Consider the following 207,945-nt stretch of genomic DNA (forward strand, 5'->3'; position numbering starts at 1 on the left):
AAGCAAGGAATGCTCAGTCTGGATAGTAAGGGAATTTCAGCAAATCAAAGTGATTAGCAAAGTCATTAACCATTCCATTTTCACAATATTTATTTGTGTGTTTGTACATATAAATATGTGGGTATATGTATGTCTACATATACACATATATTTGCTTACTTATTATTTCAGCTTCATTTTTTATTGCCAAACTTTCCTTTTCCTCTCCAATTGAGGTAACAAGAATCAACCAAATCCCACTCTGCTCTTGTACCTATATGTGTCACTTACCAGTCCAGTAACTTTTTCAACCAAAGCCCAGAGCAGGAGAACTTTTGTTTACTTTTGTAAAACAAATTAAGAAGAATTTTTAAGGATCCTGTCCATGGATTTTTAGGTTCCCTTACCCCCAACAGCAGTCCTTCTCTGGTCTCCATCTTGGTTTCCTGCCATCCTCATGCCCCAAGACCAACATAACCTGCTTTCTGTACCTTTCTCTTTCTTTTAGGACCCAAGTTTTGAGCGTTGAAGAGGGAAACAGTTGGACCTCCCAGTGGATCAATTTCAATTGCTCAATCAGGTAGTAGGCAAGGACTTGTCCTAGGACCCAGGTGTCCTGACTTCTTGTTCTCAGCTCTCCCATAGTATCCAGCTGTCTTTCAGTGAGAGAACACCTCTTAGGGAAGAAAAATAAGAGTAAGGAAAAGACTCATTCAATGTCAGGATTGTGGTATAGCAGGTCAAGAATGGAATGGACTAAGCTGCTAAACATTTTCAGTTTGGACAGCTAAGCTGGGGTGGCAAATTTGGGATCCTGACTGCAGGAACCTTAGTGAGTGAGAATATGGAGGAGAGGAATGGCTGGGAGAACTAGAAAGGATGTAGAATGGGCATATTCTTATGAGGAAGCTGAAGGTAGTAGGGGGAGAATTGGAAGACCAAAGGATTCTGCTGAGAAGAAAGATTGTCGTGTCACGGCAAGGATAAGAGAGGGCTAGAATAATAGGGGAAGGAAGCTCTCTGGGAAGACCAGCCGAGTGGGTATGAGAGCTTTTGTGTAAAGATTGGAAGTTTGAAAGGGAGGGAGAGGGGGAAAGAGCAGTCTTTTCCCAAGATAGTGGTTGGGGAAGGTTGGTCTAGATTTCTGGGATTAGGAGGATCCACCCAAAATGGTTTTGCTGGAGGCAAAAAGACTTAGTAGCTTTGGAGCTAAGAACTTCTACCTTCCTTGAAGATGAGAAATCTGTTTTCTGGAAGTCAGATCTGCAGGTGCAGGTACCAGGTAAGTCTGAATGAGGGTCCCTTCCTGCACCACTCTTCTGCAGACTGGCCTTTTAATTGGGCCTCACTTCTCCCAAGGTCTAAGCCTCAGGAAGTTACATGACCCACAGGAAGTAGACAGCTTTACTGAATATTGGTCAATTTCAGTCCATCCAGCGAACCTAAGTCTTTTGCTATATAATTTACTTCCTGGTTCCAGCCTGGGGCCACATACACACACACACACCATGTTTGGGGTTGCTCAGCTGGTATGCTTGGGCCTCTCCTTGCAAGAACTGAATAAATTCTTCCTGTTTATATCTGAAGATGTCTCTAAGTAGGAAATTTGGGTAAGGTTTATGGGGGCTCATCCGGGATCTATGATGTCCCAGAGAGATGGCTGGGGTTTTGATACAAGGCAGGTGCCAGGTTGGATTTTTTCTAAAGATTAGATTCTCAGTCTCCCTCTCTGTGAAGTATGAGCCTGAAGAGAGGCACTCAGATAGAAACAAAAGCAGAAGGAAAGTCTCTGAAAAAGTGGCAAGGCAGTCAAGTAAATTGTGTGCACATAATCCAGAGGTAAAGGGGAAGGAGCAGTCCAGAGATCAGAGCTGCTCTCCCCAGGGCACTGTCTGTGTCCTTGGGCTGTCCTTATATTGAAGGGGACTCTAAGGTTGTCAAAGCTTGGTGATCCATCTAGTAAGTCAGAAAAAAGTCCTGTTAATGGTGCAGAGCCAGGGGTGCCCTGGATGATGGCTGAATTGGGGTAACCCCTCCAGGCTTGGGGATCTGAGTTGAGAGGTCAGCTCTGTGTATTACAGGATCTCAAACCATGAGACTGGAGCTGCTCTCCCCAGAGGGAGCAGTCCAAATCAAATCTTCAGAGTAAAAATCTAAAACACCTAGAGAGTGCACTTGATGAGATATGCTGTTCTGTGTGGTCCTCTTTCATGTAATTTTTGTCTGTGTCTGTCATTGTGTTTGTGTAGAATGTCTGTGTCATGTCTATTCTGTGAGCTAGATTTTGTTACTTGGAAAGATTTAAAATATAGTCATCAAGAAGAATAACTTCTATGTTAAAGTTAGAACACTGGGAACAATTTCTTAACACCTCCTTAAAAGGAAAAAAAAAAACCTGACTTTTTCCTATGGACCCCAGCTCTGGCCAAGTTGGGGGCTACAGAAATAAAGTTAGCTAATTTTTGAGAGCAATGATTGGGGAATTTGGCAATTGGTCATTTCAATATCACAAAAGTGCTTAGCATAAAACAAATGCTTTTTATTGGATTTATCTGATAACTTATGTGGTTTTTTAGATGTAACTAACATACATTGTCACAATGTTGAGATAAATGAATTTTCTGTGTGTGTAAAGTAATTTGGAAGCAAATATAACTAAATTAAGGTCTTCATGAGGAGGGTAGTGCATAGAGTAAAGAGAATCTCTTTCTCTTTCTTCCTCTTCACTCCCTGACTGCAGCAGGGCATCGACAAAGGGGTGGGAGGGAAAGAAAGAAAATATGATCAATCAGTTCAATGTAATTTTATGTAAATTGTAATCTTTTTGCACTGACTGTGTTAACAGAAGATTTAAGAGTTTGAGAATCTTGGGAAAAACAGAAAAGCACTTGGCTGCTTTTAAAACCTAGCAGCAAACAAGCTAGTCAGCAAACTTTTCCTGATTCATAGAGGAAAGAGAAAAAGATTTTGTGGGTTGGCAAAAATAATCAGAAGGTAATGGTTTCTTTCTAAAATTGTAGAGTTGAGATTTGACTTGTAACTAAAAGTTTGTATGTGGGGGGAAAAACTTTATCTGGATCAGGTTTGCACCATAAAAGCCTGAAGACTTGAGACTATACAGCTTTGAACTGGAGAAGAAGGTAAAAGAAGACAAAGAAAGCAGATGGCAAAGAAAACTAAACAGATAGGAAGTAAAGAGGAGTGTTTTTCTGGAATTCCTCTAAAGTTGTAAGTTTGTTAGGCTTCTTAAAACTATCTTGTGAATAAGATTGTTATCCCTGAGAAATAACTTGAGTTACATAGGTCCCAAATGAAGGAATGAGTTTACTGATAATCTACAACAATCGGGAATGTTGAGCTTAAGGCTACCTCATTAGATATCAGGATGAGTTATGAGTTATATGTTTTATATGATGAATCTCTTGCTATTACAATTATATGAGGCAATCACTATTAAATAGTATGTGTTAGAATTGTGAATTTGCTTACTTTAAGCCCAAGATCTTAGAAATTTAAATCTGTACTTGATTTGATTTTAAGTTAAAAAAATAGGTTATTAAAACAAAGTTCTAGTAAATTATCTTGAGATCACATGTTTGTATCCCCTAATTAGATAGAATATGCTACTTTCTAAAATGTATATTGGGTAATTTGTAAAAATTAGGAGCTGTGCTTTAAAATTTTGTCAGCTCTGCTGGACATATGTATGAGTTTTTAGGTATGAAATTTGGTACAAAATTATTTAGATATTAGCTATATTGTGAAGGTGATTTTTGAAAAAAAGGGACAAGAAAGATTGATTTGCAAAAGCAATTGGTAGTTTGAATATCACAAGGTAAAGTCTTGATTTTTAGAATAACTTTTTAATTGGTGTATGTTAAAATTGGTTGAGGCTCCTAGCTTATATATGCTCTCTTAAAGGTGTGAATCTTGTGGAATTGTAATAAGTACTAAGTGCATTAGTGAATTAAAGAACTGTTAAGTACCATGGTAAATTAAATAACTGACTTAGCACCTTGTAAGAATCCTAACAATTACCTATTGGACAATACTCTATTAGCATATTCTTGGAAAATGGCCCTTCCCACTATTCTGTGCTGTGGTGTATACAGATAATCATAGGAGGGATTAGGGGGTGGAGTAAGACAAGCCAGAGTCACTTTGGAGGAGGAGGATGAGAAGAGAAGTCTCATGGAAGTCTGTCTCCTTTATGTCTCCCCCTAAAGAAGAAGGACTTTTGCTGATCCTGACTCAGGCTGATCCTGAGGTCAACAGGGAGCTAACCCAGACTTCACAATTCATGATAGTCTCATCTCCTCCTCCCCACCCCCACTCCCAGTCTTCCTCTGGGTGGGGTTCCTGGTTACTGTCCTTAGTAACTTCTATAATAATTTCACTTTTGTTTATTCTTTCTTTCTTGCTCGTATATAGTCTTTGAATTTTTAATCTACTTGTGAGAGTTGCTTCATCCAGACTCTGAGTCATGAAATTCCAACCACTTGGTCAACCAGAAATCACCTGAGACCTGATTCTGACATTCAGCACCAGACACTGCTGGTGCCAATGCTTTCAACTCACTCATTTCAGTCTGGACCCCACTGGGTAGAGTCAGCTATACATCCCTTGTCAGCCTAAAGTAGCTTCAGAAGATGAGAGCTTTGTCCCTTTATCCCAAATGAATCTGTTTCTGGACTGCTTGAGGTGGAAATTATATGACAATGGCCCTGAGGCTCCCTGGGCCTGGACAATGCTGTAGTTCTATGGATAACTGGTTGCCAGGTGTCAATCTGTTGGTCTGTTATGACTGGGTTTCTAAGACAGTGGGAGTTGGTGGAAGCAGGGTCTCTGGTTCCTGCTCATTGCTTTAAGCAGCAATGTCCTGTCACCTGCTTGCTTACCTTGCATGATACACTTAATCACTAGAAAAGTTCAAGATTTCTTAGCTAAAATGGTCTCAGTGAAAGCTTCCACTCATGTGCAAGTGTTGTTTCTAAATGGCAGAAGGCAGGTTACAGTTAATTCTGAAGAGAGGGACCAGTCTGAAGGCCTAGATAACAAGGATGTCCTAGTGGGAGAAATGTATCAAGACTGGTGTGAGAAATCTTCAAAAGTATGAAATAAAGAGGAGGGAGTGAATGGAACCAGGTGAAGGTTTCTCAAAGTCTTGGAGTGGGTCAGTCCCTAGGCCTATGTTTCAGGAAGTTACATGATCCCTTTGCTTAGAGGGCTGTAGGGCAGAAGAAGTCAGACTCAGGAAGTTAAGTGACCCATAAGAAGCAGACAGCATTGCTGACCATTGGTCAATGGTTACTTCCTTTTCAATCCATCCAATGAACCCAAGTCTTTTGCTAAATAATTCATTTCCTGTTTCTGGTCCAGGGACCACACATCATATGCTAGGAGATGGGAACTGAGAGGCTCTATGTCTTCCCCAGGGAATGCTGGGGTCTCTCCTTGCAAGGATTGAATAAATGCTTCCTGTTTGTATCTGAAAATGCCTATGAATAGTCAGTTTGGCTAAGGAGTCTAGCACTTCATCCTACACAATTGTAAATTCCTTGAGGGAAGGAACCATCTTTTACTTTTTTTTTGTATGCCCATAGCTTAGCACAATTCCTGGAACATAGAAGGAACTTAATAAATATCAATTGATTGATTTTTTGATCAATTGATCACTGCCTTCTCACTTTGGAAGTTCTTTAGTCCTAGTAGCCTTCTGCTAGAAAATTCACTCCATCACAAAGACCCCATCAGCTGACCTTTCAGTTTTCCCTCATAAACTTTGTTCTAAGAAAAGTGCCAGGAATTCTGCTTTCCTCTCCAAGATCTATCCTGTCTCTCTGGACTTTTTCCACCCCACCCAAAGTCTTTTTCTTCCCCTTCCTCCATTAGAATATAAGCTCCTTGAGGAAAAAGATTGTCTTTTAATTTAAGTAGTATTGTCATTATTATATTTGCTTGGCCTCCCATGAGTACTTGATATTTTTCCAACTGATTAGGTCTGACTTTATTTGTGTGGAAAGTGTTTTATAGTTGTGTTCATATAGTTCCTGACTTTCCTTTTGCAGATAAATTCCCAAATATTTTATACAATTGACAGTTATTTTGAATGGAATTTCTTTTTGTATCTCTTGCTGCTGGACTTTGTTGGTAATATATAAAAATGCTTTTGATTTATATGGATTTATTTTGTATCCTACAACTTTAAGGCAAATAATTGTAATAAATCTAGTATGTCTATACAACAACCTAAGCAATTGTCTTCAAACCAGGTTCTATTGTTAAAAAGCAAACAAACACACAAAAAACCTTAGCAGTTCATTTCCCTGTAGTGTCTTGAAATTTTCCCCACTCTTGACAAAACTTCGGTATTAGACTGGAAGCTACTATCTTTTTTTTTTTTTTTTTTAATGTTATTGGCATTCTCTCGTTTCCTACTAGCCATTTTTCCTTAGAACTTCCCCATTATGTTCTACCCAGGAACCTCTTTATTCTACAAAATTATATCAACCATAGAAGCTCTTACCCTCTGGCTCTGAGATCTCTCTCTCCCTCTAATTGGAGAGTGGGAAGATCCCTCCCAGAACTTTCATTTAAGTAGGGAATCCAGACTGGCCATCTCTTCATTTTCCACCCAGCTGCACTCTTCTGAAGTTCTCCATTATGATTTTGTGCATTTACCTTTCCTTCCCTCCAGCTCTTTCAGCTTACTTTTGTGTATAGTCTTCCCTTATTAGATTATTTATTATAGAAAGCTTGATTTAAGACACAATTATACCAGATCTTTCTGAAAGAATTTGTAGACAAAACTAGGACAATAAATTGATGAAAATAGAAAAGATTTCTTGATTCTAATAGAATTGCTATATTTGGACTGACATCATAGTTCCTAATATGCTGCCCAAGGAAGTACCATGAAACTAAAATAAAGAAAATGGAAAAAAAAATATAGAAAACTATCTTATAAGCAATACAACTTTGAAAACATTGAGGAGTTTGTTTTCAATATATCTAAAAGAGGGAAAAATACCAGACCCTCAGAAAATGATAATGGAGGAAATCTCAATAAATAGCAGAACTAATTCCCATTTCCCAACCTCTTTATGGGAAGCAGTGAAATGGAGTAGACATAGTGATGCATGTGGAATCAGGAAGGTCTGAATTTAGATCCTGCCTTTGATTTTTACTAGCTATGTGACACAGAGCCAGTCAGAAACTTTCTTAGCTTCAGTTTCTTTATTAGTAAAATGGGGGTAATAATACCACCTATCTCATGCGGTTTTGTAATACTCAAATAAGATAATTTGCTTATAAACCTTAAAGATCACATACATGTCATAATTACAAAATAAGAAAGCATTTTGACATATGTCAAATTAATTCTTGATGAATGGATGAGAAGTGTACAGACAGGCCTTCACAAATGAAATTCTACAGCAAACCACACCTTTAAATATATTATACATGTTATGGGCCAGAACTTTGAAACAAGGATTCTTACAAGGTGTTAAGTTAGTGGAATTGATAAGACAATGGTTATATAGTTTAGAATGGTGCTTAGTAGTTCTCTAAGTTCAGTATGATTGATTTAATCTTACAACAAATAATGGTTTCTTAGTGATATAATGATTGGTTTATACTCAGTGTAGAGCACATAAGCAGGAACCTCGAGCTCTGGGAGGCGAGGGGAAAGAAGGAGAGAGAGAGAGAGAAAGATTCATTCCATCTTTGATCAGGCTCCTATTAGCTGGCCTGGCCTCCTGCATTTTCTCTACTGAAATGAAGTCCCATCTGAAGGCCAAAAGAAAGTTAGCTGAGCACCAGGAGAAGGAGACAATAAAGACTTTTGGATTTTAACTGGTGACTACTCTACTGAAAAAAAGACTGGTCCCATGACCTCCAGAAAATCAAAGAGAACACTACATTTTGGTGCCCAACAAGGGGCTAGGAACCTTCATCTGTGACCCAGAAATTAGGGTAGGTACAAAAATAGACAAGAAGGGAACTTTGTAAAGGGCCAAACTGGTGCTCCAGCTGAAATGGGACAAATGTTTAGAAAGGAGCCTTCTTTTCCACTTCAAGGAAAACATGTAGAGAGCATGGTTAAACTCATTAAAAGCCAAGGTTTAATTATAACTTGGGAGCAGATCATTGAACTTTTAGAAACAGTATAATGCACATCTCCTTGGTTCTCAAAGGAAAAAGAATTAGCTCCAGAGGAGTGGAAATTAGGAGAGCAACTATCTGAATACAACAATGATAATGGTACAGATTCAATTTCTAAAGAAACTTTTTATACATATAACTTAATACAATTGGCTTTAGTAAATTATATAAGTATTAGAATAAGGAAAAAGAAGAAAGTACAGGAGGGGGAGGATACTGACAAACTAGGTGAAAAGGATGCAGAATTAGACAAGAAAGGAGTTAAGTACAATTCTGATGAAACTGACAAACTAAGTGAAAAACATGAAGAATTTATCATAATTTTCAGGAAGTCCAACAATCCTTGGATTGTCTCTCCTAGATTTATTTTCTAGGTCTGTTGTTAGAGGAGATCATAAGACATTAGGCCACAGTGGACACAAATGCTTTTTATACCCAGGCTATGATGCAGAACATGGGAAGATGAGGTCCCTTTTGGCAAAGGACTTCCAGAGAGACTCGCCAATGCTTTCAGTGTAGCAAAATAGGATACCTTAAAGCTCAATGTAGGCAAAGAGATAGAGTGAGAGGACAGGATGGGAAAACAAGACCCAAACCCCATGCAACAAGGACCTCAGACTATAGATTGGCCCTGGGAAATGAGAGGGGGGGCCCAGTCCAGACCTCATACAAAAAACAGGTGGAGCATGATAGCAGCCGAGGTAACAAGTCTTTGTGGTGAATGGAAGGGACTAGATAGATTAACTACTTGGGTGAAAGGATTTGCTTGTATTTCTACTGATAGAGAAGGAATCAGATGAGTGCCAATGAGCACATGGAGAGAGACAGAAAAAGAGAAAAACCTCAAAACAAAGGAGAAGACCTAAGAAACATCTGACACTGAAAGAGCATGGCTGATAATGAGACTGTTACAGAACCTTAAAACCAGCAGGAATCATTACATTTCCTAAGATGAAAAATTGTTGATAAGACTGTTGCAGAACTTTAAAACCAGCAATCATTGGATTCCCTAAGATGAAAAATTATTAATAAGACTGTTGCAGAACTTCAAAATCTGCAGGAATCATTGGATTTCCTAACACAAGATGAGACTGTTGCAGGATTCAAAACTTATAGGATATTATTACATTCCTGACACATGAAGTAATGGACAATAGATTCGTTTTGGACTATTTCTAGGACTTATGAACATATATAATTCCTCATGTTGATTCATGTTGTTTGTTTGTAATACCTTCCATGTTGATGGATTTATGTATACCTGTTTTGAATGAGACCCTTAAGAAACCTGCTAATCTGGTTTGATTCCCCATTTCCTTTGGTATTTTCATCTCCCTTCTTGAGATGTCAGGGAGGGCATGATCACCTCCTTTTTTTGGTGTTTTCACTCCTTTTTTGAGGAGTCAGGGAAGGTGTGATCACCTCCTTTTTGGGGCTCTCACCTCCTTGAGAAGACAGGGAGGGCATGTTCTAAAACAAAAGAAAGCGGGAGATGTTATGGGCCAGAATTCTGAACTTGAAACAAGGATTCTTACAAGGTGCTAATTCAGTGGAACTGATGAGGCAATGGTTATCTAGTTTAGCATGGTGATTAATAGTTCTCTAAGTTCAGCATGATTGATTTAATCTTACAACAAATAATGGTTTCCTAGTGATATAATGATTGATTTATACTCAGTATAGAGCATATAAGTTGGGTGCTTCAGCCAGATTCAGAAGGCAGAGAAGACAAAGGACTGGGGGTGGGAGCTCAAGCTCCCAGAGCCAAGGAGAGAGAGATTCATTTTCATCTTCCCAGCACTGTGGTGGCAGGCCTGTCCTCCTTAGCTTCTCCACTGAAAACAAGACTTCAGAAGGCCTCTAAGAAAGCTAGTTGAAGTCCCAGGCAAGGAGACAAGACGTTGAAGAAGATAATAAAGGATTTGGACTGGCTATTCTTGTGGTGATTATTCTGCTGAAAGGAAGGCTGCCCCAGAAACCTCCAGAAAACCCAACAGAGAACACTACATTTTGACACCCAACATGCCCCAAACATGTTATATACACATATATGCATACGTACATATACACAATATGTAAAGTGTTATATATAAATACACATGTATATATATATGTATGTATGTTTTGTGTGTGTATGTGTGACCTTTTTCTATAGGTACTAGCTCCTCTCTTTTAAAATACTTTGAAATTCTACTTCTTGAATCTTAGTTAAAACAGAAAAAGAAAACTATAGAACAATATTTCTAATGAATATTGATGCAAAAACTTAAAAATATTAGCAAGGAGATAATAGTGCTAAGTCACAAAGATTAAAGTCCACAATGAGGCTGGATTAATACTGAGATGCAGAGTTGGTTCAATATTAGAAAAATTATAAATATGATTGTCTATTAATAACAAAAATCATATTATATCAATGGATGCAGAAAAAAGCTTTTGATAATATCCATTCTTGCTGAAATCAATAGAAAAGATAAAATTAAATGGAGCTTTCCTTAATATATTGAAATGGGAATAAGCAAGAATGTCCATTATCACCATTATTATTTAATATGGTGATAGAAATTCTGGCTATAATAATGACAGAAATGAGTTGAAATAAATATAGGCAAAGAGTGAATAAAACTATTTTTTTGAAGATGATGATGGTTTCTTCATAGAACTCTGAAGAGTCAACTAAAAACTTAACTGAAACAATTAACAACTTGAACCAAGTTGCAGGAATAAAATAAACCCAAATAAATCATCAGCATTTTCTATATATTAGAAACAAAATCCAACAGGAAGAGTTATTCCATTTAAATGAAATATGATAGTATGAAATTGGGATTTCACTTGCCAAAAACACACAGGAATTACAAAACTTTTTACATAAATAAAGGCAGTTAAATAATTGGGAAAATAGTAGTGTTTGGTAAGTCAATATACTAAAATGACAATGCCCATTAATTAGGCAATGGCTAAACAAATTGGGATGATTCCAGACTCTATCCACTGTGACACCTATCTGCATTACACCTATTTTCCTTTAGCCTATCTAGCATTTGAATTTTCTTTATTTTGTTGTCAATTTTGAAAATCTGATGAGTGTAAAATGGTGCCTCCGACTTGTTTTAATTTGCACTTCTCTAATTATTATTTATAGGATTTTTTCATATAGCTGTTGATAACTTGGATTTCTTTCTCTGAAAATTACTTAGTCATATTCTTTGATCAATTGTCAATTGGGGAATGAATTTTATTACAAATTTAAACCAGTTCCTTAGATATCTTAGAAATGAGACATTAATTGGAGAAATTTCCTGCAAAGATTTTACCTGCATTTGTTTTGCTTGGACATTTTAAATTTTATGTAATGAAAATTGTCCATTTTACCTTCTGTGAACTTCACTATCTCTTGTTTTGGTCGTGAACTTTTAATCTTATCTATAGATCTGACAGGTTTAGCTTTTCTTTATTTTTATTATGAAATGTTGGTGTATGCCTAATTTGTGCCAGACTATTTTCCAGTTTCCCAAAAAGTTTTTATTGAATAGTAAATACTTGTCTTAATATTTGGGGTCTTTGTAAATTGTACACCCAAACTATTGGGTTATGGTCAACACGGTTTAAGGTTAAACAAATCCTTACTGCTTACCCAGTAGCAAATTACTTTGGTGGCTATGGCTTTGAGATCAGGTACTTTTGGGGCTCTTTCCTTCCCACTTTTTGAAAAATGAGTTTTCTTAATATTCTTGATCTTTGGTTCTTCTAGATGAAATGTATTATTTTTTCTAGTTTTATAAAGTAATCTTGAATGAGTAATTTAACTTAGAGAGTATTATCATTTTTATTATATTGGCTCAGTCTACCCATGAGTAATTAATTTCTCCAGTTATTTGGATCCTGTCTTAACTTATTTACAAAATTTTGTAACTGTGTTCATATGTGGCTTGGCAGGTGGATTCTCAAGTGTTTTCTATTCTTTGGAGTTTGAATTGAATTTGAAATTGAATTTCTCAATCTCTTTCTGTTGGATTTTGTTGGTAATATCCTAATAGTGTTGATAATTTGTATGGGTTTATTTTACATCGTGAAACTTTGCTGAAGTTGTTAATTGCTTTAATTAGTTTTTTTAATTATTGACTTGAGTGTTCAAGGAAACCATCATGTTACCTGCAAAAAATAAGAATTGTTTTTTCTTTTTACTTATGCTTATTCCTTCCATTTTTTTCTTATCTTAGCACTATAGCATGATGTATATTCTTGCTTTATCTCTGATTTTATGTTAAAGCTCTTTAGTTTCCCCGATAATAGTGGCTCTTGGTAGATAGGTATTACTTATCATATTAAGGAAAACTCCATTTATTCTTATGCTTTTAACAAGAATGGTACAATATCTTGTCAAAAGCTTTTTTTTTGGGGGGAGGTACCTATTAAACCATATGCTATTGGTTGGTTTTGATATTAATATAGTTGATTATGTTTATAGTTTCTCTAATTCTGCATTTTCTAAATGAACCCAGCTTGGTCAAAATACATAATCGTTGTGATATTTGCTTAGCTTTCCTTACTAATATTTTATTTTGCATTAGTATTTGTTAGGGATGTTTTCTCTCGACTCCAGTAAAATGTAAGGTATTATATCAGGGATTGTTTCATTTTGCTTTCTGAATAACCAGTGCCTGGAGTGTTTATTCAATTATTGTTAATAGTTTTCTTTCTTTGTTTTTACTCTCCCTGTTTTAGGTATCCAAAGCACATTTGAATCATAGATAGAATTTGGTAGTTCCCTTCTCTTCCTCTTCCTGTTTTTTCCAAATAGTTTATGTCAATTATAATTAATTTTTCTTTACATGTTTGGTTTGATTCACTTGTAAATCTCTCTGATCCTGGGATTTTTTCCTTTGGCAATTTGTTTATGGTTTATTCAATTTCTTTTTCTAAGATGGAGTTATCTAAGTCCTCTATTTCCTATTATGTTAACTTGAAATATTTTTATTTTTTGAAAATATTGATCTTTTTTATTTAGATGACAATTTTATTGACGTATATAGTTCCCTAAAAAAGAACTTTTATTTCTTAATTGATTGTGAATTTACTTTTAAATTTTTTGATACTAGATATTTATTTTAATAAGAAATTCAAGGCAGGGGCTTATTTTATTTATTTTTTTAAACCCAGTTCCTAGTTTTATTTATTTATTTTTGCTTTCAATTTTACTAGTCTCTTTAGATTTTCAGATTTTCTATGTTAGTTTTTAATAGGCAGTTTTTAGTTTGTTGGTATTCTATTTTGAAAAAATTATATTCCAATGGATTAATTTGCTTTTTTTCTCTTTTATTAATGAAAGTATTTAAAGATAGAAAAATTTCCCTAAATCCTGCCTTCTGAAGGAGATGGAGAGAAATCTCTCATGCAGTTGTGAAAACTGAGTAAGGTTCTTCACCAACCCCAAAGTTAGTATAGGTCTGAACCAACACCCATTAGGACATACTGATGTAAATCATGTCCTCTTTAATCTGTTGGGGAAAGGTGATTCAGGGTCTCAAATTCTCCTGACTTTTGGGAGGGGCACACCCTTCTGTTCTTAAGGGAAACTCCCAAGATATGTAATCTCATTCAATTGGAGATCTTGGCCTGGGGCATAAGATCTGCCTTCTATTGAATTGAAAAATTAGCCCTTAATCTCCTCAGCCTCAAATGTCAGATGGCTAATAAAGATGACTCTGAACTCCAATCTTTGCTAAATGTCCTTCTGGTCTTAGCCTGCTGGGTCTTTCTCAGTGTAAACCTTTGCAGAAGTCCTAGCAGAATTTTGTCCACTGATGAAATATTTTTTTCTCAGTGTAAACCCATCTTGGCAAAAATGATCCTAATAGGATTCTTTGCCCACTAAAGAAAGCTGTTTTCATAGTATAAATAAATCCATTCTTGCTACAAACCTCAAGCCTGTATTCATTAGGGCTTGCCAATTCTTTCACAAAGCCTGCCACTGGCCAAGGGGGATCCCATTGCTGTTAGTGGTTCTCTCATCCCTCAATTCTCACATCTCATCAATACCATGACAGCATTCGCTTGCTACCTTAACCTAAACAAATATGGGCAGTTATACTCTTATTAGCCAAAGCTCAATTTTCTGTCTTTGGGTTATTTCCCATTTAGAAGGCAAGATCACATTCCTTCAATCAGTGAGGATGAGGGTCAGTGATGGGAGGGATCTTCTGCATTAGGGACTATATAATCTGCTGTTCTGCTTCTATAAAGGGCCTCCTCCCTTTGATTGCTTATTCAACAGGAATGACCTCTGCCTTATGAGAAAATATAATAAACCTTCATTTTGCTCCTAGAGATATCTCTGGCTATTGGCTATTTTATTATATAGTGGTCACTCACCTCTCCATCTGAACCACATATTCCCTCAAATTTTGGTATGTTTTCTTTTTATTGTCATTATATTTAGTAAAATTTCTGTTTCAATGATTTGTTTTTTGATCAGCTATTCTTTAGTAATTTATTTTATAATTAGCCTTTCATCTTTGCTTCTCTACCATTTATTAAATATAATTATATTGTATTGTGTTCATAAAAGATACATTTAATGTTTCTTCTTTTATTTTTTTAAACATAAGATTTTATGCTCTAATATATAGTTTTTGTGAAGGTGGCATATTTATAAGTATATATGTGCAAGTATTAGAAATAAGTATACTCCTTTCTATTTCAGTTCAATGTTCTCTAGATGTCTATCATAGCTAACTTCTCTAAAATTCTATTCAGGGCTTTCATTTCATTTTTCTTTGTTTTGGTTTGTTATATCTAGCTCTAACAGGGATAAATTGAAGTTCTCATTTAATTTTCCTTTTACATTCTATACAATTTGATGTATGTTTCTATTGATATTCATGGTTTGTCTCTTTCAGAAAAATGTAATTTTCCTATTTATCTCTTTTAATTCAGTTTATTCATGCTGTTACTTTGTTTGAGATAATTATTTAGTTGAAGTAAAATAGGTTGTTCTTTAGCCTCTTATTTTAATTCCATGTATAATTTTCTGTTCCAAGTGTGTTCCTTGTAATCAACATATTGTCAAATTCTAGTTTCTCCTCTATTTTGTTATCTTCTATTTTGTGAATGAGTTCATCATATTTGATGAAGAGTGGGTGAGCTGTTCAAAATGTGAAGAACTCACAAAAACATTCTCTTAGCCAGAAGATATCTTTTAATGTTGTAAAAAGCTCATGGACAAAATCAAAGAATGATTTTGTAGTGTGGTTTGGATGACATGGCTTTTTAAAGGGTCAAAAGGGAAGAGGAGATGGGGGAATAAAGGGGAAGTGTTCCAGGGAATTTGGGAGGAGTTGGTGTGCAGTTGGGGAGGGGCCTAGTTGAGTACAAACTTACTTGTGCATTGAGTCTACTTCGGTAGAAGCAAGCTGAATGGTCAGCTGCATAATGAGATGTTGGAATCTGTTTTAGAGATGTATGCTTGCAAGACAGTCCCAGGAAATAGAACTCTTTATGGTGGTTAATGGGAATGGGATGGGCATGTTTCAGCATTTATTTTATTCCTGATAATGGAGATCAAATGAACTCTTTTAGAGGTCACATCAATATTCATATTCACAGTTATTGTTAATTCTGTATCTTTCTATGCTTCTCTTTGTTTCTTGCCCCTCCCCAGTTTTTTTCCCCCACACATATATCCTCTTAATCCTTATTTCCCCCTTTCTCTTAATTTCTTTCTTATTTCTCCTTGAGGGAAAATATATTTCTGTATCCCATTGTATATATATGAATATTCTTTTCTCCTTTGATCAATTTTGATGAGAATGAAGTTGTAGAGTTATATACTCTGCCCCACCTGTTCCTTCTACTTGTGCATTACAATCATGTGAGAAAGTGCTTCCCATTCTTCTTTTCCTCCTTTACCAGTTCCCTTCCATTTTCTTTCTTTTTAAATTATCAAAGTATTAGCTACAGAACCATTCCCAAAGCCTCTAGCTAGACTTCCTTTATGACCCATGATAATGATAAATGAGTTCTGAAGGACTATACATGAATCATTTCTCCAAATAAAAATAAAAAGTTTTATCATTTATTTATTTATTATTGCTTGTTCATGCTTACCTTTTTATGCTTATCTTGAGTCTTGTATCTGTATTTCAAAGTCTCAGCAAAGTTTTGATATTTTCATCAGGAATGCTTGGATGTCTTCTATTTCATTAAAGATCCATTTCTACCTATTGGATTATATACTCAGTTTTTCTAGATGAGTTATTTTTGGTTATAAGCCTATTTTTTGTCTCCTTAGAATATCATATTATAAGTTTCCTTCTTTATAGGAGAGCTACTAAATCATGTATAATCTTAACTGTGATTACTTAATATTTGAATTCTTTCTATTTGCAATGTTTTTGTTTTTTTGTTTTTTTTTATAATGTGGAAGTTCTGAATTTTGGCTGATATATTGTTGGGATTTTTGGTTTGAGATTTTCTTTTGGAAGGTAAATTATACTTTGCTCTCTGGTTCCCATTTAGAAGTAATCTGGGCAGTTTTAAAATTTCCCGATTTGATATCTAGTCTAAAAGTTTATTTTTTTCTTTATATTTTTTCCAGGATAGTTGTTTTTGCTTGAGAAACCTCATATTTTTTGGTATTATTTTAATATTTATTAATATCTCATGGAATCCTTAGCTTTTATTTCAAGAATTCTAATTTTTAGGACATAAATTTTTTTATACTTTATTCTAAGCCATTAATTTTTTTTAATATATATTTCTTCCACAACCCTCATGCTTTCCACAGTTCCCCTCCTCTACTGTTCTCATTTAGTTTTTATAATCATTTTTAATTCTTTTTTTTTTTTTTTTTTTTTTTTTTTTTTTGCTGAGGCAGTTGGGGTTAAGTGACTTGTCCAGGGTCACACAGATAGGAAGTGTTAAGTGTCAGACAAGATTTTAAGTCAGGTCCTCCTGATGTCAGGGCTGGTACTCTATCCACTGTGCCACCTAGCTGCCTCTCATTTTTAATTCTTAAAAAAAACAAACAAAAAAACCCCAACCTAATAAAATCCAAAACTCTTTATTTCTTTTTTTAATTTGGGATTTAGCTTATAGATATTTTATATTCTCTTGTTCTGGATTTCTGTCTTGACATTCTTTGTTGCTTTAATAATTCTTTATGATGAGGTTCTTTTCTGTGTTGTTTGTTTGCTCATTCTTTCAGCTTTCTTTTTAACTTTAGACTTTGTTAGGTGATGGGAGAAGGATATCTCAACTGATTCTTATCTATTTTCTTTTATCTTCTACTTTCATAGCTCAGGCTGGCTACCTGAAAGTTTCTAATGCTTTTAATGTGATGTGATTTTGGGCAGGGTCTGTTCACTGCACTCCTGGCTTAAGCTCTTCAAGTCTTGTCCAAGGTCTGGCTCTGTTGGATTATCAGAAGACTGATGCTTAATTTAGCCACTGGGAGGCTCTGTAGGTTCAGGGTGACAACTTCAGGATTTATTTTCATCTGGGATTTTCTCATTCCACTGGGGGCTTCAGCCTTAGACTGGAGAGTAACAGAAATAACTTCAGTCCTTCAATATACTTGTACTCTTGAAATTAGTCTAGGGCCACTGGTCCTTGTTGGCTTGTCACCAATTACATGATCAATTCTCCTACAGTATGACTTGTAAAACTTTTTCCATTCATGATCTCTTTTTACCTGAGAAATATACTCTGGATATATAGATATATAAAACAGGTAGACAAATCAAACATTTACTGATAATAAATCATCATGTTGCAACACTCACATTCAGTTACATGACCCTATGTTGTGTCATGACCATAGTTTAAGAAGCTTTGCCCTGTATCAGACATCCAGAATACAACAAAAATCAATTTATCTTTATCTGGAAATAAAATCTATTATAAAAATATAAGCAGCAAATAAACAAGATTCAAGAGTAAGAAATTCCAGTTTCCCAATCAATGATGAGGTAAGGCAGATGGGAAATAGCTCAATTTGCCAGCAATAGTGAAAGGGTAAATAAATACAAAATTTTTTCCTAGTAGTTCATTCACTAAGTGGAAGATCCTCACATATTTAGTTTACCAACGTAGTGTCCCTCCTTTATAATTGGCTGTCTGCTGCCATCCTAGTTGGAGCTCTCACGTTCCTAGGTTTCTCCTTGTCCTCTGTTTCGTCTTTCAGGTTCCTCTTCCATCATTTTTCAACCTGTCCTCTAGATGGGAAGAATCATACTTCCTGAAAGTTCCCTTACTATATGAGGCACTACCCTTTCATCTAGTTGGCAGCTGTTCTAGTAGTAATAAAGTTTTGTGAATTGCTATTTCTGTGGGTTGATATTCTTCATGAGAACCATTCCTTAATCATATGTACACATATTGGCAAAATTATGCCTTTCTACTTCTATATTCTCTAATTATATTCAACAACTTTGAAAGATAATTATTACTAATTGTTTCATAGAAGAACAGAGAATTAGAACAGGAGGGAATTAAAAAAATCATCTGTTTTGATGTCATCATTATATCAATGAATAAACTGAAAGCTAAAGAGGTTAAATTAATTGACCAAAGTTTAAATGGGCATTTAAGTTGCACAATGAATAGAGCATTGGGTGCAGAGTCAGGAAGATTCATCTTCTTGATTCAAATCTGGCCTCAGTCACTTCCTAGCTGTGTAAACCTGGGCAAATCACCTAGCTCTGTCTTCTTCATTTTCTTTATCTGTAAAATGAGTTTTCTTTGTCAAGAAAACTTTAAATAGGGTCACAAAGAGTCAGACCCAACTAAAAATAATGTATAACAATAAAAAAAAATTGCCAGCTAGCCAGTGACAGAGTTCAAGTAAAAATTAGGCCTACCAATTTATAGGCTGATATTCTTTCTCATAAGAATGCTTATTGCCAATAGTTGGAAGGATAGCCCATTGAGTATATCTATCAGGAAACACACACACATATACATATATTTATACATAAAACAAATATATACTTATATATACACATATATATTTACATACATTTATATTTATACATACATGTATTTATATATGCATATTTATAATATATATATTAATATTTATACACAGGTATTTATATATGTTTATACATGAAAATATACCCATATATAGATAGATAAATATACTCATCATACACATATTTATATATGCACATACATTTATATATATACACATATGCACTATAAATTGTCATCCAGTTTGACTCAGAATTCAATAGGAGAGGGATTGGGTTGTATTTGAGAAATTATAGTGGATTGAGCATGCAAGTTAGGAAAACTGAGTTTTGTTTGGTCTCAAAACTTTACTGGCTATGTGAACCTGAACAAATCAGTTTAACTTCTTTGTGCCTCAATTTCCTTGTCTATAAAAATGGAGATAATAATCAATACTTGCCTCCAAGGGTTGCTGAGAAGTTCAAATGCTACCCAAATACTGGTTGTTATGATTATTTTGACAGTCTCAAGTCATTCCTAATAAAAAGAAATTCTATATTTCTAACATTGGTGATACTGTTAGCCTATGAATCAGAGAATACTGTAATCTCTATAGAATCACAATTGGGGGTGATCCAAAGGGATCCATGGCAGAATGCAGTAAGAAGTAACATTTAGAAAAGGAAGTTGGGTATTGTTATAGTGGGGTCAACAGACTGTATGTATCTCATTTCCATGGAACATGAACCATGATCTAGAAGAAGGCCTCTATCCTGTATTGATCTTCAAAAGACTGAAGAGTCATTAAAGTTTCCTTCAACAATTGGAGCTGTAGGAGTCAATTCTTGTGTGGTGCCAGTTGAGTAGTAACTTTTAAAATTCAATCCAGAAGTGAATTGACCTTGCAGCCAATTCTTGCAGCATCTCATTCTTGTAAGTCTCATTGTTGTTGTTGTTGTTTTTTTTTTTTTCCCAAACACTAGTCTCCCTAGGGACCATGTAGATATATAGCAAGGAGAACGCACTCTTGTTTGGGTGAGATGATGTTATACATCAATTCTTGCTACATTTTCTCAGTAAAATCCTTTTGTAAAAGCTAATTGATGATACTTGATTAATTGATATTGGAGAACTGCTAGCTGGTTGGGAGAAACACACTGGGGACCCATAAACAAATTTTTTGGTCTCAGGATCCATTTATACCTTAAAAATTATTGAGGATCCCATAGAATTTTTTATTATATTGGTTATATCTATTGATATAGATTTACTATATTAAAAAATGAAACAGATAAATTAAAAAGTATTAATTAAATAAAAGTGAACTCATTAAATTACATGTAATATAAATACTATTTTAACAAAAAGTATTTTCCAAAACAGAAAAAATTTACTAAGAAGAGTGCCATTGTACATCCAGCCATTCTGGAGAGCAATTTGGAACTATGCTCAAAAAGTTATCAAACTGTGCATACCTTTGATCCAGCAGTGTTACTACTGGTTTGTATCCCAAAGAGATCTTAAAGAAGGGAAAAGGAACCTGTATGTGCAAGAATGTTTGTGGCAGCCCTCTTTGTGGTGTCCAGAAACTGGAAACTACGTGGATGCCCATCAACTGGAGAATGGCTGAATAAACTGTGGTATATGAATATTATTGTTCTATAAGAAATGACCAACAAGATGATTTCTGAAAGGCCTGGAGAGACTTACATGAACTGATGCTGAGTGAAATGAGCAGGACCAGGAGATCATTATACACTTCAACAATGATACTGTATGAGGATGTATTCTGATGGAAGTGGATATCTTCAGTAATGAACTGAACCAGTTACACCCAGCAAAAGAACTCTGGGAGATGACTATGAATCATTACATAGAATTTCTAATCCCTCTAATTTTGTCCGCCTGCATTTTGAATTTCCTTCACAGGATAATTGTACACTATCTGATTCTTTTTGTACAGCAAAACAACTGTTTGGTCATGTATACATATATTGTATTTAATTTATACTCTAACATATTTAACATGTCTTGGTCAACCTGCCATCTGGGGGGGGGAGGGGAAAAATTGGAACAAATGGTTTGGCAATTGTCAATGTTGTAAAAATACCCATGCATATATATGGCAAATAAAAACTATTAAAAAAAAAAAAAAGAAGAGTGCCATTGTTTTAAATATTTTTTTACAATTTCCTTAATGTTTGGCTTGATTGAAGACAGTTGGATTCTCTTAATTTTTATTTAGTTGAAAAGTGAAGATGTATTTTTTTTTTTTCTTTTAGGCTGGGGTTAAGTGACTTGCCAGGGTCACACAGCTAGGAAGTGTTAAGTGCCTGAGACCACATTTGAACTCGGGTCCTCCTGAATTCAGGGTTGGTGCTCTAACCACTGCGCCCCCTAGCTGCCCATGGAGATGTATTTTAATAGACAAATACTGTCTTAATATTCTTCTGAAAATAATTTTGATCAGAAACCTATGCCATCAAAAAAAAAAATCTCCCCATAAAGTGTGAGACACACTTTTCCACAAGTATGTACAAAAATCTAGGGGATCATCATGGTATACAATGGCATGCATTGGTAAAACAAAATGGTAATGAGACATATGTAATTTTCTAATTACTGAAAGTTTAAGTTCATTTTTTTTTCCTCTAAGGCAATTGGGGTTAAGTGACTTGCCCAGGGTCATACAGCCAGGAAGTGTTAAGTGTCTGAGGTCAGGTTTGAACTTGGGTCCTCCTGACTTTAGGGCTGGTGCTCTACTATACTAACTAGCTGCCCCTGAAAGTTCATTCTTGAGTCTACAGATAGCATGCTTTTATTGTTCAGGAGGTCAAGCACTTTGAAACTGATTCCTTCCTCTAACAGTTATCTTTCTATAGCTATCTGGATCTGTATTTTTTTTTTTTCCATATTTGTTCTTGATATGTCTCACTTTGGATTGGGATGAATTATTTCCTATTGGTCTCTTCTCTCAGATGACATGGTCAATGGAAGGGGTGTGTGTGTGTGTGTGTGTGTGTGTGTGTGTGTGTGTGTGTGTGTGTGTGTGAACAGGAAAAAATTCTCTTTTTCCCTCAGAAGCAGTTTTGTCTTGGTGAATTGACTCAAACTGTAATTTTCAACTGTAGAAATTAACTCTTCCAATATTGAGCTGGACTTCTCAATTAAGTTACAAATGGACAGCAATATATATTCTAATAATGCAATCACTTTATGAGATTCATTACTTGCACTAATTGGGACCTAGCTTTAGTTTCAATTTGTGTCCTCTTAGCTAATCATATGGCTTCCTTCCTTTCTTCTTTCCTTCCTCCCTCCCTTCCTTCCTTCCTTTTTTCTTTCTTTCCTTCCTTCCTTCCTTCCTTTTTTCTTTCTTTCCTTCCTTCCTTTTTTCCCTCCTTCCCTCCTTCCTTCCTTCCTTCCTTCCTTCCTTCCTTCCTTCCTTCCTTCCTTCCTTCCTTCCTTCCTTCCTTCCTTCCTTCCTTCCTCCTTCCTTCCCTCCTTCCTTCCTTCCTTCCTTCCTTCCTTCCTTCCTTCCTTCCTTCCTTCCTTCCTTCCTTCCTTCCTTCCTTCCTTCCTCCTTCCTTCCCTCCTTCCTTCCCTCCCTTCCTTCCTTCCTTCCTTCCTTCCTTCCTTCCTTCCTTCCTTCCTTCCTTCCTTCCTTCCTTCCTTCCTTCCTTCCTTCCTTCCTTCCTTCCTTCCTTCCTTCCTTCCTTTCTTCCTCTTCCTCCTTCCCTCCTTCCTTCTTCTTCTTTCTTTTTTCTTCCTTCCTTCCTTCCTTCCTTCCTTCCTTCCTTCCTTCTTCCCTTCCTTCCTTCCTTCTCTCCTTCCCTCTTTCCTTCCTTCCTTCCTTCCTTCCTTCCTTCCTTCCTTCCTTCCTTCCTTCCTTCCTTCCTTCCTTCCTTCCTTCCTTCCTTCCTTCCTTCCTTCCTTCCCTCCTTCCCTCCTTCCCTCCTTCCCTCCTTCCTTCCTTCTTCTTCTTTCTTTTTTTCTTCCTTCTTCCCTTCCTTCCTCCTTCCTTCCTTCCTTCCTTCCTTCCTTCCTTCCTTCCTTCCTTCCTTCCTTCCTTCCTTCCTTCCTTCCTTCCTTCCTTCCTTCCTTCCTTCCTTCCTTCTCTTCTTCCTTCTTCTTCTTGTCTTCTTTCTTTCTTTCTTTCTTTCTTTCTTTCTTTCTTTCTTTCTTTCTTTCTTTCTTTCTTTCTTTCTTTCTTTCTTTCTTTCTTTCTTTCTTTCTTTCTTTCTTTCTTTCTTTCTTTCTTTCTTTCTTTCTTTCTTTCTCAGATAGAAAGAGGAAGCATTTATTCGGTCTTTGCAAGGAGAGGCTCAAACACATCAGCTCAGTTTTATTTTTTGATCCACTTAAAGAAATTTATAATAAGGAAACTAATGGGGTGGAGGAGAAATCCCACATCTTTAAAAGGATAATTATAAAATATAAATTTTTTGAGGAGGACAGCTGGCAAAATGGATAGCATACAAGATCTGAAATCAGGAAGACCTGAGTTCAAATCCATTCCTAGAAATTTACTGGCTATATGAACCTGGGGAAATCATGATTCCTGCCTCAGTTTCCTCATTTGTAAAATAGGTATTATAATAAAAGCATGTAAATTTCTTCCCCCCACTTTTTCCTCCCACCCCACCTAGAGGTGGCTACTATTAGACACAAACATGTGTGTGTGTGTGTCTCTGTGTTTGTGTGTGTGTGTGTAAAATCATTCTATATATTTTATTTATAAATTCTTTCTCTGGATGCAGATAAAGTCTTTTTTATGTCACATGTACTTTATAGTAAGTTTAGGTAATTATAATAGTTAAAATGACTTAATAATAAATAAAATAAATATTTAAAATAGTAATAAAAACAACAGCAATAGCAATAACAGCAAACAATCTCTCCAGGTTGTTGTGAGAATAAAGTGAGATAATATTCGTAAAGTGCTTGGCAAACTTTGGAAAACTATATAAACTTCATTATTGTTGTTGTTATTTTTAAGTAATAGCAAATAAATTTAACTGCTAACATTGCAAGATATAACTCTTTTCATGGTTATTAGAAGTGCTCTGGGATTTCTCTAAGATATCTAGCTGCAGAGCAGGTGCAGAACTGAATCAAGGGAGGGAGTTTCCTCCTTCAGAGTTCCCTGAACCAATGAGATAAAAGATCCTAGCCCCTTGTCCACCTCCTCCCCCCCTATTCCCTACCCCACCCTCCTCTCCAGAGAGAGAGAGAGAGAGAGAGAGAGAGAGAGAGAGAGAGAGAGAGAGAGAGAGAGAGAGAGAGAGAGAGAGAGAGAGAGAGTCAGTCTGTGGGACTGCTGCAATCAGTCCACCTTCATACCCAGGACCTAAAGCCCAGGACAGCCAGTAGAACACTGGCAAGGTGAACACTTTTTATTGTTTATATCTCAGAGGAGTCTCCAAAAATGAAATCAATATCCAGTAGCTCAAAAGTCTTAAATTTTTGTCCATGCACTAATCTCAAGAGTTTGAAAACAGGGGGAAAGGACAATATATTTTTGCATGAGTGATAAGAAACAAAGGTTAAAAAACCAATTACATCCTTGTTCCAAGCTGTGGCTTTGAAAAATGGCACCTGTGCTGTGGTGGTTATAAACCTTTGCTTGTCGTCGGCACCTTTCACGACAGAGAATGCCTCCCTTCCTCTTCTTTGTGATCAGCTGAATGTGTGGAGGAACAAAGATGGAATATGGTTTTTAAATGGTGCATTGGTCCTTCTCTGTTTATCCCTGATTGCCTTTAAGAGGGAAAAGGCAATACAAATCAGAAGGGGGGAGAGAGAGAGAGAGAGAGAGAGAGAGAGAGAGAGAGAGAGAGAGAGAGAGAGAGAGACGAGAGAGGAGAGAGAGAGAGAGAGAGAGAGAGACATTTGATCAAATTGTGCAGACCAGAAAATCTCCTTTCAGAATTGCTGGTATTATTTTTTGCCACAGGAATTTTGTCTTTGCATTTTATCCTGGCTTTGGTCCATAATGTCCACTAAAAAATACAGTAGCTGTAGCCATAGATCAGATTTTTTTCTTTCTCTGGCTCTCTCTCTCTCTCTTCCCCCTCCTTTCACCCCCCCCCCAATCCCTCCTGAGACCTCTATGAGCTTTGACGTCACATGTGCTCCTTTCAGTTGCTATAGCAACCCCATTCCCCAAGCCTTCTGTCCCTTGCCTCTGGTAGGTTCCACAATGGTACAGGCAGCATCACGCTGCACAATGGTTTCCAGGCAGTGAAAGAGGGTGATTCAGCAAGCACTCTTCTTTTTTTTTTTCTCCCTCCCCCCTCCCTTTATTTTGATTTTAAGGGTGATACTTGCTACATGCTTATTTTTCTTTTGCAAATTCCTTTAAGTCTTGATTTTCAATTTCTGGGGCCTGAAGAATTTTATTATTGTGTTTTCTGGAAATCACCTTTTTATCATTAATTCTAAACAATTCCCCAACCCCCAAAGAAGCCCTTCCTCATTCCAATTTGGAATATGGTTATGAAAAGCAAGTAGAGATTCACTTGATGGTGCAAACAGTGCTGGACCAGGATCCTAATTCTCAGGCACGGCATGGTAGGTGACTGCTCCTTTGGAGTCCTGTGGTTGTTGTGTGGATTGTGAATGTTTGTGTCTCTGCAGGATGCAATGATAATTGCTGATTGCTATGGGTAGGGAGCTGGGTTGAGGAAGAAGCTGGGATGGGGAAAACTGGAATAATGAAGTAAAATGTTAGGGATGTAAGAAGACAGAGAGTTGGGACAATCTATGAGAGGAGCATCTTTTCCTAGACTTGGGTGTGTTTAAGCATTTCTATTTGAGGTAAGGAGAGAGGGCTATGGCAGGAGAAGCGGAAGGCCTTCTTTCTGTGACAGGAAAGGAAGGAATGATAGTGCTGAAATAGCTGGTGCATGGAAGAGGGAGGCTGATTCTCAGCCTTTTCTCTGAAATTGATGCATATTTTTAGGGAATGAAACAATAGCTTTAAACAATGTTTACTATATATTTATTGGATAATTTAATCCTTCCATATATGCATTGCATATACTGTATCTTTATAATAAGAAGATAAATGTTAACCCTATATGGACATGCACAAACATAAGATTAAATATTAACCATATATAGGCATGCACAAACATATGTTTAATAATTCTATATCTATCTATCATCTGCCTTTAGCTCTCCATTGCTTTCTTTCCAATCTCTGTCTGTTTCCTACTTGCTTAAGGAAAGTACTAGTATTGTCCTTGTATAACGATTCTGGGACAGATTTGGGCAGGAGAAAGAAGAGAGATAAGAGACTCCATTAGGAGATAATCAGAATGATTACAATTTTAGGTGCACAGGTAAGAGATTCATTGAAGTGAATGATTCTTCAGTACAAGATGCATTTTTCATTACAAGGTTTCTTTAGTTATGTGCAAGAACAGTATGACCCTTAGAAAGCTCAGACCTGATCAGAAAAACAAAACAACCTTGCTACCCACCCAGATGTAAACTTAGTGGTGTTGTGGACTGCAGTATATTTGTCAAGATCCAATAGTTATTTGTGACTGCTGCAATATATATGTATTTACATATGTAGGTACAAACACACATACATATAATACATACATATACGCACATACAACATATCTGTGTATATCTATGTCTATGTCTACACAGCTTGGAAAACCTTTGGCCCATAAATGCTATGGAAACTATAAAATTTTCAAAGTTTATTTTCCTTTCATATAAAAATAATGAGGATTGGGATTTTTTTCCTTTTCTCTTTGACAGATGTCTTCCTAGGTCCTTGGAATCTTGCTAGAGAGACACACTATTTACAAGGACTTCTCACTGTTTCTTTAATGCATCCTTTCCTTCCTCCTGTTTGTTGATTCTAACTTTGAGAAAAACATTGCAAGCAGGCAAAGGAAGGTAGTTTTAGAGGTCAGATTTCAACCAGATGGGCCAAGGGGAATGTTTCAAAGAAAATACACTAAATAGACATTGTCAGTTCATGGTCTCATTTATCCTTTCCACTTTCAGCCAACTATGCTGGTTATGGTAGAGGACTGATCACCAAACTTAATACAATAAGAACTGATGGACCTGTCTCATATTTCCTGGAATGGTTTAAGTTGTTATCATTCTGACTCAGGGAAATTTATTGCGTTAAAGCAGGAATTCTGAAACTGGGGTCTGTGAACTTGTATAGAAACTATATAGATAACTATATTTAAGTATAATTGATTTCTCTGTAATTGCATGTATATTGTTTTATGCTTTCAAAAGCATTATTCTGAGAAAGGGTCCCAAGGTTTCACCAGAATGCCAGAGGGTTCCATGACACATACAAACATTGAGGCCCTCCTTTAGAGGGAGAAGGAAAGATAAATGTGTACACCTGCTTTTGGTTCCACCTTTGGGTTTTCAGGGATTTGGGGGGGTCATGTGCAGCAATTTGGCTGTATTTAGTTCTCATCCTGTTCAGTTTAATTATTTTTATATAACTGGCATAAACACTGACTCATTTTATCACATTGAGCAACTGAGCTTTTTTTTTTTTTTCCTGTTCCATAATGGGAATTGAAAAGCAGATGACAGAGGTGGTTGGTATGTGACTTAGGAAAGGTGCTGAAAAGCTGTCATGTTATCTTAGTATTTCATCCCTTCATCTTCTTATTGTAGAACATCTTTAATTGGCCAGTTTTCTTGAAACATTTTTAGTCTATTCCAGGAGAAAAAAATCCTGCTGAAGAGCAAGGAAATATCTATAATGGAAAATTCATCTTCCTCTCACTAGGTGTTTGGACTTGACATAATGTTTCTCTTAGCAAGAGGTATACATGTGTGTTGGCTGGAAGGAGATGTTTGTGAGCAGAGAGTTGAGCATATTTTCTCTGTCCTTGTCTGTCATGTCTGAAGCTATTATTAATTAATGGTTTTGTAATATGCTCAGTGATTTTCAGGGTTAAAAGAAATTGTTAGTTGATCAAGGATACTGTAGTGTCCTACATGCAAATATTTTAAATGCAAGTAAGCGCCATCACAGTCCTTATGTCAGCATATCCTTTTGGAACATAAGAAGCAAGAACAATTTAGCTGTCTCTGCTAATTTAAAATTTTATCTAAAGTTTAAAGGCATATATTATCTTTGCTATAAACTCAGTGCAGATTACTTTTTTGCTTTATAAGAGAATCCAAAAGCTTACTTTGATAATGAATAATGAAAGACAACTTCTGATATTTCTTGGCTAAATGGGATCATATCCATCTTCCCTTTCTATTGCTGTTCTGTCTTTGGAGCACCTTTTCAACTGAAGGAGTTTCAATGGAATGACAAAAAGGTGAAAATGTAATGATGTCTTTTCTCTCTTTTTAAGTTTTTTATTTTTTATTTTTGCCACATTAAGGAAAAATTAAGGGATAGAGGTTACTAAATAAAATTAAAAAAAAAACCCAAAAACCAAAATTAGTCTCTCTATCCAGTATCACAATTCTCTCTTTAATAATTTCTTATACTTTTGGTGGAAATGGAAATATTTATTTGCACAAGAAAGAAGAAAGTAGTTTCTTCTACTTTTAAATGGAAAAAAAATGCATTTGCTGCAGTCTCCTTCATTACCCCTTTTTGGAAACACAGAAATACACAAACATGTACAACATTGTTTTAAATACTTACTGTTGTTCCATCTGTGTGAAAGGGGGAATGTGATTTGCATCATCCTTCTCAACTCAGTTGATATAGTCACAAAATTTAATTATAGCCCTTCTTCTGAAATTATTTCCAATTTAACTTTGATTTATCTAGCATGTACACAGTTTTGTGCATGTTGTTTCTCTCCATTAGAATGAGAACTCTTTGAGGGCAGGAACTGTTTTTGCCTTTGTTTGTGTCCTCAGTGCTTAGCACAGTACCTCGGGTATAATAAGTGTTTAGTAAATGCCTGTTGACTGACTACAGGGTATTAAATCAGTTATGACCACATCATGAAGAGTGAATCACTTTATGAAGTGTGAACCCCTTTCCCTGATAGAATTTAAAAGCAGCTATTGTATAAAGTTAAAATTGAATGCCCCTTTCAAGAACTTTAAATAGATATGCTCTAGAGAGTTCATTAGTTCTGAGGCAGGTACTAGTATTGCTTTTCAGCTGAGGGTATTTGTTTCTCTTCCCCATCCATTGGCCATGCAACTCTGAAGCAAAGTGATATAGAGGCAACCACAATTCAGTATGTTCAAGGACATTTATGCTAGACAGATGAATATACAGAGAGGTGGAAGTAGCTTCAAGGATGGTGACCTTTGGAATCAGAGAAGATTGCTGGCTATGTTTATACCCAAGAGAAAACTAGTCCTGGGGATTTTGATTTGTAAGGTTGAAAGCACATCAGTGGAAACTCTTATAGTATCAGGAGAACAGTAATCCCACAGGATTACTCATGGAACTTAAGACTATAGCCTCCTTTGGAAATTCAGTCTTTTAGTGTACATGCAGGTTGGGAGACTAGTCCCAGAGGGACTATACATGGGACTTGGGATTGATGGGGAATTTTTTTTTTTTTTTTTGCAAAGGATCAATTCCAGTTTTGGAGAAGATGGGTAAAGAAGAGATGCTTATTAGTAACAAATTATGCTACTATTGCATCTTTAGAATATTATTTTATGGCATTATAGAGGTCTATAGTGAGTCACTAAAGCTGATACAGATGACAAGTTATTATGTTACATGTTGATTTAAAAAAAAAATAGCATTAATTACTGGGGCCACCAAATTTTGAGATATTTGCAAATCTGTGTTTGTCCTATATTCACATATTCATAATAAGCAATGTGATGTCATGGATAAAGAGCTGGGGGAGTTAGAAAGACCTACGTTCAATCCATACTGGGTATGTGACTCTGAGCAAGCAATTTAATTTCTCACTGCCCTAGGTAACACTGTAAAACAAATTTTTAGGGAAGGTCCTGATCTACATTCATAGAACATGTCTAACCTATATTCTACATACATATGTGACATTGACTACTTTGGTTCTCACTACTATAAGGCCAAGAAGGGTTAATTTCACTCTCCTTCCTCCCTCCCCGGGTTCTCTAGTACTCTTAAGGAAATTTGGGGATATCTAGGCCAACCTAGCAGCTATCTGCTAAGGGCAGCTGGATGGTACAGTGAATAGAGTATTGTCTTTGAAGTGGAGATAGTTTTCTGAGTTCAAATCTGGCCTTAAACATTTACTGACTGTGGGACTCTAGGCAAGTCACTTAATCCTGTTTATAGTGGTAGGAAAAAAGCATGCCCATCTCTGACAATCAAAGAAAGCTACCCTAGCCTTGTGGTAGGAGATGCAGCTACATGTACCCATATGTATATAACATATACATATATGTGCCTATATTTGTATAAGGAAATTCCAAAGCTCTGGATGAATATATTAATTTTGATCAAATCATAAGATATTTGTTCTTCAATAAGGGAGCAATTTTCCTTTTCCTTTTTTATTTTATTAAAGCTTTTTTTTTTAAAAAAACATATGCATAGATTGTTTTCAACATTCACCCTTGCAAAATCTTGCATTACAAAATTTTTTTTACCCTCTCTTCCCTCCAGCCCCTCTCCTAGATGGCAAGCAATCCAATATTTGTTAAACATTATCAATTCTTCTATACATATTTCCACAATTATCATACTGCATAAGAAAAATCTGATCAAAAAAGAAAACAAAATGCAAACAAACAATAAGTAAAAATACTATGTTGTGGTCTCCACTCAGTTCCCACATCTTCTCTCTGGGTGTAGATGGCTCTCTTCATCACTGAACAATTGGGACTGGTTTGAATTATCTTATTGTTGAAGAGAGCCACATCCATCAGAATTGATCATCATATAGTCTTGTTGTTGCCGTGTATATTGATCTCCTGGTTCTGCTCATTTCTCTTAGTATTAGTCTCTCCAGACTGAAATCATCCTGTTGGTCATTTCTTACAGAACAATAATATTCTATAACATTCATATACCATAATTTAGTCAACCATTCTCCAACTGATGGACATCCATTCAGTTTCCAGTTTCTTGCCGCCACCACAAAAGGGCTGTCCACAAACAGTTTTGCACATGTGGGTCCCTTTCCCTCCTTTAAGAACTCTTTGGAATTATATTTATTTTCTTTCCTTTTGGTTTTTCCTCTTTTTTTTTTTTAAACTTTTATGATTGAATTTTGCTCCTGACGTAAATAAAAGTGGCGCTGTCCCAAGCTTCCTGTGCAACTCTGAGCCTTGGCTTTGAGCACAGGGAGTCCTTGTATTTGCAGGGGGTAGCTTTGCCTGCTCGTTTCAGGAAACAGCCTGGTTTCCCAGAGTTTGCTTTTGCTCCTTTACTGAACCAGGACTGAGGATCTTAGTTGCTGATTTGTCGTGACTAAGATCCTTTCACCAGTTTTCCTGGAGTCTATCTGATCTGGGCTGACTACCTTTTTTACCCCAGTGAGACTGACTTTTCTTCTTTCTTCAGTCTATCTTGACCTGGAAAGAGGTCAAGACTGTTCAGAGGCTTGGTTTCCTGTGGTTTTTGAGGGAAACTGGGAGACCTTGACCGACTTCCCAACTTTACTCTACCATTTTGGCTCCTGGTGATTATATCCATTTTAGGTAGACACTTCCACTGATGCAGATTTCAAGCCCTCTGCAAATTCTCTTAAGATTTGACTTGTCTGATTTCTTAGGGTCTGTCAGAGTTGTCTTTCATTGGCTCAGTCTTCCAAAAACCAGTGTTAGAATCATTAGCATGATGAGACCCTAGAGTAGGCTTTGAGAAAAACTGTTAAACTATGCCTTATATGGTGAGATCATCTGTTAGAACTGTGGCAAGATGGTGTTCCAGTGCCCCTTATTTTGATGAAATGAAGGTCAAATAAGTGATGGCAGACATGACATAAGGCTTTAATCCAAGTCTTCTGATTCATAATCTAGTTCTCTCTTTTGCACTGAAAAAGCAAATTGAAGTTTTGTGTAGGATGTAGAAGACCCTTACCCAAAATGACTACTCAGAGATCACTCAAAGTAGAAAGTAGAAAGGTTGTTTATTAATCCTCAGGAGGATAAGCAGCTCCACCACAAGATAAGGAAAAGAGAAAGCTCATGGTAGGAGGGTTAAAGAAGTAGCCAAGATACACAGCTTTTATACAAGAGATTACATCACAAGTAAGAGAGCATTGAGAAGGGTGGGGGAGGCAACTAATTGGTTATTGCTATCTGGAGAGTTTGGAATGGAAGGTTTCTGTTTCCTGAAATCACCTGATTTCTAGGAAACAGAAAATCAGGGTTTTAGGCTTTAGATAATCAAGCAGACAGTAGTCAAGCTAATAGACTAAATATCGATAAATGTCAAATGCTGATAAATGTCATCAGCTCCGATTAAGTAAATATGTTTATAGCTGGCCAACGCTCAAATCAATATGGGCCTGCACATATTATACAGATCATAGGAGAAACACAGAAATAATGAAAATAAAATAAAGAAAAAGAATTCACACATTCCTGTAAGTTCTTCACCTTATCTCTCTATTCCACACAGGTTTTAAAAGCAAACCTTGGACATAAAGAATTTTCATATTTCTGTGAAGATTTTTATAGCATAACTAATGAACATGGATATTACCATGAACTGTATATGTTGTCATGAACTGTTCTCAGTTTCTTGTTTCATGGTATCTTTGAGATAGCCCTTTTAGAAATAATGCTTCTACCTTTCTCTCAGGGCTGAAAATGGATGTTTTGAACTGGAGAAAGACTATAAACCCTCTATAGTCATTCATGGTTTAATTGCTTTTAAAGCTGCATTGTGTACAGTCAAGGTTAAACCATTTGATTAGGGTGAGCAAGCTACTTTCCAGTGTCCTTGTAGGAAAGTATAGCTTTGCAATTCTTTTGTGGGACGTTTCTTCATTGAAAAAAGCTCAGTGTTCTAGCTCTAGAAATATGCCCAGCCTAACTCACAGAGTAGTCAATCTGTCAGTCAGTCAATAAACAGTAAGTGCTCATTTTATGACATAATTCTGAGACGCTGAGCTTAACTTTTTTCTTTCTTTCTTTTTTTAAAATTTCAATCGTATTTTATTTTTCTAATTTCATATGAAATAGTTTTCAGCATCATTTTATTATTATTATTTGCTGAGGCAATTGGGGTTAAGTGATTTGCCCAGGGTCACACAGCTAGGAAGTATTAAGAGTCTGAGATCATATTTGAACTCAGATCCTCCTGACTTCAGGGCTGGCACTTTATCCACTGTGCCACCTAGCTGCCCTTCAGCATTCATTTTTGTCAAATTTTGAGTTTCTGATTTTTTTCTCCTTCTTTCCCTTACTGCTCTCCTGCCTAAAACAGTAAGCAATCTAATATAGGTTATATATGTATAATCATTTTAAACACATTTCCATATGTTGTGAAAGAAAAATCAGAAGAAAAGAGAAAAATCATGAGAAAGAAAACAACAAATAAAAATGGTGAAAATATTGTGCTATGATCTGCATTAAGTCTTCATAGTTCTCTCTTTGGATGTGGATGGCATTTTATGTCCCACATCTATTGGAACTGATTTCAAGCACTGCATTGTTGAGAAGAGCTAAGTCTATCATAGTTGATCATCATATAATCTTGCTGTGTACAATTGAGCTTAACTCCTTTGAAAAAAAAAATACACACTATCAAGTTGGATTCCCAGAGTGAGGCTATCTATATCACACATATCTTTCCAGTGCTATTGGCTCAGGCCTTCATTCTAAAGAGTTCTCTCTAATATTATTCACCAGTGCTTAGCACTTCTGTGTATTTTAACTAAATAACATCAGTCAACTTTTAAAGGGGGATATTTGCTGAAAAGAGAGCAAGAAAAAACATTACAAACATTTTCCCTAGTGCCTGATAGCATACTATTATTTACTACTACTTTGATCCCTGGGGAGAATGGAGTTAAACTTAAAAGTTGCATCTATAAACATTTGCCCCATCAAGGTCACCTCTCAATGCAGCAAAGCCGATAGATGTGTTGTTGTTCCTCCCTCTTTTTATCTTTAATACACTGCTATGCTGGGTCAAGCAAGTTATTTGGGACTTTGAATCTTATAAGGTTCATTTGTCATAAGAGCTCATGTGGCTTTCAGCTTCCAGGTCTGATGATTTACTCTCACAGCCTTTTTAAGCTCAGAGGGTTAGGGGTTGGCTGATATTCTTTCATTTAAGAGAATGAAATAATAAATGCAGAGGAAATAAAAACAACAACCCAGAAGCCCATGTTCCTAAGCCACATGGTTAGCCAGGTGGGGATAGATAACTAGAGAATTCTTCCCATCCAGAGGCTTATGCAACACAGCAGGAAAAGAGGGAGAGAAAGCCTTAGTTGATTAGTGCCTTTTGAATGCACACCCACTTCTTTCTCAGCAGCCACTCTGTTTCTTCTCTATTTTCCTTGTTTCCTCTTGTGGTTAGCAAATAGGAAATAGTTGCTTCAGATGAGCTTCCTGCAAATGATCATAACAGATGGGCTTGGCCAGTTTCCTGTTTCATAAGAAATGGTAAAAAACAAACAAACAAAAATCACAAAACACCCAAAGAAACAAAAACCAATCTTTACCCTATAGTAGCTTACATTCTAATGAAAGAGACAATTTGTGAATATTTAGGTACATACAAGATATATGGTTCCTTGGATGGTAATCTTGGTGCGGAAGATACTGACATAGCTATAAAACTTGGAAAAGATTTCCTGTAGAAACTGGGATTTGAGATGATTCTTGAAGAAAATCAGAGAAACTAAGAAGAGATGAAAGTACTCCAAAGATAGGGCTCTTCTTCTCTGGTTAGGATTAGCTAAACCAGTGCAAAAGAAAGGGAAGATTGTAGATAATGTGTGAAGCCCAATAAAGGAGGTCAGTGTTTGGAACGAAGTGTTAAGAACACTCAGAGAGTAGGAAGGATGCAAGTTTTGAAGAACTTTAAATGCCAAATAGAGTATGTTACATTAATCCTTGGTATTTGTGGACCACTGGAGGTTATTGATCAGATCTGTTCTAGAGAATCATATATCTAGAGCAAGACAGGAGCTAGGAAGTCATTGAATCTAACCCTTTTATTTACAGCAAAGGTTACATACATCATAAGTCCGGAAAGTTATGTACATAATAAGTGGAATAGCTAGAATTGAAACTCAGGTGCTATAATCCCCAATTCAACATCCTTTCGCCAGTTTATATTTCAGGCCTGATACTGTGAATAACTGGAAAATAATTTAAAGTAATCTTTGTTTTGTTGTTATTACCAATTGGAACTATTTTTTTTTCTTTTTATGCTTTTCATTTTTTTATTCACATGATCTGCCCAGTATTTATATGTGTTTCAAAATAATGTCATATACTTTGAAGTTGAGATTTCTTTAAAGTACTAAATTTCCTCTTTCTTTTAAGATTTATATGTATATGCATTTGTGTATTTGAATGTGTATACATATGTGTATTTATATGTGCCTCTATATTATGTAGATAGACATTTGTATTTATATGCATATATGTATTTGTTAAAGAATGTTTTTATTCTATTTTTTCTGTTACATGTAAAATTAATCAACATTAAACAAAATTTTTTTTGAATTCTAAATTCCCTTCCTCTTTCCCTTACGCTCTCCTTGAAAAGTCAAGCCCTTTGGTATAGATTATTATATGCATATTTAAAAAATAATTTTCTGTCTTCTTTGTGAATAACACTATGCTAGAAGAGTATGGAGAAGAAAAATAGCATGATTTAAAGAACTTATAGTTTAATTATACATTTAAATATCAATGTAATACAATAATTATAATATAATATACAATGTACTATTAAGTGCCCAAATGACTGCTACAATAACACTCTTCTGAGGAAGCAGATACAGATACTGACTGGGTTAGTGTCTGAGGGCTTCATAGTGTAGGCAGAACTTAAGATTTCCTCTGAAGCAGGGTAGAGTCAATTGTTACCAGTTCTAAAGAATTGATTGTTAAATTTTTAGTTGTGATTATTTACATCTCATAAATTGGCAAATGCTACAAATTGGGGCTTGATTTATTGTTTGGTTAATTGTCTAGGCTTAAGAAAGTGATTCTAACTGGATAAAAGAGAGTATGTGAGGTTATTGCCACAAAGGTGAAAATTAAATAGTAGAAACGTATAAATGTAGTGCCTTTTCAGCTTCTCAACAAATATAGTTTTCTTTTTTATTTATATATCAACATGTGACCAGCACAAGTGTGACTTTTCTCGGACACTAGAAATTGTATCCTACACTTAGAATAAGAAGCAATCTCAGAGGCTATCTAGTCTCCATTTTACATATGGGGAAACTGAGTCCCAGGGAAGTTAATCATTCAAGATTACAGAGGTAGTAAAATCAGAGGTAGGTTGTGAACACATGTTCTCTGATAAAGGACCTCATGATTTTTCCATTTTGTTTCCTTTGAAATGATGAGGAAATGAGAAAAAAAACACAAATGTAGCAAAGATTAATTTAAATTATACACAGTCTCTATTTTCTAATTTCTTTTATTTGTTTTGTTTTCATTAGAGTTTTTGTAGGGAACTTGAAGTGATTTTCTCTGAGACCCAGAGAAAGAAAATTATCTTGGTTACTACTGATTAGACAGAGAGGGCATTGACATGAGTGGGAGTGGGAGTGCAAATCAATACAAATAACTTTTTTTCTGCGTTAAATGACTTTTGGAAATGGTCTCTTTGTGTATATATATGTATATACATATATACATATATGTATATGTATATACATATATAAACATATATACACACACTTGTTTTTAGATTACTTAAAGATCACTCATTAAATATCTGATATTTATTTCCTGACCAAAAATTCCTACTATTCCTACTATCAAATCAAATAATATATCTGAAGCACCTTCCAAATGTAAAAGAGCCACCCAGATATCAGCTATTACCATACAATTTTGTGTGATCTTAAATCTGACACTAAATAATTCTTAGCTTTTCCTTCAGTTTAAAGACATTTCAAAGCAAAACATATGTTGATTTGGAAAGTACTTGCTGTTATTGACATTTGGACTCTTAATTTCTTTACTTTTTTTCTATTTGGAATAAAATTCCTTTTTAGGTGATGAAACTAAGCATATGTATCTTTTTATCTTTGTGTTTAGGGCTAGAGTTAGAAACTTACATCAGCAGGACTGTCTCAGATCTCATTATGATACCATGCATGAAGCTGGTAATTTAAGATCATTTCCCATATATAAGTAACAATAAAAGCAGTGGTGAGTTGTAGCACTGAACAGAAAAAGTGGGTTGTAAAGGGTATGCAATATGTGTGTATTATTATATAGTTATGTGTGCAATTATTATATAGTTAAATGTTTAGTCTGCTTTTCTGAGGAGTTATTCTTTCATGCTTTATATTGTATGTTATGCTAATGCATTAAAATGAACATAGATAATCAAATGACAAAATGTTTACATGGTGATGTAAATAGTGCTGTAAATTTGGTTTCAGAGAGATACTTTCTGGTGGTAAAGTAATAATGAGGTCCTGTTAGACCTGAAAAGTATTCCTGGTAGTGCTATTGTTTCTTTTTAATGTCCTTTTGATCCTATTTATAAATTAGCAATTAATGAAGACAAGCCACATCACATTTTTAAATTCATTCTTTGGATATTTTAAACCTCTTTGTTTAATAAAACTAAACATCCAAAAAATTATCTGTCCAAAGTTTTTTCCTTATTTGAATAATCAAAATCTTATTGTATTTTTTATTTCTTAAAAATGTCGGTATACACACAAACATACTTTAAAAAATCTAAATAGGAAGTGCTATTTAGTCAAACTGACTTTTTTTCTTACTTCTTTAGACAATTGGGCCTTAAGTTAACTTACCCAGAGTTACAGGGCTAATATTTGAGTCTTGAGTTGAACTCAGGTCCTCCTAACTCTAGGCCAGTGCTCCATCCCCTGCATTTCCTAGCTGCTCCAAAAATGACTCTTGAAAAGATGAAGCAGTAAAAATGCTATCATTATGAAATAGGCCGGAACAGTAAATGCAGTAATACTTCATATGTACAGTAGAAAAACTTTTGGACTTGGAGGAACAGGACCTATGTTCAAAGCCTATATCAGCCACAGACTAGTTTGCACTATACTGGCCAAGTCTTTTGATCTCTCTGGGCCTGAATTTCCTCACAAGTAGATTGAAGGGGTTGAATGAAAAACTCTAAATTATCTTATAGATAATTATTTTGTAAATTATAAATTATCTTATAGATAATAAACCCAAAATGACAAAGTTTGGCCATATCCATGATAATTCTGCTTGTATTTATGTGGGGAAAAAATTAGTGTTTTCAGGACAATGATACATGCTTTGGCTTTAGAAATTCTGCATGAGCATGGCTCTATACTATAGATGCAGTGTGAGAATATAGAAGTAGTTCTGGCTTTGAGAGATTTCTAGAATAGGTAGGTAGGGAGACAAATAATGTGCAGAGGAAAAAATTAGAAAACACGTCAATATGGCATATACTGTTGAATATGCCTCTTTAAATGGTACATTTCAGTAATTCATGGTCCTATAAGTTAAAAGCAGTTTAACTTGTTAGAGTTGTTGGTGTTGTACAGATGACTTTGGGTTTCCCAAAACTTTACTAATGAATTATAACCACTGTCAGACTCTACCAAGATGGAAAAACTTTGAGCATGAAGCAAGTATGCTTGATATAGGATCAGCATAAAACTAAGTATTAGGATGGCTACTCAATGATGAATTTTCAAGTCATGGTAGCTCTCAATGACCTTTTACAAAGTCATATTCAGTGATATTCTTCTATTCAAGGAGTATCAATACTGATGTAATCACAGGTCATCATAGTAGAAAGAGCTCTGGATTTGGAGTTAAAGTACATGGTTCAAATCCTGTATTTGAACTTATGTTTGTGACCTTGGTGAAGTCACTTAATGAAACTCACTAACTGGGCCTTATAGTAAGCAAGAAAAAAAAGAATAAAAAAAGAAATTGAGGGAAAGAAAAGAGATCAAGTGATAGAGACAAAAAAATTATTTTATTTATTTTTATTTTTGTATTCATTTTTCCAAATTACCCCCCCTCCCTCTATTCCCTCCCCCCGATGACAGGCAATCCCATACATTTTACATGTGTTACAATATAGTCTAGGTACAATACATGTGTGTGAATATCATTTTCTTGTTGCACAATAAACATTAGAATCCGAAGGTACATGCAACCTGGGCAGACAGATATTAGTGCTAACAATTTACATTCACTTCCCAGTGTTTCTTCTCTGGGTGTAGCTACCTCTGTCCATCATTGATCAACTGGAAGTGAGTTGGATCTTCTTTATGTTGAAGATTTCCACTTCCATCAGAATACATCCTCATACAGTATTGTTGTTGAAGTGTACAGTGATCTTCTGGTTCTGCTCATTTCACTCAGCATCAGTTGATTTAAGAAACAAATAAATTAGAGAGAAAGGTTGGTATCTCAGAGAGAGCAAACATACATACAAATATAGAATTAAATGGGATAAGAGAGATGGAGAGATTCATTCTATTTATACAAATGCAATCAGTGGTACATCTATATAATCAGGTTCCTCATCTGTGAAATGAGCTTTAGAAGGAAATGGCACACTGCTACAGTATTTTTTCCAAAAAAGCTCCAAATGAGGTCATGAAGGGTTGGATATGACTTGAAATGACAAAATAACTGGAATAATCAGTGGTGCATCTAATTTTTCTATAATTGCAAAAATATACTCCTGATATTTGTAGAAGCTCTTAAGAACAATGATCTAACTTTTACTAGTGTTGGAATTCTTTAGTTTGGTAGTCAGGCCTGGACTGTTGGTTCCATGAAGGCCTTTCCACAGGTTGAGCCAAAATGGCCTTAGTTCCAAATAAGAAGAGATGTGGTAAGCCACAATGAGTTCACAAACCCCTTCTAACAGATCTGTAAATAGCACCAGACTGAATCCTAAAGGAAAAATACAGAAAAAGTAATAGTGAGTCCCTTTGTCCAGCCTATCTCAGCATATGGAGATATGAGGACTGTGGAAATGGGGTCCTGTGAGTAGCATGATAAGCACTCCTGTGACCAGGTAAGAGAAGGCCCAAGAACTGGACTAGGTCACTCCAAGATTGATATCAGGTCACTGCTATGAGGACAGACGCCAACTTTGTCACATACTACACTGGCTCACAGAGCAGAGTGAGAAGAGGAATTGTCCACAGTGGTTAAGTGCTTTTCATTTTTTGGTAAGAAGGCCCTAGCTTAAGGACTAAAAAAGGAAGAAGTTTAGAAGTCAGAAGCAGCAGCAATTTAGCTCAGTTACCAAATTCAAAACAAGGTCTTACTTCCAGTATCTAACCCAGCCAGCAGAGGAATAACTAAGATGGAAACTCAGACCAAATAGGAGCCTATCATTCTATAATTCTGAATCAACAGATTTTTCCAGCTGGCATATAGGAAAGTCTGGCAGTATTCTATCCTTGCACAGAAACAAGCATGTCAAAAATTTGCAGAGCTCAAATGAGATTAGCCTGGATTAAATCACTTTGGGAGCACTTTCCAGAATTTCCTTAAGGTCCTGGAACACAATTATCAATACTCTAAAAAATGAAAAGAAATGAGGGTTACAGAAAAAAGAATTGGAAAGGGAAGTAAGAGCTTGTGATAAGTTACAAATACTTGTCCAAGCATCAGAGACCCTGAAAATTCAAATGGACCAAGTAGAAGCCAATAATTTCATGAGACAAGAAGTGTTTAAGTCAATAGGCTTTTTTTCCAAAAAAAAGTAAAAGAAAACGTGTTTCAAAGAAAAAGCAACTGACATATAAAACAGGTTGAAGAGAAAAAAAATTAAGAATCATTGAACTACCTGAGCACCATGACCAAACAAAAAAAGAGCCTAGACATTATATTTCTAGAAATATTCAAAGAGCCAGATGGCAAAGTAGAAACAGAAAGAATCCTCCAATTACCTCCAGAAAAAAATCCCAAAATGAAAATTTTTAGAACCATCACAGACAATATCTACAGCATCTAGGTCAAAGAAAAACACTGCAAACAGTGAGAGAAAGAATCCAAGGAGAGAAAAGCCATAATCAAGATTAAATTCAATATTTATTCATATTATCCCACTAAGGGATCATGGAATGATGATTCTAAAAGACAAAAGATTTCAGCTTACAAATGAAAAATAGCTTTACTCAGAAAAATGGAGTATGATGCTGTAGGGCTAAAAAAATGGATTATTAATGAAACAAACAACTTCTATGTATTCTGAATGAAAAGTTCATAGCTATGAAGAAAATTTGAAGTTCAAGTATAATGGTAAAGAGCCATATAAAAAAGGTAAACATAAATTATCTAACTAAATAAGAGTGAATTGCTAATTTTCAAATAGAGGGAGGTGATAATATACCCTCTCTGAACCCTAATATCACCAGAATCCATAGAAGAAGTTTCTAAGACCTGGGTTTGTTTTTCCTTGATGATCTTAAGAATGAAAAGAGAGGGAAAGGAATATACTGAGATGTAAGAGAAAGAAAGGTTAGAAAATATCTCACATATTGAGAGTATACCAGTAGAGATCTATACAAGAGGGGACATTGGGCAGAATAGCTGAAATTTTATAATAGACAATTTCAATTCTCATTGAAATTGATCAGAAGAATACAAATATATACAGTTGGGTACAGAAATATATCTCATTCAACAGGGAAATAGGAGGGAGCAAGGAGAAGAGGGAATTAGGAGGGTAAGTTAAGGAAGAGAACAATTATAAGTAAAACACACACTGTAAGGATGTACAAAATTACTTATAGCTCTTTTTGAGGTGGCAAAATTGAATTTAGGGGGTACCCATGAATTAGTGAAAAGAACAAGTTATGGTTTATAAATGTGATGGAATACTACTTGCTAAACTAATCTGTGTGATGACCAACAAGAATTTCAGAGGACTAATAAGGAAATATGTTATCCATCTCCTGATAGAAAGTGAAGAGCTCAAAATGAAGCATGAAACAAAAAAAATTTTGAACATGGCCAAAGCAGATTTTTATTTTGATTGACTATGTTTGTAAGGATTTTATTTTTCTGATATTTTTAATTGAGTTGTAGAGATGGGTGATTTGAGTGATAGGATGAGTAGGTAGCTTTTAGTTAATTACAACAAATAAATTTTTTTTTTAATGAAAAGACTTCTTGACAGGATTATTCCTTTTGCAAACCCTCTCCAACAAACAATGGACTTGATCAACATGTACTCTGTGAAAGGTGAAGCTGTGATTCTGTTTTCATCCCTCATGAAAAAGAAAGAGGGGACAGAAAGACCTATGGACCCTGGAAATGTGGTTGGTTCAGAATCAGTTATACTACATCCCTTTCTTTTCTTCTCTTTTTTTGTCTTAGATTACTAGGGTATGATCATTAACAACACTGAATATTCTATAAATTTCTCACTCCCTTCTTTCCTGGGTAGTGACACTACATATTTTTTGTGCTCAAATTTGAACTGATGTTGCTGGTCCATCCAGCACAGGATGATTTGGAGAGTACTAAGCACCAGAAATGTTCTTCCCACCCACATTTCTCAAAGGATACTTCAAGATATAGAGAAGGGACTGTAGGAAGATGGAGATATGTTAGGATTAAAAGGAATCCAGATGTCATAAAACACTCCAATTAAACTCTAAAAATGTATGAGAATGAACAATGACTCAGTCAGCTAGAATTTTAAATTATAATATTTTATTTCCCCCCAGTTACATGTAAAGACAACTTTTAACATTCACTTGAAAATTGCATTTTAAATTTTCTGGTTTCCTCCCACATCTTCCCTTCCTTGAAACAGTAAGCAATTTGACATAAGTTATACATGTTCAATCATGCAAAACATATTACCATATTAGTCATATTATGAAAGAAGACACAGAACCTAAGGGGAAAAATACAGAAAGTGAAAAATAATATGCTTAGGTTTGCATTCAAACTCCATCAATTCTTTCTCTGGAAACAAATAACATTTTTCATCACGAGTTCTTTGAAATTGTCTTGGATCATTGTTTTGCTGAAAATAGCTAAGATAATCACAGTTGATCATTTATATAATATTGTCATTATTGTATACAATGTTTTGAATCTGCTCACTTCATTTTTCATCAGAAGAAATACCTAGCACTAAGAAAAGAAAGAAGAAAAAAGTAACTTTAAATACAAGTAAAGCAGGACAGGATGGAGAGAAATACATAAGTAACAATTATGAATCATGAATATGAATGAGACAAATTCAATAAAAAAAAGGAAAGCAGAATGGCTTAGAAAGCAGAATCCAAAAATATATTTTTTATTTAAAAATTTCTTATTTATTTAGTTTTTAGAATACATATTTTTAAAGAAGATAGATCCTTAAAACATAAACATTCGCCCAGAACTAAAATGAGGAGCTGTTTCAAAATATTATGGTTCAAGAGAACTTAAGAAAAGAGTAACAATCATGATTTCAGACAAGGTGACAATAAAAATAGACATGATAAAAAGAGATAAACGTGGAAACTGCATTGTGCTTTTTTATTCCAATAAAATTTTTTAAAAATTAATTTTCAATATTGTATTTTATAGATCAATAAATGAAAAATGGTCAAATAAAGTTGTCAAAACATTCACACAACCAGGGGAAAGGGAGAAGGGAATAATGATGAGCCCAAACTAAATGACATTTCAGCAAACATAGTAGTTATGACTATAACTTTTCTGAAAGTTTATTTATAAAAATAATACATTACATAGTTTCTTAGCCAGAGTGGATTGCTTCTGGCCCCACCAAGTCTTTCAGGTATTAGTGGTATTTAATAAATTGTATTCAACCTCTGACATCAAAGTATCCCACTTTTGGTACCTAAAGAACCAGACATGTAGCCAGATGAGCAATGGAAATTTTATATAGTGAGATGCCAAAATACTTTAAATTTAAAATTCATTCTTCAGCAAGTATTTTTTTTAAGCTGACGTTTCTCTAACCATTTTAAAAGTTAGCAGAGTCATGATGTAAATCTGGACAAAGAATATAATGATATGAGAGAAGTTAATCTGTGTTGTGTTCAAGCTGCTTGTCCTTCTGGATGAATGTCTCTTGTCCTTCACATTGGTTCCCAGCTGACTCTAATATTCAGCTACCTAGAATGAAAGAATCTGACCAGATGATTGTGGACAGTGCTATTAATAAGATAATAAGACGGTACAGTACAATACCATATGAATACTTAAAAATTAATGGTATTCACCATATAAATATTTAAAGGAAATGGATAATAAAATGTATCATCTGGGAATTTCATTGTACCTCTTTTTAAAAAAACTTTTTATTTTCAAAATATATGCATAGATAGTTTTCAATATTCACTCTTGCAAAACCTTGTCTTCCAAAATTTTTTTCTCTCTCTTCCTCCTACTGCCCTCCTCTAGATGGCAAGTAATCCAATATAAATTAAACATGGGCAATTCTTCTATACATATTCTTACAGTTATCATGCTGTACAAGATAAATCAGATCAAAAAGGAAAAAAATGAGAAAGAAAACAAAAAGCAAGCAAACAACAACAAAAAAGTGAAAAAAACTATGTTGTGATCCACACTCAGTTCCCACAGTCCTTTCTCTGGGTGCAAATGATTCTCTCCATATTGGAACTGGCCTGAATCACCTTCAGGCCATCAGAATTATTGTATAATATTGTTGTTGCTGTACAACGTTCTCTTGGTTTTACTTACTTCATTTAGCATCAGTTCATGTAAGTCACTCCAGGACTTTCTGAAATCATTCTGCTGGTTGTTTCTTATAGAACAATAATATTCCATGTTATGGAATGGCTTATTCAGCCATTCTCCAACTGATGAGCATCCACTCAGTTTCTAGTTGCTTGCCACTACAAAAAGGGCAGCTACAAACATTTTTGTACATGTGGGTCTTTTCCCCTCTTGTATGATTATTTTTGAGGATACAGGCCCCAGTAGAAACACTGGTGGATTAAAGGGTATGCACAGTTTGATAATCCTTTGGGCATAGTTCTAAATTTCTCTCTAGAGTTGGATCAGTTCACAATTCCATCAACAATGTATTAGTGTCCCAGTTTTCCCACATCCTCTCCAACATTCATCATTATCTTTTGTTGTCATCTTAACCAATTTTAGAGATGTGTAGTGATACCTCAGAGTTGTCTTAATTTGTATTTTTCCTGAACAATAGTGATTTAGAGCATTTTTTCATATGATTAGAAATAATTTTAATTTCCTCATCTTAAAATTATCTATTTATATCCTTTGACAATTTATCAACTAGAGAATGTCTTGTATTCTTATAAATTTGAATGTACCTTTTTTCAATCCCATACAAATTTAACCAAAAAAAAAAAAAAAAAAAGAACTGACAGAAAAAAATGGGTAAGTTGTTCTGAGGATGTCATTAATTAGAAAAAAGTCATTATGTATGCCAAAATATTTATAGCAGCACAAATTCTCAATATAATTGCAATCTAGCAATAATAATTTAAAAGAACACTTTAGTATTACTAACAATAAGAGAAAAGCAAATGAAAATAGTTTTGAGGTTTTCCTTAGCACTCAGCAAGCTGAGAAATTGTCAGCTCTGAAAAAGTAAACATTCTGGTTCAAATATTTATTAGGTACCTTACTGTGTGTTAGGAACTGTGATAAGTGCTGGACATTAAAAAACAGGCAAAAGACAGACCCTGACAACATGTTAAAAAATGTACAAAGTATGCTATATATATAGGAAATAGAGCACTAGAATTAATAAAGATTGAGGAAGACTTTCAGTGGAGAATTATGAGAACAGAGATGGTGAAAAAAATTTATCAGAGTTGATGAGATTGTCAAGTAAAGTAGTATAGACAGAGAGAAGAGGCTCCTGAGATATATCTAAGGTGAGTAAGTATTATCTGGAAGGATTTCAGCAAAGGAGATTGAGAAAGGAACACTTAGAAAGATGGGACAAGAACCTGGAGCGAGTGCTATCTATCTAAAGACTTAGAAAGAAAAAAAAAATGTAGGAAGAGACAGCAATTTATACTGTTAAAGGCTGCAATGATAATGTGGTTTGAGAAAAGATTTTTTCCAACTAGGAGATCATCAGTAATTTTAGAGGTAGCTTGGAACTTTATCAGTGGTACGGTGAAAGGGTTGAGAATAAAATAAAAGAGAAAGTGGAGTCAACCTATTGTGTACAATCTTTTTGACAAATTTAGCTACAAAGAGCAGAAGAGATATAGGATGATAGTTGGCAAGAAAGACCAAAAGAGGGTTGTTTCAGATTGGGAGAGATGAGCTTGTCTGTAGGATGTATACAATAAAATGGGAGAGATTGAAAATAAGAGAAAGAATGAAGACAAAAGAAGGATCAATCTATTTACAGAGACAAGGTTGATTAGGAGAGAGGTTAACTTTCCTTGGTAAGGGATAGTGATTTCATAATGCAAGACAATGAACTTGGAAAGAACTAGGACCCCCCCAAGGAAGAGATATAAGCTGATATCCCCACTTTACTCCTTTGCAAAAGTGAGAAGTTCACAAGTATGATACATTGCATAAATTTTTAGATGTTTTCACTATATTGAAGTCAACAGGAATTGTTTAAAGACCAACTAAGTTCCAGGAACTGTAGATATACAAAGAAAGGCAAAGCAAACTAATAAGAGAAACAACATCCAAATTGAAAAATGTCTAGAGATTAGGAGTAAAATGTCTTGTGTGGAGAACAAAAGGCAATTAGTGTCCCTATATCATAGAGTATAAAGAATTAGTAAAGTGAATTAAAAGTAAAATAAAGTAAAAAAATAGTAAAATGGTAAAAAAAAAGTTAAGTAAAATAAGATTTTATTTTTATTAGCTTTGTTTCCTTTCCTCCTCTTTCTCTCTCTCTCTCTTTTTTAAAATATTGTTCATTATGTGGGGATACCTCTGTGGGAGAGGAGAGCTACTGGAAGAAATTTTGACATTGTAAAAATAAAATATAGCAATAAAAAATATTTTTAGAAAAGAGAAATGTCTGAAATGATAAGCCTCTAGTAGATAATAAATGAAAACAGAAGAATTTACATATTTCTTAACTGTGCAAATTGAACATGTTTTATGGATATAAAAACCTCTTAAATTCAGAAAAAGAAAAATGTTAAGAGATGGATTTCTTTTTTCTTAATTTGTGAAGGGACAATGGATTTAGGATAGGAATTTGTATTGTATAAAGAGATTGGAAGATAATTTCTAATTTTTACATACAGGTTATGTAGTATTGGAATTAATTGTTCTTTACATATCTGATAGAATTCACTTGTAAATCTACCTAGCTCTTGAGTTCCCTTTTCTCTTCCCTTTTGGCAGGTAATTTGTCACTTGTTCAAAAAATTTTTTTTTTACTATATTATTTAAATATTCTTTAAATTATTTAAATACTGCTTATTTAAATATTCTATTTTTGTTAATCTGCCTGTTTTATAATTTTAATAGATATTCATCTCTTTATTGCATATTATCAGGTTTTTTGCATGTAATTGGGCAAAAATACTTTCTTATAATTCTTATTTAATTATTATGAGATCTTTTAAAATTTTTTACATGAAATTTTTTTCTTCTTTTTGAAAATTCAAACCAGTTGTTTATATACTTTATTAGGTTTTTTAAAAAGAGCTCTTACTTTCACTGATTAATAATATTTTTGCTTTCAATTTAATTAATCTCTTCTGTAATCTTTATAATTTCTAAATTGTTATATAATTGAGAATTTTGTATTTGTTGTTCAAGTTTTGACTTTGCATGCCAACTCATTGATTTGCTCTTTTTTCTTTTGTTGATAAATGTGTTTAGAGACATAACTTTTACTTTCAGAATTGCTTTAAGCTGAATATAAAAAAATTTGGCGTACTGTTTCATTCTTATGATTATCTTTGATGAACTCTCCTATTCATTCTAAAATTTATTCTTTTAATCCATAAATTCTTTAAAATTGTTTTTCACTTCCCAAATGTTAATTCTATATTCACTATATATCATTCTTTAGGTCACTATGATAAATTAATGTTATATTTAATATTTCTTTTGTATATTTTTGGTAAATTCTTTAGGTTCCCCAATCAAATTTTTTTTGTGAAGATGTCATGTATAGCTGAGAAATATGTAAATTTCTTTCTATTTTTAGTCAGTAAGTTCAATCATCTCTAATTTTCTAAGGTCCTATTCAAATCCTTTCCTTATTTTTCATTTATCTTTTGATTAGACTTAATCTAAATTTGAAAAGAGCATAATATAATATTCTACAATTAATCATTGCTACTATTTTCCCTACAAGTTGCTTAACTTTTCCTTTATGTCTGCCCAGGTTGCATGTACCTTCGGATTCTAATGTTTATTGTGCAACAAGAAAGTGATATTCGCACACATGTATTGTACCTAGACTATATTGTAACACATGTAAAATGTATGGTATTGCCTGTCGTCGGGGGGAGGGAATAGAGGGAGGGGGGGTAAATTGGAAAAATGAATACAAGGGATAATATTATAAAATATATATATATATATATATATATATATATATAATAAAAAAAAAAAGACTATAAAAAAAAAACAAAAAAAAAAAACTTTTCCTTTATATACTTAGATGTTATACTACTAACTGCATGAAAATGAGTATTTATATAGATTCATGAGGGTACCTTTTACCATAATGTCATTTCCCTGCTTACATTTTTTTATTTTCTCTGTCTCTGTCTGTCTCTCTCTGTATTTCTTTCTCTCTCTCTTTTTCTCTCTCTGTGTATGTCTGAAATCATTTTGCAATTTTCTTTTCTTTTTTTTTTTTTTGAGTTTGAAACATAAAAGATTTTGCTATTGTTATTTATTTTGATTACAAGTAAATCTTTGTGTTTAAATGTTCTGGTAAACAATATCTAGTTGGATTCTGCTTTTTAATTAACTCTACTATCCTCTTTCATTTTGTGGGTATTATTGTGTTACAATTAAAATTTTAAATTGTTTATTTCCCTCCATTCTATTCTCTTGTATCTATTCTTCTTTTTCCCCTTATTTTTCCCTTTACAAAGAAGGTTGTAAAAATGAAGTAGTTTGCTTGACATTGTGATTTTGTAAACAAAACTCCTTGTTTAGTCTTTTTTACAACTAGTCTTTCTCTTTATCTTAATTTTGGTTACTGTTTTTTTTTTTTTAAACAACTTTTTTCTTTCCTTATAAATCCTCTTTTTAAATTCTTTCCTCCAATATGTGAGTTTGTTTTGCTTCTGATTATTCCTTTGTTTGACCTGCACTGCTAGAATGCTTTTTATACCTATCTTATTCTTGCTTCTCTAATGACAGGTAGATAGAGCAATGGATGTAGCACTGAATCTGGAGTCAGGAAAAACCCAGTTCAAATCTGGCCTTAAATGTTTTTTTAACTGAGTGACTCTGGACAAGTAAATTCTGTCTGTTTGTTTCTTCAAATGTAAATTGAGACTCATCATATCACCTATCTCTCAGGGTTGTGAAGATCAGTTCAGATATTTGTAAAGCACCAAACACAGTTCTTATCATATAATAGATGTTTAACAAATGTTTCTTCCTTTTCCTTCACTCTTCTGCTTCCCAACTATTACCTTTTAAAATTTAATGTATTTCTATACTGAAATCTCTAATTGTGGTCAACATTTCTTCATCTGAATCAGAAATAAACTTCACAGGTCTTTATTCTTCCCATTCCTTTATCTATGTTTATATACTCTTTTTCTTATGCACCTCTATTATACAATAATGATTTTCTTCCTTGACATAGTCCTCCATTCCTCCCATTTTTCTTTTGCTAAGATTATTAAAATAGAATAAAACTATACACAGATTATTTGCCATTTAAAAATTAATAATAGTTTATTTTCCCCCAATTACATGTTAAAACAGTTTAACATTTAAAAAGTTTTAGGGTTCAAATTCTATCTTTCCTTCCTTGTTCCCCTCACTCCCTGAAATGCTAACAATCTTTATATATGTAATACATGTGCAACATTTCCATATAAGTGGTTTTATACAAGAATATTCAAACAAGGAAAGGAAGGAAAAAAGGAAGGAAGGAAGAAAGCAAGAAAGGAAGAAAGGAAGAAAAAAGAAATAAAAATATTATGGTTTTGAGAAGACAATTGTTTCTTATCTCCCTATTAACTTGTAAACAATTCATCTCTACATCCTCCTTTTCACTTAAACTTAAACATGTAAACAGTCATGTATACCTTTCTATATTTCTCTTGGTGCACTTTTCCTTTTTGCAAATTCTTTGAAATTTTCTTTCTCAAAAATTAGGTACACATTAGAATATTGCCAAATTTCTTTTTGTTGCCTACGTTAAATCCCAAGATTCAGTGTTCACTTTCTATTCCCCAAGCCACAAAACTATTATATGTTTTCCCTTTGTTTTCATGTTATTGTTATGAATCATAAGAGTAGAGCTCCTGAATAAAATCTCCCCCATTTGTTTCTCTACTCTTTTTAGAGGATGACATTAACATTAAAAGAAGTCAAAAAAGAATTATCTGCTTTGAATTTTGGCAGGGAGACCACTAGCAGATGTCTGGTTCCTAGTTATTACATCCTGCCTCTGTGCCAGCCTTGTGATTTATTTCCTATATTTATAATGTATTTTTTATTTTTTGTCCAGATTTACTCCTGTCCAACAACAAAATTGCTTCATAACCCAATATATGCCATATTTCTTCATTCTCTTCCAACAATTTTTAATTTTTCTGTTACTTTGGAATTAAGTATAACTTTCTATTGCTTTATACCAGTCAATGGAATTCCCAAGAGTTACTGACACCTACAAAGCCAAATTGCTTCCTACAATTAACATCTCTAATTTATTTTGTTTGTTAGTCATACTTCAGGCACTTATCAGCTCTTATCTGAACTACTGCAATAGCCTTTTCTTGTTCAAACTTCTTTATTCAATTCATCCTCCACATTGCTTCCAAGGTGATTTTCCTGTAGGATGGGTCTGGCCATATCATCATCTAATAATAATGATGATGGCTTTGCAAACTTTTTTCCAGAGCACCAACTATGTTCCAGGCACTGTGCTAAGTTCTTTACAAACATTATTTCATTTCTTTCTTGGGACAACCCTGGGTACATGGGACCTTGTTTCCATATACATGTCCCTTGGTACATGTTCCTAGGGACAACAAATAGGGTACATGATATGTCTCAGGGTCACATAGCCAGGATCTGAGCCTGGATTTGAATTTGAGGCCAGTCTATCCACTACATCACTACTTTCCCAGTAAACTAGCTTCCTCCTCAATAAACTCTATTCCCTATTTCTCTAGAAGATATATAAACTCTTATTTGACATTTAAAGCTTTTAATAACTTGACTTCAGGCTATTTTCCCAGTTTTATTATAAATTATTTCCTTTCATGAATTCAAGATTACACAAAAATTTGTCTTTCCTGACTGTTCCTCCTACGTGGTGCTCTCAATGGTATTATAATCGAATAAGGGAAGATGGCATGTTGATAGTGGATGCTCTTCCTTTTTATATATCTTTGCATTTATTCTGCGTTCCCCAAGACTAGAATGCATTGCCTTATAATATCAATACTTAGACTCTAGTTTCCTCCAAAGCATAGTTCAAACACTAACTTCTATATGAAACTTTTCTGTCTGCCTCACCTTCCACTTGCTAATGTTTTCTTTTCACAATAGTCTTATATATATATGTATATATATATATATATATAAATACATATGTATTTTGTATTAATCTAATGTATTGGGCAAAAGTTCAAATAGAATTCCTAGAAGAAATCAAGCAAGAGGTTTTTTTTAAACAAATACAATATTTTTGTAAATAAAATGAGAGGATAGAGAAAACAATTTAAAAAGAAGTTTGATCTATAGAAGACATAACAAGAAAGGAAATTAACAGCTTGACATAAGAGGTACTATTCTGTTCAAACTTTGTTCAAACAAAGTTTCTTAAAACTAGCATGGACTAAATAGAAGCCATGAACTCCATGAAGCAACAAGAAATATTAAAATGAAATTGTTTTTTTAAAAAAAGAGAGAGAGAGAAAAGAGAATATAAGTACCTCTTCCTTACTTCCCATACCACTAGCAGCCAAGCTGTCCTAGCAGATCTAAGGACATCACACAGACTTACATCAAAACTCACCCCTACATCTTGGTCTTGCCTCTCTCTTTCCAGTGCCATATTTTCCAGTTTAAATTAGTTGGAGCCTCAATAACTAGTTTAGATACATCATTTTAGGATCAAAAGCCTGCTTGGGTCTAAAGACTAAAAGCTCTGAACTTTTAGTGCCACTCTAAAGAACTGAGAAAAAGAGCAAGTGGAACAGGGCACTAGAATAACTATGAAGTTGTGAAGTATTCCACTAACCCTGAGGGAAGAGCACATCTAGCTGTACCAGATCTGACAACTCAACAATCAGCTGGACAGAGACCTAGGTTGATGAACCATAAACTGCCCAGTGTGGGAACAGGCTGAGATGCTTTTGATCCAGCTCCAAAAGAAATTATACTGTTAGGGGACTGAGTTAGAAGTGAGCAATAAGGAAAATAAAAGGAGAATAGAGAAAACTGAAAGCACCAAAGATTCTAAGAAGAAGGAAACTCAAAGACCCTAAATATAAGTAGATGAATCAATAGGAATTATGGCCTCCAGAATTAGCAAACACATTCAGAAATCTAAGAATAAATACTGAAAAGAAAAAAGGAAAATAATCCATGGTTAAACAGAAGATTCTGTTAATTTAAAGGAACATGGAACTATAACATGCTTGAGTAGTTTAAGAAATGAGAATCATGAAAATGTTATTTAAGTCCTACAGAACAAAAATATTGCAATATTCTGAAATGGGAAACAAAAGGTAACAATAGATTGGTAATGCAAATATCTACTCATCAAGATCGATTTAGAAGAGGAGAAGCAAAAGACAATTACATTATAAGAATACATACTGGCTTTATTAGCAAAACATATGATCTTGAAGACAGAATGTTTAGAGACAACCTAAGAATTATATGTATATCTCAGAACAACATGACAGAACAAAAAACTTTAACATCATAATGAAAGGAAAAAATTAAGAGGCCTGCCAGAAGTTATGCATAAATAAAATAAAATTCTAATCAAAAGAATTCACAGATTCCAGGAAACAAAATCCAAGGTTGCAGTTTCCACACACATGATAATTAAATTGAACAATTCAATTCATATACAAGTTCTACCAGTTATCAGGAGAATAACTTCAAATAAAAAGCACAGGATATTCAAATGATGCAAGACTATTCTTCACCTATGAGAAAACAAGGAGGGAATGGAATGAATTCTTTTCCTTTTTTTTATTTGGGGGAGGGAGGAGGAATTTAAGGGTTAAGTGACTTGTCCATGGTGTCCAAGGCCAGCTTTGAACACAGGTGCTCTTGACTCCAGGGCCAAGGCCAGTGCTCTATCCACTGTACCACCTAGCTGCCCTAAATAACGTGTTTCTAAATAGCAATGGTATTTAGAATGCAGTCCAAGAGGATTTATCTTTTATATCTGAGCTTAACTATATAGAACAAAAGATGAATGTCAATAATTAGGAAAAACTTGAAATATTTTTATAAAGAAAACTAGAACTGTGGAGATTTAGTAGCCAAGGATAGATAGCAATAGCTATGGAGTGATAACTGAGAACCCCTTAAGAGCCTTTTTCTTTTCTTTTTTTTTAAATATACGGGAAGAACCAAGGGTGTGGTGGAAATCTGATTGAGGTAACAATGATGAGGCAGAAAGGAGCATTATGGACAGAATCTGGCGACATCCTGCCCACTGGTGAATCAATACTTCTTTTGTGTGGTTACCTTACCACATGGGAAAGAATATAAAGGAGGGAAAGGGGAGCAGGGGCATGGAAAGGAGTGTGTAATGTGCTAGGGTCAAATCAAGAGCTAACAATAAATTAGGGAAGGTGATTTTTATGGTGTCAGAAAAAAAGATCCTACAGGGGGATTAGGTAAAAAGGAGAGGTAATATTGAAAAGGGTGGTGGAAGGAAGGAGGTCTTACTTTGTATGTGGGGAGGGGATTCTCACTAGAGAATGCTTTTATGGATGAAAAGAAATGAGAGAGGGGGCTGCTAGGTGGCGCAGTGGATAGAACACCAGCCTTGAATTCAGGAGGACCAGAGTTCAAATCTGGTCTCAGACACTTAACACTTCCTAGCTGTGTGACCCTGGACAAGTCACTTACCCCCAGCCTCAAAAAAAAAAAAAAAAAAAAAAAAAAAAAAAAAAAAGAAATGAGAGAGCATGAGGACGGGAAAGACATGCTTTAAGACAAATGTAGACAAGAAGGTCAATAGGATAGAGTATATATCAGTACTGGAGGAGGATCTCTAACACTGAGTATACCTTTCTGATGTCTGTAATCATTAACATTGTTCTGGGAGTAAGGTACAGTGGAAAAAGGGAATCCATGGGGGGTAAGATCTACAAGGTAGTCATAAAGCAGAGAATGAAAGTCTAGAGAAAATAGAAAGTGAAGATGGATAATGAAGAGAATGAAAAACGTCCTTTTTGGAAAGGGGCACAAAATTAAATTCCAAAAGGAGACTAATAAAGAAGACTAGCTGAAGTGGGCGAAAAAGATGAGGAAGAATTATGTAACCAAATAAAAGCCGGATAGAAAAAGGAACTAATAAACAAAACCCTTGGGGAAAGAGGTAACAAATAAGAAGAGTTCAGGGATGAGAGACCCAATGGGAATTGGGATATCTTGAGAGATAGATAAATAGAAAAATAGAGAGAGCAAGAGAGAGGGAGCAAAAGAGAGAGAAAAAGAGAGAGACAGAGACATAAAGAGACAGAGAGACAGAGACAGAGACAGAGAAAGACAGAAAGAGACAGAGAGTGACACACAGAGAGAAATATTGAGATTAAAGTAAAGAAGCATAATACTATGTTTACAGCAGAAGATGGGGGGGTTATAAGTTGAATGTTGTGCTATTTTAGGATCTCAGGAAGACACTAGAGACCTGACAGTTTTTAGGGCTCCCAAAAGTTTTCTCATTCAGGGAAAAGTCTGATTAATTCCTCTCTAGTCTGAGCTCTGCACGTTCCTGGCCTCATTTGAGTCTAAGAACAGTAGAATGCTTTCTATCAGCTCAGGCCTGATTAGTGAACTAGATACCTCTGCCAGTCCAGAGTGATATAACTGCAGTGATTTCTGCTCTGGTTATTTTTTCTGTGGGTTTCAGAGTGGCCTAGATGTTGCTGAAAGATAGACTGATTTGCTGGTAGGGTCTGAACCACACAGTTGTTTCTTGCTTCTGAACTTACTCAGGACTTCCCTGGCCAGGAATATAGCCCTAGCATAAATCCTCATTTTAATACCCTTGGATTTGTTATTTGGAACTGGGGAGAAGACAGCAAAGCTGACAGTTTGTTACTTGTTTCTGCACCCTACATGCAGTGTACTGGGATAGATATGAAAACTTCTCTTGCTGTGGATGCAAGAGGGTTCCACTTTCATAGCCCTGGTCCATAGTGTTTGCTGACTTCTTTGTTTTCTATATCTCGCCTGGATAAATTACTCATGGAGAATTTTTCTGTATTTTTCTATTAGGATTTGGTTTGGCGCATTTTGTTTCTTCTCTGTGTCTCTCTGTGTGCCTATCTGTATCTCTGTGTCTCTCTCTGTCCTCTGTCTCTGTCTCTCTGTCTCTCTCTGTCTCTGTCTTTGTCTCTGTCTCTCTGTCTCTCTCCCTCTCCCTCTTTGTCTCTCTCTGTCTCTGTCTCTGTGTCTGTGTCTGTCTCTTTCTCTGAAGGATAGTAATAGGGGTTAAGTGGCTTGTCCAAAGTCACACAGCTAGTGTTTGAGGCCAGATTTGAACTCATGTTCTCCTGACTTTAGGGTCATTGCTCTCTCCACTTCACTACCTAACTGTCCTCATGGTGTATTTTCTAAATATTTTTGGAGGAGTCTTTTTTTTGTGTGTGTGGTGGTAGGGGAAGGGAGAGGAGCTCATTGAACTGCTTTCTGTTACTCTGTCATTTTTCACAGTTAAAACTTAATAGATCATGTAAATTGATTGATATTATGAATCTTAGGCTGAGCCTTTTTTTTTTTTTTTTTCTTTTACTTGGGGGAAGAGAGAGTGTTCTTCTTTCTTGAGTTTTGTCTCCTGTACACTTCTAGTTGTCTCGACCACTATTCTTTCTGCATTGTTGCTATTCTTTGTGATATCTAACTTTCCCCTCAAATCTCTCATCTTCTCTTCCTTCATCTACTCCTCCTCAGATCCTTCTGCTTGTCTTTCTCCTTCAGTTTTCCTTAAGAACAAATCTTTCTTCATACTGTCTTCCACTCTTAGCTTGGTTGAAACTATTTCTTTAAAGACATTGAAAAACTATGGAAAGAGCTCTAGACTGGTACATTAAATAAAGGTTTGGGGTTTCAATCTTTCCTTTCTAGTATATTGCCTATAAAATTGGAAATACTTGCTAATTGGTGCCTATAAGGCAAATCACTTGACTTCATTCAAGTTAGGTTGGTTTTTTCTTAAAAGACTGATACTCTCCCAGCAATTGATCAGCTCCTCAGCCTAAAATCTCAGGCTACTGACATCCTTTCCTAAGTGCTATATAGACACTGATGCTTCATTGGTAGAAAATAACCAGAAATATAGGGAAAGGAACTACTTACCTCAGCCACTCAATGTGTTCTCATTGCTTATTACTGACTATCCTTCTATGGCTAAGTAAATGTTCTATTGTTAACCACTGAATAACTTTAGAATATCTCATTTGATTACAGTATCAAATGTGAACTGCTAGTGTACTAAAGGTGAAGTTCCTTTGACTCATAGCTATTCTCTTTGACTCTCCTCTAATCTTACACCACCTACTTTATCCAATCCAGACTTTTTTTCCTCGATAAGTTTATTGTATTAAACCAAATTTTCTGTCTCTCTCTGTCTCTTTCCCTCTCTCCCCCTTCTTTCCTCCCTCCCTTTCCGCCTCTCCTTCTTCCCTCTTCCTCAATCTTCTCTCCCTTCTTCTCCCTCCCTCCTTCTCTTTTTCTCCATCCTTCTCTCTCCTTTCTTCTCTCCTTGTTTCCTTTCCTCTCTTTCTCCCTTCCCTTCCCTCTTCCTTCTTCCCTTTCTCCCTCTTCCTCGATCTTCTCTCCCTTCTTCTCCCTCCCTCCCTCCTTATCTTTTCCTCCCTCTTTCTCTTTCCTTTCTTCTCTCCTTGTTTCCTTTCCTCTCTTTCTCCCTTCCCTTCTCTCTCCTTCTCCCCTTTCTGTCTGTTTGCCTATCTGTCTGTCTGTCTGCCTTTCTTCTCAGGGTTCTAGCATCTCTACTAGACAGGTTAATTTATTGGCTTTCTAGGCCTGTCCTCAAAAGGACAGTTACAATCTTTCCCCATGATCAGTCATTGGCTTGGTTAGGTGATACTCTGCCTTTTTTAGCTAGTATACTGCAGAAATATTTCAACTAGGGCATCAGACCTTAACTTTGGCAAAAGTTCTGACTCTCTCAGCTCTAAAGTAGTTTTTCACCTCTATGCAGGAGATAGGAAAGGTCTTGCCTCTCTTAATTGATAATTTTTTTCTTAGTTCAAACCTCCTTCCTTCTATGAACCACTGGTTGCCTTTGGGCAATTTATTTCACTTCATTTCATTTCATATTCCTTTGTGAATCTTATGAATTAATGAATATATAAAGCAATTAATAAATGCTTTATATATTCATTAATTCATATGTGCTGCACTTGATGAATACAAATAAAAAAGATGATCCCTACTCTTGAGAAGCCCTCATTTTTATGGGGAAATATTTCAAGTGAAAGTTTGGTGGAAAAGTCTCATGGTCCTTAGGATTCAGCAGCAAAACAGATATTAATGCCTCTTTAACATCATTTTCACCAATAAAGTGATATTAATTTCTGATGTTCAACCATTTGACAGTGCCAAGGATTTTGTTATCAAGAAGTTTTCTTTTCTGAATCTTCAGTAGCCAGGATTGGGGACAAAGATTTCAATGCAGTCTATGTCCTCTTCCTAAACAATTGAGATATTCAAATTTCTTCCCATTTTTCTGTGGAGAATGCCAACAGTACAATTCATACCATTTAGCTTAACATCTTATTCTAAGAAGAGACAAAACTTCCATTAAAGCTGGAAAACAGAATTTGGAATATCTGATTCTGTTCAAATTATAAACAACCTTTGAATACACAGGCTAATGGAGAGGATCTGTGCAGATCATTCAAAACAAGATCATTCCAGAGTAGTTTCAGATTGCCTATTTTATAATGATTTCTTAAAGTTTAGACTAGAATTTGAATTTGTCTTATCTTCTGGAAATTTGTAATATTTAAACCAAATATTGAATCCTAATGTCTTTTTCTATTTTTCCCTTTTTAGCTAGGAATAAGTCTTTTTGTGGAAATAAATACTTCTAACAGCAATGGGGGGACCACTGTTTCCTAAGTGGATCCCTTACACAAAGTACTTGGATCACATGCATTCTTTTTCACAGAAATTATTTATAGTTAATAGGAGCAATTTACAATTTGAGAAAAGAACTAATAGATATTAAGAAGTTGGAGTTTGACCTTATATCTTGAAGACGAAGCTGACTACCCACGATAGTTGTCAGATTAAAAAAACCTAGAAGTCCTGTATCTTAATCAGCAATAGATAAGAACACTTTTCTTTAAATGGAATTGTAACTCTCTTCTCCCACACTAACTATTCTAGGTCATTACAATCAGTGAGTAGGTTCCTATCATGGAAATGGAATATTTATCTTATGATCAGCACTACTCATGCAAGCAATATTATGTCCAGAATATGTTATTGCCAGTAAGCCCCATCTAGATCTTATCAAGGTGACCTGATGATATTAGGGCCCCTACTTTCAGATCATACCTTTTTACTTCCTACATAAAAGAGACTCCCTACCAAATCAAGGGAATAATATTTTATTATTGCTCCATATGCCACAAGAGATTCCTCTGTCCTCCCCATCCAGGAACATTTGATGGGAGACACTGAGGATATAACACAATAGCCTGGCAGTGCTAGCCCAGACTCTCTGCATTACTGTGTGGAAATTGTGGTAGCTCAATATTAGTTGGTATTTCTGTCTTGTGAACAATGTATTCAAGTGATAGATTCATCATGGAAAATCTTCAGTTTATTTAAATCACTTCCAAAACCAAAAGGTCTTAGAGTTACTGCTCATGTAAGGGTATAATTTCATATTGTTAGTGATCAATAACATCCTCATAAAAATGGTCCTTTTCATCCTACATACTAGCTCCCCTGGAGTACTTTGATATGTTTTGCCTGTAATCTTGTACCTTTATAATTTTTCATCCCATCTCACATCAGATTGTGGAGTCACATATGTCAGAATGTTCTTTTCTCTTATTTTCTTTCATAAATTCATATCTATATTGCCTTTCAGCTTTAATTGGATGGCTAGTCAGAGATGACCATTTCAGTTCTTCTGTCTAGTTATCAGTCCTTTCACTAGTTGGAAGAACAGTATTTATTAGTGTTATACTTCTTACCATCATGTAGCCCTTATAGACATATAGAGTTCTGCAATAACAATTTGTCTCACCAAGCCATCTTAAACCTCCCCTGCCACTCAATTCAAGTTTTCACTCTCAGTGCCTTCTTGTGCTCATCTCCTACAGTATGGTGCCAGTGGTAGATGGCTACCTGGGGAAGTTGGAGGCCAACTGGAAGAATCTGAATGGAGTCCCCTGGCACATGATCTGTTTCTTCTGGGCTGCTTGAAAAAATTTCTCTTTGATTTGGAAGCTGTGGATCTTGGCAACCATATTTCTGGGTGAGTTTAACCTGTTGTTCCTCTCTAATGTTTTCCTATGGATTCTAGTATTTTGTACTTTGTCTTCTAGTCCTTTACTTTTGGACAATTTTATTTTACAAGTGAAAAGAAAAATAAAAAGATTTTAAACTTGATGTCTACTGCTACTGTCCCATGGCTAAAATGTTCTGCTTGCTTGCTGACTCCTAGATTTTCTTGTTTCCTTCAAGACTCAATTGAAATTTTGCTGCTATAGAAGGTCTTTCCCAATCATTTCCCTCACCACCAGCTGCTAATCACTTCTTTAAGAAATTACTTTCTTTTTATACTGTGTGTGTATCTGCATAGTTTCTATATTATCTTCCTCATTAGAATGTGGAAACAGGAACTATGTTTTTGCCTCTCTTGTATCTTCTGCATTTAGCACAGTGCCTGATATAGTAAACTTTTAAATGCTTGTTGACTGAATGAATGACTACAAGTGCTAGAAAACCAGAAACTGAGAATACAGTCTATTTGTCAGTCAATATCCCTATATAGTTTTCCAGTACTTCCTTTGCTGTCTTCTTGTATATGGTTCCCTGAAGAGTTTATGGCTTATTTTTAAAAAAAATATATTTTACATATCAAAAAGACTATCACCCTGAGGAATGAGAAATTAATAAAGAAAAAAATACTAGTGAAAAACAAATGCTAATTTTCTTTTGTTGCTTTCACTACTACCTCCAGATTCATAGATAAAAATCTATTTGAACTATTTCTTGAATATATCCAAACTGCTCCAAAGATATTATGAAGCTACTTGAAGATCTGCAATATACTGTATTACATTGTATTCACAATAACTTATTAAGTCATTCCCCAACTGATGGGCATCCACCCAATTTCTCTTATTTGCTACTACTCAAAGGACTGCTAGAAACATTTTTGCACATGTGGGTCCTTTTCCCTCTTTTATGAGCTCTTTGGGATACAGACCTAGTAGAAACACTTCTGGATCGATCAAAGGATATGCACAGTGTGATAGTTCTAAGGACATGATTCCAAATTGCTCTCCTGAATGGTTGGATCAGTCCATAACTCTACCAACAATGCGTTAATATCCCAGTTTCCCAATATCCCCTCCAACATTCATCAATATCTTTTCCTATCTTTTTAGCCAATCTAAGAGAAGTGTAGTGATACCTTAGAGTTGTCTTAATTTACATTTCTTAATCAATAGTGATTTAGAGCTTTTTTTCAAATGACTAGAAAAGACTTTCATTTTTTCATCTAAAATTATCTGTTCATATCCTCTGATTGCTTATTAATTTGGGAATGGCTTGATTTATAAATTTGAATCCATTCTCTATATGTTTTAGAAATGAAATCTCTATCAGAAACACTGTCTGTAAAATATTTTTTCTAGCTTCTCTTCTTTCAATCTTGGCTGCATTGGTTTTGTTTGTGCAAAATGTTCTAATTTAATGCAATTAAAATTATCTATTTTTAATTTCATAATGTTCTCTAGTTCTTCTTTGGTCATATATTCCTTCTTTCTCCACAGATCTGAAAGACAGACTATCCCTTGTTTTCCTAATTTGCTTATACTATCACCTCTTGAACCCATTTATCTTGTACAAGGTATAAGATATTGGTCACTACCTAGTTTCTGCCTTACTATTTTCCAGTTTTTCCAGTAGATAATGTGTTTACTATTTTCCAGGGTTGGTTTTTTTTTAAGCAATATTTGTCAAATAGCAAATTATTATTTCAGAAGCTGGAGTCTTTTGGTTTGATCAAACTTTAGATTACTATAGTCACTGACTATTATATCTTGTGAACCAAATTTATTCCACTGATCCACTACTCTATTTTTTTTTCCTGAGGCAATTAGGGTTAAGTGACTTGCCCAAGGTCACATAGCTAGGAAGTGTTAAGTGTTACTATTTTATTTCTTAGTCAGTACCAAATGGTTTTGATGACTGTGGCTTTATAATATACTTTTAGTCTGATACACCTAGGCAACTTTACTTTATATATTTTTTTTCATTAATTCCCTTGAGATTCTTGACCTTTTGTTCTTCAGATAAATTTTGTTATTATTTTTTCTAGCTCTATAAAGTAATTTCATGGCAGTTTGATTGGTATGATACTGAATAAGTAGATTAATTTAGGTAGAATTGTCATTTTTATTATGTTGGCCTACTCATAAATATTTAATATTCTTCTAATTGTTTAGATCTAACTTTATTTGTGTGAAAAGTGTTTTGTAATTCTGTTAATGTAGTTCTTGGTTTTATTTTGGCAGGTAGACTCCCAAAATATTTCTACAGTTATTTTAAATAGTATTTCTTTTTCTATCTCTTATTGTTGGGCTTTGTTGGTAGAAAAGCTGATGATTTATGTGTGTTTATTTTATATCCTGCAACTTTGCTAAAGCTGTTAATTATTTCTAGCAGTTTTTTAGTTAATTCTCTAGGATATTCTAAATATACTGTCATATCATCTGCAAAGAGTGATAGCTTTATTTTCTCATTATCTACTCTAATACCTTCAATTAAAAAAATGTTAAAGCTAACATTTTTGGTACAATATTGAATAATAGAGTGACAATCTTGTTTCACACCTGATCTTATTGGGAATGGTTCCAATTTATCCCCATAACATATGATATTTGCTACTTATTTTAAGGAAAATTCCATTTAACCCTATGCTCTCTAGTGTTTTCAATAGAAATGGGTGTTTTGCCAAATTCTTTTTCTGCATCTATTTGAGATAATCATATGATTTCTGTTAGTTTGATTACCGATATGGTCAACTATGCTGATAGTTTTCCTAATAAACCAGGAAATCAGCCCTACATTACTGGTATAAATCCCCCTTGGCCATAATGCATTATCCTTGTGATAAGTTGCAGTAATCTCTTTGCTAATTTTTGCATCAATATTCAGTAGGAAATTTTGTATATAATTTTCTTTCTCTGTTTTGGCCCTTCCTGAGTTAGGTGTTAGCACCATATTTGTGTCATAGAAGGAATTTGGCAAGACTCCTCCAGTTTTTCCAAATCATTTATGAAGTAATAGAATTAATTGATATTTATTTTTTAATAATACATTTTATTTTCAAAATATATGCACAGATAATTCTCAACATTTATCCTTGCAAATCCTTGTGTTCTAAATTTTTATTCCTCTCTTCCCCTTATTCCCTCCTCTAGACAGTAAGTAATCCAATATATATTAAACACATGCAATTCTTTTGTACATATTTCTACATTTAGCATGCTGCACAAGAAAAATCAGATCAAAAAAAGAAAGAAAATGAGAAAGAAAATAAAATAAGCAAACAGTAACAAAAAGATGAAAATACTATTTTGTAACCCACACTTAGTCCCCACAGTCTTCTCTGTGGGTACAGAGGGCTTTCTCAATCACAATTCAATTGGATTTGGCCTGAATTACCTCACTGTTGAAAAGAATCACATCCATCAGAGTTGATCATCATATAATCTTGTTGCTGTGCATAATGTTCTCTTGGTTCTACTTCACTTAGCAGCAGTTCATGTAAGTCTCTCCAGATCTTTCTGAAATCATCCTGCTGATCATTTCTTATAGAAAAAATATTTCTTAACTTTTATATACCATAACTTATTCTGGCATTTCCCAACTGATGGGCATCCACTCAATTTCTAGTTCCTTGCCATTACAGGCCTCTTTTAAACATTTTTGCACATGTAGGGCTTTTCCCCTTTTTTATGATCTCTTTGGGATACAGACCCAGTAGAGACATTGCTGGTCAAAAGATATGCACACAAAATGTTTGTGGCAGCCCTTTTCATAGTGGCTAGAAGCTGGAAGATGAATGGATGTCCATCAATTGGAGAATGGTTGGGTAAATTATGGTATATGAATGTTATGGAATATTATTGTTCTGTAAGAAATGACCAACAGGAGAAATACAGAGAGGCTTGGAGAGACTTACATCAACTGATGCTAAGTGAAACGAGCAGAACCAGAAGATCATTATACACTTCAACAATGATACTGTACGAGGATGTATTCTGATGGAAGTGGATATCTTCAACATAGAGAAGAGCTAATCCAATTCCAATTGATTAATGATGGACAGAATCAGCTACATCCAGAAAAGGAACACTGGGAAATGAGTGTAAACTGTTATTTTTACCTTCTGAATCCAATTCTTCCTGTGCAACAAGAAATTTGGTTCTACACACATATATTGTTCTAGAATATATTGTAATATATTTAACATGTATAAGACTGCCTGCCATCTGGGGGAGGGGGTTGGGGGAGGAAGGGAAAAAATCTGAACAGAAGTAAGTGCAAGGGATAATGTTATAAAAAATTACCCATGCATATGTACTGTCAAAAAAAAGTTATAATTATAAAATAAAATTAAAATTAAAAAAAAAGATATGCACAGTTTGATTAGCTCTTAGGGAATAGTTCCAAATTGCTCTCCAGAATAGTTGGATTCAGTTCACAACTCCATCAACAAAAATTCAGGTTCCAGTTTCCTCAATCCCTTCCAACATTTATCATTATCTTTTCCTATCATCCTAACCAATATAAGAAGTGTGTGGTGGTACCTCAGAGTTGTCTTCTCTAATCAGTAGTGATTTTAAGCATTTTTTCATGTGATTAGAAATGATTTTAATTTTTTCATTTGAAAATTGTCTGTTCATATCCTTTGATTACTTATCAATTGGGAATGACTCATATTCTTATACATTTGAGTCAATTCTGTATTTATTTTGGACATGAGCCTTTATCAGAATCTTTGGATGTAAATTTCCCCCTCTCCCCCTAATTTTCAGCTACCCTTCTAATCTTGGCTGCATTGATTTTGTTTGTATAAAACTTTTCAAATTTAATATAATCAAAATAATCCACTTACCATCTCATAATGTTCTCTAGTTTTTCTTTAGCTATTTCTGCATTTGCTTACAAGGTTTTTAATACCCTAATACATGGTTAATTTTTGTGTAGGTGCCATGCACCACTGAAAAAAAGGTATATTCCTTTCTTTCCCTATTCAAATTTCTTCAAAAGTCTATCATACATAACTTTTCTAAAATTCTATTCATTTCTCTAATTTCTTTCTTGTTTGGTTAGGTTTATCTAGTTCTGATAGAGAGGTTGAGACCCTCCACGAGTATAATTTTGTTGTCTATTTCTTCTTGCAATTCACTTTATATGTTTAGTACTGATATTACTTCATTATCTATGGTACCTTTTAGCAATATGTAGTTTTCTTCCTTATTTATTTTAATTAGATATATCCTATTTTAAGTGCTTTGATCCTTTAATGTAGAACCTGCTAGATCCTAGGCAATTCTGATTGTGATTCCTCTACATTTGAATTGCTTCTTTCTAGCTGCTTACAGTATTTTCTCCTTGATTGAGTAATTCTGTAATTTAGCTTCTTTATTCCTTGGAGTTTTCATTTTTCTTTCAGGAGGCAATTGGTGAATTCTTTCAATGACTATTTTACCCTCTGGTTCTAAGATAATAGGGCAGTTTTCTTTGATGATTTCTTGAAAGATGTTGTCCAGTCTCTTTTTTTCATTGTGGCTTTCTGATAGTCCATTAATTTTTAGATTGTCTCTCCTTGGTCTATTTTCCTTTTCAGTTGTTTTTCCAATGAGGCATTTTACACTTTCTTCTATTTTTTCATTTTTAAAAATTTTGTTTGACTGATTCTTGATGTTTTAGTGTGTCATTCACTTCCACTTGTCAAATTCTAATTTTTAATGAATTATTTTCTTCAGTTAGCTTTTTAAAACCTTTTACATTTAGCCAATTGTGCTTTTAAAGGGGTTGTTTCTTTCAGTGTATATATATATATATATATATATATATATATATATATATATATATATATATATATATATATATCCCTTTCCCTAAGTTTATTTCCTCTATCTATCTATCTATCTTGCTGAGGCAGTTGGAGTTAAGTGATTTGCCCAGGAACACACAGCTAGAAAGTGTTAAGTGTCTGAGATCAGATTTGAACTCATGTTCTCCTGAATTCAGGGCTGGTGCTCTATCCACTGTGCTACCTAGCTGCCCCAAGTTTATTGTTTTGAGGAATTTTTTCTTCAGTAAATTTTTCCCATTTTGCCAAATTTATTTTTTAAGGGGTTTTCTTCAGTCAATTTCTGTACTTCCTTTTTCAAGCTGTTAGCTTTTTCTCCATTTTTACAATTCACGTGCACTGCTCTCATTTCTTTTCCCTATTTTTCTTCTATCTCTCTTTTAAGATCCTTTTTTCCTCTTCCAAGAGAACCTTTTGAGCTGGAAACCAATTCAAACCCTTCTTTGAGGCTTTACCTGAGGACATTTTGCCTTTGCTTTCCTCTTCTGAGTTTGTATTCTGATATTCCTTTCTCCATAGCAGCTATCTATGATCAGAGCTCTTTTTTTGCTTTTTTTGTTCATTTTTAAAGGCTGAATTTTGCTCCCAGGGCACAGGGGAGATTATCCTGAGCATTCTCTGCAGGGGGTCAAGGACTTCTCACAGAATGGTATAAGTGGTGCTGCAAGGTTTTTCACTGTGCTGGATAGACTTGGCTAAGTCCTGACTGTTGTGCTGGGATTTTGGTGTTCACGATTTGTCTTCTGTAGTTACATTGAAGATCTCACAGCTGGTCTGCTGATTCAATACCCTTCTGAACCAGGACAGAGTAGCCAATGCTACTGTATTTTGGCTAAGAGCCTCCTGCTAGATTCCTCGGCCAGGCCTCTACATTGCACCTGTGCTGGGCCACATTCCCTCCTGCTCAATTGAGACAGACCTTTCCTGAACTTCTTCCAAGATATTTTAAGCTTAAAAATTATTATACTCCAAATGTTTATGGCTATGTCACTCCAAAATTCATTTAGAGGTTTGATCTAATGTTGATTCTGAGAGAATGGCAATGTCCTCTCTACTCTTAGTCAGATTGGCTCTTTTCCCATATTGTCTCTACATCTCTTTTCAGTGTTCCAATGGAAATTTAGCATTCCACATTAATTAAAATTGTTTTGAATAATTTTTTATACTTCAAAAGTTCTGCTTTTTGACAATTTAAAATGTATGTGATTTTTGTGTGTGTGATTTATATATTTTATTTTTAAAGAAACAGTTATATAAGGGGAACATCAAGGTAGAGTATTAGAGGAAAATGTAAGGATGTAAGGAAGGAACACTTGATTGAATTGCAGGTGGTGGAGGGGATGAGCAGGCTTCATTGATACTTGTGATATTCCCAGAAACAGGTGAAATATTTCAAAAGCTAGAGTTTCAGGAAGCAGAGATGATTGGATATATGAATAGAGGTTTCAAGGTGAGATTGCATAACAGTTTAGTTTGTCTGAACACAGAGCATATAAAAGAGAAACATGCTTAATAATATTGGAGGTTGGAAACACATTGTAAAAGATCTTTATTGCTGGGCTAATGTGCTTGCATTTTATCTTTGAGATGTTACCATATTTGGAGCTAAAGAATTTAGGTTAAAATTATGGCTCTATTTTTTTTTACTACCTATGTGATTTGGGCAAAAAAATCATGTCCTTCAAGGGTTTCGGTTTACTCATTTCCAAGGTCCCTGATGATGCATGGAACTGTTGAAGGTTTTTAAGTCAACTAGTAAGTGGACTGTATTCAAACATTAGGAAAATGTTTTTGACAGATGTATAAAAAATAGATTAGAAAGGTAGAAGGCAACCCAGAAGTAATGGGGCCTGAACTTAGTTGGCAAAGGTATGAGTCAAATGAGAAATGTTTCGGAAAGGAGAAATTTATAGAACCTGATTATGTGAATAATATAAAAGGAGAATTGAGATAAGTATGAGGTTTTGAGCTTTGATGACATGGATGAAAGTGGCCCAACAGAGGTAGATTAGTTCTGAGCTGGAGCAGGTAATGAGTTCAAATTAATGACGAGTTATTTTGTTTATTTTGAAAGCTTCCTCTGCTAGCACATGTAAAGAATTAGAGAAATTTAAGGAAGACATTTCTATATTTGTTATAATTCTGTGAATTATTGGTTATTTTATTTTATTAGTTTCTGATATATTCACAATTAAACTTGTAACATCTTGAGAATTGTTTGTAGCCTAAATATTGTCGTCTGTACAGATTTTGCTAATGGAGCTATTTTATCAATAAATCTAGTCCTTACAGCAAGCTTGATGGATTTTCAGCAGTTCACTAGTTGGTCTGAAAGTTTAAAAACTGTAAGATATGGTTACTCCAAAAAGCTTATGATGTATTTAACAAAATGGTACTGTCACATATGAACTGTTGAAGAAGTAATTGTCTAATTTTATAATACTAGTTTAAATGCAGTTGTGGTTTAGAGAAAAGAAAGACAAATAAAATCTTTGTTGAGGGAATGATACCTGAACCGGGGCTCGAAAGATAGGTTCTAAAAATATTCATAAGCCAAGAAAGAAATATATTCCAGGTAGGGAAAGTAGCAGGACTAAAGACTGTTATGAAAATATCCAATGACTTGTTTATGAGCATTGCTGCCAATCATAGTCATCCTCACACAGAAATATTTTAAGTCCATGTTTTTAATATACTTGGAGCATGGGTTCAGGATTCTAAATACCCACTGAGATATAGATGCATCTTTAGAACTATATAGTTACCATTTATAGCAGAGAAGGGGGGGAAAAGATATAGTTATCCAAAAGAAAGGGTGAAGATTTACATTTCAAAGATAACATGTAAAATTTATAGCAGACTAATGCAGAAGGAAGTTTACATCTGAAAAATGATAGGAGAAAAATTATAGGTGGTAAATTGATAATATTGATTCATTTATCAAATGGTTATCTTAAAACAGAGTGAGAGTTCTTTTACTCCTTACAGGTTAATCATCTTGAGTTTATTTTGGAAGCTACAGCTTAATGCCATACCATAAAGAAAGCCTCAGCCAGGGTTATGATTTTTTCCTTACAATTAAAATAGCTAGGCTGGAGCTAAGTAGAAAACTCTTATGACATTAACTCTCTTCCTTCCCCCTACCCTTTTTAGCTATAGATTGAAATGAAATGTAAATCTGTGACCATATTCTTATACATTCTGTCAATCTCCTCTGGGTGCCTCAGTACTAATTTTATGACAAACGTTTCCAAAAGCAAGTACAAGTATTGGTTAGTATTGAGTACAATAGCAAAACAAGAGCAACATAATAAAAAGTATTGGCAGTATATCATAATTTCCTTAGTTTAGCCCATTTTAACCATTCAACCCCAAATATTCAGTAAATAGCATATTTCTTATTCTGTTATGCATTTACCCCCATGAAAACATTCACTTCTGGGAAACATATTCCCTTGGAAATTCATTGCCAAACATTGCCAAAGGGATCTGTCCTAGACTAATGTTTACAAAATGTCCAATTCAGTTTAATCATCCTGATATCCTTAATTAGAACATCTGTAGTTAGTAGTACCTAGAATAGATCTCATTTCCAGGGTAGTTTTGGAGAGGTGTTCCTTTCAAATAGATCTACCTCCCAGTTTCTAAGTCACTTGCAGAAATTACCTAGGTAATGCTGTTTAAACTTGCTAGTGCTAAGACTTAGTATAATTGAGTAGAATCTGAAAAAAATCCAGTCATACTGATCTTCCAGCAATTAGTACAGGAGATGAAAAACAGTTTAGATCTTATGGAGCTAATCTTATAAACAACAGGGTCATGGAAAGAGCATTAAATTAGGATATTTGTACTTGATCTTAAAGTCAAGAATTTCAGTCTTCTCATATAACCTATATTATATTTGCTTGAATCCAATATATAATATGAATAATGGTATTCATAAACCAGAGCAAGAATCAGATTTTGAAAAATAAGTCCCTTTTGTATCCTGATATTATTAGTGAGACCTCAGACAGAAAAAAAATCTTCCATTTAATAACAACTCACCAAATAAGATACAGTATATTTTTAAGTAAGTTGAATCTTTATTTTAAAAACTTACCTTATTAAAACCTGCTTCTTATAATTACTCATTAGTATTCATCCTAATTTGAAAACTGCACTTTTAAATCAAGCAATTATATCAGACTAAGGATTTCAATTGCAGACTATAATTATCTATGTTTTTGGAGCTTCTACAGAGGAGTCTCTGTAGGGTACAAAGCACAGGCCCTAGTGATAATTATCTAACTCCAATAGAAATTTGGCAAGTAGAATATATACATATGTCTCTGATTTTGTGGGAGTTTTATCTTTTCTTTGTCATAGATGGCCAATCCTGGTTTGAAATTCCTAGTCTTTATTTAGCTTTATGAATTCAAGTTCTGAGGAGCTCCTGTGTTCCATATGGAGTCTGAATAGCAGTGTTAGGAACTTCCTATATGGAGAAAATGAGCAGTGATAGGAAGGGGAATCTAAGCCTGACAAGATTATCCAAAATCTTTTGGAGTTGCGGCAGCTCTTGACCTTACTAAATATAGTGTACCAGCCAAGGACAGTGGTACTCTGGCCTATAGCATGCTTTTCAGTAGGGCAAAGCCAACCCTCTTCTGATTATCCTAGTGTGCTAGCACTTAGGCGCTGACCCAGCACAGGATAGTGACCATTATCTAGTCCAGGCATTTGATACTGACAAAAGAGGTATTAGACACACACAGGTCCCTTGGATCTCTTCCTTAAAAAATGTCTATTCACACCAGCCCTGAAGTCAGGAGGACCTGAGTTCAAGTCTAGCCTCAGACACTGAACACTTCCTGGCTGTGTGACCTTAGGCAAGTCACTTAACCCCAATTGCCTTAGCAAAATAAATAAATAAATAAATAAAATGTCTATTCATATCTGACTTTTTCCTTTTTTTTTCCCTAAAAAAAGAGTAAATTAAAATTAAAATTTTTAATTGCTTACAAGATGAAGAGACAAATTAAATCACTAAAAAAGAGTCCTGCCTTAATTTGTAGGTTTGATATCAGAAATCTAAGAATGATCAGGAATTGCCTGGAAATAAACACATTTTAAGGATGGAGGGTTCCTTGATTATTTCTAAATATCAAAAAAGTGTCAGAGGCTGTTCTTTTGATACCAGCTTTTCTCATAAAGGCTATTGTCAAGAGTCTCTACTTTCCACACAGGAGAAAGTCTTGGTCTCATCCAACTCTCAATGGAGTAGCTACTAATACAACCCCATCACCTTGGACAAACAGCATTGGAATGTTCCAATTGGTTGATTTATAGATATCCTCATAAGTTTCTTCATCAATTCCTATAGTTGTCTGTCTCTTCTACTTCTCCCAAAATCATATTTAATAAGCATACAATCTTTCTCATAGTTCTTGGTCATTTCTTATTTTCACATACATTTGTTCATCTAGCCTGAGCCTAATGAGATCCAGGGGATCCTTTACAGTATAGGTGGTCTTTTCCTGATCCATATCATCTGCCATGTTTCAAATCTGTTTCCCCTAACTTTTTGTGAATTAGGCATTGGCTTCTCTATCCAATGTTTATTATTTGAACTCACTATATCTAGTCTCCTTCCTTTTTCCATCATAAGGTTCTCTGATTATATCTTTTATATTTCTTCTTTATTTCAATTCTTTGTTGTTACAGCCAGTTCTGTTATAATGCATGTTTAGAAAAAAGTGCTTTTATTTTACTACATTCAATATATTAGAGAACAATCTGAAATAATGTAAAAAAACCTTTTTTTTTTTTAACAGATTTTTGTTTTTGAGAAACAGCTAGAAAGTTGCATCATTTCATAATAGCTCACAAGCTGCAGCCTTTCCAACACCCACTTCCATAAGTAAACTTCAGGTCCTTTTATAGATGAAAATGCAGCGTTTATTATCTATCATCTAATTCAGGAGGAGGTTTAAGAGGAGAAGGAGGGCTTGTTTGCACTGATATAATTCAAACTTCACTCCCTGACATCTATTCCTCACCACCTTCTTCAAACTACCTCAGTATCCCTGCTATGGAATTGGAGCCTACGATGGCTACCTTCTCAGCCTTTGCTCTAGACTTCCTCAGCATGGAATTATGCACAAATCAACAGCAGCCTAAGGCTGCCACTATTTCTTTTTTTTCTCTTTTTTATTATATCTTTTTATTGACAGTACATATGCATGGATAATTTTTTACAATATTATCCCTTGCACTCACTTCTGTTCCAACTTTTCCGTTCCCTCCCTCCACCCTCTGCCCTAGATGGCAAGAAGTCTTATATATGTTAAATATGTTATAGTATATCCTAGATACAATATATGTGTGCAGAACTGAACAGTTCTCTTGTTACAGAATTGGATTCAGAAGGTAAAAATAACCTGGGAAGAAAACAAAATTGCAAACAGTTTACACTCATTTCCCAGTGTTCCTTCTCTGGATGTAGCTGATTCTGTCCATCATTGATCAGTTGGAACTGAATTAGATCTTCTCTTTGTCAAAGATATCCACTTCCATCAGAATACATCTTCATACAGTATTGTTGTTGAAGTGTATAATGATCTCCTAGTTCTGCTCATTTCACTCAGCATCAGTTGATGTAAGTCTCTCCAAGCCTCTCTGTATTCCTCCTGCTGGTCATTTCTTACAGAACAATAATATTCCATAACCTTCATATACCATAATTTACCCAACCATTCTCCAATTGATGGGCATCCATTCATTTTCCAGTTTCTAGCCACTACAAAAAGAGCTTCCACAAACATTCTTGCACATCCAGGTCCCTTTCCCTTCTTTAGTATCTCTTTGGGATATAAGTCCAGTATGTAACACTCATGGATCAAAGGGTATGCACAGTTTGATAACTTTTTGGCTGCCACTATTTCTTAATCATTTAAAAATTTTGCTGCCTTTTTAATTAAATTAATTACTATTCTTTTTTTTTATTGTGTCAATGATGAAATTTTTGAGTTTAACTCAATTTCCCTCAGAAACTCTATTTTTTATGTGGTTTTGATATAATTTTGATTTTTAGGAATACATATGTCCATTATAGCAGGACTGATTACAATATGCTACAGTCTGCTTATGTATACTTATTCCTGGATCTGTTGTTGCTTTTAGGCTGAAAGTTATATTTTAGCCAAACTGGACAAGTAACCATTCTCAATTCAAGTTGTACACTTTTTTTACAGCTTAATAATATTTATATTGATTTTTTGACAGAATCTTGTTCACTTATATGTGTTTTAAAATTTTATCTAATTTTTAATTTATGGAATAAAACTAATATTTCCATAACATAGTATGATAAAAAGGTCACTAGACATAAAACTGCAAATCTATTATGTACAACTTTCTATTCCTTTTAAATATATAATAAAGTTATCATATAATTTTTCCCTTTTTTTCTTCCCTCTCCCCATCCTAGAAATATATATGTGTATATATTATTATATTTGCATATGTATGTGAAATTATTCCATACATCTAGTTATTGCCTTTTTTTCTGGATGCAAATAACATCTTTTTATATGTTTTTATTTTTAATGTGTATATTTATCATAATATAACTTTTTACCTTAATTTTTTCTCACACTGTGTCCTATGTTACCCTTTTTCTCCACTGCCATTTAATTTCCTATCCATTCTTTTTAACTTAGCTCAAAATTCTACCTTTATAATAGAAGCTTTCTCTCTTCCTCCTTACCATCCCGTTCCAAAAGTAGTGAATTTTTCCATCTTCCTAATCACATAGCACTTTGGTTAAACATCTTTAATGACTTTAGTATGTACTATTTTATGATATAGTCTAGGAAGTAATTTAGTGAAGCATGGGGAATAATCTGAAATAAGCCTAGAAAGGTAGGAGCTAGTCTATGGAGTGCTAAAAACCCAAGTTGAGAAGTTTGTATCTCATGGTACAAGCAATAAGGAACCATGTGAGATTTTTAAGGAGATATTCTCTGACTAGACTTGGAAATTGACAAGGTCAGGGTCTAAAGACTGAATTTTTTCTGTCAGCTAGAATCTTGAACCTTGCCTGAATACCCTGCAACTGCTTCCTCTGCTAACCTAGTGTTGAGTTTTTATGCTATTGGACCTGGGCTAGCCTTAGAATCCCATTTGGCTCAGGCCCACCTGTGCCCTCAGCTGGATCTGACTTGTCTGCCTTAGAATCTTTATAGGATGGGTGATTGGAGTGGGGGGAGCTCAGTGGATTCTTGGGCTGTGTGAAGTAGTCTAGAGGTGATTCTTCCTATTTCTTACTAGAGTGGTTCGTCTTTATGTATTTTATAAGTGTTTGCACATGTCAGAATCAATACTCAAACATCACCTTTTTCTCAGTTCAGGTTCAATGTTGGGAGAATATATGAGGCTCTCAAAAGTCATTGAATATTTAAGACAAAGAGGTTTACTTTGCTTTAATGATGCAAGAATACACAACAAGAATGCAGTGGCATTTAGCTCCCACAGATATTGTCCACTCCTCTCCATATGGAAACTCATCAAGTAAGCATGGTAGGGGATAGTGATTCTCATGGATTTTAGAAAGCTGCCATTAAATCTGTAGAGAGCAGAAAAAGGATACATTTTATGACCTTAGATAAATAGGCAGCTAGGTCAAAGAATTGAGATGGGAATAGTTTTGTCCTTTATTCCATGCTGGGTTGAGAAAAGGCTGGAGAGGTAAATGAAAATAATTCAGCCAGTGCAATGGACCAATCAAATTCTTGGGGGTCCTTTGTCTTCATTGAGGTAAAATTGCCCTATATAGTAGAAGGAAAGAAGCTATGCTGAAGAGATGCTATCTCATTATAGATGGTCAAAAGGCAATTGATGATAATGAGACTGGAGCTCAGAAGAGAATTTAAAGCTAGACAAATAGTTTTGAGAATCATTTGCACAAAATTGAAAATTGAAGCCATGAGAGTTGAGGAAGTCATTAAGCGAGATAGTTGAGAGGGAGAAGAGAAGATGGCCCAAGAGAGAACTTTGGGGGACCCCCATGTGGGTGGGACTCTGTCAAGTAAAACATTGCTTCTGTTTGCTTTATTTTTCTTATTTGTATAATGGAGATAATGATCATTCCTACTTCACAATACTCATTTATGCTAATAAATCAAAACAAAAAGCCTGCAAGTACAGACACATAGGGATACTTTTTAATATTAGTACCTAAAGCCAAAAGCAACAATCATATGTGATGAGAATACTCTAGCAGCTTTCCCAATAAATATTGAAATATGGTAAGGTTGGCCACTCTTTCTAGGGATAGTACTCCCTATTATTAGCAATAGCAATGAGGTGAGAAAAAGAAATGAAAGGCATAAGGACAGTTAAAGAAAGAACTATAACTTTTTTTTGTTAAAACATGATGGTTTACTTAGCAAATTTTAAGGAATCAGCAAAGAAATTAATGGAGAGTAGATTTATTAACAGTGCAGGTTATAAAACAAATGCAAAAATTGATAGCATTTACATAAATCAAGAATAAAATTTAAGAGGCAATGTTGAAAAGGGAATTTCCATTTGAAATAATTGCAAAATGAATAAAATATCTGAAAGTCAATCTATCAAAGTAAAATCAATTCAAGTATTAAAAAATCCTTGTTAAAAAAAGAACAGTTTAAATAGTTGAAAGAAAATTAAGAGCTTATCATTGGGCCAAACCAATATAATAAAAATGACAATATGGCCAAAGTTCATTTATAGTTTTAATGTGACATAGAAAGGAATACTTTATATAGTGAAATAAAATATTAACAATTAATTTATGGGGACTAAATAACTAAGCTATCAAAGGAAATGATTTTAAAAGGTAGGAATAAGGAAGAGATATTGCTTCCTTATAGTCCTCAAACTATAGTAAAAAACAAGTAATCATCAAAATCATTTAGGACTGGGAAAAAAGGAAAAGTAGCTTAATGGAATGGATTAGAAAAAGGAGAATGAGAAGAGAATCAAAATCAAAAACTCCTTATTTAATAAAAACTGGGAAAACTGGAAAGCATGTATGAGTCTAGGAGCAGCAATCTTATATGTATCTCAGAGTTCCTCACAACCTGATCAACAATCATGTGCAAGCTTGTATTTTCTCTATTTCCAAAATGGAAACTGTCAAGAATCAACTGATTGTGGATGCCCTAAAGAAAGACCAGATTCCCCCTCACAAGCTCACTGTTACTGCAGTTGGTATAATTGGCATGGCATATATCATCAGTATATCAATAAAGGATTTGGCTGATGAATTTATCTTACATGATATCATAGAAGACAAACTAAGGGGAAAAATGATTAATCTCCAACATGGCAGCCATTTCCTCAGAATACCAAAGATTGTCTTTGGCAAAGACTATCTAATGACGACAGATGCAAAGCTGGTTGTTTTTACAGCTGGGGAACATTATCATGAATGAGAAAGTCATCTGAATTCGGTCCAGTATAAGGTGAATAGTTTTAAATTCACCACTCCTAATATTGTTTAAAATAACCCTAATTCCAAACTGCTTATTGATTCTAATTCAATGGATATTTTGACATATGTGACATGGATGCAAAGTGGTTTTTCTAAATATCATGCTATTGGAAATGGCTGCAGTCTAGATTCTGCTTATTTCCATTACTTAATGGAGTAGAGAGTCAGTGTCCACTCTTCAAGTTGTCATGGATAGGTCCATGGGGAATTTCTCTAAGAACACTCTAATGTTCCTGTTTGGGGTGGCATGAATGTTGCCAACATCTCGCTAAAAAAATTTTCATCTTGCTTAGGAACTGATGCTGATTCAGAGCATTCAAAAGATCTTCATCAATAGGTGGTTAAAGTCTTTATGAGTGATCAAGCTGGGCCATTGGCTTGTCTGTAACAGATCTGGAAGGATATTAGGAGAGTCCTTCCAATTTCTACCATATTAAAGGTCGATATGTTTTTATTGATGTCTTCCTCATTATCCCATGTATCTTGAGGCAGAATGGGATATCAGATATGGGAAAGATAAATCTCTAAAGGAGGAGGTTTATTTAAAGAAGTATACAGATACAGTTTGGGGAATCCAGAAGGAGGTGTAATTTTAAAGCTTTTTAATTTGCTAACATTTTACTGTCTAGAGAACATGACAGTTATGTGATTATATATGATGAGTTTTCAAGAATTTTCAAACTCTTCCTCTGATTAATGATTAAACACCAGTGTAAAGCAGAAATATAAAATCTATGAACACTCCTTAGTTTCCTCCTAAAGTTAGAAATGGAAACAATACTGGAAAATAATATGGCGACTCCTATTTGTTAAACCCTGTTGTTTGTATAATGATACAGATATGACTTGTCTTGTTCAGTTACAATGGTTGCTATTAAAGTCAACACCCTATACGTGTATAAGTACCTGCCTTGTAGGTGCCATAACTTCCCTTAGGTCTTTTGGTTCCTGGATATAAAACACCATAGAGTAGTAATATTTTGCTGATCAACTGATTACCTTTGTGATCCCTCCATTTAGGCTCTTCATCATGGCCTCACATATCACCTTTTCAGAGGACTCAATTGTGTTTATTGACGCAAACAGAACCTTTTGAAGTATTGAGGCAGTTAAGTAATTTGTCTAGAGTCACACAGCTAGCAAGTGTCTGAAGTTGGATTTGAACTTAAATTCTCCTGACTTCAGATTCACCGTTTTCTCTACTTTGCCAGTTAGCTGCCTTTTCTATTTTACTTATTACAATGAATAATGAGAAATATAACCAAATAAGCCTTTCCCCCATTCTTTTCAGGACAGCTAGGTGGCCTAGTGAATATGTTTGAGCTCACATATTCTTACATATTTGAGTTCAAATCCAATCTCAGACACTTATTAGCTGTATGACAATGAGTAAGTCATTTAGCCCTGTTTCCCTCAAATTTTCTCATCTGTAAAATGAGTCAGAGAAGAAAGGCCAACCACCCCTGTAATTTGCCAAGAAAACTCCAAAATGGAATCACTGAGAGTCAGACAGGATTTTAACAACTCAACAATAAAAAACAACCCCTTCTTTTCAGTGAATCATGATAAAGAATATCCTGCTATATTATCTATTTCTTAGACAAATACATACCACATTAAATTCATGATCTATATTTATGTATGTATATAGAGCATACATATGCATTCCCTTAAATATATAAGTGAATAGAAATAAACATTTATGCACAATATATTTATGCATATAGAGCATACATTTCTAGTCCATTATCACGTAAGCATGTACAGTATATTCACACAATACTAAAAACATAATAATAAATAGTACTTACATAAGACCTAATACATATATATCTTAATCAAAAATATTCATACAGCACTATAAGACATTATGTATATGTTACATAAGACATTAACTGTTGGCATTCATAGATATTAATTACATCCTTGGTAGATTACATCCAAAGATAGATCATAAACCTTATATTACTAGCAGATCTTAACTTTTGATAATACCTTAAATCTCACCTCATAAAAAAACTACCACCCCATCTCTTGAAGGTTTATGTTCCTTTGAAGGAAGCCCATAAATTGCTGATGTATTTGCATTTCTTTGACTGGCTACTAGTTGCTACTTCAGGTCCATTATAACCCTAATTCAACTGAACTATACTTAAAGTGATAAAAGCACTGGCCCTGGAATTTGAGGATCTAAATCAGACTCTGTCTCTCATGCCCACTACCTCTTTGCACCAAGTCATAAGCCTTTATAAGCCCCAGTTTTCTTATCTATAAAATGATGGGATGGTGGTCCTTTTTAGTTTTAGATCTGTTTCTCTATTTTGATTGTTTACCAATTTCAAAATATTGCTGTTTTCATCTTTTATTTATTTTTTTTGTATTAGCTAAGATGGATAATGTAAATATGAGATATCCATTTAAATAGGAGAGTTTTGTGTTTTCAGTATATTAATTTGCAGTTTTGAAGAATATGGAAAAGAGGGGAAAGCTGGTTGAATAGAGACTAATTTGGAGATTAGTATAATAGTGTACCTAGGTGGGAGGTAAGGAAGTCCTAAACTTGGATGATAGCTATGTTAGCAATGAGATACTTTATAGGTAGAGTTAGAGTTACAATTGACAAGATTGTCAAGTGATTAAAAATAGGAGAAAAAAGAGAGAGAAAAAATGAAGTTGCTTGTGAGATTCTGGGCCTGGGAAATTGGATGAATAGTTGTGCCCTTAAAAGAAATAAGAAAGTTTAGAGAAGGTTTTTGGGGTAATACATTACTTAACAGAGATCCAGGTAGAGAGGTTTATTTAATAGGTGGTAATATGACAATGAGTTCATGAGAGAGAAAAATGCTAGATATTTAGATGTGATTAGTTTGAAAAGACAGAGAACATGAATTTTGATGAGGAAGAGAGTTCATATTATATAATATGAATATATTAATATAAATGCCCTTCAACATTTATCCTTTTTAATGTCCTTCATAAAAGTGTTTCATTCAATGAAGGCAAAATACAGTGGGACTAGAACTCCTCTTTATAACTTTGTATCTCTGGATTGTTGAATATAAAAAGTATTTCTTTAGTAGAGCAAAATGTCTTAAATGTTCTTCTCCAAGGTATCCACCATGCATATGTCAAAATAATTTTAAATTACTTGAAAGAGGTTATGGTAGAGGTAACTTTGCTTAACAACCCACTGATTATTGATAAAAAAGGGAGATGCTCGCTAAAGATATTTGTTATCATAGAAACATAGTGCAGAATCCAAAGAAAGTTGAATTTTCTAAAGATAGTGAGGTCCTCCACTTACATTTATTTATGAATGATGTTATCCTAATTGCATCATGCCTTAGAATACTGCAGAGACCCACAATAAACCAGAGTTCAATTTAATTAAATTACCCCACAGGAAATTTATTAAATTTTAATAATATAATAATTCAATTAATAGTTAATAAAATTATTAATTTTATTATCTATGCAGAAAAACCTGAGTGAATATAAGAAGTCTTATTTTCAAACCATGACATGTACTTGGATTGATAACTCCCTAAGCTGCTCCATTAGTACATAAATGTTTTTTAAAAATTAAGATCAATTTATTATTGATTCAATAATTACTTTTTCTCTTTTTTATATATTTTCCCTAATTACATGTAAAAAAATTTTAACATTTGCTTTTATAGTCTTGAGTTCCAGATTCTCTCCCTTCTTCCCTCTCCTCCTCCAACCCTATTTTGATACAAAACATTTCCATATAAGTCATTTTGCAAAAGAAAATATAGATCTCCTCTTCCCTCAAAAAAACCTTCATGAAAAATAAATTTGAAAAAAAGTATTCTTCAACCTGTATTCACACACAATTAGTTTTTTCTCTGGGTATGGATAGCATTTTTCATCACAAGTCTTTCAGAGTACTCTTGAATCATTGTATTGCTGAGAATAGCAAATTATTCCCAGGTGATCATCCCACAACATTACTATTATTTTGTACACAGTACATTTAATTTCATGGAGGACTTTTGAGGTTTTTCTGAGAACATCCTGCTCCTCATTTGTTATGGAACAATAGTATTCCATCATAATTCCACAAATTATTCAGCCACTCCTCAATTGATAGTCATCCTCTTATTTTTCAATTCTTTTCCCTAAGGAAAGAGCTGACACATAAACTGTAGACAGAAACTTCCAAAGGATAGGTCTGGAGCAGGAAAAGGAGAGCAAATTTTACCTATGGGAAATTACAAACTTTTCCCTGAAATAAAGGGCCATCTTCTCATCATTCTTCTAGTGACACTAAGTTTCTGCAAATTGAGAAATACCACCATTTTCAAAAAATTAAAGTTTCAGAGATGATGGTAAGGTGTTAATAGGCTGCAGCTAGAGAAGTAGTGAAAAGCAGAAAAAAATATAATACAGAGATGTGAATCAATCGTGAGTGAAGTACAGACTTGGTATATACTCAATGCCAAGACAGTTTTTAAATAATACTTTTTAATTTTCAAAATACATGCAAAAATAGTTTTTAATACTCACCCTTGCAAAATCTTGTGTTCTCCTTCCCTCTCCTCTTCCCCCTTCCCTAAATAGCTACAGTAATTCATTATAGGTAAAATATATGCAATTCGTCTAAGCATATTTATTTCCACATTTATCATGCTGTACAAGAAAAATTAGATCAAAAAGGAAAAAAAAATGAGAAGAAAAAAAAAGCCAATAAACAATAGCCATAACAAAAAAAGTGCGAATAATATGTTGTGATCCACATTTAGTCCCCATAATCCTTTCTATCGGTGCAAAGGGCTCTCTCTATTACAAGTCTATTGGAATTGAATGCCAAGAGATCTTGAGGAAGATTCCCAGTACGTTCAGAGAAGAGAGTGACCTCTTATGGAAGATTTACAGGGGAATATGGACAGATTTGTGAAGGATGAGTAGGCAAAGAGAGGGTATGGTTTACACTTTGGGATAGATTAGCCACATCAATAAGATTATAATCATCAAGTTCTTTTTTTCATCCTTTTTTAAATTAAAATTTTTTTAGTCATCAATTTTTAAAAATATTTGTGTTAATGTCTTATTCCTCTCTTAGGTTGAAAATCCCTTGAAGGCAGGGAATTTGTTGTTCTTCACATTTGTATTTTTAGTATCTAGCACAGTTACTTGAACATGATTTAGACCAAATAAATATTTTTTAATTGAATTCTGGATTGAAATATATATATATATATACATATATTCCTTCACTAGATGGAAGCAAAACATGGTTGTTGTTCAATAAACATTCTTGTCTTTCTTAACTTCATTTTCATATATTAAATAAAAAAGGAGCTTATACTCAACTGATTGGCTGGTAAAAATACATAAAAAAAGAACAAACTCCTCTTTTACTCCCTTTAAAAAATTTTTACTATTTATTTAAATTATTAAACAGAATAAAAAAGGTATCTTTAAATATATCTTTTTTAATATTGAAAGGAACTTTAAATAATTCTGATTTTTTTTCAAGATTAATTCCTTTTGTATTATATGATCAGTCAGGTAATTTACAAAACCTATTGCCAATTATTTTAGACAATTATTGTCCAGTGTTTATTTATTTATTTTTTTGTCACTTTTGTGTAATAATGGATGAAATGTTAGACATATGGAACTCTCATAAATGGTAACAGTATAAAGTTAGTAAGTTTTTATTGGAATGATTTGTTTTGAGGGGTAGTGGAGGATGTGGCATTTTAACTAATTATAAAATGCCATGGATGAGATTATGTGAAAATAAATTTATAGGTGAAAGAAATTTAATTTTAGTGAGGGATAGTTTAAATAGGGATTTTTATAAAGGTTTTTTTGCTATTTGTATAAGCAGATTCATAACTTTCATTTTTCTAGAGAACATTTTTCAAAATATATTTTCAAACCCCATGAAAAAAAATCACTCATTACAGTTGAATGCATGGGAAAATTCATAAAATTCTAAACAAAGCTTTTTTTAATGTAAAAATTGCATGATTTTATGAATGGAATTGATTTTTTTAATATGGAGAAAATAATAGAAGAGTGAAGAAATAATCTAGAATTGTAAAGTCCCATGTAGTCCTGAAGCTCTGATCATAAAACTCCCATCTTAAAGTGAATATAGAACTATTTTGAAGAAGAGGACTTAATAATGAGATCATGCATTCCATATTGGCAAAATGGTTTATAAGATGGCAGAGAGTCAGGAATCATTGAGTCTTAAGTAGAGGTGCAGATGTTGATATTGTCTAAAAAGAAATAGAGCCAAATTTATAGTCTTATAGTTTTAAGAATGTAAGAGAAAAATTGAACAAATGAAGTTTTTGTGATTATATACGAATTGAGAAATAGTTTTCATTCATCTTCTATCATTTAAATTTGATTTAAAAAAAAGTTTTATTCGTGTGCTGTTGTTTTTTTTTCACATTGCCAACATTTACAGATAACCCTGACTCCAAGAGAAGTTTCATAACACAGTAAAACAGCTAAGGAAAACTAATAATATAAAAATCTTTTCTGAAAATGCATGAATCATTTTATATCTGTAGCCATTTTCTGACCTGTATTTAAAAATTAATGGTGATCTACTTTATCTCCCTTTCATCCCTCCTCCAATAAAAAAGGAAAAAATAAAAAACCTAACAAATATGTATTGTGAAGCAAAACAAATTTCCTCAACAACTATATATAGCTTTATCCTGTTTCCTGAATCCATCACCTCTTTTCAGTGAAGAATGTGCTTTATCACTGGTCTTCTGAAATCTATAGCTCTTAGAGTTTTCAAAAAAATTTTCTCTACATTATTATTATTGTATAAATCATTCTCCTATTTGTTCCCATTTCATAATTTATTGGTTTATATGTCCTCAAAATTGTTCATTTTTATAATATTTATCTTATAGCATAGAATGTTCTTTCTGTTCTGCTGAGTTTACTCTTAATCAGTTCACAGTTCACATAAGTCTTTTCATGTTTTCTTAAAATCATTTTCTTATTTTTTACAGCACAAGAAATTTTTTCATATTCATATGCCATAATCTGTTCAGTCTTTTCTCCACTGTTGGACATCCCTTATTTTCTAGTTGTTTCTTTTCCCCACCAATATATTTTTGTTTAAAAACAAAACAAAACAAACCAACTTTTTCTTCTTTCTTTGTTCCACTTTGGTTTAGGCCTACTGGGGTAATAGGACACATACTGTTCAATAACTTTTTGCATATCATTCTTAAATGTTTTCCAGAATGGTTGTATTTATTCACAGATCCACTAATAGTTTATCAGTGTGCCTATTTGCCTATAGCCCCTCAAAAATTTTCCTTTTTTGTCTTCTGTGCTTCTTTAATAATACAAAATGGAAAAAGAATTGTTTTAAATTTCAGTTTTCTAATTTTTATTTCATGTGGTTACTGAAAGCCTGGGTGTCTTCTTTTAAGAACTGTCCATTCATATCTTATTTATTAATTGGGGAAATTATCTTTTTATTATAAATTTGAATCAGTTCCTTATTTGTCTTGAAATGAGATAATCATCAGAGAAACTTGTTGTAAAGTTTTTCCCCCAGCTAATTATTTCCTTTTTAATCTTATCTTTATCAGATCTGTGTAAAATGTCTTAATTTTACATATTAAATATTATCAAATTTATCTTCTGTGATCCTCTTTATTCCATATAAAGCCAAGTACTTTTCTTCTATTCATAGATTTACAAGTTGATTTTCCCCCATCATGTTTGTCTAAATTTGTAAGACTTTTGTAAATCTTGAAGATATTACCTTTTGGAGCTTATTTTGTATGGATAGTGTGTTGGCCCAAATCTAATTCACCCTATTTGTTGTCCAATTTTCTCAATATATTTGGTCAAATTGTGAATCCTTATCCAAGTAAGTGGGTATCTTTACGTTTACTGAATATTTACTACCAGAGTATTAGATACCTTTGCATTTGTATATTGTATATCTAATTTGCTACAATCATCAATCTTTTTTTTTTTGACCATACAAATTTTGTCCATCGCAAATTTCTGATTTGCGATATGATTTGAGATATGGCACTGTGCCTTTTCCCATTTCTCTTCATCATTTCTCTTGAGATTCTTGATCTTTTTTTCCTCCCTAGAGGCATGGTACAATGCATAAGAACATTGAACACAACATCAACAAGATTATATGACAATCAATACTGATGGATGACTCTTTTCAACAATAAGGGGATTCAGTCCAGTTCCAATGGTCTTGTGTTGAAGAGAACCATCTGCATTCAGAAAGAGGAATGTGGGGACTAAGTGTGGATCACAACATAGAAGAGAGAGAGAGAGAGAGAGAGAGAGAGAGAGAGAGAGAGAGAGAGAGAGAGAGAGAGAGAGAGAGAGAGAGACAGAGAGAAGAGGGCAGGGAGAGAGGGAGGGAGGGAAAAGGGAAAGACAAATCTGTATGACTAGTGATGGCACCAGATGCAGTGGGAGACCTTGGCCTTTTTAAGTTAAAGCTTTCCCCAGGTTTCAGTTTATCTGAGGCAACACTCATTAAGGCTAGATAAAAAATAAGGCCAAAAAAGGGCCTCTTTTATCTAGTTTAAAAAAATCAGTTTCTGAGAGGAAGATCCTCAGAGTTTCTGGCCAAAACAGAAACAGTCACTATCTACACTCAGTGTTTACCATCAAAAGTCACACATCATAGGTATCTGATAACTCTTTTTTTTCCTTCTTTTCCTCCATATGTATTTCATCATTATGTTTCCTCATTTTATAAAATAATCCTTTTCTAACTTGATTAGTATAACAATAAATAAGTAAATTTAGTTAGACATTGTCATATTCGTTATATTTGCTCATCATACTTATAAACAATATTTTCTTTTTTTCTCTGTTTTATTAAAGTTTTTTATTTCCAAAATATATGCATAGCTAATCTAAAAAATTATGTAGTTTATATCTATCAATACTTTTTAAAGCTTTTTAATTTTCAAAAGATATGCATGGATAATTTTTCAACATTAACCCTTGTAAAAACCTCGTATTCCAATTTTTCCCTCCTTCCCTCCATGCCCTCCCTTAGATAGCAAGCAATCCAGTATATGTTAAACATAATAAAAAATATACATTAAATCCAATATATGCATACATATTTATACAATTATCTTGCTGTACAAGAAAAATCAAATCAAAAAGGGAAAAAATGAGAAAGAAAATAAAATGCAAGCAAACAACAACAAAAAAGAATGAAAATGCTTTGTTGTGATCCACACTCAGTTCCCATAATCCTCTCTCTGGGTGCAGATGGCTTTTTCATCACAAGATAATTGAAAATGCCCTCAATCATCTCATTGTTGGAAAGAGTCATATCCATCATAATTGATCATCTTGTTGTCATGTATAATGATCTCCTGGTTCTGCACATTTCACTTAGCATGACTTAGTAAGTCTCTCCAGGCTTTCTGAAATCATCCTGCTGATTATTTCTTATAGAACAATAATATTCCATCACATTCACATACCATAACTTATTCAGCCATTCTCCAACTGATAGGTATCCCTTCAGTTACCAGTTTATTGCCACTACAAAGAGAGCTGCCACAAACATTTTTGCCCATGTTTCCTTTTCTTTCTTTTAAGATCTCTTTGGTATATAATCCCAGTACAGACACTCTGCAGGATGAAAAGGTATACACAGTTTGATAGCCTTTTGGCATAATTCCAAATTGCTCTCCAGAATGGTTGAATCAGTTCACAACTCTACTAAGAATGAAAGTAATTAATATTTTACCAATAATTTGGGTCTGTTTTTATTTTTTAAGCCTCTTTTTACAATAGGATTTATATAGTTTATATAGTTCTTACCTATATCTTATAAGGTAGACTCCCAAGTATTTTATATGTTCTGCTGTCATTTTATATGGAATTTCTCTTTGTATTTCTTTCTGTTGGATTTCATAGATATTATATAGAAATGTTGATGATTTACATGGATTTATTTTATATCTTGCAAATTTACTCAATTTGTGGATTGTTTCAATTAATTTGACTACTTAAGGTTTTTTTTTAAGTATACCATAAAATTCAAAAAGTGATAGTTTTTTTCCTTTATTCCCTTAATTTCTTTTCTTTTTCTTTGTAATACTATGTCAAATAAAAGTAATGACAATTTATTGGAAAGAATTCCAGTTATCTCTCAACAAATAAGGGCAATTTTGTTTTTTATACATAATCTTTATGGAAAATTATTTTATGGAAAATATTTTCATTTTATGGAAAGGTCTATTTCTATATTTTCTAGCATTCTTTTTCAAAAGAAATGGGTGTTATATTTGTTAAAAGCCTGTCTGTATCCAATGAAATATTAATGTTTTCTTATTGATTTTGTTACCAACATGATTAGATTTATAGTATTTCTAATATTATACCAACCGGGTAATTGTCGCATAAACCCAACATCATCATAGAATATCATCTTTATGATTTTTCAATTGAAGCCTCTTTGCTAATATTTTATTTAAAATATTTTCATCTTTGTTCCTTAGTGATATTAGTTTATAGTTTTCTTTTTCTCACTGGTTTAGATATCAAGATCATATCTGTTTCACAGAAGAAATTTAGCAGATCCCTTGTGATGTGATGTATGTTGTGGGGTTTGTCACCAAGTGATGGCAAGATGAGTTTGATCATGTGAAGAATTCACAATGGCCATTCTCTTTGGCAAAAGATAGATTTATTTGGGAGAATAGGTTACAGACAAATGAAGGGATACAATAGACACTGGGAATGGTAAATATGAAATAGAGTGGAAGAGTGTATGAAAGACAAGTTCCTCAGTGGAACTCACAATTATCCAGTAGAAAGGGAGTATCCCATAGGATTGGGGAATGCCTTTAGCTGGTAGGCTAAATTCTAAAAGGGATTTAGAACCCTTAAAGAGTTACTTAGCTGTAAGGGGGAGAAGTTGGGTTGGGAAACAGTGTAGTTAGGGAGACATGGCATGGGGGGAAGGGGAAGGGGAAAGAAGGATGCTATGATGGACTGACCCAGAAGAAAGCAGCAGCAAAGTCATGGGCCATAAATTGTTATTTAGAGAAAATTTAGCCTCAGGGTCTTGACACAATTTAGATTTCTGACTGGATTACCTTTAGAGGGTAAAGACAAGGAACTAAACTCATTATCTGAGCCTTCTTCCTGCTTGAAAGGATTAATTTATTAATATCCTTGCAATTTTATGTAATATTAGAATAATTTTTCTGATGTTGATAGTTGCTTTATGAATATATTTAATTCTGGAGTTTTTTTCTCTATAAATTCTCTTTTAAATTTGATTTGAATAAATTTTCTGTTAATTTAGTTGTATATTTTTGTAAATGTTAATATAATTAATTTAATGTGTTGATTTTGTTGATATAATTGGGCAAAATATTTCTAATAATATTATTTATTTCTTATGAAAAGGTAAAAATCAATAATACCTCTGAGTTTTTCTGTATTGTTTGCTATGTAATTGATTTTATGTGGTATTGATTTTTATTAATGAGTTGCTATCTGCCTGAACTGCCCCCCTGCCTGCTCAGGAATGCAATTTTTCCCAGTCTGAGTTAGTTTAAAGTTGTGATTGAAAAGAAAAAGTTGTTATAATTTATACTCTTAGATCCTGTCACATCTGCTTTTTGTCTGTAAATCCAAATTGGTTTAACCCAACATCATTTTCTTGAAAGACTTGATTTGTCCTGGCTTGTCATTGTGTAATTAGGGGAGAGTTGATCTCCCCCAAGGGGACAATAAATCTGGTGATTCTGGTCTCTTAGCCAACATTACTAGAGGCAGATGAGTCCTATAAAACAATGGATATATTCCTTAATTGTTAGAGAAGGGCATGATTAGTCACACTTTTTCTAGTATAGCCTATTGTAATGTTCCAAAACTATCCAGACCCTTTTCCCCAATTTATTTGTGTTAGTAAAGGCAATTTCCCCCTTCCTATCACTTTCCCTCCACTCTCCTACCCCATCTCTCCTTACCCCCTGCATCCCCACCCACCCCTTTTCACTGGATTGCTGGCCATACTGAGGTGGCCATTTCGAGCCACTTTGTTAAAAGTTATGTGTTTCTGTTAATAAACTGATTTTGCTTAGACTATACCTCATTTTGAAAGGGAAGGGGAACTGAGATTTTGTCTCCTTTGATCAAGATCTCCCAGGCTCCAAGGAGTCCAGACAGAGCCCAGACCTTTCAGGATAAGAGAATCAAATTAAATCCTATAGAAACTCTTAAGTTCTCATTCAATTGAGGAATCCTGATCTGATCTGTTCCAGCCCCACTTGGTCTGACCCTTCTCAGTGTGATCTGCTGGGGCTATTGCAGCCCCCACTAAAGATACCCAATATAACAGCTTCCCTCCACTAAGGTCTTTATAGATGGACTTAGGTAGCTCACTCAGCTGCCAGGATCTTCTGTCCACTGAGAAAGCATTCTCAGGGCAAAACTCCATTTTCCAATAGATTTGCCACTATAGAAGTCAGTCTCCTGGTAAATTGATTTCTATCCAACAATAAATTTTCATTTTGCAACTAATAATTTGGGAATGAGTGAATTCTTTCACTAAAACCTGTGGCAGATTTTAAAGGGGATTCTTAACAACTCTCTTATTTTCACTAACCTCTAGATCACCAGGAATTGAGACCACTCAAACAATTTAACCTCTTTTGCATTTATTCACCATATTCTTCATTTACTATTAATTCTTTTTCATTTCTAATATTGCTAATTTAGCTTCACTCTTTTTTTAAAAAGCAAATTAGCTTATAGTTTGTTTTCAGTATTATTATTTAATTTTCAGAATTTCTATTTTCATGTTTAAGTGAATTTTAAAACTTTGTTAGTTTTCTAGTATTTTTAGTTACATTCCCAATTTGTTAATCAGTTCTTTCTCTTGTTTGTTAATAAAAGTATTCAGTAATATGTAATTTCCCTAAGGACTGCTTTAGCTATATCCTAAAAATCCTTCCTTCCTTCCTTCCTTCCTACTTTTTTTCACTTTAAGGTTTGTGAGTCATTTTTCTTATTGATTCTTGCCATATTCATTTTCTACTTCCAAGACTATGTACTAGACTATTCAATGTCTAGATAAATTTTCTTTAATGATTTCTTGAAATATAGTATGTGGAAATGACATTTTAACTTTTTTCTCTATTTTCTCATTTTTTAGTTTATTTTGAGTCATTTGAATCATGAGCTGCCTGTCATTTATCACTATGCCAGTTCCATGTAAAATATAAAAAATAGTTTCATTTTTCAGGTAGAACAAAGTATAAATTTGCTAAAAGATTTCCAGTTTTATAATAAAGATTATATTAGATTGGGAACTCTTCAGATTCTCGTCTGAAACTCTTCACATATTTATTTGTAGTTAGATTGGATTTAGAATACAACATAACAATGGCATATCATTGAACAGTTAAGAGAAGAAAGATTACTTTACCCTAACACTACAAGAATGCAACAAGAAGACAGTAGTACTTAGCTCAACTATATGGAGCACTCTCATTTGGACTTAGGGTATGATCACTTATGGTCTTCAGATCTCTGTCAAATTAGAGGGGCCCTAACTCCACTTGAGTAGAATTATTAATGTCTCTAGGCAATCAAGAAGCTGTATAAAAGGAAACAAGTGCCCACCAACTAGTAGGGATAGGTTTATTATCTTTTTAGTGAAAATAAATACTTATTTTCAGGAGAGAACCTGCTAGGTAGCTGGGACTTGAAGGAAACCAGGGAATCCAGGAGGTGGAGAGAGGGAGAGAGAACATTCTAGACATGAGGGACAGCCTCATGAGATGGAGTATGTGGAGGAAAGAATAGCAAGAGAAGGGCACAGGAGAGAATGGCTGGATCTCAGAATAGGTATGGATGTAGAAGGAAGATGTAATCCTTATGCCTCTCCTCTATTGACTAATTTATCTTGTAGCTATCTATTTTGTAAATAGTTGTTTATAAGTTGTCTCCTCGATTATCAGACTAAACTTTTTGAGACTCAGAACCATTGTTTATCTGTCTTTAATGCTTATGATAGCACCTGGTGATGGTAGGTGCTTAATAAATCTTTGTTGACCTACTGAAAAAAAATGGCTGGAAAGATAGGAATGCCTTTAAAAGATACTCGGAGAATTTTTATAAAGGGTTTGATCCTGGATCTAATAGGGAGCCATTAAAGTTTATTGAATGGGAGTAGTAGGGAGTCTGACAAGTTAGATCTTTGCTTTAGGGAGATCTGAAAGAAAACAACCAAAAAAGAATGGTCAGAAAGATAAAAGGAGAACTATTCTACTTTCCATTTTGCTACCCTGCCTGTTTGAACTCTATAGAACAAGATGTCCCTTTCAGGATAAGCTTATCCTTTCTAAACTTACCACTGTTCCCCTAATTTAAGCCTTGATTGATTCCTTCCTCAGACTCCTCTTCTCTCTGGAGGGTTAGACAGTAGAGTGCCAAACTTTCCAAATGCCTTCTTTTTTTTTAGAGGGAAGAAATTAGACTCTCAGATCACTTCATTTTTCATCTACTTCTCTGCCTGCTTTCAACTCTGCAAAATGATGTCTCTTTGCTGGGTAACTTCTAGTATCCCAAGTTCCTCCATCCACCTGCTCTTGCCTCTTTTTGAGTGTTATTTCCCCTTTAGATTGTAAGCTCATTAAATGGTATTTATTAAACTTAGCACGGAGCCTGGAAATTTGTAGGTATTTTATAAATCTTTATTGGATTGGTCTAGATTGGATTAGAAGAGTTGAGTACCCAAAATTTAGAAGACAGTATCAAGGACAAGTGAATGAACAAGGTCCTGCAGAGAAGAATGAGGATTGAGGAAAGACTATTGCATTTGAAAATTAAGACATCATTTGTAATCTTAAAGAGAGTAATTTCAAGTGCATGATAGTTCAGAAGTTAGACTGCTGAGAGTTAAAAGTGAGGAAAAGGAGAGGAAATTGAAACACTTGATTATATATGGGTTAACATTGAATGAGATAAATTAAATTGCTTTCTATTGTTTACTTCAGTGTTTTAGGAGACAGGTAGAACTTTCAAGATTTGCTAATTTTAGTTTGAGTTTTTCCATATAGTAGGGAAAGCTCAACTGGGCATATTGGAAATTTAAGTCCGATTTATTTTCTTTTTAACAATATCTTTTATTCAGTAGTCATATATATGCTCATAGATTATGCGTTTTTAAATTACTCTACCAAATCAGAAGATACTGATTGTTGTAGATAACAAATGCATTATGAAGTAGTCCAAGTTTTTTTTTTAACTCAATATTTTATTTGTGTTTCCTTTGCATTTCAATATGATGATAAACTGCAATGAACAAAGGGTTGTATAACACAATGTCATTGCATACAACTGTGACTTTTCTAAAACCCAGCTTCTCAGTTGGCAGCTTGGGTAAATTAAGTATTGATTTGGGTCATTAAGATAAATCATAGTTCCATTTTTCTTATAAATTGTTTTCTTGTATAAAAACAACATAATACTTTCTTTTTAAAAAGTCATTTATTTTTACAGGCATCTATATCTTTGCCTCCCATTGCTTCCCCCAAATGAATAATAAAAAGTTAAAGAAAATCTTCATAATAAATATGCATAGTCCAGCAAAACACACTCTCACAGCTATGTATCATTCTGCATTTGAATCCATCACCTTTCTGGTAATAGGTGCTAACATTTTTCAACTTCACACCTTCAGGATCCATGATTAATCATTTTATTGATTAGAATTCTAAAGTCTTTTAAAGTTGTATTTCTTTATAATGTCATTATAGAAATTGTCCTCCTATTTCTGTTTATTTTACTCTGAATCTAAAGGTCTTTTCAGTTTTCTGTGAAACTATCAATTTAGTCATTACTTATGGCAAAATAGTATTCTATCATATTCATATATCATGGATTGTCTAGCTATTCCAATTTGAGGAAGAGCTGCTATAAAGATTTTTGTTCACCTGAGTCTTTTTCTTTTTCTTTGGTCTCTTTGGAGTATAGACCTCAGAGTTGTCTAGTTGGATCAAAGAACATGCAGTAATTAGTAACTTTTTGTGTCCAAATTATTTTCAGAATGTTTGTACCCATTCATGGCTCTCTCAGCATTACATTATTATGCTTTTTTTTCTCCCATAGCTCCTCAAATGTTTGTAATTTTATTCTTTTATCATTTTTGTCAATTTGATAGATATGAAGCAGAATCTCAGAAATGTTTTAATTTAGATTCTTTAATTATTAATGATTTGGAGAATTTTATCATGGTTGATATGTTGGATGTCTTCCTTTGAAAACTCCTTGTTCAAATCCATTATTTATTTACTAATGATTACTAGATTTATAAATTTTAATCAGTTCCTTATATGTCTTGGATATGAGTTCGTTAGCAAAAAACTCTAATTTCAAAGTTTTTCCCTATGATTATCTGTTTTGTTTCTAATTTTAACTTCATTAGATTTAGTACAATATACACATACCTCAGAGATAATGCAAGTGTGGTTCCAAATCATCATACTAAAGTGAATATTGCAAGGTTATATTTACATTATGCTGTATTGTATTAGATTTATGATAGTTTTATGTCTAAAAATATATACCTTGATTGAAATATTTTATTGCTAAATAATGCTAACATAAGTGCTAAAAGCTAAATTTTTAGCTAAATGCTAAAATACTAAAAAAATAATTTTTTTTGCTGGTAGAGGATCTTGTTTTGATGTTGATGGCTGTTGATTGATAAGGGTGGTGATTGCTGAAGGTTGGGGTAGCTGGACTGGTTTTTAAAAATAAGACAACAATGACCTTTGCTGCCAAAATTGACTTTTCTTTTCACTTGAACACAGAGGCTATTACAGGATTATTAATTGGATTAATTTAAATATTATGTGTCTCAGGGGAAAAAGAAGGCCTGAGGAGAAGAGAGATGGGGTCAGTGGAGCAGTCAGATCACACATAGCATTTAAGTTTTCTGGCTTATATGGATATGATTCATAGCTCCCCCCAAAAAAAAAAATTCCAACAATTAAAATAGTAACATCCAAGATAACTGATCAGAGATCATCATAATGTAATGATCTAATGTAATAAAAAAAGTTTGAAATGTTGTAGGAATAATAAAAGGTGATACAGAAACACAATATGAGCATATGCTATTGGAAAAAATGGTGATGAAAGGCTTGGGGGATCTAGAGTTGCTACAAACCTTCAATTTGTCAAAAACAAAACAAAACAAACATAAAATAACAATACATAAATATATAAACAATATATATTGGATATATAATATATAAAATGATAAATAAAATGAGATATGTCAACACTTTCTTTTGGGAATCTGATACATATAACTTGTTTACATAACAAATACACAAATAATAGTTTAAAATAACTTTTTACTCTCATAAGATCATAATGATGAGAAATTTACTAGCAATTTATAGTAAGGGATTATTTAAAACTCTTTCTGAAAGAATCAGAAAAAAAGAAAGAGTCCAAAGTTCCCCAAACTTATTTTCTCCTCTTCATATCACTCTAGGGTACCATATTGTACACAGGAAATTGTGAATAAGACTCTTTTAGAGTCTTGAGAAAATGCTTTAGGCATTTGTGATGTTTCTACCAATTGTGCCTCACAGTCTTTGCTCTGTCAGGAAATGTAATTATCTATCAAGTTTTTTAGCAGTCAATGGGATTATGACATTAAAAGCCCCTTTTATTTTAATGCCCCCTGGGAAAAAGGAGTTTCTATTGCAACTTAATGAGCAATGGTACATTACTCAGAGAGAGTAGCAAGTGCCAGGAAAGGATGGGATGTTTGCTTCTCATAATGAGCTTTTTCATTCATTAAAAATTAAAGAGACATTATACATTTCAGGTAGATGTCTGGATTTTATTATTGCCAGTATCCCCATATATATATATATATTTTTTTTTTTTAGGCAAACGAAGTATATTTTTTTTATTATATATATATATATATATATATGTATATATATATATATATATATATATTTTATAATATTATCCCTTGTATTCATTTTTCCAAATTACCCCCCTCCCTCTATTCCCTCCCCCCGACGACAGGCAATACCATACATTTTACATGTGTTACAATATAGTCTAGGTACAATACATGTGTGTGGATATCATTTTCTTGTTGCACAATAAACATTAGAATCCGAAGGTACATGCAACCTGGGCAGACAGATATTAGTGCTAACAATTTACATTCCCCTCCCAGTGTTTCTTCTCTGGGTGTAGCTACCTCTGTCCATCATTGATCAACTGGAAGTGAGTTGGATCTTTATGTTGAAGATTTCCACTTCCATCAGAATACATCCTCATACAGTATTGTTGTTGAAGTGTACAGTGATCTTCTGGTTCTGCTCATTTCACTCAGCATCAGTTGATTTAAGTCTCTCCAGGCCTCTCTATATTCCTCCTGCTGGTCATTTCTTACCGAGCAATAATATTCCATAACCTTCATATACCACAATTTACCCAACCATTCTCCAACTGATGGACATCCATTCATCTTCCAGTTTCTAGCTACAACAAAAAGAGCTGCCACAAACATTTTGGCACATATATGTCTCTTTCCGCTCTTTAGTATTTCTTTGGGATATAATCCCAGTAGTAGCGCTGCTGGGTCAAAGGGTATGCACAGTTTGATAACTTTTTGGGCATAATTCCAGATTGCTCTCCAGAATGGCTGGATTCTTTCACAACTCCACCAGCAATGTATTAGTGTCCCAATTTCCCCACATCCCCTCCAACATTTGTCATTATTTGTTCCTGTCATCTTAGCCAATCTGACAGGTGTGTAGTGGTATCTCAGAGTGGTCTTAATTTGCATTTCTCTGATCAGTAGTGATTTGGAACACTCTTTCATGTGAGTGGATATAGTTTCAATTTCTTCCTCTGAGAATTGTCTGTTCATATCCTTTGTCCATTTATCAATTGGAGAATGGTTCAGTTTCTTATAAATTATGGTCAGTTCTCTATATATTTTGGAAATGAGACCTTTGTCAGAACCTTTGTTTTTAAAAATATTTTCCCAATTTGTTACTTCCCTTCTAATCTTGTTTGCATTAGTATTATTTGTACAGAAACTTTTTAGTTTGATGTAATCAAAATCTTCTATTTTGTGATCAATAATGATCTCTAGTTCTCCTCTGGTCATAAATTCCTTCCTCCTCCACAAGTCTGAGAGGTAGATTATCCTCTGTTCCTCTAATCTATTTATTATCTCCCTCTTTATGCCTAAATCATGGACCCATTTTGATCTTATCTTGGTATATGGTGTTAAGTGTGGATCCATATCTAATTTCTGCCATACTAATTTCCAGTTTTCCCAACAGTTTTTTCCGAATAATGAATTTTTATCCCTAATGTTGGAATCTTTGGGTTTGTCAAAGATTAGATTGCTATAGATGTACCCTTTTTTGTCCTTTGTATCTAATCTGTTCCACTGATCTACCGGTCTATTTCTTAGCCAATACCAAATGGTTTTGGTGACTGCTGCTATATAATATAGCTTTAGATCAGGTACACTTAGACCACCTTCCTCTGAGTTTTTTTTTCATTAGTTCCCTTGCAATTCTTGACCTTTTATTCTTCCATATGAATTTTGTTGTTATTTTTTCTAGGTCATTAAAATAGTTTCTTGGGAGTCTGATTGGTATAGCACTAAATAAATAGATTAGTTTGGGGAGTATTGTCATCTTTATTATATTCGCTCGGCCTATCCAAGAGCACTGAATGTCTTTCCAATTATTTAAATCTGATTTTATTTTTGTGGCAAGTGTTTTGTAATTTTTCTCATATAATTCCTGACTTTTCTTTGGTAGATGGATTCCCAAATATTTTATACTCTCAACATTTGTTTGGAATGGAATTTCTCTTTGTATCTCTTGCTGTTGCATTTTGTTAGTGATATATAAAAATGCCGAGGATTTATGTGGATTTATTTTGTATCCTGCCACTTTGCTGAAATTTTGAATTATTTCTAGTAGCTTTTTAGCAGAGTCTTTGGGGTTCTCTAAGTATACCATCATGTCATCTGCAAAAAGTGATAGTTTAATTTCCTCATTTCCTACTCTAATTCCTTGAATCTCTTTTTCGGCTCTTATTGCCGAGGCTAGCGTTTCTAGTACTATATTGAATAGTAATGGTGATAGTGGGCAACCTTGTTTCACTCCTGATCTTACTGGGAAAGGTTGCAGTTTATTTCTATTGCATATTATGCTTACTGACGGTCTTAAATATATACTCCTGATTATTCTAAGGAATAATCCATTTATTCCTATACTCTCAAGAGTTTTTAGTAGGAATGGATGTTGGATTTTGTCAAATGCTTTTTCTGCATCTATTGAGATGATCATATGGTTCTTATTAATTTGATTATTAATATGGTCAATTATATTAATAGTTTTCCTAATATTAAACCAGCCCTGCATTCCTGGAATAAATCCTACTTGATCATAGTGTATTATCTTGGAGATGATTTTCTGAAGTCTTTTTGCTAATATCTTATTTAAGATTTTAGCATCAATATTCATTAAGGAGATTGGTCTATAATTTTCTTTCTCAGTTTTCGATCTACCAGGTTTAGGTATCAGTACCATGTCTGTGTCATAAAAGGAGTTTGGTAGGACTCCTTCATCCCCTATTTTTTCAAATAATTTATATAACATTGGGGCTAATTGTTCTTTAAATGTTTGGTAGAATTCACATGTGAATCCATCTGGCCCTGGGGATTTTTTCCTGGGGAGTTGATTAATAGCTTGTTCTATTTCTTTTTCTGAAATGGGACTATTTAAGCAATTTATCTCCTCCTCTGTTAATCTAGGGAGCCTATATTTTTGGAGGAAGTCATCCATTTCACTTAAGTTATCAAATTTATTGGCATAAAGTTGGGCAAAGTAACTCCTTATTATTTCTCTAATTTCCTCTTCATTGGTGGAAAGATCCCCCTTTTCATTTGTAAGACTATCAATTTGATTTTCCTCTTTCTTTTTTTTGATCAAATTTACCAAAGGTTTATCTATTTTATTGGCTTTTTCATAAAACCAACTCTTGGTTTTATTTATTAATTCAATAGTTTTTTTACTTTCAATTTTATTGATTTCTCCTTTTAATTTTTGTATTTCGAGTTTAATTTTTGGTTGGGGGTTTATAATTTGGTCTTTTTCTAGCCTTTTAAGTTGTAAGCCCAATTCGTTAATCTTCTCTTTCTCAATTTTCTTCAAATAAGCCTCTAAAGATATAAAATTTCCCCTTATTACTGCTTTAGCTGCATCCCAAAGATTTTGATATGATGTCTCATCATTATCATTATCTTGGGTGAAATTGTGAATTGTTTCTATAATTTGCTCTTTCACCCAGTCATTCTTTAAGATGAGATTATTCAGTTTCCAATTACTTTTTGGTCTATTTACCCCTAACTTTTTACTGAATGTAGCTTTTATTGCATTGTGATCTGAGAAGAAGGCATTTATTATTTCTGCCTTCCTACATTTAATTTTGAGATCTTTATGTCCTAATATATGGTCAATTTTTGTATAGCATCCATGAACTGCTGAGAAGAAAGTATATTCCTTCCTATTGCCATTCAGTTTTCTCCAAAGGTCTATCATACCTAGGTTTTCTAATGTTCTATTTACTTTTTTTAATTTCTTTCTTGTTTGTTTTGTGGTTTGATTTGTCTAAATCTGAGAGTGCAAGGTTGAGATCTCCCACTATTATAGTTTTACTGTCTATTTCTTCTTGCAGTTCTCTTAACTTTTCCTTTAGAAAGTTAGATGCTATACCACTTGGTGCATATATGTTTAGTATTGATATGGCTTCATTATTTATGCTACCTTTCAGCAGGATATAGTTTCCTTCCTTATCTTTTTTAACGAGATCTACTTCTGCTTTTGCTTGATCTGAGATAAGGATAGCTACCCCTGCTTTTTTGGCTTTACCTGAAGCATAATAGGCTCTGTTCCAACCTTTTACCTTTACTCTGTATGTATCTCCCTGCTTTAAGTGTGTTTCCTGTAGGCAACATATTGTAGGGTTCTGCTTTTTGATCAAATCTGCTATCCGTCTCTGTTTGATGGGATCGTTCATCCCATTTACATTTACAGTTAAAATTACTAATTCTGTATTTCCTGCCATCATATTATCCCCAGATTATGCTTTTTTCCCTTGACCCCCCTGATCCCCCTCCCCGATATTTAATTTACAGACCCCCCTTGTGACGCGCAACCCTCCCTCTTTTTTTTTTTTTTTTTAGGATCCCTCCCCCCTCCCTCCAAGTCCCTTCACTTATTCTCCTTTTCCTTTTCCCTTTTCCTCTCCCCCCTTTTAATGAGGTGAGAGAAAATTCTCTGAAAAACAAATATGTTAATTATTTACTCTTTGAGCCTCTTCTGATGAGAGCAAGATTCATACAATGATTCTCCCCCTCACTAAGTTCCTCCAGATATGGTGTATTTTCTATGTCTCTTCCTGGGATGTAGTTTCCCTCTTTTTATCACTCCTTCCCCTTTTTCTGAACCGACCTCCTTCCCTTTACTACACCCCCCTTTTTTTCTTTTATATCAGTAAAATCAAATTATCCTTGAGTATTTTTTATATACCCACAACAGAGTTACAGTTCTCAAGGGTTCTGTGTACCTTTTTCTGTTTCTCTTCAGTCTTGTGGATGTAGATCAAATTTTTTGTTTAAGTCTGGTTTTTTTCTTAGAAACATATAGAATTCCTCTGTTTCATTGAATGACCATCTTCTTCCATGGAAAAAGATGCTAAACTTAGCTGGGTAGTTCATTCTTGGTTGCAGTCCTTGATCTTTTGCCTTACGGAATATCAGGTTCCAGGCCCTTCTATCTTTTAATGTGGAGGCAGCCAGATCTTGGGTGACCCTTATTGTGGCACCTTGGTATTTAAATTGTTTTTTTCTAGCTGCTTGCAGGATTTTCTCCTTTGTGTGGTAATTCTGCAGCTTAGCCACAATATTCCGTGGTGTTCTTTTTTTAGGGTCTATTTCAGAAGGAGTTCGATGAATTCTTTCCACATCTACTTTCCCTTCTGTTTCTATTATCTCTGGACAGTTCTCTTTGATAATTTCCTGTAAAATAGAATCTAGGCTCTTTTTTTGGTCATAGTTTTCTGGAAGTCCAATAATCCGCAGATTATCTCTCCTAGATCTATTTTCCAGGTCTATAGATTTTCCCAGTAAGTATTTGACGTTGTTCTCCAGCTTCTCATTTTTTTTTGTTTTGTTTGACTGATTCTTGGGTTCTCTGTGAATCATTCATTTCTATTTGTTCCATCCTGACTTTTAAGGAGTTATTTTCTTCTTTCACAGTTTTTAGTTCTTTTTGTAAATGCCCAATTTCGTTTTTAAATGAATTATTTTGCTCTATTGAATTTTTTTCCATTTCCCTAATTTTTTTTTTTTGAGAATTATTTTCTTTTTCCAATTCAGAAATTCTATTTTCTTGAGACTTTTTTATCTTTTCCAATTCAGAAATCCTACTTTCCTGTGTTTTTTTAACCTTTTCTAATTCACTAATTTTGTTTCCCTGCATCTCCTGTGAATTCTTTATTTTTTCCAACTCCAATTTCAGGACGTTGTTATTCTCTATCATAGCTTCCCTTTCCTTTCCCCATTTTTCTTCGATCTCCCTCAATTTTTTAAGAGCTTCTTCTAGGAGAGAGTTATGTGATGGGGGGCAGGAATCGTTCCCCTTTAGGTTGTTTTCTGCTGATTCTCTGCTGTCAACTTCCTCGGGGTTGGATACCCGCTCTTTCTCTGTATAGAAGGAATCTATAGTTTTTCTAGCTTTTTTGCTCATATTTAAAAAAATGTTTTGGGGTCTGTCCCTGGGGTAGGAAATTATTTACTTCTTTACCAGCTTCCTCCCAGACTGGTTGGATGCAGCGGCCCCTGCGCCTGAGCTAAGATAGAGCTCTGGGAGAGAGTTCCCCACCCCCTCCCTGGAAGTGCCTCAGAGGTGATTAGCACTACTGTGCTTCGAGGGCGTAGAATAGTGAAGACAGCACGAAGCCCAGCCTATGTTTCCGGGTGGGGAGTGGATGTCTGCAGCAGGTGACGTGAGAAGCCCCTGTGCTCAAACTGGAAGTGTCTGCCAGAAACCGTGGTCCCTAGTTCAAAGGTTCCGCTTCTCTGGGACTTCCTGGAGCTGAGTTCCACTCCCTCCAGCTAAGCTAGGCAGTGTGTGTTGCCTTGGGCCGTATCCACCCACTTGTCAATCTCTTAACTATTCTCAGGTGGTAGCTGAGGCCACACCCCCTGGTGCCGAGTCTCTGCTGAGTCACCCCCAGGATCGGGGAAAATCTAATCTGAGTTTTAAAATATTTTGGCTTTCTCTTCTGAACTGCTAAATAATTAGCAGAGAAGAGCTAACAGCCTGTGCCAGATTCCTTTACCTCAGTGGCTTCTCTGATCCCAGAGCCCTTCCCAGCGCAATGGGCGCAGTGTGCCCCTACCCCACCGTCTATGCTGGTCTCTCTTATTCCTCCCCTGAGAACTGACCTTTCCTGTTGAAACTCCAGATTCTCTTCAGCTGGTAAGTCGTGCTTCCAGTCCTTGTGGTATCTATCAGTCCTGAGCTAATTTTGAGACTTAGTTTATCTAATTGGTTGTGAGGGAGTGAGGACGTTCACGGAGTCGTGTGTTTCTTCTCCGCCATCTTGGCTCCGCCCCCCCCATATATTTTTTAAAATTTATTTTTCCCCAGTAACATATTTAAAACAATTTTTAGTATTTTAAAAAATAGTTTTAAAATAATAGCTTTTTATTTTCAAAATATATGCAGATAGTTTTCAATATTTGCCCTTGTAAAACTTGTGTTCCAATTTTTTCTCTCTCCCTCCCACTCTTTCAACTAGATAGCAAGTAATCCAAAGAATGTTAAACATATACAATTCTTCTATACATATTTCTATATTTCTTTTGCTACATAAGAAAAATTAGATCAAAAGGAAAAAATGAGAAAGAAAAAAAGCAAATAAACAATAACAAAAATATTATGTTGTGATCCACATTCAGTCCCCATAAACTTCTTTCTGGATGCAGATGGCTTTTCTCCATCACAAGTCTATTGGACTTGGCCTGAATTACTTCATTGCTGAAAAGAGCCATATTTATCAGAATTCATAATCTTGCTGTTGCTGTGTACAATGTTCTCTTGATTCTACTCACTTCACTTAGTATCAGTTCATGTAAATCTCTTCAGGCCTTTCTGAAATAATCCTCCTGATCATTTCTTACAGACAATAATATTCTAGAATCATTCATATACCATAACTTATTCAGCCATTCCCCAACAGATGGGCATCCACTCAGTTTCCAGTTCCTTCCCACTACTAAAAGGCTGCCACGAACATTTTTGCACATGTGGGTCCTCTTCCCTTTTTAATGATCTCTTTCTGCTACAAATCCAGTAGAGACATTGCTGGATCAAAGAGTGTGTACTCTTTGATAGCCTTTTGGGCATAGTTCCAAAACTATGGTTGGTTTAGGTCACAACTCCACCAACAACATATGTGTCCCAATTTTCCCACATCCCCTCCATCATTTATTATTATCTTTTCCTATCATCTTAGTCAATCTGACTGGTGTGTAGTGATGCATTAGAGTTGTATTTCTCTGATCAATAATGACAGAGCATTTTTTCATATAACTAGAAATGATGATGATTTCATATGACTAATTTCTTCATCTGAAAACTTTCTGCTCATATGCTTTGCCATTTATCAATTGGAAAATAGCTTTTAGTCTTATAAATTTGAGTCAATTCTCTATTTATTTTAGAAATGAGTCCTTTATCAAAACCCTTAGATATAAACATTTTCCCTCAATTTTCTGCTTTCCTTCTAATCTTGTCTGCATTTGTTTTGTTTGTACAAAACCTTTTTAATTTAATATAATCAAAATTATCCATTTTGTATTTCATAATGTTCTCTAGTTCTTCTTTGGCAAAGATTCCTTCCTTCTCCATAAATCTGAGAGGTGGACTTAAAATAGTTTTGATTTCCAAATTCCATACTTTCCTCTTTCTATGTCTTCTCCTCTCCCTGAGATGGTGAGCAAGCTGATAAAGGTTATACATGTACAATCAGGTAAAACATTTTCATATTAGTCATTTTGTACAAGAAGACTGAAACAACAACAATAAAAAGAGAGTAAAAAGTTGTATGCTTCAGTCTATATTCAGATAATATTAGTTTTTTATCCCTTTTTCAGCAATTGGGGAAAAACTCCAACTACTACTTATTATTCAACAATCATGTATAAGTCATTGCATAAACTTTTCCAGGCTCTTGTTGCCAACTCTGTATTATTTGCCACATGTAAAACTAAATAATTAATATTAGTTATATAGTACCTACTATGTTCTAAGCTTGGAAGCATGTACTATTTTTTTACATTTTACAATTTTTTTTTACAGTTTTCTTCATTTTATACTAGAAAAAACTAAGGTAGTCAGATTTTAAGTGACTTGCTCCAGTATTGCACAGCTCATAAAAATCTAAGCCCAGATTTGAACTGAGAAGTATTTCTCTTAATAGAGTATTAAATTCCTCAGGTTTAGTGCTGGGGAAACAAATAGATTTTTTTTTAAGTTTGTGAAACAAGATTTATTCTGCAAGTAATCATCTTACCTATTTTCCTCCTATGGGAAATTTTAAATTTTCTTCAGATACCATATTTTGTGATCTTATATCTTTCTGAGAGTTTCATGTTGTATCTGTTTTGATATATCTCACCAGAGGTGATGCCTGGAGCTAAAGGAAGGCAGTATCATATTAAATAGGAACATGAATTCCCTCAATCCCAGTTCTTATTCTTTGTTTTTGTTTTGTATTTCTTGAGCTGTGTCAGAGTGCTGGATAAGGCAGATGATGAGGTAACAGGGAACCAAATGATGAGGTAAATACCTAATGATGAGGTATATACCTCAATAGGATTAATTCAGGTCTAGTGGCAGAATTGGGGTACAGGGTGTCAAACCCTAAAACCCCTTAAGATTCGGCGCAAGGATATAGAGTTAAATCAGGTCTAGTGGTGGTGAGAGTCCCCTGTAAATGAATTTACAGGCCCGAAAACCTAGATTGATAAAAAGAGGCTTATTATAGGGTTGGAAGCAAGGTTAAGGTCTGGTTAGTAAAAGGCATTAGATAGAGAAGGAAATATAACAGCCAGAGGTGGCAGGACAGAGAGTCTGTGATGCAAAGCATGGTTGCTCTCATCTTTCAACTCTCCGACAAGGGATGATTCCAACTCTGCTCTTTTGCTTCAAGAAGCCTAGGGCAGTGGGCAAATTCTTAGCAGGCTTTTCAGATAAGGAAAAACCTGTTTTGGGGAAACCTGAGCAGATAGTTGGGGGTTGAGAAAATCCAAGCCAGCTCAGATCCAGTGGGGGCTGGGCCCAAACTGGCTTGACCAGATCTTGTAATCAAAGATCAGTCCCAAAGGAAGTTGGAGATCAGATAAGGAATCTTAAAGGGGCTATCACCCCCATCAGCAGAGACCATTTTTTTGCTTCCTTGCCTGTGACCATTTAATATTTAAAACAGAAGATTTATTTATTTATTTGCTTGGCAATGCAGTTGGGGTTAAATGATTTGCCCAGGGTCACACAGCTAGTAAGTATTAAGTATCTGAGACTGTATTTGAATTCATATCTTCCTGACTTCAGGGTCGGTGCTCTAAACACTGTGCCATCTAAACAACTCCCTTCTTCCCCCCCACTAGATTAATATTAATAGAGATGGCTCTCTATTTCAAGGATAGTAGAGAAAGCTGTCTCCATACCAGACATTAGAAGTTCTGGATCTAGGATGCTTATGCTGTGTGAATATGTGACTTTGGGAATGTCATTTAATCTCTTAATATTACTCACACTCTGTTTCCTTCACAATTAAAGTCATACCAATAGTACCTATATCAATTTGAGTTGTAAAATTCAAGTGAGATAATGTATATGATGAGTTTTGCTAATTTTACAAAGTATATAATAGCAACTGTTTTAGTATGGGAAGATATTTGCCAGTTGTTTTTGGTAAGTGGCTATGGGTGTGAAATTTTTACATCTTCAGGATTTCTGTGTATCCTTTGTATACCTCACTTTTTATACCCTACTCTCCTCCACTCCCTCGAGGGCAGGTGAATTTTCATACCTTCAAGGGTAGACAACTTGGAAAGATGAAGGGGAGAGAGAGACAGACAGAGAAGGGGGAAGAAAGAGACAGACACACAGAGACACAGAAAGAGACAGAGAGAAATACATACACAGACAGACAGAGATGAGGGGAAAGAGAGAGAGAGAGAAAGAGAGAGAGACACACACACACACACAGAGACAGAGAGAGACAGACAGACAGAGAGAGACAGAGAGAGAGACAGAGACAGAGAGAGACAGAGAGAGAGACAGAGACAGAGACAAAGAGACAGAGACAGACAGAGAGAGAGAGACAGAGAGAGAGACACACACACACACACACACAGAGACAGAAAGAGAGAGAGAGAGAGAGAGAGAGAGAGAGAGAGAGAGAGAGAGAGAGAGAGAGAGAGAGAGAGAGAGAGAATGAAAGACAGATCTTTCTTTTTGCCCAGGAAAACAAACTTGCTCATAAAGAGGGATATGAGGTGAACAAGATGAAGATACAGACAGCAAGTGCAAGGAATTTTAGCTTATCTTAAGAATATTTTATATAAAAAATAACAAAAATGTTGCTAGACATACCATAGAAACAACATACTCAGGCAGAGTAGGAGGGATAATGGATGAATACTGAGAAATAATATCTTTGAAAGTATGTTCAATTTATCAATTCAATCAGTCATTGGAAATCAAAGACAAAAGCAAAACAGACCTTCTTCTCCATGTGTTCTGCATTTTAGAAGAGAAAACAATATGTGATGATGTATAAAACTCATTAGAAATAGATATAGTATGCCCAGGCAAATGCTGCTGAGAGTGTGGAAGTGGGTCAGGAAAGGCTCTCTGTTGGCAATGAGGCTGGATCTGCATCTTGAAGGAAGTCAGCAATTTCCAGTGGTTAAAATGAGAACTGCTTTACAGGTAGGAAGAATAAAGAGAGCTAGGGAAGAACAGCAGTTGGGCTAGTTTTGTGGAACCTCACTTAAATAGACATATTACAAGGTCACAGAGTATAATAAATATGATCTAATGCAACTCTAATTTATTTTTTTTAAAGAAGCTAAAACCCAGAGGTATTAAGCCCAAAGTAATGGCACCAATCTTTCCACTTAAGGGAGTTAGAAAAGAGGGAATCATTAGGGGCTGAGACTGCATTAATTAGACTCACTATAGATAGCAATAAGGGTTTCTAGTTTCCTCAATCTGTGACTTAGCCTGTTTTCTGTTCAAAGAGGCTGCTTTTCCATACTAATGAAAAATCCAACACAGTTAGGATGGAGATTAGGTATGAAATTAGGGTAAAACTGTATCCACTTGAAGAGAGTCCACACTTTGCAAAAGCAAGGATGTCTTTTTTTAGTATGAATGAGGCAAAGGAGCCTAGCTACTGAGGAGCCAGTGTTGTTTGGGACAGGATACATGATCTAGGTTTTGTTTAGTATCCAATGTGTGACTGGGATACCCAATTAATTAAAATTTGATATTTTAAAATAATGATAAATGAGGTGATTTGGGTTGTCAGATCTTACTGTTTTGTTTTTTAGGTATTTATGAGCCGCTACTTCTTGTCCTACTTCGGTGAACCTACCTTCGATGTGAAAATTGCCTTTTGTCAGGTGTGTGTTTCTTACAGGTAAAACAAGGTACAGTATATTCCCTTGTACTTCCATTTTCCCACATTCACCATTTCATCTTGTCATCCAATATTCAAAATACCTGGACTGCAATTATTTCAATGTATTTCAGAAGGTCTAAATGCTCATAGCATGGAGTTAGGAAACTTTTTGAGACTAAAATAAAATTAAGAGGTAGACTACCACCTCTACCTATCCTTTTCCTTTTTTGTACTTTTGAATTGGGACATAGGAATGAAAGTAGGACTTGTTTCTGGACATGTGTGACATGGTACTGAAGATGGCTTTGGGGATGATTAGCAACTTGGCTTCTTCCACATTACCATTCAGATCACCTCAGGGTATGGGCACTAGCATGATGAGCCATTCCTTTTATTGGCCACTGAGCAGGAAGAATTGCTAATACAATAAGCACTGCTTACTGGGCACCATGAACTTGGGGCCTTTGCTCTTTCCATTAGGCACAAATCCAGACTGGATTCAGTTCTAGAGAAGCCTTCCCTCTAATGAGATGGGTTCAATTCTCTGTTTTCATTTTCTTGGACTCCTTTTGTCCACCACTGTAACACTTTGGGGAAAAGTTGCTTAAGCTTAACTTTTAGCTCAGATCTAGAAAGTTTCTCAAATAAGGGGTAAAACATAACATAATCTACAATGAGAATCAGGTATGGAAGAGATGTCCCTCAAGACAATTAAGGCACTGACTGAATGCATCTTTCTGCTGGTGTTCACCTTCTAAAGAAGTAAAGAAGGTCAATTAGGTGGCACAGCGGATAGAATGCTGGGCCAGGAGTCAGTAAGATTCATCTTCATGAATTCAAATTGGATCTCAGATGTGTCTTAGCTGTGTGAATTTGGATAAGCCATTTGATTCTATTTGCCTTAGATTCTTCATCTGTAAAATTAACTGGAGAAGGAAGTAGCAAAACACTTCAGTATTTGTCAAGAAAACCCCAAATAGGGTTCTAAAGATTCAGAAACAACTGAAAATGACCAAATTACAACAAGAAAACAAATTCTTAAACATTCCCAAGTGTACACTTGACATAAACAGACTTGAACAAGGAGCAATAATATCTTTTATTTTTACCACTCTCTAGGAGGCCCATCAGAATAAAAACCAGTCTGTGCAATTGCTGAATAAGCATTTCACATTTCACTTCAGCTCAGTAATGTTCCCTTCAAGACAGAACTGAGCCAGTAATGGAGCTCATTTCCCTGCTGGTGGTCACCTTCAAGAAGCATGAGGAGAATTGTAAGAAATATCTCCTTGTGCTACCCATCAGCTCTCACCCAAAATATCAGCATCTCTGAACCTCTTGAATTCACAAAACAATTTCAAAGACTAGACAATCTCCATCTCAGAGTCAGTGTTTAACTAGCTAAAATCAGGAAAGAACAGTTATAGAAGAGGAACTCACAACTCATTATCAGAATACCAGCTTTAGCTCCTATGCATTCACAGTCTCATAGTGATCATGGTGGGGGATAGGGTTAGTTGTCTTTCCTTTCAACCGTTCAAAGGAAATTATGTGATACTACTTAAAGCTTCTAGGGAAAAAGAGAGCGAGACACACACACACACACACACACACACACACACTGAGAAAGAGAGAGAGAGAGAGAGAGAGAGAGAGAGAGACAGAGAGAGACAGAGAGAGAGAGAGACAGAGAGACAGAGAGACAGAGACAGAGACACACAGGCAGAGAGAGAGACAGAGAGATAGAGAGACAGAGAGAGACAGAGAGAGAAAGAAAGAGACACACACACAAAGAGAGACAGAAAGAGAGAGACAGAGAGAGAGAAAGAGAGACAGAGAGAGACAGAGACACACACAAAGAGAGAGAGATAGAAAGAGAGAGACAGAGAGAGAGACAGAGAGACAGAGAGAGAGAGAGAGAGAGAGAGAGAGAGAGAGAGACAGAGAGACAGAGAGATAGAGAGAGAGACAGAGAGAGAGAGAAAGAGACACACACACACAGAGAGACAGAGAGACAGAGAGACAGAGAAAGAGACACACACACAAAGAGAGAGAGACAGAGAGACAGAGAGACAGAGAGAGACAGAGACACACACACAAAGAGAGAGAGACAGAGAGACAGAGAGAGAGAGAAAGAGACACACACACAAAGAGAGAGAGAGAGAGAGAGAGAGAGAGAGAGAGAGAGGAAGACATTCACTTTCTTTTTAAAGGTCCATTGAGTCATGTGTTCTTCCTGCTCAAGAACCAGTGAGGTGATTGTCACCATGTCATAATCCCAAAGAACCCAAGCAGTGAGTCATACACATGGTTAGCTGGAAGAAACTAGGAAGTTTTTTTGTCTCTCCCCCAGATTTCCTTTCAGCATTGAGTACCAAATGGCTGGAAGCAAGAAGGACTGCCTTGTTCATGCTCTGTTAAATCTTCAGTAGAAAGAGTGGGTGCTTGCTTGGCACATCTAGTACTGAGTCACTCGTGTAAATTATTTTTTCCATATTTCATTTTTTGCCAAAAAATTTCAGGATCTTGAGAAGTCTTTGAAATAAGGATCATGTTAAGCTACAATTATTTCGGAAATAATAATGTAGTAATAGTTGAACCCTTAAAATACATGTAACCTTCAGAAGTGATGCATTATTGGATTTGTGGGTTAGAGAAAGTTTTCAAGTTTAGCATTCAGTAAAGGAGATTCTAGGTGTTATTTCCCATGCCCTGTCTATACCATGCACATTTTCTACATAGACTAACAAGAAGAATCACAAATTATCCCACACATGTATGTCTGACTTTTTTCCCCATTGCACCTGAAGAGCCCAGGAAATGAGGGATAACTTGGGCAGATCACTCTGAAACAAATTTTAAGAATGTGGATTGCTGTGTGGAATAGTTAAATAGTAGCTAGAGCACTGAATTTGGGCTCAGAAAGGCTGGGTTCAGATTTCACTTCAAACACTTATAAATGTATGAGCCCGAGAAAGTTATTCCTTTCAGGAAGGAGCAGGATGCACAAGAGCTTAGTACCAGCCACAGTGGACAGCAGCAATGAGACAGCCTCCCCTGCTCTGCTCAGACATTAATGAGCCATGTTAGGAAGCACCAGTGGCGTAGTGATAAAAGCAACAAAGAAGCTGAAAAGAGGTCTGAGCTGCAGCAAAGATGGCAAAGATTAAGGGGGTCTGTCCAGCTCCAGTGGGCAACTTGAATTCAAGAGCTCCATCTGAAGCTGTCACTTAGAGTTCCCATGTTAGTGATTGAAAGATGTTGCCAAAGATCTACTTTTCCCCCAATTTCTTCTTCCTATGCTTGTTCAACAACAAGCATTGTATTTATTATATTCTGAGGGCTTCTTTTATAAAATATTTCCTATATATTGATTTTGCCTTAAATATCAAGTAACTAACAGCCGACTACAATTGAGCAAAACTTAAATTAGAGCTAATACTCAAACTTGTCTGAATATCTTTTTAACTGGGGAACTCTGCATACTATTATTGCATTAATATGTTTTCTTCTGATTCAAATTTGACAAAACGGGAGAGAAAGGACAGGGTTCTTAAATTTTTTTGATTGTAAGAAAAAGAGAAAGGCAAGCAGGGTATATAGACTGGGGAAGCATGGGTGACTTCACCATTTCTAGCAGAAGGACTGTGTTAATGTCTGTTTTCAGCCCCAGCAACATTTCAGTTGCCTGAAGCTAATCTTGTTTGAGAAAACTCAGACCTCTTATCTTAGTCCTGTTCCTTGGAAGGAGAGATAAACTGAGGCACACATCCATTATCCTTAGCTCATTATCTGAAGGCTAGAGATAGTCTAGCATATTGGATTCAAGGCTAGGATTCAAATCTTGTGTCTGATAACTACTTATTGCCTGAGCAGATACAAATTATTTAATCTCTCGGTTTCCCTAGCAGTTTGCTAGCCTATGTGTTAGAGATCATTTGTAAGCTGGAGTGGATGGCCCCCATTAATGAAATCACAGGTAGTCTCCCCAAAATACCTCCCCAAAAGAATCCCTATATGGAAATGTTTCTTCTATTCCTTTTTGATATTCATGTTGATCTTTGAGAAAAGCTACTTCCTTTTTGGTCTATTTCCTGAAGACAGTCTTATAGGACCATGTCACAATTTCATATTCATTTTCAGTTATCTGTCCTTCATTCAGTGCCTTTTATGATTTCATGAATTAACTCCCATCATATTTTTAGATAATTCCCCCTTTTCAGCGTCTTTTGAATGATTGGTGATTTTCTCATCAGAATTTCAATATCAAGAGCTCTTCTGCATCTTGTTTTTACTATGAGATCCTAGCTATTCCATTTGAAGAGTTTTGAATTCTACTAAAGTCTAGACTTACTTCAGCATTTTCTCTTTTCACCATCATAAATTCTAAAATGGCATAATCATTTTATCTACATTTTATTATTTCCTTTTCATCAGCCCTCTCTTAGCTCATTGATGTTATGAAATGAGGCATTTGTAAGCCATTGAACATTTATCAGAAGGAAGTCTACTTTGTCCTAACCTGGCAAGGATAAACAACTAGGATAAAGGGGGCATTTAGCTTCCCCAGATATTCATGTCCTTCCTCTCCCAAACATTACTAAATTACAGAAATAGTCTTTGAATTGGCAATAACTCTAGAAGGCAAGATTTCTAGATTGAAATCCTAAAGATTTCAATGAATAAAGAAAAAGAACCTACTTATCTGTAACATATATATTTAGAGCAATTATTTTTAGCATGGCAAAAATGTTAAATAAGATGTCTATCAATTGAAAAATGGCTGAACAAATTCATATACCATATTTATTCATATACCATAGTATGTGAATAAATTGAATTCTGTTATGCTGTAAGAAATGATTAAAGGGATGATTTGAGAAAGACATTTGAACTAATGCAGAATGAAGTGAGGATAATCATTGTCTGCTATATAACCTCCTTTGTAAAAATAAATACTTTTGAATGATTTAAAAGCCATGATTCTGGAGAATTCATGTTGAGGAATTCAGAATGAGACATTGGACATAGAGAAAATTAATTTTTCTTGATTGTGAACATTTGTTATAAGAATTTTGTTTTTCATTTTATTTTCTAGTGCTATGGGTGGTTTGGAAATTTTAAAAAATGCTTGTTATTTGAAAAAAAATCTTTAAAAAAGGACAAGATGGGCCTATGTGACCTTAATCTACTTAAGATCTTTCAGACATTGTGCAATTTCTTAGACTGTTCCTCTTGAACAATTCTATGTCCATCTCATTCACTGTCTATCTATATGCCTATAAAAGATACTTATTTCTAAATATTTTTAAGTACTGGAATACTGATATACCAACTCAGAATGTTATCTGTTCAACTGCTTGCCATGATCCTAGCATTATATGCTTTGATCCATTTCTCCTTAGTACATATGGTTAGACAGATCTCTTTCAAATGACCATGGAATTCATTGTGAAGGTCTCTAACATTACAGGGATGGATTAGTATAATACTATTCAACTATGGAAATATTAAGAAAATTTTCTGATCAATTCTTCTACTGGGGAATTTGTGTGAAATAACTTTTACGACAAATAGTGAAGAATTTAGATGAAAATATCTCTCTGTTTTATAGAATGGGTATGCATTACAGACATGTCTTGTTTAAAATGAGAGCCTTCAAGATTATATTTTATTGGCATTTTTGGGCAAGATGGTTGGGGTTGACAGACTTGCCCAAGGTCATACAGTTAGTAAGTCTTAGGTGAGATTTGAACCAAGGTCCTCCTGACTGCAGGGCTGGAGCTCTATCTACTATATCACATAGTTGCCTTTATTTTGTTCTACCAATTTAAATGAACTTTAGAAATCAATGAATAATATAGACTGGTAGGTTAAAAATTTTTTTAAACTTCTTTTTTAGTTGTATTATGAAGATATGCTCTACTTTAGGGAAAAAAATATACCTGTTCTATTTTATGGGACTTTTATAAGTATAGTCTAGAAAAGATTTAACAGCTATTGGAAAAGTGCATGAGTGGTTTAATTTTCTTTTCTTTTTTTAAAACATAAAATTCCTGTTGATATTTTTGTTTTTAAATTGTAGCCCTCTGTCTCACCTCTCTCCCCTTCCAAAAGCCATAGAAAGACAAAGAATCTTTTAAAAGAAAAAGTGAAAAGAAATAAGGAAAATATAGCAAAATAAATCCATACATTGCTTAAAATATATATATATATATATATATATATATATATATATGTATATATATATATATATATTCAATGACACATGAGGACTCCCTTTTCTTCCAATGTTAGAGTTTCATTGTATCTGGTCTTGGGACCAAAGTTCCTTTTAATTTTGCAACATTTAATTTTATTGTTTTGTTGTTATTTTTCCCGTTTATATTATTGCAGTCATTTTTATTATTTTCTTAGCTCTGTTTACTTCTTTTATTTGTTATATACTTAATCAATTCATGTGAGTTTTTTTAATGCACAGTAATGTTTATAACATCCATGTATCATAATTTGTTTAGCTGTTTATCAATTGATGGACATTGACTTTGCTTCCAATTCTCTGCTATACCCTCCAAAAAATGCATCTAAAAGATTCTGTTGTGCATGAAGCCATTATTTTTGTCAGAAAGGGGTATATGATTAGCATTGAAGCCTTTGTATCAAAGAATATGGCCATTTTGTCCACTTTATTTTTATAATTCCAAATTGTTGTACATAAACAATGTATAACGATACCATTTTTCTATAACTAAGTCCTGCCCTATAATATTGACTATTCCTGGTCTTTTGTTATTTTTGCTAACTTGCTAGGTGTGAAGTTGTTCTCATGTGCATTTCTCTACTTGTAATATGGGACATTTCTTTCACATTATTATTGATAGTTTTTTGTTCTTCTTTGAGAAGATTCCTTTATCTTCTTTGATTACTTTTATGTATTGAGGAAGCTTGGATCTTAAAGTATCAGATCATTCATTGGTTTCTATTGACTTCCTATTATTTGGGATTTCCCTCTCTTTGAGCTCTCTTGAGAAGTGAATGATTTTAAAATTGTGTCAAATCTAGCATAGATTTCTTCTGGATGTATTTGTTACTGGCATTTTCTGGTTCTCAATTTCATCTTCAAGGTGATATTGCTGTTTCCTCACATAGTGCAGGACTATACTGTAGTAGAATTCAAATGAGGTGACTTCATTTTCACCCCTATGAGAACAGATCATTATAGAAATGCTATCAGGTCTTTTCCATTTTTATTATTTGCTTTTATTATTACTATATTTCATTATGTAAATATAGCATTATACCTATTTATTATCTTCCTACAGTTATATCTAGAAATGTTCTTGATACTATCTAATTCAGTTGCTTCCTTGTAGGCTTTTTTCCCCAAAAATCTGTTCATTATTTTGTACATAGATTCCAATAGAAGCTGTAGGGTTATGTGTGGCTGGTTGAATTGGGCTAGGTAAGGATGATCACTATGGAGGAAAGGCCAGACTGCTATGCTCATGCACAACTCAGTGCAGAGTTCTGATTAAAAATTCTGAAGTTTTTTTTTTTTTAATCCAAACGGAAAGTCCTATCATTGTGTCTTTTCTTAAGCTTTTTTCTGCCTAAAGCTATTATCAGTCTTCACAGTGATATCTGTTAATTCAACTTTGCCTTACTATATATATATATATATATATATATATATATATATATATATATATATATATATATATATATATATATATATATATATATATATATATATATATGTATTATATCTTCTTCTACATTTTGGATTCAATGTCTTCTCTTTCCAGTATTGACTTCAGGGTTATTGCAGTTCAGCCTTAAATTGTTCTCTACTCTGAAATCTCATCTCTTTGTTCTCTTGTCTTATTGGTATTCTGGCCAAATCTCAGTAGAATTCAAGTTTTTTGTTTTTTTTTTTCTTATTTAGATTACCTATGAAGGGGCAAAAGTAAGGAATATGCATTTATTTAGCACTTACTTTGTGAGGCATTGTGCTAAGTGCTTTTTACAAAGCTTATTTCACTTGATCTTCACAACAACTGGACAGCCCACCCATTAAGTAGTTGAAAGACAAAGGTGGTCTTTTATAAATGTCCTGGTATATGAAATATACATATATATATGTAAATATATATATATATATGAAATATACATATATATACACAATAGTCATATAGCAATAAAATAGTGAAAAATTAAAAGAGCTCATATTCCATGTAGCAAATATTTTTAATTCATAAAATCATTTCTTATAGAGATTGGAAGGATCTCAATACATAAAATCTTTCTTTTTAGGCAACTAATGATCATTTTACAAATGGGGTACTTGAAGACTAGAGCACATATGTGACTTATCCAAAGAAACACAGCCTACAAGATGTTATTTCAACATGTAACCTGGAGGGAAAGTAGAATACAGATCACTTATCTCACAGTGTAATGCTCATTCCATTGAAGCATTCAGAAGGCACTCTAATGCTTATATTTTGTAACTTTGATGGGTATGTGATATCAACAATATGGGTGTTTTTTCTAAGAATAAAGATCAAAATCTTTTCATTCATGGCCACCCATAAGTCACTTCCGTAGTTGTTCCACTTAATAAAAAGTTCTTCTGACACTATGTGAGTATTCATAGAACATTCAGTTTGTTCATTATTCCTCCATCTTGCTACAGGATTAGTCCACCTTGTTATGCGTTGTTGGTAATGTTGATAAGATTTAGATTTGAGGTACCCAAATGAAATTAGGGTTACTGATGGTCAGGGAGTTAAATGAGGTCTAAATGAAGTCTAGTGGCAGTGCAAGGTAGGGAGCTCTGGGATTCCTCTCTGGAGGCGCAAGAGTAAAGGAATTTACAGACTTGAAAACCTAGATTGATAAAAGAGATTTATTATGGGGATTGGAAGTAAGGTTTAAGTTTAGTCTAGTTAAGGAAATAGGTGAGAGTAAAGAGAAAGGGCCCTGGAAATTGAATTCCAGTGGATAGATGCTCCTTGGGATGCCAAGTATGGCATAGCAGGCATGTTTGGGACCTCTGCAAAGCTGGGGGCTCCTGGGTGGCTCCTAGAATTTGAATTGAATTCAATGGGTTTCAGTATTGAGCCGACCCCACCCAGATAACAAAGATGAAACTGTTTGTGCTTGGGGTGGAGTCCCCTCACTGAGGCAAATAGAAGATTTTCTCCTTTAAGGATTTTTCAGAGTTTTGGGGTTTCCTCTGCAATGTGTCAAATGCTATACCTTTCTGTTGTTTGGGAGACATAGAGTTGATTCTTTAATGTCTAAAGAATTGTACTAGTGATGGGGATTGAGGTCCCTTTAAGATTCCTTCCTGATTCCCCAGCCCTCATGGCTGACCTTTGATTTACAAATCCTGGTCATCGGGCCTGTCCCAGCCCCCACTGGATCTGAGCCAACTTGGGACACCACCCACAAGCCCCTTTAGATATAAAAGAGTCAAACTGGAGCTCTCTCTTGGCAGGAGCCCTTCTCCTCCAAACATGGTATCCTTCTGGCCATGTAAGGGTTCCTGCCCGCCCAGTGACCACCTCTGGCCCTGATGTCTTTCTACCTTTGCCCTTACTTCTAAACCCTACAATTGCTAAGGTCCGGTCTAGGGATAAGCAAAAGTCCTTGTCCCACGTTGTGGACGCCAATTGTAACGTGCTGTCGTCTCCAGAAGCTGCTCTCTGGGAGGAGATCTGTTGTGTCAACTCAAATCTCTAGGACAGATTCTTCTTCTTGTAGAGAACCGTTGTCTCCAGACAGTTGCCATTAACTCTTGTCCAGAGAAGTGACTTCCCTTCCTGCAGAGAGCTGCCTCAAGCCTGGTGTAGAGCAGAGACTTCTTCTATCTCTGGAGGGCTGTCCTCTTTTATCCTCCCGGAGAATGGGTGTGGGATAATGCAAGGGCTTCTGGGAAGAAGTACTCCAACCAATGAATTTGCTCCTCTTAGAATTCCTAAGGTGTAAACTCCCTTTAAAGGCCCAAACCAAAGGTCTGAGCCAGAGAACTGTCAAGTCAACCTGAGTTCTCATCTTGTAATTGTCCAGACAACCTGAATTCTCACCTTGTCACTGTCCAGACAACCTGAATTCTCACCTAGTAATTCTAACATAACAATAAACCTTTTTTATCAATCTAGGTTTTCGGGCATGCAAATTCCTTTTACAGGGGACTCTACTCCGTCACAGGACTATCCTTGCACCGACCCAAAAGGGGTTCCCCCTTTCCTAACTCTCATCACTAGTAGAATACTGTGGTTGGACCTTTGTTTCAGAGAGAATCTTGGGGTTATCAGACTTACTGGACAATTTCCCAAAGGCAATTTTGCCTATTTTAAGTAATTTCTTATCTCCTGAAGATTAAGAGTTCTATCTCAATATTTCTTCACACTGTTCTATTTGACTAGTTGTGTAATACACAACCATCACTCACAAACAAGTGAAGACATAAAAACTTCAGTTGATTCTTCATGGATTATGTGAAGTCACCTTCTAGGAAGTATTCAGACTGAGGTGTAATTTTGTAGGGTTTTTTCCTTTCCTGAAACTATAGACTAGCAGTGGAATTAATGGGGAGAAAAGGGGACTCCGTACAATGACATCATTGCTAGTTATACATAAACATTTCATTCATTGTTGTACAAAACTTGCCACTTAAAAAAAAAAAAAAAACTTACTAATTCAATTTCACTTTTACACTGTAGTATCTTCCCAAGAATGCCTCCCAGTTCCAGACAACCCTCCTCTACAACAATAAAAAACATTAAACAAAACCATTTGTATGGTAATTCTGACATAGCACCAGTATATCACTTTTCTTTAGAGAGGAAGACTATGTTCTATCATGTCATCTAGAATCCCTCCCTCAACCCAGGCTGTTTCAGAATTTATATGAAACTGCAGAATGATAGGAAGATCAATAACTCCCAGGAATTCTCTCTCCCTTCACATTCCTCCTTCACCTCTTCGCTCTTTGAAGCTGTCTAGAACATATCACAACTGTTTGGTTGCTCACATGTATTAAGATGAAGTGGAGGTTACTAACTCTATCTTGTTTCTATACCATGTAGAAATCTACCATCATCTGATCTATTAATATAAACTAAGGACATCGAGACCTTGCCATCTGTCCTGCTTAGGACTCCTAGACCTTGTCACAAATGGTGCAGCTAAAATCAATTTTGTGTGTTGTCTTCTGCAGGAAGAGTGTGAGTTCTTTAAGAACAGCTATCATATTTTTTCTATTTATATTTCCAGAGCTTAGCTCAAATGGTTGGTAGATAAGTACTTAATAATTTTTTCTCTCTCTTTCTTCTCCTTCCTTCTTTCTCTTCTTCCTTCTTCCCTTTCTTTGTTTCTGTTTTATTTAATTTCTTTTGTCCTCTTGTGTTGTATTCAATTGCATTATGATTTTCATGTCTATTCATCATCTCACTCATTGTTCCTTACCATGAAATAAAGTTCTATTTTATTCAAATTCTCCAATCAGTTCCTCAAATAATGGGCTCGTTATTTGCTTTTTTCTGTTTCCTTTTTGAAAGGAATCCTTTTGAAAGTTTTATATATTAAAAATAATTTATTTTATCTTCTGTAACTGTCTCTCTTGTTTGGTTAAGAATATAATTCATACCCATAATTATAAGAAGTGTATAATCTGTTCTTCTTTAATGTTAACACCATATCCATTTAGAATATATTATGGAATATGGCATGAAACATTGGTCAAAGCCTAATTTCTGCCAGATTTCCTTCCAGTTTTTCCCAGCATTTTAAAAAAAAATTAAATAGGGCATTCTTTTTTGAGCTTTCTCTTCTTTCTTTGTTTTGTCTCTGTTTCTTTCTGTCTTTGTTTCTGTTTCTCTCTCTCTTTCTCTGTTTTTTTTTCTTTCTCTCTCTTTTTCCCTCCATCCTCCCCCATCTCTCTTTCTCTCCTTCCCTCCCTCTTCTCTCTTTTTCTGTGTGTGTATGTCACTTATTAGTGAACACTGGGCTATTGATTTCAATTGTTTCTGATTCTTCCTTTTTTAGTCTGTTCCATTTATCTACCTCCCTATTTTTAAATATATAATTTATAGTTTTGATGATTGCTAGTTTGAGGTTTAGAAGTGTTATTGACTCTCCATCTTTTCCTGTTTGAGTCACTTCCCTTGATAGTCTACATCTTCTGTTTTTCCCAATTGAATTTTATTATTATATTATCAATTTCTATGATTTATCCCTATGATCATTTGATTTGTGCAGCATTAAAATATAAAATTAATTATGGTGATGTCATTTTTATTATATGAAAACAGCTTGTCCTTGAGCCATGAATATTCCTCTGGCTATTTAAATTGTTCTTTATTTCATTGAACAGGAGTATTTTGTAATTGAATCTATATGAGTAATTTGCGTGCTTTGGTAGATTGATTCCTAGATGCTTGCTGGCATGACTGAAGTTTTTCTATTCTGCCAATGATCTCTGCTGTGCAGGCCATAAATTCTGCTTTCACAATTTTTAGTTCTCTTTTAAATCATTCAGGAGCATCTTGTTATTTTTCTGTGCTCTCTTGGGAATCTGCAGGTTCCTCTGTCTCATCAGGTATTAATTCATTTTCCTTTTTCTTGAGGCATTTCTTCACAGGTGTTTGGAGATTTTAGCTCATGTTCAGATCCTTCTTTCACTATTAATATCTTTCATGCTGTTTTATTTGCTAGGTTAGATGTTTCTAAGCAAGTTTTCTTACTTTTGAGATTTTTGGTCATTTTAGTTTTTTAATATAGTTTCTCATATTGGGCATGTTCTGACTCCTCCTTTGATACTGATTTCCTTTGGGCTGGACTTAAAAGTTGGACAATTCTGCTTCTGCCTCAAGTCACTTCAGGTAGTATAGAACCGACTCCAGTTGGATGCTGAGCACTTTCTCTCAGACTTAATGGAGTGCCATGAAATCACACAGATGTACTCTTTTTCCAGTTAACTGTTCCTCAGTTCTCTGGGTGAATTCTGTTGCTGAGGTTCAGTGCTGTCACACTGGTGTCCCTGGCATTGATGTATGTGTTGTGGAGGTAAGGTTAAATTCCTTTGCAAATCCATGGGTCAGCTTGTATAGCCTGAAGCAATTTGTCATTGGTGGAAGATGAGGTACTAAGAGACCATAGTAAAAGAATAAAGGTCTTCTGTGTGTCTTTGTATTATTACCTCAATTGTTTCTTGGTGTAACAGACAATGGAAGTAATTGAAACTATTTTATTTCTTGGACATAATTACTATTTTGGAGAATTTTGAGAAGTTATAAAGATCACAGAAAATCTTTAGTGCTCCATTTTGTTGATTGTATGACTTTGATGTTTTGAGCATATAATTTATTTAGTTTTTATCTACTTCAAAATGACACTGATAACTTTACTTTCATAATTATAATTGGTTTCCAAAAATTGGACTAGTTCATAGGCCCCACCAACAATCCATCCCTTAGTTTGTTTATCTTTTCATGTTGACTATTTTTGCTTTTTGTCATCATTGTCAAGTTGATAGTTGTGAAGTGATCATTCAGAATTATTTTCATCTGTAGTTTTAAGTAATTTTAGGTTGTTTCCCCTTCCTCCCCCATAGTTTTGAGGGTACATCTACTTCTTTGGAAATCTTCCTTGACATCTACCATAATTTGCTTACGTAGTATTTGTCCATGTCCTGGTTTTTCCTTTTGGAGACATGAAAAATAAATTTAATCCTATTTGACTGTAAGGGTCCTTTAAATGGGCAGCCATGGTGCAACAGGAGATGAGTTGCTCAGAAGTAATCTCTGTAGGTATAGGACTGCCCTGTGGGTGGGATCCTGGCCATATTGAGATGGCTTTGTAATGGGTGACGGCTCTCTCGCTGGTTGGCTATGTGTGGGACCTCACAGGCCCTATATAAGCCCACTGCAGGTAGCAAGTCGCTCTTTTTAACCATCTTCATTCAGTATCTCATTACTCTCATTTCAATAATTTATAACTTATCAATGTTTGTTTTAAACTATGGACTCCAGAATTGAACATAGTACTCCAAAAGGGAGCTACAAAAAACAGAGCATAGGAGAACTATTATCTATGTCCCTATTCCTATAAGCTGTAGCTCCATTAAGGCAATATTTACTTTTTGGATTGCCATATCACACTGCTCACTCATATTGAGCTTACAGACACCTACCCCTCCAACTCTTTTTTAGAAAAACTGTTGTCTAACTATTACTCCTTTAACTTTTACTTGCAAACTGTAAGGAACTTGATTCTTAACAATTATAAGAAACTATATTTATCCCTATTGAATTTCATATTTTTAAATTGAGCCCAATGCTGATTCCAATGTCCTTTTTGTTAGCTATGCAGTTTTGGGTGATTTGAAAATATCACAAGCATGCCATGTATACTTTTACCCAAGTTTAAAGAGGTTAACATAGAACCAAGCCCAAATCCCTTGATATTAATTAGATTTGAAGTCTAATTAATATTAGACTTGAAATCTCTTTCCATGCTGACACTAAGACATTACAAGTTTTGAATCCAGTCTTATTTCTGCATCTTCTCCACCTGAATAGCATGATAAGCCTTATCAAAACTTTGATAACATATTGGTAAACTGTATCCACAGCATTTCCCTAATCTAATAATTTAGTAGTCTTGTCAAAAGACAAAATAAGGCTAATCTGGCATGATTGGTTGATTGTTGTCCTTTGTTCTCAAATAGGGCCAAAATGACATTACTATATTAGAGTTGAGTTGCAGTGTGTCTGACAGTGGATGATCAGCCTGAAATGAATTCAGAAGTGCTCTGCCACAGGTTAGACACAAACAGTCCCTATGAACATTTGGGCTGGCTTCTCTAATTTTGCACATTTCACATTTCTCCTGGGCTAATTCAGTTCTGCTTTGCTCATAGAACACAGCACAGGGCTCGCCATACTGGGTGGTTCTGTGCCAGTATCTCCCATGTCAAACAATCAATTTTAAAGTTCTTAAGAAGGACCTTGGAAGTGTCCTTGTATCTCTTTTTTCTGACTGCCTTGTGAGCACTTGCCATATGTGAGTTCTGCATAAAATAATCTTTTTGGCAAGCGTACATTTGGCATTTGAATAGTGTGGCTAGCCCAATGGAGCTGTGCTCTCTGCAGTAAGTTTGAATACTTGGCAGTTTAATTTGAAAAAGAATCTCAGTATCTGGTACCTTGTCCTGCCAGGTGATCTTCAGAATGTTCCTAAGACAATTCAAATGGAAGTGATTTAGTTTGCTGGCACGGTACTGGCATACTGTCTAGGTTTCACAGACATACACTAATGAGGTCAGCACATTGGTTCTGTGGACCTTCAGTTTGGTAGTCAGTCTAATACCTCTCCACTCCCACACCTTCCTTTGGAGCCTCCCAAACACTGAGATAACTCTGGCAATGAGTGTATCTATCCCATTATCAATGTAGACATCCATAGAAAGTATACTGCCAAGGTAAGAAAACTTAACCATAGCATTCAAAACTTCTCCATTTTTTATGACTGGTTCTACATATGGATGAATGGGGGTACTGACTGATGGAGGACCTGTGTTTTCTTGGTGTTAGACCAAAACAGATTTTTGAAATCTGGCATGACTTGTTTATGATAAACCATACTGATTTTTTCTAATTTCCATTGCTTTAATGACTCCTTTTAGAACTTTCTTAGGAATCAAATTCAAGCTCTCTGACCTGAAATTTGCAGACTGTATTCCCTTCCATTTTTGGATAACTGGGACAACACTCTAATTTTCCAATTCCTTTTCCAATCTTGCAGTTCCTCTAATTTTCCCTCATGATTTCTTATATTTCACTGAATGACTCAGAAATTATATCTACCAGTTTTCTGTATATATGGTTAATAGTTCTTCTGCTTTGAATTAATCAAGGGCAACTGGTTCCTCACCTACTATCTCTTTGAGCATGAACTCATGATTGATCTATATCCTGCACTCTTCTGTTTCTCTATTAAGTATAATTCTACACTGAATACTTAGTGTGCAGATTTGTAGGTGTATGTTCAACCCTTCTTTATCTGTCTCCTGACAATACTTCTTCCATATGTTTATATACTCTTCTCCCACACCCTAATTTTGATAACTAGTAAATTCCTCTCTGTTCTATGTTAGAATATTCCTTTCCCTTTCCCTATCTTTTCCTTTTTTTTTTTTTTTTCAAAAGCAATAAAAACAGAACAAACATACTCCATGTCCTTAAGTTTTGTCTCCTTGAATCTCACAATTCAGAACATTACTATCCATCAAGATAGGAACTGGTACCATAAAATCTCATGCCTTCTTCAATGAGGCATTACTTACATTCTGTACTCAACAGCTATTATAATAGCTCAATAATAGCTCAATTACATTCCCATTTCCTGACAGGTACTTCGAAGCAGTGATTCAGAACTCCTAGCAAGTGATTTGCAAACCATGTTTCCCAATCATTCACTACTCCCTGATATCTATTCATTTCAATTCCATTCCCTCAGTGCCCCTTGCATTGTTCTCCCTGAACTCCATAATGATCAGACTTCCCTTCGTTTTAAAAACTATTCTTTCTTCTATTTTTTTTTTTTGTCTTCACTAAGACATGACTACTTTGTAGCCTTACTACTTCCTTGTTTCTCTTGTCATACTTTCTAATTCTGGCTATATATTTTCTCATTTCTCCCTCTCTACTGTACCTTCCAGACCCTCCCCAAACTAACTTTTTATATTAAGCAACTTCTTTTCCTGACCATGCTTTCCAAATTTATCTATCAGCACAAATCCTTTCTATAGGATGATATTCATTTTTTTAAAATTATCATGTTCTTCTGGGTGACCTGTGATTCTTAAGTTATCTTTGTGTATTCTACATTCAAGGACAATCATTTGGATTCAGACAAAATTCACGTATTCTTTTTGTCTTTATGTCTCTCTTGAGAAATTTTCTTTTGACTCGTGTTTGTGTGTGTGTGTATTCTACATCTGTCATTTCCTCTTTTGCTTTGTTCAGTTCTTTGGAGAGAAGTCTCTTTGTATTTTTAAATTTGTGAGTTTTATTTTTTGTGGGGTTTTTTTTCCATTGGGGAGCTCTGTTTTCTAGCCTAATTTCATTCTTTATACCTTATTTTTATAGCTTTATTTATCTTTTGAACTATTCTAGTATTCTTTGTTATTGTTTCATGATTTCTAAGAAACCCATACCCAGAGAAAGAATTGTTGATGTCTGAATGTAGATTGAAGCATACTCACTTTTTCCTTTAATTTTCTTGAGGTTTTTTTTTGGGGGTGCAGAAAGGGGGAACCTGTATTTTCTTTTACAACATGATTGTTTTGGAAATGTTTTGCATGTCTACACATGTATAACCTATATTGAATTGCTTGTATTCTCAAAGAATGAATTGCAAGGGAGTTAGAGAAAGAATTTAAAACACAAAGTTTTGTTAAAAATCTGGAGGAAAATAAAATACAAGCTCGCTAAATAAAAAAAAAAAAAAAGAAGAAGTCCAGTGAATTCTTTTTGATTGAGAATTTGGGGTCTTTTTTTATTCATAATATAATATTTATTTACTAATCTTTGGTCACTCTGAGCTTTTTACTTCTTTCTGTCTTTAGGAGCCTCTCTGTTGGTTTATCTGCTTGTGGCCTAGTTGTATTACTAGAAATTCTCCCCTACATTCTTCACTTTTCAGCTTTTCTCTCCAATTCTCTGTCTTTTGTTTTGGTTTCTTGTTATTAGTTTCTCTCTTCCGCGGTACATAGAAGGTCCTTCTCTTGTCCCTCAGATAGGGTGTCTTCAACCACTTAGGTAGAGTACTGAGGCCTTAACTTTTGTTATTGTTATCAGTCTTGTCCAACTCTTGGATTTCTTGGCAAAGAATTTGGAGTTTTGCTATTTCCTTCTCCAGCTCATTTCACAGATGAACAAACAGGTAAATTTTATCACACACTTAGTAAGTCTTTGAGGTCAGATTTGAATTCAGGAAAAGAATCTGAATTAAGGATTCTAAGTACAGTTTTCTGGTATTATTTCAGAGGTTTTTTTTTTTTGTTTTTTTTTTGTTTTGTTTTTTTTTTTGTTTTGTTTTTTGTTTTGTTTTGTTTTTTACGTTGTGTGGAATTTTGGTCATCTTGAAGAGGGGACCCCGGTACTCTGAAGATCCTTGGAGAAAGTCTTCAACCCTGCCTCAATAAGGGACACTGCCCCAAGTCTTTTTTTTTTTTTTTTTTTTTTTTTTTTCTTAAATGAATTTAAGTTTTAACTGCTTGAGGGGGGAAATGATGAGGAAACTCCAAAACTCTTCTCCTTGGACTCTGCCTCAGGGACTCTGCCCCACCCCAAGCACAGTTTCCTTCTTATCTAAAAACCCATTGAATTCTATTCAAATTCTAACCCTGGCTGAAGCTCAAGCCAGAAGTCAACCTGGGACTCCATCCACAAGCCCCTTCAGATTATCAAAAGCCCCCTATATAAAAAGGGCTAAACTGGAGTCCATTCTTTGCAGAGATCCCAAACATGGCATCCTTATGCTGGTCATGTCAAGGATTTCTGCCCACTGGACCTGTAGTTCTGGTGCCCTTTTATCTCTTCCCTCAACTTTACTAACTAAACTTTACTTCCAAACCTCCCAATAAACCTTTTTTTATCAATCTAGGTTTTGGGATCTGTAAATTCCTTTACAGAGGACTCTTGCACTACTACTAGACCTCATTTAACTCTGTATCCTTATGCCGAATCCAAAGGGGTTGCAGGGGGAGCTCTGTTTGACTCTCTGTACCCTGAACCTGCCACTAGATCTCAATTAAACCTAATTTCATTTAGGTACTCCTTACCTAGTTCTCATCAATCTCATCTGTAGTTTTAGCCTTAGCTATTATGTATCTGGAACACAATTCCTTATCTTGGCTTTAAATTGATAGAAGTTCATGAAAAACAACAACTTTTTCCTGATCATGGGATCTATTTCATTATTTTAAAATCATATTATATTTAAATGTTATCTATCCTCTAATCTAATCTTTCTAAATGAGGATACTAAGGCCCAGAAAGACTGATTTGTCACTACATGTCAGTCAGGCCCAGAACCTAGATTTTAACTTCTAGTTCCCAGGTTTTTCTACCCTGCTATAGAGACATCCATTTCATAGAAGCTGAATTCCCCTAAATAACTGAATCCATTATCATTACTTTCTATGCTTAAGAAACTTCCTTTAGAAATTTATTTCAGGTCATCCTTAAACCTAGTTAGGTTTGCCTATTTTTGAGGAAGACTTTGAATAACAATAATATACAAATGTAGCAGTGAGAATTAGCAACTATTAGAATTTGTATAAACGACATACTTTTCCTACATTTCATTATCATGCTACTAGTTTAATCTCACTTTTTTTTTTCATTCTTCCTGACAGGGATTTGATAAACAAGTGGATGTGTCATATATTGCCAAATATTACAACATGAGCAAAAGCAAAGTAGACAACCAGTTCTACAGTGTAGAAGTGGGAGATTCAACATTCACAGTTCTCAAACGCTACCAGAATCTAAAGCCTATTGGCTCTGGGGCTCAGGGAATCGTTTGGTAAGTTGAATGAGTTTCATCTTATAGTTTTATCATATCTTCTCCTTGTTATTGCTAATAAACAAAAGCAAAAACACAAACCTCATTGGAGGGGAAAAGAAATACATTCTGTTGAAGAAAGTTTATTACCTCAATAAACATGAATTTGCTAGTTAATTTTGGAGCCATGCAGGAGAAAAGCTATTGCCAATAATTCTTGGATTCTGATGTTTCATTATTTATGTTGCAAAAAAAAAAAAAAAAAAAGTTCCTTCTTAAAGGAAGTTGGTGATATAAGTACTAAATAAGACCCCTTTGAAACATTAATGAGAATTCAAACATGTTTGATGTTAAATTCCACCAAAAAAAACCCCAAACAAACTCTGGTATCTCTTTGGAATAAGTGACACTTGTCATTATATCTGTGAAAATTTCTAAAATGGGAACTGAACTTGTTTGGAGCTCAAAATTCATTTTTGCTTTTGTGACATTGAGCAAGTTAATCTTTTTGAACTTCAGTTTCCTTTCAGAATGAAAGAATAAGATTAGATGAACCTTAAGATCCCTCCCAGCCTTGAATCTATATCCCTATGTGATTGTGGAAGGCAGAATTGGAAAGACTACAAGCTGATTCAAAATGATGAAGAATTATGGAATCTCAAAATCCATGAAAATCTGAATCCTCATCTGGTTTACTGGTTCTCAAAAATTTTGGACTCATAATCCCATTATACTCTTTAAAATTATTGAATAAATACCCTCTCCCTCCAAGAATTATGTGTTATACCTAGTTGCATTTGTCATTTTAGAAATCAAAGCACCTTGATATATTTATGATCTTTTCAATGATATTTTTGATCTTTTGTATCCCCAGTATGGGTCTTAGGGTGCATTGGTGGTCCCAGACCACAGTTTGAGAACCTTTTATCCAGTTCAATCCATATCTTTTCCACTTAATATCAGTTCTATATTGAACACACATTTTATCATTTTTGAGTAGTTTCAGTTGTATCCAACTCTTTCATGACCCTATCTGGGGTTTTCTTGGCAAAAAATTCTGGAGTGGTTTGCCATTTCCTTCTCTAAATCATTTTATAGGTGAGGATACTGAGGCAGAGTTAAGTGACTTGTTCAGGGTAACCCATATAGTTAATGTCTGAGGCTGGATTTGAACTTGGGTCCTCTTGACTCCAGACCTAGTGCTATATCCATTGCACTGCTTAATTGACCTGAACACATATAGTGAATAGCACAGAAATCCATTTATTAATTCAGAGGAAGGAGCAATGTTACTCAGGTAATCTAGCTCTCAATCAGGGGGAAACTCCCTCAGATCTCTCAAGTAGCAATCTGGGGATAAGGCCAGCCTTTCTCATGTCTTCCCAGAATCTTCCTTCAGCTACCTATAGTGGATTGGTCTCTTCCATTCTCCCCCTTGGAGGTGGAAGCAGTAGCGCTTATTCAAAACTCAGAGACGATGAGAATGAAAACTTTTGCTTTCTTCTAACCCTCAAGAAGGACAGGACTTTTATCTACAATACTAAACACTGAGTCTTAGACCAATAGGCTTTGGATAGTGGAATCTGGACAACCTCGATTTAAATCCCATCTCAGTCATATCCTATCAAGTCACTTCTTTATGTCCTCAGAAAACCTTTGATTAAACTTTGCAGAGCCAGTGCATTGTTAGAGGGAGTTTCCTCACCAGGGAATTCTGTACACTGATGCAATCACAGAGTCAGATCGTATAATAAAATAAAACAAAAAATGACAAACTCCAGAAGCTACATTTTAAAGGTTCAGCTACTCTTTATTAGAGTCCTTCCATTCAATATGTGATTTCTAAAAGTTCATTTAAAAAACAAAACAAAACAAAAACATCTTTGTTTTCATGTATGTTTTTTTGGGGCAAGAACTCAAAATGGAAAAACATTTTCCAAAAGAGATAATAATTGCCAATTATATTCAATTCAGTTTTGTACACACTTGTGTATAACACACAAAAGTGTTGTACTTTGTTCCAAGTGGATAGTAATTTCATTTCTGAGACTTCCCAACTTCTCTTTGTTTTATACTAGTAAACTAACTTAAAATATTCTCAGTACTTTGAGCTCTTGCCAAATTACCTTTCTTACATAAGAATCCTGCTCTTTTTACCCCTAAATGGATCTATGATCACAGAAACAGGACAAACAACTATATGGTGCTTTAGCTTTCCAATTCAGTGATATAGAAACAAATGCTTCACTATATATAGTCTTCATTTCCAGTTATGAAACTGTAGTAATCAATAAGATGATCAACTAGTAAGTGACCAATAACCTTGTGAACCAATCATTTTATGAAGTTTCCAACCACCAAGAAATAGCCTGCCCAACATTTTCCTTTTTACAATTCATAAAATTAATATTTAATGGATTTATGATTTCATCAGTGTAGATATTCCCCTCCACTGAGGCAAATTACAACTATAGCATTCCTTCTGATCTTGTATTATTCATGTCCATATGAAAGAATGATGATTCTTGTCTGGTTCTCGTTCTTATGGCTGTCATCTCAAGTTTACCATTGTACCATTTAAGCTTGTCATCTATTGTCTTGCCATGTGATTGAGATCTCTCCTTTTTCCAATCAGACATTTTACCACTTTTAGTTTATGTTGTAACCTGCTCACCCACACTGATGAGGTATTTTTCCATTTCTCCTTTGGTTATTTGTAATTTTAATTCCTCTGAGATCATAGTGTTCAATTATTTAAAATAATTTAATTTAAAATAGAACAATACTGGTGTAAAAATAGACTTCTATGGTAGTGAGAATTTCGAGATCACAAAATAGTTTCTCAAATGTGATCTAGCCTACTATCTTTCTCCTATTAAATTCCAAGACAAGATCATAAACTAATCATAATATACTATAACATAGGAAGATCCTAAGGAAACAAAAAGTAAGGAAAAGAACAGCAAAGGAAGAGGAACAGCAAGAAATTCTCTACTGTCTTTTCTCATTTACTATTTCAGTGCCATACTAGGGACCAGCTCCTACTTTCTTCTATGATAAACTTAGTTGGTGACATATAACACCTTACTTTTATTGAAACCATTTGTTACCAAGCTCAGACTACTCTTTAATTGTAAATCAAGTTGGAAATGGTATTGTATCAACTAAGAAGTCAGTCAGTTTTTTCCTTCTTTCCCTGAAATTTATTTTTTTGGCATTTACAAGTCAATTTTGGAGGTAACAAATCAGATAAAAGACATATAATAATATGCTTCTATCACTAACTCAAATTCCAAGAACAAGAGTTTTTAAAAATAGGGAATAAAGTTTGGTGACTAACACATATATATACTTTGTCTTAACCATGAAGAATTTCTCATCGTTATTAAATACTTCAATTTCTAGTAAGAAATAAATGATAAGGCAAAATGGTCATTTTGAAGTAGAGATAGTAAATTTGATGTTGGTTAAAAGCTTTTCTAGTGTCTGTAATGTATAACACTTAGTTGGCATAAACACATAAAATAATGGGTGAATTAATTATGATTAAATTCCTTCAATAAAATTCACTCCTAAAATTAATTCATTGGATTCTTCCCATATTAAGTTGGAAAAAAATTCTGTTTTGTCTCCTCTCAACCCCAGAAAGACAGCTATTTATATTATCAGAAATATATGTAAAATCAGCTCTTCTGTGCACATCCTAAAAAATAGTCTATATGAGCAAAATCACTCCTATGCAGTCCAGAACTTGGCAGCATTGTAGATATGTAACTATACAAAATAATATTTAACAAATACAGTCTCTCTTTATCCTTTCCACAATGTAGGGAATTAGATGCTTTTATTATCCTCATTTTATAGATGAGATAAAAAATGAGCAAAACAGAGGTTAAATGCTTGGTGTGAACCCATGAAAAATGATCATACTGAAAAGAGAAAGGAACTTGAAAATGTACCCATATATTGTAACCTTAAAAAGATAACCTAATAGCCAGGGGGGAAAAAAAAACCAAACACTGAATTTGGAATCAGAGAGAGAGAGAGAACTAGGATTTCAGTGCATATCCTGTCACTAGTGTAGTTTGGGTGGTTCAACTTTTCAGAGCTTTAATTTCTTGATTTGTAAAAGAGGAGTGAAAGATGGGTATGTGTGTGTTTGTGCAAGTGTGTGTCTGTAAGTTCTTATGGTGTCTTTTGTCTCTAAATATATGATCCTTTGACTAAGAAATGGGAGTATGGGGAGTGGGGAGGAAGGGAAGACAAGATAGCAGTTCTTGCCAAGTAAACACTCTGCTGAATTTTCCCAAACCCACCTTCTAAACAACTTTTAAAAAGTATATGAAATCAAATTTTGAATAGGAAAAGAAATCAAGTCACAGTAAGTAATTTTCTAGCTGATATCAGCTTAGGAGAATGTGGGGTCATCCAGAAGTATGGTGCAATATAGATGCAGCAGTAGGAACAATGATGGAAACCAGCAGCAATGGTATACTTAGGGATAGTAAAGGGATGAAACAGGTGAAAGAAATTCTAGGAGATCCTTGTGTTAGCACTGAGCAGAGTCCAACACTGTCATAAAGGTCAAAGTCAAGAAATAGGTTGGAAATATAAGTAATCAACAACAAAAAAAGAAGCTGACCATAAAGATCTTTTATGGTAACACAAACTGAGAAGATAATGATTTGAAAATATCTATAGGCAAAAGCTCAAAAGAAAATGTAAATTTGACACAAGTCCAAAAAGAATTATGGGAAGAACTAAAAAAAAATTTTTTTTTTTAATTCCATTCCCCCAAGTGAAAATAATCAGATACATATGGCCAGGTTTATCCTTGTTGTGTGCCAGTTATTATATTAAAACAACATTGGCACACTCAGATACATTATTCCTATTGCCGCTTTTCATATATTCAAGACAGCAGTATATAATCCTGTCCCTATCTTGGGAACCAAGCCCACTTTAAAATAAAGTTCATAGTCAATAAAATGTTTCAAAAAAATGAATAAACAAGAACAATAAAAGGACCTGACTCTAAAAATCTATTATGATGAAAGAGAAGATAAATATACAAACTCAGAAGAGGATAACATATGTCAAAAAAGATACAAGCAAAGGCTCAAAGGAAAAGCATGTGAATCTGACACAAGCCAGATAAGAATTCCCTAAAGAGCTTAAAAAAAGATTTTTTGATGTGCTAAGTCACTAGTGATCAGAGAAATGAAAATAAAGACAACTCTGAGTTACACTACACACCTCTCAGATTGGCTAAGACGACAGGAAAAGATAATGATAAATAAATTGGAGGGGGTGTGGGAGAACTGGGACACTGGTATATTGTTGGTGGAGTTGTGAAATGATACAACCATTCTGGAGAGAAATTTGGAATTATGCTCAAAAGGCATCTGTGCAAACTTTTTGATCCAGCAGTGTCTCAACTGACCTTGTATTCCAAAGAGATCATAAAAGAAGGAAAGGGACTAATATATGTAAAGATGTTTGTGGCAGCCCTTTTGTAGTGGCAAGAAACTGGAAACTGAGTGGATGCCCATCAGCTGGAGAATGGAGGAATAAGTTATGGTATATGAATATTACAAAATATTATTGTTCTATAAGAAATAATCAATAGGATGATTTCAGAAAGACTTACATGAACTGGTGTTAAGTGAAATGAGCAGAACCAGGAGACCATTTTTCACAGCAACAAGATTATACGATGATTAATTCTGATGGACATCGCTTTTTTCAACAATGAGATGATTCAGGCTAATTCCAATTATCTTTTGATGGAGAGAGTCACATACACTGAGAGAGAGGACTGTAGGGACTGAGTAGTCCCCACAACATAGTATTTTCACTTTTTTGTTGTTTGTTTGTATTTTGTTTTCTTTCTCATTTTTTCCTTCTTGATTTTTTTGCAGCATGGTAATTATAGAAATATGTATAGAACAATATCTGTCTAGGGGAGGAGATGGGAGGAAGGAAGGGAAAAAGTTTGGAACACAAGGTTTTGCAAGACTGAATGCTGAAAATTATCTATGCATATGTTCTGAAAATAAAAAGCTTTAATAATAACACGATTTTCAAAATAATATAAGAAAAATTAGGAAAAGAAAAGAGAATGATGGAAGAAAATTATTTTGAACTATGCCTCCAAAGTTACTAAACTGTATATTCTCTGACCAAACAATAGCACTATATAGCCTAAAATCAAAGAGAACAAAGAAAGAACAAAAGAATCCATAAGTACAAAAATGTTTATGTGAATTTTTATGAATGTTGACAAATAACTGGAAAAGTAAGGGAGCACTCATAAATTTGGGAATATATGAATATTAAGGAATACTATTGTGGTATTAAAAATGAAGGGGATGGTTTTAAAGAAATCTGGGAAGATTCTTACAAAATGATATAGAATCAGGAAAACAATTTTTATCATTATAGCAATATTGTAAAGAAAAAAGACTTAAAAAGATTCAAGAACTCAAATCAACGCAATGGTCCAACCACAATTTCAGAAATCAATAATGAAGTATGTTTGCCATCTCCTAATAGAAAAAATGATAGAGTAAATAAGCAGAATGAAATATATATTCTTAGATATGACCAACATGGGAATTTCTTTTGCTTGATTATGTCTGCTTGTTGGAAACAAATTTAGTTTTCTTTTTTCTTACCAATGGGAAGAGGGGAAAGATAAAGACTTTTTTTTATCAATAAAATAGAACAAAATTGGAATGATAATACTTTTGAACTATTTTATGAGAAATTTTTGTCAGAGGATATTATTTTCTAGGCAGCATATTGGTTTAAGGTTTATCAAATACTGGATCATTTAGGTCAATGTCTAATTGTTCTTTGACTACTCTGTTTCACTTTTACATTTTTTAATCACTACCAAATGGTTTACATGATTACTGAGTTTTTGCTTATTTTAAGACTTTGAAAAGACTTCATTTCTAACTTTTTAAATTATTTCCCTTTTTTAGTTTAGATTTTTGGTTCCCCAAAATAATAACAATTTTTTTCTAGTTCTTTAATAAATCCTTCTGGCAGTTTCATTGGCATAGTACATTACAAATTAATTTCAAAGAATCATCATTTTTATTATATTTTCACAATAAAGCCATAAACATTGGCTATTCATTTCAAAAACTGTTATTGTTTATTTCTTAAAGAAGTGTTTATTCTATTTATTCAGATATTTTGTATTGTGCTACACTGAGATATTTTTATGGAGTTACTGGTTATTTTGTATTGCACTTCCCGTTGTGTTTTGCCTCCTGATTTGTTTTAATAACTATTTAGAAATGTTGATTTTTGTGGGTTTGTGAAACTTTATTGAAGTTATTAACTGTCTCAGTTTCTTTCCTGCTTTGTTAAGCTTTTCTAAGTAAACCATCTTGTTATCAGCAAATAGGGACAATTTTGTCTTTTCCTTGCCCATCATAGTATCATATGGACTATAGCTACCAGGGACCTTAAATACCTTTGAGTCCAACTCTGTCATTCTACAGATGATAAAATTGAGGCGAATGCACAGTAGGATTTTGACTTGCTTAAGATTACATCTGTCTGAGAAAGAATTAAAAATCAGGTCTTCCTGACTTTGTCTAGCAACCCTGTCTGTTAAACCATACTGTTTCTCATCCTTTATTTCTTTCATTTCTCTTTCTTATCTTATTGTTATTGCTACCATTTTTATGAATAGGGAAGATAATGGGGAGATAGGGAAAGGATATAGTCTTGATTCACTCCTTTATTTATTGGGGAAGTTTCTAGTGTTTTCGCATTATGTATAATGCTAGATTTTGGTTTTTAGGTAAATTTGTTAGAAAGTTTCCTATATGTCTATATTTTTCAGACTTCTTTTTCAAAAGTGATTATTTTACTTTTTTCCAAAGACTTTTCACCCATATTTATTCATACCATTATGTAATTTTAAATATTTTCTTTTTATTATGTTAATTATTGTGCTAATTTTTTAAACTTTGAACTATTCTTATATTCTTGATCATAATAAATCTGCAAAACTACAACATCTAGACACAAAAATAGTAAGATATTTTAATGTTTCTTTCTTAGAGCTGAAAAATAAACAAATGGAAAAATAGGGACTTGAACAAACTCTTGAAAAATTTAGAGCACTAAGATTAATTGTATCTTCTAAATGCGACTACAAAAGGATATACATACTTAATAACCACCTGGAATTGTAAAAATATGCATGAGTCTATACACATCCACACCATGCATTTGAGCACAGAAAAATTACTAATTAATGTTTAATAGTATGAGTGCTAAATCACATCTGTTATAGACCATACATAACACGATAAAATAATAATCAGTGCAAGGAAACACTATCAGAAGACAGAGAACTAAATGTAGATTTAATAATAAGCCAAGTCAACAAGTATTTTTTAAGCACTTATGTACTAGGCTCTGTGCTAAGTGCTAAAGATATAAAGAAATACAAAAAATAAAAATAGCTTTTCCTCTCAATGAGCTCATAGTCTTTTGAGGGAGACAACAAATAAACAAGTATATAGAAATAGGTTATAGATGGGATTAATTGGAGATGTTTTTTAATATGCCTATTTGATACTCTCTTGTTTCATTTATTTATTTATTTATTGTCAATGCACATTGCTTTATGAATTATGTAGTGAGAGAAAAATCAGAGTAAAAGAAAAACTGTGGAAGAGATTTTAAAAAACAGAAAAAAGAAATGAACATAGCATGTATTGATTTACATTCAGTCTCCTTAATTCTTTTTCTGGATGCAGATGACATTTTCTGTTCAAAGACTATTGGGATTGCTTTGGATCACTGAACCACTGAGAAGAACCAAGTTTTTCACAGTAGATCATCACACATTCTTGCCATTATTGTGTAAAATGTATTCCTGATTCTGCTTGTTTCAATCAAGATCAGTTTGTGTAAATCTTTCCAGGCCTTTCTAAAATCAGCTTGTTTCTTCATCATTTTTTATAGAACAACAATATTCCATTACCTTCATATACGACAGCTTATTCAACCATTCCCCAATTGAATAACAGTCTTTGTTACCACAAAAAGAGCTGCTACAAACATTTTTGCACATGTGGGTCCTTTTCTCTCCTTTATGATTTCCTTGGGGGTTGGGAGATATTCTTTGAGAGAAAGTATTTTGATTAAGGAGGACCATAAAAGGCTTTTTTGCAGCTAGTGGGAGTTGAGCTGACATTTGCAGGAAGTCAGGGAATCCAGAAAGTGAAGATGAGGATGAAGTCTCATGCATGGGAAACATGCAAGGAAAATGTCAGGAGTTGGGAAATGAAGTTAATGTATGCATAATAGCAAGAAGGCCTGTGTCACTGGATTGAAGTTTATTTGAAGGGGAATAAGGTAGAAGATTCCTGGAAAGAAAGGAAGAGACCTAATTATGAAGGGTTTTAAAAGCCAAACAGAATTTTATATTTAATGTTGCAGGTAATAAGATGCCACTGGGGTCTAATGAAAGGGTATGGTTTGTGTCTGTGTGAATGAAATTTTAAAGAATTAGTCAAAGAACAATCTTACAAATAATCATAACAATGAGACAACATCCTTAGAGGAAAAATTGTGTCCCTTAAAGAAATCCATTAGTACAATAGAAAAAGAAAATATTAATGGCCTCAGTATTAAATTTTTGGTGCAACCAGGTGGCACAGTGGATAGAGTCCTGGACCTGGAATCATAAAGACTCATTTAGCCTTAGACATTTACTAACTCTGTGATCTTGGGCAAATCACTTAATTCTGCCTGCTTCAATTTCCCACTCCAGTATCTCTGTCATGAAGAGTTGGATATTACTGGAAAACAACTGAACAACATTCAATTTTTAAAAAGAGAAAAACAGCAAATAAAGCTAAAATAGGTGCAAAAGGAGAAATTTTTGAATTTAGAAAGAAACAATTAAATTGTAATTGAATATACACAGTATGAATGTCTTTCTTCATGCATATCCCTCTATTAGTGCAAATATTTCTTGCAAATTTCTCTGGATTATGTTTTGTATGTCTTCTTAGGGATAATACATTGAAGTCTACTCATTTACCTTATGTATTATTTAAGAGCTGAATTTCTACAATTTTCTTTGTCATTAATTTTGCATTTCATGTTTTGCTTGTGATTGCTGCAGTGCTGCATATGATGCTGTCCTTGACAGAAATGTGGCCATTAAGAAGCTCAGCAGACCATTTCAGAACCAAACACATGCGAAACGAGCTTACAGGGAGCTGGTCCTCATGAAGTGTGTGAATCATAAAAATGTGAGTGTTTTTTTCCTTTTGCTTTTTGGGTTGGAAAATTTGTTTATTAAATAGGAGGAAAATTACGTACCCGACTATGGGAAATTATCTTATTCTATGGCTCCCATACTTTAAAGATCACTTTTGCTATTATGTATATTTAGTTTGCCCTCATGATTGTTTTTTTGTATTAAAGTTCTTTAAAAACTATGTAGTATTGAATGATTAATCCCAAAGATGTTCCCTTTGAATAAAATTAGCCTTCTTTGATTACTTTTTCCTATTACATCAAAGTCATAGAATATTTATTTATAATAATAGTTTTATCAACAGAAACTATGACATTTCTTTATTAGTTCTAGCCCCATCTGCTGGCTTCTTATTTTTAATGTATACCTTCCGCTTTAGAAGGTTTTTTTATTTTAATACAATAATACACTACATAATATTGTAGTATATTGGCCATTAAAAATAGGTTAAGAAATGCTATATTTTTTATAATCACCAAGTAAGTTGCTACCATGTCATAAGACTATTGTCCAATTCTACATACTCCAGATTGCTATGACAATAGCATATTGAGAGCATCTTTTATTTTTCTAATAATAAGAATACTGGGGATCATTCATTACTTTATATAGCTTTTGAAATATTTGAAAAAACTTTTCATCTATATGCAATTCACAGTGATAGATAGTATAAAAAAATGGTACTCAAATTTCTTTCTGGATGCCTGAAGGGTTTTTTTTTTTTTTGCTTTAATATGATAATTACAAATTTTGGTGATGACATTCCTAGAATTTTGGGGTTGGGATTCTTCTTATGAGGTGATTATTTTACTCTCTAGTTCTGAAATATCTGAGTAATTTTCATTTATGACTTCTTGCAATATAGTGATCACATTTTTTGATTGATTTAAACCATTTTTTCATTGATTGTTGATTTTATTGAAGATCCCTCATTCTTAAATTTTTCCTTCTTAACTTGTTTTGTAATTTTTTAGAAAAAATATCAGCTATCTTGTATTTTCTTCTATTTTTCAATCTTTTAATTTAATTTTAATTAAAACAAAGAATGTTCTGTTCTTTTTGAGGTGAGCTTTCTTTCCATGTAGTAATTAATTTCTGCCTGGTCTATTTTCCTTTTCATGGAGTTTATTCTTGGTTAAAATTTACTGCTTTCCCTTCCAAATTATTTATTCTCCTTCTTTAATCCAGAACTTTCATTTAATTTTTAAAAATTTCTTTTTTACTCCTAGGTATTCATTAAGTTCTTGTGGAAAATTCTTTGTTCCTTTTAGTTTTTGCTTATAGTTTTTATGGATTACTCATTTATTTTGGGGGAATTTCTAGCTTTGCAAAAATAGTTAATTTATTTATGTCAAAACTTTAATTCCTCAATTGGATTTTATGCCAGGACCAGAATCTATTCCAGATTTACTTTTGGATGGAGTGGCTTCTCTCCTTCAGCTGGCTTTGACTTTCCAGGTCAAGTTATCATGTCTACTTCCTTGGGATTGAGTCTCCCTCAAGTTTTGAGGTTCAGAATGATGAATCCTCAAAGCATTTTCTGGTGTTTCAGCAGAGAATATCTAAGAGCGTAGAGCCCTTGATTTGAGAGTAGTAGTACAGTACCAGGCATTGCCTACTATTACTCTCTATGGCTTCAAGTGTGACTTTCCAAGAACCTTGGGACTTTCTTGTAGAAGTCTTTAATTCTTGCTGACACCAGACACAGAGCCTTACATGCTATATATATTTCCCTAGACTATAACTCTCAACATTGGGAGGCTAACCTGAAACATCATTGCCCTTATTGTTAGCCTCTTCTATTGCCCTCAGGATTTTGGATGATCTTTTATGCTTTCCTGGAGTGGAATGAGGCCATCTCTCTTTCTCTCTCCCTTCTCTCTCTCTCTTTCTCTCTCTTTCTCTCTCTCTTTTTCTGTCTCTCTCTGTCTCTCTGTCTATCTCTCTCTCTCTATATATATATACATATATGTATAATATTGAATATATATAGAATATATTGGAAAAAACATATAGATTTTAGCCCTTCCTCCCCACAAAAACCTCAAGAAAAATAAAGTTAGAAAAATGTTGCTTCAGTCTGTATTCAGACACAATCAGTTCTTTCTCTAATTATAGGTAGCATTTTTCATCATCCTCAGAATAGTGTTAGATCATTTTATTGTTGAAAATAACAAACTCATTCACAGGTGATCATCCCACAGCATTGCTATTATTTTGTACATAGTTATGTTTCACTTTAATGAGCTCATGGAGAATTTTAGAAGTTTTTTTTTTGAGAGCCTCTTCCTCCTTATTTATTTTTTTTTAATTTTAAAAATTAATTTTATAATTATAATTTTTTTTGGACAGTACATATGCATGAGTAATTTTTTATAACATTATCCCTTTTATTCATTTTTCCAAATTTTTCCCTCCCTCGCTCTACTCCCTCCCCTAGATGACAGGCAATCCCATACATATTAAATGTGTTACAGTATAACTTAGATACAATATATGTGTGTAAATCCCATTTTCTTGTTGCACGGTAAGAATTGGATTCCGAAGGTATAAGTAATCTGGGTAGATAGACAGTAGTGCTAACAATGTACATTCACTTCCCAGTGTTCCTTCTCTGGGTGTAGTTGTTTCTGTCCATCATTGATCAACTGGAAGTGAGTTGGATCTTCTTTATGTTGAAGATATCCATGTCCATCAGAATATATCTTTATACAGTATCGTTGTTGAAGTGTATGGTGATCTTCTGGTTCTGCTCATTTCACTCAGCATCCTCCTTATTTCTTATAGAACAATAGTATTCCATCATAGTCACACACCACAATTTATTTAGCCTTTTCCCTGTTGATGGGTATCTCCTCAATTTCCAGTTCTTTGCTTTGAAAAAGAAGCCATATGCATTCAAAAATAGTTGTTGTTTGCTTGCTTTTTTCCCTTTCTTTTTCATCTTTTTCCTTTTTTGATCTGATTTTTCTTGTATAGTATGATAAATGTGGAAATAGGTATAGAATTGCTTTAACATGTTTAACATAGTAGATTACTTGTTGTCTAGTGGATGGGAGTGGGGGTAAGGCAGGGAGAAAACCTTGGAACACAAGGTTCTGTAGGGGTGACTGTTGAAAACTCTGCATGTATTTTGAAAATAAAAGACAATTATTAAAAAGAAAAGAATAAAAAAGAGTTGTTATAAATATTTTTGTACATCTAGGTCCTTTTCCTTTTAAAAAAATTTTCTTTGGGATTCATGCCTCATAGTGGTATTGTTAGATCCAAGGGTATGTATCTCATTGAATTTTCTGATCTTTATTTTGTCTAGTATGAACTTCAAGCTTTTCCTAAAATAAGCATGCAGAAGCTGGGTATCCTATCTCTTGTTCAATGAGTCATTTGGTGGGAAATTCCCCCAAAATTGTATGACAACAATAGATTTTATGATTTTATTTTAAATACAGTTTATTTCCTAAAGTATATGTAGCGTCTCTTCTTGGCTACTCTTGAAACTTGTGCTAGCAAGTATCTCTAATGGTGGCTCTCTCATTTTCAAGATTTTTTGGGTAACATTGAGGATGCTTGTTTTCTAATAACATATATACTGATTTCTCAATGATATGCTCCACATTAATAATATATCAACCAGATTAAATTAGATTTTAGGAAACATTTACTGGGAAGGTATATAGAGAATACTTGGTATTTCTCTAAGAATCTATAGCACGTTATCCTACATGCAAACATAGATTCATGGGAAGAATGGACTCAAGGTACATGATAATGAGTCACACATGTAAATATGGAGATAACTCATAAATTTTGGTGCTCTTGGTCCTAGAAAATATTTTTGAGTCAGATATAGATATCTATCTATCTATATCTATATCTATATCTATATCTATCTATCTATCTATCTATCTATCTATCTATCTATCTATCTATCTATCTATAATGTTCTCTGATGCATGGGGTCACACTTCTTAAATTACCTTTCCATATATAACGTTTATCAATGCATTATATACTAGGAAAATTACTTAAAACTAAGTTAGTGAAAGAAATAAAAAAAAAAAACAAAAATAAAGAAGAAAATAAAATTGGCCTCAAACTTTTAAACACATTTTGATAAATATTTCATTTTAATTATTGAAATTAGCCAAGAAGAGAAGCAATTACCAGATATATATTATTTACATCTCTATAACACAAACTTCACATTAGCTTTTAAGAGTGGTATCGTATGAAGAGGGAAAGCATATTATTCTCTATATAATCCTTTTAACTAGGGCACTGTGTGGTTCTTTTAAAGGAAAAGCCTAGGGCAACTATATGGTACAATGGATAGAGCACCAGTCCTGGAGTTAGGAGGACTTGAGTTCAATTATGGCCTCATTCATTTAATACTTACTAGCTGAGTGACCCTGGGCAAGTCACTTAACCCCAGTTCCCTGTAAGTAAATCAATATTTTTTTTTAAAAGGAGAAATGTAGTATATTCAAAAATCCACAGAGAACTTATTTCTGTTCTCTTATTCCTTTATATATATATATTTTGGTCTTCCAAGGTCCTGACTCCAAGGAAGAATTTGTGCCATTTCATATTTGTGCTATTACTGAGTATTCTAGGACTTAGAATATGTGGTGGTCATGTAGATAAATTTTGAAATACTTCCTTTGGAGGACAGGTTAACTTCCTTTTTCAAGTAAATTCTTTTTTTCCCCCCAAATATATATTCTGATTTTGGAATAATAGTGTGGAGTGCATATAAAAAAAGTTTGGAACCAAAATTCTTGAATAGATTTCAAAGGTTAGTGTCTTGCCTCTTTCTTTTTCAGATTATCAGTTTATTAAATGTCTTCACACCACAGAAATCACTGGAAGAATTTCAAGATGTGTAAGTAAAAGGGAGTAATTATTAAGTTCAAGACATGATAGAAAATAGAGGACTTAATGATGAGGGAAAGACAATGATTATCAGTTAGTAGATACTCTTCTTTCTAGATTAAATTTTGAAGACAAAAAAGATTAAGGATTTATGTGTTTGGTTTGAATGAAAGAGAATACAATATGAGTATCATATGATTCTACTTTTCTATGTGTGTTTGGAGAACACTTTTGAAAACCATGTTCTATTTTTGGGTAGGCAAAGAATACTGAAGTACGTAAACATCAGGAAATACAAATTCTAAACACAGTTGTCACCTGTTTAAAAGAAGTGATTGATAAATTTTCTCCCAGCTCTAAGACCCACAACATTCTACATTTGGTCTTAACTAAATCACTTGATCCTCAGTTTCTTTATTTATAAAATGGGGGAAATTATACCTGATCTATTTATCTGAAGGAATTATTGAAATAATGTAGCTAAATATATTTTTGAAAGCTCTAAAGTACTACATAAAAGTAAGGCATGATTATTATAAGGAAATAAATTTAAAAATTATTATGTTTTGCACTAAGAAATCTGCCAATTCTTTGTAAAAGAAATTTCTCAAAGAGATTTTTCTACTTTATAGTAATCTTTGGTTTTAATATTCTACTTAGATATTTAGGAAGGGTGAGGAAAAAGAAATCAAATAATTCTAGCACATCTCTAACTGGTATGTGTATGCCTTAGGCAAGCTACCACAAATTAAAGATTTTTCTGAGGTTCAGAATCACCTCATAAACCTAACGACGACCCATCAACATGTCTAGTGTTATCAATCATCCAGAAGATAAAATTAATTTAAAATAAAGGCACTTAATAAAACAACAGAAAGAAAATCTTTCTTTCATAAACTTGGGGCACATTCTTCCCAAAATACATTCATTAACAATGCAAGAGTGGGGATACTCAGGGTACATTCATGAAAGGGCACATGTGAAGGGAACATAAGTGGTCACAGTGAATTTGTTGAGATTCACACAAATAGAGAACATGGTTGGCCAGGACACTTGCTTCAGAGGGGTGATAGTGTTTCTGATACTATAAGGTCATAGATGTCTTCTGATGATTTCTTCAAACATTTCCACTGTATTTAGTATGTTGTAGAATCTCCAGTTAGTTAATAAATATTTATTAAGCATCTATTATGTGTCAGATATTATGCTAAAAAGCAAAAATACAGATCCTGATTTCAAGGAGCTCACAGTCCAATGGGGAAGATAATTATGAAGAAAATACATATATGACAAATTGGGGATAATCACCAGAGGGAAGATCTCACATAAAAATGAACCAGAAAATACCTACGTGTAGGAGGTGGGATGTGAAGACTTGAAGAAAGTCTAGGAAGCCAGTAGGCAGAAATGAGGACATGATGGCAGAAGGCATATGGGTAATGAGAGTTAAGGGGGAACAAGTTCTTGGTGAATGGTCTCAGTTTTTTTTTCAGTGAAATATGTGGCAAGACACTTAGCTTAGAACATGGGGGAGGGAAAGGGTAGCTGTGGGAGGCTTGAAGAAGGATGAAAATGTTTGGAAGAACTACTCTTGTTAATGGGATAGTGTGGGGGAGATGTGTCATTTCTGTTGATTCATGTACATCTAAGAATGGCTCCCCTGGAACTGATATATATCTTCTCTGCTTAGCTTCTAAATTCATATGGAGTTCCCAAATGAGCTACTATCTTTTCTTTGTATTCCTATTTCAGAAATTAATAACATAATTTCATCTTAGAAATTATTATGATACTCTTAATATAAATTTCATTCATAAAAGATTAATGATCAAGAAATAAAAAGTTTTTCAAGTAATTTTGTAACATTTTTCAGTGTCCTCTGCCTTCTGTTTCTTAGCTTTGAGCTCAGAACTTTAAGCTTCATAAAAAAGGGGAAAAAAAGCAAGAGGAAGGAATGAAAATAAGGCAGAGCTGACCCTTGTGCAGGTGCCAATTGGCAGCTCTGTTATTCATTATGCAATTTGGGCTCAAATAACCCAAACCTAACATATGTAAGAAATCAGGAAGTAGGCTGAAAGAATGAGCAAACAAAAAAAGAATCCCATCATAAAAAGCCACTGTGGTAATAAGGATGCTTCCTCCAAGCAAAGACTCAAAGAAAAACATAGCTTGGATAGAAATCAACCCATAATTCCTATGAGAGATGAAGTAAGATTTTTTTAAGTGTTAAAATTATTTTAGATACCAAATAAGAAGCCTAATAGAGGTAGGGGGAAGAAAAAGAAATGAGAACTATGGAAGAAAGATTTGGAACAAAAATTAACAACTTGTCACAAGAAGAATAAAACCTGACTAAATGGGGGGAAAAATCCCTGAAAATTAAAATGGACTAAATAGAAGCTAATGATTTCAAGAGACGAAAAAGAAAGAAAGAAAAAGAAAGAGAATCTTCACATATTTGGACTAGATTTGGACTAGAAAAAAAAGTCTTTAGCTGCTTTCTTCATGATAATAGAGTTTGCCTGTCCATGTGAGTGTGTGTGTGTATGTGTAAAGTCATAGATAGCAAGGAGATGAATTCAGAATTAACTAAAATGATGCTTCTCTTGATAGAACTAGGTTTGTGGTACTGGTGGTTATTACATTTTCATTCTTAGAAATAGTTTTTAATGGTTTCATTTGCTAATTAGCAGAAATGTAAAGTTCAAATGAGCAGTGATGTCAGAAAAGATTCTATCATAATTAATTTGTTTATTTAAATTATATTTTTAAAATTGATGACTATCATAATCTGGTCATAACATCGAGGATTTACTTTTTAGTTACCTTGTGATGGAATTGATGGATGCAAACTTGTGTCAGGTAATTCAAATGGAACTGGATCATGAGCGCATGTCTTACCTCCTATACCAAATGTTATGTGGCATCAAGCACCTTCACTCTGCTGGGATCATCCACAGGGTAAGAACCCATAATTATTAAAATTGAATGAATCACTTCTGAATGACAAGGAATGGATATAATGTTTGGGAAAGGAACAAATAATAATTAAGATTTTGTTTTGTTTTTAGCATTAGTAAAGTTGGGAGTTAGCAGCATGCACTCTTTTCCATGTTTACAAGGGGAAACAAAAAATAGTGATTATATCAGAGTTTATATATTTTTGTTCATCATCTCATTGAAAGTCAATTTTTGGAGTAAGTTTCAGAAGCAGCCTCTTTCTTCCCATCTATTTGACTGACAGAGCTTATAGATGCTATGGAAATGAGATAGTCCATTTCTCATAGAATGAAGTGAGTTGCCCTCATTTGCTCATCTCACCACACTGGATTGAAAATAGAAGCTGTCATGTGTAACCCTGTGACTATATGGAGAAATGTAAAGGATGATGATAAATTAGATAAGATATTAGCAATTTTTTTCCCCAGGAGGAGCTCAAATTAAAAAAAAAATACAGAAATAACAGTGAATTTTTTTTTTTAGGATTTAAAGATGTTCCTGAAAGCATCTTTTTAAATAAAAGGAATAAATTTTTAAAATTAGTTTTAATAACTAGTGTATTGGATTATTATTAGTTATTAGATTAGCTAATAATCATAATAGTATGGCGGAAACTAGATATTTACCAACTTCTTACATTGTATACTAAGATAAACTCAAAAGAGTACGTGATTTAAACATAAAGGTTGATATCGTAAGTAAATTAGTAGAACCAGGAATAGTGTACCTGACAGATCTTTGGAGAAGGTTAAAATTTATGGCTAAGCAAGAAATAGAGAGCACAATATGCAAAATGGATAATTTTGATTATATTAAAACATTTTTGCACAAACAAAAAAAGAATCATATATTTTATTTCATTTCAGTTTTTTATATTATCTTAAACCAGATGCTAGAGATATAGGTAATCAACTTTCCATGCAAATTTGGTAGAAGAAAATAATTTTCCGAGTATTGTTTTTTTCTTCTTATTTGTTCCTTGTGGCAGGATTTAAAGCCCAGTAACATTGTGGTGAAGTCTGACTGCACACTGAAAATTCTGGACTTTGGACTGGCCAGGACTGCAGGCACAAGCTTCATGATGACTCCATATGTGGTGACACGATATTACAGAGCACCAGAAGTCATCTTGGGAATGGGCTACAAAGAGAATGGTAGGGATGACCTCCATGGAAAAATCAAAACATGGCAAGGAAAAGAGCTTACCTTTAAGGAATGAAAAGGAAGAGGCTTCTTTTATTTACATTCACAACTTTTAAAAAAATGAATTATTTGGCTTGCTATTTCAAAATTTCTGCTTAGGCATATTAAATATTTTTTAAGAAGATTGCAGAAATGTAATCTTTTATAGAGTGTCTACAAGATATCAAATAAGAAGGAAATTCTAGATAAGAGTCTGATTATTAACAATTATAAAGGTAGTTTCTAGTTATCATACATTTACCATAGATACTGAGAAAAGAAAGATTGCTTTTTTGATTGTCATAGAAACAAAATACTGCAGTCCTTTAGTTCAGAATCTGAAGGAAGGAGAAAAAAATTATATCCAATTTTTTTTTTTTTTACCATTTCACAGATGGGTGATTCAATAAGGAATTAAAAACAGATTTCCAAAATCTTTGGCAAGAATGTCATCTTTCTTTTCCCATAAGTCAATAGAATAAATTGTTCAGCATATGGAAAGTCATTTTTAATTATTAAATCCTCCTGTCAGCGAAATTAAAGACTTAAGTTGCTTAGAAAAATGCACTAAACTTTTAAAACTGAGATGGAATGTCTGTTATACTATTTATTTTCCTCAAGATGTATTTAATTAATTAAAAAATGCCATATTTATGAAAATTATCACCTATAAAATATTTTCCAGCGTGGATTCATCAAGTAAAACTTCATTAACTGAGAAATAAGTTAATTAATTAAACATAACTTCAATTAGGTAGTATTCTACCAAATCACTTTGACCAGATAAATTTGAAAGTAAGTCAGTATATTGAAATAAGCTCATAGCTAAAAAGCTGCTGTAATATTTATTTATAATAATTCTTATTTTAAAAGACAATTTTATTTCATTTTTTAGAGGCAGCAAGGTGGTGCAATGGATAGAACAGTGAGACTAGAACTTAGGAAGAACAGTTCATATTTGAACTAAAATGCTTCTTACCTGTGTGACCTTGTGTGAGTCACTTATTCTGTCTGCCTCAATTTTTTTCACTTGTAAAATGAGGATGATAGTACCTACCTCTTAGAGTTGCTATGAGGATAAAATGAGATAATTTTTGTTAAGTGCATAGCACAATGACTAGCACATAGCAATCACTTAATAAATGCTAATTTCCTTTCTTTTTTAAAAAAAATTCTAATAGTTAAGAAAAGGACAATTACTTCCCTTATTTATTAACGAAGATATTCATGAAGTTTTCATTTCACTCATATTTTTATTATTATTTTAAAAATGACTTTTCATTTAGTTGTGCAGACAAACTTTTTCATAAGACTACATTATTTGTTGCCCCTGTTAGAAAAAACACAATCTGCGTGCTATACAGGGAGCATTTTTGTGTATTTGTTCATAAGAGAAAAAATTGTTGAGCTGTTTGGAAAGTCTTGAAAATAACAGTTACTAAGGTCAATAAAATCTGAATTCTAAGATATTTTTTACCAAAAGTAGCGGAATTCTAGTCCTTTCTTTAAATTATAAGTGAAAAAAGTGTTTATTATTTAACAAAGAAACCACAGGTGGGAGCAAGGTTAGTTGGGGGAATTTTCTCAAACTTAGCAAATAAAAATTTTAGATTAAAAGGAGACTAATTTTAAAAAGAAAAATGAGAATTGAAAGTGTAGTTGAGAATTTAAATTCATCGCTTCCATTTCTTTTCTTCAGACTCATGCTGTAACATTGACATGAGATCTTCCCATTCTCCTCTTTCTCTTTTCAGCACTTCTGTGAGTTACTTAGAAATTCATATTTCATTTCACAGTTGATTGTATCAGACCTACTAAGTCCAAGCATCTGGTCCTTTACTCTCCTTGGAAACATGGAAGCTTTCAGTCAGAAGGGAACTATTTATCCCTCTTATTTCACACATGACCTAGCCATCTTATGCACCCATTACTTCCTCCTCTTTTCCTAAAAGAAATATTTTAGCCTTATTTTACTTTATAGGAAAAAAACCCTTTGCTTTATTTTTTGTATAATAAAAGAGAGGAAAAGCAAGGAGAATAAGTTATAGAACCTATAAAACAGTGAGGATTCCAATTGGCAAAATAAACTTTCTAGAATACCAGTAAAAAAAAAAGGCAAATTCATTTTGCTTCTGTGATAAAAATACCTTTTCACTATAAATTTTGACTTAGATTTTTTTTGGAAGATGAAAAATGGAAAAACAGTGTCTAAATTTTGTCCTATAAATATTGTCAAACCTTGTGAGAGAAGAGCAAAGCCATGGTCAACCAGAGGTTGAAATTCTTCAGAAATCTTTAAGCCATTTTTACAGTTTTTTCAAAGCCCAAGTCTGCTGAACTCCAATTCTGAGCACACACTATTATTAGATAGTGCTGCAAATGGCAACAAAGCCTTGCCCAGGTTGATTAATATTCTTTTTTGTTCCTCTTATGGATAAAAATCAAAGATTCATACTCAAGCCTATAGTTATTTTAGAGGGGAATATAAAAGAACAATAGATTTCCCTTTTCTCTAGCAGGGTTAGGTTCTTTATTTCCTGATTGCTTTGCTTTAAGAAATTACAGATAGCTTTCATGTTAATATTCTTTCAATTGGTTGATCTTAAAGATATTTAGCTTTTCTAAGTTTCTTTGTTGTTTGATAGTTTTATTTTGCTTTACCTGTTACCAATCTTGGAGAAGATCTCTGACAAAACAAACAAACAAAAACAAAACAAAACAAAACAAAACAAAAACTTGTTCATTTAATTTCGATGAAAAAGTAAAGATGAATGGTTTGTTGATTTAATCTAAATTCTTACAATTGTAACTCTTTTATAAATATTTTAAGCTACTGAATTCTCCTCCTCTCCCCCTTTTTTTGGTCCTTGCTCTATAGGAATTAAAAAGTGATATTCTTTGATCAACATGTTTTCTCTTCTTTTTCAAGAATCAATTAATTGTCTTGGGTTAACTTTGCTGTTTTTTTTTTTTTTCTCTCCTTCTTCGCTGTCCTAATTTCTGCTGTTCCAGTGGATATATGGTCTGTAGGATGCATTATGGGAGAAATGGTTCGTCACAAAATCCTCTTTCCAGGAAGGGATTGTATCCTTGTGCTTTTTGTTTCAGTTTCGTCTATTTTATCTTAACTCTCTAAAACTTATTCTGCACATACCAGAACTGAAAAGGTAGGAGAAAAAAGTTGGCTAGGATGATATTTATGTGTTTTTGAATTTGACAAGTACCTGGAGAAAAAGCAGAATGAAAATTAAATTATATTATGGTTGTTTTAATTAGACTGTAAATTATGTTTTTCTTAAATATTTCATTTTATTTCCCCAAACAATGTGACTTATACTTTCTGTCTTATGGAAATGAAGGAAATCTAGACCAGAAAATGGTAAATGAATTTGATAGCATTGTTATATTAATTAAGAGGGAATCTCATTCCTTTCCCCCAATATGTTGGTTCCCTTCCTTATATGACTATTGTCATAAAGGAATATAGGAATGTGTGAATTTGTGTTGGTATGAATTTAAATTTGTCTTGATGCAATATGGACTCCTATGTGGGTTAATATAGCAAATTTTCTCCTAAAAACAATTGATTTGAACATTTTAAATGTCAACAGTTAGTTTTCTAGTAGCTCAAGATCTATATGATTCAGAAATAGAACATTCCTTTTTCAAGAGCAGTGATCACCAACATTATCTTTTCCCCATCTGAGTTCAGCGTTTTAAGCATCACCATTGACAAGTCCTGCCAATATTGCCTATACTATATTCTATCTGACTTTGTTAGTGAAGTTATTTTGGTCTTATTGTATTTAATATGATAATTACTTTTAAAGCAAGGGAGAAAGAAAATAATTGATTTTCAGACCTTTCTAAAAACCAAGGCACTGGATTTGCATGTGGGATGGATAAATAAAAATATACATATAAAAAAATTCACATGCATGAAAAATGAAAAAGCATTGGCTCTAAAGTAAGAGGATATGGGTTCGAATCCTATTTCAGGTACTTGTCACCTGTATAATATTAAGCAAGTCATCAAACTGTCTAGATTTCAATTTCCTCTTTTATAAAAGGACAGAGTTGGATTAGGTGGCCTTCAAGGTCATTTCAAGCTATTGATCTATAGTCCAAAGATAAGAAACTGTTTTTTCCCCCAAAGAACAGATACTAATTTGGCAGTTTATCAGTCAGAACACTTTAATGGTTGGTATGTCTACATTTTTGCTCATAATGATGCCTAAAATTCTTCAGGATACTTAAGAATATTCCAAATTAAAATTATTCATTTTTATTTTTAAAATAAAGGGATTAAATTAGTTTCAGTTCAGTTTTAAGTTTAATTTTAGTTTATTTCAATCATTTTGTAACTGATAATCCTTACTTGGTGTCTAATTTACTGTCTCTTTAGTGTTTATTGTTGAGATAAGTCTGATCAGAGAAAAAGGGTTTTCTCATAAAATTAGGTACTGATATGGAACTATGCCCCAAAGGCTACCAAACTGTGCATACCGTTGGACCTAGAAGTGTCTTTTATGGATCTGCATCCCAAAAACATCTTTAAAAGACAAAGGGACTCACATGTGCAAAAATGTTTGTGGCAGCACTTTTTGTAAGGGCAAGAAACTGGAAACTGAGTAGATGCCTATCAATTGGAGAATGGCTGAATAAATTATGGTGTATGAATGTTATGGAATATTATTGTTCTGTAAGAAATAACCAGCAGGATGATTTCAGAGAGGCCTGGAGAGACTTACAGGAACTGATGCTAAATGAAGTGAGTAGAACCAAGACAGCATTGTATATGGCAACAACAATTCTGATGGACATGGTTCTTTTCCACATAGTGGTGATTCAGGCCAGTTCCAATGTAATGGAAAGAGAGAGAGAAGAGAGAGAGAGAGAGAGAGAGAGAGAGAGAGAGAGAGAGAGAGAGAGAGAGAGAGAGAGAGAGAGAGAGAGATGGATAGACACTCAAGACAGGCAGTAATACAGAGTCAGAGAAACAGAGAGAGAGACAGAACAAGAGATAGAGTCAGTAAAAAAGGAGGACAGGTTTCAGAACTATATCAGCTATTTCAGCTGAAACTGGAAATAGTTGATGTTTCAGATACTAGAACTCTAAAGGCAGGTGCAGCTTTCCTGGCTTTGGGATAATAGGCCAGAAAGGCAACATGGTATAAGAGATAGGCAACTCTTCTCTGAGGTGAGAGTTCTGTCTCCGATATATACTGACTTGCGTGATCCTGGATAAGGTCATTCCATGTAAGTGTTCTGAATAATGCTGGAAAACTATGATGCACACTTGCAATGGTAGAAGGAATATCCTCTTCTGGAAAATCTTTGTACCCATTCCTATGTTCCCTACTAATAGTCTTACTTAGAAAGATTTAATTGAATATAATTATTCAGAGGAATTCTATTCCCAGGCTATTCTGGGTAATGGACAACCACTTTAAATGTTTCAAGTCTATAATGGTATTGTTATTTGTACCAAGACAAGAAATAGAAATCACATTCCATTTCTTCATAAGCATTAGTCTGTTCCGTTAGCTCTCACATAGAAGTAGAACTGGGTTTGTGGTTTCATTGGCATAATTAAATCTTGGAACAGGAAGTACTCTCTACCAGTTCAGGTTAATAAATCAGCATAATAGGCATTTTTTTTTCAAAATCTAAGAAAGAAGAAAACCTCAGAGACATATTAACATCAATATTCTTTTTTGGAAAGAAAATTTAAAACCTTTTTATTTTCAAAGCAAATGCATAAATAGTTTTCAGCATTTACTCTTGCAAAATCTTGTGTTCCAAATTTTTCTCCCTCCCTTCCTTCCTTCCCTTTCCCCTAGATGGCAAATGATCCAATAGAAGTTTAACATTTACAATAAACAAGAAAAATTAGATCAAAAAGGAAAAAATGATAAAGAAAACAAAATGCAAGCAAATAATAACAAAAAAGTGAAAAATCAGTATTTTAAAAACCAAACTAGAAAAAATTGGGATATGAGAAAACCATATACAGCATTTTTCTGTATTTCTTAGTATATAAATTTAAATTTTCAGTTATTCCTTGTTCTAGACTTATGAATACAATGATGTAGGGAACTCCTTATTCTTTAAAAATTTTTTTTTTTATTATAGCTTTTTATTTAGAAGATATATGCATGGGTAATTTTACAACCCTGACAATTGCCAAGCCTTTTGTTCCAATTTTTCCTCTCCTTCCTCCCACCCCTCTCCCCCAGATGGCAGGTTGACCAATGCATGTTACATATTCTAAATTAAATACAATATATTTGTACATGTCCAAACAGTTGTTTTGCTGTACAAAAAGAATCGGACTTTGAAATAGTGTACATTTAGCCTGTGAAGGAAATCCAAAATGCAGGTGGACAAAATTAGAGGGATTGGGAATTCTATGCAGTGGTTCATAGTCATCTCCCAGAGTTCTTTCACTGGGCATAACTGGTTCAGTTCATTACTGCTCTATTAGAACTGATTTGGTTCATCTCATTGTTGAAAATGGCCTCATCCATCAGAATTGATCATCATATAGTGTTGTTGTTGAAGTATACAACCAATGGGGGTTGAGGTTTACAACGATCTCCTGGTTCTGCTCATTTCACTCAGCATCAGTTAATGTAAGTCTCTTCAGGTCTTTCTGAAATCATCCTGCTGGTCATTTCTTACAGAACAATAATATTCCATAATATTCATATACCACAATTTATTCAGCCCTTCTCCAATTAATGGGCATCCACTCAGTTTCCAGTTTCTGGCCACTAACAAAGAGGGCTGCCACAAACATTTTTGCACATGTGGGTCCCTTTCCCTTCTTTAAGAACTGTTTGGGAGATAAGCCCAGTAGTAGCACTGCTGGATCAAAGAGTATGCACAGTTTGACAACTTTTTGATCAAAGTTCCAAATTGCTCTCCAGAATGGCTGGATCTATTCACAGTTCCACCAACAATGAAACTCCTTATTCTAATTGCAGTTCAGAAAGTGTTCTGTAACTGACATTGCCATTGAGGTGGCTAACCAAAGTGATTCAGAGAGATGTACTCTTGATGGAAATAGAGAAGTTCAGAATAAGGATGGGCTTGGAAGGAGAGAAAAGGAGTTCAGTTTTGAACATATTAAATTTGATATTTCTATGAGATATCCAGTTTGAAATGTCCAAGTAGGGGAATGTTAAGTATAATATTAGAGCTCAAGAGAGAAACATTAGAGCTAGAAATAAAATACCTATCTGGAAATCATCAGCATAGAGGTGATAATTGAGCTCTAATTAGGATAAAGTCATCAGGAACTTTGAGAAAAGAGAAAACATGTATAGTAGTGGATGGATGATTCAATGATGACCCAGCAAAGGAAGTTAGGAAGGAGCAGTCAAAAAGGTAAGAAGAGAATAGAGAGAAAAATATCATGGAAATTCAATGAAGGGAGAGTACATAGGAGGAAAATGTGGAGTTATCAAGGACCAATGTTCCAAGAGGTTCTCTGAAGGATTGACAAAAGGTTATCAGATTTGACAATTATGATAGCACTGGTAACTTTAGAAAATGCAGTTTCAGTCGAATGGCAAGGTTGGAAGCCACAGAACCAATAAGAATGGAGGTATAGCCTTTTCTTTTCTTAAGTTTGACTATGAAAAGGAAGAGAAATATACATCGATAAAAGAAATTATCTTTCTTTCTTCCCCTTCTCCCCAAATCCACTCTTCTTCTGAACTTCTCTATTTCTGTCAAGAGTACCATTACTTTCACACTCATTTTGGTTAATTTTTCATTCTACTCCATATCTACTCAGTGGACACATTTTGCCTTCATGACTTCTGGTTTGAACTATTGCATTTGATTCTTAATAAATCTCTTGCTTCACTTCTCTATTACCATCTTCACACAACTGCCAAAAATAATTTTCCTAATGCATAAATCTCAATGTGTCAGTTACCTACCTATAAACTATATTGGTTCCCTCCTATTTTGGGGACCAAACACAAACTCTCTTTGTTGGCATTTATAGCACTTTCAATCAATAGTTGTCAGAAATGGTAAAATCAACTGAGGATTTTTCTTAAGTATGGGAGAGAATGGGGAATATTCTGCAGGTATCATGGAAGAAATCAGTAGAGAGGAAGAAATTTCTATTAAAATATGGAATAGCAACTTCATCATCAATATTAACATTTACAAAGCTACAGATATTTCCTCAAATTTTAACAAGTATGTGGAGGAAACTCTTTCACTTCTGCCTTTGTTTCCAAATCTTAGTACAGCGCCTGACAGAGTAGACTTTTTGATCAATTGATTATGCTATGACTGAACCTCAGACTTAAATATGCCTTTTGTTTCCATCAAGGAAAAAAATGAAGTTCTTCAGTCTTATATTATTAAACATTGTAAATGCCATAAAACCCAAATAATGGGACTAGAGCTTTTTTTTCTCTCTCTCTATTTAAATAGCTTTTTATTTTTCAAAATATATGCAATATGTACTGTCAAAAATTATAATTATAAAATTAATAAAAAAGCGCACCATAAAAAATCCCAAAATACTTACAAAAATAGTTTTCAGCATTCACCCTAGCAAAACCTTGTATTCTAATTTTTTCTCCTCCTCATTACTCCTCCCCCCATCCTAGACAGTAAGTAATCCAATATAGGTTAAACACATGCAATTCTTCTAAACATATTTCCACATTTAAGATATTTTTTCTTATATTCTTTGAAAGTCATCACATCGTATTATGCACATTATAATTAAACTGATCCACTAGACTATTTCCAATTTTATATTTTCCACCTGGCAGTATTCTTTTTAGTGTCTACTTTAGTTTTTCAAGAATTAATCAAACTTGTCTTTTTCCCTGCAAAGGTCTTTTATCTTTTCAATGTTATTATCCAAAATAGTTCAGAATGTTAAAGGATTATTTGTGATTAAAGTACCAAATAGTATGCAATCACTCATGTCAAAGTAGCTCTGATTCCCAAGAATATGCTTGCTTGGGAAGATTCCCTCTTTGGAAGCTAATTTGAAATTTTTGTTTCATTAAAAAAAAAAAAGAAAATTGGTTTGTTATGCAAATAAGCTAGGAAAACTCAACCAGTGTTTAAAGGTGAAAAAATGAATATTTCACCTGACAAGAGGTATTGTAATAGACTTCTTACTACCTGTAATAATGGAAGAGAGAGCATGAGAAACTCTAGTGCTAGGGAATGATTCAAAGGAATAGTTGAAATTCTGTTTGGAAATCTTGGGTTTGAAGAACCATGGTGGTGACATATCTTCCCTCAGGATTCCTACCAAGCATAATAGTTTTCCACAGTGGGTGATGTGACACTATCACAGGTTTTTAAAATATTCTTGAAGTAGATAGAAGTTGAAATAATACATATTCATTAACAATATCTTGGAAATCTAAAAGCATCAATTTCTAGTTATAAGGAATGGTTAATTATTATTATAACTTAGAATTCACATCTTAGTTTTTATAATTTACTTTGATTGAGATTATTCATTCACAATATTTTAATATGGGCAGCTAAGTGGAATAGTGGATAAAGCTTTGGGCCTAAAGACAGGAAGACTTAATTTCAAATGTGGCCTCACACACTAGTTGGGTGATCCTGGGCATATCATTTGACCTTATTTGTCTCAGCTTCCTCATTTGTAAAATGAGCTGGAGAAGAAAATGGTAAACACTCCAGCATCTTTGCCAAAAACAAACAAACAAACAAAAACCCTAATGGAGTTACAGAAAATCTTACTTGACTGAAAAGACAGAACAACAACAAATACTTTAATGCTGTGGTTCTCTTCTGAGCAGAGATGACATACCAAATGACATATATAGAATACAGATGGTATGGAAAACAGATGCTTATTCACTTTAGAGATTAAGCCCACTAGTATGTGGCCCATTTTTATTTTATAGTATTATGCAATCTTTTTTTGTATTATATCATTTTTAAGCACCCAATTTGAACTTTTTAATAGAACTGGCAAAAAATATTGAGGGGTAGGTTATAGAATAAAGTAGGAAAATAGAAAATTACCTGAATAATATTTCCTTTTAAAAATAATTTAAAATAGGTTTGGAATATTATTTAACAAATATATGAGAGAGAGAGAGAGAGAGAGAGAGAGAGAGAGAGAGAGAGAGAGAGAGAGAGAAAGAGATTTCTGTTTTTATTTTTGACATGGCTTTATTCAATTTGTCCCTCCTTAGCAGTCTCTCCTCATCACTCTAGTTTTCTATTTTACAATTTGATAATGGCAAATAAAAGAAAACATATTTTAACTACATCTTAAATTTCATGGAGCTAGTTCAGGTGTGCCCATATTTATTCCATATTGAACCATCTTATTTTAAAATTTAGCTTTTGTTATCATTGTAAAACAACTTTACTTGTATAAAAGAATCATATTCTGGGGCTGGCCCATAATAGGTGCTTTTTTAGTAATTAATTGATGATGAAATAGATACAAGATTTTCTACTTAGAAACTTGGCATGGATAGGATTTAATGAAACTGAAGCAGTATATTCCAAACCATTTATTTTTAAAATAGAATTACCTTTCTGTCTTGTTCAAATTTATAGACAAAAATAAATACATTTCATATGGAACATGTTTTCTTTTGCCATCTTAGCCATTTTTTTAAAGCACATTATTTGAAAGAAGGTAAAAACTAGTTTGCATACTTTCCAAGCTAATATGTAATCCAGACTCATTTATAATAGAAACCATTAGGTTCCTAGTTAATAAATAGGAGTTAATCTTTAGAAAAATAGGCAAGATGAAGCATTTAATCAGACTTGCAAAGTCACATTATTATTAGCATATATTAGCTACCTAAGGGTAGCTTATGTTAGTTCAATAACAGAGTAATGAAGGGAAGATTATGCTTGGTGTCCTGAGCAACAGTTCTACTGACATCCAAAGTCTGTCATTAACTATAAATAATATAAAGCTACCCTCCTATTTTGTAACACATTCACAACTCATCTTCATTTATTTGTTCTATTGCTGTTGTGTTCTTGGGTTTTGTTTTGTTTTGTTTTCACTTGATATATGATTACTACAGTGCATATCTGAAAAAAATCATTAAAGGGAAAGTGCATTCTTAGCACTGATCTTATCCTTCTTGCAATGATTGGTAGGGACAGGTGCTATTCTCACTCCTTCCCCTATTATCCCTGTAGAGATTGCTATTGAAATATGTGTACTTATATAGATATGTACACACACACATACCCACATACACATCCATATCCATTAACTGGGAATGACATAATCAGACTTGTACTTTAAGAAAATCTCTTTGGCACCTGCATGGAGGATGGGATTTGTGTAAGCAAGAAGTGGCCTTGATTATACTACTTACTAGCTAATTTTCAGATTTTTTCCCCCCCGAGGCAAATGAGGTTAAGTGACTTGCCCAGGGTCACACAGCTAGGAAGTATTCAGTGTCTGAGATCAAATTTGAACTCAGGTCATCCTGACATCAGGGCTGTGCTCTACCCACTGCGCCACTTAGCTGCCCCCAGTTCTTGATAATTGCCTGGAGCAAAGACAATATATGTTTTTATTTACTTTAAATTTTTCTGAAAAGACATGTATTTGGAAGACTTCTGTGTTCCTCCCATGATCATATTTTCCTGAACCAAAAATTGAGAAAGTAATTCCTCTAAACAATATTATTTTTAAAAAATCTTATTAAAATTCACTTTCTTTTCTGGGCATTAGAAAATACAGGATTTATGGCAGCCATGCATACTACATAAAAGATTTTTTTAAATACACATAAATGACACAAGAAATTTACAAATATAACTACCCCAAAATTGGCAGTAATAAAACTAATAGCATATGTAATTTCTAATATGCAAGTTCTTTGGAAAGTATTATAACAAATGCCTTATTTTATGTAGTAAATTTATTTATAAAGAATTGACTTTTTGCAAGTAAAGACATTTTAAATTCCCAAAGGTAGCTTTGAACTTTATATATTAAATTATATAGAACTCTTCAGATGGATTTAGGCACAATTTTTTTTTATCTTTTACAATCTATTCATGAAAATTTCCCAATATCATAATAAAATCATTTTATAAAGGAAATAATTACTTCTTAATTCATCTTTGGTTGAGTTATAACTTAGAAAAGCATAGGCTCATAGTTGGAAGGAATCTTACGAGTTGCCTTTAAATGAAATAATCAATTCTATAATATCAATGCCGGGGAGTTCACTACCTCATAAGGTTTCTATTGCTTACCATTTTTTAATACAATTCTAATTGTTAGGCATTCCTTCTTTATATTATCAAAATGTGCTTCTTTTTATTGCCATTTATCGTTCTTGTCTCCTATGCAGCCTAGCAAAAATTTATTAATTTCACACAATAGACCTTAAAATATTTTGCAGATGCTATCATATTTCATAAGTATTCTATAGGGAAAACATCTTTACTTCCTTCAACCAATCCTTGTGATATAATTATATTTATATTTACCAATTTAAGGCCTACAGAGTAACCAACCCCTTGATAAGAATTGACGTTTGATTTCATCATTATTTCTCAGATGAGAAAACAGATGTTCAAAGAGGTTAAGAAATCACTTAAACTTTATTTGCCTGAGGAAGAAAATGGCAAATCACTTCATTATCTTTGCCAAGAAATTCCATAGACAGTATGGTCCACAGCATTATAAAAAATCGGATACAAGTGAACTACTGAACAACATATACACATTAGAATCTTATTAGAGCTCTATGTGTCTGTCTTGTCTCTGTGTCCCTGTTTGTTTTGATCTCTCTCTCTCTCTCTCTCTCTCTCTCTCTCTCTCTCTCTCTCTCTCTCTCTGTCTCTGTCTGTCTGTCTGTCTGTCTGTCTCTCCCTCCCTCCCTCCCCCCCCCTCTCTCTCTGTGTCTCTCTCTGTCTCTGTCTGTCTGTCTCTCTCTCCTTCTCTCTCTCTCTCTCTCTCTCTCTCTCTCTCTCTCTCTCTCTCTCTCTCTCTGTCTGTCTGTCTGTCTGTCTCTTTCAGATTTAAGCTCTTATCTAAGATTGATGGTTGTTGTTTTTTTCCTAGTTAGTTATATAATTACTTATCCTAGTTACATCAATTTTGTCACTGCAAAAGTTTTTCAATTTCATGCCCTTGAAATTGTATTTTGCCACTATCTCTTAAGCATTTATTCTTGCCCTTATTTGTGAAAAGGATATGATTTGATTGTTTCTTTCTAATATTTTTATGGTCTGATATTTAATATTCAGATCACATTTTCAGTTTTTGAATTTACTGTGGTTATAATTTCTGCTAAATTGCTTATCAGTTTTCCTAGCAACCCTTGTCATATGGAAATTATTTCCCAAATAATTTATTTTGGGGGTTTTATGGAATACTGGGTTAATGTGTTCATTATTTTGGTTTCTCCTTTGTATAGATTATTCATCACCTCCTTTTTAGTGCTCTTTGAGTATTTTATAATTTTGAAATAAGTTAATTTTTGAATATTCAGTTTCATATGTTTAAAAATTATTTTATTTATACATTATTTTTTGTGGTTTCCTTTTTTCTTTTAATAATTTGACTTTATTCTCTCAACATTCATGTTTTTAACATTTCAAATTTATCACATTGATAGCATATATATAGCATATATATCAACATATAGAATATTATGTATTTGATCATTTTTTATTATATTTAGGATAAAATTTTATCTTAAATTTTATTCATTTTATTGGTTTTTTATTTTGATTTTATTTATATCTTGGATTTATAATATTTTAAATTACATATAGTTTATTAATTCTATCTTTTTCTATTTTGTTAATTTATGTTTTAGATTTTCCCTTGAAAATTGCTTTTGCTGCATCACAAAACTGGTAGGCTTTCTCATCATTAGCGTTGATTTTCACCTATTTATTGTTCAGATGATTTGTGCTTTGACCTATTCATTATTTACTGATTCATTATTTAATCTAGTTTGGCCAGTGTTTTCTATATTATTCAATATTTTCATTGTGCCATGATCTGTAAAACAATTTTATTACACATTTCCTGCTTTTTTACATTTATTTGAAATTTATTTGTGCCTTCATATATTGTATATGTATATAAAATTTGGTGCTGAGGAATAAATATATGTTTTAGTGATTCCATTCAGATGCTTACAGTTCTTTATCTCTAATTTCTCCACCAATTTGTTGAGTTTCTATTTTGTTTTATTTTTATAATTTTTTTTCAGTTTTGGATACTATAAAGTATCCTACTATAATTGTGTTACAATGCCTCTACATTGTTGACAAACAAAAATGCTATCTCAGACATTTATTAACTATGTAACTCTGGGCAAATCACTTGACCTCTCTAGGAGAATTTCCTTATCTGTAAAATGAAGATAAAAAATAGGTTATCTTCTAGGATTGTAAGGATAAACTTAGATGTATTTATAATGTGCTTTACAAACCAAGTGCTATATAAGTGCTATCTAGTATTAGTTTAGGTGTTCAATTACATTCCTTTATCTTTCTATTTCTTTAAATTTCATTTATGTCTTTATTTCCTTTTGTGTTTCTTTAGAACTCTTCATGAGTCATTTGTTGCTGTTATTGCTTTAACTTTTTTTAAAAAATAAAAATAACCTTTAAACATTGACATTTATTTCATTACTTATTCTCTTTTTGGTAATTGTGCATATTTGCCTTTCTTGTGTTTCTGTTGTTTGTGATATACTGAAGTCACCTACTCTGCTTTGTTCTATTTTTGTTACCCTTTTTTGGTCAGGAATATCTAAAATGTGTCATGTTGAACATCCATCTATTTTCTTAGATCATTAAGTTTAGTTTTAAATCTGCCTTTCCTATGAGGTATATTTGCAGTATGGGCAATACATTCAAACATTCCTTTGAAAACATTTTGCTTTCTTTTTTTCCTTTGATTTTTCTTTATTTTTAAAACCAAAAAATCATTATACATTATCATCAAAGTATCAATCCAAAGAAGATATTACATATTTTAAAATTTAAATGTCAGTATTAACTTTTATTTATTCCAACTTACATTTTCATACATTTAGATAATTGCATTATCTCTATTTTTAATTGCCTCATTTTCTCCTTAAATATCTTCAGAACTTTAGGACAAATTGATTCCATCATGAAAATTATTAAAACTGTTTAGTTGCAAAGCAAAATGCCTTACAATTTTTTATGAAACATGCTTTCTCTTAATGATGAGGAAAGTGTACATTTTTTATTATGTAGTTTATTCTACAATAATTGAAACTTATTCTTAAAATTTCATTGTGCTATGGTGTTAAGTTAAAAAAAAGGAATTATTAAGGATAGGTTTGATGGCCATGTGGGATTTCAAATGATGACTCTGTTGAATATATAGCATAGTGAACTTGATAAATGATGATGTAACTATGTCACATGACCATTTAATTCTCATTTTTGGTTTGAAAAGTATTCTTCAGTAGTAAATTGTGAATCATTATCTTTATGCTACAGAACATTCTTGATGTAAAATTGAATGTTTCATAGATGAGTTCGAGAAATATAAATATATTCAAGAAATGTATTTTTTCTTATTATCTAGGTTTCTAAAAGGAGGAAGAGTTTTGCATATAAATTGTATTTAATCAGCTTAGAAGTTTGTATGTTAACATATCTACATATTCATAGGGCATATGATAACATTAACATTCTTCCTTTTATAAGGATGACTTTTCTATCTGTTATACACATGTGATTTACATTTGTACTTAAGATTTGACTGGTAAGGAATTCTTATGCATTGCTTTACATCATAGATTTAAGCAAGTTTCATTAAATATGAGCTGTTTTGTTTTTCCTTCAGTTATTATTACTCTTTTCAAGAGAAGCATTAATCATTTTGCATCCTTTCCCACTTTAATTTCAATTCTTGACAATTTTTCTACATTCTTAAGTTGCAGCTAAGAACTGAGTTGCTGATTTCTTTTTTTACTATGGCTTAACACAGTCAAATTATCCATCATCTAGAGAGAAATTATGGTGCTTTATATTTCAGTTTTAGAGGTTATCAGGAAAATATCAAAGTTATTACATAATAAAAAGATTTAAGTTTTGACTAGTACAATACTACTTTTTTCTATGCTTTAAATGTGTATTTTTAGCGAATAAGGTTTATCTTGTCTTTTGGCAGGGATGACAAATCTTGTTCAATTGAATTTTGAATATCTATGGGTCATGTTCCAACTAATCTCCAGGGCTGCCACCAACCACTTGAGTTGATTGTTACTGCTTTACTTAAAAAACAACCTGAATATCATGTTCCTTATTACACTTTGTGATTAAATTTCTGTTGAAATTTCCATTCTTTAGGAAGCACATATAATTTTAAAAATTAGTAATTGTTTCCTTGAAGGAAATCAAGTGTACACTCTCCACTATAGTTCTTTGAGTGATGTATTTAATTTTATAGAATACTACTCTTAAAATTCACAAATCTGGTGGTGAGGTGGACCAGGTCTTAAGTTGTTCTACAAGAAAGTATTAATTGGACAATTAAAATGTTAATAAATCATATTGTTTTATGTTACTATAACTTCTAAATGACTTCTTCACACATACCAGTAAGCACCCAACTTTTATAATAATTAAGTACCATTTAGCAAAACCGGCAATATCTGGAACTGGATTCCTCATCCTGAACTGGGAGTATAAAATGAAATAATCTTTGTAAAACACTTAGAAAAATGCCTTGGATGCATAATAAATGCCTGGTGTTTTTTTTTTTTAAGACTATGCTTAATTCTTCATGAAACTGGAGTTAGTTTGGGGCTTTCTCATAATTTCCAAATTTCATTTCAGATTCTGGTATTCTTGTAGATATAGAAAAGTAGCTATACTTACACATCAAACTTTTAAGTGGAGAAAATTATTATTCATAGCATAGTTATTTATGCTCTAAAGGGTATATTCTATTGTTCCACTTTTGTAGCATTAAAAACAAAAGTAATAATTACTCTACACTGATTTTCTAAATAAACCTAGTTATAGAATACCCAAATTAGAACATGAAAGGATAGTTTTTCTCATGTAAAATAATTTAGAAGGGCATTCAATTAGATTAAATGCTATTTGACTGGCAGTAAGTTTTCTTTCATGACCCATTTCATTAAGTCCATGATATTGTTTTGGATTTTTATAGTTTCTTGCTTTGTGAATTTGAAAAACATTTTATGGATAATATTACATATAAGTGATGTTGATTTCTGGAAAGATATCATGTGTCATTTCATCCAAATGCTATAGTTTTTAGAAATTTAGGCTGTTGCTTATTGAAGAAAAATATAATTAATTATATATAAGATAAATTTAGAATAGATGGCATTTCATTTTAAAGGGGAAGATAATTAGAAGAGAGCAATAAGAAAGGTATTTTACAGAGGGCAGAATTTGAATTGTATACTGCAGGAAGCCAGGGAGACTAAAAGGTAAGGGGAAAAGGAATTTAAGAGGAAATAGGAAAGAAGAGAGGAATATGTGGAATATGTTCTAGGCATGGAGGGCAGCCAGTACAAAGACATTGAGATGAGAGATGGCTCAGTAGACAAAGAATAGTAAATAGATTGTGAACTGTGTGAGAGGAGGACACTTTGTAATGTCTTTGTCTTTGGTATAGTAATTACTCCTCATATTCTCAGCAATATTAAGAAAGTTTTCTAAGAGTGGGTGAAAAGCCAAATGACTTGCCTAATCATTAGACGCATCTAAACACATTAGACACATCTTTTGAGTGTTTAAGGTGGGAAATGAACTTAGTCTTTGGCTTTGACCAATACTATGACATATTGCCTCTTAAAATCAATAGATGTTTGAAAAATTAATCGATTCCATTTTCTTTCAAGATGATAGATTGAACCATAGTAGAATTTAACATTTTTCTTGGCATCCTTGATACCAAATTCATCAACTCAATGCTATCATAATTAATCATATGAAGCATTGAACAATTGCCTTGAAGAGAAAGGAAAAAAGCAATTTATGCCAAACATGGGAAAAGTAATATTTAAAACAAAATTTCCTATCTTAAACATAATAATTGTGGAATCATAATGGAAACACAAGCTTACCCCAGGGTTCTAAATTTTCAAGATTATTTGACTGTCATTTATATATAATTTCTACTTCTAAGTCATCTAAGATTAATTTAACTCTGATTAAATAGTTTTAATTTAATTATTTAAATTAAATAAATTAATTTAATTAATTAAATAAAATTTAATTTACAGGAAGGAACTATCTTAGTCACTGGGAATATGAAAATAAAACAACAACTGTCATGGATTAATCTCACAAAGCTGATATTCTTGCATAAGACTAGTACATAGGGAGGAGGAATGAATCCTGTGATTTCACTGAAAAGGGGCAAACAAGGGAATAAGTATTTATATAATACCTACTGCATGCTAGGCACTGTCTTACAAACTTGAAGAACCTCTCATACAAGGAAACTCCCTCTACCTAAACAAATAAAAAACAATTTCTCTTGCACTTAGGGAATTTCTACAAGGTGGAGAGGTTAAATGTTTTACTCGGAGACACTCAACCAGTATGTATCAGAAGTAGAAACTGAACCCAGATCTTCCCAGATTCTAGGCCAGCTCTCTGGTCACTACATTATATCTTATCCATTAATAAATAAATACAAAATAATACAAGAAATGAAAGAATAGTAATAGAAAGACGTTCTCAAGGTATTTGATTACATTACCCTGGAATCCAGAGTTATCTTTTGCATGCATGGTATTTTGTTTTGGAGGTGAAGGACAAAAGTTTGAAATGTTTAGTCCAGTCATCAGGGCAGAATCCAAGTAATGATTGTTATCAGAGATTAAAATTTCCATAGGAATTAATTACTTAAAAATTCTTGTGACAGTGACTGGGAATCCTGAGAAATAATTATTCACATTGTCAGGTAACAATAGCTCGTAGACTATACTTTTTCCCCTTAACAGTTTGATCCTCAGATATTGATCAATGGAACAAAGTAATTGAGCAATTAGGAACACCATGTCCAGAATTCATGAAGAAATTGCAACCCACAGTAAGAAACTACGTGGAGAATCGGCCCAAATATGCAGGTCTTACTTTCCCCAAGCTCTTTCCAGATTCCCTCTTCCCTGCTGACTCTGAGCACAATAAACTTAAAGGTATGTCAAGCAAACATTTTTTGTGCCATAGTGTGCAAGATTGCTCTTGGTAATCTTTTCTTTAAATTCTCCATACAGGGATAGGGCCATGAGCATCATCTTTGGGACATGCATAAAAGAAGGGAAATAAATTCTAAGTGATACAAAATAAAGTTACTTCTTTTATTTGATATTCAGAATGTAGAATATGTTCATGCTTAACTTTAGGAGATGAAAATAAGCCTTCAGTGAATCAATAAATGTTTTTTTTTTTCATATGTCGCTCTGGGTTTATGCTTTCCTTCCCTTTCTCTTTATGATAACTAACATTTTTATAATAAGGTTTTGTATAGATTATATTATTTGAACCTCACAATACCCATAGGATATAATTAGTATAATTGTTATTGTTCCTATTTTACAAATGAAAAAACTGAGAATTGAAGGAACAATTGATTTGTTCACAGACTCGTATCTTTAAGAGATGGAATTTGATGAGTATTGCTTTATGCCATGTTCTGTGCTTTCCTCTTTTCTGTGTGTGTTTGCAAATAGGAACAATGGGAAAGCTTTCCAATAAAATTTTTCAGCTTAAGAAGCTCTTCAATATTTTATGAGTTTTTAAATGAGAATGTGCATTTATCTCATTTGTCTAGTTTTAGACTACTAGAACTATCTGTAGATGAACATAATGAATAAAATTTCAGTTTCAGAAGCAAACCAATGGCAAATAGAAATACAGTCTTGCCTTTAATGGTGAAATCTTACTGAATGAAATTATTCTGAAATCGATTAAAACAAATTGTCATATTTATCATCATACTGGCAAATAATTTTACTGTTTAAAGTTATAGTTATATAATGTATCATTATAATCACAATGTTAGTAAATTATGATATTCATAAAATATTTTTCAAGTCATTGTAGAATAGTGATTTTCATGGAATAAAGCCATCTTTCTATGATTAACTTCATTATTCTTATTAACATGAGCAAAAAGAGAACATTTCTAGTACCCTTGTATCAGTAGAAGAATTAACTAGAGTTGATCCTTAGCAAAGCTATATGAATGAAATCCAATTGTTTATCTATCTATCTCAACAAAAATACCTAACCTAGATAAATCATATCATTTTGGGATTTATAATTTATAATATCAAAAGAGGGAAATTTTAAGGTATTTTAACCCTTCAGACTCTTGAATAAAACACTCTAGAGATATATGGAAATAGAAAATTCATTTTGTTTCAAGAAGGTCAAATTTTTTAATCAGTGTTTGAAATGAAGATTCACATTTGATCCACACCAGTAAATACTTTGTTCTCCCCCTTTTTTTTTTCCCTTTGCACTGCCTTCTCTTTACTCAGTCACTTAGAATTTTATTACTATTTGTTAGGATTACAAGGTGAGAACTCAGACGACTGGACCTTGACAACTATTATTTTTATTTCACAATTTCAGCCAGCCAAGCCAGGGACCTTTTGTCAAAGATGCTAGTGATTGATCCAGCCAAAAGGATATCAGTGGATGATGCTTTACAGCATCCATACATCAACGTCTGGTATGATCCTGCAGAAGTGGAGGCGGTAAGGCATAGTTTTTTCATTTTCCAATCACAAATGAGCTTTACTAAGCTGTAAAAATGAGAAAGTAATCATGGGACAAATGAAAGAAATTAGATTTCTCCCCTCACCCACCATTTATTTAATCCAGCTAATTGTTTGTTACCTTTTCTCTAATATTCAAGAAGTTATTTTATGTTCTCTGTGTTTCTCATGTCATGGTTTCTTGAGGAAGGAAGTTCCTTATTCCAAGACATATAGTGTACAAAATCTACAGTTTCTTTTTGTATATATTTAAACCATTTATATTATTCCTTCTTGCTATCTTTGTAAGGTAGAAAATACATAGAATTTGTTGTTTTGTCACTATTTCCTTTTTAAAAATACCACCCCAGTAACTTATAATGTTGGAGCATTATAATCTCCATTGCTTTCATCATTGTCCACTCTATTCAAATATCTTCCTTTGTTGCAGGTATGAGGGAAAGGGAGGAATTTTTTTTCCCCCATTAAATTAGCTTAACTATCAGTCAGCTGATTATCAGTCTTTTGAGCAATATCTTTATTTCGTTCAATATTAATTGATGATATTGAATAGTGTCAGTTGATTAATAGAAGCTAACTTTGCCTAATGTCATTTGGTTATGTAAATATGTAACTTTGAGTAAATCTATGTTACAGGGCTTTAGTTCTAATGTCTCTACATAGACACTTTACCTAAATCTCTAAGTGCCATTATGAAAGGAGGTGAATACCATTTAGTCTGATTTTAGGGGTGAAATCAAAAAGCAAAGGACATGTCTGGATATATGCGCTTTGATTACCTAGCAAGTGCCAACAGAATAGCTTTATGTTCTTCCCTCAGCTAAGAGCAAAGACATTATAGAAGTGCTTCCCTTCATATTCAACATGTGAAATGTTACATCAGATTCTTTTGGGGAGGGGGGGGAAATCTTCTAACTCAGAAAGGTCCTAAAAAGAGATTAAAAACTCTTCTAATTACTACAGTTACATAAAAATGTATGTGTATATTCATATTTGCACGTTTGTGTTCAACAACAAAAGGTTATTTGACCACAACACACTCTGAGATTAATAGTTCTTCCCAATGTAATAAGAGAGGAAACTGATACAATGGATCATCAGATAAGTGGGTGCATGAAGAAGTGTCAGAGTTTGGAGACTTAAAGAAAACAAAAAAGAGATAAGAGAAAGGTGTTGGTTATTTCATGGCAACAACATAACCAAGATGATAGCCAGAGTCTTTAATACTTTACACCAAGAAAAATGACCTTTAAATGAATAGATTGGAAGATGTGAGTGTGTTTTTATTTAATTATAGATATTTGTTTCAATAATCATGTTCTGAAAGAAACAAGCCTTCCAGAGGAAAAAAATGGATGGGCTTTTTCCTGTTCCAGCTTTACTTCCTCTTGAATTTTTATAAATTTATTCTGGTAAAGAATATATTTTCCAGATTTAACATTTCTCATAAATACTTGCACAAGAACTTGTCCTTATGTTGGCAGGAACAGAACATCTCAGAATCAAAAATAAATATGAAACAATTTGATCTCTTCTTCCATATAAAAATAGGGTATTAGAATAACTTTTAAGAAAAACAATTGATAAATAGATTTCAAATGGTATGAATTATTTAGATATTAAATAAAATTATCATTTGTAAGTAATGATCATCTTTGTCATTTGTTTTGTTAAGAACGCTCTTATACATAATTGTGAAAGGTTCCTCCTTATCTTCTTTGCTAGTTTATTGTGGAATTTTTAATATCTAGTTCATAATTCCATTTGAAATATTTTGTGTAAATAGTTTGATATAATAATCTAAGTCTAATTCCTCCCAGATTACTTTCAAATTTTCTTAGCATTTTGTCAAACAGTGAGTCTTTACCCTCAGTAGCATATACCCTTTGGTTTATAACATAGTATGCTGCTATGTTCAACTGCTTTTGGGTCTGGTATGTAAAATCTATGCTGTTTTTAAAAGAGTACCAAATATTTTAGGTGATTACTGCTTTGAGGTATAATGTGGGATTTGGTACTGCTAGGCTTCCTTTCTCTCAATTCTGTTTTTCACTAAGTCAGTTGAGATTCTTAACCTTTTTTTTTCTTTCTGATTAATTTTTATTATTTTGTCTAATTCTATAAACAATCTTTTGATAGTTTAATTAGCACAGTACTAAAATCTGTAAATTAATTTAGGATTATATAATATTTTTATTATAATGGCATGGTTCAACTACAAAGAATTTATATAATTTCAGTTATGTGTCTGTTAATATTTCCATAGATGTCTATAATTGATGGTTTTGTAATAGTATTCTTTTAAGATCTGAGTGTATCTTGATAGATAAAACTCCCCAGTAGTTTACACTAGTTATTTTGAATGATTTTTTTTCTTTTTTTTTCTCATAGACCTTCTTATTATATATAAAATTGCTGATGATTTGGAAGATATGTTATATTCTGCTACTTTAGTGAAATTATTATTAATTTTGTTTTTTCTTGTCTATGCTTATTCTTGCTATTTCTATATTATGCTTCATTGAAGGAGAATTTGTAGAACTATATCAAATTTTGGTGGTGATAATGGATATCCTTGTTTTGCCCTTTATTTTATTAGATAAGCTCTTAACATTTCTCCATTGCAGATATCTCTTTTAGATAGTGTTTACAATATCAAGGAATGGTTCATTTTAAATAAGGTTTTATGTTTTTAACTTGAATAGGTATTACATTCTTCTCAAAGAACTTTTCTAGATCTATTGATATAAGCCTGTATTTTTATTGTTTGATTATTAATATGCCTTTTATTATATACTTAATGTTTAAACAGTCTTATATTCCTGATGTAAATCAAACTAAGTCTAAAATATATTTTTATGATGTTGCTCTTTCTGCTTTGACAATTTCTCATTAAATAGTTTTGCTTCAACATTCATTAGAGATATTATTATGTAGTGAAAATTCTTAATCATTTAATCACAATAGTATTTTATTACATTTATATACCACAAACTATTCAGTTATTCTCCAATTCTTGGGCATCCTCCCAATTCTCAGTTCTTTCTAATATCTTTAAGATATTTTATACCTTGATTCTATGCTCTAAGTGAAATTCCAGGTTCTGAATAGACCAGTTGGTATCAGCATCCATATTATATTTATTCTATTCTGTACCAGCATATGCAAATAAGTGGGAAATCCTCTTATATTGTATATTATTTTGTATCTTGCATGCATATTATTGTTAATAAGAAAAATACTTATTTTTATTTCTATTCTGTAGCCTCCTCCACAGATATATGATAAGCAGCTGGACGAAAGAGAACATACCATTGAAGAATGGAAAGGTAAATATATTGATGAAGCAAAGTAAAAATATTTTTTGTTGTTTCATTAAAATCAGAATGTGACATCTCTTAAAAACTCAGAAGATACATTAAAATATTTTCTACTTGATCTAAAAGTAATTAGCATTGAAATTGTCTAATACTATCCAAATAATGTTCTTAAGATCTTCAACAATCCTTACATTCTAATATTAATTCTGCCCTTCTATAGGGAAAAACAAGATACAAGAAGAAACAAATATTTATTAATTACTAACTATAGACAAGGCACTTTGATAAAATAAATAACAGTCCCTTCCCCCAAGGAGCTTACATTTGGTGAGGTGATATAATTTGAAAATCGATAAAGACAAACTGTTTGAGAAGCGGTGAGCTTGATCTGAGCTTTGAAGGAAGCTTAGGTTTCCTTGAAGGAGTGCCATGTGTAATGGTATGATCAAATATGATCAATCAGTTATTAATCAAAAAGCTTTTTCTACTTTATTCCAGGCACTGTTTCAAATTTTATTATTATTCTAAAAAGTCTTTATGATGATTTAAAAAAAAACCAACCAAGAAAAAAAGTAAGAAAGGACCAGATTGTAAAGAATGCTAAATGCCAGATGGAGGAGGCACATGTATTATAAGTGATATGTGCTGAAGAAATTCATTTTGAGAGGAAATTGTGGATTAAAATTATTTTTACCCATACAAAAAATGCATCTAGAATCAGAATAGTCTGTGGTCTATGGAAAGAGACCACATAAAGCAAGATTTAGTAAATTTTAATAAAAACAATTTAGTTCAATTTACCTAATCCAAACATTGTAGATTTGGGAGGAATAGTTAATGGATTGAGGATTGCATAGTGATGAATGAGTTAAACCTTAGGAGTTTTTATAAGTTCATTGAATTAAAATATAATGGAATATTAAAATATTATTTAGACACTGTTGTCTTGGTTCTTATTTAAGAGTATGAAGAAATGCAGCTGCATAGATGGTTGGATAGATCAGTTGAATATAGCTGAAAAAACTGAAGAGTTTACATTTGATGAGATATATACAGGTTCCTTCATAGATCTATTTGCTACAAATGAGAAATCTAGAGGAAGCAAGTTGTGTAGTATTTGTTTGCCTGAAAATTTCTTCTCATTGTCATGTCCAAAGGAAATAACTTTATCTTTGTTTTCTTAAGAAATTAATACCTGGTGTGCAGGCAGAGAGGAAAGAAGAGAACTATTCATCTGTGCTTGTTCATTAAGTGTAAAAGAGTTTGGAGAAGTCTCTCCCTATGCCAGTATCCACAATCTGCAGTTACTGAACACAAAATCTTAGAATTTGAAAAGATCTTCGAGATTATTTAATAAAATCCCCTCCAGCCTTTATGGGTCAGATAATAAACTTCAATCTTCATGATAGTATTCCCTGATATTCTAGATATGTAATTTCTCCTTTCTTTTGAAAGCTCATAACATTTAAATATTCTTCTTTGCATTATTTTGTTGGATAAGTCCCCTATGGAGTATTTATGTGAAAATAGGAAGGATTTGTGTTATTAAAATTTATTCAGGTTGAGAAGATATGAAAGTGTTTTAATTTATATTGGCAGTGGAAGTATTAATACTGAAGAAATCACAAAATATTATTAGTGTATTTTTTTCCTTTCTAGAAATTTGTTGAAGTTAGGGATCATAGCTTTTTCTTAATATTATATACAAATCTCCTAATGTCTGGCACATAATAAACTCAGTAAATCATAATTCAATAAATAAGTTGAGTGGATGAGTTAATGTTGAAAAGAAAAAGGTCAATGATTGAACTCCTAAAGATATATTTATAGTAAGGATTTGTGCCATTGTGAATAAGCTCAGCAAGGCTGGTAAGGTATAGGAAGAAAGGGATGAAGTAGTACAAAAAGAAATGCTGTTCGATTTTTATTTTATCCCATCACATCAAATATGTCATATATTATTGAATAATGAATTTCTCTGAAGCTTGAACAAAAGCACAATTACCCTGACAATTATTTCTTGCAGAACTGATCTATAAGGAAGTAATGAATTCTGAAGAAAAGACTAAAAATGGAGTAGTAAAAGGACAACCTTCTCCTTCAGGTACTCAGGCCCAGTGTATAATTAATTGTTTTGTATGTTGTCTGCCACTGGCAAGTACTTGTGAAAAACAGGACTGATAGCACTTTAACTAACTGGACTCATGATAACGATGCTCTCATAATTATTTTAATTGGGATGTTTGTTTTTTGGGGGGAGGGAATTCTAATGTTTTAAAAACCCCACAATTTGAATAGACCTTTTTAAAACCTTTTAAGGTCGCTTACTACCTCTCTAAAATTATATATTACATGTATTATGTAGAATGTATATTTTATATATAATTATAATAGAATTGTATTATGATTATTTATGTAACAACTCTTCTGATCTACCTCTCCTATTCAGCACTTGCAGGTTGTACGTTTAAGTCCCCAGAGGGTGGCTACCAGCTAGTTAGATATATGGGTCTGTACTCCTAAAATTATTGCTCAAAATCTCTTCCTATTGAGTTTACTTTTCACCAATAGACACATTTTTTCCCCTAAAGTAAAAGCACTTGCTTAAAAGACATAATAAAATTAGTATCTATAAAACATCCCCTCTTCATATTCTCCTTTTCCAATAATTTGGATAGCCCTCTTTCCAAAACAGAGCATCCATTAGATAAGTGATCCATAAACTCAGGATGGTGGTGGTGGGACAAACATGTAGGGAACACATGTGACTGAGTTAACTTCAGCCCTGATATTTTTTATTTTTCTTTTTTAGAACCTTAGTGAAGAGATTTTATTTCAATAGTGTATCATTTTTTCAATGTAAAGATAGTTTTCAATATTCATTTTTGTAATATTTTGAATTCCAAATTATTTTCTCCTTGCCTCCCTTCCCTCCTATCTTCCCAATGCATCAATCTGTATCAGATATAGATTATGCATGTACAAGCATTTAAACATATTTCCATATCTAATATCCTTTCTTGCTGAGTCTTCATGCTATTCTTCACCAGATACAATGTCTTAGCTACACAGTTGAGCTTCTCCTTACCCATAGTTTAATTATTCATTATCAGGGCTAGTTCTTGCTTTAATTCATAATCAGCTGTTTTCTTGATATTAGAAGTCATAGTCCTGGAAGCTGCTTCCTAGCTGGAAATCTGTTCCTCAATATCTCCATACACTATGTGTCTTCTCCTTGCTGAATGAATTTCAACTGTCTCAAACTCTCTCAAACTTTTGAACTGTCTCTAGGATTTAGTAAGTTTAGCTTCTAGAAAGACCTTCAAGGTCATGGTCAATACTTAGCCAGCTATGCTTTTGATTCAATCATACATTCCCTTCCAGACAAGTTATGGCAAGATATAGAAAGATCTTTGCACTTCATTAGCATATTGATGATTCATTAATTCTGTTATCTGTCACTACTTTATATGATTACATTAGAAGGAGTGACCAACCTTCTTCCCCACTACATTTATGTCATATACTATGTTATATATTTAATTGATGAGTAATATACTTATTTGGCATAAAATGTATTCCTTTTTCTATATTTTTTAAAAATAATATGTCTTTTTATTGAGTACCTTAACAGCAAATTTCTGAAGAGGGTACAGGTGTTCCTTCCTCTGCTTGCTTTTTGGTCTTCAAGCTTTCATCATGCTTATAAAGCTTGTGGCACATGACACAGGTCTTCTTGCCCTTACAGAGTTTCCTGAGGTTCTCTTTCTGTGTCAGGTTGATGACAGTCAGGACTCTGTCAATGGATTTTCTGATAACTTGGATCTTAAATAGTTTGGATGCAGCTTCTCCAGTGACCTTGGCCACTCTCATTTGGGAAAGTTCCACCTTTAAATCATCTGTTTGAGTAGCTCCTCCTTTTTCTTCCTATGAATCTCCTTGGCCTTGATTTTTACCATGATCACAGATACAGAACATCACCACTGACTGGCTCCGAGGGGAAAGAACCCTTTTCTATATATTCTCTATATTTCTATATATTCTGATCAACTTGATCAGAATCTATAGCTGGTAACCTGATCAAATTTATAATTTAAAATTCTTTTGTCACTTCCATGATCTACAAGAAGATAAAATAAGCTTCAACCATTGAAGCTGTGTTTCTAAATAACTATGTGTTCAAATTCAGAGCCATCTCTCCATCCACACTCTCCATCCAGCAGGTCCTGGTTAAAGTTTTCCTAAATATGGGTAATAGGCTCCCTTCAATTTCCCTTCAAGTCCTTAATGTACAATTTGGGTATAAGCCATTTTTCACTCACCACAAAAATGCATAAGATGCAAAGGACTTATAGAACCCTTTGAATAAATGCAGGAATATAAATTCATCAAATTCCTTGTTAGACTTTTTCTAGAAGGTGAAGACACATTGAAGATCTACAGAGAAACTATTCTTATTCACCTTTTACCTATCCTAAGTAACTTGTGTGAGTAGTTGGCAAAGTCCAGATATCCTATCTCCCATGATGTTACTCCAGTTCTTCTATCTGTAAAAGTTATGTTGGTGATGCTATTCCTTCTAAGGATTACTCTGTTGAGGAAATCTCGGAAATCTCTTACCTAATCACTGAATTCAGAAACCTTTTGACTTATTGTAATCTATTTGAACTTTCAAGAACACCTTATTCCTCTGAATTCCACCTGAAAGTTGGGTAACCAGAGCAGGTTACTCTGGGTTTTGAGGGTAACCATGAGGGACTGAGGGTAGCTTTATAATGCTGTTGGCTCAATTTCCCATTCCAGTGTTTTACCCAATATCATTTGCTTGTTATTTCTTCATTATCATCTAACTAGTACTTGGTAATATTATTCTACATCCAAAGACTGACCTAGTGATTAATGCCTCATCTTCATTTAATGAATTAATATCAATTAGCTTTTTTACAAAGGTATATTTACTGAAAATAAATAACAGAAATTATAAAACATTTCCCCCCCATACCATGGATTATACTCCCTTCTCTATTGCCTTAGTCCTTAGAAAGCAAGAGGATTTATGGAATGACCTTTGGTTTCCAACCCAGCAGTGAATTATCCTGGTAGCTGAGATACTGTCTTGTCATCTGGGAAGTGAGTTTCTCTATCAGCTTTGCTAAATTTGTGGAAGTGAACTTTATGGGGAAAATGCTTTGTTGTAACTGCTTTATGCATAGAACAAATATGTGCATATCTATAGTACACAACAATAAATCATGAACAGTAAAGCAAAAAATAGCTAGTTAGCTATAACAATAATGTGATCAATAATTATACATATATGCATATGTATAGTTTAAATATTCACATATATATATATATATAGTGATTTGTCTCAGACAGATAGTTGTGTGACCCTGGGAAATTAATACTTTTCAGCCTCAATTTCTTGATATGTAAAATTGGGATAATAATAGCACCTACTTCACAAGGTTGTTGTGAAGATCAAATATGTGTAAAATGTCTTGTAAATCTTAAAGTACTAAATAAATGTTAGCTATTATTATAATTTACCTATTGACATTAATGTTTACCTCCAAAATGAACAAAAGGATTAATAGACATTGCTGTAGTATGTACATAGCACAAAATATAAAATATAGTCAATTGAACATAATTGTGAAATAAAAACAAGGATGCTCAAACAATTAACATATGCTGTGATAAACATGTAGTTGCATACTTCACATGGGCAATTTTTAATATTGTTGTTTAGATACATGAATATTTATCAGGTCAACTGGTAATATAAATTAGCCTCGTGATTGCCTAATGTATTTAGTTTTTGTATAACTGGTTAATAGCTTCATTATTAAACCTGAGCTAGTGTGTGTGTGATAAGGACTCATGGTCCAGGATCATTATAGATTTGTATGTCTACATCTGGGCTGACCAAAGGAGCAAGTTTTGTGCTTTGTGTTTCTATCTTCTCTGAATCTATGGAATAGCAGATCTGGGCAAGAAAAGTACATTCCCTCTTGGTCCACATTTCTTGTCTCATAATGGGTCACATAGTCTCCATCAAGGAGAATGCACTATAACAATCAAGGGACAGTCTCTTTTGCTTAGCCCTCAGGTAAAAGTCTATCATTTTTCTTCACTCACTTATTGAAAGATTCAACTAACTCTCCTATGGGCAAAAATGCTTGTATTATAAAGTCCTTATAAAGTATCCTCTATTCACTTGTGCTGTTTTGTAAACTGCTAAATTTTGCAGGTTCTCACCAACATTGTAGTTTCTCTATCTCAGCTAATTTGTTAGTTCTTTTAATGCAAAGACTTCTCAACAGAACTCATCTCCTTGTTGAATAGTTTAATATTATACTTTTGAATTATATCATCTTTTTTTTCTGCCAGAGAAATTCTGTATTGAAGTTCTGGCTTATTGATAGGCTCCTTTCAGCTGTTTTCTCACTGAGAGTTATATTATCTGAAGTTCCAAAACAAAAGTCTTTGTTTCTTGGCTATGATTTAAAGCCTCTAGCATCATATTTGGTCCCAGAATGTTTGATAATGGTCAGTATAAATGATCAGGCTGTTGGTTTCCTTATGGATGATAAGAAGCAGTTCTAGAGTTTTCAAAATGACTAGTCACCATTAATAAATCATTTATATTTTCTAACTCTTTCTAGCTATAGAAGATCAATACAAATAAGTTCCAAAGATTTACTGGAATTTATTATATTCAACAAATAAAAAGCATGAGAGTTGACGATTATTTTCACACTTTTCGGTGGGATCTGTACCTATATTGGGTCAATAATTTTTTTTAACCAATCCTAGAGTAATTCTCGGTCTAGCTATCCAAAGTAATTTTGCAAGATATTCATGGCAATTGGGTGGATAAGGTCTGTGTAGTGCCAACTGCTTCCTTGAAGGATACTTAAGTTTCTAAGATTTTCTAAGAATAAGAAGTATTTATACTTTTTCTGGATCCATGTTTTCATCTTGTTGGAATAGGATATATAATACATGTCTCATACTTAACAAAAAATCTATAGAATTAGATTAGCTTCCTCCAGTCAATACAACATTTTAATTAATCTCTCTTCATGTTCTTGTAATGTTTTACTAGAGAGATCGATTTCATCAAGGTACATAAATGTTTCCATGTTATTTATGTCTCCATTTACTTTTTTCCACTAGGCTTTATAAAGAGTGCCCTCAAGTTGCTTTAAGGCATGGACTCAGGCTTAAAATCTAGCTAGATAGTTTTTCTGAGACTAGGACTATGATAGTACCCACTATAAAAGTCCATCAATGAAAACCATTAACTGTCAAGCTGTCAATTTAGTAAATATTCAACTCATGATATAGTGTGCATTTATTCATTTTCTTCAAACTCTCTTAATCTACCCACATTCATATCTTTATGTTGTTCTTTAAGATCACCAGTATGAGTGATAAATACCTTCCACTATTAACTGGAGTTGTCAACACTGATTGACACCAATTGCAATCTTCAAAATTCTAGTAGGACACTGGAAGTAAAAAGCTGGTAAATTAGATTTTGAGCTCCTTGAGATCAGGGACTGGTTTTATATTTCTTTGTATCCCCAGTGCTTGGAATATTGCCTCTCATATAGTAAACAATAAATCCCCTTGACTTGATCTGATTTAAACACTTTAATCCATGTAGAATAGGCAGAGGCTTCCAAGACAAGAGAACCAAGAGGTATCAGTTAATATCAAACATCACTGAAGCTCTGCAATTTTTTAGACTGAGTCTGATTGGTGATTTCCTGGTAGATTGAGGCAAGAGGAAGGTTTGTGTGGAATGTATTCAAAGTGTAACAAATGGAATTCTGATCTCATCAATTCCTGACTTTTCAGAGAAAGTTTTAAGAGGATTTTTCTGATAGAAAATATTATATTAATGACAGTGATGAGATTAATGACTTGAGTCTAAAACATAGAGTTTTATATATATATATATTTTTTTTAATTCAATTTATGTTCCATACATGTAGAGATATCTTTATCAATAAGTTTTGCAGGTTCAAGTATAACTAGAAAAATTCTGTGAGTTGTCTCATCTTCCTTAATATTAATGGATTAATTTGCATAGTATCCTGAGTTTTTAAATTTTCTATGTAATATACTTAAAATGTATTCATTCTTAAGATCTGTCTATACCTAATATTAATAAATTTCTATGATTTTCAAATGTAAATTGACTTGTCTATGACAAACTATGCATGTGTTCTAACATCAGTATTAAAATACCAATGCAAACAATAAATGGGTGCTGTCACAGCAAATAATACTCTAAAATGAAAATTGACCATTGACTTTTTTCCATATGTCAAAATATAGCAAATAATTGCATATATGCCGGTCATTAAATATTTGCTTATAAACATACAACAAAGCAATAAAATTTAGCAGAGGACAAACCATATAACAATATTTTTATGTCAGTATCAGGTAGGGTGTGAAGGCAAGCTAGTCTGGATAAGCTTTTTATGTCTCCACAAAATAAAAATACAAATAAAGAGTTTACATGAAATATTTCTTGAGAAATAATTCCGGAATTTAGTGTATGAAATAATATCTGTAGAGAAAACCATTGAAATTAGAAATTAGAAAATACTACACAGAAAATTTAGGGCCAAATGTCAGATTATTACCACTTAAAAATTATTCTGAAAAACTTTCCTTTGAAATTTGCCCTTTTAAAAAAATCATCTGCCAATAAAGCAAAGCTAGGACTAGCTTGCATTTCCATTGCATTACATTACCTCTAACATTCTAGAAGTATTCAATAGAATTTGCAAAAATGCTTAATGGGAATAAACAATAAACATTTTTCATCAAATTTTCATAGTATCATAGCTTTAAGAAAAACAAAAATACCTCAATATCATTTTAAAAATAATATCACGTAATTATACAAAACTGGACATGACTCTATTCAAAAACAGTGGAAAAGTTCAGTAGTATCATATTTGTATAATAAACCATTATAATGCAATGAGATTGCATAAAAGAAATACAAAGAAATCTGGAAAAACTTTTATAAAACAGTTTGAATAAGGGAAAAAAGAACACTTAAGAGTAAGAATGCCATATACATTAGTTATATAAATAAAATTAATGACAATGGACAAAGAATCCTGATGGTAAAGGTAACTGAAACATAGAGATTTAATGACTGAAAATGGTGTTAATATAGTTTGTTAAAATAAATATAAATAAATATTAAGCCATAATAGTCACCTGTACTAATCTTTATTATTGTTTTTATTAAAACAGTTTTTAAAAACTTGTGTTGACACATTTTAAATGGATCTCAACAGAAATTCTATTTTGATGTCTGATTTTGGTATAGAGATAATCATAGGATTGTGAAAACTCTGACAGCTGTGTGCAGACTGTGGAAGGTTATAACAAATGGGAAAAACTTCTAACAAAATTGGGAAAAAATACAGACTCACTGATGGAATATCTTTACTGTTCAGGAATCAATCTAATAAATAAAAAGAGGCCTGTCAGAAGGTTTACAATTAGGTGATTTTTTTCCTTTTATTTTCTTCTTCACCCTTCCTTCCTTCCTTCCTTCCTTCCTTCCTTCCTTCCTTCCTTCCTTCCTTCCTTCCTTCCTTCCTTCCTTCCTTCCTTCCTTCCTTCCTTCCTTCCTTCCTTCCTTCCTTCCTTCCTTCCTTCCCTCCTTCCTTCCTTCCCTCCTCCCTTCCTTCCTCCCTTCCTTCCTTCCCTCCTCCCTTCCTTCCTTCCTTCCTTCCTTCCTTCCTTCCTTCCTTCCTTCCTTCCTTCCTTCCTTCCTTCCTTCCTTCCTTCCTTCCTTCCTTCCTTCCTTCCTTCCTTCCTTCTTTCCTTCCTTCCTTCTTTCCTTCCTTTTCTTTCTTTCCTTCCTTTTCTTTCTTTCTCCCTTCTTGCCCCCCTCTTCTCTTCCTTCTTTTTTCTTTTTCTTTCTGATTTCTTCAGTCATAAGGGCAGAATATGATAAAAGGGATGTAGATGATGCTAAGAATCACATATTAGATCAAATCCAGATACATGACAATTGAATTTCTTTTTATAAATTATATCAGGAGATAATTTGCTGCTAAATAGAAGGACAAAACAAACACTCTTGGGCAAAAAAGAAATAAATGGATAGATTTGGTTTTCATGTGGCAACAAGAAGAAATACTATTTCATGGGGCATTTGGTCATCTTGCCTTGTCCTGAAGATGACAAATATTTTAAAAAGAGACCATTTTGAAGATAATTATGAGATTATGTGCAACATCTAAAGAGGATAAAGAAAAGAAATTCTCCAAAGAATTTGTTAATATTCTCCAAACTAAGTGTTCAAGATATTTCCTTGGTGACTTCAGGACCAAAGGCAGGAACATGGGAAGGCGTAATAAATCACATTAGAAAATACAGTTTGAAATAAAGAAATTGAAGAGCCCAAAGGCTGTACATCATGATTACTTTCTCAAGAAGAGTCAGAAAGCACTGAGTGAACATATTAAAAAACAAAACAAAAATCATATCAAAAAGTAAAGTTAGCTTTATCTTTATAGAGTACAATTGGTTAATGACATTTATTTCAGAACCCATTTTTTGTGGGTAGTTTATGGATCATTGGAATTAGTGTTAAGTGAACTTAATTAAAGCACTGCACACACTTATATCGACCAACTATATAAGATATCAACTCAAAAAAAATTAGTCTCAGCAATAAGGAGACCAAAAGGACTTTAAAAACTGTTTTAGTTGCCAAATACATAATATCCTGACCAAATATTAAATCATTGCAACCAAGAACAACACCAATTTATCTTCATTTGTAAAACATTATGGAAGAAAGAGAATAAGAGAGGTTTGTAAGCAACATGACCTCAACCATGCAATGCATGTTTCCTTCAGGGAAACTGAGCCTCAAAGACCTCAGCAAGAGACCTAACTAAACCAGGTTATTTTGAAAGAATTGTTCTAATTCTCTGTGTCTCTTTTTATTCATCAGTCTCATTCTCTTCTCCCTCTGTCTCCTCCCTTCCCTTTCTTCCATGTGATTGTTCTGATGGTCCAAAAACCTGTTTTGGAGTGCCTAGCAATTGTTGCTACAGTATACCTCTATTCTGTAGATGTACTATCATCCTCCTACCTGTCACTTTCTCCCTCATATGGAACTTTTGCTTGTATAGCTTCCCCCCCCCCCAAACAGCTATCATGTTAATCTCTGGAAGTTTTCAGAAAGGGTTGTATTTACTAGAAACTTTATACTTGTCTCAGAAGGATACCATACTTCTCTATATACCTCATGATCCTCAAATGTTTCTTGGCTGGGCTGTCCTATGGATATATTCTAAGTCCATTGTTCTAGATTTGGAGCTATGTATTCTTAGACCCTGTTTTGGGAAATCACTGTGCTGCCTTGTTAAAAAAAACTTAAAACCCAACTTTCCCAAATGTCAAAGAAGAATAAAATGAAATTAGGAATGCCAATATAATGGAGCAACATTTCCTACTCTCATAGTAGTTATAACCTCTTGTCTTCCTTTTTCCCTTGCTTCTGTGATTTTACTCTTAGAGATTTTTCAGTTCTTTTGCCTTCATTTGTGTGAGCTAAATGTGCCAAATAAAGAACTCTTGAATTACTTTCTGGTCTGGCTCTTTTGAGAACCCCTTATAAGTCCTTAAATCTACTGCAACCAAAACAAATGGATTATTGCTTCTTTTTATGAACTTAAATACTTTCTAATAAATTTTCTATAAGTTAATAACCACAATCACAATACCATATTTTTGTCAGTCATGTCCTTAAGCTTCTCAAAGTTACTGACAAATATTTATATTTCTGTATTCCATGGAGTTCTTTTTATAGATAAATAGGATGAGGATTTCTGAAAGCCAGTTGGTAAATCAATAGTAGTGCTAAATTTAGAATATAGAATTCCTGGTGGCCAAGCATACATACTATGTGGGCAAATCTGTCTAGACAAAAGTATACAAATAGAAAGTGTTCTATCTTTTATTTCACCCATTTTTTGTTATATAGCCTCATAATTTAGGGTATGCCCGTCTTTTTTATAAGTGAGAACATATGGGAATAAAATTATTGAGGAGAAAATAGGTAACAATTATTTTGCAACATGCTTTATATTAGAAAGTCCCAATTCCTGTTGAAATAGAACTAAAATATAGCAAACTATACAAGGACATGGTAAAGCACACAGTACCATCTATTATGTTGTCTATGGATAGGGGATCTTGAAGTTTTGACTAAAAGAACTTCTTTCAAGTATTTGGTCATTTCTCCTTTTCTCCTGTAGTTGAACATGGATGTTTTCTTATGATAAATCCCGTCAGCTACATTCCAAATAGTACTCCCTTGCCTTTATTTCCTTTCTTTGTCAACTCCTCCTTCTCCTATAAAATGCTTTACCTAAATATTCCTAATTGTCACAGAATGATAATGATAGGCTGGATTACTCCAAAGAAGTCTAAAGGGTTATTAAAACCAATTTTGTATACTAGAAATCTGAAGCTGCTATTTATTTAGAGTAGCTACTTTAGCATGCTAAACAAAATTGGTTTTGCTTTCTGATGACCCATAGTCATCAGACTCTTGTTTATGAGTATACCTCTGCCCTTGGTTGAAATAATTTCCTGACAATTTAATGTTAGAGAAGAGATGACTGATTTTCTTTGAGTTAGTGGAGTGGTTGAACACTTGGGATAGCTAGAATATGCATAAAGTAAAATATTTACCTATGTTAATAACCTCTCAAGGTATTCAGTGTCCTACTCCAACTCATTGAGCAGTAAGTCATTTTCCCTCCAATTTCTTTTGTCTGAAGGACATGAGTAAAACATATATAAAATTTTTAAAAGAGGGGCGATTTTATTGTTTATAGGTTATGGTTTTGCAGGAAGCACATTTTTTTCCTGGGGATTGTCTTAGTCATAAATCGTGGATCAAGGTTCATATCATTTAGGCAGCCAAACCTACTTTCCAATATTTCTTTTGAGGAAGATAGAACACAAGAGCGCTCTGATGCAAAAATCTTGTATCCCAATAGGAGGGAGACTTTTTTGTCAGGTAAATACCAGAGCTAAAACTAGCATGAACTTCATGCTCCTTGATGTCAGGGAAAACCAACAAAGCTACCATAATCTTGCTTAGATAATTCCCTTTCCTTAGAAATTCCCTCTAAAAAAATTCTAGAATTTATGATAAAAGATCTTATGCCTTGAGACTGAGGAGACAATGGGCAGTTTAAATAGTTTAATTTTGATGAATTCTGTATCCTGGTAAATATAGCTGACCTTTTTCCTGTTATCTGATCAACCAAGGAAGAAGGGTGAAAAGAGTAGGAAATGTTTGGGTTTTTTTGTAAGAAGTTTTTTTTTTTTTTTGAAAGCTTCCAAAGCAGATAGTCTCAGCTTCTATATTCTAATACTGACCAAACTGAAAATGGAAAGAGAAAGTGAGAGTTAGAGAGAGTGAGAAAGAGAGAGAAACAGACTGCAAGAAAGAAGGGATTCCTTTTCCAAATGAAAAAATTTATGGCATTGAAAAGTAAAAGAAAAACCAAATTTTGTGAACAAAGTGTAATTTGCTTAATATATATTTCCAAAATATAATAAGACTGTGTTTTAAATGTGCTGAAATACCTAATGGATAATTAGCTTTGCTACAAGTCGGGACTTCATGGAATTTGAATACCAAAATGACTCAGAGCCCTCTATCACTCTTTCTCTATCATCAAGAGTGAAAAATTATATTACTTTAATATAGTAGAGGGCAATTATACTGACTAGAAAAGGTACAGCCATTGAACTGAATGAAAGCCAGTTTAAAAATTGTTCTCCACTGATTCTAAAAGCAAAGTAAAACCAAAAAAGGTCATTTTTTTCTATATGAAGATCAGATCCTTCTCTCAAAATCAGAAAGAAAAAGGCTATTAAAATAGTAACTAATTAGTGAATAAACAATTTCATTTTAGGACAATATCTTATTACTTTCATTGTCTCTGAAAGGTTTAGTAGAGTATAATTGTCTAGGTAAATTGAAAGCAAAATCACTTGAACAAAATTAAAGAGACCATGCAATTAAATTTTTTCAAGTAAGAAAACAGAAGCATTTTACTTGGAACAATGAGAAACTATCCATAAACCTTAATATTTCAATTCTGGTCAGTGAAAAGTAAAGTTTTCAGTGAATTTGAGATGTATAAGAAAAATGCTAAATATGTAAAGGAGAGACCCAATGGAGGAAAAAGGAATCTACTTCTGAAAATGAATTTGAACATTATTTAGAATCATAGAGATTCAAAATTTAATATAGAGCAGTATTGGAAAGAGAGTAAAAATCTAAATTAACCCTAGAAGAGGTTCAACTTTGGTTTTCAAGACTTTGATCTGAGTTGGTGGAGGGAAAGAATTAGAGGAAGATTGCACCAATACAGTATGAGTGGACATGAACCCCAATTTGATAGCAAAGAAAAATATACAAAGGTGCTCTAGATGGTAAAAAAAAAGGTCTTAAAATAGAACTCAATTTTGATTCCCCAATGGTAGCAATATATGTTTAAGCTCTTTCCATTTAAATCAGGACTTTATTAGAATGGCATAGGTCAAATGCTCAGGATTTAGGAAAATAAAACCTTAAAGAAAGTTTTAGACTTAATTGAGATGAAGCAAATAGGAATTTGGAAAAATGCTTGTTTCTTCCTCAGAATTTTGGAGTTAATTTTGAGATTTCTAAAAACTTCTGAGCTTGATTTGACAGATTTTAGTATTCTTGTGGAGGTGGAAAATTTGAATTAATTGCTGTATCTTAAAATGACCTATTATTATTTCAGAGATGCATTGTTGTAGAACAGATAAGAGAATTCAGGAAATGAGCAAGACCCAAGTTCAAGTTCTACTTCTAATATGATAGTTGCATGACCTTAAGCAAATCACCTCTCCGATCATAAATTACAGACATGATACTGGTTTGCCTTGATTTGGGAGAGATATCCTAGTTCAATATAATCAAAAATCTGGTAAAAATGTTTAATTTTATTAGCAATCATTACATTAATACTCATTCCTCACGGGGAGAATATTTTTTCTCTTGAATACAGTAGCATGTATCCTTGACTTTTGGTCAACAAAAATGTCTTTGGGTTGAGGATACTTGAGATTCCAGATTTAGTCATGTTTGTGTTCATTTTCTTAGCACAGGTGCAGCAGTGAACAGCAGCGAGAGCCTCCCTCCATCCTCTTCTGTCAACGACATCTCCTCCATGTCCACTGACCAGACCCTGGCATCCGACACTGACAGTAGCTTGGAGACTTCGGCAGGACCACTTGGTTGTTGCAGGTGACTAGCCGCCTGCCTGCGAAACCCAGCGTTCTTCAGAAGATGAGGAAACTGAAAAGATGCACAACCGTGTGTGGGATGTGATAATTAAGAGAAAATGGGAAGGAAGAGAACAAAATCTAAAATTGAATCCAATCTTTCAGCTTGCTTCTTCTGCAGAGTTATGTATTGCAACTCAGTCCAAGTGTATATTTAACTTATAATTGCCCTGCTTCTTCTTCTTATTCTTCTTCTTCCAGTGATGCTTACTGCAGAAAACAAAACACATACACACATGCACACACACGCAGAGTTAAAAGCTTTTCCCATAAAGTATACATGAATGGCTACCAAACCAGCAACCTGCGCCCACCCTTTCACTGGCATGGCAAGGTGTGCAGTGGCCCCTGCATGTGTCTCTGTCTTGCATCTACCTGCTCCTTTTGGCCTAGTCAGATGGATGTAGATACAGATCCACATGTGTCTATACACACAGCACGACATTTACATAGAAATGATATAGTGTCTTTAGTGCTGTCCAGATACAGTACATCCTGTGTAACTCAGTGGTCCATTTCATGTGAACTCTTATTATGACATAAACCCATCTGTAATATCTTGCCAGCATATAAGCTGTTTAGTTTGTTAATTAAAGTTGTATGTCTTATAAGAAGCTTTGTAAAAGGGAAAAAAATTGTGAGTGAGCACTCAAAGATACTTGAAGATAATGTAGCATCCAAATTTGAGCTGATTAAAATGTTACCTGTATACCATTTTGTAGAGAGGATATATGTGATGCTGTTTTATAGGGGAATCAATGCCATGGAAGTGTGTCAATGGACCAGGCTGGAAAGGTGGTGCAAGGTCTTCCTCCTGTAGGGGACAGGTCTACATCCCAGGGTCTGAGCCTCTCAACTAGGACTAATGAGGGGACATTGTCTAGTGGTTAATATTTACTGACTTGTGTGTGTGTCAGGATCATCAGTGAATAAGTGTTGGCAGCAACACTCTATCCATGAAAAAAAGATGGGTCTTCATGGCAGTTCCTTGTAGGAAGATCACATTTGCCAGCACTGATCCTTTTCTTAACTACTTCAGATCTTTTCTATTTTGTTATCCATGAATAAGCTGCCTTCCATCTCCAGTCAGTGATGTAAGAAACCAGGATTTCTATTTTTAACAAAAACAACAAGTAATCCTTGTCCCTTTGAGAATGACAAATTGAGGTGAAATCTGAGAAATGTAGCACGACCCTGCAGAGACGTGTGTGATAACGCCCACAAAAATGTAAGTGATTCTCCATGAGCTGTTTGGTGATTCCCTCCTCCCACTTCTTTTTTTTTTCCCCCCAACAGTTTTTGTAATCTTGACTTATCAACCTAATATTGAAAGGCATAGCTGGTTTTGAATTTTGATGATAAAGATAAACTTGTCTGCAGTAACTTAGCAAAGAAATTACAGCTGCAAAATAGTTAAAGCAATATAAGTCCCTTTTAAAAAGCCATGGAGTATTAATGTCAATGTTTTTAAGCAACATCACCTTACATTAAACATGTTTGTAAAAGTATTTAGAGGGACTCTGCAAAGTGTACTGAATGTCATGAAGGCAATAACGGTGAAGATTTCTTAGCAATAATAGGGACCAGTTACACTTTTTCCTTTTTATTCACATAGTTAAGGTAATCACCACAGTTATTCCGCACTTTGGCTGTTTTGGTGCTCATTTGTGTGGTGATATTTCACTGTAAGAAGTTATAACCTCTTAGAATAACCAAAACACAGCTTAGTTAGGGTGATTTCCAAAAGCAATCATTTTAAGAAATGGAAAAACAATAGGAAATGAGAAAATCCACAAAACTGCCTTAAAAACAAATAGGGATAAGGAAGCTACCATTTTTCTTAAGCAATAGTCAACAGGGGAGTCCTTGCCCTTGAAATAGCAACTGCCACCGGGGCCTGACTTGGTATTTAAGAAGAAATGATTAGGCTTCAGTCACTCCTGCAGATTCAAAATGATCTCAAGCTTCTGCTACTGTCATTCTGTGTTAGTACATTAAATATCCTGAGAGGTTCCCTCTTCCATTCCATCTACTCAACTCTGTAATTTCCTGTTTTCTTTCCTTTGTTCCTTCCTCTGTCTCTCCTTCTTTCTAACTCATTTCTGTGTTTAATACCTATGATTTGCCCATCTTGATTATCTTACCTTCACTTTTCTTTCATAAGATCCAATGTGAAGACTGCAAGCAGCTTTGGGAAGGGGAAGTGAGTCTCCAGAGACATCCATAGGCAATTCACACTGGACCACTCAGGGAAGCGTTAACCTTCTTTACACAATATAGCCGTCTCTCTTGAGAGTACAAAAGTAATGATTTTCCACTCAGGTTAAAGCAAAGTAGAACAGGAGTCTGTCCTTTCCTCTGCTAGTGCTCCCCATTCCCCTGGTGCCAATGATGTTACTACTGCTTAGATGAAGCTGCTTGCCTCTAGACCTGTGGAAACAAAATAATGCACTGGAATTGAAGTATTTGTGAGACTGCTGGCAACTATTGGATTATCCCTGCCCTTCTTTGAGTTCTATTTGTTCATTCAGGTTAAAAGATGTGGCAAGGACAGAATTAGAAATATTCCTTCTCTCCCACCTGACTACCATTTGCTTTGGTCTATTTCAGTATCACCAAGACGTAATTTATTGTTGTTCGGAGATTTGTGAGAAAATATTCTATTTTATACTTTACCAAATGCTCTGCTATTTTACCTAAGAAGCATCATTTCCCCATTACTCCAAAAGGAAGCTGTTCTTGTATTTTCAACACACTCGTTGGTCCTAATGATATCAGACCACCTGAATGTATACCAGAGAAGAAGGTCATGGCTGTGGTGAAGGTATAGCTCTGGAGCCTACAGCTGGCACAATGAAGAAAAAAAAAACCAGCCTTCTTCTAGTGCCTTTAGAGGAATTTGTTTAAGAGTTAAGAAGTGGAGTCTTATTTAAAATATTGTCAGTACTTCCTGGGAGAGGGAAAGGTATGTAAAGTCATAGGGAAGAGTTAAATTTGTTAGATTAAAGATTGTCTTTAGCAACTTTTTGGGTATGTTATGCTCATGTACTATGTGTAGCATTGTGCTAATACTGATGAGGTGAATCTTTGGCCTTGAATCACAATTTCCCATTGTAGAAAAATGAGCTCATAATATTTCTTAATCCTGCACATTGAAGAATCTGATGGCTGAACGTGTCAAGATATTTTTCACTGTGTGAACAAGACGTGGCCAACCCCAAAAAGGCAAAGAATGATCAGATGTAAACTAGGCTGTTTATTTGAATATTTAGTCCATATATTATGTCATAAGTAGAAAAATGTTAGCTGGGATTATGAATGCCATCTTTATATCTGATAACTCAGAAAATATCCCTGTGTATATGAAATGCATGATTCTATTTTGGCCTGTCAGGAAAAACTTGGTTGTAAGTACTTTATTTTATTATGTGGGGTCAATTTAAATATTAATTATAACAACTGGGTTATTTGTACTAAGCACAGTTAAGAACTGTCTTTTTAACCCCTTGAGAAACAAATAGAAGTTTAAATCTTAAAAGAGCTGAACTTTGTGATAGGAATGCTATTTTTGAAAAGGACATTTTTCTCTACTCCAAGAAGCAATTCAAACTGCACACACTAGTGGGGGCTTTTTATTTCAGTTATGTGGGTTCTAAAAAAAAAGAAACTTCCTTTTTTCTGGTATTTTTTTAAATTTCTGGTAGCCCGACATTGTCCACTGATGTCATCCCATGGAACAGGTGAAATGCTTTCTGGAAGAGATTTACAATGTAAATAGCTGTATTGATTTTCTTTCCTGTAATTAAAATGTAAGAATATGTTCTTTCTTTTGGAGCCACGCTAGATTACTGGCAACCTAACCTAGTTTAACTAAGACTTATTTCCTTGGCCAATAGTGGTCAAATGGAAGTCTTCAATTTACACATAGAATACTGTATATTTAACCTATTAAGTATATGGGACTTACGGTCAGTACATCTTAATAGTAATGAAATTTCCACTTTGCCATATCCATATTATTACAAGACCCAATTTGAACTTGCCTGTAATGTCATATAATTGGACTTAGAAGTACATTGATAATGATTGAGAACTCTTATGTGATGCTGTTGAGGGGAAAATATTTTAAACACATTAATTTCAAAATGGTAGGTCAACATTGGAAATGGGAGGGGAATATATTCTCAGCATCATTGCAAGCTCTCAATTACTGTTAACATGGAGGAAAACGAAATTAATGTTGTTGAAAGATTTAACCTCTTTTTACATTCTGTGTTTATGTTTTGAATATCTGTGAATAGTAAGGAGGACTACTTGGAACTTTGGTTTCTTCTATTATGTATTTTGGGGTAAAAGTCAAGAGGAATTTGCTTTTTCTGACATCAAAACCAAAACCAAAAGCTTGCTGGACTTTTCTTGTGAAGACTTTTGTCTTTTTTCCTATATTTTTTCATGTTATACTAGCTCTGAAAGTGGTTGCTTTATTTCATTTTAGCGACCAGTGTGGAATATTTGAATTGTGCCTGTCAAGGTTCCCAGGAGAAAAATGAAGACTGGGAACAAGATGAATGGATGGCTCAGGAGGAGGAAAGGGCTTTAAATATGTGCACAGGATCTTAAGAGAAATAGACTCCTTTCACTGTTGAAAGATTGTGATATTTAAATATGACAGGTTTTTTCCTTTTTAACGTAACCCAGAGTTTGACTGATTTGCTTAGCACATAAGGGATAAAATGGAGAACTAAAATGCCTCATGCACACTGAAGGCCCAGACAGATGGCATTCTCTTCCTGTCCTAAGAGGGGGTGAAACTGTCTCTGTCTGAGCCGGGATGGGGCACAGCCTCTCAGGGACTTTTTCACTAGGCCAGCAGCAGCAGATCTCCGGGTGGAGGGGCACTCAGAAAGTGGACAAGCAACGGAGAGGTCCACTGTGGTCAGAGTCTGCTCCAGAGGTCCAGATCTGTTCTTTAAGGCTGTTTATAACTTCCTGTTTGGTTTGGATCTTTGAAAATGTGTTGCCCTTGAAATAAAAGTATGATGGGTCATCATTTTAAAGAACAGAGAAACTCCAAAGTTTGGAGTGCTAATCACCTGGTTGGGGAGGTGGAGAAACAGGGAGAGATCTGAATGAAAAGCGCTGTCCCTTATTGTCTTCAGTCTCTCAGGGAAATAGTTCAGTCCCAATCTCAGAGTAGTTTGAGTGGGCTCTGCAACAAGCTGAGGAATTTCAAGCCCTCTCTGCTTTTCATTGTTGTCTTGATACAGATTCTATTCAGAGCCCCCTCTCTCCTGAGCCTTTCCTCCTCCGCTCCCTCCTTCCCCCATCCCACATCATGCTGTGATCCTCGAAGAACCTTTATTGATGTAGTCTTGTTCCAAGACTGTGATAGTCTCATCCACTTCCAGGGTAGGAAAAGCATATTAGCATCTGAAACTACAATTCCCATAATTTACATCTTTCCCTGGCCTTCAGGAGAAGTCACCCAGCACATCCAATTGCATAAATAGGACCTTTATTTCAGAATATATTCTGGTTATGTAAGTGCAAATGAGTAGAATTCCCTCCTCATTTCTGTCAGGGAGGTAACATGGAAGTAATATATAAAATCAGTCTTAAGAAAAGGAATTTGCAACTTTTAATGAGAAAGGAAGGTGTTAGGTGGGTGGAATAGTGTTAGTTTTCATCAATTATAATCTTAGGAATGATTAACTACCAGAATGATTTACATTGTTTAGAAAAAAGAGGAGATAACAAAAGAAATATGTACCGTCACAAGCATGAAAAGCCATAGTTTCCCAAATATTCCCAATCTGTGCTCCTCAAAAGTATTTACAAATAAATATAATTCTATGACTTGCTGACAAGGTCACAGATCCTTTTAGTAGGAGATTCCAGTTATTTTTTAGATTAAAAAAACATCAGTATTTTGGTAAATCTGATGGATTAGCTTTCACATTCAGTTTTGCTTTTTTTCTGATTGAATATGATTTCTTTTCTCAAGAAAAACTTATTTTCTTAGTCCATATTCTATTGCCTTAAGACAATTGAAAATCCCAGGAAAAGTAACAAAGATGTGAAGAGTTGTAGATGTGGACCAATGGTGGTTGATATGGTGCAATGAGTGAAACACACAAGTTGGGGCCACACAAGTACCTAGTTTCTAATCCTGCCTCTGACACCTGTGTGATCCTGGGCAAGCCATTCCAGGAACCTCAGTCTCTCTAAATGAGGGTACTGGGTGAAATATTTGACATCCTTTCTAGGTCCACACTTATGTCTGCCTCTATGATCTTATGAATTCCCTTTCCACAGGTGGTGAACATTTAGCCTAGATATTATCTGACTGACTGGTGCTCTCTGAGGGCTTTTTAATAAATAAGGTGAAGAATGACTGCTTGGGCGCCTTAGAACTGGGGAACAACTACTATAGAAATAGAACTCTTGAAATAAAACTTAGCCTAATATAAGTATACTTTTACTTAGCCCAAAAATGCATTCCTGAAAAATAGTATGTAAATCAATTTTTAACAAATAAATCTAATTTAATAATCATAGAAGGAACTGAATTATTTTGAAAGTGATTAAACATCTAATTTATTTGTTCAGTAAAGCTGACTTTTCATATATTGGAGTTGCCTAATTATAGGTTGTATAATTTATAAGGCCTGTGGTTCATGATTTTTATGTACCATTTGAGACAAGTTCTTTATTTCATAAACCCTTCAATTAATCACAGTGTTCAACTCAACAAATAATATTAGCAATAATTTAGCAAAAAGAGAAACGACTTGGAAATTATTTTCCAGAATGATGACTACAGAAAGTCAAGACAGTGGAAAATAGTGCAGAAAAGCTATTTCAAAAACATCTTACTAAATGGCTACTGATTGAGTTGTATTTTAGAATTTCATTTTGTCCAGATTTGTGACTTAATCAGTATAGGGAACTTTTGGACAAGAAATTTCCCATTAGCCATGCAAATCTTTAGCTATTGTGCAACTTATGGTCTCAGAAAGTTTCCTGGGAAACTGAGAGTAGTGACTTGACCATAACCAGTATATATCAGAAGCAAGACTTGCACCCAGGTTACCCTGGCACAAAGTAAGCACTTAATAAATTCTCTCTCTCTCTCTCTCTCTCTCTCTCTCTCTCTCTCTCTCTCTCTCTCTCTCTCTCTCTCTCTTTCTCTCTCTCTCTCTCTCTCTGTCTCTGTCTCTCTCTGTCTCTCTCTCTCTCTGTCTCTCTCTCTCTCTCTCTGTCTCTGTCTCTGTCTCTGTCTCTCTCTGTCTCTCTCTCTCTGTCTCTCTCTCTCTCTCTCTCTCTCTCTCTCTCTCTCTCTCTCTCTCTCTCTCTCTCTCTCTCTCTCTCTCTCTCTCTCTCGTGTCTATCTACCTACTTACCTGAACACAGCTCCCCTATCCATTACACCATAACTCTGTTGCCTCTTTTAGGGAATTGCAATGTATAGAGGTGCCCATGTTCTTGGTTCCATCCTAGTTCTAAAAACCTCTCTATACCAGAGCAAGAAGGAGAGAGAGAGAGAGAGAGAGAGAGAGAGAGAGAGAGAGAGAGAGAGAGAGAGAGAGAGAGAGAGAGAGAGAGAGAGAGGAGATGTTGCTGTCAAAAGTTGTGGTTACAATTTTCTCCATTCAGCAATCCAAATGACAAAGAATACAAGAGTGACTTGCTGTTACTCAGTCTTTAGTTTTTCCAAGCTAGAAATTTAGAACTACGTTCATAGACTTTATCTTTGGAAAGTATATGTTAAAATTAAGCATTTGCATTTCATTCGTTATTTTATCACTTATTTGAATCAGTAATGTAAATGGAATGAGTAGATCATCAATAATTCTTTTTAAAAGAATGACATATAATTCTAAGAAATCTACCATTTTCAAATTTTTCTTCTTTTTCTAGGAATATAAGCATGCTCACATTTTCAATATATTCATCAGACCCTCAAATGTTTGCCATGACCCTCTAGATAATGAAATAATTTCTATAATTGCAAATAAACATTATGGATATTTCCATTACTTCATCATTTGAAGCTTGTTTTGATACCTATTTGCATTTTCTGCTGGCCAGAGGAATTTAAATGCTGGAAAGTAAGCTGAATTTTAGTTCGGGGTTGGGTGGAGGCATTGGTTTCAATGACTAATATAAAGTCATATGAATTGATAATTTATTAAATTATGAAATAGGGGTAGACACACCATGAAAGACCATGACTGGTAGCAGGAAATTGGGCAGTAATCAAGGCAAATAGTACTGAATAGAGAAAAGTGGCAAAAAGCCAGGGGGGATAGAAAAGCAGATGAAGCTTGGGAACAGGGGATGAAGTGTTGAAAGAAGGTGGAAAGCATGGAGCAGTGGGTGAGGAGGGAGAAAGATTATCATTTAAAATAAACGTGGATTAGAGTGGATTAGAGTTGAGAGAGCACTGGACCCAGTGGACCCCATGGATATGGAAGAGGTCTGGGAGCAGGATTTTGAGGACTCATTTTTATAGTCTTTTTTGGGGGAAAACACCAATTGTTCATCAAATCACCTCAAAATTATCAATAAAACTTCACACCACAAGGTCATTAGCACCTCTTTGCTGTTTTGCTGGCTTGAAACTAGGGAGTCTGGAATTTGTCAGGATTTTATATATTATGGGACCAGGAACCTTGACCATAGCACCAGGATGACTTCCCTTGATTCAGCACATATCAGCAGCATGTGAGTTTTGGTTAATATATGATATAATTAGTAAATTGTGCTCTTTTGATCTTTGCGCTGACTTTTACAAGACCCTTTGCAATCTTATTTCATGTCCCCTTTATAGTGTCTACTTATAAACTCACTATACTGATTAGAAGGGGGAAAAGGGAACAAGAAAGGGGAGTGTGGTCAGGGGGTTATTAGCCCAATATTCCTCTGTATTTTGCCACCACCTTTTCTTTACCTTGATGTATAAGTTACGGATAGAAGTCAGGGTGGAACCTGAAATTTCATAAGAAATATCCAATTAAGGAACTACCCCCAATCCTTCTCATCAAAGCCGGTGAGTACCTTCTCTGTGTCCTGGTCTAAGATGTCAGAAGTAGGCCTTGACCCTAGGGTTTCCTAACACTACTCTCATGTTGCCTTTGCAGTGAGAGCAGGGCTTAAATATCATTGAATAGGGTAGTTATTTATTTATCATTACCTATAGTATTAACTATGGTACAGCCCAGATTTAGAGTGAATCACTGTAATGTAGTGGAAAGACCATTAGATTTAAAGTATCAAGACCTAATTTTGAACAAGATAGATAGATAAATAGACAGATGACAGACGCATAAATAGATACATAAATGGATGGATAGATAGATAGATAATAGATCCATAGATGGATGGATAGACAAAGCAGATGATATATAGATACATATTTGGATGAACAGATAGATAGATAGACAGATGATATATAGATACATAGATGAATGGATAGATAGATGACATATGATAGATACAGAGATGGATGAATGGATAGGTAGATGAAAATTTGCTGCTTGCAACTTATTGTGATCTTTGAAAAGATGCTTAGCCTACCTGTCCCTTAATTTACTAAATTACTTAATTTACTAATAAGAATGTGGGGTTAAACTCAATTCCAGTTGATCAATGATGGACAGAAACAACTGCACCCAGAGAAGGAACACTGGGAAGTGAATGTAAATTGTTAGCATTACTGTCTATCTACCCAAGTTACTTATACCTTCGGAATCTAATACTTAATGTGCAACAAAAAAATGGTATTTACACACACACACACACACACACACACACACACACACACACATACACACACAAAAGAATGTGGGGTTAATTAGAGAATTTTGAAGATAACATCCAGGAAAGTTTCCTGAGATTTCTAGAATTTATTTTATATTTTTAGGCCAGGATACTAGATTTTCTACAGCTTTTGGGTGTCTCCTTTTCCAAACAAAAGCATCATTATGATTAAACAAATTTTTTTACATAGAAGAATGTATTAATGACAGAGTTTACTCAATACATGTTTATTGATTATAACAATGACAAAATCTAAAATTTGTGATTTTCCTCCTTCAAGTCAATTATTTTATTCATATTTGAATCTTCAGTATGAAAAATGCTTTCACTTATACAGAATAACATATCAGTGAGAAAACATCAAAGTGCTATATAGATGCCAGCTGTTATTTATTATTGTCTAGCTATTTAAAATAGTCTTGGTGAGGGGGAAGAGAGGAAAGAAAAGACTTCTGGGTAAGGACTTTAGCTCTTACATATATATTGTATCAATGACCTAGAATTCCATTAGATTGAATAATGACCAAGATATCCTAAGTCATATTACAGTACTTTTCTTTATCCAGCCCAGGATTAAAAAAAAAAGACAGCCAAAAATCTTCAAACAATAGGAAAGAGGACTTGCTATAATATAAAAACCAGTGCAGATGTAGACCAGGGTTGATCAGTATCTTGGGGGAGGAAGAATGGACTCAAGCAATCTCCAAAGTGGTTGGAAACTCTTAGTCATATGACTGTAGGCCCAGACCAGGAGCCAAAGAATACTCAGCTCAGGACAGTCAAGTAAACACCGAAAAACATTCTGAAAGCCTATAACACTATCATCTAAAATAAGTCAAAGGAAATTGAACATGACAAGAGTTCTGAACCTTTATAATCCAATGGGACCTAAAATATATCCACATGAGAACTGTCATATCAGAAGAAAAGTAAGACTGAGTTCAGGTAATTGAAGTTGATATTAAACAAGGACCAAGAAAAAACAAAAAGGGGTGAAGACAGCTCTTCTATCCAGTCCTATTTCAGAAATTAAGACTAGAGATGAGTAAACAGAAGAAATCAATCAAGACAAATATGACATATCCAGAAATACCCGAGTCCAATTAAAGAAGAGACTGATTCCACGACAATTGCAAGTAGAATCTGAGAAAATATTCTGTCATTTATGTCAAAAGCACCATAAGAGTAGTGGAATAAGTGAAACAAGAGATCAAAAATATTTTAAATGAAATGAGTAATATAGAGAGTTAAAAAATGAAAGGAGAATAAATTACTTAAAACAAAGATTGGTAAACTCATGTAATGAATTCTCTTTAAATGAAAGGGAATTAATGATTCCATGACACAAGCAAACATAAAAAGTAATACATAGTATTTACATAATGCTTTAAGATTTGCAAAGTACTTCATGTTAAATCATATGGTCTTCACAAAAACTCCATTTTATAGATGAGAAAACTGTAGCGATCAGAGATTAAATTACTTTCCCAAAGTCACAGCTAAGTAAATGTTTGAGGCAGAACTTGAATTCAGATTTTCCTGATTCTAAATCCTGCCCTTTAGCCATTTGTTTGTGCTTGATATATGAGAATAAAAGAAAAAGTTTAGGAAAAAAGAGAAGAAAAAGTATAATATCTATATCTATATATTTATATATCTATTTATCTCTATCTCTACATCTCAAAAACAGCTGACCAGGAAAATATTTCAAGGAATGTAATTTAAGAATTATCAGACTTCCCAAAGATCATGATCAAAAATAATTAGCCTGTATACCATATTTAGTGAAATTATAAATGAAAACTGCCCAGACTAAAGGCAAAATAAAAAATAGAATTTACTGATCACATTCCAAGAGAAACCCTCAAAATGAAAGCTCCCAGGAATATGGCGCTGAAATCCAGAGTTCCCAGGTCAAATAAAAAACACTTCAAATAATCAGAAATAAAAGATTCATATACCAAGAAATCTGATTGGATCACACAAAGCTTGACAATTATCATGTTTAAAAAAAGGAACTCTTGGAATACAATATTCTAAAGGCCTACAATCAAGAGTTTCTTATCTTGTAAAATTGAGAATATTAGTATAGTACATCAAATGAAACAGAAGACTTATTAGTATTCCTTATGAAAAAACAGAGATGATTAGAAATATAATTAGAAATATAAACAGCAAGAGAAATGTGTTATTTGAAAGGGGCTATCTGAAGTATTCACATTCTAATAATGGGGAAGAAGGAATAATTTTAAGCTTCAGAACTTTAATGTCGAGAGCTATTGAAAGAGTTAATAGAGCGGATTTATTCTGTTTTTATGTTCCTAAAAGATGAAATAAAAGTGACAGGAAAAAGGAATACACTGGGGAAGAAAGGTATATGAAAAAAGATGACACCTAGAATTTCTTAAAGTCAGAATATGGAAGAAGAATATGCAAACATGGAGGACAAACAGGGAGACAGAAACCACATGAACACAGAGACACACACACAGAATTTGATTCTCAATAAACTCAGTAAAGAAATAGGCAATGATAGGAAGAAGGGAGTTTAAGAAGGAGGGTACTATTAAGGAAGGAATAGAAACAATTAGCTTCCACTTTGAAGGATGAAACAGAAAGGAAGTTAGTAATAGGATCATTATGTATCAGAATTCTCCACCCTCCCTGCCTCCTACCAGAGTTCAGGTTCCTTCTTTCCCTAAAAGGCAAGCAAGCTGTCACCAAAATGGTGGTAAAGATTTTTTTTTTTTAAATCATCCTCCTGTTTGGACTTTTAGGAAGGGGGTGGATTTGGTGGGTAAGCCAAAAGTAAATGGATGGAATTCTCCTGTGGAGAGCCACGCTGGCTCTGCTGGACAGTCTCCAGTGATTTGTCAGGCTGTTGTGTGAACTTCTCTTGCCACCTCCTCAGTTCTTTGGTTGTGAAAGCCCACTTACCCTCTGTTTCTTCCTTGGAAGAAATCACAATAAATCATCAGGACACTATTGCAGAACAATTTGTGCAGAGAATGTTGGAGAAGACTGTCGGGGAGGGTGAAGAAAATGTCATTTCCAGCATTCCTTGGTTCTTATTGACCATTCTGCCGATGTTGGATTGCTAGCATAATAAAAATGAAATTAAATTGTCCCAGAACATTCAATGACTAGGAAAAGAGTATTCACTTTTTAAAGAGTATTCAAGAGAATTGAGAAGAAACTAATGGATCCAGTAATAATGTAATTAAAATGGGCTGTATTACTGGGGCCAGGGGCCAGATGTGGCCACCCAAAGACTGCTTGTGGGAGGTATAGTCCCTAACTAAGAGGTTTTGATGCAACATGCTGAGATCAGAGCCAATTGAGAACATGAAACAGGATGAAACTTGGGAACCCTCGTTGGCAGTAAGAAAACCCAGAGCTCATTCTACAATTTTCCTTTGGAATATGATTTCTTCCAAAGAGAGTAACTACTTACTCTCATTTACCTTTTACCATTTTACTAACTTTTACCACTAAAGAATTGAGGAGGTAGCAAGAGAAGTTCAAACAATAACCTGACAAATAATTGAAGACTGCTTCATTGTTGAGGAAGTGGTCCAGTGGACTCTCCATAGCAGAACTCCTTTTATTTGGGATAATCTATTTTGTAGAGTAGGCTCAGAGCCGTAGGAATGGCAACCCTTGCTATGCCACTGGTCCTGCTTTCAGCCTAGCTGTCTGAAGCAAATCAAATGAGTATCACTACCTTGACCCTTATATTCCCTCATATCCAATGGAGACAACCCAGGACCCTGAACCATGGAAATAGCAGTGTCCCCCAAACCACCAGATTTGCTTCCACACTAACCTCCACATTGAACTGGTAATACTTTTCAGACAACTGGTCTTCTAGATCAGCCCTCATAGCCAAGAATTGGGGGAGGCAACTCCTTTGCAAAAGGGGCCACCCATCAAATACCAACCAACTGACTGGGTAAGTGAGATAGTCTATTTGAAGCAGCAAGGCATCCTGAAGAGAGATGGAAGACAGAGCAAATTAGATCACTATGTCCTTGGCCACTGTATCCACTCAGATGCTGATGGAGACAATGTAGAGCTATAGAAATAGCAGCAACCAGTACCAGCAACCAACCTGCTCTGTGAGGATGCAACCTAGCAGCTCTATATAGGTGCTATTAATAGCACAGCTATTAATGACCCATCCCCCCAAAGAAAGTTCTTGCTGTTAAAACCCTTTAAAGTGGTTCAACATCAGAAACTGGTATTTTATCAGTGAAAATGGCATTAAAGAAGAGATATTAATCATTTCCTTTTCTGCTGCACTTGAAGAACCATATGATTTTTCCATCTGATTTGCAGCTGAAACCTTCCTTATGTATTGCCTCTTCCACTGGAATATGAATTCCTTGAGATATGGGGTTATCTCACTTTTATAGTCCTTGGCACACAGCAAGGGCTTAATAAAAGCATCTTTCATTCAGAGCCAGTGATGGAGATGAAGGAAGTCAAATTATTTTATTAGACCAACTCCTTTTAACTATTGTAAGTGGAAAACCAGATGACATCTGGTGATTTATGATTAACTACAGGGAAGTGAATAAAGCTACTTGCTCATCATGATCTCATCAGTGGGCCAGACCAGGTAGATTAAGCCTACAATGAGCATTGTGGAGTCATCCACCTCCCTAATACTTCTTTCTAAATTCCTGGGGGAAAATATTAGTCAAAACTAGTTTACTTATATCAAAGTATGTCCATACTTTCATTTTTCAAGAATGTCTGAATCTCCTTCATACTGCCACAATCTGATAGGCAAAGAGATGAAAAAGGATTCCTTTTCTAAGGGTGTTGGTATGTAGCACTACACTGCTGATGTAATATTAGAAAGTGATGGTATAGTGGCTAAAAGGGGCAAAATTGGAAAAGCAACTCTAAGAAAATCCAAGGTTTAGACAACTCAGGCAAATTTTGGGTAAAAATACAGTGGGCAGGGAAAACACAGATGAATTCAATGTTTCCCTACAATACAAAAAGGAAGCTCAGAAGCTTATTGGACATTTGAAGGTTTGGAGAACCCATATTCACCTTTAAATGAAGTCCAGTCAGGCTACATCTCAAAAAGATAGAAAATAAGCATTCAAGAGGTCTTTCCCCTTGTGCTTTTATGATCTTAGGGGATTTATCTTTTTGTAGGTTTCTGTCCTAAAACTAGATTGAAAAGCCACAGTAAGTAAGTGACCATTTGATATCGGGAACTTCAAATTCACCAAGGCAACTATTCACTGTACCACTTTTGAAAAAAAAAAAAAAAAAAACAACTTTTTGAATTTCTGGGCTCCAGTAGCTAGTAAAAATTTTATGAAATTTACTTTTTGTCTATAATTTACTATTATGAATTGGGTGGTACAGGATGGCCCCTCTAACTAGATGGGCTGGGTATAGGTGACTTCCATCATTAAATGCAAATGGTGGTCAATATTATACTCATCCAGGTCCTTTGATGGTTTCACAAGCAAGTGATGAATATCCCAGAAGCTGAGGCCAGTGCCAGAGTCTCCTACCCCAAAGGGTCCCAATCTATAAGAAGCTTACTCTTGAGATATGCCATTTTCCAGGTTTACAGATGACTGACCATTACAAAAGAGACATAGTGCCAATTTACCCAGTAAGAAGAGATACTCCAGGAGAATGAGGATCTTAAAGAGTCGTTTCAGTGAGCTGAATTGCAGGATAAATAGTTAGCATGTAAGAGAACCTTGAGAAATTGAACAGAAGATATCTCACTCTACATTTAGTCAATAAATATTTATTAGGTAGGTACCCACTGCATATTAAGTGCTAAGCACAGGCGATATGAAGAATGGGATAATATACTGTTTGTTTAAAATTTAATGGAAATATTAAACATAAAAGGAAACTAAAAAGAGATCGATACAGGGTCAAGGAAGGGAAAGAAAAAGATGGGTACCTGATCCAGAGATATGATGAAGTCTGAAATCAGGTAGGGAGATAATTAGAGGAGATGAGTATTTTTTTAAATGTTGCAAAATATTGAGTTTCTGGAAATCATGAAGTCTGGGAAAGCAGCAATTTGGAAAACAATGAGGTAGATATACTCAGAGAATTTGCTGATTCTTGGCTAGTGACTATTGATAGAGCCAAACGGGTTGGGACATGGAGAGAACTGGAATAGATAATCAAAGGCTTTCTTCCTTTGGAGTGAAAACCAATGAAGGAATATCTCCAATGTCTCCAGCTGGCTAGAATTACTTGTGAGACATGCATTCATAAGAAATATTGCCTGTTTTTGGTTGAATCAAACAACCTAATTGGATCTATTGAGGATCTATTAGAGGCTGAGAAGAGGGTCCATTGCCAATTCTCAAACGAAGATTATGATACCATGTTTTTTTTGTTTTTTTTTTTTTTTTTTTTTTTTTTTTATGGAATATCACCTTAACCAAAGATAAGAGAGCTAGTCTTACCCAGTTGGGCTCCTGTGCCAGTCAGAAAACCCATGGAGCTCTCAACCTGTTTTTAGATTTAAATAAATCAAACCTATAATTTTCCATCAGTGCAAGAGGTTTGCCCTGGCTAATCATGCCCCCAGCTTCCAGGACTGGATTACTTCCTCTAAGAGATTACATCTATGCTGAATCAGTGTGACCCAGGAAGCAGCTCTTCAGTCCCACAGTCCCTTGGATCCAATCCAGGAAGACTCACCTAATAACAACAGATTGCTTTTATATATAATTCTAGTTCTTCATTTCTAGTCTTCCTTGTACTTTCTTAGAGCAGCCTGGAAGTTCATGTCCTCTCAGTTGTCAGGTTTCATTTTCAGAGGGATGATTCTAAAAAATATTTTGCAGAAAGGACTTGGGAAGCAAGCAATGTGTGGTATTGATGGAAGATCCATTATTTTTAATAGTGTGGGGGAAAGGAAATTGCTACTAAATTGTGAAAATTATGGGAAAAGGGGGGGGAATCAATCATTAGTCTTGGTAATAATCCTAAATCTCTCTATATGGGTAATGTAGTGTTCTTGTTTGGTTCCTATTTTCTGAAGGGCCTTCCTGGTAGAGCTCATAGGGTTATGGCTGGAATTTTGTCCAATGAGACAGGGAATGCAGAGTGGATGCTAATATGGGGACTTAATGGACATCAATTCAATAGGAAACAGGTTGCATGAAAAAAAGTTTATCATTTGGTCATTTCTGTCCTGTCTGACTCTTTGTGCCCCTCTCTCCTGTTTTGAGGTTTTGTGGTGTGTTTTTTTTGTTGTTGTTGTTTGTTTTGTTTTTTATACAGATACTAGAATGGACTGGATTTTTCAGTTCATTTTACAGATGAGGAAACTGAGGCACACAGGGTTAAGTGCCATGCCTAAATACATATCTAATAAATGTCTGGGAATTTTCTGACTCCAATGTGCTACCTCACTGCCCATCAAAGAGATTCATAACTCCTTATTTACATTACTGCTGATGATCCTAATATATGATGAAAAATTGTTGACTTTATTTAAAGCATCTCCATCTGTGCCCTAATATTCCTGCTATTATTCCTGCTTATCAGAAGACTCACTGTGGACAGCAAAAATTAGGCACCACCTGCTACATTAAAAAAACATTGAGATCTAGGACTCAGTCTTCTAATAGGGGAAGAGAGGTCCAGGATTTACAGTGTTAATGTACATTATATACGTTGTTGGCCACTTTTCCAAGAAAGCACTAAAATTTTTCATTATTTGTTCTTGGCATCTTTACATTACCCACCATCTTCCACCACACCCCAGATTATCCAAATTTCTTGATTTCACAAGATTAAGAAAGCCATATATGTAGTGGAAGGTCCGCTAGATTGTCAGGGCCTTGCCAGCAAGGGGTAAATTGTGATGGGATCTATCAGGGTCTTCCAACCTCACAGGTACACTCCATATAAGTTATGCTAGCTCTTTCCCAAAATGGCAAGGAAGCTTTCCCCAAGACTTTATTGGCCTAGAGAGTTAAGATTCAAGCTCTCTTGACGTCACTTCCTGGTGGCCTTTGGGATGTGTCCTTCTGGCCATTTAAGAACATGAAAGTTCCAGCCATATGGAGATGGATCTTTTTTAGCTTTGGCAGAGAATACCTCTCAAGTCTGGCTAAACCATCATACTTAGCCCTCCTAAATAGACATGTTTCCATATGAAGCTAACTGTTGAAGAATCCTTGTTTAAAAGTATCCTTTATATGCTAAATAAATGTCTTTTTTTGTTAATTACTACTTGACCAACAAGCTCCAAAGTACCTGACTAATCATTGGATAAATAATAAAAGGAAATATTGATTGGGTAAGACTTAATGTTGGGGGACTGGGTAGGAGAAACGAGGGGTAGCGGAATAGAAGCATTTTGTTTAGTTGTTGCAGTTGTGTCTGATTCTACTAACCTAGTGAAGATTTTCTTGGCAAAGATACTGGAGTGATTGCCATTCCCTTCTCTAGCTCATTTTACAAATGAGTAAATTGAGGTGAAAAGGGTTAAATGACTTGCCCAGGGTTATACAACTATTATGAGTCTGAGACTTGATTTGAACTCAGATCTTCCTGAAAGTGCTCTATTTGCTGGGTCACCTATCTTAGACTGAATTTGTAGTAATTATTTTACTACTGTCCTTATGGGGAGCAAATTATCAAGTAATTTTCCCTGTACAAACTTTGAAACTGCTTAGACAATATATACTACTGTGAATTAATATAGAAAAAATCAATAGCATATAACTTACCTAGTATTATTGTGCTAAATGCCGAACAGGAATTAGAATAGTTATAGTTATCCTATTTGCAAGTCAACCATCTAAATAAAGGACCTTTAGCCTATGAATATAAAATTTACCATGTAATCCAAGGTACCTAAACACTGAATATAAAAATAGACACTGTCTTTTTTCTTCTTTTTTTTTTTTTTTTGAGACTGGGGTTAAGTGACTTGCCCAGGGTCACACAGCAAGGAAGTGTTAAGTGTCTGAGACTAGATTTGAACTCGGGTCCTCCTGAATGCAAGGCTGGTGCTCTATCCACTGCGCCCCCTAGCTGCCCCCACTGTCTTTTTTCTTAAAAAAAGAATATCACAAAAATGCATGGCTAATGAGGTGATTCAAGGTAATTCAAATAGATTTGTGATGGAAAGTGCCATCCACATGCAAAAAGAGAACCATGGACACTGATTGTGGATCAAAACATAGTGTTTTCACCTTTTATGTTATAAATACTTGTGTTATAAACTCTTTATGAAGTTAATTTCTTATCTTTATAAATTTTCCATTTAACTTCTGTAGGATTTCAATCTCTCCTTTTTTGACATTAATAATTTGTTTCAGTCCAATTGGAATTATAATCACATACCTTAGCCTCAATTTAATCCTTTCTTTAAGCTTTTTACTCATTTTGATCGTTGCTCTAACAAGTTGACAAATGGATTTGACACAGATTATTTAACAATGACTCCTACATTAGTAATGAGTCATTTCCAGGCTTTTTACAAGATACTGTCGTTTTTGTCATGTTATTGAGTGTTTGATATGTGTAGTATCTATTGACTCCTTTTTGGAAAAAGTATTATTCATGGTGTGTAAGTATGAGGCATTAGTGTAATAGTCTTTGTGGTTTTTCTCATTCCTTATTTTTGATTCATATTTTCAACATTATTTTTTGCCATTCTCACCTATTCCATTTGCATTGAGAATCAGAGTATCAAAATAAGTATTGATCTAATTTGAATTTTACTATCTCTTCATTCTCTATAACAGATATTTGTATAGCTGTCAATTATTTTTTTATTTATGTACTTGTCATTCATTATGCCATTTAAGGCATTCTGTCCAGGGCCAAGCTGGGGATAATCCTAATGTACTCTGCCTTGGTAAGAGCACATCTGGAGTATTTTGCTCAGTCCTGGTTCCCATACTTTAGGAGGCACACTGATAAACTGGAGGGTATCCAGAAAGAGAGACAACTAAGATAGGAATGGATTTTGAACTCATGCCATATGAGTTTGATTAGAATTAAGAGTGTTTGGTCTGGAAAATCAAAGGAGACATAAAATCTAACTAGGAATTCTAGCACTTAGGGCGGATTCCTTTGGGGTTTGAATCACAGCACAGGAAAGCACCAGGAGAGGTGGTCTGATTGCTGGTGAAAAGACTTCCTTGTTTTCTAACCCTTCTTCAACTTCCTGTGACCTGTATCTGTGTTCCTACACCCTTAACGTCTCCTAAGTCATTTTTTCCTCCTCCAAATCTGGCAGAGATGTAGGCTTGCAGAACAAATGGGAAGGGAAAGGGAAGAGAATAAGCATTTATTTACATATTGCTTACTACATGCCAGTGAAGGCCTTCCTACAGATTTATTCCTTACAGCACTCCTGCTAGATAAGTGCTATTATTACCCTCATTTATAGTTAAAGAAACTGAGGGAAACCGTTTAAGTGACTTGCCCAGGATCACACAACTAATAAATATATAAAACCATGTTTGAATTCAGAGAGCTGAGAAGTTTGGGGACAATGATCATTATAACACTACAGAGAGAAAGCATTTTTCTCCCCCCAAAAATATTGATATCTAGAGAAAGGTCTTTCAAATATTTTCATGATTTATCAAAAGATCCTCATTCAGAATGTTGCATTCAGTTCTGAGCAGTGAATAATGTAGAAAGTAGTTAGGGGATGACAACTAGGATGGCCGAGTTAAGGCCATATTAGGTTTGATTGGAGAGACTAGGAAAGGATGACAGTGCAGAGAGGGAAGGAAGGTTAAGGGGTGAAAAGAACTCCTAAAATAATTGTCTTAGCAGAAGATTGTATGTATGACTTTCTTTACCTCCTTCCCTTTCACAAAGAGGTCAACTGCTCATATTTAAAATTGCCTTATTTTTTATGTTGTCCTAATGTTCGTTGAGTATTAGAGGGCCTTGCATATAGCAGTATTTAGTAAATTTCTATTGAATCAAATTACACAATGCCATACTTTCTGAGACTCCAAAGTCTGATGATCATTTTAACTAGTTGAGTTCTCCCCAACAACTTGTTGTTGAAACAATGCACCAGATTAAATCTAAATTGGGAAATTTAAGAAAAAAATCAAGTCATTTTTCTATCCCAGGCCTCCATAGGGAGACAGAGATGTGGGGATGCAGGGGTCCAACCAGGGAAAGCTGGGGAGCTTTCTAGTGCAGGAACTGTTAAGTAGTCTGAGGCTGAATACTAGAGCAATAGACTCACACCAAAAAGTCTGATTTTGAGCAAAGAATAGGAACAGAGGCCAACTAGCACTACACCAAATACTGAGCTTATTCTCTCTGCCATTTCCCTTTTCTACTTTTAAAATAAAATAAAAAAGTATAGGAGAATAGAATGAATCAAAATGTACAGTTAATGACTAACTGTAAACATCAATTAGATAAACTTGCCTATAAAATGGAAGATTAGAAAGCAAAATCTCACAATATATTGTTTATTTAACATACTTGAAATGTAAAGATTCATAGATTAAAAAAAATAGGCTGGAATAAATTCTGATTCAGCTGAAATGAAAAAAAAAAAGGTAGCCATCCTGATTTCAGACAAGAGAACAGTAAAGGACATAATTAAAAGAAAATATGGAACTTTATTTTCCTGAAAGGGGAAATAATATCTATTAATTCTAAAAGCATGATATGTCAACTAAATATAAAAAGGAAAAATTAAATGAATTATAAAGAAAATTAGTAAAATTATGGTGAGGGACCTCATGCTTTTCAGGTTTAGATAAATCTAACCAAAAAGCTTAACAAATAAATGCAGAGAAGCTAAAGTATTAGAATATCTTTTAAAATACAATAAAATTATATTAAATACAAGACTACTAAAATAATTAAAAGTTTTTGAGATGAAATAATATAATACTTATTAATTAGTGAGTGAAAAAAAATCATAAAGATAGCTAACAATTTCATTAAAGATAATAACAATGAGATAATATATGAAAACTAGCAGTAATTAGGGCACAGCCAAAACTGTCCTAAAGGGTTATTTTATATCTCTACATATTTTCATCTATGAAGGAAAAACAGAGATCAACACATGGGATTTGTAACTTTAAAAAACCCTAGAAACCAATAAAATAAAAACCTATAATTAAGCTACAAAATGGAAATCCTGAAAATATAAGAAGAGATTAACAAAAATAAAACAAAAAAAACTCTCCATTGAATTAATAAATGCAACTAGAAGCTACTTTTCTGAAAATCAGTATCAATTCAATTTTTAAGAAGGAAGAAATCAAATGGTTAATATCAAAAATAAAAAAGAAATTCATAATTAGTGCAAAGAAATAAAAATTATTAAAAATGACTGTTCAAACACAATGCCATTAAAACAGGTAATCTACATTAAATGAATGTTTACAAAAATATAACATGTGCAGAGCAAAAGATCAAAAAATAGAGACAAAATACCCTATCTCAGAAAAATTGCACAAAAAAAGCTTCCAATAGAAAACAATAGCAATAACAATAATAACTACACTGTCCAGAACCAATTGGATTTATAAGTGAATTCTATTATAAGTTGATTCTATCAATTACAATACTACAAAAGTTGATTGAAAAAATAGGAAAACAAATCTTGCCAAATTCTAAGATATAAATATAGTCTTGATATCTAAACTAGGGAGAGTAAAAACAGAGAAAAAATAGCCTTTGTGGAAGGCTCAGCTACATGATACAGTGAGATAGTACTCTGGATCGTCAATAAAAGAAGATTTTAGTTCAAATCTAGCCTTAGACATTTACTAGCTGTGTAATTCTGGACAAGTCACTAAGCTCTGGCTGCCTCAGTTTTCCCAAGTGTAAAATGAGGAGAATAATAAAACCTGCTTCATAGAGTTGTAAAAATCAAATGAAATAATATTTATAAGGTTAGTTTCACAGTGTATGGCATATGCTATTGCTTAGTTATTCTTTGGTCACTTCTGATGCTTTGTGATTCCAATTGGAATTTCCTTGGCAAAAATACCAGTGTGGTTTGCCATTTCCATCCCCAGCTTATTTGATAAATGAGGAAAATGAGCTAAAAGGCGTAAGTAACTTGCCCAGATCATGGCCAGTAAATGTTTGAGGCCAGACTTTAACTCAGCAAGTGAAGTCTTGACTCCATAGTATTCACCTAGCTGTCTGTGCTTAGCATATAGTAGGTGTTTAATAAATGGTCATTCCCTTCTCTACAGAAGATCAATGCATAAAGTAAGTGTTTAATAAATGCCTGTTCTATTCTGTATTGAAGACCAATAAAAATTTTTTAAAATAAACTATCAGCAAGGAAATTGTTAGCTAGAAAGGAAACTATTAGCAAGCCACATATTACAAGCTTTATACACTATGACTAAGTTGAATTTGTATCAGGAATGCAGGGCTGGTTCACTCTT

General features: G+C 34.0%; 1 protein-coding gene and 3 pseudogenes across 10 annotated transcripts; 2 read left to right on the forward strand and 2 right to left on the reverse strand.

Annotated features, from left to right (window-relative positions):
• Nucleotides 1-25,264: 25,264 nt before the first annotated feature.
• On the forward strand, nt 25,265-190,626 carry MAPK10 (mitogen-activated protein kinase 10). 10 transcript variants are annotated; one of them, XM_074276307.1, is made up of 14 exons: nt 25,265-25,671; nt 59,907-60,061; nt 106,180-106,278; nt 125,683-125,852; nt 135,997-136,126; nt 140,958-141,016; nt 143,829-143,967; nt 144,995-145,160; nt 148,201-148,272; nt 164,214-164,396; nt 165,838-165,962; nt 169,249-169,312; nt 171,330-171,407; nt 184,526-190,626. In XM_074276307.1, exons 4-14 carry the CDS (start codon nt 125,731-125,733, stop codon nt 184,666-184,668), a joined length of 1,281 nt encoding a protein of 426 aa, XP_074132408.1. In that variant the 5' UTR covers nt 25,265-25,671; nt 59,907-60,061; nt 106,180-106,278; nt 125,683-125,730; the 3' UTR covers nt 184,669-190,626. The 10 variants fall into 10 exon arrangements, with proteins under 10 accessions (XP_074132408.1, XP_074132409.1, XP_074132405.1 ...); XM_074276308.1 differs by having other exon boundaries at nt 106,180-106,268; XM_074276304.1 differs by having other exon boundaries at nt 106,180-106,251.
• Nucleotides 71,167-71,463, reverse strand: LOC141546466 (U6 snRNA-associated Sm-like protein LSm3 pseudogene; annotated as a pseudogene).
• On the forward strand, nt 73,519-81,639 carry LOC141546294 (L-lactate dehydrogenase A chain pseudogene; annotated as a pseudogene).
• Nucleotides 172,900-173,262, reverse strand: LOC141546220 (large ribosomal subunit protein uL29-like; annotated as a pseudogene).
• Nucleotides 190,627-207,945: the final 17,319 nt, after the last annotated feature.

Source organism: Sminthopsis crassicaudata, chromosome 6, assembly GCF_048593235.1.
Source record: "Sminthopsis crassicaudata isolate SCR6 chromosome 6, ASM4859323v1, whole genome shotgun sequence".
Taxonomy (NCBI): Eukaryota; Metazoa; Chordata; class Mammalia; order Dasyuromorphia; family Dasyuridae; genus Sminthopsis; species Sminthopsis crassicaudata.

Bases quoted from the DNA above. Each gene is read 5' to 3' on its own strand.
- MAPK10 (XM_074276302.1), top strand. The intron at 106,252-125,682 runs GTGTGTGTTTCT...TCTTCCTGACAG, and splicing joins TGAAAATTGCCTTTTGTCAG to GGATTTGATAAACAAGTGGA. The intron at 141,017-143,828 runs GTAAGTAAAAGG...TTTACTTTTTAG, and splicing joins CTGGAAGAATTTCAAGATGT to TTACCTTGTGATGGAATTGA.